This window comes from Oncorhynchus mykiss, chromosome 16 (assembly GCF_013265735.2).
Source record: "Oncorhynchus mykiss isolate Arlee chromosome 16, USDA_OmykA_1.1, whole genome shotgun sequence".
Taxonomy (NCBI): Eukaryota; Metazoa; Chordata; class Actinopteri; order Salmoniformes; family Salmonidae; genus Oncorhynchus; species Oncorhynchus mykiss.
The window spans coordinates 15,993,540-16,226,955 of NC_048580.1; the positions used below are offsets into that span (position 1 = coordinate 15,993,540).

The 233,416-nt window shown below is 42.9% G+C and overlaps 4 protein-coding genes across 8 annotated transcripts; 3 read left to right on the forward strand and 1 right to left on the reverse strand.

The window, feature by feature from the left end:
- Positions 1 to 50,704: 50,704 nt before the first annotated feature.
- Positions 50,705 to 187,027, reverse strand: LOC110491446 (zinc transporter ZIP11). 3 transcript variants are annotated; one of them, XM_021564907.2, is made up of 10 exons: positions 186,906 to 187,027; positions 186,188 to 186,304; positions 185,448 to 185,486; positions 161,184 to 161,342; positions 107,238 to 107,346; positions 87,221 to 87,403; positions 73,307 to 73,376; positions 54,598 to 54,696; positions 53,363 to 53,521; positions 50,705 to 52,310 (listed from the first exon to the last, which is right to left on the reverse strand). In XM_021564907.2, exons 1-10 carry the CDS (start codon positions 186,999 to 187,001, stop codon positions 52,232 to 52,234), a joined length of 1,110 nt encoding a protein of 369 aa, XP_021420582.2. In that variant the 5' UTR covers positions 187,002 to 187,027; the 3' UTR covers positions 50,705 to 52,231. The 3 variants fall into 3 exon arrangements, with proteins under 3 accessions (XP_021420582.2, XP_021420581.2, XP_036802188.1); XM_021564906.2 differs by having other exon boundaries at positions 107,217 to 107,346; XM_036946293.1 differs by lacking the exon at positions 186,906 to 187,027 and adding an exon at positions 186,728 to 186,864 and having other exon boundaries at positions 107,217 to 107,346.
- A 1,224-nt stretch (positions 187,028 to 188,251) lies between these two features.
- On the forward strand, positions 188,252 to 217,388 carry LOC110491447 (somatostatin receptor type 2-like). Of its 2 annotated transcripts, none has more exons than XM_021564908.2 (3): positions 188,252 to 188,542; positions 213,316 to 214,104; positions 214,322 to 217,388. In XM_021564908.2, the coding sequence occupies exons 1-3, from the start codon at positions 188,537 to 188,539 to the stop codon at positions 214,736 to 214,738; spliced, it is 1,212 nt and encodes a 403-aa protein (XP_021420583.2). In that variant the 5' UTR covers positions 188,252 to 188,536; the 3' UTR covers positions 214,739 to 217,388. The 2 variants fall into 2 exon arrangements, with proteins under 2 accessions (XP_021420583.2, XP_021420585.2); XM_021564910.2 differs by lacking the exon at positions 188,252 to 188,542 and adding an exon at positions 209,091 to 209,700.
- On the forward strand, positions 193,322 to 197,887 carry LOC110491448 (somatostatin receptor type 5). The gene has a single exon (XM_021564911.2). The coding sequence runs from the start codon at positions 193,960 to 193,962 to the stop codon at positions 195,010 to 195,012; it is 1,053 nt and encodes a 350-aa protein (XP_021420586.2). The 5' UTR covers positions 193,322 to 193,959; the 3' UTR covers positions 195,013 to 197,887.
- Positions 217,389 to 226,355: 8,967 nt separating the features above from the next.
- Positions 226,356 to 232,024, forward strand: LOC110491449 (tumor necrosis factor receptor superfamily member 13B). 2 transcript variants are annotated; one of them, XM_021564913.2, is made up of 5 exons: positions 226,356 to 226,891; positions 227,706 to 227,855; positions 229,618 to 229,734; positions 230,681 to 230,965; positions 231,489 to 232,024. In XM_021564913.2, exons 2-5 carry the CDS (start codon positions 227,741 to 227,743, stop codon positions 231,740 to 231,742), a joined length of 771 nt encoding a protein of 256 aa, XP_021420588.2. In that variant the 5' UTR covers positions 226,356 to 226,891; positions 227,706 to 227,740; the 3' UTR covers positions 231,743 to 232,024. The 2 variants fall into 2 exon arrangements, with proteins under 2 accessions (XP_021420588.2, XP_021420587.2); XM_021564912.2 differs by lacking the exons at positions 226,356 to 226,891; positions 227,706 to 227,855 and having other exon boundaries at positions 229,365 to 229,734.
- The last annotated feature ends 1,392 nt before the right edge of the window (positions 232,025 to 233,416 follow it).

Consider the following 233,416-nt stretch of genomic DNA (forward strand, 5'->3'; position numbering starts at 1 on the left):
TCCGTATTTTATCTAACGGGTGGTATCCATAAGTCTAAATATTCCTGTTACATTGCACAACCTTCAATGTCATGTCATAATTACGTAAAATTCTGGCAAATTAGTTCGTAATGGCAGCCCAAACTGTTGCATATATGTAAGATGGCCCAAATAATAAGCAAAATTGATTATTATAATATTATTATTTGTGCCCTGGTCCTATAAGAGCACTTTGTCACTTCCCACGAGCCGGGTTGTGACAAAAACTCACACGCATTCTTATATTTAATATATGTATCGTATACTGTGTGTGTGGCAGGCTTACAATGATGGCAAAAAAAAATGTTTTGAGAGTGCACTGACCCTGATGCTAGAGGGGGTCACAGAATAGTCCTAGCCAGCCAGACTGAGGTAGGGAGTTCCCAGCAGGTTAATGTTTACACTGAGGCTGACTGGGGGAAGGTGGGGTGAGGGAGGGGGGTTACTGTGAGTCATAAGGTTCCTGACTGTCATTAACATGTTACCGAAACCAACCCTGACACACAAGCATGACTGTGACACTATCCAGAGTCACACACACTCACCTAACAGAGTTAATCCTGAAACACACATAAATACAAGGTTGACTGTACTTTTGACTAAACACACATAGGCAAACATGTTATAGACATCTAAACTTTCAACATGGCAGTTTGGCTACTGTACAAGGAGAGCCATCCATTACTATGGAACATCCTTCACAGACTCTATACAGTCCAAACACAATGCCAAAATATATATGCCACTATGATGGTGGTCAAGTGCATTAGTCTGTTATTCTAGCTATATGGAGATATCGGTTCATATTGCTCTTGCCTTAGGAAGCAGATGTCAGAATCTTTCAACACGGTGGATGTAGACATAACCAATGGACATTCAGCAAGTGGAATCTCAGGAATTAATTATTTCTTGCACTTGCACGCTCGCAGGAAATACTAAACCCCTAAGGTGGAGCAGAGTAGAGTTTCTGGGTTTGCCCTCTGGGCTTGCATGGTAGGCAAATAGCCCATCAGTCAGTATGCGATTCCTGCCGGACCACAGAGCTGCTAAAATACATTTTTATTTAGTCTGCTCCCCACACTTCTCTTTCCTTATTATGTAGAATCACTTAAAAAGTCTTAGGGTACGTCCCAAAATGGCACCCTTTTTTCTCTATAGTGCACTACTTTTGATTAGAGCTCTATGGAGACCTATGAGCCCTGGTCAAAAGTAGTGCACTATATAGGGAATGTCAGAGAGGGAGAGAGAGGGAGTTTGGCATCTTGATTGAAGGACTACTTTTCTTGGAGTGCATTCAGAAATGCCTCGCTTTTCCTTTTGGGTGTTTCAAGTTCCAGCTGTTGTCTTTAGTAAGCATTTATTCAAATACTTAATCATAATAATAAGAGTATTAATTGTTGACGTCAATAAGAATTACATGTAAATGTAATTGGGGCAAATTATACTGGGTGTCGAAAGTGGAGACTACTGAGTACACCGTTTTTGACTGACTTGGGAAAACAACATAAAAACACTGGAAAGCTACTTTTCCCAGAAATCTATTTGCTTGCTCAATTGCAAAGCTTCTATTTTCCTTCAATATAGTATGCCAGTCTCTAATAATTGATAACACAGTGACTGAGTCCATTGATGATCAATGAACCATGGAACGATTACCTAAATATAGTAACCTGTAGTCTTTAGTGGAATAATTACCACTGATATTAATAGGGTGGGGCCAGAGAGGGGAAAAAACAATGAGACCAGGAAGTATAACGTTAAGCAATGTTTTGCCATGTCACAATTATACATGGAAACACATACTGTACCACCTATGCAAACCTAATAGCACAAACATACTGTACCACCTATGCAAACCTAATAGCACAAACATAGTGTACCACCTATGCAAACCTAATAGCACAAACATACTGTACCACCTATGCAAACTTAATAGCACAAACATACTGTACCACCTATGCAAACCTAATAGCACAAACATACTGTACCACCTATGCAAACCTAATAGCACAAACATACTGTACCACCTATGCAAACCTAATAGCACAAACATACTGTATCACAAACATGACACACTTGCCTAACCACATAACTGTCAGACAAAGCCAAAGTCAAATCTTTTCAATCAATAACATTCACCACAGTGTTACGAAGCTGATATTGTGCACAAAGGCAATGAATAGTCTGGACACCATCTGATTCAACGTGTTCCTCTTTCCATACTGATGTAATACAGTACATCCTGATGATGTGAATTAAAATGCAACCAAATCTGGCTGGTGTCCCCAGTCCACTTCCTGTTTGGTCATTGATCTATGCTTATCTTCTCTTCCTCTGAAGCCCAGATGAGCCGCAGTTACATAGCTACCCAGAGACAGTCTGGATATTACAAGATGGAGCCGTACTGGATGGCCAACGTTTTGCATGCTCTGACCCAACTTTGCTATTTTGTGATTTTGTTGTTTATTTTGACTTTTTTTCAAGAAATGTAACAGCTATTATTTCTTACAACCGTCAAGAACTACAGAACATCAGATCGGCAGGTACTTACCTCAATTGCGTTTTCTACTTCGACTCATCTGCCCTGGGCTCTCTGTGTAATTCCAACCCAATTGTCATGCTAACCAAGAGGAACCGCCGGCATCACAGATGCAATAGAGGGGGGACCCTGGTGAGATGAAGGCAAAGGGAAAACCAGCCACCTCCACCCTCCATTCTATTGGCCAATGTACAGTCGCTTGATATTAAGATGGATGACCTCTGATCGTGGATTCGCTACCAACGGGACTCTCAGAATTGCAATATTCTTTGCTTTTCAGGAACATTGCTCTCAGACAAGATACCCCCCACGGCTATCCAACTCGATGGATTCTCCATTCACCAGGCGGACAGGACAGTGGAGTCTGGGAAATCATTGGGGGGAGGGGTTTGCCTCTTCATCAAAACCAACTGGTGTGCTAACTCCAGCATGGTGGAAGTGTCGACCCACTGTTCACCCGTCTTGGAATACCTGATGGTCAAATACTGACCCTTCTACCTCCCGAGGAAGTTTTCAGCTGTTCTCGTGATTGCTGTATACATTCCACCAGCAGGTGCTTAACGAACTGTACAAGGCTATAAACATGCAGGAAATCCTACACCAAGAGGTTGCCTTTCTGGTTACCGGCGATTTTAATTCGCCGTCACTAAGACACGTGATGCCCAATTTCCATCAACACTTCTCCAACACAACTAGGAGCGATAAAGTCCTAGACCACTGATATTCTACCCACAAGCAAACATACAAGGCCCTCAGATCATAATTCCGTACTCTTGCTGATTCCATACTCTTGCTTCCTGTTTACAAGCAGATGCTGAAACAGGAATTACCCGTGATTCGCTCCGTTGAGAAATGGCCACCAGAATCAAAGGGTAGGCTTCAGGACTGCTCTGCTAGCGCTGATTGGAATATGCTTCGAGACTCTGCCAATAACATCGACGAGCTAACCACATCCGTCAACGGCTTCATTAGAAAATGCCTCAACGATGTTGCACCCATGGGGAGGGTTCGCTGCTTCCCCAATCAAAAGCCCTGGATTAACACCAAGGTTGGCGCTAAACTAAAGAACAGGGCTACCGCACACAGAGCTATCGCAGACAACCCTGATGCTACGGTCAAATACAGGAATAAGTACAAGAAGGCCCGTTATGACCTATGCAGAGTCATCAAATGAGAGAAAGGACAATATAGAAATAAGGTGGAATCCTATTACACAGGCTCCAACACCTGTCGCACGTGGCAAGGGCTACAGTCTATTACAGATTACAAAGGATGACCCAACCGTGATCTGCCCAAATATGCCTCTCTACCAGACAAACTCAATGCATTTTATGCACGCTTCGATAATAACAACAACGTTGATCTCGCTCCCTGAGGCGACATGAGAAGGGTCTTTAATCAGGTCGACACTCGCAAGGCCACGGGCCCCGACGTATTCCAGGGCGCATTCTCAGAGCATGCGTAAAACAGCTGGCAGGCATATTCACAGTCATTTTCATCCTCTCCTTGTCTCAGTCTGTAATCCCCAGGTTTTAGGATGACCACCATCATCACTGTTTCTAAGAATTCTAAGGTTTCATGTCATAATGACTACCGCCCTGTAGCTCTCACTTCTATAATCATGAGGTGCTTTGAGAGGCTGGTTACGGCACACATCAACTCTACCATCCCAGACAACCTAGACCCACTCCAATGTGAATACCGCCCCGACAGACCCGTAGATGACACAATCTGAAATTGCTCTCCACACTGCCCTCACCCACATAGATAAGACGAATATCTATGTGAGAGTGCCGTTCATTGACTACAGCAAGAGCTACCGGTGCATCAAGTCTGACACCAACAGGCTCTTGAACAGCTTCTATCCCCAATCAATAAGACTGATAAATAATTAACAAAATAGCTACAGGGACTATCTGAGTTAACCTTGTATCTTTATTGACCTATTGACCTATTGACCTCTATGCACACTCATGGGGCCCTACACACACACACTCACGGGGCCCTACACACACACACACACCATCATCTGCTCACATGTACATTATATGCACATACATTTATACTGACTCTACACACATGCAAACCCACTCACTGTTTATCTTATATCATGTTGCCTAGTCACCTTACCCCTATACATAGCTACCTCCATCACTCCAGTATCCCTGCACATTGTAAACATGGTATTGGAACTGACCCTGTACATAGTATGCTTACCTACTTACTTCTTGTGTTCTTCATATTTCTTGTGTGTTTTTTCTAGTACTACATTGTTATTGATTATTGCATTGTTGGTGTTAGAGCTTGCAAGAAAGGCATTTCATTGTACTTGTGCATGTGACATTAAAACTTGAAACTTGTTTTACTAGAAAACGGGGGGGGGGGGGGAGAGAAGTGGAGAACATTTGTCGAAAGAAGAGAGAAAATGGATAGAAGACAGGAAAGGGGAAAGTAGTTATCTTCAGTCAATAGCGCCTCCTAGAGCAGAATCAACCCCCCCTCCCCTGTCCCCGTCACACACACACCACACACTGCTACACAGCATGGCAGGATGCCATCCATCTGCACCATTCTCCTTAGCTGTGTTCCCTCCCTCTCTCCTGGATTGTGTTCCTCTCACACACCCTCCCTCCCTCCTCCCTACCTCACTCTCTCTCACTTTCTCTCCATCGACATCGACTTGTTCTCTATCAACCAGCATAATCTATCCTCCACAACAACATTCAATTCCTTCACCCACACCACCCTCGTCCCCACTCCCCCAACATCACAGGTATATATCTCTTCCAGCAATCCATCCTCCAAACCTGCAAGCCTTATTCACAAAGCGGCTCAAAGTAGCAGAGCTGATCTAGGATCAGTTCTGCCCTTTAAGTCATAATGAATACAAGGTCTTCTTTCCACACATAGGAGGTGGTGTAGAGGTTAAACCGCCTCACAATGGCTATTGGCCTGCGCTGTGTGGCGTGCTATGCTAGCATGTGGCCAGCGTGTTACACCATGCCAATGGAATGCCCTCATATCAGAGAGAGATTAAACACAAAACAAGTTACAAAAGGAGCAGCCGGAGCACTGGGAACAGAAGAAGAGAACAAAAAGAAGCATTTTGGTGTGACAGTTTGTTTACGAAAGAGGTCTGTCGCCAACCAGTGGGCACAGACATCAGTTCAACGTCTAGTTTTGATTTACATTTGGTTGAGTTGTTGGGGGGGATGACATGTGGTCACCTTCAATGTTCTCTACTGATGGGCATCTCAAATCATTAGAGGAACAATTCAAATCCCCCCATTTAGAGTGACCAAGTCACAAAGAGAGGGACTGAGGGAGAGAGAAGAGAGAGATTGAGAGAGAGAGACCGAGAGAACGAGAGAACGAGAGGAAAAGGAGAAAGACAGGAAGCAAGAGAGAGCGTAAATGAACACAACAGAGTGATAGAGAATGGGTTTAATGGAACATTATGGAATCCATTCAGCGCTAATGGCTGGCAGTGATTCCAGACGAGGCCTGTTCTGACTGAAGTGGCTGTTCCTTTCAATGGTTAGGCCCCAATTAGGACTAGCAGTCTAGCGTTAGCACATCCGTCACATCACTGGTAATTACCATTGAATTACCACAGAGGCTAACGTGACGCTCCATCTGTCCCTCTTCCAACGTCGTGATCAATAAGCAGTGGAGTGACGCGTGGACTGATGGTACAACATTGACTAAAGAAACGTTAATGTTCTCCAACCGTGGAAGGAAAAAACAGGCCCGTTGCATTTAACTATGTTGGTGAGAGTCTGTTAGAAATATGTAAGCCTGTTAAATCGAAATCAGTTGATGTGATTCCGAGTGGGGAAAAATGGGAGTGTATGCTGATGTCTTAAAATATAAAAACTATATAAGTGTTGTGCTTTATTGCATGGTAATAATGTCAAATAAAGTCAATGTGATTAGAGAGAGTTTTTGTTTAAATCTACGGATGATCTAAGGCAGGGATGGGCAACTCTGATAGTGGTGGGGGCCAGATGAAATCTGAAATTACGTTTGTTTTTGTTAGTTTCCTGCAATTCTATACATTTTCCCAAAGAGCAGGGATAAATATTTGCAATTTTATTACTGATTTCATGCAATTCCACTAATTTGCAGTTTGCAGTTTTGAATATGATAAGGGTGACTAACAAAATCAGTGGGGCCCACGGTCGGTAATTTGACCATGATTACTACAAGTTTAGATAGCTGTCTAGACTAACTTACCGATACATTTTTTGGGGGGCTGATATGGACTAATTGGGTGACTGTCAGTGACTGACATAACAAGAGAAATACTGCTGATACACAAGCACATTTCGAAATTGCACCTTGTGTACTCTATAATTGACTATTAAAATCTAACATATCATAAAGGTATGAACAATGACTGAACAATGATATCAAGTTGATAACTTTCAACTGCACTGACAGTTGACGAAACCCCATACTGCATGATGAAACACACAAATACAACAGATTAGATGTCATATGGAAAGATCAACCTCTACAGTATTGGTGGGTCCCCCTCGGGATGGTTGTGCTAACGTAGGCTAATGCGATTAGCATGAGGTTGTAACAAGAACAAGAACATTTCAGGTTGTAACAAGAACAAGAACATTTCCCAGGACATAGACATATCTGATATTGGCTTAAATTCTTGATAATCTAACTACACTGTCCAATTTACAGTAGCTATTACAGTGAAAGAATACCATGTTATTGTTTGAGGAGAGTTATGAGAGTTATGAACTTCAAAAGTTATTAATAAACCAATTAGGCACATTTGGGCAGTCTTGATACAAAATGTTTAACAGAAATACAATGGTTCATTTGATCAGTCTAAAACTGTGCACATACACTGCTCCCATCTAGTGGCCAAAATCTAAATTGCGCCTGTGCTGGAATAATACATTATGGCCTTTCTCTTGCATTTCAAAGATGGTACAATTTTGATATTATTTTTATGAATTTTTCTTTGTATTATCTTGTACCAGATCTAATGTGTTATATTCTACTACATTCATTTCACATTTCCAGAAACTTCAAAGTGTTTCCCTTCAAATGGTATCAACGACATGCATATCCTTGCTTCAGGTCCTGAGCTACAGGCAGTTAGATTTGGGTATGTCATTTTAGGTGAAATTGAAAAAAAGGTTCTGATCCTTAAGAGGTTTTAAAAACATACTCATCGAAGAGATGTGTTTTATATGATATTACATCTTCATTCATATTGAAGCCATGACTCCAGAACTACTCAATACCACAGAGAGCTCAATGCTTCTCAAAGCTAAACAGTTGGCCTTCTTGCTCCCAATCTCTTCATTTTCTTCCTTTTCATTTCCAGAGCTCCTGAAACATGACGGCCAAAATCCTTAACAGTCCTTAACTCCACTGCTCTCTCTGTCATATCTGATGCAGGCAGAGGGCCAAACGAAGCACGAGTGGGTGGATGCACCACAACAGGCAAGGGGATATCTCACTAGCACACACACCTCACAGAGTCTCACACACACCTCACCGAGTTCTACACCAGCTATTTAATGGGTACCCACTTTGGGAACGCTCCCCAACACTTTGGGAACGCTCCCCAACACTTTGGGAACGCTCCCCAACACTTTGGGAACGCTCCCCAACACTTTTGGTAAACTTTTCTCTTGTGCCCTTTTTGACCCCAAAGAAATCACAGTCTGATGTTCCCCCACACCTTTTTAGACCTTCTACTTATTTTCCCTCTCGCTCTCTCGATGTCGTTCCTCTGTGTGGCAGAATGGAGGTGACTGACTTAAAACCTCATTCAATAGAGCCAGCAGCAGCGATTACAATGACAACAACAAACTAAAAACTATATCATCGCTATCATAATATCGAAAACTCAGAACTAAAATCTTGCGTGTTAAGTTGGCCGGATGTTCTCTGGGTGGTGGACCATTCTTCATACACACGGGAAATCCAGCAGCTTTGCAGTTCTTGACACAAACCAGTGTGCCTGGGACCTACTACCATACCCCGTTCAAAGGCACTTTGTCTTGACCATTCCCCCTCTAAATGGCGCAAATACAAAAACCATGTCTCAATTGTCTCAAGGACTAAAAATCCTTCTTTAACCGGCCGCCTCCTCTTCATTTACACGGATTGAAGTGAATTTAGCAAGAGACATCATAGCTTTAACCTGGAGTCATCTGGGCAGTCTATGTCATGGAAAGAGTAGGTGTTCTTAATGTTTTGTACACCCAGTGTCTGTGGATCAGATGTGGTCCTACCGCACATGTAGCGTCAGCTGCAGCTGGTGGAAGAGGAAAATGCTGTTAATTGGAGTCTCACTCCGGAGGCCCGAGGTTTAAATGGTGCAGCGCTCAGAGTAAAGGGTTCAACTGAACCACATGCACACACACTCTCATACACACATTCATTCACACAGGCAGTAAAGCAATCGAAGGTCAAGATGGGTGACATTCAAAACACTGGCAACCCAGGCCTGTCATTCTGTTTCCTCTCTCTATCATTCTGTCGTCTCTCTCACCCGTTTCTCATTCCTCTCTCCCTCCTATCTCTCATCCATTTCTCTTGTCCTCTGTGTTCTCAGACCCGGCTAAACGTCAGGTGTATTTGCATTAAGGCATAATTCACATTCTGTGAGCCATTTTTCAAAGGCTCAGTTCCAGGCCAGTGGTTTAGTAAAATACCTCAGATATATTTTTGTGGCTTTAAGTTTCTATGTATTCACCCCAGTCGCTACGGTTTCAGGCCCTCTGTTGCTACGGTTCCTAGCCCTCTGTTGCTACGGTTCCTGGCCGTCCTGGGCAGTTACAGGCAACTTTGTGAACATTGGGCCTGTTTGTGGTGGCACAGGATGGAGAAAAGGAGAGAACCGCCTGTCTTCCCTCGCTCCCTCTCTCCTTTTCTTCCTCAGACAGCTGAAAAAAAGATGTACGTGCAGGTGGCCGTTCTCAACTAGTACTCAATGCCAACCCCTTAGGCGAATACACACACACAGGTACAACTGCATATCTGGCATCGTCACAGTTGATAGAGCAATGAGGAAATGCCTGTCTGTAGTTTGCACTCGGTTCGATTCTTAGCGGCCAGATGGGTCACACCTTCCAGAGTGACCTCTCCAGCACGTCTCTGATCTCTTATTGTCGTTTGTCTTTCTGCGCTTCGCTTTAGAGGCCCTGGGCCCCAGGCATGCCAAGCTCACCCCTCAGATTCTTCTCTGCGTTGTCAGCTGCCAACAAGCTGTCAATCACTCACCAGCCCCCGCCCCCTTACTCATGTCACATCAATATTTGACAGGAAGTGAGATTGTTGAGAGAGTGTGTGTCTGGAAGGGAAGTGTATGTGCATGTGCGTGTGTGTGTGTGTCGTGAAGCTTATTTGTGTACGCGTGAGTGTGTGTGTTTGTTCCCTATGCTGTGCCAACGGTTGCATGTGTAACTGTGTATGTGTGCTCCTAGGGGGTTGTGTGTATACATACACATTCAGTGACTCTGTGGTGTGATATCTAGTGTTCATTTGAAACAAGAGGATTAATCAAGGGCATCAAGCAAGATTCCTAAAATCTCCAAACCTCCATGCACACGTCTGTCTTCCAATAGTGCATTTGTGTGATGGTTGCAAAACAACATATATGAATCCATAGACTACTTGAGAAAAATGAATGCCAGGGAATGTATCTGGTCTTTTCACAGGTGAGTTTCTGGTTACCACAGCATAAACAGTATAAATGGGATTTGTGAGAAGTTTGGAGGTGTGGGAATGTTGAGGGAGAGCTCCTTCTCCTCCGTTATAGGACGGGAGTGTCTGGGAGTAGAAGAGGCACCACGGGGTACGTTAAGACACACACACACACACACTGCGTGATCCTCTCCAATCACATCTACAACACTGACCACACGGTTTACACACGCCACTCAGTTTACCCGTTTCCACGACAACGTCAAAAGGCCTCAATTGTTTTATCTGCCGTAAAGCTGTCATTGATCATTTGGGGCTTGCGCTCGTTGGGCCAGTAATTACCCGTTAGTCTTCCAGAACCCCCTTGCAGTCGCAGGTCAACAGACTATCAGTCTTAAAATGGCCCACTGATCCTCATGGTCAGAAATATGACGAGTCATGTACCAGCTAGTGTCTTATTCCGAGCTAGCGCTGTACTCAGCTCAAATAAACAGGCCTATAGCATATCAAACATACCAGATCACATTCTAGCTGCGACCACAGGGGCATGTTTGTTTTGATAGCACGCTAGGCCATGGATAGATAAATACACCATATTGAAAATGCTCTGTCTGATGGGAGATTAATGCGGCATAAATATGACAGATAAATATGTCATGCTAGTTTTTTTTTGGTTTGTTGCTGGAAGCACATTTTGAGAGACCGCAGTGGCTTTGGGGGCTGAGACGGCGTGGAAGCCGGAGAGCATAACAACCCTCCCTGTAACTAATGTCTTATTATACACAGGGAAACAAAAGGAGAGCGATTTCAACATGCTGATCCTACGCAACAGAAAGAGATGAGAAATAGGCTACAGAGAAAAGAGAGATGGGCAGAAGACCTGTAGGAGAGGTAAAGAGGTGAAGAAACAGAACAATAACGGAGACATGGGTTTCAAAGGGGTAAGACTTAGAGGCAGAAACATGTTGAGTCAATCTTACCACAGAAGAAGCAAGTCAAAGTCACATATCACTGAATTGTAGGACATAGTATATGAACAGTGGAATATCACAGTGTATCATTCCAGTCAGATGATAGACCCTGAACAACAGCAAGGCACCAGGCAATCCTATGGGATGATGATGTCATCAGAAGTGGCCCATGCTGGAGACGGGAGGTTTTCAGTGCACACAGTGTTGATGAAGACTTACAGGAGGCTCTTTGACAACTAGGCCTCTTAGCCTGTGTGGGACAGGAGTCTCTCTCTCTCTCTCTCTCTCTCTCTCTCTCTCTCTCTCTCTCTCTCTCTCTCTCTCTCTCTCTCTCTCTCTCTCTCTCTCTCTCTCTCTCTCTCTCTCTCTCTCTCTCTCTCTCTCTCTCTCTCTCTCTCTCTCTCTCTCTCTCTCTCTCTCTCTCTCTCTCTCTCTCTCTCTCTCTCTCTCTCTCTATATATATATATATATATATATATATATATATACACAAGACTTAATGGAAGCAAATATCCGCTAATTGTGCCACGACATCTATCTCCCAGCCAGACAGTAATAAAGGAGAACACATTAGTGAAAACACAGCGGTTTCTACCACACAACTGTGAAATCTACCAGGGCTGCGAGATTTCCCCTTTTCCCTCCTCCTCGCCACCCACACAAAGCGTGAAGAGAACTTAATGGTAAATCAAAACAGTGCGGTACATTACGTGGCATATGGGGGTTGCTAACGCTAACGCACTGGTACCATGGCCTGAAGCCCTCAAATCTCTCCCACAACAGAGAGCAAAGATCACATGAATTGTTGTGTGTGTATGTTTCTGGGTGTAGTGTGTGTGTGTGTGTGTGTGTGCTGAACTTTAACTGTCCTCCACTGGTCTTTCTGGGTGGAATGCTCCACTGAACTACCCACGCTGCATAGCTTCAGTTGTCATGACAACATCCCGGTGACGCTCATGGTCAACTTAGCAAGAAAGAAATATTGTCGACATCCCTCAAGAATGCAGCCTCTCACCGAGCCTCCATTTCACACAAGTCGTTCCTCATCCAACAAGATCAAAAGCATCCGAAGCTTACAGAACATGCATTGTAAGAGCATATTAAACTAGGGACGGGTATTGTCCTGACAACTACCTGTGGGGAGGCTCTTTAATACCATCAGGTTAGCAGATCAGTCTGGCCCACAGATCTGTCCTGTAGCCTGGTCCAAGATCTGTTTGTGCTGTTTGGCATACAATGACCATGGGAGTTGTCAGGACTGCACAAACTGATCTGGGACCAGACTACAGTGCCTTGCGAAAGTATTCGGCCCCCTTGAACTTTGCGACCTTTTGCCACATTTCAGGCTTCAAACATAAAGATATAAAACTGTCTTTTTTTTTGTGAAGAATCAATAACAAGTGGGACACAATCATGAAGTGGAACGACATTTATTGGATATTTCAAACTTTTTTAACAAATCAAAAACTGAAAAATTGGCCGTGCAAAATTATTCAGCCCCTTTACTTTCAGTGCAGCAAACTCTCTCCAGAAGTTCAGTGAGGATCTCTGAATGATCCAATGTTGACCTAAATGACTAATGATGATAAATACAATCCACCTGTGTGTAATCAAGTCTCCGTATAAATGCACCTGCACTGTGATAGTCTCAGAGGTCCGTTAAAAGCGCAGAGAGCATCATGAAGAACAAGGAACACACCAGGCAGGTCCGAGATACTGTTGTGAAGAAGTTTAAAGCCGGATTTGGATACAAAAAGATTTCCCAAGCTTTAAACATCCCAAGGAGCACTGTGCAAGCGATAATATTGAAATGGAAGGAGTATCAGACCACTGCAAATCTACCAAGACCTGGCCGTCCCTCTAAACTTTCAGCTCATACAAGGAGAAGACTGATCAGAGATGCAGCCAAGAGGCCCATGATCACTCTGGATGAACTGCAGAGATCTACAGCTGAGGTGGGAGACTCTGTCCATAGGACAACAATCAGTCGTATATTGCACAAATCTGGCCTTTATGGAAGAGTGGCAAGAAGAAAGCCATTTCTTAAAGATATCCATAAAAAGTGTTGTTTAAAGTTTGCCACAAGCCACCTGGGAGACACACCAAACATGTGGAAGAAGGTGCTCTGGTCAGATGAAACCAAAATTGAACTTTTTGGCAACAATGCAAAACGTTATGTTTGGCGTAAAAGCAACACAGCTGAACACACCATCCCCACTGTCAAACATGGTGGTGGCAGCATCATGGTTTGGGCCTGCTTTTCTTCAGCAGGGACAGGGAAGATGGTTAAAATTGATGGGAAGATGGATGGAGCCAAATACAGGACCATTCTGGAAGAAAACCTGATGGAGTCTGCAAAAGACCTGAGACTGGGACGGAGATTTGTCTTCCAACAAGACAATGATCCAAAACATAAAGCAAAATCTACAATGGAATGGTTCAAAAATAAACTTATCCAGGTGTTAGAATGGCCAAGTCAAAGTCCAGACCTGAATCCAATCGAGAATCTGTGGAAAGAACTGAAAACTGCTGTTCACAAATGCTCTCCATCCAACCTCACTGAGCTCGAGCTGTTTTGCAAGGAGGAATGGGAAAAAATGTCAGTCTCTCGATGTGCAAAACTGATAGAGACATACCCCAAGTGACTTACAGCTGTAATCGCAGCAAAAGGTGGCGCTACAAAGTATTAACTTAAGGGGGCTGAATAATTTTGCACGCCCAATTTTGTTAAAAAAGTTTGAAATATCCAATAAATGTCGTTCCACTTCATGATTGTGTCCCACTTGTTGTTGATTCTTCATAAAAAAAATACAGTTTTATATCTTTATGTTTGTAGGCTGAAATGTGTCAAAAGGTCGCAAAGTTCAAGGGGGCCGAATACTTTCGCAAGGCACTGTATGTGCAGGCGTACTGGTAGAGAGGAAGGCAGGGATTCAATCAATGGCAAATAGTGGGTTTCCAGGTGGCACTTTCAGAAGTGTGTTTGATTTTGTTAGTATGAAAAGGCTGCTACTGTATCTAGTAAAGTCTCCATTACTGATGCCCCAGCTAGGTGATTAGGTTCTGAGCTCAGGATGATGTATACTTGGTGTACAGACATGTGGATAGACCAACTGCATCATACCTGCTGTATTTTGAAAGTTATATATCTTGAAAACTTGATTGCTGACATGCAAAATATTTTGAGACTATATCAACAATGGACTACTGTAGCAAATACCAAAAGATACCTCTCCAAATCCAGACCCATGGCCTGTTGTACGTACCAGCTGCAGACAAATACTGTATGAGAGAGACAGTGAGTGAACGCTTCATCAGGTGTCTTTGATTAATGCATGATTGTAATTGTGCTCAGGTGTGGAACTTGCCCATGCCTGCAGGCACACATACACTCTCATGCCCTCACCTGCATTAGCCAATCAGAGTGTTAGTCACGTAGGCACCTCTGTGCTGAGCCCACAAGCCCAAACCAGTCACAGACAGTGGAGCAGGGCAGAACCATGCCAAGCCTGCTACTCCAAACCCCCTCCCTCCCTCCTTAATTCCTCTGTTCCCCCCACACACAGGGCATGGTTGTTCACGCCACTGTTCATTAAAATGAGCTCAGTCTCTGCAACCTACTGTATATTCACACACCTGTATGTACACTACCGTTCAAAAGTTTGGCGTCACTTAGAAATGTCCTTGTTTTTGAAAGAAAAGCAACAACAAAAAATACCCATTAAAATAACATCAAATTGGTCAGAAATACAGTGTAGACATTGTTAATGTTGTAAATGACTATTGTAGCTGGAAACGGCTGATTTTTAATGGAATATCTACATAGGTGCACAGAGGCCCATTATCAGTAACTATCACTCCTGTGTTCCAATGGCACGTTGTGTTAGCTCATCCAAGTTTATCATTTTAAAAGGCTAATTGATCATTAGAAAACCCTTTTGCAATTATGTTAGCACAGCTGAAAACTGTTGTTCTGATTAAAGAAGCAATAAAACTGGCCTTCTTTAGACTAATTGAGTATCTGGAGCATCAGCATTTGTGGATTCGATTACAGGCTCAAAATGGCTAGAAACAAAGAACTTTCTTCTGAAAGTCATCAGTCTATTCTTGTTCTGAGAAATGAAGGCTATTCCATGCGAGAAATTGCCAAGAAACTGAAGATCTCGTGCAACGCTGTGAACTACACCCTTCACAGAACAGAGCAAACGGCTCTAACTGTCAACTCCCCCTCTTTCCCCCAGCTGTTCCTTGTCTCCTCCTAACTACCTCGTCACCCCTTTTCCCACCTGTTCCCTTTTTCCCTCTGATTAGTCCTCTATATCTCTCTCTGTTTTTGTTTCTGTCTTTGTCGGATTCTTGTTTGTGTTGTTCATGCCTGAACCAGACTATCGTCATGTTTGCTGCAACCTTGTCCTGTCCTGTCGGAATCTGCCGGTCCATCTGAGCCTACATTTGTTTTGTTATTAAAGAAGCTCTGTTTACGTTAATTCGCTTTTGGGTCCTCATTCACGCACCGTAACACTAACCAGAAAATAAAGAGGAGTGAGAGGCCCCGGTGTACAACTAAACAAGAGGACAAGTGTCTAGTTTGAGAAACAGGCGCCTCACAAGTCCTCAACTGGCAGCTTCATTAAAAAGTACCCGCAAAACACCAGTCTCAAAGTCAACAATGAAGAGTCGACTCCGGGATGCTGGCCTTCTAGGCAGAGTTCCTCTGTCCAGTGTCTGTGTTCTTTTGCCCATCTTAATCTCATATTTTTATTGGCCAATGGCTTTTTCAATGCAACTCTGCCTAGAAGGCCAGCATCCCAAAGTCGTCGCTTCACTGTTGACGTTGAGACTGGTGTTTTGCGGATACTATTTAATGAAGCTGCCAGTTGAGGACTTGTGAGGCGTCTGTTTCTAAAACTAGACACTCTAATGTACAGTTTTCAGCTGTGCTAACATCATTTCAAAAAGGGGTTTCTAATGATCAAATAGTCTTTTAAAATTATAAACTTGGATTGGCTAACACAACGTGCCATTGGAACACAGGAGTGATGGTTGCTGATAATGGGCCTCTGTACGCCTATGTAGATATTCCATTAAAAATCAGCCGTTTCCAGCTACAATAGTCATTTACAACATTAACAATGTCTACACTGAATTTCTGATCAATTTGATGTTATTTTAAATTTGAAATGATTTTTTTTTTTGCTTTTCTTTCAAAAACAAGGACATTTCTAAGTGACCCAAACTTTTGAACAGTAGTGTACATTACAGTGAGCTGAACCTCCGTTATAGGTAAACTAATGAACGAACACATGACGGTGGGAAGGTTGTATTCAGACAGAACACGTCACACTACATGGGCTGATTGCTCATCATAATCCTTTGAGTCAGACCTTCAACAAGGCACAGCAGAACAAACCCCATGTGAGACTGAGAACTGGTTAGGTGGAAAACTTCAGCAGGAGAGATCCACACAATGGGGTTGTTGTCTTTCACTTCACCTCAAATCAGGTCACGGCAAACAGCAAAACTTCCTGTGTGGTTTTTAATCTCGGACCAATCGGCTCCTCTGTCTGGCCTGTTGCCATGGCTGCTGTTGATGTCGCTGGCCTGTCAGAGAACAAGCGCCCACGCTCCAGGAGAAGAAAGAGATGAAAGAGAGAGAGAGCAAGCAAGCGAGAGCGAGAGGGGACGAGAGAAAATGAGAAAGAGACAGACAGAGAGAGAGAGCGAGAGAGCGAGAGAGAGAGAGGGCGAGAGAGAGCAAGAGAGAGAGAGAGAGAGAGAGAGAGCAAGAGAGAGCAAGAGAGAGAGAGGGGGGGGGGGGGGGGGGAAGACATGTTCAGTCTTTTATCCTGGGAGAGGGAAGTATATGTGATATCTTCCACTAGTTATCAAAGAGGGTGGTGATGAAGAGGGGAATGTGAGCTGCTGGTATATGGTTGCCTCTATGAAAGAGCCCTCTGTAAAAAATGTGTGTGTGTGTGTGTGTGTGTGTGTGTGTGTGCGCGCGCGTGCGTGCGTGCGTGCGTGCGTGGGGCAAAGCCACCAGTTGCAGCAATGCCCTAACTAACACTTGGCTTTTGGTAATCATGCACACATACAAAGAAAAGCAGTAAGGGCTGTATAGCATATGAAGACTTTAGTGAACTACAAGAAGGTCAAAGGTACACCGTCACTGGCAGATGACACAACATGTCAGCCCTAACAGGTCTTCCTTATGCCAGAAAGCAATAGGCCCTATAGTTGTTTCAGGGTGTCTTCATCATTTTTCTAGATAATACATCTGAAGCTACAATCCACCACTAGGTCTTTGTTCTCTGCCTGACAGGCTGCAAAACCCAATCCTGCCATGCCTGCCCCCATCACAACTACTACACCACCACAGGCCTTAACCAGTGGTGTGTGAAAACACACTGAAATGTCCTCTTTCCTTGTCTCCTTTACTTCGGGACCACTGATCTGAATAGATTCCCTCACTGATTCTGCAGGCCAACATGAGATCCTCCCTGAAGTCATTAGACTGCACACTGTTCCCTCCCCCATGTTGAGATCCAGTTTAGAATCTGCTAAATGGGCCAAGTAGGTAAAAGTCCCATGTTTGTGCAGAGATTTCTGCGAGACACGTGTCCTTGTGCGTGTGGAAGCGTGGGTATGTTTGTGTGAGAAAGAGAGAGAGAGGGTTATGGATCTCTTTCCATCCTCTGTTTGGCTCACTCCATGGGAAAGGTGTGTCACAGACTCCCAAGGCCTCTTGCCCTTTTCTCCTCCATTCCCTCGTTCCCCCCTTCCTGACGTCAAACACTAAAGCTGATTCCAAACCGCTTGTCTGGATGTGGCACTCTTTAACAACTCATGAGTCATGGGTCAAAGTGTCACGGACGCACATACACACGCTGCTGCTCAGTAACGATGCCAAAGCCCCTCGTTTTAACCAGTTGTGTAACACCAGTGGATATGTTATGAGTCTATTTTTAGCCCACTTTGGCCAGAACAGCCACATGACACAATGAAAACACCCTCCTCCTGATCTAACTAAAAGGTTTCACACTAAAAATAGACAGACTCAATTTCCTTAACCCAGTCAACGACTGTCCTCATGTGACATGATGTGCAGAATTTTTTTAAACACTCAGTGGCTGTGTCTCAATTGACAAGGATGTTGCCTTTTGAGGCGGCATTACAAGGCAGGAAGTTAATACTGACGTTTAAAGACATGTCCCATTCAGAAGGTTAAATGCTGCCTTCTTCATTTGGGCAATTTTTGAAGTCAGCAAATGTTTTAACTTCATCTGCATGACAACCTAGTTCATCCCATTGTGTGAAAACTCAGGAAAGGAATAACACAAGATCAAAGGCAGCTTCTGCATTTCTGATACCATTCTAGGCCCCCGTAACGGGATAAGGGGATGCTTTCTTCAACATCTGCTCAGTTACAGAAATAGACGGGGTAGATGTGACACGTGAGAGAAAGCCTTTAGAGTGTGTCCAAGGAAAACAGGGCTGTGATCAGAGAGAGAAGCTTCTCCGGCTGGAGGGAGATGACCCCATGGGGTGGCAACGATGGCAGCGTCTCCACATGTCTTCTTCCGCCTGCCCCCCCCATCTGTTACCCCTCTGATGGTCTGATCACAGTGTAGGTGTACTGATCAAAGTGTCGGTGTACTGATCACAGTGTAGCCCAACTAAGATACACTGACCTACCGTCAAAAATAGCATTCTCTATGACCCACCTAAGTGTATCGCATTATGAATAGGTAATATAAATACTATCCATTTTTATAGGCCAGGTGAGATTTTAATTGGCTGTGGGTGTGGTAGAAGGCACTATAATTCCATTGTAAAACACATGGTTTATGTTCAGCTTTCAATGATTTTAAATTGCAAATGATGCACTGTGGTGTGAAAGTGGAAGGAGTTGATTAACATCAAATGAAAACCACGATGCCTATAATCCATGATAACCCAATTAAGACCATGTTACCCACCACAAATAAAGCTGAGTATCATACCAAGCCCAGGAAGCACATACATGGGTGAAGTTCGAAATAACAAACAACCATGAAATAAACTCAAATGAAGTGTTGTTGTCTTGCCGGGTCACTTCCTGTGATCTTGGCTGTGGTGTCAAAAGTATCTAAACCAGGACATCTGGGAAGTTCTGCGGTGCGCGGGGTTTGATTTTGCTCTTTAGCGTGTGTGTGTGTGTACGTGCATCTACCCTTTCAGATATTCCCCAACTGCCATCTCACTGTGGTCTATTTCCTCTCCAGCTCAGTACAGACTCCTAGGGGAGGCGAAGAGGGGGTTAGGGGGTTTTGGAGGATTTGGGGGGGGGTGGGGGGGCAGCGAGGGGCGGACACGGGGGTCCTCCAGGGCAGCGGGGAGCGGAGGTACACCCCAGTACAGAGCTACAGATTAAAGAGACCTCCTGTAGCTTCCCACTCAGCAGCTCCATGACACGGCTGATGAGGAAATGAGACTTCTGAAGAGCAACAGGACAGATCTGTCATGCAATCGAATGGAAGTTCTAGCCGCGCTCTCTTCAACTTAACCGTGTCCTGAGTCGCAGCAGAAAATGACTGACAGCATGTTATACGGCCTTATTATCTACTCAAGGATCAGGCGTGTGACTGTCTTCAATGCATGCACAAAAGCAGAACATTGATATCAAGACGAATATACCTGAATTGGTACAGGTGAAAAATGCAATGCAGGTTGGCCTTAATAAACCTTGTTGAGGAGACGTGAGCAGGGATAAATTTAACCGCCTCAGTTCTCTCTGTTCCAACATGTACACTGTGTTCTGCAGGGGAGCCTCTGGCCCAAAACGTAAACACAGGAACATTATTTCTGTCAGACAACGCGGAAACATAAACAGCAATTTATCTCTACCTACGGGGTGGGAACATTCCATTATAGCTCTCTCCATCGTCCAACACACAGGGCCTTTCCCTTGTTACACACACATACATGAAACACAAATCACACACACACACACACACACACACACACACACGTTATCTGAGCATTGTGAAATCAAGTAGCACACACAGTAAGAACTTAATTGAGTGATTGTCCCACTAAATACTTGGTTCTCATATTGAGGTTAGGTTTCAACAAAAAGTTACAGCACAGCTTTAATTGGAAATTAAAACAATAATTCACAAACACACACAAACAAAAAAAAAAAACACATACACAAACACACACACACCCTCACACACACATACCCTAAACCAAGTTGTCATCCATTCCGGTTTGTTTTTACCACAGTTGCCCTTTAATGCCATTAGGTGTTAAATCAATGTGCTCAAGTTCCAGGGGAATTCCAATTGAGGTTAGGAAGATAAGGCTGAGATCCAGACCTTCTCTGACAGACAGAGAGAGAGAGACAGATCTGTACAGGCAGGTAACTATTCCGTCTGTTTATTTAAGCATGCCTTTGGCCTACCCGCAGATGACATGGAAAACTGTACACTGGATCAGGTGAGAGGCTCTTCCTCTCCCTTGACAATGACAGAATTGTTCAGGGTTCTACATATGGCACAAGGGTTCAAAAGGGAGCCCATTTGACACTGGTATCAGAACTCTTGTCTGAGCCAGCCAACTGTACTCAGGCACTTGCTATCTAGTAAACCATGTCACACTAGTTCTGCAGACAGGGTAGATTGCAGTGGATTCATCCACTACCCCCATCCCAATGTCTATTTGCAGACCGCTCTTTCCTCTTCCCCTCCTCTCTGCCTCTGATATCCCTCTCTTCTTGGCCTGCAGAAGTCATTCCACAGGGATGATTTGTGCAGAGAGGCAGGCTGGGTAATTTGCATCCCAACAGAGCAGACAAGAACAGAACAGAGCTGAGCAATCAGCATGCCTCTCATTCAGACCAATCCTGGGCCACATCCTGTGCCAACACTTTACCATAGTAACCCGAGTCTCCACGACTGGGCATATCAATGAGGCAGGGGTTGACAGCAGCAACATGAAGACCTGTGGGTTAGTCCAGGACACGGAAGTGACAGGGCTTAGGTAGTGAACTGAGGCCTGAGTAGCCACACTGAAGGGTGGGAATAAATGTACCCTGCTCTGACATCGCAAGAGGAAAGAAAAGGTGAGCTGATGTTATTACTTCTACTTCACCGGGGTCCCTGGAACCCGGGCTCCAACTACTGAGGGCCAGCAAAACGGCTCTTTCTCACAGCCCAACCAAGACGCTGGGCTTTCTAGGTGAACAGGAAAGAGTCATTCATCAGAACTGCTGTGAGCATAAGTGTGAGGAGGACAATCTCACTTAGAGCTGTGAATTATCGCGCTCCAACGCCAACAATGCCGGTTGCAAGCCCAGACTGGATCAGGAACGCAGTGAAACATTAGTTACTTAGCTATGTCTTTGGCTTACACTCTCTGGTAGAAATCGAAATATGTGTATTACTAAAGCAAAGTGTGTGTGTGTGTGTGGTTGTAGTGGGTTAGGGAACTACGCGTCGACATGGCATCTCAGCTTGGTTACTTGGTCATGAGAGAAGGATTCAGCTGTTTGATCCCCGTAAACACAGATCTGCAGATCATTTCACTGGCATAAAGCACAGGCCCTATAGCGGTTTAACAGTGCTAAGAAATACAGCAATGTGCAAAATGCTGATTATTTTAACATTCTGCCCCAAAGCCATAAACTGCAGGAGAGTATAAAGGAATGTTGGACTTTGCTACACAGGCGTGCGTCTATCACAAACTTTAACTGGTCCAAAAAACTATAGCCGCAGCCAGCTCCATGAAAAAGGCACCACACACACACACACATACACACACACACACACACACACACACACACACACACCAGGTTAATGTTGTACAGCCTTACAGATCCATCTAAATGATAGCCTTGTGTGTAGGACTTTGCACAGTTTGGTGGGTAGTACAGAGTATAAGAAAGTAAACCACCCAAATTCCTCTCACACGCTTCGTCAGGAATCCAGCGAACAGGCGGAGGGGTGGCGCTCAACTCTCTCTCCGAAGCCAGGGCATAATTTGTATTGTTCTCAGTATGATATGAATACAGAGTGTACCATGCAGAAAAGAAGAACGAGGTCACCAATCGACGGCGATGTTAACCCTTCGAATAGACACACAGACCAGACCACACAGGCCCAGGGGAGAAAATCACAGCAAACCACAGACACTCTCCGTACAACGCGGGAGGAAGAAAACAGAGCGTTGTAAAAGCTCCAGAGAAGACACTAAAGGAAGAAGAAAAGAGGGGAGAACATCAAAGAAGATGCTGCTTTCTTACGCTATGTAGCCCGCTTTGAGGTCTGAGGGAAACACTTCATCACTAACATGCATTATTTTCCTTATTAATAATATTTGAACATTGAGGACATCATTAAGACATCAAGAGGACATCATTAGGACGGGGACAATTAGCTACGAGGGGCCAGCTCTTAAAGTAGGGGCCAGGGCCCCAAAAATAAATGGTCATTAGGGCCACAAGTCTATCCCAAGGGCCCCGCTCTCTTTAAATAAATTGAAGAGAGGGGAGAAAGTGTTCTGTTCATCCTCAGAACCACCGAAACATTTAAGAGAGAGTTAGAGGCAGAGGGAAAGAGAGAGAGAGAGAGAGAGAGAGAGAGAGAGAGACAGAGAGAGAGAGAAAGAAAGAAAGAAAGATAGAGACTGCACACTCTCTAGCTACCCACTTAGAGCCGGGTCGGCCTTGGGTGTCTCAGAAGTGAAAAGAAATGAAGAGTGTTTCTTTTATTGTTTGTTTTTCTAGCACTTTGTGTTATTCTGGTTCCCTCTCTGTTCTCTCTGTCTTTACGTTACATAATGAGGTCCATCCATCCCAATTAGGAGGTGTTGCTTCCTGACGAGGAGTGTGTTTTGTGGGTGAGGGGAGGGGAGGGGAGAGAAGGGCGGAGGGGGGACTTGGTTTTGTGTTGTTCTTCTGAGAACTTTTTTAATTGTGTATAAAAGAAACGGGTGTGCTGAGCATCAATCATTAGCTCATACAATTATCAAGAGGGGTAAAGCTAACCCAACTTCCCCTAAGGATTACACTATGGATTCGGTATGCAGAGCAACTGTGGTTCATCAATCTGGATGAACCCCGGGCAAAACCAATCAATCTACTCCTCATGAAATATGACAGTAAACCCTAAATTCAGTACTTTCAGCTTCCCTAGCTAGTCTCCAAAGAGAAACACGGAGACTACTCCACACACGCACGTGCACAAACACACGCACACTTCTCTCCCTCTGTCACACATGCGGAGCTGGCGCTTTTGTTTTGGAAGGAAGAGGGGTTAATAACTTGCACTTCTCAATCAGAAACATCTTTACTGAGTTCTCCCCCCTCTCTTTTCTCTTTAATTCTGGGGGAGGGAGGCAGGAAGGGAGGGAGTTAACTCTGTGTGTCTCAATGGAGAACAGCTGCTGGGTGCGGGCCAGAGATAGTTCCACTTGGCTAGAGAGAAGACCAGAGACCCCCTGGGGAGGACAGGAGAGAGGAGAGGAGCTAGAACGATATAGTAGGAGCGGGAAGGAGATGGAGGGGGTAGAGAGATAGAGCAGGAAAGGAAAGAGAGGAGAATAAGATGAGGATTGGGGGGGGGGATAATAGAAGTGCTTAGTGGTTCCCATAAACAGGACCTGGTTCAACAGATGATGGGAGCCTGGGAATATCACAACACAGTGGAGTGATTCAAAAACACACAACTTCATACGCTAGCAGAGGACTCACAAACAGTCATTGAAAGAGACCGATACTGGGATATCAACAGAAAATAACTTTACGAGCATACAGCAACATAACTGCCAACAAACGACCAAACAACAACATGCATCATGAGTCTGTAAAAATGTTTTTTGTTAAATAACCCCCCCCCCCCCCCCCCCAGAGCAAGAGGCACTGTGGGAACACGTTTGGTAGCAAAGCATTCTGGGTAAGGACACAAACATGTGTCAAGGCTCACCTGGGTGATTTACTACACTGGCGGTTTCTCTCCAGTCAATCAGGCATTGTTAATGCTTTAACGAACTGGCTGTCAGGACATGAGTTGTGTGTGACACCGCAGGAATGACACCTTATGTAAACAGCCCCTTCTCGGATATAGGCTAGGATCAGATAGGGGAGGGAGTCGTTCATAAAGGCGAGTGGTGATGATGAATTAGTGCAGCATGGTTCTGGGGTGTTACAGCTGTTGTCTGGTTTTGATCAAAAACGGATCGTGTTGCCAACGATGCAGACAACTCCATACTTTTTGGATTGTTCCTCTTGCCGTTCATAAGAGTTAGTATCTAAATAGGACTATGTATCTGGCAATGCTGGAATCTGTAAGTTGGGTAATAATGCCAGAAGACCGTTTTGGCTGGGACTGTTAACCAATATCTACACTCGCTATCTGCATTGACCCTTTATGCACTAACTCTTTGAACTCATCACATGAGCTGTTATAGTTTGTTTCTCATGTTGCCCAATCACTTTATCCCTACCTATATGTACATATATACCTCAATTACCTTGTACCCCTGCCCATCGACTCGGTACTGGTACCCTGGGTATATAGCCAAGTTATCGTTACTCATTGTGTATTTATTCCTTGTGTTTTAATTTCTCGATATTTCTATTATCTTTCATTTTCTCCCTCTCTGGATCATTGGGAAGGGCCTTAAGTAACCGTTTCAGAGTTAGTCTACACCTGTTGTTTACGAAAATTTGATTTGTAACCCACAAATCCCAGTCCTCGGTGATTCTTTAACCACTGGGCACTTCATGCACTGAGCGTTGCTTCCACCCAGTGGTCAACGGGAGTATAACCTCTTCCCTGCAGTAGTCTGTGACCAACTCTAGCACTTCCTGCTCCATTTCTAACCAATCAGGGGACAAGGAGGAGTTCGTACCATACTGCTTATACCTGTCAAATCATTTCAGAACTATTTCAGGTGGCTCTAGGATAGCGTTTCCCAAACTCCGTCCTGGGGAACCCAAGGGGCCCTACACAGCTGATTCAAATAATCACAGCTTGATGATGAGCTACTTATTTGAATCAGCTGTGTAGTGCTAGGGCAAAAACCAAAATGTGCACCCAGGGGAGGCCCCAGAACCGACTCTAGGGGTAAGATTTGGAATTAGGCAGTAGCCATCTGAACTCAAATGTGTGTGTGTGTGTGTGTGTGTGTGTGTGTGTGTGTGTGCCCACCTGTGCAAGCATGCAAACGAGGATGGACGTTTCTAACTTTCGATAATGCATTTCTTCACTATAAAGTTCTACAATAAAAGTAAACACTAACCAAAATATCTCACCAGGTGGTGTAGATAGCCAGATCACTAAGGACTTAACATAGTCCACACAAACCTGCAAAGTTGTGAAGAGAGCATGCCAGCACCTCTTCCCCCTCAGGAGGCTGAAAAGATTTGGCATGGGCCCTCAGATCCTCAAAAGGTTCTACAGCTGCACCATCGAGAGCATCTTGACTGGCTGCATTACCGCTTGGTATGGCAATTGCATGGCCCTTGACTGCAAAGCACTACAAAGGATGGTGCGAACACCAATGTACTTTACATCACTGGGGCCGAGCTCCCTGCCATCCAGGACCTCTATATCAGGCGGTGTCAGAGGAAGGCCCTAAAAATTATCAAAGACTCCAACCACCCAAGCCATACTGTTCTCTATGCTACCGCACGGCAAACAGTACCGGAGCATCGGCCCTTGGACCAACAGGCGCCGAGACAGCTTCTCCCCCCAAGCCATAAGACCGTTTAATAGCCAGACTGCTAAATAGTCAATGAATGGTACACAAATTATCTACACTAGACTTTATATACTATTGGTAAATAGCCCACCCAATTTACCTACCTCATCCCCATACTGTTTATATTTATTTACTTTTCTGCTCTTTTGCACACCAGTATCTCTACCTGTACATGACCATCTGATCATTTATCACTTCAGTGTTAATCTGCAAAATTTTTATTATTCACCTACCTCCTCATGCCTTTTGCACACAATGTATATAGACTCTCTTTTTTTTCCTACTGTGTTATTGACTTGTTAATTGTTTACTCCATGTGTAACTCTGTGTTGTCTGTTCACACTGCTATGCTTTATCTTGGCCAGGTCGCAGTTGTAAATGAGAACTTGTTCTCAACTAGCCTACCTGGTTAAATAAAGGTGAAATAAATTAAATACACACACACACACACACACGACACTCCCACACACATCCCTCACACATTCAAACAGCACACTCACAAACACACATATACACACACACACACACACACACACACACACACACACACACGCATACCGACACAACACAAACACTTTAACACTCATCATTTGCTGGTGCTGCTCTGTTCTTTATTTTACTCTTATTATTTTTCCTGATGCCAAGTCACTTTACCCTGCCTTCATGTACATATCTACCTCAAGTACCTTATTATTATCTATCCTGATGCCTAGTCACTTTACCCTGCCTTCATGTACATATCTACCTCAAGTACCTTATTATTATCTATCCTGATGTCTAGTCACTTTACCCTGCCTTCATGTACATATCTACCTCAAGTACCTTATTATCTATCCTGATGCCTAGTCACTTTACCCTGCCTACATGTACATATCTACCTCAAGTACCTTATTATTATCTATCCTGATGTCTAGTAACTTTACCCTGCCTTCATGTACATATCTACCTCAAGTACCTTATTATTATCTATCCTGATGTCTAGTCACTTTACCCTGCCTTCATGTACATATCTACCTCAAGTACCTTATTATTATCTATCCTGATGTCTAGTCACTTTACCCTGCCTTCATGTACATATCTACCTCAAGTACCTTATTATTATCTATCCTGATGTCTAGTCACTTTACCCTGCCTTCATGTACATATCTACCTCAAATACCTTATTATTATCTATCCTGATGTCTAGTCACTTTACCCTGCCTTCATGTACATATCTACCTCAAGTACCTTTACACATTGATGTGGTACTGGTAGTCCCTGTATATACAGTTGAAGTCAGAAGTTTACATACACCTTAGCCAAATACATTTACACTCAGTTTTTCACAATTCCTGGCAATTAATCCTAGTAAAAATTCCCTGTCGTAGGTCAGTTAGGATCACCACTTTATTTTAAGAATGTGAAATGTCAGAATAATAGTAGAGAGAATGATTTATTCAGCGTTTATTTATTTCATCACATCCCCAGTGGGTCAGAAATGTACATACACTCAATTAGTATTTGGTAGCACTGCTTTTAAATTGTTTAACTTGGGTCAAACGTGTCGGGTAGCCTTCCACAACCATCCCACAATAAGTTGGAATTTTGGCCCATTCCTCCTGACAGAGCTGGTGTAACTGAGTTAGGTTGGTAGGCCTCCTTGCTCACAAACGCTTTTTCAGTTCTGCCCACAAATTTTCTATAGGATTGAGGTCAGGGCTTTGTGATGGCCACTCCAATACCTTGACTTTGTTATCCTTAAGCCATTTTTCCACAACTTTGGAAGTATGCTAGGTGTCGTTGTCCATTTGGAAGACCCATTTGCGACCAAGCTTTAACTTCCTGACTAATGCCAGGAAGTTAAAGGTTGCAAGCCTCCCCCTTTTTCCTCCAAACATAACAATGGTCATTATGGCCAAACAGTTCTATTTTTGTTTCATCAGACCAGAGGACATTTCTCCAAAAAGTACAATCTTTGTCCCCATATGCAGTTGCAAACCGTAGTTTGGCTTTTTTTATGGCAGTTTAGGAGCAGTGTTTTCTTCCTTGCTGAGCGTCCTTTCAGGTTATGTCGATATAGGACTCAGTTTACAATGGATATAGCTTTGTACCGGTTTCCTCCAGCATCTTCACAAGGTCCTTTGCTGTTGTTCTGGGATTGATTTGCACTTTTCGCACCAAAGAACATGAATCTCTAGGAGTCTGAACGCATCTCCTTCCTGAATGGTATGATGACTGCGTGGTCCCATGGTGTTTATACTATCGTACTATTGTTTGTACAGATGAACGGCATACCTTCAGGTGTTTGGAAATTGCTCCCAAGGATGAACCAGACTTGTGGAGGTCTACATTTGTTTTTCTGTGGTGTTTGCTGATTTCTTTTGATTTTCCCATTTTGTCAAGCAAAGAGGCACTGAGTTTGAAGGTAGGCCTTGAACTACATCCACAGGTACACCTCCAATTAACTCAAATGATTTTCTGGAATTTTCCAAGCTGTTTAAAGGCACAGTCAACTTAGTGTATGTAAACTTCTGACCCACTGGAATTGTGATACACTGAGTTATTTGTGAAATAATCTGTCTGTAAACAATTGTTGGAAAAATGACTTGAGTCATGCACAGAGTATATGTCCTAACCGACTTGCCAAAACTATAGTTTGTAAACAAGAAATTTGTGGAGTGGGTGAAAAATGAGTTTTAATGACTCCAACCTAAGTGTATGTAAACTTCCGACTGTAGCAAAGTGGATGCTCCTCAGAGGATGAAGGGGAGGAACCATCCTCCTCAGTGAATTTAAAAATATATATATTTTTAAACATTTAAAAAGTTATCCTTTTTAGATAAACCTACACTAAAATATAACCACGTCACCAAAAAAAACTAAAAAGCACTGTTTTGCAATGAAGGTCTACAGTAGCCTCAACAGCACTCTGTAGGGTAGCACCATGGTGTAGCCGGGCGACAGCTAGCTTCTGTCCTCCTCTGGGTACATTGACTTCAATACAAAACCTAAGAGGCTAATTATTCTCACCCCCTTCGATAGACTTACAGAGTAATTATGACAACTTCCGGAGGACGTCCTCCAGCCTATCAGAGCTCTTGTAGCATGAACTGACATGTTGTCCACTCAATCAAAGGATCCGAGAATAAATCTAGTACTGAAAGCATAAGCTACAGCTAGCTAGCACTGCAGTGCATAACATGTGGTGAGTAGTTGACTCATAGAGAGAGAAAAGACAGTAGTTGAACAGTTTAACAAATTAATTTCTTCCAAAAATGAAATGAAGCAAGATAGATTGTCATTTTCTTTCACTTTCAGTTTCACTTACTTAGTTAGGAAATGCAGCTAGCTAGTTTAGCCTACTCAAACACCCTGCTCAAACAGAATGATGCTGTGTTAGCTAGCTGGCTATCACTATCCAACACAACATTGGAACTCTTCCAAGTCAAGATAAGCTTTGGTTTTACTAATTTATTGCCACCAGGGCCCGTCGGTGTAACTGCTTACTGATTGTACACTGTAACTTTACTGCGTGATTGTAGTGGGTTTACTAACACATTAGTTAATTAGCTATGTTGACTAGGACGTTACGATGTAGGCTGTGTGTATCAGATGTGATATGGTTTGGCTTGGAAAGTTTTTTTTCTGCCCGGTCACATACAGCTGATTTGTAATGCACTGAAGTCCACTGGCGAAGGGAAAAGGTGAGAAGGGGTGAGCGTGTACAATAGATACGAGTAGAAATACAACTTGGCTGCTATGAAAGTGAACTGTGTCTACTTGTGATCAGGGGTGTATTCATTCCACCGATTCTTAAACGGAAGCAAACGAAACGGCGATGAACTTACCTGAATTTGTCCAATGGAAAGTCTCTTTTGCAACTGTTGGACGAATGTTTACACCCTGTCTCAGCTAGATGCAGGCAAGAGTGTGCAAGGCGGTATTGAATGTGTCACTTGTCTGTCCATATGTCTGTCACCTCAAATGTTTTCTCTCGACCTGTGTGCACCTACGTTGTAAACTTTCATTCATAGGCTAGGTTGTAGCAACCTCATGATGGGTATAGGGGAAATGTTTGTATCGTGTAGTAGCCTAATCCTATAAAATGTTACATTGAACTGGGTGTAATAGAAATAAAGCCGTGCTCATGAACAAAACAAAATTGTTCTCCCTCATCTTAAACGACACTGACCACCACTGGCATAGCTCCGTTCGAGTGTATTTTATTTTATTCCTTGTGTTAGTTAGTATTTCATTTTGTATTACTTTCTGCATCGTTGGGAAAGGCTCGTAAGCAAGCATTTCACTGTGAAGTCTACACCAGTTGTATTCAGTGCATGTGGTCAATACAATTTGATTCGATTTAGTACACACTGGTGGTGGTGACCAAGACGGTTATTTTCCTTCTAATATAAAAATGCCTTGCTGCAGTACTAAGTCATCACCATGAGGTGGGGGTATTTGACCATGTTGGGCATCTTGAGCAGGATCTAGGAGACTCCAAGATGTTGTAACCCTAAACGGGTTGGTTTAAACAACCACAAGGTGTCAGCAGAGCCTTTACTACAGACATGATAGATGCACCTGTACTTCAACAGGTAATAAATACACACACACACACACACTACATGTTCTGTTTCACTGTTTAGGTCCACTGTTTTGTTCTAAAGGTCAATATAAAGGTCTAATAAAGATTTACTTCATCACATAGTGAACAGATCAGTTGCCAAACATAAGGACACCATTCAATGAACAGTGGAGGGAGAAGACAAAGGCCATTCATAAATTACATTCCACACCGAGAACATCCCCCACATTGAACAAGTGGCCTTGGCTCCTCCAGGGGGAAAACAGCTCCTGCTCCCCAGCCGACACAAACCCACAGGGGGGCAGGCTGAGTCAGGAATCCCTTTACCAGGTCTGAAGAACATTTTCCCATCATTACAAGTTTGTTTATTTCACCGTTGTTGCATTTGAGGGGGCTAGCCGGAGTACCAGTCTGTTTGTGCTAACATGTAAAATCCTTGTCACTAATTATTTTGGCTTGACAATAAGCAATGGAGTTGGCGAGAGCACCAACAAATCAGGGACCCGGCTGTGAGGGGGCCAAATGGGACTTGAAGCAGTGACCCTGCCGTTACATAACAATGTAATACCACCTGTGCCATAAAGGTTGCGCTAACTTGGCAGAAGTAAAGAAAGATTTCCCCACTGGGAGGGAAAACTGATATTGAATTGTATGAAAAAGTTGGAACAAGTCACCAGCGCTTCAGAGCAGCAGAGACAATAAGAACTTTAGTTCTCTGAATGTCACCATAGAAACGGCCTGTACAAAGTTGCTTGACATAGGCTACCTTTACGTTTATGATAGGATTATAAACTCTTTGGACCACTTTGATCCAACAACAAACATTAGAATTATATGTCATTCAAGTTTCATTTATTACAGCCATTACAATGAGCACATCCTCCTATAGGTCCTCCCACCAGCCTCCTATGACATACAAGGCTCAAAGTATTATTTTTCAAGGCGTTTGGCTCTGGTCTGGCAAAACCCTCTCCTCCCCCCCTGTCAAATGACAAGTGACAGCTTCTTACAGCCTTGCAGGAAACCATCTGACAGAAAACATGACTGATCAACCCAACATGACTGAAACCATGACATTTTCAGGGTTTCAGTAAGGCTATCACAACTAATTCAGGCAATACCATCTGAATTCCCATAACTGTACGCATTTCAATAATAGTGTGAACCCTTGTCAGAAGGACATGAAATGAAATCACATAAACTATCCTCCCCCAGGGGTAATTCTGTGTCGCGTTTCATAATTAACAGCAGACATCTTGACATTGTCCATAAAGATAAATTGAGGTCAAATCTCCGCTGCTCATACAGACAAAAGCCTGTGCGTAACACTAACTCTGCATTCTGTTTCCCCAGTCATGATCTACAAACAACACACAGACTCCGAATAAGAAAATAAATAAACAAACAGTAGCTTATAAACAATATCATCAATGACTTGAGTCCATTTTTATAAGTGATGGGCTCACAGCTTCGTCACATTTCCTCCCCCTTCTGACGAAGCAGAAAGTGCAGCGCAGAAAGATTCAGCAAAGCCGGGGTTGAGCACACATTTTTAAGGACAAGAAGTCCACAGATAATAAAGCCCATCTCATGAGGAAATAATAGTGCATATCTGTCCATGGGTGGTAAAAAGGTGCAGCACACACTGGTAGTAGAATGTAGCCTACACCGTCAACCAGTACAATGGCTGCACTAGCCATTCAGGAGAAAAAAGGGAGCAGGAGAGTTGAAGGGTAGTATTTGCTTGAGACGGCAGGTAGGCCCTGGAGAAAAACACCGTTGGCTAGCCCATCTGATCTGACGACAGTGGCCACATCAGTAGGGAGACGATTTGGGAAGTCAGGCCCAGAGCCATGGTCGCTTTCCAGACAGAACCTGCATTACTCCTACTCCGCACACTCAAGATGACAGGAACGTGGCTCCCGCTCTGGTGAGATGTCGGGTCCCAGCAGATGCAGCAGGAATCTCTGGCCCCCGAAGCATTCCTCCTCGAGGGTCAGCAGGGTAGAGCTCCCCAGCCATCAGGGAAACTGCACCCCAGGGCGTCAACCAGGAAAGGGGTGGCCTGCAGCTGGAGCCACTCCCAAAAGGTAGTCCACTTTGTCCAATGTCCTCCATCACCTCAGTAATAGCCGCCTCCATCGACGGCTCAGGCCCCAGCGGCTCCTCTGCTGGAATGGGTAGGCACTGCACCAGCTTGGGTAGATCAGTGAGGAGGCAGACAGGAGGTAGAGTGCTCACCCAATGTGCCAGAGTTCCAGGATTCTCAAGATAAATATACACTATTTATAAATATATGCAAAATGTACAAATTAAAGAAAGACTATTCAGTGCATTCGGAAAGTATTCAGAACCCTCAACTTTTTCCACGCTTTGATACTTTACAGCTGTCATGCGTGCTCCCTCTCCGGCCTCTAGGTCACCAGGCTTGCTCATTATGTCGCACACCTGCCACCATCATTACGCGCACCTGTTAGTCGTCAGGCTCACCTGGACTCCATCACTTCTCTGATTACCTTCCCTATACATGTCACTCCCTTTGGATCCTTCCCCAGGAGTCATTGTTTCTGTTCCAGTGTCCTATCTGTGTGTTGTTCGTGTTTTCCTGTTTTGTTTTATGTTACATTTATTTATTAACACTCACTCCATGAACTTGCTTCCCGACTCTCAGCACACAAGATACAGCAGCCTTATTTTAAAATGTATTAAATTGTTTATTCACCTCATCAATCTACACACAATACCCCATAATCACAAAACAAAAACAGGTTCATTTATTTTTGCAAATGTATAAAAAAAAATACTGTAATATCACATTTACATAAGTATTCAGACCTTTTACTCAGTACTTTTTTGAATTACCTTTGGCAGCGATTACAGCCTCGAGTCTTCTTGGGTATGACGCTACAAGTGTGGCACAACTGTATTTGGGGAGTTTCTCCCATTCTCTGTAGATACTCTCAAGCTCTGACAGGTTGGATGGGGAGCGTCACTGCACAGCTATTTGCAGGTCTCTCCAAAGATGTACAGTCGGATTCAAGTCCAGGCTCTGGCTGGGCCACTCAAGGACATTCAGAGACTTGTGCCAAAGCCACTCCTGCTTTGTCTTAGCTGTATGCTTAGGGTCGTTGTCCTGTTGGATATTGAACCTTTGCCCCAGTCTGAGGTCCCGAGTGCTCTGGAGCAGGTTTTCATCAAGGATCTCTCTGTACTTTTCTCCGTTCATCTTTCCCTTGATCCTGACGAGTCTCCCAGTCCCTGCCGCTGAAAAACATACCCACAGCATGATGCTGCCACCACCATGCTTCACTGTAGGGATGGTGCCAGGTTTCCGCCAGACGTGACGCTTGGAATTCAGGACAAAGAGTTCAATCTTGGTTTCATCAGACAAGAGAATCTTGTTTTTCATGGTCTGGGAGTCTTTAGGTGCCTTTTGACAAACTCCAAGCAGGCTGTCATGTGCCTTTTACTAAGAAGTGGCTTCCGTCTGGCCACTCTACGATAACGCCTCATTAGTGGAGTGCTGCAGAGATGGTTGCCATTCTTGAAGGTTCTCCCATTTCCACAGAGGATCTCTAGAGCTCTGTCAGAGTGACCATTGGGATCTTGGTCACCTCCCTGACCAAGGCCCTTCTCCCCCGATTGCTCAGTTTGGCCGGACGGACAGCTCTAGGAAAACTTCTTCCCCAGATCTGTGCCTCGACACAATCCTGTCGTCTTCGGGCTCTATGAACAATTCCTTCGATCTCATGGCTTGGTTTTTGCTCTGACATGCACTGTCAACTGTGGGACCTTATATAGATTGTTGAACCAAGATGGCGTAGCAGTTCAGACGTCTTTGTCTTCGTCTTGTCGTGTCCCGTGTATATATATATATTTTTTCCTTCATATATATTTTTTTATATTTTAACCTCAGTTTCAACATACTCTCTTGCAACCCGCCTCACCCAATGTGGTATGGATCTGCTATTTTCTATATTTTAGACCCGGAACCCCCAAAAGAAGGTAGCCAGCTAACTAGCTACTAGCTAATAGTCAGTTAGCCACGGCTATAGCGGTCATCAGCTAACCTTAGCCTGGTCAACTCCTGCCAGTCTGCACAGCGCATTTCAACCCAGAGCTTACCGGACTGCTCTTTCTCCATCTCCGGTTTCCTACCGTAAGCTCTGAGACCCTTTTCACCTGGATCATCACAGCTAGCTAGCTGCTATCTGAGTGGCTACCCCCCTGGATAACGTCTTTGTCCCGAAGCAAGCACCAGTGAGCCAGGAACTAGCCTCATGCGAGGCCAAGCCCCCGGCTAGCTGAAGAGGTCCATAAGCCACTCCTTGGGCTACAATACATATTTTGCCAATTGGCCAGGACCCCTTTTACTGCCGAAATGGAGCCCTGCCGATTCCACCACGACTGGTCTACCAACGTAAACCGCCCGAGGGGTGTCAACAGGCTCCTCTGTCACGACGTCCCCTGACAGCCCATCCACTAGCCTGCTAGCCACTAGCTGTCAAGAGCATGTCGGACTGCTAGCTGAAGAGGACCATCAGCCAATTTCTTGGGCTACAATACCTATTTTGCCAATTGGCCTGGACCCTTTTACTGCCTACACGGAGACCTGCCAATCCAACACGACTAGTCTGCCAATGCAAGAAACTCCAGCCCTGCTCAATATGCCTTAGCTCGCCCTTTTGTTTCACCTCCCACACATGCGGTGAGCTCACCTGGTCTAAATGATGACTCTAGAGACAAAACCTCTCTCATCGTCACGCAATGCCTAGGTTTACCTCCACTGTATTCACATCCTACCATACCCTTGTCTGTACATTATGCCTTGAATCTATTCTTCCACGCCCAGAAACCTGTTCCTTTTACTCTCTGTTCCAAACACACTAGATGACCAGTCCTTATAGCAATTTAGCCATACCCTTATCCTACTCATCCTCTGTTCCTCTGGTGGTGTAGAGGTTAATCCAGGCCCTGCAGCGCCTAGCTCCACTCCCATTCCCCAGGCACTCTCATTTGTTGTTTTCTGTAACTGTAAAAGCCTTGGTTTCATGCATGTTAACATTAGAAGCCTCCTCCCTAAGTTTGTTTGACTCACTGCCGTAGCACACTCTGCCAACCCGGATGTCCGCGTCGTGTCTGAATCCTGGCTTAGGGGGCTACCAAAAATCCTGAAATTTCCATCCGTAACTATAACACTTTCCGACAAGATAGAACTGCGAGTGATCAATGTGATCAATGGAAACAGGATGCATCTGAGATCAATTTTGAGTCTCATAGCAAAGGGTCTGAATACTTATGTAAATAAGGTACTTCTGTTTTTGCTTTGTCATTATGGGGTATAGTGTGTAGCTTGATGAGGGAAAGAATGTATTTAATCAATTTTAGAATAAGTCTGTAATGTAACAAAATGTGGAAAAGGTCAAGGGGTCTGAATACTTCCCGAATGCACTGTATATACAAGGCTCAAAGTATTCTCTTTCAAGGCTTTTTGCTCTGGCCTGCATAACCCTCTCTCCTCCCTGTCAAATGACAAATGACAGCCTCTTATAGCCTTGTAGGAAACCACTTGTCAGGAAACATGATTGATCAATCAACAAACATTATCATGGTTTAAACAAGGCAATAAATCAAAATTAACACATCCAGGTTATACCATCTGAATTCCCATGAATTCTACTTCCGGCGCCGACAGAGATGGCCGCCTCGCTTCGCGTTCCTAGGAAACTATGCAGTCTTTTGTTTTTTTACGTGTTATTTCTTACATTAGTACCCCAGGTCATCTTAGGTTTCATTACATACAGTCGAGAAGAACTACTGAATATAAGATCAGCATCAACTCACCATCAGTACTACCAAGAATATGTTTTTCGCGACGCGGATCCTGTGTTCTGCCTTACAAACAGGACAACGGAGTGGATTCCATGCAGCGACCCAAAAAAAAAACAACTCCGAAAAAGAGGGAAACGAGGCGGTCTTCTGGTCAGACTCCGGAGACGGGCACACCGTGCACCACTCCCTAGCATTCTTCTTGCCAATGTCCAGTCTCTTGACAACAAGGTTGATGAAATCCGAGCAAGGGTAGCATTCCAGAGGGACATCAGAGACTGTAACGTTCTTTGCTTCACGGAAACGTGGCTCACTGGAGAGACTCTATCCGAAGCGGTGCAGCCAACGGGTTTCTCCACGCATCACGCAGACAGAAACAAACATCTTTCTGGTAACAAGAGGGGCGGGGGCGTATGCCTTATGACTAACATGACATGGTGTGATGAAAGAAACATACAGGAACTCAAATCCTTCTGTTCACCTGATTTAGAATTCCTCACAATCAAATGTAGACCGCATTACCTACCAAGAGAATTCTCTTCGATTATAATCACAGCCGTATATATCCCCCCCCCAAGCAGACACATCGATGGCTCTGAACAAACTTTATTTAACTCTTTGCAAACTGGAAACCATTCATCCGGAGGCTGCATTCATTGTAGCTGGGGATTTTAACAAGGCTAATCTGAAAACAAGACTCCCTAAATTTTATCAGCATATCGATTGCGCAACCAGGGGTGGAAAGACCTTGGATCATTGTTACTCTAACTTCCGCGACGCATATAAGGCCCTGCCCCGCCCCCCTTTCGGAAAAGCTGACCACGACTCCATTTTGTTGATCCCTGCCTACAGACAGAAACTAAAACAAGAGGCTCCCACGCTGAGGTCTGTCGAACGCTGGTCCGACCAAGCTGACTCCACACTCCAAGACTGCTTCCACCACGTGGACTGGGACATGTTTCGTATTGCGTCAGACAACAACATTGACGAATACGCTGATTCGGTGTGTGAGTTCATTAGAACGTGCGTTGAAGATGTCGTTCCCATAGCAACGATTAAAACATTCCCTAACCAGAAACCGTGGATTGATGGCAGCATTCGCGTGAAACTGAAAGCGCAAACCACTGCTTTTAATCAGGGCAAGGTGTCTGGTAACATGACCGAATACAAACAGTGCAGCTATTCCCTCCGCAAGGCTATCAAACAAGCTAAGCGTCAGTACAGAGACAAAGTAGAATCTCAATTCAACGGCTCAGACACAAGAGGCATGTGGCAGGGTCTACAGTCAATCACGGACTACAGGAAGAAATCCAGCCCAGTCACGGACCAGGATGTCCTGCTCCCAGGCAGACTAAATAACTTTTTTGCCCGCTTTGAGGACAATACAGTGCCACTGACACGGCCTGCAACGAAAACATGCGGTCTCTCCTTCACTGCAGCCGAGGTGAGTAAGACATTTAAACGTGTTAACCCTCGCAAGGCTGCAGGCCCAGATGGCATCCCCAGCCGCGCCCTCAGAGCATGCGCAGACCAGCTGGCCGGTGTGTTTACGGACATATTCAATCAATCCCTATACCAGTCTGCTGTTCCCACATGCTTCAAGAGGGCCACCATTGTTCCTGTTCCCAAGAAAGCTAAGGTAACTGAGCTAAACGACTACCGCCCCGTAGCACTCACTTCCGTCATCATGAAGTGCTTTGAGAGACTAGTCAAGGACCATATCACCTCCACCCTACCTGACACCCTAGACCCACTCCAATTTGCTTACCGCCCAAATAGGTCCACAGACGATGCAATCTCAACCACACTGCACACCACCCTAACCCATCTGGACAAGAGGAATACCTATGTGAGAATGCTGTTCATTGACTACAGCTCGGCATTCAACACCATAGTACCCTCCAAGCTCGTCATCAAGCTCGAGACCCTGGGTCTCGACCCCGCCCTGTGCAACTGGGTACTGGACTTCCTGACGGGCCACCCCCAGGTGGTGAGGGTAGGCAACAACATCTCCTCCCCGCTGATCCTCAACACTGGGGCCCCACAAGGGTGCGTTCTGAGCCCTCTCCTGTACTCCCTGTTCACCCACGCCTCCAACTCAATCATCAAGTTTGCGGACGACACAACAGTGGTATGCTTGATTACCAACAACGACGAGACGGCCTACAGGGAGGAGGTGAGGGCCCTCGGAGTGTGGTGTCAGGAAAATAACCTCACACTCAACGTCAACAAAACTAAGGAGATGATTGTGGACTTCAGGAAACAGCAGAGGGAACACCCCCCTATCCACATCGATGGAACAGTAGTGGAGAGGGTAGCAAGTTTTAAGTTCCTCGGCATACACATCACAGACAAACTGAATTGGTCCACTCACACAGACAGCATTGTGAAGAAGGCGCAGCAGCGCCTCTTCAACCTCAGGAGGCTGAAGAAATTTGGCTTGTCACCAAAAGCACTCACAAACTTCTACAGATGCACAATCGAGAGCATCCTGGCGGGCTGTATCACCGCCTGGTACGGCAACTGCTCCGCCCTCAACCGTAAGGCTCTCCAGAGGGTGGTGAGGTCTGCACAACGCATCACCGGGGGCAAACTACCTGCCCTCCAGGACACCTACACCACCCGATGTCACAGGAAGGCCATAAAGATCATCAAGGACATCAACCACCCGAGCCACTGCCTGTTCACCCCGCTATCATCCAGAAGGCGAGGTCAGTACAGGTGCATCAAAGCTGGGACTGAGAGACTGAAAAACAGCTTCTATCTCAAGGCCATCAGACTGTTAAACAGCCACCACTAACACTGAGTGGCTGCTGCCAACACACTGACACTGACTCAACTCCAGCCACTTTAATAATGGGAATTGATGGGAAATGATGTAAATATATCACTAGCCACTTTAAACAATGCTACCTTATATAATGTTACTTACCCTACATTATTCATCTCATATGCATACGTATATACTGTACTCTATATCATCGACTGTATCCTTATGTAATACATGTATCACTAGCCACTAACTATGCCACTTTGTTTACATACTCATCTCATATGTATATACTGTACTCGATACCATCTACTGTATCTTGCCTATGCTGCTCTGTACCATCACTCATTCATATATCCTTATGTACATATTCTTTATCCCCTTACACTGTGTACAAGACAGTAGTTTTGGAATTGTTAGTTAGATTACTTGTTGGTTATTACTGCATTGTCGGAACTAGAAGCACAAGCATTTCGCTACACTCGCATTAACATCTGCTAAGCATGTGTATGTGACAAATACAATTTGATTTGATTTGATTTGATGAATGTACACGTCAATAGTGTGAACATTTGTCAAAAGGACATGAAATGAAACCGTACAAGCTGTCCTCCCACGGGGATAATTCCCAGTGTTGTGTGTCCCCAACACTGGATAAAATTGCTTATCTCCAATAAATCTGTTTGACACTTGATAGCTGACCAAGCCATGTAGCGCCAGAACCCTCGCCAAACACAAGCGACAGGAGGACTCTTAAATGACTTGCACAAAGATTTACAATTATACGGCATAACATTACAGAATGAACGTAGGACATCTTGACATAGTCTATAACGATACATTGCGGTACAGACAAATTACCACGCTTAATAATAACCCTGTATGCTTTGTTGCCACTGTCACGTGATCTACAAACATCACGTTCTCGTAATGAATAAATAACTAAACAAACAGTATAAACAACATCATCAATAACGGGCTCACAGCTTTATCACAAATAGGGAAAGTGATTTACCTGTAAGGCCACTTCAAAATTATGTTCTTGCCACGTCTTATCCAGGTGTGCCATTTTACAATCCAAAATCGAGTTTCTTCTTACATTAAGCAAAGGGCCGTTATGTGGCAAGTTGTAAAAAATGCGCGTGTTGACATCCACCTGTGTCATTGATGCTGATGCGTTCTATAGTTATAACCCAACTCCTGGGCAACTGTCGCCAATGGGTCCGCGGGATATGAATATCCATAAGCATGATGAGTAAAAAGAGATCCAAGTCGGATGTCAACATCTAAATGTTGAACCTCAAGCATGCGTAAATCGATCCACAGCTGAACATAACTCGATATATAACTCCATAACGCACAGCACGCACATCTGGCCGTGGGTCAAGGGATATCCAATGAGATCCAACAGTCAACGAACCACGGAGCAGATGCCGACGAAACCTGCTTAATTAATAAACAGCGATTTAAACCGTATAAATCCGTTGGTGTGGATTAAAAGTCCAGTCAGTTCGTTGCGATGCCTTGCTCGACTGTAGCATGCTCCTGCAGTTTGGAGTGTGGTTTCTCATGCATCTCTACAGTTCCAGAGAGTCGCTTCTCACGCGGTGAAAGCCAGCACGAGTGCCAATTTATGCTTGATCCGAAAATGTATTCGGAGGCGCCGTATGGATATTGTGATGCAATCGCGGAGTCTCCAGAGGGACCCAGAGGCCAAATTGAGCTCATCACACAGCGTCTCTCAAATGTGACAATGTGGAGGGCTACATATAGCTCCACATTGAAATTATTGGGTGGTGGTAGGTGAGGGCTGGAGGTCCAGCATAAACACAAACTCACTTCCTTGATAACAGCCCTGCTCTGCTCAGCGAAGCGCAAGAAGTATGAATGATCTAACTTCTGCAGAGGCCATGTAGCGCCTTTAAATGAGCCATGTGGAGAGCTGCTAACCCAAAGAATTCGGGCAGTGGCAGATGGGATTTGTCCCTACCCACAACAATTTGTTACTCCAACAGTGTCCCCCAAGGTGAGTAAAACACAGAATTATATTCAAAATGTGCACATTTGTCCTGGTGATGCAAGTAAGCAGGCTTTTTTCCTGTATATTCCTGGTCTCGCTTCAATCAAAATTAGCAGAATTTAGCAATAACACTAACGCTACATCCAATAGGTCCTTCTCTGCCCGAAAGCTCTGCTCCCGGTCTTACATCACCTCGAGGTATCCCTGCCTGCAGGCATGCTGTTATTTTTGGAGTATTTTAAGTCACTAGCACGCATAAACTCGGCTTGGCTAAGGACATGAGCGGACCTTTCCATAGAATGGACTGGATGGGTGTGGGAATTGTACATAAAAGGGCCAATCAACGGGAAGCCAACTGTCACAATCATGTCGGAAATAATTAATTCACAATCACTGCATCTCAGTTGGGCTCCAATCACCCATTTTTAAGCATATGCTTCAATATTTAAATGCATTCATGAGAGATTAGTTGTTTTATACAGCATATTGTCTCTATATTTTTTCTTGCAATAGACACACAGGCAACTTTAAACTGCGTTATATAAGCAGTTATAATTTCCAGTGGTTCCTTTATTCTGGTTGGTTCCCTGTGGTGATGTATATTTCCAACACGCAGAAAAAAGCTTGGAAGTCAAACTGCCAGATGTTTCGGTTCCACACAATGTTTATGTCCACACCGCGTTTTCCCTCCAACACTCACACCTGGATTCGCTCCAGTGCGCCCCAAGCACCTGAACTGCACGCGATCCCGTAGAGATGCAGGTACTTGATCACGCTCTTCTGTGAGCAGGGCTGAGCGGTTACGGAAAGTGTGCTCACACGGCGTTGCGTGACTACAGGTCGGGCCGGGGAACACAAAGACATTGTTCAGTGTGTGATCAGTTAGTCAGTCCGCCTCTCCAGTAACACAGCAACATTCCTTTGGCGTTCCTCAGCCTCCCTCTCCCGCCACAACTGCACTGGCTGCTGCTGAGGGTTAAGCAGGGAAAGCAAAAGTGATGTTTTTGTATTTATGTGTTATGGTGGTTCCAGCCATTCGTGTGGTTTTCTATATTTAACAACATGTCAGGGAGAAATTAGAAAGGAAACCTTATAAACACTAAAAACAATGACTACAAATGATTCCTATTCAACAATAGTCACTATGAGAACATGACATAAATCGATCAACAAATGTGTGTCAGAAGAACCCACTACTAGAGGAATTACTGAGAGATCTTAAGTCTTCATGATCATGTGTTTTAGGGTTTCGGAACACCACTTTCTATCTCTCTGGTCTCCCTCTTTCTCTCTGTCCTGTCTGTGTTTTTCTCCACTGACACAAGGGCTCATTCAGAGGCTGAAGAACAAATGTTTCCTTATGTAGCCTGGCTGTGAGGGATGCCAGCAACGGGGGCAACACAAGAGAGGCTGCCCTCCTCTGCTTTTCTCTCCTCTCAGCACACTACAGCCCTTCAGCCTGGCTGGCTGCCGGCACGACTGGGAGCACTCAGGGCATAAACTATCAGAGAGCAAGATAAAGTCAAACAGCTTTACACAGAGACTTGAGGGATACATTGAGCTCTACCTGGGGGGAGCTGTAGTTATCTTTTGTCTTTAATTCACACTCTTTCTGGGTCTATCTGTGTCTGTCTTTCACTAATATGTGTGTGTGTGTGAGAGAGAGACTGACAAACGCACGCATGCACACACACACAAAGGATGGTCAGTGTTTGTGGTAATGAGTTCTTAAGCATTATCCTCTGCAGTCCAACTGATGCAGCAGAGGCTATAAAATGTACATAGGCTGACGCATGGGGTTTGTCCATCTGCATTTACCCCATTGGACACAACATCCTGACTGTTATTATTATTATACCATGGCATTGTTGAATACTTGTTTCTGATTGGCTTGAAGGGCATTCTAGAGGGTGCATTATTTCCCTATAACACACAGTATACTTGAATGCTTGAATTCTATGGCTATAGTTCATTCTTACATGTTCTATGTTTGAGCTGCTTTTGAAAGCAAAAGTCAAATGAAAACAATATTGGAATTGTTGAATTCGATTTTCCTAATGGCAAGCTAGGACTGATGGTTTGGTTAGCTAAACGAGCAAGTCTGGTTGTTTGGTTACCACAGCAACTACTGTAGCTATCTAGTAAACTTGCTAGCGACTTCAGTGTATGTTGAACACATTTCTACCTGCAAATGAACACCTTTCTAGAGGTGAATGTGTTAAATTATAGCCATGGCATAAATAATCAACTCGGGGTTCTATGTATTCTCTGAAAAAAAAATGCAGCTCTGTGGGAGGTCAGTTCCACACCTTCCAGGTCGTTCATTATCTTCCATAGAACACAGCCCCTCGTTGATTGTCCCTTACTTATTTTATTTTAAACAATTATATAAACAATTATTATTCACCATTTTTTGGGGATTTTTTGGGGGTTTCTATTACAAAGTATGTTATTGGCCTTTTAAGACACCATTGCCACTTTAAGATCTCTATTGGAGAAGTGGGTAGATGCATCTCAATATGGTGACTGGAGTATGGGCGAGTGGGCGTGTGGAAAGTAGAGGACCCGTGGAAAGGCAGCGGTGGAAAAGTACCCAATTGTCATACTTGAGTAAAAGTATAGATCCCTTAATAGAAAGTTACTCAAGTAACAGTGAAAGTCACTCAGTAAAATACTTCTTGAGGAAAAGTCAAAGTATTTGGCCCTAAATGTAGTTAAGTATCAAAAGTAAACATAACTGCTAAAATATACTTAAGTTTCAAAAGTAAAAGTATAAATCATATAAAATTCCTTATATTAAGAAAAGCAGACAGCACCAATTTCTTGTTTAAAAAATTACATAGAACCAGGGGCACACTCCAACACTCCGATAATGGGTGTGCTGTTGCTTAATGCCAGCAGCTACAGACCGCTGTTTGATTTGATTAGCACAGTGGTGTGCGTTGTCGACTATTTCATTCCCTTCATCTGACCATCGGAGTATCAGCAACAATCACGCATGTCAGTTCAGTGCACACAGCGTGGCAGAGAACGCATCACATTTGAGAATACATTTATTTGGGAATATATTTCGTCGAACAGACATGTTGCTGTCTATATTAGGCAATGCCATGACGCAGGTATTAGGATCTATCACTGAAATCTCCCCTTTGTCTGAGCATGAGAGAGAAAGAGAGCGAGTCAGCCGTTGCGATGCAGCCTTCATAAAGGTAGTATTGTTAAGTTGCGTGCGAAGCTCCTGCTTTGAGCTTTGGGTCTCCGCCCACTCTTGTTCACCACAGACATATTTTTCTTCTTCTTTTACATCTTCCCCTTTCTTTCAGCTACAGGTAAGCATTTGATGTCCGCACGCAATCCCTGGAGTGTCTCCTCCCCCCTTTCGCTGTTTGACTCCTCCTCACGCACGCACACATTATCCCAGGGCATGAGTAAGCGCCTATCAATAAAGTCTACTGTCATTGGTTGACGCTGTAGCCTTCCAAGAGACCATCTTCAGAGCTAAACTATCATTCCTTTCTTGACACCCTCTATCTGATTGAGACAATACCTTATTTGAGATACTCTGTACTCATCCACTCACTATCTTCCCACACATTAGCTATATTTCACTCATGCTCCCATACCTCACGGTATCCCACTTTTAGCACCTACCCAACATCATGATTTACTCAGCACTCTCCTACTGTAACTGTGCTGTACTGTTCTTTGCCTTTGGAGTGGCTTTTTCTGACATTATTTGACCGCTCTCCAGACCAGATTGTTAGCAGACTGCCTGTGGTCAATGCTCTCCACTGTTTTCCTCGTACAGGACTATGAACCAGAAGGTTGCCATTCGAAACACAAAGCAAAGAAAGGGTCCCTTCTCTCGGATCCTGTGTGCATGCGAGAGAAAGAGAGAGCGTGAGAGAGAGACAGAGAGAGACAGAGACCAAGTGAGTGTTTGTATCTGTGTGTGCGATCCATGCCTGTGGCTTACCCCTCTCCGGTGCCCAATAATGTCAGGGGAGATGTCCTGCCTTTACCAATCTCTGCCCACAGCGAGGTGGGCATGGTCGCCACGGGCGACGCTGGCACAGGGCGGCTGTGAAAGGGGTTCTTTGTCCTCCGCAACAAGGTGTGTTTCCTGAACTGGCATTCCGACTTAATAAGCGGCTAAACCACGTCTCGCCTCTCCCTATCACACTCATCAGTTTCACAGCTCAAAAGAAAAACAAATAGGAGAAAGAGGGCGCGAACCCGCACTCGCATACATCTCTCTGTGTGTGCCAGTCGACTAGCTGCCAGGTCCTAGGCTTAAAGTTACACAAGGATGGGTCATGGTTCAGGATACTGCTAGTGTCATTGTGTAGCACTCTGAACCTGCGTGGACAACGTGTATACATAGCACATTTATACAGTTCTGAGAGCCCCTTTGCTCGTGTTTGACCTCAGAAACGTCGCCATTCCATAGAGTCGTGAGGGAATTAAAAATGTCCTCGCTGTAAAACAAGCGGGTAGAGAGCGAAGTCAAGAGAGAGTGAACTATGGCTCAACTCCAGACCAGGTCTCCGTCAGAGTAGGTCTCACTTCTCAACACGGATTCTCTCCAATGAGAGCTAAGGACTGAAATTACAAGACAGAGGGAGAAAGAGAACAGATGACAGAGTCAGAGAGACAGAGAGAAAGAGAGAGGCCCAGTACCTAGACTTGTAGAGTTGACCCTTTCTGTACTTTACCATCTCATGTCTACTGTTCATAGCACTGGCCAAACACACACACACGTCCTGCCAACACGGAAGTGCAGTGTGCACTCCATTTTAACTGTATGAAAACTGTACATTAGTTAGTACCTTCAGAATGTATTCATACCTCTGAACCTATTCCACATTTTGTTGTGTTACAGCCTGAATTCAATTCATCTGGATTTGGGGATGTTCTCCCATTATTCCTTGAAGATTCTAAAATTGTACTAAGCTAACAGTTGAAATTGTTTTAAAATGGTCATACCATAGATCATTTAGCTATTTCATTTAGAATTTTAGAACCCCTTTAGGTATACAGTAAGAAAATAATAAGGAATAAGGTTGTGAAGTGTCTGTCCTAAATCTAGGAGATATAAGAAAGCTCAGGAAATATACACTGCTCAAAAAAATAAAGGGAACACTAAAATGACACATCCTAGATCTGAGTGAATGAAATATTCGTATGAAATACTTTCTTTACATAGTTGAATGTGCTGACAACAGAATCACACAAAAATTATCAATGGAAATCAAATTTATCAAACCATGGAGGTCTGGATTTGGAGTCACACTCAAAATTAAAGTGGAAAACCACACTACAGGCTGATCCAACTTTGATGTAATGTCCTTAAAACAAGTCAAAATGAGGCTCAGTAGTGTGTGTGGCCTCCACGTGCCTGTATAACCTCCCTACAACGCCTGGGCATGCTCCTGATGAGGTGGCGGATGGTCTCCTGAGGGATCTCCTCCCAGACCTGGACTAAAGCATCTGCCAACTCCTGGACAGTCTGTGGTGCAACGTGGCGTTGGTTGATGGAGCGAGACATGATGTCCCAGATGTGCTCAATTGGATTCAGGTCTGGGGAACGGGCGGGCCAGTCCATAGTATCAATGCCTTCCTCTTGCAGGAACTGCTGACACACTCCAGCCACATGAGGTCTAGCATTGTCTTGCATTAGGAGGAACCCAGGGCCAACCGCACCAGCATATGGTCTCAGAAGGGGTCTGACGATCTCATCTCGGTACCTAATGGCAGTCAGGCTACCTCTGGCGAGCACATGGAGGCCCCCCAAAGAAGTGCCACCCCACACCATGACTGACCCACCGCCAAACCGGTCATGCTGAAGGATGTTGCAGGCAGCAGAACGTTCTCCACGGCGTCTCCAGACTCTGGAGCACACAGGGAGCCAGTGCGCCAGTGGCGAATTTGCAAATCTTGGTGTTCTCTGGCAAATGCCAAACGTCCTGCACGGTGTTGGGCTGTAAGCACAACCCCCACCTGTGGACGTCGGGCCCTCATACCACCCTCATGTAGTCTGTTTCTGACCGTTTGAGCAGACACATGCACATTTGTGTCCTGCTGGAGGACATTTTGCAGGTCTCTGGCAGTGCTCCTCCTGCTCCTCCTTGCACAAAGGTGGAGGTAGCGGTCCTGCTGCTGGGTTGTTGCCCTCCTACGGCCTCCTCCACGTCTCCTGATGTACTGGCCTGTCTCCTGGTAGCGCCTCCATGCTCTGGACACTACGCTGACAGACACAGCAAACCTTCTTGCCACAGCTCGCATTGATGTGCCATCCTCGACGAGCTGCACTACCTGAGCCACTTGTGTGGGTTGTAGACTCCGTCTCATGCTACCACTAGAGTGAAAGCACCGCCAGCATTCAAAAGTGACCAAAACATCAGCCAGGAAATATAGGAACTGAGAAGTGGTCTGTGGTCACCACCTGCAGAACCACTCCTTTATTGGGGGTGTCTTGCTAATTGCCTATAATTTCCACCTGTTGTCTATTCCATTTGCACAACAGCATGTGAAATTTGTCAATCAGTGTTGCTTCCTAAGTGGACAGTTTGATTTCACAGAAGTGTGATTGACTTGGAGTTACATTGTGTTGTTTAAGTGTTCCCTTTATTTTTTTGAGCAGTGTATTTATATATAGTCCCAGTCAAAAGTTTAGACACACCTACTCATTCAAAGGTTCTTCTTATTTTTACTATTTTTCTACATTGGTGGGAGCAGTATCACGTCAGGTTATTTTTGTATTTTAGCTTTTTTGTAAAGTAATAGTAAAGACATAACAATGAAATAACACACATGGAATCATGTAGTAACCAAATATATTTCATATTCTCTCAACCAGCTTCATGAGGAATGCTTTTCCAATAGTCTTGAAGGAGTTCCCACATATGCTGAGCACTTGTTGGCTGCTTTTCCTTCCCTCTCGGGAACCACACATGCGGAGATCATCCACTCACCTACACTGCGTCTCACAAAGACACGGCAGTTGGAACCAAAAGTTGAGAGATTTCCTCCGGTCTAAGGTCCATTGCTCGCGTTTTTTGGCCCAAGCAAGTCTTTTATTATTATTATTGGTGTCCTTTAGTAGTGGTTTCTTTGCAGCAATTCGATCAGATAGGCCTGATTCACGTAGTCTCCTCTGAACAGTTGATTTCGAGATGTGTCTGTTACTTGAACTCTGTGAAGCTTTTATTTGGGCTGCAATTTCTGAGGCTGGTAACTAATGAACTTATCCTCTGTAGCAGAGTTACAGTAACTCTGGGTCTTCCTTTCCTGTGGCGGTCCTCATGAGAGCCAGTTTCATCACAGCGCTTGATGATTTTTGCAACTGCACTTGGAGAAACTTTCAAAGTTCTTGACATTTTCCAAATTGACTGTGTGGTGGTTCATTTCTTTACCATCAAAAGAGGAGAGACAAAGTTACCACACAAGTCAGAGTTATACTTACACTAAATCTTTAATAGTGAGAGCTTTGCAATAGCAATGGCTTGTCGACGAATCACCGTTTCTGATGATCTGTTGAAAAGCGACGAGACAAAAGTACAAAGTCCTTTTATAACCAAGATACACACCTTTCAACCTACATGACGAACAAAATATATATAGAATGGGTCACAAGGTTAAGATTTGTATGAAAGTTACCTATAATACAAAGCAGACAGCATCTGCTGTGTCAACAGTTTTCATTTATAGACCAGTGTCTGGCCCTCCGACTGCAAACTGGAACCATCTCTGTCTGGTACCATATAGAACAGAAACATTAACTCATGCTCTGGAATGCTCTTTAGGTTTCATCACCCAAAGACATAGGCCCATCCTCAGTATAAAACACACACAATATCTATAAGAATACTCTATTATGTTGAATAAAACAACCATTTGATGCAATACAAGTATTATAACAATCTTGCAATTTCTCTCTCACAACTGAACTTCATGTCTTAAAGAAATTATGGACTTTCGTTTCTCTTTGCTTATTTGAGCTGTTCTTGTGATAATACGGACATGGTCTTTCACCAAATAGGGCTATCTTCTGTATACCACCCCTACCTTTTCACAACACAACTGATTGGCTCAAACACATTAAGGAAATAAATTCCACAAATTACCTTTTGTAGAGCAAATCGGAGAACACCACCGTGTTCATGAGTCTCCCGTTTCCATAGAGTGGTCATAATATTTTGTAGGCCATTCGGACGCTACATTTGTTTTCGTGAATTAATGTTTTTGTGAATGTGGTGGATTGAGATGCCGTCCATGAAAAAACCCTGATACCTCTACCTTAAACTTACTGATTTTTATGAGGATTCTTTGATTATGTTACTTAGATTGACGCACTGCTGTGTCAATAAACTCTTAAGGATTAAGTTAGATGGGCAGCGGCGGTGAACAGCAATCTTCAAGTCTTTCCACAGATTTTCATTGGGATTCAAGTCTGGCCTTTGGCTGAAGCCATTCCAGCCTTGGTTTGGCTATATGTTTGGGGTCATTGTCCTGTTGGAATGTGAATCTTCACCCCAGACTAATGTCGTTTGCACTCTGAAGCAGGTTCTCATCAAGGATTTGTCTGTATTTGGCTCCATTCCTTGTTCCTTCTATCCTTACCAGTCTCCCAGTCCCTGCCGCTGAAAAGCATCCCCATAGCATGATGCTGCCACCACCATGCTTCATGGTAGGGATGGTGTTAGACAGGTGATGAGCTGTGCCTGGTTTGACCACATAATATTTTTGCCTTATGATCTGTTTTTCACTTGCCTTTTTGCAAACTCCAGGCGCACTGTCATGTGGCTGTTTCTCAGGAGTGGCTTCCGCCTGGTCACTCTCCCATTAAGCCCAGATTGTTGAAGTGCCGTAGAGACATGTCCTTCTGGCAGGTTCTGCCATCTCAACCAAAAAACTCAGTATTTCTGTCAGAGTGGTCATTGGGTTCTTGGTCACCTCATTGCCCGGTTGCTCAGTTTGGTCATACTGACAGCTCTAGGTATGGGTAGTTCCATATTTTTTAATATGCCAATGATGGAGACCACTGCGCTCTTGGAAACTTTCAACACTCAATTTGGAGTGTTGTAGCAAAGGGGAGTGAACACTTATGTGAATGAGATATTCCTGTATTTAATTTTCAATAAATGTGCAAACCTTTCTAAAAACATGTTTTTACTTTGTCATTATGGGCTATTGTGTGTAGACGGGAGAGAAACTTTTTAAAAATTGTTTTTACACATTTTGAATTCAGGCTGCAACACAACGAAATGTGGAATCAGTCAAGTGGTATGAATACTTTCTGAATGCACTGTATGGATACTTCTGAGTATAACTCGTGTTTTTATACATATCTCCCAATGCCATCAAAGCATGATTTACAAGAACCTTTAAGTTATTACATGTCTTTTCAGTTAGGCTTGGACCCTGTGCAGTAAGAGCACAGCTGCATTACGGTAAAGGTCTACAGTACAATATGTTAATGATTCCAGTAAATCATGAGTCAGTGGGGTGGTGACTGAACCAGGGTTGACACCTCTAACTAACAACGGAGAAAAACACATAGTGGAATCAGTTTTGGTTTATTACATCATCACCACATCTCTCTCCATGACACTTTTCCTTGGGAATGGTTCTATCCAGGCCCCTCCAAGAATAGAATTAGGCAGGGAGACCTGAGGGGTATACCGCGACGCAGGATCAATGAGTTAGCCAGCTAACTTGGATAAACAACCCAAAATAACTATTGATTTTCTGTTTCATTAAGTAATCTAAGCTAAGATATGTGTTTTTGGTTGTTGAGTTAAATCAGACCATGCCCGTTTCAGGCTAATCAAACACATTTAAAAAATAATAATTTATGCAAGTTTACTGGCTAACTCATTGATCCTGCTTTGTAGTATACCCCTCAGGGTTCATTTCAATCAAGCGTGTCCGAGTAAGAGTGCTGAGATCATTTTTACTTTTTAAAATCACATCCTAGATCAGCACACCTACTCTGAGACGTTGTCCCATACATAGCTGTAAGGCCAGAGGGTCTACAGTACAATAAGGCCAGAGGGTTTAGAAGCCCCCACCAAACTCCAGCAGTACAGTACAGTTCATGAACGTAAAAATGAACAAGCAAAAAGGAGGTTGCATCTGGGTTGTGTAGCTAGCATTGCATTTGGCTAGCTGCAATATCTCTCTTTTCACAAATTAGTAATTATATGTCATTTCACCTGTAATGATAACTGAATGTCATATTATAATAATGTAATAACAATGCAATACGAATGGAATGTGTGTGCTGTAGTTGAGAAAAAGATAAGAAAGGAGAAGCTAGCTGTAAAATTTTGCTATTCACATTCTCTTCATCCACACCACATTCTCTTCATCCAAACACACACAATGGCCAGCCTGAGGATGATAGAGAATGTATGCGAGAAAAAGCTAAATAAAGCAAAAGAGCAAGGAAAAAACAGACGGAACCACTTGGTCATTTAAATGTTTGATAATTGAGGAAGAAAAAAAACATTCCATCCTGAATGAATCAGGGTGTGCACCATTTGTAAATACATTACATCATAATCCGAGCAAAGATCCTTCTCAAGGATCAGGCAAGCCGACACATTCACCTCGTAATATGTGACATATCTGTAGACAAAGATCCCTGTGTTTCATTCAGTGACCATAACTAGCCTTCAAAACACAGTCTTGAGGTCCAACTGTGGAGTGGGCTGACACAGTTGGAGCCAAAATGGACTTAGCCCTTAGAGGTGTAAACCCAATTACACACACACACTCCATAAAAATCTATTCAAAATCAACTATCAATTTTTCATACATGGCTGTCTCAGTACCAGTCTAAACTAGTCATACAAACACCACTTTTCAAGTATCATCACATTTTATAATAAGGATCCAGTATCCCAAAAAACAACAACCAAATTCACAAAATGTCAAAATTAAAAAATAAAATAAAAATAAATACAACAAAAGCAAGCAATTAGAGAGAAGGCAGATTTGGTCCCTTTTTCCCCAAGGTCTGGCGATTAGCCGTGACATCATTCTGTGACATCAGCGAGGTGTTCTGCGTGGAGGTGAGGCCTCAGCCCAGCCCAACGTCAAGTGACATCATCACTACAAAGCCCAGGATGGAGGTCCAGGAAGCCAACTTACCGTTCCCACTTCAAGACAATATACATGGACAGTGTTAATCAATGTTGGTGTATTTATACAGTACTTCAATCATATACAATACATTGAGACACAGAGATAAGCCGAGCACATGGAAATCTGTCAGGTTACTAAAACACACACACACCCTAAACATGCTAGCAGGCACACACTTCACAGTGACAGTGGACCCACACAAGTCAAAAGGACAGCTCGCTCCCTGTCTCACTTCTTAAAGAAAACAACACTCCCAGGGTTGTGAAAACCAGAACATTCCAGGGGGACAGTGTCGTTGCTCCGCTCCCACTCTTCCTCCTCGCGGCTCACACTAACACAAAGACAGCGATTGATCTAGTCCAGCTCAGAGTCACAGAGCTATGAACAACTACTGTTGGAACCAGGGTAGAAAAATCTGTTAATGGACAGTATCAGTCAAAGGTTTGGACACACCTACTCATTCAAGGGTTTTCCTTTATTTTCTACATCGTAGAATAATAGTGAATCATGCAGTAACCAAGCATTTCGCTACACTCGCAATACCATCTGCTAACCATGTGTATGTGACCAATACAATTTGATTTGATTTGAAAAAGTGTTAAACAAATCTAAATATATTTTATAGTTGAGATTCTTCAAAGTAGCCACCCTATGCATGGATGACAGTTTTGCACTCTCTTGGCATTCTCTCAACCAGCTTCATGAGGTAGTCACCTGGAATGCATTTCAATTAACAAGTGTGCCTTGTCAAAAGTTAATTTGTGGAATTTCTTTGAAGCATCTAAACTGTATAATTTAATTTGATTATTTTTTTTTTTTTTGGTTTACTACTGGATTATATATGTGTTACTTCATATTTTTGATGTCTTCACTATTATTCTACATGTAGAAAATAATAAAAAATAAAGAAAAACCCTTGAATGAGTAGGTGCATCCTAACTTTTGACTGGTACTGTATTACTAGGAAACATTGTTCCAGTGTTTTCTAAAGGGTTGGACATGGACTAAGCCTTGACTAAGACATGGGTTAGGAGAGCACAGTAAAAAATAACCTCTCTCTACCCACCTGAGTTGAGCCTCTGGGATGATGTCATCAACCACCACATACACCATAGCCCCTGCAGCGAAGGCCAGGGCGTACGGCAACAGTGGTTCAGCCAGCACCACGGCAACAGCTCCTAGCAACCCGGCGATTGGTTCTACCATTCCACTGAGCTGTCCGTACCTGAGAGAGGAGTTAGTCAAAACCCTAGATAGTACCCTTTATGTCCCCTTCAGTCATTGGCTGTCAAACAAAAACAATTATTTTAATATTCAGTTTAATATACAGGAAGTATTCACACCCCTTGACTTTTTCCACATTTTGTTGTGTTAAAAAATGGGATTAAAATGGATATAATTGTCATTTTTGGTCAACGATCAACACAAAATACTCTAATGTCAAAGTGGAAGAAAATGTACAATATTTATAAAAAATGCATGAAAAATAAAAAACACTCATATCTTGATTCGATAAGTCTTCAAAGCATCCCATCATCTGGTGAGTCTTCTGCCCTCCACAGACAGGGGGTTAAGGGGCTCTGGCTGGCTAAAACTAGAAACTATTCCTGGAGATACAAGGCTGAATTGCTCCAAACATAACGCTTTGTATTCAGGACAAAAAGTTCATTTCTTTGCCAATATGTTTTGCATTATTACTTAAGTACCTTGTTGCAAACAGGATGCATGTTTTGGAATATTTGTTTATTCTGTTCCGGCTTCCTTATTTTCTCTCTGCTTTTTTATTTTTTACTCATCTACCAATTGGTGCCCTTCTTTGTGAGGCATTGAAAACCTCCCTGGCCTTTGTGGTTGAATCTGTGCTTGAAATTCACTACTTGATTGGGGGACCTTACAGATAATTGTATATGTGGGGTACAGAGATGGGGCAGTCATTCAAAATGAGTCCACGCAACTTGTTATGTGACTTGTTAAGCACATTTTTACTCCTGAACTTATTTAGGCTTGCCATAACAAAGGGCTTGAATACTTGTTGACTCAAGACATTTCAGCTTTTCATTTTTAATGAATTTGTAAACATTTAAACAAACATAATTACACTTTTACATTATGGGGTATTATGTGTTGATCAGCGCCACAAAATCTCAATTTAATCCATTTTAAATGCAGGCTGTAACACAACAAAACATGGAAAAAGTCAAGGGATGTGAATACTTTCTGAAGAACCTGTCAGTTAAGGTTTCAGAAAAACAGTGATGATCATGTGGAGATACTGTTTGGATATTAAGAGTTGTTACTCACCAGAAGGCTTTCCATGTGGACATCCCTGCACCTCGCAGAGGGAGGCTCACCGCAAGGCCCTCTGGGAAATTCTGGATCCCTATGCCAATGGCCAAGTTCCTGTGGAACACATGATAACGCTTTAGAGGACACCACTTCTTAGATCATTGTCTGATGGCCTTTCAGATGACATTTCTTATTGCCATTACCCTAATCAATGGTCGCTCATTGCCATTGGTTTAGAGGCCTAAATGGGAGAGATTTCAGAGCGTCGAGTTGGCATGTGAAGCATTACATTCACTTTAACCTCGCTGCTTCAATAGAGTTAGAGATGTATCGTGGCTACGTGTGGTAGAAGTGTGGTTGGAGGGTGGGCGGGTGGTTGGTTGGTTAGCGAGGAGGAAACTGTATTTGAATGATGTACAGTACATAACACGGGGGGGAAACTCTGTTATTTTGCTGCTGGCAGTTTCCGGGGTCAGTTAAAAGGCAGTAGTGCTCAGTCTAAAGAGTCAGCACTGGAGGAAATCGCCATCACAATAAAACCGCAGACTATGGATAGGGGCTCATTCTCAGGACAGGAAATGACTTGGAAACAATTGCTAAGGAGACACACGAGGAGTTAGTTGGATATGAAGAGTTGGGAGAAAATGCATACTGCTGAACAATTAGAAGAGAAGAAACTCAAATCTATTTAAAACAACAACACAGCACTCAAGTCACCTCATCCTAAGCCCTCCGGAGCATCAATAAACTGAGGCTAACAGCACACTCCCGTCCACACTATTAGCAGCCAGGGCGGTAATTCAAAGACATGCTCATAAGTGGTGTTAGTGCTGCTCGCACTCCACTGCATCCTTGTCGGACCGCATCAGTTCCCAGGGGGCAAAGAACTCAGCAACACCACACACGGGTGTTTTTGGGAGGAACGTTTTAAGTTTCCTCTCTCCTTGTGAACCACTGTAACAGGCACAGAGTCAAGAGCCTGCCCCTGGAGAGAGAAGATTAATGACAGCTAGTCACGGAAAGGTTTACAGCAGTCACTGCCTGGGGGGGGGGGGGGAAGAAGCGAGAGAGAGCGAGAGACAGAGACAGCGAGAGAGACAGAGGCAGAGAGAGAGAGAGACAGCGAGAGAGAAAAGAAAGGAAATGTGTTTTCAACACGCTAGAAAGAGTGTTTCTGTATCAAGGAAAAAATGGGGATACAATGACAGGGAGAGAATCCAGAAAAAAAATGAAGAGAAGGCTGGAGTATAGAACGAGGGAAGGACAGCAGAGAAGAACATCTGGGCCGCATGAGACAGAGAAGGGAGGAAAAAGAAAGAGGAAAAAGTGGATAGAAGAGAAGAAGGAGAAGTCTGGAGAGAGTGAGGGAGTAGACCCTGTGGGGTGTGGTTGAAGTGAATCCAGTCACTGGTCACATGGGGGCTGTATTGGCAGGAAACACATTTGTATACAGTACTATTTCATAAATCTGAGCTACATTTATCCATTACAGCACAGCAGAACAGGGATAATGCAGCATAATGCAGTAACAGTAAGTTGCATGCTAGGCTAGTAGACCAAACCCTACGGTCTAGGCTACTATACACAATACAGTTAGGCTAACATGTAAACAAGGATATGACCATGGGGGCAGCCAATCTGGATGGGCCACATGACCATTGGATTGTGTAACAACAATCACCTGGAGAGACAAAGACAGACCAAAGAGAAGGCTGGAGTATTGGAACGAGGGAAGGATGGCAGAGAGATACATCTGGGCCGCATGAGAGAGGAGACCGAGAAGGAGGAAAAATAAAGAGAAAAGGGATAGAAAAGGAGGTCAGGAAGTCCTGAGTAAGTTAGGGAGAAGCTGTGCCTTTGGTGTGGTAGAGTTGAACCCCAGTCACCCAGTTCTGTTTTCACTGCTCGTCACATGGGGGCTGTATTGGCAGGAAACACCTCAAACAGTACTAATTAATACATGTGAGCTACATTTCCCCATTACAGCACAGCAGCATTTCATGGCAGCTATGTTTGTTCAGCTGCGGCATCAGGACAGGACTGGCCCAGAACATATGGAACCACGCCTGTCCAGTCCTCAGTATTGAGGGAGGGAGAGAAAGAGAGCGAGAATGAAGAGAATGAGAAAGAGGGAGAGAGAGAGAAAGAGATTTCTGTCTGTAATAGAGCGAAATACAGCAGGTATTGCACAGTGGTAATACATTAATAGCGATGTTGTGCTTTGGCCTGCTAGCCTAGCGTGCTAACTTACTGGTACTGCAATAAGCTGCTAGTTGGCCCTGTTCCTATGGTGTGCTTGGTTATCCTCTGCATATAGTGTGCTTTTCCATTGTGCTATGGTTATATTAGGCTGTTAGCCTGCTAGCCTTAATAACGTAACACTGTAGGTAGCAGCATATCATAGCACATAGCTATAACGTAACACTGTATGTAGCAGCATAACATAGCACATAGCTATAACGTAACACTGTATATAGCAGCATATCATAGCACATAGCTATAACGTAACACTGTATATAGCAGCATAACATAGCACATAGCACATAGCTATAACGTAACACTGTATATAGCAGCATAACATAGCACATAGCTATAACGCAACACTGTATATAGCAGCATAACATAGCACATAGCTATAACGTAACACTGTATATAGCAGCATAACATAGCACATAGCTACAACGTAACACTGTATATAGCAGCATAACATAGCACATAGCTATAATGTAACACTGTATATAGCAGCATAACATAGCACATAGCTATAACGTAACACTGTATGTAGCAGCATAACATAGCACATAGCTATAACGTAACACTGTATATAGCAGCATATCATAGCACATAGCTATAACGTAACACTGTATATAGCAGCATATCATAGCACATAACACATAGCTATAACGTAACACTGTATATAGCAGCATATCATAGCACATAGCTATAACGTAACACTGTATATAGCAGCATATCATAGCACATAGCTATAACGTAACACTGTATATAGCAGCATATCATAGCACATAGCTACAACGTAACACTGTATATAGCAGCATAACATAGCACATAACACATAGCTATAACGTAACACTGTAAATAGCAGCATATCATAGCACATAGCTATAACGTAACACTGTATATACCAGTGCTATAACCACTGTGTAATACCTGCTCTATTTCTGTCCATTACAAAAAACAGTAATAGTTGACATTGGCAATATGCAGGGACCACTATCACTTCCACTTCTCATTGCCAATGTTGTATGTGCCCGTTAGGCGCAAAAGTGTGTTCTGTACATCTGTCTCCTACTTGTCATTGGCCCCAGGCCAATTGTTCTATTCTAAACTGACACCTCTTTCAGAGACTAACAACCAACCAACCAACAGGTGGCACTCTTTTTCAGTCTTAAAGGTACAATCTGCAATATTTACAACTGTTCACATTTTTTTAAATGTTACATTCATTTAACTAGGCAAGTCAGTTAAGAACAAATTCTTATTTACAACGACGGCCTAGGAACAGTGGGTTAACTTCCATGTTCAGGGAAGAACGACAGATTGTTTTACCTTGTCAGCTCGGGGATTTGATCTTGCAACCTTTCGGTTAGTAGTCCAATGCTCTAACCACTAGGCTACCTGACGCGTCAATGGTCATCTCATCTCAGTGATTGGTCTGTTTGAAACCTAAAATAGTTTCATTATAAAAAATATAACCACATCACAGGGACCATATTTTTAACACTGGCGACAATTCAACCAGACAAAAATGTATCGACAAACTGTGCAAAGAAATTAGGAGATAATTTACTAAAGAACAGTTGCAGATTTCTCACGGTCTTGGACAGTATCGGTTGAAATGACTTGCTGCGTGGCTAAACTTATCTGATCAAATGTTCTCTCAAATCTTGGGCTTTAGTCGAATAAAAATGTTCCATGATGAACCGGTCTCACGTAGCTCTACCTAGGATGTGTGTGTGTATAAAGACGGGGACTGAGCATCATCAACTGCATCATATCTGAAGAGGCATTGTTTCAGAATGAAGGGTGCTGTAGCTCTGCTGGTGTTGCTGTTCTGTCTGTCTGGGTCACAGGCTCAGGGAGGGAGTGGATGGCTCAGAGAGAATGACATCACTCAACAGGGTCACAGCACAGGCAGAGAGAGCATAGTGAGTGGAGTTCAGTGCGCAGAGGGACTGAAGCTACTGTCACTACCGACGAACGCACACCCACCGGACATGACTGCTTGACTGAGGTGCAGAAGCTGAGAGAATATGTCCTGAAACTGAAAGAATTTGCGCTGAAGCTGAGAGAAGCCTCGGGTTGGAAGGCTGAATGACCAGTAGGAGACAGATGTACAGAACATACTTTTACACCTAACGGGCACATACAACATTGGCAATGAGAAGTGAAAAGTGGATGTGATAGTGTTTTTTGTAATAGACAAATAGAGCAGGTATTGCACATGGGTAAAAGTCTAATAGCGATGTACTATGTTATCATTCATTTAGGAATAGTGTACATACATTTTTTTTTAAATTAAAAAATAAAAACATATGTATTTCGAATATCCGGATATCCATATTTTAGTGGGGATATTATTGGAATAGCGAAATCATTTCAAATGCCCGACCACTACGTCCGAGTCTTCCCTGTGTGAGAACATTCTGAATGCGCAATGAATACTATAATGATCTCAGGTGAAAAGTCTGTATTGAAAGACCCTCTTGGAGATCCAAACGCTCCTCTTGCTACTATTAATTAAACATTACAAATCAATTATACTGTGTGTGTGTGTGTGTGTGTGTGTGTGTGTGTGTGTGTGTGTGTGTGTGTGTGTGTGTGTGTGTGTGTGTGTGTGAATTGTTCACAAAAACAATGTGTACAAAAAGTTAAACAATGTGTTGTAACATGGGGTACGAGAATAAGGTACACAACATGACCAAATGTATGTGAACACCTGCCAACATCTCATTCCAAAATCATGCACATTGATATGGAGTTGGTTCCCCTTTCAATCATCGATAAAATCCAATTGTGTTCATTATCCGTAGCTTATGCCTGCCAATACAATAACTCCACCGCCACCATGGGGCACTCTGTTCATAATATTGACATCAGCAAACCGCTCGCCCACATGTTGCCATGCAAGTGGTCTGTGGTTGTGAGTCCGGGTTAGACGTGCCTCCAAATTCTCTAAAACGACGTTGGAGACAGCTTATGGTAGAGAAATTAACATTAAATTATTTGGCAACAGCTCTGGTGGACATTCATACTGTCAGCATGCCAATTGCGCGCTCCCTCAAAACATCTGTAGCATTGTTGGGTGTCAAAACTGCACATTTTAGAGTGGCCTTTTATTGTCCCCAGAACAAGGTTCACCTGTGTAATGATCACACTGTTTAATGAGCTTCTTGATATGCCACATCTGTCAGGTGAATGAATTATCTTGGCAAAGGAGAAATGCTCACTAACAGGGAAGTAAATACATTTGTGCACAAAATTAGAGAGAAATAAGCTTTTTGTCTATATGGAACATTTCAGGGATCTTTTATTTCAGCTCATGAAACATGGGACCAACACTACATGTTGCATTTTCATTTTTGATCAGTGTATATTTCCACACTATGAGGATGGAATATTACTGTCACATTGTGAAAATTATGATAATGCCTTTTTAGTGTCAGCCTGCTTTGGCCTGCCTGGTGATGTCACCAGGAGGGAAATGATGTAATAGACCAATAAGTAAGAGAGCTCCAAACCTCTCTGCCAATAACAGCTCGTTTTCAGTGTTCCCCTTCCTACTCAGACCACTCCCAGACAGTCCTATCAAAATTCTTGCTTGAGAAATGTCAAGTTTTTGTTAATTTTTTACAATTTTAATTGAAAACAATCACAGCAAGGTATTTCATTTTTACTCAGAAATGATTTGATAATGATATAAAAAAAAAGCTGCATTGGACCTTTAACTGCTCTGCACTAGCTGATGTAGAACTTCTACCATGCAAAAATACATTGACAAACTGCAGAGAAATATAATATAATTTACTAAACAACAGTTGGACACGTCTCATGGGTCTCAAACAACATTAGATACAAATAACTCGCTATGTGGTAAAAACATCTTATCAAATGTTATCAAAAGTCCTTGGCTTTAGTGTAGTGCTACCCGCCGAGGTGTGTGTATATAAGACCCTCTTGGAGACCCAACGCTCCTCTTACTACAATGAATAAAGCATTAAAAAAAAAAATAATACTGTGCATGTGTTGTTTGTTCAAAGACACTGTTTACCACATTATATTGTGGGTTATGATGGGGTAAGACATTGGTACTTGATGTTACTTTCTTCAAGAATCAAAATGGGTCGACATTAGGGCTGTGGCGGTCATGAAATTCTGTCAGTCTGTTACTGTCATGCAAAAGTATACCGGTCTCACTGTATTTCAACATTAATTAACATAATTGTGAATGATACTGATGCTGATGGAGGGACAGTAGAGCCCTGAGTACCAGGCCATTAGGACTTGGAGGGACAATAGAGCCCTGAGTACCAGGCCATTAGGACTTGATAGAAGGACAATAGAGCCCTGAGTACCAGGTCATTAGGACTTGATGGAGGGACAGTAGAGCCCTGAGTACCAGACCATTAGGACTTGATGGAGGGACAGTAGAGCCCTGAGTACCAGACCATTAGGACCTGATGGAGGGACAGTAGAGCCCTGAGTACCAGGCCATTAGGACTTGATGGAGGGACAATAGAGCCCTGAGTACCAGGCCATTAGGACTTGATAGAAGGACAATAGAGCCCTGAGTACCAGGCCATTAGGACTTGATGGAGGGACAGTAGAGCCCTGAGTACCAGACCATTAGGACCTGATGGAGGGACAGTAGAGCCCTGAGTACCGGACCATTAGGACCTGATGGAGGGACAGTAGAGCCCTGAGTACCAGGCCATGACCCAGTCTGTAATACCTACATGTTTCAAGCATACCACCATATTCCCTGTGCCCAAGAACGCCAAGGTAACCTGTCTAAATAATTATCTCTCACATCTGTAGCCATGAAATCAGATCCTTAAAAACATCTGCAGCTGCACCATTGAGTGAATCTTGACTGGCAACTGCTTGGCATCCAACCTCAAGGTGCTAGAGGGTAGCGCCCAGTACATCACTGGGGCCGAGCTCCCTGCCACACATATAAAACAAAACAAAAATACCCCTCCCTTTCTCTCCCCAATTTTCGTAGTATTCAATTATTAGTAGTTACTCATCGCTACAACTCCTGTACGGGCTCGGGAGAGACGAAGGTCGAAAGTCATGCGTCCTCCGAAACACAACCCAACCAAGCCGCACTGCTTCTTAACACAGCGCGCATCCAACCCGGAAGCCAGCCGCACCAATGTGTCGGAGGGAACACTGCGCACCTGGCGACCTTGGTTAGCGTGCACTGCACCCGGCCCGCCACAGGAGTCGCTGGTGCGCGATGAGACAAGGATATCCCTACCGGCCAAACCCTCCCTAACCCGGACGACGTGTGTCGCCCCACGGACCTCCCAGTCGCCCCATGGACCTCCCAGTCGCGGCCGGCAGCGACAGAGCCTGGGCGCGAACCCAGAGTCTCTGGTGGCACAGCTAGCGCTGCGATGCAGTGCCCTAGAACACTGCGCCACCTGGGAGCCTGCCACACATATTAAGAAACACCCACAGTACACCTACACACCAATATACAAATCTATCAATCTAAGCCAGTCAGCATGCAGCAAGCTTAACGTGACAGTGCTACTCTCCAACCCCTCTCATAGTTGCTACATTAGTACTTCCGGCGCCGACAGAGATGGCCGCCTCGCTTCGCGTTCCTAGGAAACTATGCAGTTTTTTGTTTTTTTACGTGTTATTTCTTACATTAGTACCCCAGGTCATCTTAGGTTTCATTACATACAGTCGAGAAGAACTACTGAATATAAGAGCAACGTCAACTCACCATCAGTACGACCAAGAATATGTTTTTCGCGACGCGGATCCTGTGTTCTGCCTTACAAACAGGACAACGGAGTGGATCCTATGCAGCGACCCAAAAAAACGACTCCGAAAGAGAGGGAAACGAGGCGGTCTTCTGGTCAGACTCCGGAGACGGGCACATCGCGCACCACTCCCTAGCATTCTTCTTGCCAATGTCCAGTCTCTTGACAACAAGGTTGATGAAATCCGAGCAAGGGTAGCATTCCAGAGGGACATCAGAGACTGTAACGTCCTTTGCTTCACTGAAACATGGCTCACTGGAGAGACTCTATCCGAAGCGGTGCAGCCAACGGGTTTCTCCACACATCGCGCTGACAGAAACAAACATCTTTCTGGTAAGAAGAGGGGCGGGGGCGTATGCCTCATGGCCAACGTGACATGGTGTGATGAAAGAAACATACAGGAACTCAAATCCTTCTGTTCACCTGATTTAGAATTCCTCACAATCAAATGTAGACCGCATTATCTACCAAGAGAATTCTCTTCGATTATAATCACAGCCGTATATATCCCCCCCCAAGCAGACACATCGATGGCTCTGAACGAACTTTATTTAACTCTCTGCAAACTGGAAACGATTTATCCGGAGGCTGCATTCATTGTAGCTGGGGATTTTAACAAGGCTAATCTGAAAACAAGACTCCCCAAATTTTATCAGCATATCGATTGCGCAACCAGGGGAGGAAAGACCTTGGATCATTGTTACTCTAACTTCCGCGACGCATATAAGGCCCTGCCCCGCCCCCCTTTCGGAAAAGCTGACCACGACTCCATTTTGTTGATCCCTGCCTACAGACAGAAACTAAAACAAGAGGCTCCCACGCTGAGGTCTGTCCAACGCTGGTCCGACCAAGCTGACTCCACACTCCAAGACTGCTTCCATCACGTGGACTGGGACATGTTTCGTATTGCGTCAGATAACAACATTGACGAATACGCTGATTCGGTGTGCGGGTTCATTAGAACGTGCGTTGAAGATGTCGTTCCCATAGCAACGATTAAAACATTCCCTAACCAGAAACCGTGGATTGATGGCAGCATTCGTGTGAAACTGAAAGCGCGAACCACTGCTTTTAAATCAGGGCAAGGTGTCTGGTAACATGACCGAATACAAACAGTGCAACTATTCCCTCCGCAAGGCTATCAAACAAGCTAAGCGCCAGTACAGAGACAAAGTAGAATCTCAATTCAACGGCTCAGACACAAGAGGCATGTGGCAGGGTCTACAGTCAATCACGGACTACAGGAAGAAATCCAGCCCAGTCACGGACCAGGATGTCTTGCTCCCAGGCAGACTAAATAACTTTTTTGCCCGCTTTGAGGACAATACAGTGCCACTGACACGGCCTGCAACGAAAACATGCGGTCTTTCCTTCACTGCAGCCGAGGTGAGTAAGACATTTAAACGTGTTAACCCTCGCAAGGCTGCAGGCCCAGACGGCATCCCCAGCCGCGCCCTCAGAGCATGCGCAGACCAGCTGGCCGGTGTGTTTACGGACATATTCAATCAATCCCTATACCAGTCTGCTGTTCCCACATGCTTCAAGAGGGCCACCATTGTTCCTGTTCCCAAGAAAGCTAAGGTAACTGAGCTAAACGACTACCGCCCCGTAGCACTCACATCCGTCAACATGAAGTGCTTTGAGAGACTAGTCAAGGACCATATCACCTCCACCCTACCTGACACCCTAGACCCACTCCAATTTGCTTACCGCCCAAATAGGTCCACAGACGATGCAATCTCAACCACACTGCACACTGCCCTAACCCATCTGGACAAGAGGAATACCTATGTGAGAATGCTGTTCATCGACTACAGCTCGGCATTCAACACCATAGTACCCTCCAAGCTCGTCATCAAGCTCGAGACCCTGGGTCTCGACCCCGCCCTGTGCAACTGGGTACTGGACTTCCTGACGGGCCGCCCCCAGGTGGTGAGGGTAGGCAACAACATCTCCTCCCCGCTGATCCTCAACACTGGGGCCCCACAAGGGTGCGTTCTGAGCCCTCTCCTGTACTCCCTGTTCACCCACGACTGCGTGGCCACGCACGCCTCCAACTCAATCATCAAGTTTGCGGACGACAACAGTGGTAGGCTTGATTACCAACAACGACGAGACGGCCTACAGGGAGGAGGTGAGGGCCCTCGGAGTGTGGTGTCAGGAAAATAACCTCACACTCAACGTCAACAAAACTAAGGAGACGATTGTGGACTTCAGGAAACAGCAGAGGGAACACCCCCCTATCCACATCGATGGAACAGTAGTGGAGAGGTTAGCAAGTTTTAAGTTCCTCGGCATATACATCACAGACAAACTGAATTGGTCCACTCACACAGACAGCATCGTGAAGAAGGCGCAGCAGCGCCTCTTCAACCTCAGGAGGCTGAAGAAATTCGGCTTGTCACCAAAAGCACTCACAAACTTCTACAGATGCACAATCGAGAGCATCCTGGCGGGCTGTATCACCGCCTGGTATGGCAACTGCACCGCCCTCAACCGTAAGGCTCTCCAGAGGGTAGTGAGGTCCGCACAACGCATCACCGGGGGCAAACTACCTGCCCTCCAGGACACCTACACCACCCGATGTCACAGGAAGGCCATAAAGATCATCAAGGACATCAACCACCCGAGCCACTGCCTGTTCACCCCGCTATCATCCAGAAGGCGAGGTCAGTACAGGTGCATCAAAGCTGGGACCGAGAGACTGAAAAACAGCTTCTATCTCAAGGCCATCAGACTGTTAAACAGCCACCACTAACACTGAGTGGCTGCTGCCAACACACTGACACAACTCCAGCCACTTTAATAATGGGAATTGATGGGAAATGATGTAAATATATCACTAGCCACTTTAAACAATGCTACCTTATATAAATGTTACTTACCCTACATTATTCATCTCATATGCATACGTATATACTGTACTCTATATCATCGACGGTATCCTTATGTAATACATGTATCACTAGCCACTTTATACTATGCCACTTTGTTTACATACTCATCTCATTTGTACATACTGTACTCAATACCATCTACTGTATCTTGCCTATGCTGCTCTGTACCATCACTCATTCATATATCCTTATGTACATATTCTTTATCCCCTTACACTGTGTACAAGACAGTAGTTTTGGAATTGTTAGTTAGATTACTTGTTATTACTGCATTGTTGGAACTAGAAGCACAAGCATTTCGCTACACTCGCATTAACATCTGCTAACCATGTGTATGTGACAAATAAAATTTGATTTGATTTGACATTAATCGACCTCCAGTGTTAGTCCTTGGGGATCTCTCGCTCAGTCGTCCTACAGTTCACTGTAGAGGCCCCCTCAGCCCCCTCAGACACAGGCTGAGATAATGTCACCGCCTGCCTGTCTACCTGACCTCGTCCACTTTCACTGGGTTTCTAGTCACTCTTCTTCACCCTCCTCATTTTCTCCTCTTTCTACCTTCTACAGTACTTCTCTCACTCGTTCTACCTCTACGAGGATTTCTCTCTCTTTAGACCTCATTCTTTCTATACTCTCTCTGTCGCTCTCTCCCTGTCTTGCACTCTACTCGCTCTCCTTCCTTTAAAACTCTAAAGCTACAGCACACAGTGAAGTCCACGGACCTCAGCGACACGTTGGTTATAAACAGCATAACACTCAAGATTGCAGAAATGTGAATGGCTCCAAAAAAGGTAGAATCTAAAATAAAACTAAACTGACCGTCTGCTGAGGAGGCTATTGGAGGAGCGTAAGGAAAGAGAAGACAGGACAGGCATGCTTCACGCATGCACACACACACACACAGGCCCTTGGATGGCTGTCTAAATTATCTCGGCCCAGTCAATAGAAGTGTTACGCCCAGCACTGGGAACTAACAGCATTGGCTGAGGGGGCTGTCAGGGGGAGACTGCACAGTACACTGAAAATATACTGCCAGACACACAAGTCCTTCTTAAAAGAATGCCTGTTGAGTGACTGTGCAAATGTGTTATAAGCAGTGTGAATTACAGCGTATCAAACATCTGTCAGCTGCTTTAAGAGGGCCTGAGTACCATAGTGGAACCTGACTTCATAAAGACACTATTCTTGTGCTGTGTGAGAGAAAGAGAGCCGAGTGGTCAGTGAAGGAGTGAAACACCATGCGTTGGCGTAGCAAGCCCCCCTATACCTCCCTCTTATTGACATCTGTAATAACGGCAGGATTTGGCTGCACTCCGGCCCTCATAGCCACCTGTGTGCGTGCGTGTGTGTGTGTGTTTGTTTGTGTGTGTGAAATGGCATAGGGGACGATTCAGTTCAATTGGCTGACACAACACAGTGCAAGCTCCGCCCACCACTGCCACCTCCAATAGAAGAGCCCGGATGCAGCGAGTCACAATGGCTTTGATCTCTGCTCCAGCAAAACCGTCCAGCTAACAGGAAGAGCATGAGCTCAATGTTACAGAAATATCAAAAAGGTTTTCACAGTAAGGCATGATTCTGTTTTGATTCCATATCTCGTGCCAAATAGTATAGTACTTTTTCCATATTGGGTTCATTATGACAGCTATATTATGACTAGACTGTAGTCTGAAAACAGCCCATTTCTGCCCTGGCCAATCCAGAAGGCAGAGAGAGAGGTAGAGAGAGAGAGAGAAGCAGAGAGGTAGAAAGAGAGAGAGAGGGAGAAAGAGAGGCAGAGAGAGGCAGAGAGAGAGGCAGAGAGAGAGAGGCAGAGAGAGAGAGGCAGAGACAGAGAGGCAGAGACAGAGAGGCAGAATGGCAGAGAGGCAGAATGGCAGAGAGAGAGAGAGGCAGAGAGAGAGAGAGGCAGAGAGAGAGAGAGAGGCAGAGAGAGAGAGGCAGAGAGAGAAAGGCAGAGAGAGAAAGGCAGAGAGAGAAAGGCAGAGAGAGTGGTGCTAAACCCACCAAGCTCAGAGGGGCTCTCTGCTGGGGAGGGCCGGACCTCTGCAGACCCCAGAGGACTGAGCCAACAGCACAGGAATGCTGTGGTTTGGACCACTCTGTGTGTGTGTGAGTGTGTCAGGGTTCCTGTTAGGAAAATGTGGCACCGGACATTTGACCAGCAGCATTTTAATTTACCCCGGAAGTTTAACAAATTTACCGGATCCATATGCATTGGGGTGCGTAACCTGATTATGGCATCCAGCCACAGTGCTCAGAACGACATAAATTACATTTAGATTGTGGTAATTCATCTTAACAGAACATGCAAGTCAAGGATGCAGTGGTATATGTCCTTTTTACCGAATTCTGATGCTCACTATGAAGATGTTAGAATAACTGTCCACATTGACTTTCCTCAGCCGACGAGACGAGTAACAAACAGAAAAATCACTAGCCTATTTCAATCTATGATCCCCCATAGTAGAAAAGTTGACCTCTTCTATTGGTCAGCTTGTCGTTCTGGGCTGGTTTCCCGATAGCGAATGAACATAGGCTTACGAGTGTTTTAACGATGCATCTTTCCTACAACGGCCGAAGACGTAACATGCATTTCCCAAAACACAACGCAGAGAGAACATTTGCTAAGTGCTTCGTTGGAGCATGTGTCAATAGTGTACTGGTTGTATGAATCGAAAGAAAGGGAGCGCTGCTCTCGGATCAGCTTTCTCTCCTCAAATCTTTGGCCGGCATAAGATTGAGCGTTTTAAAGTGCAACGTTAATTATAATGGTTTTTGGAAACAGCTCAGAGATTTAACGATGCTCCTACGAAAGGTTCTAACGATGAACTTAGCCTTAAGATGAGTTTATAATTGGTTGCACAATAATTGGGCTTATAAAAGAATGTCTCACTCCAGCAGGAACACGAGCTGATGCAACACCTCTCGCGCTTTGGCTCAAACTAATCTCTGTATCTGTATTCGTTGCACATGTAATAAATAAGATGCATTACGACAAAATAAAATACACATGCACCAATTTAGTTCCTTCTAAATTATGCACATTTTTTCTTGAGCGGATGGTCCGGGTACCGGAACATAATTACAAATCATTTGTAGATTGACTGCAAGAAGACCAAACAGAAATAATACTAAAACATAATCATTTCCAACCTTGCTTAGATTCTCTATTATGCGTGGGAATACTTGGCAACAGTTTTCCTAAATTAAAATCACTTGGAACGGATTCCTGGTGTTTTTACAGTCTTATGTCCAACAATGAAAATTCAACAACAACAAAAAACTTAGGGGGTCAAATAAAAAACCCCGCAGGCCACATTCGGCCCGCGGGCCGCAAGTTGGGGAACCCTGCTATAGACCATGTGTCAAACTCATTCCAAGATGGGCAGAGTGTCTGCGGGTTTTCGCTCCACCCTTGTACTTGATTGATGAATTAAGGTCACTAATTAGTGAAGAACTCACCTTGCCTAGTTGTCTAGGGCTTAATTGAAAGGAAAAAACAAAAACCCACAGACACTAGGCCCTCCAAGGAATGAGTTTGACACCCGACAAACATGACAGCTCAAATGTATTTACATCAATTAATAGGCTAAAAAGCATTATTTCGAAATGATAATTTATTGGCTTTTCATTTTGGTGATCTGCTAAAAGCCGGCTTTTATCAGCTAACAGAAACCCTATTGGACTGACTGGGTCTGCTGCAGTGACAAAGACTTTCTTGATTTTCCTGTCCGGGTTGGCGCCCCCCCTTAGGTTCGTGCCGTGGGGGAGATCTTTGTGGGCTATACTCGGCCTTGTCTCAGGATAGTAAGTTGGTGGTTGAAGATATCCCTCTAGTGGTGTGGGGGCTGTGCTTTGGCAAAGTGGGTGGGGTTATATCCTGCCTGTTTGGCCCTATCCGGGGGTATTGTGTCTCCCGACCCCTCGTCTCAGCCTCCAGTATTTATGCTGCAATATTTTGTGTCGGGGGGCTAGGGTCAGTCTGTTATATCTGGAGTATTTCTCCAATCTTATCCGGTGTCCTGTGTGAATTTAAGTATGCTCTCTCTAATTCTCTCTCTGAGGACTTGAGCCCTAGGACCATGCCTCAGGAATACTGGCCTGATGACTCCTTGCTGTCCCCAGTCCACCTGGTCATGCTGCTGCTCCAGTTTCAACTGTTCTGCCTGCACCTATGGAACTCTGACCTGTTCACCGAACATGCTACCTTGTCCCAGACCTGCTGTTTTCAACTCCCTAGAGACAGCAGGAGTCGTAGAGATACTCTGAATGATCGGCTATGAAAAGCCAGCTGACATTTACTCCTGAGGTGCTGACCTGTTGCACCCTCTACAACCACTGTGATTATTATTATTTGACCCTGCTGGTCATCTATGAACATTTGAACATCTTGGCCATGTTCTGTTATAATCTCCACCCGGCACAGACAGAAGAGAACTGGCCACCCCTCATAGCCTGGTTCCTCTGTAGATTTCTTCCTAGGGAGTTTTTCCTAGCCACATTTGATTGATTGACTCTCTTCCTATTCACACTAATGACTACAATACACTCTAAGAGGCTGCACACAAGAGGCCACTTTACACTCAATTTGCAGACAATTCACACAAATAAGCATGCTGTAATCCTACATTTAGACTTTCATTGACTGTCCCCCAAAACATCTTGGGTTAAGATAGGTAGAAACGCATTGCAATACCACTGATTATGTGAAAGAATGTAGCCTCAAAGAATAAAAAAAGCAAATACATTTGGGATTGTTTTCCTCAGCTTGGCTGAGGAGGCCTCTTTGTTTAAATCACTACATTACCTGACTACCACCCCTTTCCTCTGGCTGACAGCTCATGCACACACACACACACACACACACACATGGTTATACTGCAGCTGGAGAAAGGCAAAGCCACTGGGATGGAGAGAACCTGCTCACGGCGTCCACTCTGCCTCCTGTGAAGAGGCCTGCTAGAACACATCAAGGAGAAAGAGGAGTTGCATCTGAAGGAGAGCTAACACAGCTACCAGAGGACAAGAGAGGCTTTCACAAGGAGAGAGAGGAGGGAGCGCAAGAGAAAAAGCGAGCGAGTGGACCAGGACCAGCACCAGCGGCTAGTCCGCATCTGGAGGGCGATCTCCACACATTCCTATGGATTCCTGCTCCCCTCCCTCCCGCCTCTCAATCGAACCATTAACAGACATGCACATGCATGCGCGCACAGACCCAGACACACAAACATGGAGACACACACACACAAGCAGATATGCTCACTCCAGTTGCGGTCAGTGCCCTTCAATTTTCATTTCTTCATGAGCATGGCCTTATTTCGATTACAGCATATTGGATGACTGTCATTCACATTCCATTCACCCAGTTCAATCTAACAGCGATAGGTTTAGGCTATTACATAATTCTCAAATTTTCCCTATACTCATCATGAAGTTGCTACAACCTAGCTTATGAATGTAAGTTTACAACGTAGGTACACACAGGTCGAGAGACCAATTTGATGTGACACACAGTGACACATGGACAGACAGTGACATTCAATAACCCCTTTCACACTCTTGCCTGCATCTAGCTGATCTCGGGTGTAATCATTAGTCCAACAGTTGCAAAAGAGAGTTTCTATTGGACAAATTCAGGTATGTTCATCCCCGTTTTGTTCCGTTTAAAAAATATTTCAACAGAATCGAATGAATTCACCCCTGATCACATGTAAACACAGTTCACTTTCATAGCAGCCACATTGTAATCCTTCTCACATCTCTCCTCTTCTCGCCTTTTCCCTTCACCAGTGGACTTCAATGCACAACACATCAACTATATGTGACCAGGTGAAAAAAACTTTCCAAACCATAACTGCTACACACAGCCTACACCGTTGTCACTATATTAACTAAAGTAACGTCCTAGTCAACATAGCTAATAGAACTAATGCGTTAGTAAACCCACTACAATCACACAGTAAAGTTACAGTGTACAATCAGTAAGCAGTTACACCGACGGGCCCTGGTGGCAATAAATTAGTAAAACCAAAGCTTATCTTGACTTGGAAGAGTTCCAGTGTTGTAGAAAGAGGAGGACGGGAAGCGCTACTAAGGTACACAATAGTACATTTTGGTAGATAGAAGGTGCTCTTTGGTAAAAGGGGTGAATTGGTTGTCAAAAAGAAAGGAGGACCAAGGCACTCTTCATATAATTAATTAAAATGCCTTTATTTGTATGGCATGTTCAATAGAAACAAGGTTTTAAAAATCTGATGCGTTTCGGCTGCATGGCCTTTGTCAGGGAGTGCAAAGAAATAATACAATGTCCTCTTTTGACAATGTCCTCTTTTGACAATGTCCTCTTTTGACAATGTCCTCTTTTGACAATGTCCTCTTGACAATGTCCTCTTGACAATGTCCTCTTGACAATGTCCTCTTGACAATGTCCTCTTGACAATGTCCTCTTGACAATGTCCTCTTGACAATGTCCTCTTTTGACAATGTCCTCTTTTGACAATGTCCTCTTTCTTTTCAAAAGAGAACATTGTATTATTTCTTTGTACTCCCTGACGAAGGCGATGCAGACGAAACGCGTCGGATTTTTAAAACCTAGTTTCTATTGAACATGCCATACAAATAAAGGCGTTTTAATTAATTATATGAAGAGTGCCTTGGTCCTCCTTTCTTTTTGAGTTCCAGTGTTGTGTTGGATAGTGATAGCCAGCTAGGTAACATAGCATCATTCTGTTTGAGCAGCGTGTTTGAGTTGGCTAAACTAGCTAGCTGCATTTGCTAAATAAGTAAGTGAAACTGAAAAAAAAAATGAAATTCAGTCTCTTGCTTCTCCATTTTGGAAGAAATTAATTTGTTCAAAACTGCTTCTCTGTCTCTGAGTCAACTACTCTCCACATTTTATGCACTGCAGTGCTAGCTAGCTGTAGCTTATGCTTTCAGTATTAGATTCATTCTCTGATCCTTTGATTGGGTGGACAACATGTCAGTTCATGCGGCAAGAGCTCTGATAGGCTGGAGGACATCCTCCGGAAGTTGTCATAATTACTGTGTAAGTCTATGGAAGGGGTGAGAACCATGAGCCTCCTTGGTTTTGTATTGAAGTCAATGTACCCAGAGGAGGACAGAAGCTAGCTGTTGTCCAGCTACACCATGGTGCTACTCTACAGAGTGCCATTAAGGCTACTGTAGACCTTCCTTACAAAATAATGTGTTTAAATCAATTATTTGGTGACGATACTATATTTAGTATAGTTTAATCTAAAAAGGATAACTTTTTTAATTGTTCTCCCTTCCTCCTCTGAGGAGCCTCCACTGTCATCCTCGGAGGCTCATGCATTATTTATAAATTAAATATGGAGTACCAGTGGTGGCCACCGGGTGGTAGCAGCACACAGCAGAGAGCCGGGGCCCAGACAAAGCAGAGCAGCCAGGCACAAATACGGGCTGTTTTGTCCTCCTCATCCCCACAGAGTAAACAGTGCTTTCTCAACGGGAGGAACAAGTGATGCTCCTGTCTACTGACCACATGGTATGTGGAGGAGGATTATGATGACACGCACAGATAAACGCACACATCAAATCCCAGGCTCTTACGACCAAGACCTAAAGCAAGGGCATCTGATCGTGGTCGAACCATTAACCAGATGTGTCTAAATCCTAAAGGAGCTGTGGGCTGTGGCCATAAATATAGGTCACATTAAACAATAGTGTAGACTCGGGCCTGGGTGATATGGTGACAAAGGTGATATCTACACAGTGTTGGAACACAGGTATGGAAGGCAGTTGTGGTATAAGTCTCTGTTTTCTTACCTGGCACTCTCAAATGTGGCAGATGAGGTCTTTCCTATGGCTCCAAATCCTACACCCACAGCCAGGCCCTCTGCAAGAGAACACACACAGCCATGGAGGTTAAATATGTGCGTGTGTTTGTGTATGTGAGAGAGAGAGAGACAGCCAGAGAGAGAGAGAGACGAAGACAGAGAGAGAGACAGAGAGAGAGAGAGAGAGAGAGAGAGAGAGAGACAGAGAGAGCGACAGAGAGAGAGCGAGAGAGAGAGCGACAGAGAGAGACCGAGACGGAGAAACCGGTAGAAAGAGAGCGGTAGAGAGACATAGGTAGAGAGAGAGAAAGACAGAGAGGGAGAGAGACAGAGGGAGAGAGCGACAGAGAGAGCGGTAGAGAGACATAGATAGGTAGAGAGAGAGAAAGAGAGAGCGAGACCGAGAGAGAGAGGGAGATTGAAAGAGCATGGACATGTGAGAATAGGTAGGGAACGGTTATTAAGAGCTGGTGAGTCAGAAAGTACAGTCAGAGTTTTTCGAGCTGCTTGGCTCATCAACCAGAATGAATAAGAGTCCACATCTATATTGAGTGTACTATTGAGAGTAAGAAGAGGAGGAAGGCAGAAAGAGAGAGACAGCTCTCCGTCTTCTCTGTCTACTGAAGGAAAGTCGAGTAACACCCGCAGCAGGACAGACAGGATCCATGCCTCCAGGCTATTCACAATGAAGCGTGCTAAAATATAATAGATTTATCAATGAATGACTATGATTTCCTAGTCTATCAAATCTAATTCTCTCACTATGAGCGACTGGGTGCGTGCTGAGTGTGCGATATAGTCTTGCACGAGCACCCACTCTCTCTCTCACTTACGCTGGTGTGAGCATGAAAGCACGCACACACTTGTACCAGCAACCAACTCCCTCTAATTGGACACAGCAGCTTCCAGCTGGGCATCTCTCTCCCTCTTTTCCCCCTCCCCTCTCTTCTTCCTCACTTCCTTCCCCCTTTCATTTTTAACACTTGGATACAAATACAGCTGAAAAGGCCACAGGTTAGACTGACAGCCGTACACAAACACAGGTAATGATACTCCTAAAGGTCTGTGTGTGTGCGTGTGTGTAAAGCCTGGCTGAAAAACACACACAGAGCTCCATACTTCACTCCCTGCACTGACTGGTAGCCTACACCATCAGTGGCAAATTCCGTAGGCCCGCTCTCTCTCGCAGAAAAACATGAAGCCTGCAGGAGTACTGTATTAATACCACCTATAGGTCCTAGTAGACTATAGTATTGTATATGGAATTAAGAATATATAATATATGGATGAGTAATTTCAGAGCGGCATAGACTAAGATACAGAAGAACAGAACACAGTATATACAAATGAGATGAGAATGCAAAATATGTTTCAAAAAATAAATAATAATAAAGTAAAGTGACTAGTGTTCCATTTATAAAAGTGGCCAGTTATTTCAAGTCCGTGTGTATAGGGCAGCAGCCTCTAATGTGCTAGGGATGGCTATTTAACAGTCTGATGGCCTTGAGATAGAAGCTGCTTTTCAGTTTCTTGGTCCCAGCTTTGATGCACCTGTACTGACCTCGCCTTCTGGATGATTTGGGATGAACAGGCAGTGGCTCGGCTCGTTGTTGTCCTTCATTATCTTTTTGGCCTTCCTGTGACATCTGGTGCTGTAGGTGTCCTGGAAGGTAGGTAGTTTGCCCTAGGTGATGTGTTGGGCAGACCGCACCACCCTCTGGAGAGCCCTGCGGTTTCGGGCGGTGCAGTAGTCATTCCAGGCGGTGATACAGCCCGAAAAGGATGCTCTCAATTGTGCATCTGTAAAAGTTAGTGAGAGTTCTAGGTGCCAAGCCACATTTCTTCAGCCTCCTGAGGTTGTTGCACCTTCTTCACCACACTGTCTGTGTGGGTGGACCATTTCTGTTTGTCAGTGATGTGTACGCCGAGGAACTTGAAGCTTTCCACCTTCTCCACTGCAGTCCACGATCATCTCCTTAGATTTGTTGACGTTGAGTGAGAGGTTATTTTCCTGGCACCACACTCCAAGACCCCACACCTCCTCCCGGTATCATCATTTTCGGTCAAACCTATTACTGTTGTATCGTCAGTTAACTTGCTTATAGAGTTGGAGGCGTGCTTTGCTACACAGTCATGGGTGAACAGGGAGTACAGGAGGGGGTTGAGCATGCACCCTTGTGTTGTTTCCTACCTGGACTGCGCATGCTCTGAGGATGCGGCTGGGAATGCCGTCTGGCCCAGCAGCCTTGCGAGGGTTAACACACTTAAATGTCTTACTCACGTCGACCACGGAGAAGGAGAACCCACAGTCTTTGGTAGATGGCCACGTCGGTGGCACTGTGTTATCCTCAAAGCAGCCATTAGCCGTGGTACATTGGCCGTATACCACAAACCATCCTACTTTCGGCAAATCTGACCACGACCCCTGTGGTCAGATTTGCTTAAGTTTAGCATAGTTACAGTGCATTCAGAAAGTATTCAGACCCCTTGACATTTTCCACATTTTGTTACGTGTCTTTTCTTTGGCATCATTCAAGTGAATACTTTTTTATCAAATCAATTCTCTGTAATTATTATTATGTGATTAAACTAATCATGTGAATGTAATTAATTAGGAAGTCGGGGCACCAAGGAAAATCTTCAGATTACAAAGTTATAATTTTCCTAATAGATCTCTTCAGATATATAAATATCTGATAAATTAGTCTTCTAATTAATCAATTATTCTTTACCTCACGTTAGTCTCATTCCAAACGTCATAAATTGTTGGTTATCTGCACAAACCCAGCCTTTACTATGAATCATCCATACACCAATTGGCTTAATCATTTATTTACTAACTAACTAAATAATCACAGAAATGCATTAACAAACAGTAGATATGGTTACAAGGAAATTATAGGGGAGGTTCCCTAGTGGGCTAAGCTGATATGACGGCTTGGTGGACAAAGGAAAGAGGGTGTGGACTGAGAAGGGCAGGAAAGATAAAAGGAATCCCTACACAGTTGATAATTATATTCATTGAAATGCTAATCCTTTGCACATGAACACTAACTCATTCGGAAACAAATTGCAATCACTAAATATTTTCGCTCAGTGTGTCGTCTTTGTTGGAATCGTCCGTCTTTCGGTTGGAAAGTTCATCCACGCATCACTCTCTGCTTCCTTGAAGTCTTTCGTGGTTAGAATGGACACTTCTTCAGATTACCATTCAGAAATGTTCTTATAGATAGATGTTTCGGCAGTTGTCGGTCTTCGCATCCAATGGTACATCATTTCTAGCTGCAGACTAGTAGTTAGTATCTACGATTTGCATTTATTCTGTCGGGATCGATAGTCTCAGCGTTTAACCATTTCCACCCATGTAGCCAATGCTCCACGTGGTTTGGTTAGGAATTCAACAACCATTACAACCTTAGCTTATACTGAGGTTTTTGTGGTCTCTACTCAAACCTTTGCCCCCTCGGTGATCGAGGTACGCATGGTCTGAAGAGCATTTCTTCAGATGGGTTTTTTATTCCTAGCAGTAGAAAAGGGCTGACCCATGAGCCAGATCATGTCGGTGCTCATGGAGACGGGCCAATGTCTTAGTTAAACTTTAAAGGGAATACAATTCTCTCACATTAACAGTTTAAAATCACATTACATAATTTTGCAAATAGTTTCATCTTTACTCATTCATTTTATACAATAACTAGACGCAAACCTCATAACGCAGGCTCCTGTATAAACAGAGTTATGGTAATGTGGCTGTATTGTCTTTCATGAGGTCACAACATGAAACAAAATGGACAAAGAAGTAGCTGGCTTCTCCACCGACCGTTTACACATTCTCCAAAACATGGATATTGTTCAGTTCTCAAGTTCTGTGATGTAGAAGAAGTTCCTTTGTTCTACTGTGAAACTCTCTCTCTCTCTATACTGCCTGGCCAGGAAGAGAGAGTCTCTTCCAGGAATTTACGACCTGAGATAACAGAACCTGGGTGTAGGAGGGAGAGACAGAGAGAGGGATAGAACTCACTATACCCAAAGAGGGCCACGTCATGACATACGTTACAGCCTAATTCTAAAATGGATTAAATCGTTTTTTCCCCCCCACTCATCAATCTACACACAGTACCCCATAATGACAAAACAAAAACAGGTTTTTAGACATTCTTGCAAATTTATTACAAATAAAAAACTGAAATATCACATTTACATCAGTATTCAGACCCTTTACTCAGTACTTTGTTGAAGCACCTTTGGCAGTGATTACAGCCTCAAGTCCACTTGGGTATGATGCCTACAAGCGTGGCGCACCTGTTTTTGGGAGTTTATCCCATTCTTCTCTGCAGATCCTATTAAGCTCTGTCAGGTTGGATGGGGAGCGTCATTGCACAGCTATTTTCAGGTCTCTCCAGAGATGTTCGATCAGGTTCAAGACCGGGCTCTGGCTGGGCCACTCAAGAACATTCAGAGACTTGTCCCAAAGCCACTCTTTGGCTCTGTGCTTAGGGTTGTTGTCCTGTTGGAAGGTGAACCTTCACCCATGTCTGAGATCCTGAGTGCTCTGGAGCAGGTTTCAATCTTGGTTTCATCTGACCAGAGAATCTTGTTTCTCATGGTCTTTGAGTCATTAGGTGCCTTTTGACAAACTCTAAGCAGGCTGTCATGTGCCTTTTACAGAGGAGTGGCTTACATCTGGCCCCTCTACCATAAAGGCCTGATTGGTGGAGTGCTGCATAGACCTTCAGGAAGGTTCTCCCATCTCCACAGAGGAACTCTGGAGCTCTGTCAGAGTGACCATCGGGTTCTTGTTCACCTGCCTGACCAAGCTTGGTCCTTCTCCCCCGATTGCTCAGTTTGGCCGGGCGGCCAGCTCTAGAAAGAGTCTTGATGGTTCCAAACATCTTCCATTTAAGAATGATAGAGGCCACCGTGTTCTTGGGGACCTTCAACGCTGCATACATTTTTTGGTACCCTTCCCCAGATGTGTGCCTCGACACAATCCTGTGTCAGAGCTCTACTAACAATTCCCTCGACCTCATGGTTTGGTTTTTGCGCTGACATGCACTGTCAACTGTGGGACTTTATATAGACAGGTGTGTGCCTTTTCAAATCATGTCCAATCAATTGAACTTACCACAGGTGGACTCCAATAAAGTTGTACAAACATAAAAAGTGATTTCAATGTTTTATTTTTAACACATTTTCAAAAACGTATAAAAACCTGTTTTGCACGTTATCTTTATGGGGTATTGTGTGTAGATTGATGAGGGGGAAAAACAATGTAATCAATTTTAGAATAAGGCTGTAACGTAACAAAATGTGGAAAAAGTCAAGGGGTCTGAATACTTTCCGAATGCACTGTATATACAGATGAACAACATTCCAAGCTTCAATGAAATATCTCATGTTCCATTGAGGGGCTTCATTCCAATCAGTGCTTTCATGTCAAGTCAAGATCCATTTCACCCCATCATCCCATTGCCTGATTTACTAACGAGCTCTTTAATCATTGGTAATTGGCGTTTTTTTGGTTGGGGCAGGTGATGAATATTCCCTCAGATTGAAATACATACGATATTCAGATAAGGCCATTACGGATGCATAACAGATCCATTTCAGTGGGAGGACCCCACTCTCCATCAGTTTCAATCGGCTGCTCTGGTATGGGCTTGTTGGAGCTGGAGGAGCCATTAAAAACTCAGGCAGGGGGAGTAATACCTTCATTTGTCACCATATGAGACATTAGGAGGGGTGCTGCCTGGGGGGAGGATCAGTCTAGCGTCACAGTGGCACAGAGAAGGCGGTGAGTTTGATGGGGCGGAGGGGGTTGGTCTTTCCCATGTGGGAACCATATTTCAGTAATCAGCTTTCTACAGCAGTGTTAATAAAGTACATGCCTCGAGGACCGCAGGGGCGATCAGGGAAAGATTTAGACCAAAAATATAAAGAATTGTATACTATTCCAAGACATATGCCAAGCTTTTTGAGAAGATGTACAGTACCAGTCAAAAGTTTGGACACACCTACTCATTCAAGGGTTTTTGTAGAATAATAGTGAAGACATCAAAACAATGAAATAACACATATGGAATCATGTAGTAACCAAAAAAGTGTAGATTCTTCAAAGTAGCCACCCATTGCCTTGATAACAGCTTTGCACACTGTCAACCACCTTCATGAGGAATGCTTTTACAACCATCTTGAATGAATTCCCACATATGCTGAGCACTTGTTGGCTGCTTTTTCCTTCATTCCTTCGCTTTTCCTCCAACTCATCCCAAACCATCTCATTTGGCTTGAGGTCGGGTGATTGCGGAGGCCAGGTCATCTGATGCCGCACTCCATCACTCTCAAATTTGGACTCATCAGACCAAAGGACCAATTTCCACCCGTCTAATGTCCATTGCTCGTGTTTCTTGACCCAAGCAAGTCTCTTCTTCTTATTGGTGTTCTTTATTAGTGGTTTCTTTGCAGCAATTCGGCCACGAAGGCCTGATTCACACAGTCTCCTCTGAACAGTTGATGTTGAGATGTGACTGTTACTTGAACTCTGTGAAGCATTTATTTGGGCTGCAATCTGAGGTGCAGTTAAATCTAATGAACTTGTCCTCTGCAACAGAGGAAACTCTGGGTCTTCCTTTCCTGTGGCGGCCCTCATGAGAGCCAGTTTCACCATAGCGCTCAATGGTTTTTGGGACTGCACTTGAAGAAACGGATTGACTGACTCATGTCTTAAAGTAATGATGTACTGTTACTTATCCTTACTTATTTGAGCTGTTCTTGCCATAATATAGACTTGGTCTTTTACCAAATAGGGCTATCTTCTATATACCACCCATACCTTGTCACAACTCAACTGATTGGCTCAAACACATTAACATGAAAATAAATTCCACAAATTAACAAGGCACACCTGTTAATTGAAATGCATTCCAGGTGACTAACTCATGAAGCAAGTTGAGAGAATGCCAAGAGTGTGCAAAGCTGTCATCAAGGCAAAGGATGGCGACTTTGAAGAGTCTAAAATATAAAATATTTGTATATTTGTTTAGCCCTTTTTTGGTAACTACTTGATTCCATATGTGTTATTTCACAGTTTTGATGTCTTCATGATTATTCTACAATGTAGAAAATCCTTTTTTTTTTAAACGTTTAAAAAAAAAACTCTAATGTATGCGTGTCCAAACTTTTGACTGGTACTGTAAGTTTGTTGACTCACTAGCAACATTTAACGAAAGCGAGTTGTGTGTAGTTGAGCGCCTGGCATTGCTATTACCATGTTGACAAGGCGAGTGGAGAGACTCTTCAGACTCTTGTGCCATTCAGCGACTGACTGAACAGCCTTGTGCTTGGGGGAAGTAACCACCTTCACATTTGATGTGTCATACATGACAGCAAAATAGAGGGTTTGTGGATCTAATTCCATTATGGATGGTGTACTCCTGGGAAAGGTGCAAAGTTCAACTTGACTTAAGTCCCATGGCCGATAGAACTATTAGTAAGAGAGTGGGACTTTACAATAGATCAACGTGCTCCGAAAAGTGGCCACTTTGCTAATACGGCTAATCTGCTAATCTTGTGATACTCTAAATGCATTAAATACCGCCAGGTAAGTGTGTGAGAGTCACTGTGGAAGCGACGTTTAATAGCATCCAGTCAATCATCGTTATCATTTTTGTAATTTATTACAATCCCCATTCACAGAAATGTTGGTGTCCCATTCTCTTTGAAAAGCCTTCACACTCCTGTCATAGCGCTGTCGCTAGGCTATCATAAAAATGTCACGCTGTCACCATAAAGTGTCAGAAACTGCCATAAAGCTGTCATACGGCCGTAATTATTCTGTTATAGCGCCGTCTTCTTGCCTCTACATAATAAGTGTTGACAAGGTCAGAATGACTACAGAAATAGCACAAAATCATCTAATTGAGTTTGTGTGCTAGAAAAGGCTTGCCTGACGACTCATCCTGATTTTCATTCCGCTGCTCTATCGATCGCTAGACACATTGTCTGAAACTGCCATCCTCGAAATTGATGAGGGGCGTTGTACAAAACAAATTCATCAGCGATTGGATCGTCTCCAACCAATCAGACTATCATAGTTGGATAACGTCATCATGTAGGCTGGCTCAGGCCCAACCCAGCGGTTTCTGGGACCAATCAGAGTGGTCAGAATGTGTTCACATTCTACAAGATGTCCAGAAAGAAACACTAGTGGGCGTGGTGTTTTGGCCCGGTGGATGGGTAGTCAGGTTAATAAAAGACTGGAGTTGGCAAAGAAGTGTGAAGCGAAGAAAACTCAATGGTTTGGTTAGAACATCTCTAATTAGCTAGAGAGTTGAAGAGAAGCCGGCAAACAGACATGTGCATCTTCAAAGCGGTAGAGAAAAATTGCCCGTAATAGGCAATATGCCATTCTAGGCATGTTAAAATGGCTGAGGTAGCCGCAAAAACATGTATATAGCTTAAGTGCCCTAATGCATCAGCTATGAGGGGATACAGAAATAAACCATTCGGGAAATGAATTATAATGGTTTCCTATCAGCTCTCATCACTCCACACTCCTTTTCTAGGGAGGGGTGGGATTATCATGGCTGGCTGGCTGGCAAGGCTGGCAAGGCTGGCAAGGCAGGCAGGCAGGCAGGCAGGCAGGCAGGCAGGCAGGCAGGCAGGCAGGCAGGCAGGCAGGCAGGCAGGCAGGCAGGCAGGCAGGCAGGCAGGCAGGCAGGCAGGCAGGCAGGCAGGCAGGCAGGCAGGCAGGCAGGCAGGCAGGCAGGCAGGCAGGCAGGCAGGCAGGCAGGCAGGCAGGCAGGCAGGCAGGCAGGCAGGCAGGCAGGCAGGCAGGCAGGCAGGCAGGCAGGCAGGCAGGCAACAAAAACACTTCCATGTACAGTAAATAACTTCGCTCTCGGCTTCCTGTGTTCTCTCTCTGTGCTCAAAGTTTACTGTATTTAGTTGATGTTGAAATTGAAGTTTGCTGGTTTTCGCTCAAGCCCTGTCAAAACGGCTGTGTATGTGTACGCTCAAGCACAGGCACACACACAGTCAGCATGGAAAACAGAGGTGTAGAGGAATATGGGAGAGAATACTTAGTGAACTACTGAGTCAAGACAAATGATCTACAACTGTATCTAAATGTGCCTCTTTCAGTGTAAGTTAGAGTAAACATGAGGACATGGCTTGGAGATAAAAGGGAAGTGGACACGTTACTAGGATTGGGCGGTATACAGTATATACCGTATACCGGGGTATTTGGAAAAAGCCACATGATGGTTTTTCAATGCCGTTGAAACAATTTCTTTGAGGTTTTTCAATACATTTGAATATTTGCAGTCAACTTGTGCAATGCTTTATGAGATAAAGCAGATTGCGTTCATTTCACCTGTCACATTATGAAGCTCACCGTAGTTCACCAGAACAGTTGAGCCAGTCACATTATGAAGCTTACCGTAGTTCACCAGAACAGTTGAGCCAGTCACATTATGAAGCTTACCGTAGTTCACCAGAACAGTTGAGCCAGTCACATTATGAAGCTTACCGTAGTTCACCAGAACAGTTGAGCCAGTCACAATATGAAGCTTACTGTAGTTCACCAGAACAGTTGAGCCAGTCACATTATGAAGCTTACCGTAGTTCACCAGAACAGTTGAGCCAGTCACATTATGAAGCTTACCGTAGTTCACCAGAACAGTTGAGCCAGTCACATTATGAAGCTTACCGTAGTTCACCAGAACAGTTGAGCCAGTCACATTATGAAGCTTACCGTAGTTCACCAGAACAGTTGAGCCAGTCACATTATGAAGCTTACCGTAGTTCACCAGAACAGTTGAGCCAGTCACATTATGAAGCTTACCGTAGTTCACCAGAACAGTTGAGCCAGTCACATTATGAAGCTTACCGTAGTTCACCAGAACAGTTGAGCCAGTCACGTGTGTTTGTTTGTTAATGGCACAACGGGAGAAAGCGGGAGCGGGTGAGTCCAGCTGTCTCTTGACAGGGGTCGCGTTTTATATTGAAAGTCAAGTGTTTTATTGCTTCAATAGAGTGATCAGGGACGTGCAACTATAGTTTTCCTTCACAGAAAATACATTAGTGCAACGAATTCGGCAGGAAATTGCTTAATTTTCATCAGATGATGACAAAAGTACAACGCTATTTGCCTGGCAGCCACGCAAGTAAATGAGCTTACAATGAAATAGCAAGGTCTTTTTTTGTAAAAAGACCATCATATGGCCATCATATTTCTAATGTTTAGGCCTATCATAGAAAGAATTTAGCCAGCTACATTTCCTACTGTTTTGCTTCAAGTTAATCTTGCACTATACTGGGGAAAAATAGGCTGGCTACACCGAGAAAAGTACCAGGAAAAAGTAGCTACACATCAGTCAGAGCGCTGTCTGCTGAATGCCCAATCATTAATTCTTATCTGAGTGGAGAAGTAAAACTGAAGCACAAATTTAGTCTGATGCCGAGCAGAAATTACAATAAGAAGCATTTTAGATCTGCGTTTACAAAATGCAGCAAGATAGTTTTTTTCCTGAGTGAAAGAAATGCAGAATTACGAGTTAACACGACCCCTATTTAACTTGCTATCTAACTAAGTAGCTGAAGTAATACCTTTCTGCCGTGTTTGAGACGTCAAAGCCCTTCGGATGACTTATTTATACAGCTGCCACTGCCATCTTGATTTCCTTGCATTTTTTTATCCTCTCCATTCTTGGCCCGTCTGCTCCTCCCCATCTTCTCTGAGCAGGCAGGCCCGTTGTCCTAGCGACTCCACACAGACACAGCATGTAGACATACTGCTGGAGAGCCAGTACTGTATGTATCTAAACTTTGTTCATTTGCACAATGTATCTTGTTCACATCTGCTTGTTAAAGTCCGAACGCCTACCGAGCGCCTACCTATATATGAATACAGTTATGAGCTTTATTACTTGTCTTCGCAATTCATTTACTTTTGTTTGCGCTCGTTAGCAAATTTAGCTAGCAGCCGCCATGGAATTCATTATTAATTATTTATTAATTATGCTAATTTTGTTAGCATTATGGTAATAGACGCCCAATGGGCTTTAGAGTTTTTGGTGCCCCCTTGTGTACTAAGCCTGATATACCATAAATCCCGGGGTGAGAGAAAGACGGAATGATGATATAAACATCTGGATACTGCCCAACACCACACTATACACTTCAGAGGTTGAGCTAAATCCAAAAAAGCTCTCGTAAACATGACTACAGATTAAGCCGTACAGCCGAGACTTCAAAGAAAAGGCCGCAGGCTGGGCGATAGTGAATCTACAGGACCAGAACGAGCTCATATGGAGTCTGGGCTCATCCTCTCTCTATCGGTCTTTACCTCCCCTCCCCTCTGCTCGCTCTCTCACTCCCTTTGATGGGATGTACTGACACAGAACCTATTCATTTGGCTCCTCATAATATTTTGTTAGGCTAGAATGCTCATTGTGAGTGTTATGTTGGAGGAGAGGGGGGAGTGTGTCTATGTGTATGTATGGGTTGGGGGTTGTGTGCATGCAAGCGAGCGTGATCCGTATTCACCACCGCTAGTCTTCAGCTGTCAATCACATAGGCAACTCTGCCAGAGGCTTGGTGAGCTCTCTGCGCACACACGTGCACACAAACCTCTCAGGGGAGGGACAGCTAGTAGCATAGCTTGGTGGGCTCAATGTGGGAAAGTTTAACAGGGGACTGGTGAAGCCTTCCCATAGTCAGTCACCGAGCCATTCTTCCATAACTAATACGCCTCAGAAGGGTTCTGTTCATGTCAGTCCAGTTCACACCAGCAGTCCAGACCAGCAGTCCAGACCAGCAGTCCAGACCAGCAGTCCAGACCAGCAGTCCAGACCAGCAGTCCAGACCAGCCGGGATGGGGAAACACTATACCAACGCAATGAACAGTCAGCCGTCTGGTCTGTCTGTCTAGTAAATGGTGTTGGATCGGAGACTGGGAAAATGTGATCAATCAACAGCTCACAGCTGACACGCACGGGAGCGCTCACATGCATAATTTTACACATTGCGTTGGATTAGCGTGATAGCATTAGCATGTGTACAAACAAACTACTGGTCCCCAAGTCCTCTCTCTCTGAGCCATCGCATTGCCTCACTGATCATCAGAGACCTCATATTTGCATGTACAGGACAAGCTAGTTAGGCCTCTATTTACCAATGTGAGCTGTGGAAACACATTTAACAGCTTGAAGGCCTATACTCTCACTCCAACAAAATCAAAACTGAATGGACACGATGTAGCCTGAATGCTAGGCAGGTAGCCTAGCGGTTAAGAGCGCTGGACCAGTAACCCGAAAGGTTTTTGTTTGAATCCCTGACATGACTAGGTGAACAATCTGCCAATGTGTCCTTGAGCAAGGCACTTAATGCTAAGTCTCTCTGGATAAGTGCGTCTGCTAAAGGACTAAAATGTAAATGTATATGCCTGTATCTGCACTGTTATTGTCACTACGGGTGTTGCTTCAAATGAATGCATTTCACCAGCTCTAATATCCCGTCACCCCTATAAAACTACACTGAATTGACGCCTTGTAACATGTCCTTGTCATGAAAACATGAAGATAAACCAGGATAATGATGTGTCTGTGTAGTCAATAGTGTATTGTCGCTACGTGTGCTGATTCCGATGACTGTATTTCACCAGGCATATTCATATGGATCAGCGTTCATCCGCACTTCCTGGAAAAGACCTCTTTGGGGTGTAATTCCCCCTACGTACAGACCTAGGATCAGCTTCCTCTCCCCGAATCCTAACCTTCACCACAACCGGTTAAATCTTAAAACTGACCCAAGATCAGTGTGTAGGGGCAACTTCACCCTACACGCCACTAAACTGCAAGCACATCCATTCACGCCGAGTCAGGTTAGACTGCCGGTGAACACAGGAATCAATGAAACTTCTCACTCTTTGGACAGTTTTTTTTTCTCATCCATATTTCATTAACACATGTGGACATGATATTGACGTGTTACCATTCCAAATACACAGTACCTGGGCTTTAGCTCTTTTTGTGTGTGTCTAGGACACACGTATCATTTCAAGCCCCCAAAAAACATATTTCATATGATAATATCCCTAAATGTATAGTTTTCCTGTTCTCCAATCAAGGATTGGCACCCAGTTCAGCCTTAGATAAAGATATATCTCACTCCTGTGTGGCTCAGTTGGTAGAGCATGGCACTTGTAACGCCAGGGGTTTGATTCCCACGGGGGACCAGTACAAACAAATACGAAAATGTCTGCACTCACTACTATTGGCTCTGGATAAGAGCATCTGCTAAATTACTAAAATGAAAAAAAAATACATATATATTCCTCCTCAAGTATTGAACAATGACTTCAACAAGAAAATCAATCCATCTTTCCATTTGTACATTCTCCCACAGCGGGAATTATTCATAGAGCCTGCATGGGCAGTCCCCCGCAACTCACGTGCACACAAACATGCACAGCCCCTATTACGGGGATGCTCCTGCCTCCAAAGCCTGTCAAATCTAAACACATGCGCTGAATACAACAGGTGTAGTAGACCTTACCGTGAAATGCTTACTAACAAGCCCTTAATTAACAATGCAGTTGAAGAAATAGAGTTAAGAATAGTCACACTCATGGCCTCTGAAATGACCTCTTTGAAATCACTGCTGCAGATACATCTCACTGCTCCCTCTGAGGCGTCGCTTCAGCAATATGGTGAAAATGTCACAAAGGCAATCTGTCACCATATTTCTGATTCCTAACAACCTAACCTATCCGATTCAGATGAACATGAATAACCTAGGGAAATATGATAGGGGCTAGGAGCTAGTGGCAGGGGAGCTAGTGGCAGGGGTTGGTTTGGGACTGAGCATTACAGACTGGGAGGTGGTGGGTTCTTCTTCTCACCTGGGATGTTGTGGATGGTGATCGCCACGATCAGGAGGATGATGCGCCTCCATCTGCTTCCAGTTTGCCCTGCCCCTTCCTGTTGCCGGCTGCCCACTTCCTGTCCCTCGGAATCTGAGGAACCAGCGTCGACGTGGGGGCCTTTCCGCCTCTGGTACACGTCTCCTCCGTTCTCAATCTTGTCTGTAAGAAAGACAAGACACAACATTTGGACAACATTGCTACAACATACAGTTCTTGCCAATTAAGCAATCTTTCAGATTCGTATACAATTAAGCACAATTAGTAATGGTAACCTTTTTTCAGAAAATTGGGCTCTATGAAAATTTCAAGTGAGACAGAGGTCTGATGAGAAGCTGACATCAAAACGGTTAAAATTAATGTTAAGCAAGTCTAACTAAACACAAATACTGTATTTTTAAATGATGTCGGAATGTTGGAGTGTGCCCGACTGACAGTAAATAAAAAATAAACATTCATCCCATCTGATTTTTTAAATATAAGATACTCCAGTTGTTCTTTGTAATTTTACTCAAGTATAACACTTGAGTACTTTTTACGTGGCAGGTAGCCTAGTGGTTAGAGCGTTGGGCCAGTAACCGAAAGGTTGCTGGATCGAATACCCTAGCTGACAAGGTAAAAATGTGTCATTCTGCCCCTGAACAAGACAGTTAACCCACCTGTTCCCCGTTAGGCCGTTATTGTTAAGAATTTGTTCTTAAAACTGACTTGCCTAGTTAAATACAGGTTAAATTAAAATTAAAATAAAAAATCCACCACTGCACTTTAGTACAATTAAAACCAGATACTTTTAGACTTTACCCAAGTTGTATTTTACTGGGTGACTTGAGTCATTTTCTTTTACGGTATCTTTACTTTTACTGAAGTATGACAACAGAGTACTTTTTCCACCACTGATCGGACCTAAACATTCATTTTTGTTGTCTAATAGCCACCACCAATCCCTCTTTCCCCTATTCCCCCCCTCCAACACTAATAAAGTCTTCAGAGCAGTGAGCCAGACGAGCAGAAGGCAATGTGGCAGCTATGCGTCATCAGTGTAGTACTAATCGACTTTTGATTACTCTAGGTAGTGGGTGTCCTTTTAAATCAGCTAAACTAAGATGACTTACTCTAACAGGAATGTTATTAGTTACTATTACATAAGTTACGTGAGTAGGGGAGATAAATAATGAGAAAAAGAGAGCAACTGGAAACAGATGAAAGGCTGGTCCTCAGAAGGATTCATGTCAGCATGGCTCTGTGCCCCCTAACTGGGGTGTAGCATATTCCCATATGGGGACATTAGCGCGGGTTAACCTAGCATATGAGCCGGAGAAACGCATTTGCATGTGGCTGCCAAGAGACGTCCACTGTGCTCGGGTGCCCACTTCTCTGGCTCTCATCTTGAAATTAGACTGGAAGTGGTCGGGAGACGGGGTTGAGTGTGTGTGTGTGTGTGTGTGTCAGGGGGCTGATTGATTACAGTGATGGGTTCCAGACCCCCACAGCCAACCCCTTTAGAGTAGAAACAAATCTATTCTATCACTAACCTACTAATCTCTCTGATCACTGGGAATAAGAGTCAGGAACACACGCGCACACAAGTATGCGCACACACACACAAACACACAAGCTTCATTGAATAGGGAACAGAGGGACAAAGACCCCACTTACCCACCTACACCGGGTAGAAGGACAAGATGACAGCCATGGTTTAGGCTACTATTACACAGGTACAAGAAGGTCTAACCCTCCTTGTGTAAATGCTCTCTTAGGGAGAAAATACTGGGATAAATGAGAGCACTTAGATCACCATGTTCTATCCTTACATATAGATTATTTGAGCTCAGAGTATATTTAGGCCTATTCATTTTATTATGAGTTGCTAAGGGAGAGAGAGGTAGGTAGGTAGGTAGGTAGAATAATATTAAAAGCTAAGGAGGAAGTACCAACCAGAGATAGTAGAAAATGATTCCCTCTTCACTTATCTGAAACTTAAAGTGTAGGAAGCATGAAGTTTCTCACTAAAGTAACAAAACAGTGTGGTCAAAGACTTAATAACATAGCTTACTTATTTCTGGATATCTTCAAAACTACCCACAATGCGCCCTTCCTCAACATCATATGGAGAATCTATTCTCTGTTAGCTAGCTTGAGTTGGCTAACGTTAGCCACTAGCCATGCAGACCAAGTGTTGGCCGTGGTGAGCTAAAATCCACCATTCATGAGGTATGATGTAAACAACCAATCAGATTCCCCACACGTGAGGGCCGCATGATCTCCGTGAAGTAGGCTTTTTTTTTTTTTCAACCTCTTTCCCCTCAACTGACTGACTGTGATCATTTCCCTCTGCCTGGAGCCTTCCTCCGATCGTAGTCTTATTGTTGACTCTTTCCCCTCAACTCCTGTGCCCACTGCCACCTCTGGATTATTGCCTACTTTTAGATTTACCTCACTATAGCTAGACTAATTAGCAGTCTAGGCTAGCTAGCAGGCTAAAATAACTAACTTTATCTGACTGGGTTGCTGGCTAAGATAACGGCATTTACCAGTAACATTATTTGATAACTGGTTAGATGGCATTATTTAATTCCAAACTTTGGTTTACTTTAATGTAGCTGTAAGATAGGTGTTGATAGCACTGCATGAGTCAGCCAGTCGCTAACGTAACATTAACAGGCTGGTAGGGTTAATGTTAGCAGGCCAGTTGGCTAGAAACCTTGCAAACTGATTTGTAACAATACATACGTAAAGTATTTGCTTAAAAGTTGGCAGAACATTTGATTGAAACCAGTAGTCATGAGTGAAACCGATTTGGTTTAATTTGAAGTTATTTCTGTTGGAGTTTACATTATAGTGTATAGTCTGGCTTGCCGGGTCCTCCATATTACGTCACACCCTCGCAAAAACATTTTCTGGCATGAATCCGGCATTCTGTTCACTTTTATGTAATAACTTGAAAGACAAAAGAGTGAGGTGTAACATTGCATTGGGACTATCGATGGTATACTAATGCAAATCTATATCTTACGTTTATGCTACCTACCCTTTAAAGGGGTTACATGTGAAATGCAGCACTCTCTTGGAAACTAGTTGAATTGCAAACAGACTTACTGTAGGCTGAATATATATATATATATATATATATTTAAATCTCCCCCTCCTGGATTTACTTCCCATCTCCAGAAGTTTAACTTGTGTGTCTTTTTACTTTCAGTTTTGAACACCAGCTTGGTTATTGAAAAGATATTTAACAGCGAATCAGATTGTACAATGATTCCCGACACTATACATTACTTTGTTATGTCACAAACTGAAATGAGGCGAACATTTTAAAATTTTAGCATCCATGGAATGGCCGAGCAAATTCTACTGCCATTGTTGATTCTGCTCGTGAGGAAATGACCATCTCCAGACACTGAGGGCTCATCAGGAGTGTGTGTGCTGAACGTCCCTGTGGATTCTATTTGGCGAGGTTTGATTGCCAATCTCTAGTACAGCTATTTTACCTGTCAATCACTTTGAGTGACAGATCAGTGGGACGTGCTCAACGGGAATATTAACACTAGTCTCTCATTCTGACCTTGACCGCGTGCACACACACACTCCCCTGACTCAAAAAACAATATTTTTTTCTCCACAGGCTAATGTGCCACGTATTACAAAGTGGGGGGGGGGGGGGGGGGGCACAACACAGACACATGACTAGAGTTCAACCACATTTAGGGAATCACTGCTGAAGATAGTGACTTTTATAAAAGACCTCAAATTAAACTGTATCGGGCCATGTCATCTCTCCAGGCTTACCGTGGCTGTCATCTCATCCTTGTGCCTTGACAATAACACACATGCACACACCTGAGATCCATTTTGAAATAAGCTTCTCCTACGCACGACCGCTTCACTGAGTGGGAAATGGAGAGACAGAGACCCCACCACCCCGTCTACACCGAGTAAAAGGAAAGTAATCAGGGGTCTACTCAGCCGTGCTTTAGCCTACTAGTGCATACTTATGAAAAGGGTCTAACCTTCCTAATTGCTCTAACATGAATCGCTTTGTGGACACAAAGCGATGAAGATACGTGGAGGGCGATGGCGATCAAAGTGAACATTATCCACGTGCGAGAAGCTCGGCTGAGCGGCTTTCACGTGCACGAGAGCCCCCCCGCCTGGATAGAATATCGCCCAGCATCTCTAGCTTAATTGAAAAAGAATGGACCACGCAGCCCTCCGCTTTATATACGTAAAGCGCTTAACAGTTGCAATGACTTCTCATTACTACACTGACACACTTTCCATTGACACATCGCCATAGAAACGGTTAGAAACTCTGGTGTTGTGTCCAGACCACTTTGGGAACGGATAGAAATGAAAGTAAACCTGCTGTTTGCCTTTTGCCCTATTTGGTGTTATGGGTATTGCACTGTCCCTGGGACTGTCGCTGGCACTGTCGCTGCATAGGCCTAATAACACGTGTATATGATCGATCATGTACTGTAGTACATTTAGCACTCACACCGCATCTCTCTATTGCTACCGTTGTACCGAACACCTTCAGGCTGATTGAGTGAGTGCCACAACAATCTCTCCCTATTGACGGGCAGACGCTCATCTACTAAGAGCTGAGTCTAAGAGAATGGAGAGGTCCTTGCTAAGTACAGTGCCTTCAGAAAGTATTCACACCCCTTGACTATTTCCACATTAAATTGATTAAATTACATTGAGATTTCATGTCTTTCATCTACACACAATACCCCATAATGTCAAAGGGGAATTTGGGTTTTAGAAATGTTTCCAAATAAATTCAAAGTGAAAAGCTGAAATGTCTTGAGTCAATAAGTATTCAACCCTTTTGTTATGGCCTAAATAAGTTCAGGAGTAAAAATGTGGTTATCAAGTTACATAACTTGCATGGACTCAACTTATGTGCAATAATAGTGTTTAATAGGATTTTTAAATGACTGCCCCATCTGTGTATACACAATTATCTTTAAGGTCCCTCTGCCGAGCAGTGAATTTAAAGCACAGACTCAACCTATGGGTGGCAAAGAAGGGCACCCATTGGTAGATGGGTAAAAAACAAACAGACATTGAATATCCTTTTGAGCATGGTGCAGTTATTAATTTTATACTTTGGATGGTATATCAGTACACCCAGTCACAACAAAGATACAGGCGTCCTTCCTAACTCAGTACCCAGAGAGGAAATAAACCGCTCTTGGATTTCACCATGTGGCCAAAGGTGATTTTAAAACAGTTTGAGTTTAATGGCTACGACAGGAGATAATCGAGGATGGATCAACAACATTGTAGTTACTCCACAATACTAACCTAATTAACTGAGTGAAAAGAAGGAAGCCTGCACAGAATAACAAATAAAAACATGCTTCCTGTTTGCAATAAGGCACTAAAGTAATACTGCAAAAAATGTGGCAAATTCATGTTTGTCCAGAATACAAAGTGTTATGCTTGGGGCCAATCCAACTCAAAACATCACTGAGTACCACTCTTCATATTTTCAAGAATGATGGTCATTGCATCATGTTAGGGGAAGGGAGTTTTTTTTTTATAAAAAAAAACAACTTTATAGAGCTGGTTCAGTCTGTTTTCCAACCGACACTGGGAGAACAATTCACCTTTCAGCAGAACAAGAACCTAAAACACAAGAACAAATGGACTAAAGTTGCTTACCAAGATTAAATTGAATGTTCCTGAGTGGCCTAGTTACAGTTTTAACATAAATCAGCTTGAAAATCTATGGAAAAACTGGAAAATGGCGTCTGGCAATGATCAACAAAAAACTTGCCAGAGCGTGACACATTTTTTTAAGAATAATGGAGAATTATTGTACAATCCAGGTGTTCAAGGCTCTTAGAGACTTACCCAGAAAGACTCACCGCTGTAATCGCAGTCAAAGGTGATTCTAACATCTATTGACTCAGGGTGATGAATACTTATCTAATCTATATATCGTTTAATTTACGATGAATAAAAAAAGCCACACCTCAGAGCCTGATTCCTCTCTAGGTTTCTTCCTAGCCACCATGCTTCTCCATCTTCATTGCTTTCTCTTAGGTGTTTTAGCCTGGGTTTCTGTATAAACACTGTGTGACATTTGCTGATGTAAAATGGCCTTTATTAATACATTTGATTGATTGATTGAAAAAGTCAAGGGGTACGAACACTTTCTGAAGGCACTGTATGTAGCTTTTAAAGGAGATACTTAGGATTGATCTCCAATCATCTCCTTTAGTAGGCTACACACTATCCTACAACTCACTTGTTTGCCATTTGGAAAATAAACTGCCCACATGAACACACTGCTGCTCTCCCTCATTTTGTTTGCCCACCCCCCATCCTTGCTTTTCGATTCCTACCTTGTCTTCTTCCCTCCTTCTCTCCCGGTCTTCCTCCCTCTTCCAACTAAAGCAGACAGCTTGACCTCCTGACCCTAAATCAGTCTCGCCTCCTCGCTCGGCTGCCTGTCTGTTATTACCCTCCTAATCCTCCTCCTCTTCGTCACACTCTGGCTCCGCCACACACAAACAATGTGCTATATTTTACAGTGAAGGCTGCAGCAGAAGCGAAAACCTTGTTGGCAACTCTTTTGCGCGCCTAAGTGTGTGCGATTGGCGAGGGAACAAGGCGTGTGCGCTAGTGGCTCCTTGGTGAAACTCGAGAACGCTCTATCTCTTCTGTGGTGAAACTCGTGAAGGCTCTCATCTCTCTTCTGTGGTGAAACTCGTGAAGGCTCTCATATCTCTTCCGTGGTAAAACTCGCAAAGGCTTTTATATGTCTTCTATGGTGAAACTTGTTTAAACCTGTCTGAACATTCATATATTGGTTCACTTATGCCCCCCAAAAAATGAGTTCATATGGGTAGAATAATGTATAAAATGAATAGAAATGTGCTGCATTTGTTGCCTTCCTTTTAGACAGAATAAATAAATGCCATCCATAAGCATAAACTAATACATTCATTAATAACGTGCACAAAGACATTTTTATTTCAACCTTGTTAAAGTACATTTTCTTTCAATTTATTTAGACCTTTATTTAACTAGGCAAGTCAGTTAAGAACAAATTCTTCTTTCAATGACGGCCTAGGGACAGTGGGTTAACTGCTTTGTTCAGGGGTAGAACGACATATTTTTAACTTGTCAGCTCGGGGATTCGATCTTGCTACCCGCCGCCCCAAATGGCCAACATACCACGGTTAAGGGCTGTCCTTATGCACGACGCAACGCGGAGTGCCTAGATACAGCCCTTAGCTGTGGTATATTGGCCATAAACCACAAACCCCTGAGGTGCCTTATTGCTATTATAAACTGTTTATCAAACTAATTAGATCAGTAAAAATACATTTTTGTCATACCCGTTGTATACGGTCTGATATACCACGGCTGTCAGCCAACCAGCATTCAGGTTTCGAACCACCCAGTTTATAATAATCACCATAATTTGCAAATAAATTCATTAAAACTCCTACAATGTGATTCTCTGGATTTTTTTCCTCATTTTGTCTGTCATAGTTGAAGTGTACCTATGATGAAAATGACAGGCCTCTCATCTTTTTAAGTGGGAGAACTTGCACAATTGGCGGCTGACTAAATACTTTTTTGCCCCACTGTAGATGGACTGTTTCCTGTCAGTTAGATATGACTATACCCAATTCAATGCTACCTCCTTAAAACCATAATGCATTAATCTTGTCAAAATTATTTCATGATCCACTAAATCAAATCCTGCACTGAAATCTAAAAATAGTACACCCACAAACTTGCCATTATCCATAGCACTGGTCAGTCATGTCAACCAATGCAGTGGTAGTGGAATGGTTTTTGCGATAAGCATGCTGATTGGCTGTAATCAGATAATTATTTTCCATGTACTCCCATATTTGTCTACTCAAAATACCGTCCAATATCTTACTGAGTGTAGGGCGTAGACTAATTGGTCGACTATTGGCAGGAGTAATGGGTTCTTGCTGTCTTTGGGAATAGGACACAGTTTCGCATGCTTGCAAACATCCCCTTTTCCAGTGACCAATTAAATATGTATCTCAGTGGAACTGCAATCTGGAGAGCAGCACAGCGAAGCAAAAAAATTGTCCATAAGACCCATAACCTGTAGATTTACCATCAGGTAATGACTTCAATAGGTTTAACACCTCCTCCACTGACACCGTTTGCAGAGTAAAAGAGCAGGTCTTGTTGCTCATAATATGATCATCAATACATTGGACAATAGCTTGTTTGGAAGAATGTATATTTACATTGTTGCTCAGTAAATTAATTTTCTTTGTAAATAAAATGCAAAACGATTGGCAATATCAACTGGTTTTGTTATCATTCTCCCGTCAACCTCCACACTAGATGGGCATGATGAGATAGATGTACCAAGTAAGCCCTTAACTGTGTTCCATACCTTTTTACAATCATTTTTACAATCAATAAACGCATTGTTGTAAAATAACTTTTTTTCTTTCGATTCAATTTAACTGCATAATTACGTAATGTTCTATAATTCTGTTCATCAATTTCTAATTTTGATTTGGCTGCGAAGACTTTTGCCATATTACTTTGAGAAAAAGGCTCACCCAGTTCATCATCAATCCATGGAGATGGACGAGCACCAACTGTACTCTTTCTTATAGGGGCATGATGGTCCATTACCTCAGTGAGCAAATCAATAAAACATTTCTGTAGCGTTATTTAAATCATCCCCTAGATAAATCAGCTCCCAGGGTACAGCAGCCAAATCATTTAGAAATAGCTCATGATTAAATGTTTTAACATTTCTCTTGACCACAATCCTTAGGGGTTCCTTTGAAACCTTGGTGTTCATGGTTATGGTCACAATATTATGGTCTGTCCAAGCCCACTGGCATTGATCTGGCGTTTAAGCATTGCAACGGTATATTACAGAAAATCAGATCAATGCATGTGTCTGAACGATGACCCAACTTAATTGATGATCTAGTAGTATCCGTAACCATTTGTTTCAAACCACAGTTCACAGCATATATCTCATCAATTTTGTTCTATTCAAATTATTGTGATCCTTCCAATTTATATTAAAATCACTCAAGATAAATACATCTCTGTTGCTATCTGTGGCCTGGTCAAACCCAGTACATAAGTCATCCAAATAGGACACCTTAGGAGCTAGGAGGTCTATACACACATCCCACCAATATGGGTGCCTGGTGAGGCAGATGTCCTTTGAGCCCATCGTGCCTCTATTTGACTTACATTAAGGTCATCCCCCCTCTTCAAAGCTATGTAATTCTGAATGTACAGTGCTCCACCCCCACCATTCCTATTCCTGTCCCTACTCAGTAGACTATATCCATGAATGTTCATTTGCCCATCATTTACAGACGGATCTAAATGCGTTTCGGTCAAAGCCAAAATATAAATATTATTTATGTTGACCAAATTATTAGGTATTTTCTGCATATGCATTGTTCTTTCAAAGGCCAAACCCACCGCTGGTGTGCATGACCAAAGACGTTAATTTTCATGTCATCTAACCACAGCACCACCTGGAGTTTGCTAAACGAAATTGGCAGTTGGATTGGAACCGGTGCTATGGTCATTGGTGGGTTTGGCCTTTGAAATAACAATGCATATGCATCATCCCTACTGTAAAATATGGTGGTGGATCTTTGATGTTATTTTGCTTCCACTGGTCCTGGGATCTTGCTAAGGTCAACGGCATCATTCACTATACCCAGAACCAGGACATTTTAGCCAAAAAACCCAGTTGCCTCTGCCAGGAGGCTGACACTTGGCCGCAAGTGGATCTTCCAGCAAGACAATAACCCCAAGCACACATCAAGATCCACAATGAAATGGTTAACTGGCCACACAATCAAGTGTCTAGACTTGAAACGTGTGGTTTTAAATGAAGACGGCAGTCCATAAGCGCAGACGAAGGATATCAACCATCTGGAAGGACTAGATATGGAGGAGTGGTCTAAGAACCCTCTCAAAGTGTTTTCCAACTCATACAACAGAAAAGGGCTCAGTGCAGGTACCTTGCAATGTGAGATATTAAAAGGTATTGAAAACTGGGGGATCAATCAATCTCTTTCTCTGATCAATTGCATTAGTATAAAATAATATCCATTTTGTTTAGCATACGATATAGCTCGGTATTTGAATGATGTATTTTGTACAGTCATTTTTGCGCCTCTTTATCAAGGGTGTCAATCATTTCAGACCCCACTCTAGCTCTCAGCTAATTAACACATCACTGCAGGGTGCCTTCATGCCTCTGCCACCTCGACAGGAATGCAGTGAAGCTTAAAAACACAAAAACATTGTTTGCGTGCCTGTTATGCTAAATTGGTGTAGTTAGCGGAGTGTTGACATTACTCGCCCGCCAAACATTCAGCATTTGCCCACCTCTTTGAATAGCACTACATCCCTACACCTAACTCCCCCCAACCACCCCTCTTATTCCTAGTTATGTGTACATATCTAGCTCAATTACCTCGTACCCCTTCACATTGACTAGGTACTGATACCCTGCATATAGCCAAGTGCTCGTTAGTCGTTGTGTATTTATTATTACGTGTTTTACTTCTCTATTATAGACTCTATTATATTTTTCTCTGCATCGTTGGGAAAAGGCCTGTAAGTAAACATGTCACTGTTAGTCCACACCTGTTGTTTACGAAGCATGTGACTAACACATTTTAATTTGATAATATAAATACTTTCCGCCCTCCACCCTCCAACTTGTGACGTACATTCTTCAGTCACACACTACGGCCCCTCCCTTCCCTCAAAGCACCCAACCTCCCGTTATCGCCTTCCTTAATATAGTTCCACATCTTCATGCCTTTAAACAACCTACAGAAGCCGTTAAAAAACAGAATTCCCTCCCCCAACCTCTCACCTGACGTATCCTTGTCCTATACCCCCCCCCCCCGCGCGCGCACGCACGCACGCACGCACACACACCCTCCCCTAGTTTCCATTCCTATTACCAATCCCCATCCCTGTGCCTTTAGTAGAGACAATTAGAACCAAATGCTGTGATTTTTTTGACATTTATCTTGATTCCCATTGGAAGTGAGGCACTAAACAGAATAAATAATGTATCCTTATTAAGGAGGAGAGTTGTTATTTACTCAGTGTGTGTGTCTCTCTCAGAGTGCGTGTCTCTCAGAGTGCGTGTCTCTCAGAGTGCGTGTCTCTCAAAGTGCGTGTCTCTCAAAGTGAGAGTGTCTATGAGAGTGTATGAGAGTGTCTATGAGTGTGTCGCTATGAGTGTGTCGCTATGAGTGTGTCGCTATGAGTGTGTCTATTCTTTCTCTCCATTCAATTTCAATTTAAGCGGCTTTATTGGCATGGGAAACATGTGTTTACATTGCCAAAGCAAGTGAAACAGATAATAAACAAAAGTGAAATGAACAGTAAACATTACACTCACAGAAGTTCCAAAATAATAAAGACATTTCAAATGTCTTATTATGTCTATATAGTGTTGTAATGATGTGCAAATAGTTCAAGGACAAAAGGGAAAATAAATAAACAAATATGGGGTGTATTTACAATGGTGTTTTTTTCTCTCACTCACTCATACTCACACTCACCTCATACTCATACTCACACTCACCTCATACTCACACTCACCTCATACTCACACTCACACTCACCTCATACTCACACTCACCTCATACTCACACTCACCTCATACTCACACACACACTCGGTCAACATAGGCCAACCACAAGGGACAAGGCATCAAGCCGTCAGCGTCCAAGATTTGTTTGAGAATAAGTGTGTGTGTTGCCTTTGTGAATGTGTATTTGCAAGAAATAGAAAGAGAGGGTGTGTGAGAGAGAAAGAGAAGACAGAGGACAAAGCATGCAAGGGAGTGTGGGAGTAAAGTAGCAGAAGCCTTGGGATACAGTGTACATAGTCTAATAATACTCTGTACATAGTCTAATAATACTCTGTACATAGTCTAATAATACTGTGTGGTAATAAACTCCAGTGTACATAGTCTAATAATACTGTGTGGTAATTAACTACAGTGTACATAGTCTAACAATACTGTGTACATAGTCTATTAGTACTGTGTGGTAATAAACTACAGTGTACATAGTCTATTAATACTGTGTGGTAATAAACTACAGTGTACATAGTCTAATAATACTGTGTACATAGTCTATTAATACTGTGTGGTAATAAACTCCAGTGTACATAGTCTATTAATACTGTGTGGTAATAAACTACAGTGTACATAGTCTATTAATACTGTGTGGTAATAAACTACAGTGTACATAGTCTATTAATACTGTGTGGTAATAAACTCCAGTGTACATAGTCTATTAGTACTGTGTGGTAATAAACTCCAGTGTACATAGTCTATTAGTACTGTGTGGTAATAAATTCCAGTGTACATAGTCTATTAATACTGTGTGGTAATAAACTCCAGTGTACATAGTCTATTAATACTGTGTGGTAATAAACTACAGTGTACATAGTCTATTAATACTGTGTGGTAATAAACTACAGTGTACATAGTCTATTAATACTGTGTGGTAATAAACTACAGTGTACATAGTCTAATAATACTGTGTGCATAGTCTATTAATACAGTGTACATAGTCTAATAATACTGTGTGGTAATAAACTAGTGTACATAGTTTAATAATACTGTGTGCATAGTCTATTAATACAGTGTACATAGTCTAATAATACTGTGTGGTAATAAACTACAGTGTACATAGTCTATTAATACTGTGTGGTAATAAACTACAGTGTACATAGTATATTAGTACTGTGTGCATAGTCTATTAATATAGTGTACATAGTCTAATAATACAGTGTACATAGTCTAATAATACAGTGTACATAGTCTAATAATACTGTGTACATAGTCTAATAATACTGTGTACATAGTCTAATAATACTGTGTACATAGTCTAATAATACTGTGCACATAGTCTAATAATACTGTGCACATAGTCTAATAATACTGTGCACATAGTCTAATAATACTGTGCACATAGTCTAATAATACTGTGCACATAGTCTAATAATACTGTGCACATAGTCTAATAATACTGTGCACATAGTCTAATAATACTGTGCACATAGTCTAATAATACTGTGTACATAGTCTAATAATACTGTGCACATAGTCTAATAATACTGTGCACATAGTCTAATAATACTGTGCACATAGTCTAATAATACTGTGCACATAGTCTAATAATACTGTGTACATAGTCTATTAATACAGTGTACATAGTCTAATAATACTGTGTGGTAATAAACTACAGTGTACATAGTCTGATAATACTGTGTGGTAATAAACTACAGTGTACATAGTCTATTAATACTGTGTACATAGTCTAATAATACTGTGTACATAGTCTAATAATACTGTGTACATAGTCTAATAATACTGTGTACATAGTCTAATAATACTGTGTACATAGTCTAATAATACTGTGTACATAGTCTAATAATACTGTGTACATAGTCTAATAATACTGTGTACATAGTCTAATAATACTGTGTACATAGTCTAATAATACTGTGCACATAGTCTAATAATACTGTGCACATAGTCTAATAATACTGTGCACATAGTCTAATAATACTGTGTACATAGTCTAATAATACTGTGTACATAGTCTAATAATACTGTGTACATAGTCTAATAATACTGTGTACATAGTCTAATAATACTGTGTACATAGTCTAATAACTGTGTACATAGTCTAATAATACTGTGTACATAGTCTAATAATACTGTGCACATAGTCTAATAATACTGTGCACATAGTCTAATAATACTGTGCACATAGTCTAATAATACTGTGCACATAGTCTAATAATACTGTGCACATTGTCTAATAATACTGTGCACATAGTCTAATAATACTGTGCACAGTCTAATAACTGTGTACATAGTCTATTAATACAGTGTACATAGTCTATTAATACAGTGTACATAGTCTAATAATACTGTGCACATAGTCTAATAATACTGTGCACATAGTCTAATAATACTGTGCACATAGTCTAATAATACTGTGCACATAGTCTAATAATACTGTGCACATAGTCTAATAATACTGTGCACATTGTCTAATAATACTGTGCACAGTCTAATAATACTGTGCACAGTCTAATAACTGTGTACATAGTCTATTAATACAGTGTACATAGTCTATTAATACAGTGTACATAGTCTAATAATACTGTGCACATAGTCTAATAATACTGTGCACATAGTCTAATAATACTGTGCACATAGTCTAATAATACTGTGTACATAGTCTATTAATACAGTGTGGTAATAAACTACAGCGGACAACACACTTTTCAAAACACCAGCTCAAAGGGGTTATTAAGGTTGAAACGTCTTCCACAAACATCTCCTTCTCTCATTGTGGTCCAAGCGCGATGGTACCTGGACAAAGGCTGTACCTCATGTTGCATTGACCCAACCAAGGCCTTTTGAGTGGAGTAGTGTCTTGGCTCCATGGCAATTCTGGATTCTGAACAGTAGGTCAGTACGTATGCCATCTACTCAGGATGGCCAGTGACTCACAAACATACAAATACTCACACACACTTGTGTGTAGAAACGCATGTTGCATGTCACATGGACGCACACTCGCTTGCGCACACACGATCACCCTTGAGCACACCAACGCACGCACACACATTTCTGAGTGAACAAGCACACACAAACACACGTGCAAACACACCACATGCTGGGCAGACGAAGGAGGGACAGAGCTGAGCGATACTCCCATTGTGTGTCCTGTTCCTGTGAATGGGACTACAATGTGTTGTGTAATGATAAGGGTATACAGAACCCCACTGGGCCCTCGTCCCCTCCTGTAAAACCTAATCTACGCAAAGAAAGAAAGAGAGAGAATGTGAAGAGGTATTACAGAGTGGGAAAAAAAGAGTGACAAAAAAGAGAAAGAGAGAGAAAGAGAGAGAGCGAGAGAAAGAGAAAGAGAGAGAGAGCGAGAGAGAAAGAGAGCGAGAGAGAGAGAGAAAGATAGAGAAAGAGAGAGAGAGCGAGAGAGAGAACAACTAACAGTCTTGCATGGATACAGAAGGTGCATTATTGGCTACAATCCTGTGCCCGCCTTTGCCTCTTTGTAATGGGTAGGACATGTGAGAAGCAAATCATATTGAGACTGTTTGCTAATTCAACAGGAACATAAATCAATTGTATAACAAACATCCTTCTGGCTGCTTCATAGATCTGTGTTTGTTTTATAAGTCTCCCTATCTGCTCCTGGGTGCTGTGACCAGAAAGATCTCCTCCATTCAGACTGTCCCTTAATGCCACTGAGCATTCTGGGTAGGTTGTCTCCTCAACGACATGCAGAGAGGGAGGAGTCGTCCCACTCCAACCTTTCTCCTCTACTCTTGTTTCAGTTAATCTCACCTGCCAAGTCACCCGCAAACACTCAGACATAGACCACAACTCACGCACAGTGAGCTAAAATACCAACCCGACGACCTGAAAAGTCTTCAAAAATCTACTTGTTACATAATGGAGTGGGATAGTAGGTAGAAATCAGAGACAGTACTGCTCTTCTTCTTAAGACGATACAGTTACATAAGATGATAATTAAAAACCAAGATTTGGCATTAGTGTGTTGTGTTTACCCCCCCCAGTCCCTACTCGGTCAACACTTTGAGGTGACTATCTTATCTCTTGCCCTAAATGGTGTGACCAAAATAAGTCTGGAGAGCCTGTCCTGTTAACAACTTTTAAAGAGAAGAAGGGTAACTGTGCTTGATGTACTGGAATGGGACTTAAACCTTAAAAAGGGACAGCTCACTTCTTTGTAGTTTCTAAATAACCAGCAAACACACTTTTAAAATGGTTTGGAGGAAACAACGACAGCCTGCCAAGTTTGAAAAGAAGTTAAAACCACAAAAAAAGTGAACCATCCCTTTAAGATGTAGCCTTCTCTTTTAACCCCATTACAGAAAAGAAGCAAACACGCGGATCGTCACAGCGAGTAGCTTTGATTCTCACCAAATACAGAGTGAATTATTCAGTAAGTCTCATGCATAAAGTATGAGGGATATACAGTGGGGTCCGAAATTACTTACACCCTTGATAAAGAATGTAAAATAAATACATTCAAATACTGAGCAATATTGTAGGCAAAAAAAAATAAAAATATGGAGACCAGCAGAGCTAGACTGGCTTCAAACCATTGGGATTGTAGCTACATGATGCTATAGGGTTCACTGGCTTTCCCAATCTGCCTTGGATATTGATATATGGTTGACAAGACAGTCAGTTACAAGCATGTTAGGCAGCCCTTAGCTTGTCACAATTTATTTAAATAATTAAATCAAAACATTATGCATGTGATTGGTTAGTGTCAACAATGGCAATACGTACCGTCCACATTCATATACCACACAGTTTTCGATAAAAAAATAAATAAGTTGCTGTTGGTTGGACTTTGGGTTTTCTGTGATGGCTAGGAAAGGAATCACGGTTAAACAGGTAGGTACCATTAAACACTAAGAGAAGGAACCCAGGAAGATAATCAACAGAGAAAACCCCAATCACAATTCACGATCTGAGACGGACCAATCAAGAGACAGAATAGGGGAGAAGGGGCAGAAGTAGCATGGGGAGGAGGAAGCACAGAAGATAACAAGATACCTGGACTCATCAGTTCTGTCTCAAAACTACTCTCAAGTTACATTCACAATGCGTATACAGTGTTTGCAGTGTGTGTGTGCGAGTGTGTGTGTGTTTCACTTCATATTGCTGAGCAACCTATCACCCCCCCCCCCCGTAGGAGGATAGGTTATTTGGTTTTCAACCACACATGGAGGGATTTTCCAGACACACACAGATCATTTTTTTCTTAATAAGCTTAAAATGTATTAAACTTGTCATAAACATTTTCTATCGGCCATTGATATAGTTAGTTTTACTCATTATTAGTCCACTCGCTACCTCACGTTTTTAGGATATTCAAACACCTTTGAGATGGAACTTCGTTAGATTCAATCATGGTTTGATCGGGAGAAAGCCATAATTGTAACAAAAACTCGATGAAAGCGTAGCCTACCCCAAATTCATATTCATAGCCTATCGGTTGGAGAAAGGGAGAACGGAATATATACGTTTTTTTTAAAACAGCAAGACACTAGATAGTTAAGGAGCGTTATATATATGTAATTAGGTTTAGGCTATAAGGCCCATGTATCCAAGACAGACAGACAGACAGGAGTGAGAGAGGAGAGCTTTTGTGCTGCTTTGGTGAAATTCTCCACTCTGTCTAGCCTAAATCTCTCTGTTGCATTCTGTATATAACATATTTATAGAATCATGCTGGCTGACACCACACACAGAGCATACAGTCATACACTACTGAGTAATCCGGGCTAAGGCGATTCACTAACACCAGAGTAGAGCAAGCTGCCCCACAGTGAAATCATCACAGCAGGTTGTGGAGTGTAGAATACAAAAGGATGTGGACACCTGCTCGTTAAACATCTCATTCCAAAATTATGAACAATTTATTTTTATTATTATTCATTATTAAACAATTATGAACAAATTTAGAATTACTGATGCTAGCATTGGATGTGCTCGTAGAAGCAGAACAACTTGTGTCGTCGACAGGTGCAGGTGTCGTTCTGCTGGTAGTAGCAGTACTACCAATAGAGCTGGTATGTGTCTCTGGACGCGGGCCTTACTTTTTTTGAGCAGGTACGCGCAATGCCGTACCCCCGGAGGCATTGCGCGTACCTCCGTTTGGGAATACCTGCACTCGATTATGGGAACATTGCTTTGGGGCCTTGCATCCATTCAGCCAAAAAAGCATTCGTGATGTTGGGCACTGATGTTGAGGGATTAGGCCTGGCTCGCAGTCAGCGTTCCAATTCATCCCAAAAGTGTTAGATGGGGTTGAGGTCAGGGTTCTGTGCAGGCCAGTCAAGTTCTTGTACACCGACCTTAAACTATTTCTGTATGGACCTTGTTTTGTGCACTGGGGCATTGTCATGCTGAAACACAAAGTTGGAAGCACAGAATCGTCTAGAAAGTCATTGTATGTTGTAGCATTAACATGTCGTTTCACTGGAACTAAGGAGCCTAAGGAGCTGAACCATGAAAAACAGCCCCAGACCATTAGTCCTGATCCACCAAACTTTACCGCTGTCACTATGCATTTGGGCAGGTGGCGTTCTCCTGGCATCCGCCAAACCCAAATTCGTCCGGCAGAATGCCAGATGGTGAAGCGTGATTTGTCACTACTGCTCCCGAGTCCAATGGCGGCGAGCTTTACACCACTCCAGTCGACGGTTGGCATTGCGCATGGTGATCTCAGGCTTGTATGCGGCTGCTCGGCCACACACAAGGACATACAATTTTTACGCGCTGCTCACTTCAGCACTCGGCGGTCCCTTTCTGTGAGCTTGTGTGGCCTACCACTTCGCGGGGAGTTGTTGTTGCTCCTAGACGCTTCCACTTCACAATAACAGCACTTAGTTGACCAGCGCAACTCTAGCAGAGCAGAAATTTGACATTCTAACTTGTTGGAAAGGTGGCATCCTATGACGGTGCCACATTGAAAGTCACTGAGCTCTTCAGTAAGGCCATTCTACTGCAAATGTGTGTCTTTGAAGATTGCATGGCTGTACACTCGATTGTATACACCTGTCAGCAACGGATGTGGCTGAAAAAGCTAAATCCACTAATTTGAAGGGGTGTCTACATACTTTTGTATATAAACACAATGGACCTTAGGATGTCTACATCCACATTGAGTAAAGAGGGAACTGCTTCAATATGTGCTCCAAATCTATGTTATCATCTACATACTGTAGGGATGCTTTGAGCAATTACACCTGACGGTAATGAATGTGAATTTACCACAGGAGTTGGACTGAGAGAGGATCAAGAAAACGGTTCATGTCACCGCTGCTGACGAGACCTTTTGAAACGATGGTCGTGTTCCTGATTTAATCCATCTGCGGTCGGTCAACATGCTCATTATGGTCAACATCCAGCTGACATAACTGTGACGCACTGCACATCCCCTCTAAATACAGTGCATGTCCCATATCCTTCCCCTTTCTTAACGTGTCTGTCATCCCAACTTAAAAACATGGCCTCCCAGAGTGACTTCAACCAGGCTCTGGCCGAACAACTGCAAGACACGCAAGACACGCATCATCATCATCAGTGGACGCATGGCTGGAGTGGATCCCTGTTACAGTACATGAGGGAGGAGGGGGTCACAGTAAATGATTCACCCACTGTATATTCCTATAGTCTAAATTAAATCTTTCCACTTGTTTGGCTCAGTGAATTAACCAAACCGAACACCATGCGCAGGGATCAAGTTAATAATCGCTGCAGGCTTCACTATTATGCAAGCCATTAACGTCCCCGAACGCTGAATAAAACCAAAGCTGTCAATGATTGGCACACCAACCATATCCTATTTTCTGTTAGTATATTGTCACAGTATTGATACACCCGTTCTCAATATCCATCTAAACCAATTCACGATGCCTATTAACATAGAGAATGTTAGAGAAAATTGGCTATTAAATCTAAGAGTTATTTTGCCCTATGCTCTGTGACTCTAATTGTGAGTAATGTTTGTGTCCTAGGGGGGCGTACGCGTTTATGTTTCGAAATAAATAAATAAATAAAACCAGCAGAAAAACATCAAACAAAGAACACCGATGAGATGATTCAAGCGCCACAGGAAGCCAGTACAGATATTGATTGGTAAGATGAGAAAAGAGAGAAAGAAGAGAGTGAGAAAGAAGAGAGTGAGAGAGCGAGAGTGAGAGAGCGAGAGGAATATCCAAGAGCAAGCCATCAGAGAAATGAGACTCATGGTTTTAAATGGTTTTTCAGTTGAGTCCCTGCCATAGGTTGTTTGAGAGGTAGATGGGGGAGGTTGCTGATAATGATGTGGGTATATGAAGGGAGGCTTGCCTGAGAGCGGTCCTGCTCTACCTATCCTGATGGTCATCTCATCTGAGGCTGGGAACAAGAGGTCCTCCTCCTTGGCCAGTTTGGAGTCTGGGGACAGGGCCAGGGCTGTGTGGGGGTCCACTCCTACACCCTAAAAAACACAGGGACACATGTATTTATCTAGGTTATAGAGAATGAGAATATAGACCTGACCAAGAGGAGACAGTAATACTGCAGTCGACACACACAGTCAGTGAGAAATAGTTTGGCATGCATGAAGGTTTATAAAAACCTTCTTATGATCATTTTATTAGAGGGTTATTAATTCATGTGGCTGTTGGACATTTGCGCCAACCCAAACGAAAAACCGCTACATAACCCAATACGATCAATTCAGTCCGGAACAAAAACAAACATAAAACAAAAATCATTTGAAAATCAATAATTGATCATTTGATATGTACTTATTCAGACTTATTTAAAGCCCATTCACACCTGCATTTTTAAGACGCTTTAAAGGCAGGTAGAGAAAAACAGACAGGTTTTAGACTATAGGTGCCTCTATAGGTTCCCCTTCAAATAGGCTTCGTCCCCTATCTCAGACTTAGAAAAAGTTGGATCATAGTCATAAGTATAAATGTTAGCGCAATGGCGAAGTCTATAGGTATCTACTAGCATGCTAGCAGATAGTGCAATGACTTGAAGTCTATGGGTAACGCTAGTTAGCATTGGCTAGGGAAACTACCTCTAGCTTCCTTCATACCGGACACAGAGACATACAACTGGTATCCACAAATTCACCTGATTCTGGGGACTCATTGCTAAAATCCCCTAGTATCCCTTTAAAGGAGGTCGTAACGTTCCCATTAAAAAGTAATATGAGTAAGATGAGCTGTTAAACTCGACGGCAATGTACCTATCAATAATCATCAAAACATCCATACAACTGTGGGATCCTACTACACTGGAACAAATCAATCTGTGGTTGTAGTTTTTTGCCTGTAAAACCCTACTGGTATTCGGCGCTTAGCCTGTACGGTTTTACAATTCCATTCATTTTTGAATAATGTTTGGGGCTGCTCTTGTTTTTGGAGAACGATCATTTCTGCCAGTGGAGATGAGGTGGCAAAAATAAAAGGGCAGCATTGGGCTAGAGGAGCAGAAATTAATCAGCTTGGTAGTCTTGGCTTGAATGTGAAATGTTGCGAGACTGCAAAACCCCCTCGAAAACAAAATCAGGCCCATTTGGGGATTGAGCGAGACCACTTATTGCAGAGCAGCCTTAAAAAAAAAATGGCCAAAGCGGAGGGATGAGGGATTTGACATCAAGTTATACATAACTATGCTTAAATATAATTATTGTGTGTGTGTGTGACGGTGCGTTAATGCACACATGCATGAGTGTGTGTGTGTGTGTGTGCCTTTGGAGGATTGGAGATGTGCCTCCCCAGAGGGCGCAATTAACCCCAGTGGTCCCCTTCAGCAGCAGACCTGACAATCTCATCAACAGGAAGGGCTTACAGTAACCGTTAAACACCGCAAACAAGGACCTGGCTCTGATTGGAGTGCTCAAATGCACTCTTGAGTGTCTGCAGCTGCAGCACGGGAGCAGTCAGATTACACCAGTACTACACCCTGGCTTGTGTCTCAAATGCCACCCTATTCCCTGTACAGCGCACCACGTTTGACCCCTATGGGCCCTGGTAGTGGACCATATAGGGAATAGGGTCCCATTTGGGACGCATCCCTAGTCCTTCTCCAATGACATCAATGACATTACCTCTGGCTGGCTGGCTGGCTCTTAGCCTGGTTAAACAATACAAACATTGACTGAAACAATGGTGATTGCAGCATTCTCTCTGTTTACTGGTCTAATAACACACTGAGGGACTGTGAGGAGTGTTTCTGTTACTGTGATGTCTCCCCAGATAGTCGTTTCATATTGAGGTCAGGTAGAGTGTGATGAGTAGTGGGGGGATGGACTAAGTACCTCTCTCACAGGAGAACTAAACCCGTCCAGGTTCAACATGAACCCTGTGTGTGTGTCAGTATGTGTGTGTGCACGTTTAGGTTGTGCATGCTTTTTTGCTGTGTTTCAGTAGGAAAAATGGAAGTGTCCAGTCTGTATCCAGTAATTACATTTGTGCCTTGGACACCTTCAGCAGGCGTCGCAGTAGTGAGTGGACAACCGTATGCATTACAGTGTGTTCGCACTGTCCTCTGTTATCATACACCGGCAATCCATTTTCACCCGTTACATTTCTGTTTACTTTCACAACTCTGGCTTCCCCAAAATGATAAGAAATGAAGAGATAAACAACGTGCTCGACTCCACCTTATATAAACGTAAATCCTGGTACACAACCTACAGAACAGAAATAGGACAGCACTCCGGTAAATAAACTTCAATTTACATTTATTTTGCCGCACAAACGTTTCAGGTATGAGCCTTTCTTCAGCAAGGCAATGGCAATCAATGTCACAACAACAAGACCTCACACGTGTGTGTGTGTGTGTGTGTGTAGTAAAAATAATTGGAGGTGACACAACGGATCAATCCCAACGACAGAGAGGGCCGATTTGGGAATTTACAGTCTGGGAGACCGCACACAATGCATCATGTTTGATACAGCTCATCTGTGGTCCATCACATCCAATGTCCACTGTAACATTTACACAGGGAGCGGAGAAACTCTCTGGGGAGGAGATGTTGTTATGGCAGAGAGATGAAAAATGGAGAGAGAGAGAGAGAGAGAGAGAGAGAGAGAGAGAGAGAGAGAGAGAGAGAGAAAGAAATGGAGAGGAGAGAAAGAGACGAGAGAAGATAGAGAATTCTTGGTGATGGATTGCTTGTCCTTGAATCCTCAACTTAAGCTCTAATCCCTATGAAGTGGACCAAAGTGAATTCTTCTTTATGTCAACAACTGTTGTCAGAGGTTGCTTCTTTATATTCCATTCTCACTAGCCAGCCAGCAACATTCCTCAGAGTGTGCCTGACAAAATTACGCTAGAGAGTATGTATTATGATAAACATTTGCTTGATAAACGAGACGCTAGTGAGTACACTCCTTATAAACATCCCGCTAGTGAGAACACAACTTAGTCAAATTTAGCAGCTGTGTTGCTGTCAACTGGGAGTGAAAATAAAGATGTGTCCCTTGGGCCAGATGGTGTTTTAATTATCCATAAAGGCACCATCTATCCATTCGTTAAGGCATCCTCCCTCATCCAGCAGATATTGAATTGCTCTGGAGTGAGATGTATTCATCACAGCCCCTGACCCTGCTGTTGGGAAGCGCAGTGTGCGTGCGTGCCTTTGTGCATGCGTTTAGATCGGTATGCAATTCTAACCTGGATTCAACCAATCCATCATTGGAGTATTGAAGGAAGCTACACGGATTTGCTACCTGTCCCTGATCTGTCAACATATATCCATGGTTAGCTCTTAGCGTTCCAAATGTCACACAGTCTCAAATACAGAATGTCACACAGTCTCAAATACAAAATGTCACACAGTCTCAAATACAAATGTCACAGTCTCAAATACAAAATGTCACACAGTCTCAAATACAAAATGTCACACAGTCTCAAATACAAAATGTCAGTCTGATCATCAGTACATATCTCTCATCTTTCTCCTTGTCAATTATCTGACCTATCAGACTCTTATACCTTACTATTCTCACTCTTTCTGACTATACCTTACTATTATCACTCTTTCTGACTATACCTTACTATTCTCACTCTTTCGGACTATACCTTACTATTCTCACTCTTTCTGACTATACCTTACTATTCTCACTCTTTCTGACTATACCTTACTATTATCACTCTTTCTGACTATACTTTACTATTATCACTCTTTCTGACTATACCTTACTATTATCACTCTGACTATACCTTACTATTATCACTCTTTCTGACTATACCTTACTATTCTCACTCTTTCGGACTATACCTTACTATTCTCACTCTTTCTGACTATACCTTACTATTATCACTCTTTCTGACTATACTTTACTATTATCACTCTTTCTGACTATACCTTACTATTATCACTCTTTCTGACTATACCTTACTATTATCACTCTGACTATACCTTACTATTATCACTCTGACTATACCTTACTATTATCACTCTGACTATACCTTACTATTATCACTCTCTGACTATACCTTACTATTATCAATCTGACTATACCTTACTATTATCACTCTGACTATACCTTACTATTATCACTCTTTCTGACTATACCTTACTATTATCACTCTTTCTGACTATACCTTACTATTATCACTCTGACTATACCTTACTATTATCACTCTGACTATACCTTACTATTATCACTCTTTCTGACTATACTTTACTATTATCACTCTTTCTGACTATACCTTACTATTATCACTCTGACTATACCTTACTATTATCACTGACTATACTTTACTATTATCACTCTCTGACTATACCTTACTATTATCACTCTGACTATACCTTACTATTATCACTCTTTCTGACTATACCTTACTATTATCACTCTGACTATACCTTACTATTATCACTGACTATACTTTACTATTATCACTCTTTCTGACTATACCTTACTATTATCACTCTGACTATACCTTACTATTATCACTCTGACTATACCTTACTATTCTCACTCTTTCTGACTTATCAGACCCTTATACTTTACTATTATCACTCTTTCTGACTATACCTTACTATTATCACTCTTTCTGACTATACCTTACTATTCTCTTTCTGACTATACCTTACTATTATCACTCTTTCTGATTATACCTTACTATTATCACTCTGACTATACCTTACTATTATCACTCTTTCTGACTATACCTTACTATTATCACTCTTTCTGACTGTACCTTACTATTATCACTCTGACTATACCTTACTATTATCACTCTTTCTGACTATACCTTACTATTCTCTTTCTGACTATACCTTACTATTATCACTCTTTCTGATTATACCTTACTATTATCACTCTGACTATACCTTACTATTATCACTCTTTCTGACTATACCTTACTATTCTCTTTCTGACTATACCTTACTATTATCACTCTTTCGGACTATACCTTACTATTATCACTCTTTCTGACTATACCTTACTATTATCACTTTCTGACTATACCTTACTATTATCACTCTTTCTGACTATACCTTACTATTATCACTCTTTCTGACTATACCTTACTATTATCACTCTTTCTGATTATACCTTACTATTCTCACTCTGACTATACCTTACTATTATCACTCTGACTATACCTTACTATTCTCACTCTGACTATACCTTACTATTATCACTCTGACTATACCTTACTATTATCACTCTGACTATACCTTACTATTATCACTCTTTCTGACTATACCTTACTATTATCACTCTGACTATACCTTACTATTCTCACTCTGACTATACCTTACTATTATCACTTTCTGACTATACCTTACTATTCTCACTCTTTCTGACTATACCTTACTATTATCACTCTTTCTGACTATACCTTACTATTCTCACTCTTTCTGACTGTACCTTACTATTATCACTCTGACTATACCTTACTATTATCACTCTGACTATACCTTACTATTATCACTCTGACTATACCTTACTATTATCACTCTTTCTGACTATACCTTACTATTATCACTCTGACTATACCTTACTATTATCACTCTGACTATACCTTACTATTATCACTCTTTCTGACTATACCTTACTATTATCACTCTGACTATACCTTACTATTATCACTCTGACTATACCTTACTATTATCACTCTCTGACTATACCTTACTATTATCACTCTGACTATACCTTACTATTATCACTCTGACTATACCTTACTATTATCACTCTTTCTGACTATACCTTACTATTATCACTCTTTCTGACTATACCTTACTATTATCACTCTGACTATACCTTACTATTATCACTCTGACTATACCTTACTATTATCACTCTTTCTGACTATACCTTACTATTATCACTCTTTCTGACTATACCTTACTATTATCACTCTGACTATACCTTACTATTCTCACTCTTTCTGACTTATCAGACCCTTATACTTTACTATTCTCACTCTTTCTGACTTATCAGACCCTTATACCTAACTATTCTCACTATTCCTTGGTAGTCGATACGTAGGCCTTCATGTTCTCTCTTTTATTCCCGAGCTCTTCCTGTATACACACTTATCCCTGGCATCATTTGAAGTGGAGCACAGAACAACATGGCATCAGAACCAGTACCTCTCTGGAGTGCCCAGCCGAGAAACACAAAGGTTCCTGACTCTTTGATATTGAGCACTGAGCACACAGCTCTCTGATGTGACCAGGGATATTGGGGGGGGGGGGGGGGGGGGGGTTGGAGGAGGTGAGTGTAACCTACTGGTATTGAATCTTTGATGTCAGCATTCTGCTTTGAGACGTCTAGGATCAACATCTGTGGGAAAATGCATCCTACTCTGGGCACACAGTGGAGTCAACTCTAAGTCTATTACTGAAAAGGTTAATTATAATAATTAACCTATAATTATTATTTTTTTTTACATAAGTATTCAGACCTTTTTCTATAAGACTCAAAATTGAGCTCAGGTGCATCCTGTTTCCATTTATTATCCTTGATGTTTCTACAACTTGGAGTCCACCTGTGGTAAATTCAATTGATTGGACATGATTTGGTAAGGCACACTTGTCTATATAAAAGGACCCACAGTTGACAGTGCATGTCAGAGCAAAAACCAAGCCATGAGGTCTAAGGAATTGTCCAGAGAGCTCCAAGACAGGATTGTATCGAGGCACAGATCTGGGGAAGGGTTCCAAAACATTTCTGCAGCATTGAGGGTCCCCAAGAACACAGTGGCCTCCATCATTCTTAATTGGAAGAAGGTTGGAACCACCAAAACTCTTCGTAGAGCTAGACGCCCGGCCAAACTGAGCAATCAAGGGAGTAGGGCCTTGGTCGGGGGGAGCGCTCAAAACCTCAGACTAGGGCGAAGGTTCACCTTCCAACAGGACAACAACCCTAAGCACACAGCCAAGACAATGCAGGGGTGGCTTCGGGACAATTCACTGAATGTCCATGAGTGGCCCTGCCAATGCCCGGACTTGAACCCGATCAAACATCTCTGGAGAGAGCTGAAAATAGCTGTGCAGTGACACTCCCCATCCAACCTGACAGAGCTTGGGAGGATCTGCAGAGAAGAATGGGAGAAACTCCCCAAATACAGGTGTGCCAAGCTTGTAGCGCCATACCCAAGAAGACTCGAGGCTGTAATCACTGCCAAAGATACTTCAACAAAGTACTGAGTAAAGCGTCTGAATACCTATGTAAATGTAATATTTCCAGTTTAACGTTTTTTTTTAATAAATGTTCAAACATTTCTAAAAACCTGTCATTATGGGGTATTGTGTGTAGATTGATATGGGGGAGAAAAAATGTTAGAATACGTCTGCAACGTAACAAAATGTGGAGAAAGTCAAGGTGTCCGAATACTTTGACGGTACTGTACATTAGTAATGGCGATACAGACATGGACTGGACATCAACTACTCTGGGACCGACTGGGAGAAGCAGAAAGTCAGACTGACAGTGCCTACAAAATATATGGGATTTGCGAGGAAGAAGGGATGTGTGAACTGTGAAAACGCAGGTCAAATACCAAGAAACACCAGACTAGCATCAGTTAGGAGAGCTCTAATTGGCAGTGTGGTGTGTTAGCCCACACATCAGAGATTGAGCCACTGCTTATAGCATTGCTCTGTTGTAAAAAGATGATTCCCAGAGGCCTGATAGGTCAAACCCCACACCCAAAGGGTCAGGAAGAGGTCATGCAGCACACCACACAGGGCAATTACTACTGGAGGGTAGCGTTTATAGACAGCTCACACAAAGCCATGGGACGGTAAGTGTATTATACAAATGCATTCAAGCAATGGAGTAATGTGTGTTTCTCAGCTTTCATCCATGTGACTCATTATCATGCAAATTGCTGGCCGAACGCACTCTCTCTTTAGCAAATTATGGGTCGTTTGGGCGATGGGGAGGTGGGGGGGGGGTTCAACAGATGACATTTAAAACAATTCTGCCTGACAACCAAGGGATGAGTGTAACGAGGCAAGGCCATGCCCTCTCCATTACCTCCCAGTAATCATATTAGCATGCAAATACTGTATATGCACAGGACAGTAGTATGGGCCTCACCAGCCTAGGACCCACTGGGAGACATTTACCAACAGGCTCAAAAATATATATAATATTTTCCAACTGTAGCTCATATCTTTCAGCTTTAGGAATGAGAATGTGAACAGCTGCACCAGTGGGATAAGGATCAAAACTAAAACTCCTGGGGGGAAAAAGTGACAGTTCCGGGTTGAGGATAATATTAAAAAAGGCAGCTAGACCGGAGCTCATTAACTTATGATTATTTTCTATAGATGGAGACTAGTGTCCACAACACTGATACATAAATGTGTGAGCAGCAGGTAGCCTAGCGGTTAAGAGTGTTGGGCCAGTAACTGAAAGGTCGCTGGTTTGAATCCCCGAGTCGACTACGTGGAAAAAAATCTGTAGATGTGCCCTTGAGCACGGCACTAATTGGTCTGTAAGTCGCTCTGGATAAGAGTGTCTGCTAAATGACTAAAATTTATATACAGTGCCTTGCGAAAGTATTCAGCCCCCTTGAACTTTGCGACCTTTTGCCACATTTCAGGCTTCAAACAAAGATATAAAACTGTATTTTTTTGTGAAGAATCAACAACAAGTGGGACACAATCATGGAGTGGAACGACATTTATTGGATATTTCAAACTTTAACAAATCAAAAACTGAAAAATTGGGCGTGCAAAATTATTCAGCCCCTTTACTTTCAGTGCAGCAAACTCTCTCCAGAAGTTCAGTGAGGATCTCTGAATGATCCAATGTTGACCTAAATGACTAATGATGATAAATACAATCCACCTGTGTGTAATCAAGTCTCCGTATAAATGCACCTGCACTGTGATAGTCTCAGAGGTCCGTTAAAAGCGCAGAGAGCATCATGAAGAACAAGGAACACACCAGGCAGGTCCGAGATACTGTTGTGAAGAAGTTTAAAGCCGGATTTGGATACAAAAAGATTTCCCAAGCTTTAAACATCCCAAGGAGCACTGTGCAAGCGATAATATTGAAATGGAAGGAGTATCAGATCACTGCAAATCTACCAAGACCTGGCCGTCCCTCTAAACTTTCAGCTCATACAAGGAGAAGACTGATCAGAGATGCAGCCAAGAGGCCCATGACCACTCTGGATGAACTGCAGAGATCTACAGCTGAGGTGGGAGACTCTGTCCATAGGACAACAATCAGTTGTATATTGCACAAATCTGGCCTTTATGGAAGAGTGGCAAGAAGAAAGCCATTTCTTAAAGATATCCATAAAAAGTGTTGTTTAAAGTTTGCCAAAAGCCACCTGGGAGACACACCAAACATGTGGAAGAAGGTGCTCTGGTCAGATGAAACCAAAATTGAACTTTTTGGCAACAATGCAAAACGTTATGTTTGGCGTAAAAGCAACACAGCTGAACACACCATTCCCACTGTCAAACATGGTGGTGGCAGCATCATGGTTTGGGCCTGCTTTTCTTCAGCAGGGACAGGGAAGATGGTTAAAATTGATGGGAAGATGGATGGAGCCAAATACAGGACCGTTCTGGAAGAAAACCTGATGGAGTCTGCAAAAGACCTGAGACTGGGACGGAGATTTGTCTTCCAACAAGACAATGATCCAAAACATAAAGCAAAATCTACAATGGAATGGTTCAAAAATAAACATATCCAGGTGTTAGAATGGCCAAGTCAAAGTCCAGACCTGAATCCAATCGAGAATCTGTGGAAAGAACTGAAAACTGCTGTTCACAAATGCTCTCCATCCAACCTCACTGAGCTCGAGCTGTTTTGCAAGGAGGAATGGGAAAAAATGTCAGTCTCTCGATGTGCAAAACTGATAGAGACATACCCCAAGCGACTTACAGCTGTAATCGCAGCAAAAGGTGGCGCTACAAAGTATTAACTTAAGAGGGCTGAATAATTTTGCACGCCCAATTTTTCAGTTTTTGATTTGTTAAAAAAGTTTGAAATATCGTTCCACTTCATGATTGTGTCCCACTTGTTGTTGATTCTTCACAAAAAAATACAGTTTTATATCTTTAATGTTTGAAGCCTGAAATGTGGCAAAAGGTCGCAAAGTTCAAGGGGGCCGAATACTTTCGCAAGGCACTGTATATATATATATATATATATATATATATATATATATATATATATATATATATATATATATATATATATATATATATATATATATATATATACACACATTTTTTTAAACAGTGTCTTTAATTGTCGTGCAGAATACTGGACGGTTGCCGGCTATTGACAGTATGGAAGCTGTTTTTCAGTCTCTCAGTCCCGACTTTAACAAAACTATAGTGTCTCTGTCTGCTAGATTATGACAGGGTGAACTGTAGTGATAAATCATTCCAGTTACATATATTGGGATATCATTTTTTATGATACATCGTTTTGTTTTGACAATATCGCAATATAATTTGAGCTAGTTGGCTGTACCTGCACCAAAACTCCAATATTATTCATTTTAAGCTTGTTCTCCAGCTTCTTTCTAAATAGGGAGTCAATTGGTTTTCAGCACTTTTACTTCCATGACGATCAAAACTCGAATCGCAATAAAATCACAGATTCGAATCGCAAAACATATAACTGTGAGAATCACAATACATATTGTATCAGCGCCTAAGTATCATGATAACGTCGTATTGTACGGTCCCTGACAACTCCCAGCCCTAGAGGACAGGCTGTGGTTCGAGTGGCTGAGGTCCTTGATGATTTTCTTGGCGTTCCTACGACACCAGGTGCTGTAGATATCCTGGAGGGCAGGCAGTGTGCCCGCAATGATGCGTTGGGCTGACCGCACCACCCTCTGGAGGGCCATGCGAATGCGGGCGGTGCAGTTGATGTACCAAGCAGTGACGCAGCCTGACAGAATGCTCTCAATGGTGCATCTGTACAAGTTCATGAGTGTCTTAGAGGCCATGCAGAATTGACTCAGCCTACTGAGGTTGAAGAGGTGCTGTTGCGCTTCTTCACCACGGTGTCGGTACAGTGCACACCAAGGGACTTTTCAACTGCTTCACTGCAGCCCGTCGATGTAGATGGGAGCCTGCTCTCCCTGCTGTCTCTTGGAGTCCACCATCAGCTCCTTTGTTTTGTTAACGTTGAGGGAGAGGTTATTTCCCTGGAACCACTCCGCCAAGGCACTAACATCATCCCTGTAGGCGATCTCGTCGTTGTTGTTGATCAGGCCTACCTACCACTGTTGTGTCATCAGAAAACTTGAGAGTTGGAGTGGTGCATAGCCACGCAGTCATGGCTGAACAGGGAGGACATGGATGAGGGTGCTGAGCACACAACCCTGGGGGGGCCCACCGTGTTGAAGATCGGCGTGGCAGAGGTGTTGTTGTCTACCCTCACCACCTGTGGCGACCTGTCAGGAAGTCCAGAATCCAGTTGCAGAAGGAGGGGTTCAGTCCCATGGCCCTAAGCAAAGTGATGAGCTTGGGAGGCACTATGGTGCTGAAAGCTAAGCTGTCGACGATGAACAGCATTCTCACATAGGTATTCCTCTTGTCCATGTGGGATAGGGCTGTGTGCAGTGCAGTGGTTATTGCATCACTTGTGGATCTGTGGTGGTGGTATGCAAATTATAGTGGGTTGAGGGTATCAGGTAAGGTGGAGGTGATATGGTCCTTGATTAGTCTCTCAAAGTGCTTCATGATGACAGAACTGTCCAGTGAGTTCAGTTACCTTCGCTTGCTTGGGTACCGGAACAAATGGTGGACAGCTTGAAAAAAGTGGGGACGACAGACTCGATAGAGACAATGTCCATAAACACCCCAGCCAGCTGGTCTGCGCTCTGAGGACGGGGTTTTGGATGCCGTCCATGCTGGCAGCCGTGCGAGGGTTAACACGCTTGAAAGTCTTACGTCGGCCGCGGAGATTGAGAGCAGAGCCCCCGCCGTGTGTTCTCGTACTCTGCCGGCGGCTTTGTGTTACTCTCCTCAAAGCAAAGGTATTCAGCTTATCTGGAAGCGAGGGGGGGGGGGGGTTGTCAGCAATGTGGCTGGTTTTCCCCTTTACAATCTAAAGTCCCTGCCTCATCCTATGACCTATACAGAGAGGGGTTGTGTGCAGTGAGCTAATCTAAAAATCAGACAGGCTTTAGCAACACAGGAAGATGGAGAGAGTGATAAAGAAAGAGAGAAAGAGAAACAGAATGAGGGAGAGAGAGGAGGGGAGAGGTGCACCTGGACCAGTGCAGCTCGATAGCCATGGCGTCGAGCTTAATTTCAGCACTGGCGGGAGACTGGGTTGATATTTGCTCCTCCGCCCCAGGCATGTTCTATACAGAGATTATACATTTCTGTGATTAAGTATTCATATCCTGCAGGGGGGGACATCTATCAGGGACGGACAAGCGTGTTGAACCGGCAGTCAGAACGGGGAAGGAAGAGAGAGACGCAGCAGAGAAACTTTAGCTTCAGAGGTTCTACCAATAAACATTGCATTGGACTAGTGAAGCCTGAGCTCCAGTTGGCTTTGGCATGTCAACTGTTACCGCTGCGCACCACCCAGGAGCAATGTGCACTCATTGCATGTGTTCATCACACGTGGCTGGAACTGAGTCTAGAACACATTTCAGTTCATATAAATAGAACAAAGACTAAGGCCTATAGACATTATATGACCACTATATTTGTCTGAATTTAATTGTCATTCCAAAAGAACACCTGTCGCCTTCTTTACAGCTACAGCCCAGAGCTCTAAGGACAGCCATTCCAATGGATGATGTCACACTGGCCAGGATCTCTGTAGGCACTAACAAATCCACCTGTTGAGAAATCCAGCCAACAACGATTGCTTCCTGCCCTCTAAATACATTAGCGAAATGTGCCCAGATGATTGTTGCTATTCACACTCCACCATGCCACCCGGTCTTTCTCTCAGAGAAATTAATGGCATGTCTGATAACTATAATGAGTGAGGAAATGGATGTGGGTTTGCACATTAAGGGATGAACAAACACACACACACAGACGGCACATAGACACAGATACACCAACACATGTGCAAGAATGTACTTCATTCCTAGTCCTGCAGCTGCTTTCTGTACCACACAAACGCATGAGCAAGCCATATTAGAAAAATGTGTTCCATGGCCTTTAACTATACCCATTATGTTGATTTATCTGTTGCAGTGTTGCACGATACCATTGGTAATTAATTAGCTTCTTATAGGTAAAGCGGCATGAGGTGTGAAACTAGTTTCTACTTATAATACTAGATGCATCAAACCACCACACACACTTGGATACAAACGCACACACACACACACACCTAACATAACGTAAAAATAAAGATATATGATAGGCCAGGCAAGACACATACAGTGGGGCAAAAAAGTATTTAGTCAGCCACCAATTGTGCAAGTTCTCCCACTTAAAAAGATGAGAGGCCTGTAATTTTCATCATAGGTACACTTCAACTCTGACAGACAAAATGAGGGGAAAAAAACCAGAAAATCACATTGTAGGATTTTTTATGAATTTATTTGCAAATTATGGTGGAAAATAGGTATTTGGTCACCTACAAACAAGCAAGATTTCTGGCTCTCACAGACCTGTAACTTCTTCTTTAAGAGGCTCCTCTGTCCTCCACTCGTTACCTGTATTAATGGCACCTGTTTGAACTTGTTATCAGTATAAAAGACACCTGTCCACAACCTCAAACAGTCACACTCCAAACTCCACTATGGCCAAGACCAAAGAGCTGTCAAAGGACACCAGAAACAAAATTGTAGACCTGCACCAGGCTGGGAAGACTGAATCTGCAATAGGTAAGCAGCTTGGTTTGAAGAAATCAACTGTGGGAGCAATTATTAGGAAATGGAAGACATACAAGACCACTGATAATCTCCCTCGATCTGGGGCTCCACGCAAGGTCTCACCCAGTGGGGTCAAAATGATCACAAGAAACCTAGTGAGTGACCTGCAGAGAGCTGGGACCAAAGTAACAAAGCTTACCATCAGTAACACACTACGCCGCCAGGGACTCTGCAGTGCCAGATGTGTCCCCCTGCTTAAGCCAGTACATGTTCAGGCCTGTCTGAAGTTTGCTAGAGAGCATTTGGATGATACAGAAGAAGATTGGGAGAAGGTCATATGGTCAGATGAAACCAAAATATAACTTTTTGGTAAAAACTCACCTCGTCGTGTTTGGAGGACAAAGAATACTGAGTTGCATCCAAAGAACACCATACCTACTGTGAAGCATGGGGGTGGAAACATCATGCTTTGGGGCTGTTTTTCTGCAAAGGGACCAGGACGACTGATCCGTGTAAAGGAAAGAATGAATGGGGCCATGTATCGTGAGATTTTCAGTGAAAACCTCCTTCCATCAGCAAGGGCATTGAAGATGAAACGTGGCTGGGTCTTTCAGCATGACAATGATCCCAAACACACCGCCCGGGCAACGAAGGAGTGGCTTCGTAACAAGCATTTCAAGGTCCTGGAATGACCTAGCCAGTCTCCAGATCTCAACCCCATAGAAAATCTTTGGAGGGAGTTGAAAGTCCGTGTTGCCCAGCAACAGCCCCAAAACATCACTGCTCTAGAGGAGATCTGCATGGAGGAATTGACCAAAATACCAGCAACAGTGTGTGAAAACCTTGTGAAGACTTACAGAAAACGTTTGACCTCTGTCATTGCCAACAAAGGGTATATAACAAAGTATTGAGATACTTTTGTTATTGACCAAATACTTATTTTCCACCATAATTTGCAAATAAATTCATAAAAAATCCTACAATGTGATTTTCTTGATTTTTTTTCCTCATTTGCCTGTCATAGTTGAAGTGTACCTATGATGACAATTACAGGCCTCTAATCTTTTTAAGTGGGAGAACTTGCACAATTGGTGGCTGACTAAATACTTTTTTTGCCCCACTGTAAGTAGTCAACTATCAGGAGAAAGTGGAAACAAAGCTTGCTCTCAGTAGAGGTGGCGGTGTCTCGACACCTGTCGATGCCCTGCCTTTTCAAATTGGCAGTTGATTGAGGAAGCCATCAGGTGCGGTTGGGATCCAGTGGGAAATCCTGTCAGGAAATCACAGTCTCCTACATCTTAATTAACGACATGGTAAACAGAAAGTGGAGGGGGGGGGGGGACAACACACACAAAAACAGCCTGATGCACCCACGCAAAGATTTATTCACATACACAAACACACAGAGAGCCAAAATAACAAGCACACAGTGGTTGTGTAGACTGCCTATTACACTACACGCACAGCCTACGCAGCCAGGCATATGGAAGGATAAATGAGCCATGGTGCCTGTTGTCCGAGAGTAATGATGAGTTAAGACTTGACACAAGCCCACATTGACTGATCTACGTGATGACAGTAAAGACCAAGTCAAGTGTCTGAGCCAAGACCTCAGTTCACTCACCACCAGATTTCTAAAAAGCATTGCATGTCATGTTCCTTTATTCATGCGGCCGTTCCCGCACACACGCAGACGCACGTAGTCGCACACACACACACACCTCTAACTTCCCAGGGAGAAGGAAAGAAACATAGAATTCCATATATAATCCATATACATAGTAATTTAATAAGATCTCGCAAATGACAAAAGATGGCCTATGCTATGTATGTTAGCCTAACACAGTTGAAGTCGGAAGTTTACATACACTTAGGTTGGAGTCATTAAAAATTGTTTTTCAACCACTCCACAAATGTATTGTTAACAAACTATAGTTTTGGCAAGTCGGTTAAGGACATCGGTTAAGGACTTGGTGTCGTCGGTTAAGGACTTGGTGCATTACACAAGTGATTTTTCCAACAACTGTTTTCAGATTATTTCACTTATAATTCACTGTATCACAATTCCAGTGGGTCAGAAGTTTACATACACCAAGTTGGCCATGCCAATAAACAGCTTGGAAAATTCCAGAAATGATGTCATGGCTTTAGAAGCTTCTGATAGGCAAATTGACATAATTTGAGTTAATTGGAGGTGTACCTGTGGATGTATTTCAAGGCCTACCTTCAAACTCAAAGCCTCTTTGCTTGACATCATGGGAAAATCAAAAGAAATCAGACAAAAATTGTAGACCTCCACAAGTCTGGTTCATCCTTGGGAGCAATTTCCAAATGCCTGAAGGTACCACGTTCATCTGTACAAACAATAGTACACAAGTATAAACACCATGGGACCATGCAGCCGTCATACCGCTCAGGAAGGAGATGCGTTCTGTCTCCTAGAGATGAACGTACCTTGGTGCGAAAAGTGCAAATAAATCCCAGAACAGCAAAAGTATCTATATCCACAATATAACGAGTCCTATATCGACATAACCTGAAAGGTCACTAAGCAAGGAAGAACCCACTGCTCCTAAACCGCCATAAAAAAAAGCCAGACTACAGTTTGCAACTGCACATGGGGACAAAGATTGTATTTTTTGAGAAATGTCCTCTGGTCTGATGAAACAAAAATAGAACTGTTTGGCCATAATGACCATTGTTATGTTTGGAGGGAAAAGGGGGAGGCTTGCAAGCCAAAGAACACCATCCCAACCGTGAAGCACGGGGGTGGCAGCATCATGATGTGGTGGTGCTTTGCTGCAGGAGGGACTGGTGCTCTTCACAAAATAGTTGGCATCATGAGGTTGGAAAATTCTGTGGATTTATTTAAGCAACATCTCAAGACATCAGTCAGGAAGTTGAAGCTTGGTCGCAAATGGGTCTTCCAAATGGACAATGACCCCAAGAAGGCTTCCAAAGTTGAGGCAAAATGGCTTAAGGACAACAAAGTCAAGGTATTGGAGTGGACATCACAAAGCCCTGATCTCAAACCTATAGCAAATTTATGGGCAGAACTGAAAAGGCATGTGCAAGCAAGTAGGCCTACAAACCTAACTCAGTTACACCAGCTCTGGCAGGAGGAATGGGCCAAAATTCACCCAACTTACTGTGGAAAGCCTGTGGAAGGCCACCCCAAACATTTGACCCAAGTTAAACAATTTAAAGGCAATGCTACCGAATATTAATTCAGTGTATGTAAACTTCTGACCTACTGGGAATGTGATGAAATAAATAAAAGCAGAAATAAATACTATTATTATTCTGACATTTCACATTCTTATAATAAAGTGGTGATCATAATTTTCATTAGGATTAAATGTCAAGAATTGTGAAAAACTGAGTTTAAATGTATTTGGCTAAGGTGTATGTAAACTTCTGACTTCAACTGTACATAGCATAGGCTAACCTAACTTACACAGCATAGACTAAAATACAGTACACCATGCATAGGCTAACATACAGTGGTGCAAAAAAGTATTTAGTCAGCCACCAATTGTGCAAGTTTTCCCACTTAAAAAGATGAGAGGCCTGTAATTTTCATCATAGGTACACTTCAACTATGACAGACAAAATGAGGGAAAAAAATCCTGAAAATCACATTGTAGGATTTTAAATTAATTTTTATTTGCAAATTATGGTGGAAAATAAGTATGATGACAATTGCCCAGCAACAGCCCCAAAACATCACTACTCTAGAGGAGATCTGCATGGAGGAATGGGCAAAAATACCAGCAACTGTGTGTGGAAACCTTGTGAAGACTTACAGAAAACGTTTGACCTCTGTCATTGCCAACAAAGGGTATATAACAAAGTATTGAGATAAACTTTTGTTATTGACCAAATACTTATTTTCCATCATAATTCGCAAATAAATTAATTAAAAATCCTACAATGTGATTTTCTGGATTTTTTTTCTAATTTTGTCTGTCATAGTTGAAGTGTACCTATGATGAAAATTACAGGCCTCATCTTTTTAAGTGGGAGAACTTGCACAATTGGTGGCTGACTAAATACTTTTTTTGCCCCACTGTACATAGCATAGGCTAACATACATCATGCGTAGGCTAACATACATCATGCGTAGGCTAACATACATCATGCCTAGGCTAACATACATCATGCGTAGGCTAACATTCATCATGCATAGGCTATTCGCAAAAATAAGTGATATTTTTGCATTCGGTCTGTGAATGTTGCCCATCATAATCCATTAGATCAGGTTTGTGTGTACACCGTCTTTGATGAGAGTAAAGACTTGGAAAAGAAAGACAAGAAGATCTATACGGAGGGTATAGAAATACCTCAAAACCACAGGCCCCTTGTTTCACAGTATGAGCTGGGAGCTGAAAAGGGCACGAGAACAACATGACAGTATGTGTGACATTGATCCATGTGGTCACAGGATGCACAATGAGCGGACCAGCGCATGATTCCCTAGGCCTATGTCAAAGGAATGTTTAACAGTATGGCATGGGTTCTTTTCTAAAGTTATCAAATAGCGTATAGTATCCACCAGTCTTGTGGATAAGGAGCGCCACGCTCTAAATAAATAAATAAATAAATAAATAAATAAATATATATATAAATAAAATAAGCAGAGATTTCCTGACCACTTAAGTCGTTCTGGATAAGACTGTCTGCTAAATGACAAATGTAAACAGGACTTTGATTTTGGTACCTTGCAACACGGTGTTGTTCACAGCTTTCGTCCACAAGCATCTGGAGATTAAAAGCACTCCTTCTGCAGTGTCCCGACAAAAAGTGCTTGGTCAAAACAGAATTCAACAACTTTACTACTCTGAACCGCACAGGTCAAATCCACGTCCAAACAAAGTGGACAAACAGATCTGGCATTTCGTTCCTTCATTCCAACAACATATCTATGGACAATGCAGGACCGTACAGTTGAGACCAAGGCTATTCGCAAAAATAAACGATATTTGGATGAGCTGTCCTATCCAGGTCATTGACAACGATGTGAGAGTTTGTGAAGTATCTGAGGGCTGTTGGTGGATCTCCCCCGTCTCCAGCTCCATCACTCTGTCCTGTAGGATGAGGTGGAACAGTGACAGGTTGGAGCCCACAGTGGCCTGGTGCAGGGCGGACAGCAACTCTGTGTGCCCCCGCAGGTTGGTTCCGAAACTCGGGCCCTCACCTGGAACCACACTGGCCCAGGGTGTCCTACCTGACCCTCCAGCCCATCTCCCTGTCCGACACTGAGGACTACCTCTGTCTGGCCTCCCCGGCTGACTACCGTGATCCAGACTCAAGGACCAGCCGGGCCTCTGCAGCTCTACGTGACCAGAGAAAGAAAGCCCAGTGTTGAAGAACTGTCGGGAAGATGACGTAGACGCACGGTGTTGTCATGGACTTCACTCGCATTGTCCTGTTTGTTGCGTTCACCTTGGTTGTCGTAATTCTGACTACCGGTTGGATTCTACTGGCCAGAGGAAGAAGGACGAGTCCACCAGCGGGGAGAGGGGTCAGAGAGGGGTGGACCCACTCCCTGAGGAAAGGGTGAGGAGGAAAAGCTCGAAGATATGTATGAAGATGTGATGCTGTACTAATGCACTGCTTAGCTGTATTCTGTGGTCTATAAAAATAAAACTGGTTCCGGCCATACAATCTGATTGATCAACGTGTGTTCTAACTGCTCTCGCTTAGCCTAACTCCTTTGACTGCATCACATCAATACCAATAGGGTAACTGCCATGACTTGTTGCTTCATCACTGAATGACTATCTCGGAAATGTTGAGCAGATAAAAGTGTCAAGTGTTGTTTTGTAGCCATTATAGATCAAGTACACAGAAAGTCTGGGTGAGAGTGCTCTTCGTGTTCTCATGTTGATATCAAATAACATGGTACGTTTGCGTGTAACGTCTCAGAGAAGAAGGAAAACATGTCATTATTTCAACGTTGCATTTCGGGTAATCTGTGAGGTGAAAGACTACAGTACGCCCCCGTGTTGCTGCTCTAAAGACCAGCTGATCCCTCTGGTCACAAACACATAGGCTACACATGAAGTTGGAAGGAGAGTGTTATTAACTAGCAGAATGCCGGTAGGGTGTGTGTAATTACCCGAATCAATCTCTCGAGCAGCTCCTCCGCAAGACCCCTGGCACTGAACAACTGACAGATCATCTTAAAATTGTGACACTTAACTTAAATGAAATGCATATTATAATCACTAGCAGGAATTGGACTCTAGATATAAGGCTTAAAATGTAAACATCGTTAAAACACACCTTTGAACGTGAAAGTATTACTGAGAGAAGTGGGATTTGAATAATCCTGATAGCAATTGATTCAAATCCTCACAGGTTTCCTGTTCCCGGTTTGTGAGATAAGCTCAGCAGAAGATGAAAAGTCACTGAGCCACGTACATGGTTGGTACTGCAGTTGATGTCACTACTGAGACTCCCCCATACATCACCAAGCACACAGGGGTTGAGGGGACATTACTCAGTATTGCAGATGCTGAGAATTCTGTTTGCTGTAAACGGAGTGTACAAAACATTAGGAACACAATCGATGTAGATGAAGGAGAGGAGACAGGTTAAAGAAGGATTGTTAAGCCTTGAGACATGGATTGTCTATGTGTGCCATTCAAGAGGGTGAATGGAGAACACAAAATATTTAAGTGCCTTTGAACGGGGTATGGTAGTAGGTGCAAGGCGCACCCGTTTGTGTCAAGTGCAACGCTGCTGGGTTTTTTCCACGCTTAACTGTTTCCCGTGTGTATCAAGAATGGTTCACCACCCAAAGGTCATCCAGCCAACTTGCCACAACTGTGGGAAGAATTGGAGTCAACATGGGTCAGCATCCCTGTGGAATGCTGTCGACACATTGTAGAGTCCATGCCCCGACGAAATGAGGATGTTCTGAGGGCAAATGGTGTTCCTAATGTTTAGTATACTCAGTTGATGTACATGTACTATAACAGAGAAACTGTTGGATAACTCATTGGGCAGACCATCAGATCCAGCGTAAGACTCCCAGCCCAGTCAATTACAGGGTGAAAGAGGAGCTGGACCCTGGGTGCTGGACAGAGACGAGGGGGTGTGTTTGAGGTCTGTGGTGGTACCGTGGGACCCCTCTCTACAGCAGCCTCCCAGACCTTAGCCCGACTGGCCACAAACTGCCAACAAACAGCATTTAAATCCAGACAAACCACATGGGAAAAGCTACTGTGTAAGGACATGTCTCTGGGGTACCACAGAGAGATGGAGAGAAGGCGAGAGGGAATGAGGAGTTTGGAAAGCCATGGGCAGGGGGACAAAGTGAGAGAGGGATAAATACAAGGCCAAATGCGCCGTTATAAACAGTTTACCACAGTAATCATTAAAAGCACTTAATTATACTTAGCCTTTTGACGGATGGGTCATGGTCTTAAAAAGAAAAAACTCTTTAGATAACATGGAATCCCTAGAGAGATGAGGGGGGGTCACAGAGGACAACATGCTTAACCTTTGACCTTGCTAAGATTAACTTTATTTTCCCTAAGAAGAATAGCATTCAAATCAAATAGGCCTGCTGTACGTACAGCTGAAGTCATAAATTTACATACACTTAGGTTGGAGTCATTAAAACTAGTTTTTTAACCACTCCACAAATGTATTGATAACAAACTATAGTTTTGGCAAGTCGGTTAAGGACATCTACTTTGTGCATGACACAAGTGATTTTTCCAACAACTGTTTACAGACAGATTATTTAATTTAATCATTCACTGTATCACAATTCCAGTGGGTCAGAAGTTTATATACACTAAGCTGACTGTGCCTTTAAACCAACATTCCAGAAAATGATGTCATGGCTTTAGAAGCTTCTGATAGACAAATTGACATAATGTCAGTCAATTGGATGTGTACCTGTGGATGTATTACAAGGACTACCTTCAAACTCAGTGACTCTGGGTTTGGGAAAATCAAAAGAAATCAGCCAAGACCTCAGAAAAGGAAATTGTAGACCTCCACAAGTCTGGTTAATCCTTGGGAACAATTTCCAAACGCCTGAAGGTACCACGTTCATCTGTACAAACAATAGTACACAAGTATAAACACCATGGGACCACACAGCCGTCATACTGCTCAAGGAGGAGACGCGTTCTGTCTCCTAGAGATTAACGTACTTTGCGAAAAGTGCAAATCAATCCCAGAACAACAGCAAATGACCTTGTGAAGATGGAGGAAACCGGTACAAAAGTATCTGTATCCACAGTAAAACAAGTCCTATATCGACATAACCTGAAAGGCCGCTCAGCAAGGAAGAAGCCACTGCTCCAAAACCACCAAAAAAGGCAGACGACGGTTTGCAACTGCACATGTGGACAAAGATTGTACTTTTTGGAGAAATGTCCTCTGGTCTGATGAAACTAAAATAGAACTGTTTGGCCATAATGACCATTGTTATGTTTGGAGGAAAAAGGGGGAGGCTTGCAAGCCAAAGAACACCCTCTCAACCATGAAGGACGGGGGTGGCAGCATCATGTTGTGGGGGTGCTTTGCTGCAGTAGGGACTGGTGTACTTCACAAAATAGATGGCATCATGAGGTTGGAAAATTGTAGATATATTGAAGCAACATCTCAAGACATCAGTCAGGAAGTTAAAGCTTGGTCACAAATGGGTCTTCCAAATGGACAATGACGTATTGAATCACTAAACAAATAACTTTTACATTTCCCTGTAGTTTTCCAATAAAATGGTCTGAGGGTGAAGTGGACATGCTCGGTACTCATATCGCAAAAGAAAGAAATGATCTCACTACAATACATTTTAATAGAAATGGGCAAAAATGGACAAGATCTTGCTATCATGGAAATGTGTGTTTGTAAATTCAATCTGGAGTGCCAGAGTGCGCTCTGGGCGTTCATAAATTCACCACGATGTCAGATAGAAAAACGCTCTGAATTTACGAACGGACTATCGGAGTGCTGGGCGCTCTGGCCGAGGAGTAGGGTTGATCTGAGCATTGACCTCACAACAGCAGTCAAGCACCCAAGCTAACTGGCTAACGTTGGCAAGCTTGCTAGCTACTTCCAGACAAAAATGAGAGAAGGCCTCACTCTGACCATTTCACTCGCCCTAGCAGAGCTGGTTAGGCTGTTTTCATGTTATGGTGAATAACTGAGAAACAATTTAATTAAGCTTTTTTGCAAACATTTGCTGACAGAGGCCATATATTCAACACGAGTTGAGCGTTCGTAAATTCGGTAGTTATTCTGCGCTCTGGCACACTCACATGGTCGTGCTCTGAAATCGGAGTAGATAGCCAGAGTGAATTTACGTTCCTAACTCGTATCATATCCCTATCAAGTCATATCCCAGTTTAACTATTTGCTTAACCCTTGTATGGTGTTCAGGTATGTGTGACCCATTTTCAATGTTTACAAAAATAAAAATGATACAATGAATGATCTTTTTAACCTGAGACTCATTGGCCTTGGCTCATTTTCTGTGAACATGTAAAATAACACATTTTCATTGAGCACACACTATGCACCCCCCTACACACCTATATTACATATGTGGTGTTGGGGTCCACTGGACCCGAGGGTAATAAAAGTGTGTGTGTAGGTGCTATTTCAACATAGCACCAAAAACCTGTCCGTCTCCCTGCCTACCCTTTTTGGTGTGTGAAATTATACAATGTCTTGCAGGAACCTACACAATGTTATTACATTATTTCGATACATTGTAAGAAATGCAGTATTTTCCCACACTCTACCCCAGACAAGTGCAAATTTGGGGAGGGATACAACAAATAAAATAGCTTTGAGTGTGTGGCTCCTTACCACAATCAATCAGTATGGCAAAAATAATCTCTGCTCAGAGAGCATAAGTTATTTTTGCAGAGAGAGAAGCTAGTGTGGAAGGAGCGTGAGTTGACAGTGACTTGGAAGAAGAGGATGACCCTCAGCCAGCCCCAGGACCAGCCTGTCAGCGGTCAGCCCCAAGACCAGCCTGTCAGCGGTCAGCCCCAAGACCAGCCTGTCAGCAGCCAGCTCATCAGCAGCCTGCAGGAGAAAAATGGATGTCAGAAAATTGTGAAATTTAATTGTCTTCTTGCCCAAGGAATGAGCCACCCCGCATGGCTGCTTATGTGATAAGGATGCAACCAGGGCCGATGCGGATGGCAGTTAGGACATGAAGTCTTCTGTTGAACTGTTCATCACAGACACCATCCAGAAAATCATTCTGGACTGGATTCTGGATCCTTCTGGACTTTTTTTTACATTTTAGGGGTGGATCAGCTTAATATTGCGGAATGCATACTTTGGGGTTCTTATCCTTGCTGGTGTTTTCAGATCCAATGGGGAATCCACAGAATCCCTGTAGGATGCAGAAACTGTCATAACTTTTCCGTGCAACAATGTCTCTAGAAAACTTCCACATTATTTCTTGGATTATTCACTTCGATAACCAAGACACCAGACCAGCTCGGCGGCAGAGACAAACTAGCTGCAATCAGGTCAGTGTGGGACAAGAGGGTGGACAGCTTTCCCTGTTTTACAAACCTGGCCCCAACGGTACTGTTAATGATTATGCCATCTAGGGGCCCCTGCCCCTTCAGGCAGTACATTATGTCTAAACATTATGTACTTGCAAAAAATTGAATCAAGATCTGGGCTGCCTGTGATGCTGCTTCATGTGCGTGGAACATGCAAGTGTATACAGGGAAGACAGATGGAGGAACACCTGAGAAGAACCAAGGGATGCGGGTTGTCCTGGACATGACACAGGGACACTGTAGCCACAACATCACATGATAACTTTTTTAATTTGCAGGAGCTCCTCAAGAGGAAGCTGACGATGGTAGGAACAGTACGAAAAAACAAGCCAGAGGCCCCACCTCAGCTGTTGAATACACAGAACAGGCATATCACTTCCTCTAAGTTTGTGTTCACGGTCGACGCATCCCTAGTGTCCTACGTGCCAAAGAAAGGCAAAAATGTAGTACTCATGAGTACACTGCAAACGGATGGGAAAATCTGTGTTCAGGAACATAAAAAAACAGAAATCATAATGAATTACAATGCCACAAATGAGGGGTGGACCAACTAGACAAGCTGGTGACTGGCTAAAGCTGAAAAAGAAGAACCCTACGCTGGCCACTTGTGATATTCTTCAACATCTTGGACATCTCGGCGTACAACGCGTTTGTCATCTGGATGGCGTTGAACCCAGATTGGAACAGAGGGAAGTTCCAGAGGAGACAGCTCTTTCTCGAGGAGATGGGCAAGGCATTGGTAAGACCTCAAATCCAGGAGGGAACATATCGGAAGGACAACAACTACGTGGATATATTGCAGCCTTCTAAAGCCATCGTGAGGAGGATTCAGGAAGATGATGCTGGTGCCCCATCCGCCCGACCCACAGAACCAATACCGGAAGTGTGAGTGAAGTTGTTGCATGTGTCTGACTCTTCTACCTTGGCCTGATGTAACTATGTACATGGCAAAATAGTTAGGAAGAGATTTGATGCACCGATTCCAAGGCACATGGATTATGAACTGATACACAAAACAACAATGGATCCAAAACTTATTGCAGCCAATAAATTCGTAAAAATCCAAATAAGTTCACAGATCAATTGTAAAGGGTTTAAACACTGTTTCCCATGCTTGTTCAATTAACCATAAACAAATAATGAACATGCACCTGTGGAACGGTCGTTAAGACACTAACATCTTACAGAGACGGTAGGCAATTAAGGTCACAGTTATGAAAACTTAGGACCCTAAAGAGGCCTTTCTACTGACTCTGGAAAAACACGAAAAGAAAGATGCCCAGGGTCCCTGCTCATTTGCATGAACGTGCCTTAGGCATGCTGCAAGGAGGCATGAGGACTGCAGATGTGGCCAGGGCAATAAATTGCAATGTCCGTACTGTGAGACGCCTAAGACAGCGCTACAGAGAGACAGGACGGACAGCTGATCGTCCTCGCAGTGGCAGACCACGTGTATCAACACCTGCACAGGATCGGTACATCCGAACATCACACCTACGGGACAGGTACAGGATGGAAACAACTGCCCGAGTAACACCAGGAATGCATAATCCCTCCCTCAGTGCTCAGACTGTCCGCAATAGGCTGAGAGAAGCTGGACTTGCAGGCCTGTTGTAAGGCAGGTCCTCACCAGATATCACTGGCAACAATGTCACCTATGGGCACAAACCCACCGTCGCTGGACCAGACAGGAGTATCAGATACTTTGTACTGGTTTCCTCCACCATCTTCACAAGGTCCTTTGCTGTCATGACGGCTGTGTGGTCCCATGGTGTTTATACTTGCGTACGATTGTTTGTACAGATGAACGTGGTACCTTCAGGCATTTGGAAATGCTCCCAAGGATGAACCAGACTTGAGGTCTACAATTTTTTTTCCTGAGGTCTTGGCTGATTTCTTTTGATTTCCTCATTATGACAAGCAACGAGGCTCTGAGTTTGAAGGTAGGCCTTGAAATACATCCACAGGTACACCTCCAATTGACTCAAATGATCTCAAGTAGTCCATCAGAAGCTTCTAAAGCCATGACATCATTTTCTGGAATTTTCCAAGCTGTTTAAAGGCACAGTCAACTTAGTGTATGTAAACTTCTGACCCACTGGAATTGTGATACAGTGAATTATAAGTGAAATAATCTGTCTGTAAACAATTGATGGAAAAATTACCGACTTGCCAGAACAATAGTTTGTAAACAAGACATTTCTGGAGAGGTTGAAAAACAAGTTATAATGACTCCAACCTAAGTGTATGTTAACTTACAACTTCAACACACACACACACACACACACACACACACACACACACATTTAGGAAAAAAAAATATGGGGGATTGGAAATTATGCAGACAATTACATTGGAAGCCACAATCGATCTTCAATATTAAAGCTGATCTACCCCCAAGCTAGAAGTCAGCCTATTATTTATGGTTACCATCAAATGGCTTCTATATTAAATTTTGCTTCCTTGTTAACAGCATAGAAATGATGTAGGCGAAGCATGTGTTCCTTCTCATCAAGTCTGAATTGCAATTATCTGCTCCAATTTTGAAACTAAATAGGCCCCCCTCAGTGCAAACGTTGAGAGGGATCGTCTAGTTTAACTGCTCCAAACAAATGACAAATCAGTTTTTTCTAAGCTATTTAGCATTAATAAGCACATCACCCACTCGCAATCAGGGTGGAGGGGGGGTTTGACTGACAATTTAAAAACCCTCAAGTGGATGCCTTAAATATATGCGTGAACGACCAATGAACTACTCTAACATTTTCAGCATCTAGCCATCTAAAGAGGCTGAGCTTGTTGTCATGGCACCGGTTGTCGAGCAGTGGTCCTCTAAATGCTATGACTGCTTATATTTGATCTCTTTCAAAAACAGCTCAAGCATAACCGTACATTGGCTGGGCCTGGGTCGACTCCGTATGGTATAGACCCCAAGGCTGCCCAGGGGATCTATGGATTGTCAAAGCACGAGTAGACACACACAGATTCACTTTAAAGCTCATACCCCCTATGGCCGATTACTCCACCGAGTCATAATGCAGTTGCCATGGTAAGACGCTCTAAGAACAGTGCGCCTCAGACCATTACAATGGCCATGGGCTGTTGGTCATAGTGAACTGGCGTGGAAAGACAGGATTACCACACAAATAAAAAGTGATTATCAGTTGGAACGAGATATTCACGTGTATTCACGGGTGAGCTCCACAGAGAATCCCATAGTCGAGACTACAAACATCCAGCTCGATCAATTGTGATTAACCCCTCTGTGCCTTTGAGAACCTCGCACCTGAGCTTCTGTTGCTTCCTACACGCGGAGCCACTTGGAAACCCTTTGTCGATGAAATACAGACAAGGGAAGGGTTGTGAGGGTCTGTACTGAGGCTTGTTCCAAACAAAAGCCCACCCGGAATCCAGTGTTAGTCATTGTGTGGCAGTCATTACATAATGCAGAAGGTGATGGCAAGATGCAAGAGCAGGGCTACTCAGAAGTCCACAGTACCTCGGGTTTACTTTTGCACCTGGTAGTTCCCTTGATTTGTTTTCATTGATTAGCCAGGGTGAGAGTTCTCACCAGGGGCCTCATTTATAACCATTGCATAAATTTAACTCAAATGATCTGCGTGAGCCATATCTGAAAAGATACAAAAATATTGAGATTCATAAAACTTGGTGCGCACCGTACACACACACATTTATTTTCCCGAAATCTGACCTGTCGTGAACAAGCATTATAACTCCACTTGAAAAAACACCCATACTTTGGACATATTGGAATTAGGCCGAGGCAACATCTAAGGAAATCGCAATACAGTACATGGCGAACTTGATCAAATGTCTTTGGAGGGGTTGGCAGAATGTTTTCTTTTGCAGTGATATTTGCTGTGTCTGACAGACAAAAACAATTGCACATTAATATGCACAGGTACAGTAGTATGGCTACCTCTGAAATATGAACACACCGTGGCCAAAAAAAGCTGAGGAATTATGGCACATATATTATGTTAATAAATGAAATATTGTCTACGAGAAATGTTATATTACAGTATTCAGATGTAGGAGCCAACAAACGTCAATGGAAAAGATGAACCTTCTGATCTACCGTTAGACTGGCTTCGGATAAAATAAAGAAAAATACTTGAAATAGCTTATCTATTTACTTCTGTGAAGTGGTTCCAATTAAATGAGAGATGGGACAAATGGTAGACTATGTGCCTAACTGAGCAGACACAAAGTCGCCACAAGCAGCAAGCATGCTTGTCTGTTCTGTTAGAGATGGAGGAGAGAAACAGAGGCCCAACATTAATTATAGAAGCAATGTGTTCTTAGAACAAGGCAATACTCAGAGCGAGAGCCAGAGAAAGAGAACAAAACAGCGAGAAAGAGTGAGGAGAGAGAGAGCGCGAAGAAGAGCGCATGATAGACAGCGCATGATAGACAGATAAGAACAGGAAGAGTTAGAAGACATCCATCTCAGGTGTGTTTTTTCTGTTCCGTTCCCCAAATGGACACGGCTATGACCAAAAGCATGGCCTCAGCCCAAGGATTAACGAGGCTACAAGGGGCTGTAATTGTAGTCGAACAGAAACGCCCACATCAGGCGCTCGCGGGCAATTCATTCTATTAGCCCATAGGTGACGAGTGAATGAAAAGCACTTCCCGCAGTGTTTTCCATAAGCGCGGGCCGTCGGCTAAATAGCCGATAAGACTCATTGTAAGCTGCTTTTCCCACTTTTAAATTAACTTCTTTCCATTTAAAAGTTTCAATTCTCTAGTCAGAAAAGTCGGTTTAGCCTTCTCCCGCTAGAATGAATGATATGCATCTTCAACTGATAGGACTGGTGCCTGTTAGTCACAAAATGAGCGATGACAGAGAAACAGTGCTGGGTTGTCAGTCTGCGGTATGTGGCACATTCATTTATTTTCTTTTGCGAGTTTCATAGGCATATACAGACACGGATACTACGCGCATGGGCTACTTACTGTGCTTTGATTGACGACCGAACAGTAAGAGTTGACTCGTTTATAAAAGGTGTAGAACTGACTGAAGAAAGTCAATCTCCTACAGTCCTGTGCTATTCATAAAACATGCAGCGTAGTTATACAGTATACGTCCATGGTATCGCATCAGAACAAGTAAACCAAAGATCTTGTTTGTATTTTCCTTGGACTCAAAGCCCATGTTGATACTTGCCAGCGACCCCCTAAAGTGACTCTTCAGTAGGGTTGCACATTTTGGGGAATATTCAGGTGAAAACATTCCGTGGGAATTAACGGAAATATATGCAAATTTGCATTAGATATATTTACCATATCATATGGAGACAGAAACATAAACCTGTTACCTCACAAGTAGACATAATTGGAAATTATTAAATCCTTCCAATATAAATATTTTTTTTAACTATTTAGTTACGAATTGAACTTTAATTAAATTAGTTGACTCTTTACATGGGATGATTTCACTGAACAACTGAATGGAATATTGAAAGATACTAAATGATCCATCGCATCTCCCAAAAATGTTTTCAACATGCATCTGTAAAATGAAACAAAAGCTTTGGTTGTCTTCCTCTCAGGATTCCATGTCTTCCCCCTGGACCTCCTCAATGTCCACCTCTTGAACATCAGATTCTGAGGCCACATCTTCCCTGTCACTTTCCAACCTTGTTGAGGTTGAGGCTCTTTATCAGGCTCAAAAAGCCTTAAATTTGCCCGGATGGCCACCAATCTTTCAACCGTTGTATTGGTCAGCCTGTTGCCTGCTTTGGTGTGTGTGTTCCCAAACAAGGACCAGCTGCGCTCTGAGGCAGCTGATGTTGGTGAGATTTGGAGGATGATGGTGGCAACAGGGGAAGAGCCTCAGATCAACAAGATCAACAGACTGCCAAGAACAGGCTACGGTGTCGATGTGATGACACCATAGGCCTTGTTGATCTCTGCACCAGACAGGATGCTCTTGCCAGCATACTTGGGGTCTAAAATGTACACTGTGGCGTGTCTTCACACTTTTTGATGCATTTCAGAACTGCAGTTTCCTCTGCTAGGAGCAACAGTGAAGTGGGCAGGGCAGTACGGATTTATTCTCTTACATCTACAAGCAGAGTCTGAACATCCGACAGGATGGCTGGCATTGTCTCACTTAATCCGTGCAATGGCTACTGATTTAATACATTTTAGAATAAGGTTGTAACGTAACAAAATGTGGGCAAAAGTCAAGGGGTCTGAATACTTTCCGAATGCAGTGTATGTACATGGAACATTAGAGGGAGCCATAATCACATTAAAAGGGAAGGAAAAAAATGTTGCCAGAAATTCATTTGGATGATAAGGAGCATCTGAAATTTCAGTAAGGGGGTTTTGGAAAAGTGTTTCTCATCATTTACATTCAGTAGTAGAGGTGTAGCAATTCTTGTGAAAAATAACCTACCACTTAAGGTGATGAATTGTGTGAAAGATACATTTAGTTGTTATGATTTAATTAAAGGTCATTTACAAGGGCAAAAAAAATCCACAATGAATATTTACATCCTGCCTGCCCACCCCCCGAGTTCAAGGTATTTCGACACTTCTCAGAATTAAAAGCTCAGATAATGCTGCGGTTGGAGGATATTTTAATTGTTTAACCCCCTTATTGACAAGTTTCCCAGGAGCATAGCTTCATCCTGTCCTCAAGCTAGGTCGTGTTAAAAGCTATTTGTGACCTTTCCCCCTTCCATCCCTCCAACAGAGAGTTAACCTTTTTCTCTGCACCCCATGGATGTCAGACTTGAATATATTGCTTTTAATGCACAAGACATCTTTGCAGCCTGTTTTATCTGCATATATGAAGCATAGTCATAACTTATCACGCTGAGGTGATCCTGGGAATGCAACTTCAAAGGGTTACCAAATCCATCAAGACACTGGAGATAGAACACAACCATTATTAAAGACCATACATTTACATCATATTTTATCAGAGTTCAACATTTTTTCTCTAACTCCCAATCAACAGATAACCCCTTGCTACTTTGGGAAACCTGTCAAGTGTACGCCAGGGATTGGATTATGTCATACTCAGCCACTAAGAAGCTGGAAAAAAATGAAAAAGCGTTCAGAGGGTGACTTGGCAACTAAAGAGGACCAAATTGAATATTTCCAATCATGCCCTGTTAAAGGAAATAGATCAAGTTCTCAGATCAACGTGGGACTCTTTCCTAACACAGGACGCTGAAAATAACATTTGATTTGTCAGGAAAAAGATCTACAAACATGGCGATTAACCAGGAAAATGATGGCGCCGACAGACATGTCAGCTCTGCTTCTAGCTCCTAAGCAACTTTGCAGCAATTATTTATTTTTTGGGTGTTATTAGCATTATTAGCCCATAAGTTTTTTGTATTATCACATACAGCCGGAAATAACTTTTTGATATCAAAGTTGTCAGTAACTCACAAGCTTTACGACCAGGAATACGACTTTCTCAAATTGGTTCCTTTGTTTGTACCCCCCAGGGCAATTGAACTTATCAAAGAGGCTGCTCCAAATCGCCGCCAAAACGCCTCGTCCTATTCAGGAGGCGTGCACACCATCCACCGCTTCAGAGTATATTACTCGCTAATGTTCAGTCTCTGGACAATAAAGTAGACGAGCTCAGGACAAGGATCTCCATCCAGAGAAGCATCAGGGACTGTAACATACCGTTTCACAGAATCGTGGCTCTCTCGGGATATAGAGTCCCCGTCCATACAGTGCCTTGCGAAAGTATTCGGCCCCCTTGAACTTTGCGACCTTTTGCCACATTTCAGGCTTCAAACATAAAGATATAAAACTGTATTTTTTTGTGAAGAATCAACAACAAGTGGGACACAATCATGAAGTGGAACGACATTTATTGGATATTTCAAACTTTTTTAACAAATCAAAAACTGAAAAATTGGGCGTGCAAAATTATTCAGCCCCCTTAAGTTAATACTTTGTAGCGCCACCTTTTGCTGCGATTACAGCTGTAAGTCGCTTGGGGTATGTCTCTATCAGTTTTGCACATCGAGAGAATGACATTTTTTCCCTTTCCTCCTTGCAAAACAGCTCAAGCTCAGTGAGGTTGGATGGAGAGCATTTGTGAACAGCAGTTTTCAGTTCTTTCCACAGATTCTCGATTGGATTCAGGTCTGGACTTTGACTTGGCCATTCTAACACCTGGATATGTTTATTTTTTAACCATTCCATTGTAGATTTTGCTTTATGTTTTGGATCATTGTCTTGTTGGAAGACAAATCTCCGTCCCAGTCTCAGGTCTTTTGCAGACTCCATCAGGTTTTCTTCCAGAATGGTCCTGTATTTGGCTCCATCCATCTTTCCATCAATTTTAACCATCTTCCCTGTCCCTGCTGAAGAAAAGCAGGCCCAAACCATGATGCTGCCACCACCATGTTTGACAGTGGGGATGGTGTGTTCAGCTGTGTTGTTTTTACGCCAAACATAACGTTTTGCATTGTTGCCAAAAAGTTCAATTTTGGTTTCATCTGACCAGAGCACCTTCTTCCACATGTTTGGTGTGTCTCCCAGGTGGCTTGTGGCAAACTTTAAACGACACTTTTTATGGATATCTTTAAGAAATGGCTTTCTTCTTGCCACTCTTCCATAAAGGCCAGATTTGTGCAATATATGACTGATTGTTGTCCTATGGACAGAGTCTCCCACCTCAGCTGTATATCTCTGCAGTTCATCCAGAGTGATCATGGGCCTCTTGGCTGCATCTCTGATCAGTCTTCTCCTTGTATGAGCTGAAAGTTTAGAGGGACGGCCAGGTCTTGGTAGATTTGCAGTGATCTGATACTCCTTCCATTTCAATATTATCGCTTGCACAGTGCTCCTTGGGATGTTTAAAGCTTGGGAAATCTTTTTGTATCCAAATCCGGCTTTAAACTTCTTCACAACAGTATCTCGGACCTGCCTGGTGTGTTCCTTGTTCTTCATGATGCTCTCTGCGCTTTTAACGGACCTCTGAGACTATCACAGTGCAGGTGCATTTATACGGAGACTTGATTACACACAGGTGGATTGTATTTATCATCATTAGTCATTTAGGTCAACATTGGATCATTCAGAGATCCTCACTGAACTTCTGGAGAGAGTTTGCTGCACTGAAAGTAAAGGGGCTGAATAATTTTGCACGCCCAATTTTTCAGTTTTTGATTTGTTAAAAAAGTTTGAAATATCCAATAAATGTCGTTCCACTTCATTATTGTGTCCAACTTGTTGTTGATTCTTCACAAAAAAATACAGTTTATATCTTTATGTTTGAAGCCTGAAATGTGGCAAAAGGTCGCAAAGTTCAAGGGGGCCGAATACTTTCGCAAGGCACTGTAAGTGGAGTTCCATCTTGTTGTGACATCGTGTATGAGCTTGTGGGTCGGTAGCTGTAGCGTTTCTTGCTTGGTCTTAAGCACATGAGTGGCTGTTGTGCTTCGGTGGAAAAAAGGAAACCACCTTCCTGATCCTCCCAAGGAGGCGTTCCATCTGGTTCACTGAGATTCCCCTTTGGGATGCTAAATTGATCACATGTGCAAAGCAAGCTATCTGTGGCCCCAGTCCAGCTTCTATCACTGCATTTACTTGGTTCTTGGCATTATCTGTGGTGATTGGGATACTCTCTAGCTTCCACTCTGCTACTGCTCGTAGCAGTACTTGCACCGGATTTGTGCCTGTGTGACTCTCATAAAGGGGGTGTGTCTGTAGCACCGGACTTCACATCTCCCACTCCTCTGTGGTGTAGTGAGCAGTCACAGTCACGTAGCTTTACGTTGCCCAGAAGGTCCACCCGTCTGTGGTGAGGGTAACAGAGGATGTCTTGGATAATTTTTCGACAATTTTGATATTTTCCTGTTCATCAAGATGTGGCTCGATCTTCATACTCAAGTGGGTGCGCGAGGGGACTTCGTAGCATATCTCAAGCACTTACACCATATTTTTAAACCCTTAGTTTTCCACAACAGTGTGGCCTCATGTTTAAAGCAATAAACATCCCAATAGATTTGGTGATTTGGCTTCAGCCCGGTCTGATTCTGCAGCAAAGGGCTACTTAAATGCCACGGTGAGAAGTTGTCTCTTGGCTGAGTTGGCTCCCATCGTTGTGAAATTCCAATAAAAATACTATTAAAAAGAAAGGAGGACCAAGGCACTCATATAATTAATTAAAATGCCTTTATTAGTATGGCATGTTCAATAGAAACGTTTTTTTTAAACCGACGCGTTTCGGCAGCATGTCCTTCGTCAGCGAGTACAAAAAAAAGGAAATACAATGTCCTCTTTTGAACAGCTTTTCCAATTAGCCCTAATTGGAAGAGGGAGTGGTTACAAAATTGATTGGACACACCAAGTAAGCAATACTATACACATTAAAAGGTGAAATACTGTAGCTAAGTTATCATAAAAATACAACTCCAAGATAGAAGTATCAGAAGACTAAAAAGTAGTTCTAACCTTAAATATGACTGGGAGAAGTGTCAAGAATAAGAACGCAATATATTCCATAGCACACTAGAACAACAAAACACTAGAACAACAAAACACTAGAACAACAAAACACTAGAACAACAAAACACTAGAACAACAAAACACTAGAACAACAAAACACTAGAACAATAGTCTAAACCATAGCTGAGGGCAAATTAAGCAAAATGTCCACTGGATGACAGCAAATGGACCCATCACAACCCTACAGGAAGGGTGAGAAATCCAGATCTTCATTTAAACCAGGGTATTTAGTGGCCTGTAGTTTGTAAATCCATATCTTCATTTAAACCAGGGTATTTAGTGGCCTGTAGTTTGTAAATCCATATCTTCATTTAAACCAGGGTATTTAGTGGCCTGTAGTTTATAAATCCAACAACTTTCCCTTTGGTTTAACTGTTTAAGACGGTCCCCGTTTCTAATAGAGGCTGGAACATGATCAATACCCATAGCTTGTAGGGACTTGTAGTGCCTTGCCATGGTGTAGGGACTTGTAGTGCCTTGCCATGGTGTAGGGACTTGTAGTGCCTTGCCATGGTGTAGGGACTTGTAGTGCCTTGCCATGGTGTAGGGACTTGTAGTGCCTTGCCATGGTGTAGGGACTTGTAGTGCCTTGCCATGGTGTAGGGACTTGTAGTGCCTTGCCATGGTGTAGGGACTTGTAGTGCCTTGCCATGGTGTAGGGACTTGTAGTGCCTTGCCATGGTGTAGGGACTTGTAGTGCCTTGCCATGGTGTAGGGACTTGTAGTGCCTTGCCATGGGGTCGTCTTCATTGCCTACCCATATGGCATACTTGTGTTCCACTAAGCGGTCTTGAAGGCGTCTCTTTGTCCGTCTAATGTAGAACACCTAGCACTGTGGACATTCCAATCTATAGATGACATGAGTGGTTTTACAGTTAATGAAATGCTTGGCGTAGTACTCCATTTTGAAAGCTGTGTCAACAAAATACTTATTCTGTACAATATTACTGCAATGGTTGCACTGGTTACATTTAAAAGAGCCCTTGGGTTTGTGGTCAAGCCAAGTTTTTTGAGAGTCACCCGGAAGATAACTGTGGACTAATTTGTCATTTAGGGTAGGACATCTCTTAAAGCTTATGACTGGTGGCTCAGGAAAGACTTGGTGTAGTAGCGTATCACTTTGGATGATTCCCCGATTATTTTAATGTTCTCTGCTTCAGTGCTGTATTTTGTAACAAAATACACTCTCTCTGATGTATCACGAGGCGCTCCCCTTCGCAACAAGTTCTCTCTGTCATGTAATCCAGCCCTTATAGCGCCATCTTTCAGGACCTGAACACTGTAGCCCTGATTCAAGAAGCGATTCTCCAATTCAGCAGATTTGACACTGTAGTCTGTTTCCTGATCGCAAATTCTGCTGACTCTTTGGAATCGGCCATATGGAATATTCTCTTTTAGCCTTCTGGGGTGAAAGCTGTCTGCCATCAGAATGGTGTTCCCATCTGTAGGCTTCCTAAAGATTGATGTGTGCAAACAACTTGTGTCATTTTTACTAATGTCGAGGTCCAAAAAAATGAATGTTATCCTTGCTGTACTCCATAGTTAGTTTGATGTTAGGGTTGATGCTGTTAAGGTATTGGTGGAAGGAAATAAGTTCATCTTCTGAACCGGACCAAAACAGGCAAACATCATCAATATAGCGTCCCCACCATATAATCCGGTCAAAGAAATGGTTATTAGAAGGATCCAAAATAAATTCATTTTCCCATCTACCCAAGTACAAACCAGCATAGGAAGGGCTGTAGCTCCCATGGCACACCCTTTGACCTGTTTAGAAATACGGTCCTGAAAGATAAAGATGTTATGATTAAGAGTCCATTCAGTCAGTGAGACAATGAATTCTGTAGGAGGCATCTCAGTTTCAGGTCGGATACTCAATAAATGGTGCATAGCTGCCAAACCTTGTCCATGCTCAATAGTGGTGTATAGAGACTCTCCACATCCATGGTGACTAAAAAGGAAGCTGTACCTATACTGTTCAATTCCTTCATTTTGTTCAACACATCTGTGGTATCTTGAAGATAGGCTGGGAGTGACGTCAGAAAAGGCTTAAAGTAATCAATGTACTTATATATTGCTTTCTTATTCTTGACACTTCTCCCAGTCATATACTTCTAGCTTGGAGTTGTATTTTTATGATAACTTAGCTAAAGTATTTCACCTTTTAATGTGTATAGTATTGCTTACCAGGTGTGTCCAATCAATTTTGTAACCACTCCCTCTTCCAATTAGGGCTAATTGGAAAAGCTGTTCAAAAGAGGACATTGTATTTCCTTTTTTTGTACTCGCTGACGAAGGCCATGCTGCCTAAACGTGTCGGTTTAAATGTTCTATTGAACATGCCATACTAATAAAGGCATTTTAATTAATTTTATGAAGAGTGCCTTGGTCCTCCTTTTTGATGACCAATTCACCCCTTTTACCAAAGAGCACCTTCTATCTACCAAAATGTACTATTGTGTACTATTGTGTACCTTGTGTACCTCCTCTTTCTACTAGTTAAAAATACTATTACGTTTGTTAAAGGGATACGTCGGGATTTTGGCTGCCCACAGAGACATAAAAATGGTAGCCACAGGTTCATCTGACTGGTGAAGTAGATAAAGGGCTTCATTGCCAAAATCCAGAAGCGACCCTTTAACTTGCACGAGCTGCATTTGAAGTTGCATGTGATCGTATCCACTGCTAGATAAACAAAGATTTTGGGGGAAACTGTATCACGCCCGCAACCTTTCATGACACGGCAGGGAAATAGGGAAATCATTACAATCTGTCAACATTAAAATGATCATAAAGTTTTTCCTACTGATTATTTGGCTTTGTTTTTAAATTACATCGTATTTCCAAGTCACTATAATGCACTTTTGTGAAAATCATAATCGGTGCCAATTGAGAACACATTTAGAATGTTCAGTCTTCAAAACAATATTGTGAATAAAACAGGCAACCCATGATTAGCCTGTCTCAATGGAGAAATGAATAAAAAGGTGACCATTATCATCAGCTCTCACCACATTATGCAGAGAACTAGGGAGCCACTGAGTTTGTGAGCTGACATTTAAAAAAAGGTGGATGACTATTCAGAGCAACAGCGGAAGGAAAAACACAGGCTGGCATGTTGCAGATCACTGGTCCGAGGTGTGATATTCAGTGTGCACAATGAGTTCTGTATACAGCGCATTAATAAACAAAGCCGTCAGCAATGCTGCCGACCGCCACCGACCTGCTGCATGATGCACGACGGAAGCTTTCCCTTCGTAAAAAAATACTCACACCACTGAGATGTAGCATGGACTGTAAGCACGTACACACACACACACACATACAATAATTCATTCACGATACATACACAACAACATTTCAATAAATCAAAGCCCTGCGCTCCTAAGTGAGACCAATTTATTCCTCTTCCTAACCTAAGTCTTACGCTAAAGCTACCCCCTCGAAACAGCAGATGAAACGGACCGGTCAGCCATTCCTCTTGAAGATCACTATTCTTACGTCGCAAACAGCTTTTGTTCGTACCCAGTACTGCAGGAATATAATTATTCCTCTAGGTCTCATTCAATCTGTGTGTTTCTCTCCCTCTCTTCATCTTCCACTCTTAAAATGAGAGCCCTTGGTGGCGTCCTTCTCTGTCCTTGCGAGGGGGAAGCTGAGCCGTATAAGGGATGTTCCGGTTAGTATCGAGACACACTGAAGGCGATACCTGGGCGGTGGAAGTGGACTGGTGGCGTTTTTTAATGATGGCGGCGCAGGAAAAGGCTGGTTCTAATGCCAGCAGACGGACCATCATTAATGCAGTAGATCACATCCTAAAACTTGACACACTGCAGGGGTAAAGAGCCACCGCACCGGGCCTGCTGAAGACATCTAAACGCCTGGGGCCAATTAGTTACACCTCTCACTTGGCATCTTCCTGGAGATGGAGCTGGGGGCCGCTACTCACAGACACACACTGGATAAACCCACTGTGGGCCCATAATGCTTAGAGACAGGGCCCCATGGAGATGGCAGCCCAGCTTGGTGCAAGACAGAGAAAATCAGCTAGCTAGAGCCAATGTTCATAATTGCAAATCACTTTGGACCGAAACATGAAGCCATGCCATTAAGTGTGGCTTCTCCATACACTATCCATCCCTATGAGATCATAAGAGGACTCAGTCCAGCGCCCACTCATAAAACATAGATTACAGCCATTCCAGGAACCCGGGGCGTAATACTGCCAATGGGAAAACATTACTTATTCAAGAAAATAATAAATCACAGCGACTCCTTTCAGATAAGATATTAATGGTACGGGGAGAGGAGGATATGTGGAGCCCCTAACAAGTCATTGATCTAAAGCGCTGGTAATATGGGAGAGAGAAGATAACACAGAGCACCATGGGTTACACCTTGATCACACCTACAGTGCTATTCCGCAAAATGGTACTCGGCATCAACTGGATGTGTGTGCAACGAAAGTTCAACATTCACCTTCTACCATTTCTGTCAATCCGTCTACGCATGCAGTTTAACACATACGTTCCATAAATCCACTGTATGCAAGACACAGAATGCACTTCAACTAACTCTGCAACGCAATGCAAAAAAACTAATGAATGTACTTCTGGTGTCCTGAAATGCAGTGGTGGAAAAAGTACTCAATTGTCATACTTGAGTAAAAGATAACTTCCTAGAAAATGACAAGAAAAAGTGAAAGTCACCCAGTAAAATACTAGAGTAAAAGTCTAAGTCTTTGGTTTTAAATATACTTAAGTATCAAAAGTAAAAGTATAAATCATTTCACATTCCTTATATTAAGCAAACCAGACAGCTCAATTTTCTTGTTTTTCTTTTATTGACGGATAGCCAAGGGCACACTCCAACTAATTTACAAACAAAGAAAGTGTGTTTAGTGAGTCTGCCAGATCAGAGGGAGTAGGGATGACCAGGGATGCGCTCTTGATAAGTGTGTGAATTGGACCATTTTCCTGTCAAAATGTAATGAGTACCTTTGGGTGTCAGGGAAAATGTATGGAGTAAAAAGTACATTGTTTTCTTTAGGAATGTAGTGAAGTAAAAGTATTACTTTCAAGTATTTTTACACCACTGCTGAAATGTAACGACGCTGTCGGTGTGATCGAGGCGTTACAGCACCAATTCAAGAATTTTGGTAAGAAGGAGAAAGATAGAATAAAACAGGAGACAACAAATTGCTTGTTTGTTGCCATTCACTGCAGCAGATATCCCAGGGTATCGCAGCTTCCATGAAGTTTCATTTAAGACCTTTTTAATGCCACTTGGAATGCCATTTAATATCAATTTTGAGGCCTGCGCCCACCACACACCTCCAAAGGTTACCCTCCGGAAATGATCCCATGTTGGCAAAAATGTATATTTTTAAGGATGGCTCTTTCAAAGACTATAGCCTACATGGCTCATATTATCAGGCAGGTGTGCTATTTTAGCAATGAGCATTCTCCTGGAGCCTAACGGACATAGTAGCATAGTGGCTAGGCTACAGGTACAACTGCATGGGTTGCCCATCTGCATGTCTTTCTTCTACTCCAATGGGCTAATCATTGGCTAGATCACAAACTCTAAGCGTTCAGAATTTTGGCTTAGATACCAATACCAACTATAATCACACTCAATACCACTGAAAAAAATGCCTTCAAGTAAAACATACAACGCTGTTACTGTATAAAAACAAGTGGTCATCTCGCCATCTGGAGAGGTAGGCCACAGGGTGTACAGGCTTTTCAATCAGCACTGCCACGTCAGCTTAACAAGGTCCTGGTGAGCAGCTGATTTGTTGAATCTGTTGTTTCCGTTGAGATGTTTCTACAACTTGATTGGAGTCCACCTGTGGTCAATTCAATTGATTGGACATGATTTGGAAAGGCACACACCTATCTATATAAGATCCCACAGTTGACAGAACAAAACCAAGACACGAGGTCGAAGGAATTGTCCGTAGAGCTCCGAGACAGGATTGTGTCGAGGCACAGATCTGGGGAAGGGTACAGTGAACCCTGACACTGGGAGTGCAGGCTTTTTATCCAACCCTGCATAACACACCAGAGTCCGCTTATCAAGAACCTCATTTGTGTTTTATAACGTGGTGTGTTTGAGCAGGGCTGGAGCTAATGACTGCACACCCGATAGGGTTGTGCCACCCTGCAACTACAACCAAATACTTTGTCTTTATAAAATAATTCCCTCATTCAATAAATCAGGGATCAAATGCCTAAGGTGGGTGAGATAGCTAACTAAGATGTTTATCTATTTGTAAGGTTAAAATATTCAGTGTACAGTATAGGAGTTACTTGTCAATTAGGCTATTCTAAAATCGTTTTTAAACTTTGTCAACATTACATGGCCAGTATTGAATAGAGGATAATCCTAGCCAATTTTGAGCGCTTGAGACACTGTTTTACAACAGGAGTATGCAACTGCACACTTTGCCCATGTATCAACTACTTGTTGGCTATTTGCGGTTAAAAACTGGGGCGGATTGGCCATTTGGCAAATGCCAGATGGGGGGGGATATTTCTTTGTTGGGTGGGCTGGTGGAAAAATGTTAACGTTTACATGGCCCGAGTTACCACTGGCTGACATTGGACATCACCTCGATAAAATAATGTTCGGTAGTTAAATGAAACAAAACATTATTTATAAAAAGCAAGCTATTAATGTGGGCTGGTGTGGATAAAATGCGACTAATTATTGTCCTAGTCCACCCCTGGTCATACAGGTGTAAAGTTATTTTAAGTGCAGGTGTAAAGTTATTTTAGGACATCAGACATGACAATAACATTAACGCATGCTAATAGCTAACTAGCGAAATTGTTAACTCAGAGCCATTTGCATTGCTAAATTACAGCCTAAGGTTAGCTAGCTAACATTGAACCTGGTTGGTTAGACACCTGCAGATTCATGCAGGGTAGTAACATCATGAGTTGGGATTATGGTTCATTGTTTACCTAACTAGCTAGCTACATGTCTTAACAAAAAAAAGACTCCAGTGTGCAAGTAACCATTTCAGGTGCGTTTGTAAATTCAGTCTGGCCATCTACTCCGATATGAGAGCACTCTCGTCTGAGTGTGCAAGAGCACAGAATAATTGATGAATTTACGAACGCTCAACACTCGTCGAAAATGGCCGGTGTCAGTAAAAGTCAGCAGAAAAAGCATAATTAAATTGTTACCAACAGCACAGTTAGTCACCAAAGCTCTGGATAACATGAACAGCCTAACCAGCTATGCTAGGGCAAGTAAAATGGTCTAAGTTTGGGTGGGGGCTAAAGCTTAAAAGGGTGTGAACGATGCTGAATAGGTGTAGACACAGAATGCCTCTCGTGTAGGTACCAAAACATTTAAAGGCCCTTTTCTCAAAAGTGAGGTTACAAGTTCATCAACGTTCAAAGCAGAATTACTTTCCCATTGTTCCCCAAATGCATTTTGTAGCTCTGGGTCTCTGCTTTTATCAAATGTAAAAAACACAATTTCAAATTTTGCTACATAAGACCGAATCAAGGCGATCGGTCACATTTTACCTGCTGCGCAAATGTCTCTCCTCTCACTCTCCTCTGGTATAATCCATAATCCATTTTGGTATAAATCATAACTAACTCACTCAAAACAGGAACATTTTACATTTGGCTAGAAATTCAAAAGGAAATTATTTAAACTGAGATAAATTTCCTCCTGTGTTCCAACTACAGCTGAAGTCGGAAGTTTACATACACTTAGGTTGGAGACATTAAACACTCATTTTTCAACCACTCCACAAATTTATTGTTAACAAACTATAGTTTTGGCAAGTCGGTTAGGACATCTACTTTGTGCATGACACAAGTCATTTTTCCAACAATTGTTTACAGACAGACAGTGGTCCAGAAGTTTACATACACTAAGTTGACTGTGCCTTTAAACAGCTTGAAAAATTAGACAATGATGTAATGGCTTTAGAAGCTTCTGATAGGCTAATTGACATAATTTGAGTCAATTGGAGGTGTACCTGTGGATGTATTTCAAGGCCTACATTCAAACTAGTGCCTCTTTGCTTGACATCATGGGAAAATCAAAATAAATCAGCCAAGACCTCGAAAAAAATTGTAGACCTCCACAAGTCTGGTTCACCCTTGGGAGCAATTTTCAAATGCCTGAAGGTACCACGTTCATCTGTACAAACAATAGCATGCAAATATAAACAACATAGGACCACGCAGCCATCATACCGCTCAAGAAGGAGACGCGTTCTGTCTCCTAGAGATGAACTTACTTTGGTGCGAAAAGTGAAAATCAATCCCAGAACAACAGCAAAGGACCTTGTGAAGATGCTGGAGGAAACAGGTATAAACATATCCACAGCAAAACGAGTCCTATATCGACAGAACCTGAAAGGCCGCTAAGCAAGGAAGAAGCCAATGCTCCAAAACCGCCATAAAAAAGCCAGACTACAATTTGCAACTGCACATGGGGACAAAGATCATACTTTTTGGAAAAATGTCCTCTGGTCTGATGAAACAAAAATAGAACTGTTTGGCCATAATGATCATTGTTATGTTTGGAGGAAAAGGGGGAGGCTTGCAAGCCGAAGAACACCATCCCAACCGTGATGCACGGGGGTGGCAGCATCATGTTGTGGGGGTGCTTTGCTGCAGGAGAGACTGGTGCACTTCACAAAGTAGATGGCATCATGAGGTAAGAAAATTATGTGGAAATATTGAAGCAACCTCTCAAGACATCAGTCAGAAAGTTAAAGCTTGGTCGCAAATGGGTCTTCCAAATGGACAATGACCCCAAGCATACTTCCAAAGTTGTGGCAAAATTGCTTAAGGACAAAAAAGGCAAAAAAGGCCAACAAACCTGACTCAGTTACACCAGCTCTGTCAGGAGGAATGGGCCAAAATTCACAAAACTTATTGTGGGAAGCTTGTGGAAGGCTACCCGAAATGTTTGACCCAAGTTAAACAATTTAAAGGCAATGCTACCAAATACTAATTGAGTGTATGTAAACTTCTGACCCACTGGGAATGTGATGAAAGGAATAAAAGCTGAAATAAATCATTTTCTCTACTATTATTCTGACATTTCACATTTTTAAAATAAAAAGAGGTGATCTAACTGACCTAAGACAGATTTTTTACTAGGATTATATGTCAGAAATTGTGAAAAACTGAGTTTAAATGTATTAGTATAAGGTGTATGTAAACTTCAACACTATATATCCCCCCACTAGAATCCCATTCTTTAATGAAGACGGCTTCTCTGTCCTGGAAGGGGAAATCAATCATGTCCAGGCCCAAGGACATGTACTAGTCTGTGGCAAACTAAATTCCAGAACTGGACAAGAACCTGACACCCTCAGCACAGATGGGAACAAACACACCTACTATACATGGAGGTGACAGCATTCCCTCCCCCATATGCCCCCCTTGGCACAACTACGACAACATAAACAACAAAAACGGGTCACAACTCCTGCAGCTCTGTCGCAAGGTAGGCTTCAATGTTAGGCTTCGAGGGGACTCTAACATTAGGTACACCTATAGATTATCTCTTGGCAGTAGTACTGTAGACTACTTTATCAATGACCTCAAAAAAGCTGCACTTTCCTTGAATTATTTGTGGGTCTGTGTAATCGTGTGTGTCTCATGTGGTCATCAGGAGATTAGGAAGTGAATCTGTTTCCACATTTTGTGGGCAGTGTGCACATAGCTGGTCTTCTCTTGAGAGCCAGGTCTGCCTAAGGCTGCCTTTCTCAATAGTAAGGCTATGGTCACTGAATCTGTACATAGTCAAAGCTTTCCTTAATTTTGGGTCAGTCACAGTGGTCAGGTATTCTGCCACTGTGTACTCTCTGTTTAGGGCCATATAGCATCATAGTTTGCTCAGTTTTTCTGAAATGTATTTTCAATGTGTCAAGCAATTATCTTTTTATTTTCTCATGATTTAGTTGGGTCTAATTGTGTTGCTGTCCTGGGGTTCTAATTCTGCTCTGCATGCATTATTTGTTGTTTTACGTTGTACATGGAGAATAAGTATGTAACATTTTGTGTTCCTTTTGATGGCATAGAAGGCCCTTCTTGCCTTGTCTCTCAGATCGTTCACAACTTTGTGGAAGTTAACTGGGGCGCTGTTTAGGTTGAGGTCTGTGTAGTTTTTGTGTGCTCTAGGGCAACAGTGTCTAGAGGGAATTTGTATGTGTGGTCCTGGCAACTGGACCTTTTCAAATCAAATCCAATTTTATTTGTCACATACACATGGTTAGCAGATGTTAATGCGAGTGTAGCGGAATGCTTGTGCATCTAGTTCCGACAACGAGTAATCTAACCTAACAATTTCACAACAACTACCTTATACACACAAGTGTAAAGGGATGAAGAATATGTAAATAACGGCATAGGCAAGATGCAGTAGATGGTATCGAGTACAGTATATACCCTACATTACTAATTGCATATGTGTATGTAAACATTATATTAAGTGGCATTGTTTAAAGTGTCTAGTGATACATTTTTTACATACATTTTTCCAATATTAAAGTGGCTGGAGTTGAGTCAGTATGTTGGCCGCAGCCACTCAATGTTCGTGGTGGCTGTTTAACACTCTGATGGCCTTGAGATAGAAGCTGTTTTTCAGTCTCTCGGTCCCTGCTTTGATGCACCTGTACGGACCCTGCCTTCTGGATGATAGCTGGGTGAACAGGCAGTGGCTCGGGTGGTTGTTGTCCTTGATCTTTATGGCCTTCCTGTGACATCGGGTGGTGTAGGTGACCTGGAGGGCAGGTAGTTTGCCCCGGGTGATGCGTTGTGCAGACCTCACTACCCTCTGGAGAGCCTTACGGTTGTGGGCGGAGCAGTTTCCGTACCAGGCGGTGATACAGCCTGACAGGATGCTCTCGATTGTGCATCTGTAAAAGTTAGTGAGTGCTTTTGGTGACAAGCCAAATTTCTTCAGCCTCCTGAGGTTGAAGAGGAGCTGTTGAGCCTTCTTCACCACGCTGTCTGTGTGGGTGGACAAATTCAGGTTTGTCCGTGATGTGTATGCCGAGGAACTTAAAACTTACTACCCTCTCCACTACTGTTCCGTCGATGTGGATAGGGGGCTGCTCCCTCTGCTGTTTCCTGAAGTCCACGGTCATCCCCTTTGTTTTGTTGACATTGAGAGTGAGGTTATTTTCCTGACACCACACTCCGAGGGCCCTCACCTCCTCCCTGTAGGCCGTCTCGTCGTTGTTGGCAATCAAGCCTACCACTGTAGTGTTGTCTGCAAACTTGATGATTGAGTCGGAGGCGTGCATGGCCACGCAGTCGTGGGTGAACAGGGAATACAGGAGAGGGCTCAGAACGCACCCTTGGCCCCAGTGTTGAGGATCAGTGGGGTGGAGATGTTGTTATCTACCCTCACCACCTGGGGGCGGCCCATCAGGAAGTCCAGTACCCAGTCGCACAGGGCGGGGTCGAGACCCAGGGTCTCGAGCTTGATGACTAGTTTGGAGGGTACTATGGTGTTAAATGCTGAGCTGTAGTCGATGAACAGCATTCTCACATAGGTATTCCTCTTATCCAGATGGGTTAGGGCAGTGTGGTTGCGATTGCGTCGTCTGTGGACCTATTGGGGCGGTAAGGAAATTGGAGTGGATCTAGGGTGTCAGGTAGGGTGGAGGTGATATGGTCCTTAACTAGTCTCTCAAAGCACTTCATTAAGACGGAAGTGAGTGATACGGGGAAGTAGACATTTACCTGAGTTACCTTAGCTTTCTTGGGAACGGTAACAATGGTGGCCTTATATGTGTCGCGGGAAGTTAGAATAACAATGATCCAGGGTTTTACCAGACCTGGTAGCACAATAGATATGCTGATATAATTTAGGGAGTCTTGTTTTCAGATTAGCCTTGTTAAAATCCCCAGCTACAATGAATGCAGCCTCAGGATATGTGCTTTCCAGTTTACATAGAGTTCAGGGCCGTCAATGTGTCTGCTTGGGGGGGAATGTATGTGGCTGTGATTATAATCGAAGAGAATCCTCTTGGTAGATAATGCGCTCGACATTTGATTGTGAGGAATTCTAAGTCAGGTGAACAGAAGGACTTGAGTATGTTGTTATGATCACACCATGTCTCGTTAATCATAAGGCATAACCCCCCCCCCCCCCCCCCCCGCCCCTCTTCTTACCAGAAAGATGCTTGTGTTTGTCGCCGTGATGCGTGAAGAAACCAGCTGGCTTTACCGACTCCGATAGCGTGTCTCGAGTGAGCCATGTTTCCGTGAAACAAAGAACGTTACAGTCTCTGATGTCCCTCTGGAATGCTACACTTGCTCAGATTTCATCAACCTTGTTGTCAAGAGACTGGACATTAGCGAGTAGTATGCTCGGGAGTGGTGCGTGATGTGCCCGTCTTCAGAGCCTGCCCCTTTTACGGCGTCTTTGTTTTGGTTCGCCGGCAGGGATCCGATCCATTGTCCTGGGTGGTGGGCAAAACACAGGATCCGCTTCAGGAAAGTCGTATTCCTGATCGTAATGATGGTGAGTTGACGTTGCTCTTATATCCAGTAGTTCCTCCCGACTGTATGTAATAAAACCTAAGATTACCTGGGGTACCATGTAAGAAATAACACGTAAAAAAACAAAATACTGCATACTTTCCTAGGAACACGAAGCGAGGCGGCCATCTCTGTCGGCGCCTGAAGTATTTTTTGGAACACCATTACTTTTGTCTTACTGAGATTTACTGTCAGGGTCCAGGTCTGACAGAATCTGTGCAGAAGATCTAGGTGCTGCTGTAGGCCCTCCTTGGTTGGGGACAGAATCACCAGATCATCAGCCAACAGACATTTGACTTCAGATTCTAGTAGGGTGAGGCTGGGTGCTGCAGACTGTTCTAGTGCCCTCACCAATATCTACCTACACACACACACACAAAAGTTTGGGGTCACATACAAATGTCCTTGTTTTTTTAAAGAAATGCACATTTTTTACATTAAAAGAACATCAAATTGATCAGAAATACAATGTTGATGACTATTGTAGCTGGAAACGGCAGATTTATGAAATATCTACATAGGCATAGAGGCCCATTATCAGCAACCATCACTCCTGTGTTCCAATGACACACTGAGCTAGCTAATTCAAGTTTATCATTTTAGAAGGCTAATTGATCATTAGAAAACCCTTTTGCAATTATGTTTGCCACAGCTGAAAACTGTTAATCTGATTAAAGAAGCAATTTCTGGAGCATCAGCATTTGTGGGTTCGATTGCAGGCTCAAAATGGCCAGAAACAAAGACCTTTCTTCTTAAACTCGTCAGTCTATTCTTGTTCTGAGAAATTAAGGCTATTACATGTGAGAAATTGCCATACAATGCTGTGTACAGCTCCCTTTACGGAACAGAGCAAACTGTCTCTAACCAGAATAGAAAGAGGAGTGGGAGGCCCCAGTGAACAACTGAGCAAGAGGACAAGTACATGAGAGTGTCTAGTTTGAGAAACAGTCCTCAACCGGCAATCGAACCCACAAATGCTGATGCTCCAGATACTCAACTAGTCTAAAGGCCAGTTTTATTGATCTTTAATCAGATCAACATTTTTCAGCTGTGCTAACATAATTGCAAAAGTGTTTCTAATGATCAATTAGCCTTTTATAAACTTGGATTAGCTGACACAACGTGCCATTGGAACACAGGAGTGATTGTTGCTGATAATGGGCCTCTGTACACATGTAGATATTCATAAAAAAGCTGCCTTTCCAGATACAATAGTCATTTACAACATTAACAATGTCTACAATGATTTCTGATTGATCAATTTTAAGTTGTTTTAATGGACAGAAAAATATGCTTTTCTTTTAAAAACGAGGACATTTCCAAGTGACCCTAAACCTTTGAACGGTGGTGTATCTTGAAGAGGGTGGGACTTAAGCTGCATCCCTGTCTCAACCCACGACCCTGTGGAAAGAAATGTGTTGCTTGTGTGCATTGATTTTATAATGTTGTGAGCTTTTTTTTCCCCAACACCACTTTCCATGAATTTGTATAGCATGCCAAATTGATTCAAACGCTTTTTTTTAAATCAACAAAGCACAAGAAGACTTTGCTGTTGTTTGGTTTGTTTGTTTGTCAAATAGGGTGTGCTAATTTGATATTTGCTCAGTGCATTGTTTTCACTGAGGAAATGTATGAGTCTGCTGTTAATTCTCCCTCTCCCCCCCTCTCCCTGTTCCCCATAAAGTGTCTGCAATTCTCATCCATGGCTGCACAAACAGAATTAAACACCATGCCTATTGGCCACAGTATGAAAAAGCTGCTGAGACAGATAGGCAAGCAGACCTGCCATCACCCCTACTGTCGTTCCAAGTGACCCGGCTCTTTGATGGAGTCAGATGGGAGAGCTCATTAAGTCCTTTAGGGGTGGACAGGGAAGCAAGCACTGCCTGCTGTGTTAAAACAGGCTGATTAATTCAGGTCACAGTTTAGTAATGAGGTCAGTTTTACCATTTCATGAAATTAATAAAGCCTATCTAGCCTCCACAAACAAACCTGTTGAAATATCCCTATTATGTTACAGGCTATCCAAGCAACACCACATCTCAGGGTATCCCCATCACAATAATTAGCACCATAGTCAACCTACTCCTCTCACAAATCACATTCTCTCTTGTTAGGATTGTCTTCTGAAAACGGCCAATTCTTACTGAGGGTTCTGTAACCACGGTAACCCGCTGTGTCCCTCTCTGAGGTTGTGGCTGGAACCGGGCCCACCCGTAGCTCTGCTGAGGGCCTGCCTCCTCACCAGGAGTCCTGCAGAGCTGAGAGCCTTGGTATTTCAGAACATAAGGCTGTTTGTTATAGACCTAATGGCCACACCTGCCACTGTATGACATTATACTAGGGCCCACAAGAGTGATGTATACATTTCATTTTTAATATGACAACTAAGCTAACAAAAGCAAGTTATGCGTTTTTCATTCAGATGTTACTTATTCATCTTTATCTTTAGGTTCCGTGGTTGCCAACCTTGGGGTATTTACTCCTGCTAATTTAATATTTAATTGTTTTTGTGTGTACACATTTTACTTCAAACTTAATGTAGCTTATCAAGTCTAGATTGTAAATATCCTGAAATCCTATCCCGAAAATGCTAACCTGGACAATTAAACCAACTTCATCAACCCGCTTCAATATCCCAGAGCCACTCACGGATATTCTTAGGAAGTTTTCAAAAGTAGCGGACACCCATTACTTTGTCGTTGCCAGAGGATGCCAGAAGACGCCGGAAAGGGATGCGAGCAGGTCGTAACTCCCGGGATATTCAAACTATTGTTGGAAATAAACTCTCCTCTGAGTGCCCATGAACTTTAAACAATGCACTCCAGCAAAACTTAATTCACATCCAGACCACCACCCACAAGAACCCAGGACAATTTACCAAGCTAAAAGTCATCCGTCGTGAAAGACATTTTATTCTAACCAGACTGCTCATCTTAAAAAAGAAAACCCAAAACAATGGCACAGACAAACAGGTGTCTAGAATGAAAAAAGGACCCTCTCTAAAAATCAATATTCCTGACTATGTTCAAAACAACAAAGTTGGAATAGCAAATTAAATTAAAACAACCGGATGACTCAGGTCAGCCAATCACTAACCCCCGTGGACACAACCCTATCAGCCTTCCTACCTATCCCGCAGCCTCTCCCGGAACTCAAACCCAGGGAGGTGTATGATAAGCCGCGTGTGGTAAAAATCAACAAAGCCCCCAGCCCCGACGGCGTGCCACAGCGGATCCTACAAGAATTCGTATGCAACGTCTGTGACATCCTCAATTCTTCACTCCAGCTAGGTGAATTCCCCTCCCAGTGGAAAGAAGCCACAGTCCTGCCCATCCCCAAGACCCACCCTCCGTTGGTCAACTAGCTACGGCCAATATCCCGGACATCACAACCACCAAAATTGCTGAGAACGTCACTGCCACCTGGATGAAAGAAGACATAACACCCAACATAGACCACAACATAGACCACAGACAGTTTGGAAGCCGACCAGAAAGATAATCTTCCCACGCACTCGTTACCCTCCTGGACTGTTTATACAAGCAATCAGACATCCCATCACCACCACTGACTTTTCCAAAGGCATTTGACAATTTATTTATTTTTTAAAATCGACCACACCATAACCATTGAATGCCTAATCCAACTGGGTGTCAGACCTGCCTTCAAAGCAGCCAACAACAGGTACGCTACCAAGACAGTCTCTCAGACTGCCAGGCAGTGTGGATCAAGGAACGTCCCTCTCATCTTCCTTGCGGTCATAGACAGTGTAGCCCGGGATGTTGACAATAGGTGGCAATATGTTGACGATCTAAATCTGGTCCACACGTGTACAACAGGAAACATCAGCACACCGCAGCAGGCCCTGAAAAACTTTGACACGTGGGTTCATGTAAGCAGAATGTTACTGAATCCTGCCTCTCCGGATCGAGGGCCAGAATCTCAAAGTGTGTCATAGTGAATATTTTAGGGGTAATTGTACAGGAGGACTTGCAATGGGGCGAGCAGGTTGTTACTATGGTAACCAATAGCAACATAAAACTTATCCTTCACTGCCTTAAAAAAGGTTTGATTTGTCACAGGAAGACCGGATGAGCATTTACACAGGCAACATACGCCCCACCCTGGAGAATCCCGCTCCAGCATGGCACAGCTCACTGACCCAGGCCCAGTCTGATGACCTGAAGCATATTCAAAAGAGAGCATGCCGCACCATCCTAGGAGAATAATCCAGTTATATTGAGGCACTTCAGACCCTGTCCCTACCCTGGCTTCATGAAAGACCAGACACAACTCTGCATCGACTTCGCTGTCAGCCTCCTAACATCTAAATTCAGAGACTGGCTACCCCCCTGACTCGAACCAAAGCGACAGGCAAGAACATCGCAGCCAAAACAAACTGACCATAACAAAGTGTAGAACTGAACAGTACATGAAGTCAACAATCCCACATTTCTGCTCATTGATTAATGAGACACCAAGACTACAGGACATGATCGATGTACATTTTTTCTTTACTCTTAATTTTTTGTTGCTCTTATCCATTAATAGGTTGTATGCTCATGGATTACAGTTTGTATTGACTGCTATGAGTGTAACAAATGTAAAAAAACAGTTGGTTAAGATCTCAATTTTCCTTTCAAATAAATGAGCAGATAATGTGTTGCAAGAGAAAGGAGAAGCTTTCAGTGGTCTCTAGGTGTAGTCATGGGTATTCATCAAACGCTGGGGTAGAAATATTCTGAAAGTCAACACTGACGGTGATCAACAGGGTACTATCGTAAATACGGGCAACAATGACTTGGCCTAAACATTCTGACCATTCATTTTCAGAAGAGACAGGCACCCGAGAGACGGCAAACATGGAAGATGTAATCTGTTTGAGGGGCTGAACATGTTGGCATTGTTACACTCAGCCCTTGCTGTGGATGGGAACTAATGTTATCTCCCATGATGCAACACTCCCATTGTGAGGGGCAAAATCCTGTGACCCGATTTGTAACTTGTGCACAGCTGTGGTTGCCATGGATACCACTAGACATGGGGGTAATTAGTGTGCTTATTACACAGGTGTGATAAGAAGCTAACATCCTTGAAACTCCAGTCAACCCAGCTACCTGGCTGGATAGCTTAATCAAGTCTAGAAGGATGTTCTTTTAGAGAGGAGAGGTGTGCAGAGGTGAGCAGATGTGCAATGCACAAAATAGCCTGAGAATAAGATGCAGGCCTAGCTATTGTTTGACCAGGTGAAGTTAAGTCAGTAGCATCTCCCTGACAAAGAGCTTGCCTTCAGATACTGAGATACTGTGCCTGGTCCTATGACACTTAATCCTGCAACAGCTTGCTCCACCGTCACCCAACCTCCTGACGTTTGTTTCCCCTTATCCTAGAGACGCTGCTGGCACGCAAAAGACCGGGACTAGGGAAACTGTAGCTTTGATAGGGGAGAGAAAGCGAGAGAGATAGATGCAGAGAGTTCCAGGAACAGGGCAGCGCTTATCACCAGGTTGAAGGGGTTCAGCAAGGGGTTGACAGACTCGGGCGATGCTGCTGCTAGGCTAGCACTGCCTTCTCTAGTGTTCTGCTCTCCCCTCTCTCATTCAGGGCCCAGTGTTTGCTTAGGAGCCAGTAAAAGTGACACCAGCAGCTGTCTAAACAACCCGGTCCGACCACCAATGGGGGCACCCTGGCCCCCCGCCAAGACCCCACATCTCCCCCTCCCCATTTCTACGCTGCTCTGTCCTCCCACTGTCCACACTGGGGAAACTAGAGGAGATGAGGAGGAGCAGGTAGAGGTCGAGAAAAAGGAGGAGCAGCAGGAGGGGGAGGAAGAAGATGAGGAGGAAGGGGGGAAAGGAGAAGATGGTGAGGACCACTGTAATGATTTGTGATTATGTCTAATCACTGTGGAAGAATGTCAGGTGTTAGGATGTAGTTTAACAAATGGCATACTTTCAGTTTAGCTTACTTCAATTGACCACCAACGGCATCCTACTTAGATTTTTGATAAATTGATCAGTGGTACTCCCACTGAGCTAGTGCAGAACGAAAACCACCGTATTTATCAGTATCAAGTAACCTAATTTCCCATCTAAATGGGAGCATCCACTGCCATGTAAAAAAATAGGTTGTTGTGACTTGGTGAAGCAGAAAACCTGTAATTGCCTGAGTGATTACACTTAAATTGGCTTCAAACCACTCTCTCACGGCACTACTGTCTGGAAAGACCAGGCCCTCCATCCCTTATCCTGTACTGCCTATACCACATTTCCAGGTAGGCCTGGTGGTTTATGCACAATTTAAATTTAAATTTTTTAGGCTATTGTGTTTTGACATGGCATGTCAGAGTGCTATGTATGTGTGAAGAAATATCCTCTCTGGGCGGCTGCAGCAGGACTCACCAGAGCAGGCATCATGAGGTCAGCCAGGTACACGAAGGCCGCTCCCAGGGCGAAGCCCACCGCCACGGGGACAAAAGCAAACGAGCCGTACTTCCCCGAATCCTCCGCCATGTCTATGGCCGGAGCCAGCAACGACCAATAGGACGCCGCCAACATCACCTGAGGGAGAAGCAAAAAGGAAGTCACAGTTAGTGGGAATTATTATCTGCTGTGTTCAGTGAGTCAGCCTTCAACTCCGAGTGGGGACGTTCAGTTGGCGTCAAAACACCCCAGTGTTCACCAAAACAGAAAGACGATAGAAAAAGTCCTTGGAGGATCTCACTCTTTTGGAACAGGGATGTTGTGGAATGATAAAGGTGACCGCATTCCCTCAGAAACATTTGGAATGAGGGCATGAATTGAATGCAGTAACACAAATAACGAAAGGGGACAGAGGGCAAAAAATAAACAACGCCTTCAAAATTGAAAAAAGGCCTGAAGAAATCTTGCTAAAGAGATAAGACTCTCCAAGTCTGCAACTGTGACTCAGTGGACGGTTTCCTTTGAGGTGTGAATTTTGAGTGGACAGTAACTGGAAGGGAAGCACAATTCTCCTAGACTTCGTCACTGGCGATGTCTCAGTTTACCCATGGAAGATTTGATTTCACACACACCCAGCCCACCCACCCAATAGTCGTCTGGAATACGTCACACACACACACACACACACACCTATATGCCTTGGCACTTTCCACAGTACACAGGGGTGGATGATTGAATAATGCATACACGTCTGGGGTTTCGGCCCTCGCTCCTCCTGAGCCATCGGGGAGTGTGAGTGTGTACACCGTACTGTTCAGTTCAAAGGGAACCTCCACAAAAGCCGCCAGCCTCAGAGCATCCAACACACTACTTCCCAATAGCTTGATCAAAGACTCATTAATTCAACCTTCACTAGGGCACAGCAGTGGAATAATGAGAAGCAAAGCCCACGGAGAGGAGTGTGTGTTGAGTTTCGGTCTCACCGATGGCCTTATCCCAGCTCCTCTGGGAACAGAAATAATAGCATTGGATAGCACCCATGGCAAAAACAGGATTGGTCATCAGCCGACTCGCTTCAGGCAACGGATTAAGACCTAATTCGGAGTCATCGATACAACTTGTTTGTTCATAGTGCCACCGGTACCGGTAGTGGGCTCAAATAATGTCCCTATTTAAAGACTGTTCGCAGGCAAGGACATTGCAGTGGTCCTATAAAAACACACATCCCATCATGCACTTATCTGCCTAATGAGGTGAGGCTTATAGGTTGATTAGAGGTTTGTGATCATGTTAATTACCCTCAAACTGGAGGGTTTATATACTAAAACACACGACACAACTGCACTAGTGAGAAAAGGCAAAGCAATCCCTTGTGTGGAGCTCACTAATGTACTGACTGCACATGTACAATATGGTGAAGGCTGACAAACAACCATGGTATGATTCATATCATCTGACTTCATGCACCCCACTAGCTGCTACCAAAATAACTCTTAACACTTAGTATTGTCATTCCATGCGCATTGCCCTTCGTACGCATTTAGACAGTGAAGCTACCATTTTACATGGGTACTCCAGCATTTTTGAATTTGAGATCAAATGTTTCATATGAAGCAACAGTTTAGAATGTCACTTTTTATTTTAGGGTATTTCATACACTTATTTTTAACCGTTTAGAAATGTACTTTAAATATCTAGTCCCCCTCATTTTGGGGCGGCAGGTAGCCTAGTGGTTAGAGCGTTGGGCCAGTAATCGAAAGGTTGCTGGATCGAATCCCAGAGGTGACAAGGTAAAAATCTGTCGTTCTGCTCCATTGTTCCCCAGTAGGCAGTCATTGTAAATAAGAATTTGTTCTTAACTGACTTGCCTAGTTACATAAAAAGTATTAAAAAGTATTAAAAACATTTGATCATGTCATAAGTATTTGGACAAAATTCATGTCGTCAAAAGTTTAGTATTTGATCCCATATTCCTAACACCCAATGACTAGCTAGTGACTCTACACACTAGCTGGATGCATTTGCGGAGGGGGATACTTTAAGATAGTCTTTGAAGAGGTAGTGTTTCAGATGCATTCGGAAGATGGGCAGGGACTCTGCTATTCTAGCTTCAGGGGGAAGCTGGTTCCACCATTTGGGTGGCAGGACTGAGAAGAGCTTGAACTGGACTGAGTGGGAGGTTCAAGAGACCAGAAGGTGGCAGAACGGAGTGCTCGGGTTGGGGTGTAGGGATTGAGCAAAGCCTGAAGGTAGGGAGGGGCAGTTCCTCTTGCTGTTCCGTAGTTAATCACCATGGTCTTGTAGTGGATGTGAGCTTCGACTGGAAGTCAGTGTGCGGAGGAACGTGGTGACATGGGAGAACTTGGGAAGGTTGGACACCAGGCGGGCTGCAAAGTTCTGGATAAGTTGCAGTGGTTTGATGGCACAAGCAGGGAGCCCAGCCAAAAGGGAGTTGCAGTAGTCTAGACAGGAGATGAGGACGTGCGCCACTTCCTGTGTGAGGTAGAGTCGTACTCTATGGATGTTATAGAGCATGAACCTCACTACTTTGATGTTGCAGAGAACGAGTGTGTTGTCCAGGGTCACGCCAAGATACTTTGCACTCTGGGAGGGCGACACTTGAGTTGTCAAACTTGATGAAGAGGTTTTAGAGCGGGCAGGCCATCCCCGGGATGAAGAGCATCTCTGTCTTGTCGATGTTGAGCTTGAGGTGGTGGGTCGACATCCAAACAGATATCTCAACTAACAAAAGTGACCACATCTCTCACAAAATCTGATCAAAAATTAAATTACGGATAATTATAAGGGAGCAGGAGAATTAAAAAAATTGGCTACAATAATTACAGGGACTTTTCAAGCACCAAATTGAGTATTTTCAAGCTAGGCTATTCCAGTACTCGAAATTCAAGTGGAAGTAGGCTACTTCAAGCCCCTTGTATTGTTTAAAACTGCAGGACTAACATGGAAAACAAAATGTATGTTATTTCATTACCAGATCATGTTGTGATTATGCCCACTAGGCTATGTATGCTGAACAAAAATATAAACACAACATACAAAGATTTAGTTACAGTTCATATAAGGAAATCAGTCAAGTTAAATACATTAATTTGGCCCTAATATATGGATTTCGCATAGAGTTGATCAGGCTGCTGATTGTGGCCTCTGGAATGTTGTCCCACTCCTCTTCAATGGCTGTACAAAGTCGCTGGATATTGGCGGGAACTGGAACACTGTCGTACACGTAGATCCAGAGCATCCCCAACATGCTTAATGGGTGATGTGTGGCGAGTATGCAGGCCATGGAAGAACTGGGACAGTTTCAGCTTCTAGGAATTCTGTACAGATCCGTACAACATGCGGCCGTGCAATATCATGCTGAAACGAAACGGCGGCTGATAAATGGCACGACAATGGGCCTCAGGATCTCGTCCCGGTATCTCTGTGCATACAAATTGCCATCGATAAAATGCAATTGCGTCCGTAGCTTATGCCAGCCCATACCATAACCCCACCACCACGGGGTACTCTGTTCACAACGTTGACATCAAATCAAGTTGTATTAGCCCCATGCGCCGAATACAACCTAACATTGAAGTGTATATTTACAAGCCCCTAACCAACAATGAGTTTTAAAAAATATGAATAAGAAATAAAAGTAACAAGTAGTTAAAGAGCAGCAGTAAAATAACAATAGCGAGACTATATACAGGGGGTGACGGTCCAGAGACAATGTGCAGTTAGTCGAGGTAGAGTTATTAAAGTGACTATGCATAGATAAAGACAGAGTATCTGTTGGGAAAATTATGATTAAATGACTGGACAAATCATTTTAAATAGAACTGTAACGAAGTAAACTTATACTCTGTTTTATTATATCTGATTAACAATATGAGTTCATAAGAAGGGATTGTGTGACACGGACAAGGAGTAATTAAAGTTAATGAACACCATTCCAACCAGGCAGAAACGAATGGGTTGTGGATTAAGTAAGCAGATAAGGTAGTTAACCTATGGTTGAACCGACGAAACTGAACTCTGGGGTTTTTAGATAAGGAAGTGAGTGCATTCCTAGGTTCTCTGTTAATTAGAACTGTCAGCTAAGTGGTGATCGATAATGTTGGGGGGTCAAAAGTTAATTCAGTTATGTTGTGTGACCTGTGAGTGTGTTAGTAAGTAAGAATGAACAATTAACCTCACTTTGTCCCGGTCGAGAGGAGGGGATTCTGTTAAGCAATGAAATGACGTCATGTTATTGTATATAAACTGTTGCTCGTGGTAAAGTGGCAGCGCGCTGCGGGAACAAATTCTGTTACCTATTATTGAAATGGCTGGTCTCCGTCTATTTTATGCAAACAAGAATCTTACAAATTCTCATTAAATAGATTAAGGGTTTTCAATTAATTAAAACACATTGGCATAATTAAATTACAGTAACCGTATCAGCAGCATAAAAGGGGTGGGGGGCCATGCCATTTAGTCTGGGTAGCCATTTAATTAGATGTTCAGGAGTTTTATGGCTTGGGGTAGAGGCTGTTCAGAAGTCTCTTGGACCTAGACTTGGCACTCCAGTACCACTTGCCGTGTGGTAGCAGAGAGAACAGTCAATTGACAATTTTTAGGGCCTTCCTCTGACACCGCCTGGTATAGAGGTCCTATATGGCAGGAAGCTTGGTCCGGTGATGTACTGGGCAGGACGCACTACCCTCTGTAATGCCTTGCGGTTGGAGGCCGAGTAGTTGCCATACCAGGCAGTGATGCAATCAGTCAGGATGCTCTCAATGGTGCATCTGTCGAACCTTTTGAGGATCTGAGGACCCATGCCAAATAATTTCAGTCTCCTGAGGGGGAATAGGTTTTGTAGTGTCCTCTTCACAACCTTCTTGGTGTGCTTGGACCATGTTAGTTTGCTGGTGATGTGGACACCAAGGAACTTGAAGCTCTCCACCAGCTCCACTACAGCCCCGTCGATGAGAATGGGGGCGTGTTCGCTCCTCCTTTTCCACAATCATCTCCTTTGTCTTGATCACGTTGAGGGAGAGGTTGTTGTCCTGGCACCACACGGCCAGGTCTCTGACCTCCTCTCTATAGGCTGTTGGTGATCAGGCCTACAACTGTTGTGTCATCAGCAAACTTGATGATGGTGTTGGAGTCGAGCCAGGCCGTGCAGTCATGAGTGAACAGGGAGTACAGGAAGGGACTGAGCACGCACCCCTGAAGGGTCCCTGTGTTGAGGATCAGCATGGTGGAAGTGTTGTTACCTACCCTTAATGCCTGGGGGCAGCCCATCAGGAAGTCCATGATTCAGTTGCAGAGGGAGGTGTTTCCTCCCAGGGTCCTTAGCTTATTGATGAGCTTTGAGGACACTATGGTGTTGAACGCTGAGCTGTAGTTAATGAATAGCATTCTCACATAGGGGTTCCTTTTGTCCAGGTAGGAAAGGGCAGTGTGGAGTGCAATGAAGATTGCATTATCTGTAGATCTGTAAGGGCGGTAGGCAAATTGGAGTGGGTCTATGGTTTCTGGGATAATAGTGTTGATGTGAACCATGACCAACCTTTTAAAGCATTTCATGGGTACAGTCGTGAGTGCTACAGGTTAGTAGTCATTTAGGCAGGTTACCTTAGTGTTCTTGGGCACAGGCACTATGGTGGTCTGCTTAAAACATGTTGGTATTACAGACTCTGACAAGGAGAGAGGTTGAAAATGTCAGTGAAGACACTTGCTAGTTGGTCAGCGCATGCTCGCAGTACACGTCCTCATAATCCGTCTGGCCCTGCGGCCTTGTGAATGTTGACCTGTTTAAAAGGTCTTACTCACATCAGCTGTGGAGAGCGTGATTACATAGCCGTCCAGAACAGCTGGTGCTCTCATGCATGTTCCAGTGTTATTTGCCCCGAAGTGAGCATAGAAGTAGTTAAACTCATCTGGTAGGCTCGTATCACTGGGCAGCTCTTGGCTGTGATTCCCTTTGTAGTCTAATGGTTTGCAAGCTCTGCCTCATCTGACAAGCGTCAGAGCCGGTGCAGTATGACTCAATCTTAGTCCTGTATTGACACTTTGCTTGTTTGATGGTTCGTCGGAGGGAATAGTGGGATTTCTTAAAAGCTTCTGGGTTAGAGTCCTGCTCCTTGAAAGTGGCAGCTCTAGCCTTTAGCTCAGTGCGGACGTTGCCTGTAATCCATGGCTTCTGGTTATGGTATGTACAGTGCCTTGCGAAAGTATTCGGCCCCCTTGAACTTTGTGACCTTTTGCCACATTTCAGGCTTCAAACATAAAGATATAAAACTGTATTGTTTTGTGAAGAATCAACAACAAGTGGGACACAATCATGAAGTGGAACGACATTTATCGGATATTTCAAACTTTAACAATTCAAAAACTGAAAAATTGGGCATGCAAAATTATTCAGCCCCTTTACTTTCAGTGCAGCAAACTCTCTCCAGAAGTTCAGTGAGGATCTCTGAATGATCCAATGTTGACCTAAATGACTAATGATGATAAATACAATCCACCTGTGTGTAATCAAGTCTCCGTATAAATGCACCTGCACTGTGATAGTCTCAGAGGTCCGTTAAAAGCGCAGAGAGCATCATGAAGAACAAGGAACACACCAGGGAGGTCCGCGATACTGTTGTGAAGAAGTTTAAAGCCGGATTTGGATACAAAAAGATTTCCCAAGCTTTAAAGATTCCCAGGGAGCTCTGTTCAAGCGATAATATTGAAATGGAAGGAGTATCAGACCACTGCAAATCTACCAAGACCTGGCCGTCCCTCTAAACGTTCAGCTCATACAAGGAGAAGACTGATCAGAGATGCAGCCAAGAGGCCCATGATCACTATGGATGAACTGCAGAGATCTACAGCTGAGGTGGGAGACTCTGTCCATAGGACAACAATCCGTCGTATATTGCACAAATCTGGCCTTTATGGAAGAGTGGCAAGAAGAAAACCATTTCTTAAAGATATCCATAAAAAGTGTTGTTTAAAGTTTGCCACAAGCCACCTGGGAGACACACCAAACATGTGGAAGAAGGTGCTCTGGTCAGATGAAACCAAAATTGAACTTTTTGGCAACAATGCAAAACGTTATGTTTGGCGTAAAAGCAACACAGCTCATCACCATGAACACACCATCCCCACTGTCAAACATGGTGGTGGCAGCATCATGGTTTGGGCCTGCTTTTCTTCAGCAGGGACAGGGAAGATGGTTAAAATTGATGGGAAGATGGATGGAGCCAAATACAGGACCATTCTGGAAGAAAACCTGATGGAGTCTGCAAAAGACCTGAGACTGGGACGGAGATTTGTCTTCCAACAAGACAATGATCCAAAACATAAAGCAAAATCTACAATGGAATGGTTCAAAAATAAACATATCCAGGTGTTAGAATGGCCAAGTCAAAGTCCAGACCTGAATCCAATCGAGAATCTGTGGAAAGAACTGAAAACTGCTGTTCACAAATGCTCTCCATCCAACCTCACTGAGCTTGAGCTGTTTTGCAAGGAGGAATGGGAAAAAATGTCAGTCTCTCGATGTGCAAAACTGATAGAGACATACCCCAAGCGACTTACAGCTGTAATCGCAGCAAAAGGTGGCGCTACAAAGTATTAACTTAAGGGGGCTGAATAATTTTGCACGCCCAATTTTTCAGTTTTTGATTTGTTAAAAAAGTTTGAAATATCCAATAAATGTCGTTCCACTTCATGATTGTGTCCCACTTGTTGATTCTTCACAAAAAAATACAGTTTTATATCTTTATGTTTGAAGCCTGAAATGTGTCAAAAGGTCGCAAAGTTCAAGGGGGCCGAATACTTTCGCAAGGCACTGTACGTACAGTCACTGTGGAGACGTCATCGATGCACTTATTGATGAAGCCAATTACTGACGTGGTGTACTCCTCAATGCCAAAGGAAGAATCCCAGAACATATTCCAGTCTGTGATAGCAAAACAGTCCTGTAGCTTAGCAACTGCTTCATCTGACCACTTTTTTATTGACCGAGTCACTGGTGCTTCCTGCTTTAATTTTTACATGTAAGCAGGAATCAGGAGGATAGAATTACGGTCAGAATTGCCAAATGGAGGACGAGGGAGAGCTTTGTACATGTCTCTGTGTGTGGAGTAAAGTTGGTCTAGAGTTTGTTCCCCTCTGGTTGCACATTTAACATGCTGGTAGAAATTTGGTAGAACTGATTTAAGTTTCCCTGCATTAAAATCCCCGGTCACTCAGAGCGCCGCCTCTGGGTGAGCGTTTTCCTGTTTGCTTACGGCAGAATACAGCTCATTGCTGACACTAAGACTGCACTCATCGGTCTGTGGTGGTATGTAGACAGCTTTGAAAAATACAGATGAAAACTCTCTAGGCAGAGTGTGGTCTAAAGCTTATCATGAGATACTCTACATCAGACGAGCAAAACCTTGAGACTTCCTTAAATATCGTGCACCAGCTGTCGTTATTGCATAGTCCGCCCCCTCGTCTTACCAGACGCCACTTTTCTATCCTGCCGATACAGTGTATAACCAGCCAGCTGTATGTTGATAATGTCATCGTTCAGCCAACGACTCCATGAAGCATAAGATATTACAGTTTTTGATGTCCCGTTGGTAGTTTAATCTACCTCGTATGTCGTCAAATTTTATTTGCCAATGTTTGCACGTTAGCTAGAAGAACAGAAGGATCGGCTACGAATTCTCAGAAGGCCGCCTGACCTTCGTCCCTTTTTTCTCCGTAGTCTCTTAATGCAAATGACAGGGATTTGGGCCTGTTCCCAGGAAAGCAGTATGTCGTTCATGTTGGACTTGTCGGACTCGTTAAAAAAAAAAAAAGCTTCTTCCAATTCGTGGTGAGTAATCGCTGTTCTGATGTCCAGAAGTTATTTTCGTTCATAAGAGACGGTAGCAGCAACATTGTGTACAAAATAAGTTTCAAACAACGCAAAGTGTACCTTGTGGGCGAGCGGCTTGTTGATGTGCACATGACGCCATACACCTGGTCTGTGGTTGAGGCCGGTTGGACATACTGTTAAATTCTCTAAAACAACGTTGGAGGTGACTTATGGTAGAGAAATTAAAATTCCATTTCCTGGCAACAGCTCTGGTGGACATTCCTGCAGTCAGCATGCCAAATTCACGCTCCCTCAACACATGAGACATCTGTGGCATTGGGTTGAGACAAAACTGCACATTTTAGAGAGGCATTTTATTGTCCCCAGCACAAGGTACACTTCTGTAATGATCATGCTGTTTAATCAGCTACTTGATATGCCACACCTGTCAGGTGGATGGATTATATTGACAAAGGAGAAATGCTCACGAACAGGGATGTAAACAGATTTGCACACAAAATCTGAGAAAGAAGCTTTTTGTGCATTTGGAAATTTCTGGGATCTTTTATTTCAGCTCATAAAACATGGGACCAACACTTTATATGTTGAGTTTATATTTTTGTTCAGTATAATTTGTTGTTATTATATCCATAACAATTCATAGGAATAGCGTTGGGTGTTGTGCAATAATCTATCCTACACAATCGCGAACAGTAGAGTCTGTGTTCAACCCGAGGCACAAAAACATATGGAAAACAAGCTCATTACCTTGATGCATGGTCTGTTAAATCTGTTAAATCTAACGAGACCCTGCTGTAAATCAAGCAGATAAGATGATCAACATCAATTCGCAAGGGATATTTGATCCAACCACAGTCTTCACCAGCGTAACGAATGAGACACCAAACTATTCTCGATATTACTCACAAACACCTTTTTCCCAGCACTTGGGCTGTTGTTGTTGCATCGCATGCACTATCACCACAGCTGTTCGTCACTTGACTGTTATTCAGAAAATTCGGACGATGTGTGAAAATATCACCAAATGCACATTCAACAAGTATCAAGGTAAGGTGACTCTTTTGGTTAAAACCATTAGATTTCTGCAATCACATACATTTTGTGGGATTTGTGTGCCTATGAAAACTGTTTTCACCCCGTAACATAAGGAGACAAAATGTTACATAGTTACACTGCATTTCTGAGATCTCTATACAAAAAACTGTCCGAGAGATAAATCCAGGATTCTTACAAGGTTCAATGTCTAATTGAACTAATTAATGCATAATATGTGGTAAAAAGGCAACTAACACAGGCATAAATGCAACAACAAAAGTAATGTTTTATGTCACACGATTTTTGACAAATCCGTTAAGACACCAACCATAAGAAAGGGTTAAACATATGTTTTCAATAAAATAGGGAATTTTCTTGAATATATCTAGACTCGGCAAAAAAGGAAACGTCCCTTTTTCAGGACCCTGTCTTTCAAAGAGAATTTGTAAAAATCCAAATAACTTCAGATCTTCATTGTAAAGGATTTAAACACTGTTTCCCATGCTTGTACAATGAACCATAAACAATTAATGAACATGCACCTGTGGAACGGTCGTTAAGACACTAACAGCTTACAGACGGTAGGCAATTAAGGTCACAGTTATGAAAAATTAGGACACTAAAGAGGCCTTTCTATTGACTCTGGAAAACACCAAAAGAAAGATGCCCAGGCTCCCTGCTCATCTGCGTGAATGTGCCTTAGGCATGCTGCAAGCAGGCATGAGGACTGCAGATATGGCCAGGGCAATAAATTGCAATGTCCGTACTGTGAGATGCCTAAGACAGCGCTACAGGGAGACAGGACGGACAGCTGATGGTCCTCGCAATAGCAAACCACGTGTAACAACACCTGCACAGGAACGGTACATCCAAACATCAAACCTGCGGGACATGTACAGGATGGCAACAACTGCCCGAGTTACACCAGGAACGCACAATCCCTCCATCAGTGCTCAGACTGTCCGCAATAAGCTGAGAGAGACTGGATTGAGGGCTTGTAAGCCTGTTGTAAGGCAGGTCCTCGCCAGACATCACCGGCAACAACGTCGCCTATGGGCACAAACCCACCGTCTCTGGACAAGACCGGACTAGCAAAAAGTGCCCTTCACTGATGAATCGTGGTTTTGTCTCACCAGGGGTGATGGTCGAATTTGCGTTTATCGTCAAAGGAAAGAGCATTACACCAAGGCCTGTACTCTGGAGCGGGATTGATTTGAAAGTGGAGTGTCCGTCGCGGTCTGGGGCGGTGTGTCACAGCATCATCGGACTGAGTTTGTTGTCATTGCAGGCAATCACAACGCTGTGCGTTACAGGGAAGACATTCTCCTCCCTCATGTGGTACCCTTCCTGCAGGCTCATCCTGACATGACCCTCCAGCATGACAATGCCACCAGCCATACTGCTCGTTCTGTGCGCTATTTCCTGCAAGACAGGAATGTCAGTGTTCTGCCATGGCCAGCGAAGAGCCCGGATCTCAATCCCATTGAGCACGTCTGGGACCTGTTGGATCGGAGGGTGAGGGCTAGGGCCATTCCCCCCAGAAATGTCTGGGAACTGGCAGGTGCCTTGGTGGAAGAGTGGGGTAACATCTCACAGCAAGAACTGGCAAATCTGGTACAGTAGATGAGAAGATGCATGCAGTGCTTAATGCAGCTGGTGGCAACACTAGATACTGACTGTTACTTTTGATCCCCCCCTTTGTTCAGGGACACATTATTATATTTCTGTTAGTGACATGTCTGTGGAACTTGTTCAGGTTATGTCTCAGTTGTTGAATTTTGTTTTGTTCATACAAATTACACATGTTAAGTTTGCTGAAAATAAAACGCAGTTGACAGTGAGAGGACGTTTCTTCTTTTGCTGAGTTTATGTTCCCCACTTATATCTTAATGCAATGATATTTTAAAAATGTGCAGATTATTATCAATGACTTATCAACAGATGTAACAAGTTGTCCAGTATAGGAAATACTCACTGGTACACTAGTTTATAGAAAGACCCATAACAGTGTAGATTACTACACTGTAAGCTGTAAAAAGCCACAAAAAAAATGCACTTCTAGTGTAACCTAACTGAAACCATAGTTAAGTGTTTGTGGACACCGCCCCCCAAAAAATCAAAAGCGATCATGGTTTAAAAATTGCAGATCGAGTAAAACATACATATATAACAATTATTGGATTGGATTAGGAGGGCCAAACAACACAGTTCATTACAAAGGGGAAAGAATCTCAAACATAGCCAGCGATAGTATCTGGTCATAACAGGAAGAAAATATTCACTATCTACTGACTCATACTTCCAATAATGGGCTGAAAATAACCCAATGCGTATCAAATAAATAAGATGGCCTTGGTTACATGGCCACAGAGATGACAATAGTGTCTGCACAAAGAGACTAATTTCTGTCGTTTCAATTAACCCACTGTGGTATCGATTAACAACATTACTTCGGCCTCCCCTGAACTCAGCTGCCAATGAACTACCTCTGTGCTCCATCCAGAGAGCACCAACCCCAACCTGAACCCCAGCTAAAAAGGTGTGAGATTGGTTGGTCACACCTTATTTGAATGACAGTCGTACAGTCTTCATTGTTGTATCTAAACCACATGATCTTGAGTGAACTCAACTAGATGAACACTTGTGGACTGTCACACTCAACGCCAACGCTCTTTAACTACCCTAAAGACTTACTGTAATCAGACCTCTCCCTCGCTCTCATATAGAGGTAGTCTAATAAATTAGGTTATGACCTACAGCCCAAACTCTTAATTAATCTTATTAACGGGTGTGCAATGTGTTAAAACTTGAACAGGCTAGGGCTCTGAGCTATTGGCTGGGTTTGTCTGACATCTGCATATTTATCCAATTATTACGCTCGGGTTTTTTTCTCCAAAATGGAGCCACAAGGTTTAAAGTTAACTTCTGGGAGACAAAAAGCCTTGATTTGTTATTGATGACAGCCATTATTCCATCAACGGCTGGATGCGAGAGGCAAGCTTCAACAGGCAGCTCCGTCAGTCAGTCTGTCCGGGGGAGTGATTAGTTCTTCACAATATGGAGTTGTTTTTTTGTGTTACCCTGACTTCCTTCCTGCTGCATCAATTATTTAGATACCTAGTCTCGCTCTCAGGTTTTGGGGACTGAAAAAGTGAACACTGCGGCTTTTCGTTGACAACTACCATTATCAGCAACAGAGGCTCCACTGGCAATGGCAGAGTAACCTGTAATTATGACTTGCCCAGGCATTTTTCCTCACCCTGGGTGGAGGAAAGAGTGCACATCTACACAGTATATCTGGGGTCAATTATATAACTCAGATAAGGTTTTAGGGACTGAACAATGAACGCGCTCTTCCTCATTGCCTTTCATCAAAGGGGCTCCACTAACGATGATGACAAAGTCACCTGGTTGAACAAATAGATATTTTCGCAATTATTATTTCAATGTGATATTCTTCCTCACCCTGGGTGGAGGATAAATGGGGTCAATTATATGTATAAATCTGGGGTAAATTGCTCAGTCAGTTACACCACACAGCAAAGAGGTCATGGAGGTCTTGGCAAGAAATAGATGATTGGGTTGGAGTCACCTGTTGCTCAAGGACAGAAAGTAGTCTGAAGTGTGTAGCGGCATAAATCAGTCCCCTATTGGTAATATGGCTCTGGTCTTCCTGGGTCAGTCATCTCGGAGGAAAATTGGCAATTCCACCTGAGCGTTTAGCTGCTAATTACAGTGTCTTAGACTTGGTCTGGGGTCCGGAGACTAGGGAGACGTAGGCTGTAATAATTTCCCCCAAGAGATCTCGCGGCCTTATGGCTTACACAAAAAAAGCCATCTGAGAAATTGAGCTGCAACAGTGGAGTCCTCGAGATTTTGAAGCATGGGTGACCTTCCTGTACGATCCGGAGCCTAGCGTCATTTCTCTCTCAGCCTAAGGTCTCAACAAGCATCAGGTATCAAGGTGAGAATAATGGATTCTAGTTTCAGAGGTTTGATACACTGATACAGTGTTGCGATGTAGCTATGAAAATAGCCAGTGACAATGCCTATGATCAAACATATCACGAAGATATCACTCTCTTTGAACAAACACTTATTGTGTTGTATGACTGAGCTGCACATAGCTTGGTTGCCACGTTGATCGCACTTCAGAGGACATGATACAGTGCCGTGAAAAATCTCTACTTTTGCATATTTTGATACTAAATGTTATCAGATCTTCAACCAAACCTAATATTAGACAAAGGGAGCCTGAGTAAACAAATAACACAACAACTTTTTAAATTTATTTCAGAAACAAAGTTATGCAACACCCAATGCCCCTGTGTGAAAAAGTAATTGCCCCCTTACACTCAATAACTGGTTGTGCCACCATTAGCTGCAATGACTCCAACCAAACGCTTCCTGTAGTTGTTGATTAGTCTCTCATGTCGCTGTGGAGGAATTTTGGCCCACTCTTCCATGCAAAACTGCAGTAACTCCACAGCATTTGTGAGTTTTCAAGCATGAACTAATCGTTTCAAGTCCTGCCACATCATCATTGTGGTTAGGTCTGACTAGACCATTCCAAAACTTCAAATGGTGTTACTTTTTTAGCCATTTTCATGTAGACTTGAGTGTGTGTTTTGGATCGTTGTCTTGCTGCATGATGCATCTGTGCTTCAGCTCAGACAGATGGCCTGACATTGTCCTGTAGAATTGTCTGACACAGAGCAGAATTCATGGTTCCTATATACATATGGTTGCTGCAGGGACTTCAATTCAGTCACAAGAGCATTAGTGAGGTCGGGCAATGATGTTGGGCGATTAAGCCTGGCTCGCAGTCGGCGTTCCAATTCAATTCAATTCAATTAATTCCAAAGGTGTTCGATGGGGTTGAGGGCAGGGCTCTGAGCATGCCAGTCAAATTCTTCCACACTGATCAGCAAAAAATGTCTGTATGGAACTCGCTTGTGTATGGGGACATTGTCATGGGTGAAACAGGAAAGGGCCTTTCCCAAACTGTTGCCACAAAGTTGGAAGCACAGAATCGTCTAGAATGTCATTGTATGCTGTAGCTTTAAGATTTCCCTTCACAGGAACTTAGGGGCCTAGCACAAACCATGAAAAACAGCCCACAGCCCCCGAACCATGAAAAACAGCCGCAGTCATCTGGAAATGCATTCCAGGTGACTACCTCATGAAGCTTGCTGAGAGAATGTCAAGAGTGTGCAAAGCTGTCAAAGCAAAGGGTGTCTACTTTGAAGAAAAACAAATCAAAATATATTTTAGATTTGATTGACACTTTTTTGGTTACTACATGATTCCATGTGTGTCATTTCATAGTTTTGATGTCTTCACTATTATTCTACAATGTAGGAAATAGGAAAAATAAAGAAAAACCCTTGAATGGGTAGCTGTTTTTCTATTTAAGGTCCCACCAATCTCCTGTGATAGAGAGAGAAAGAGAGATATCCTCATTGTTGCGTTACCATTTTTCCTTTTCCTTTTTTTATAACTCTGCATTGTTGGTTAAGTAAGCATTTCACAGTAAGTTCTACACCTGTTGTATTCGGTGCACGTAACAAACCAAATTCGTTTTTTTCATTTGATGATCACACCTGCAGGTGTGCACTTCCTTATAGCCAATGTCCACCTATCTATACATCTTTACCATCTACCTCGTTCAACATCAATTGAAGAAAGGACATTCAGAATAGAGAAGCTTGCCTGCTGAGCAGTCTCAGTCATGGGTTATTTGAAGATCTGTATGATATGTCAGTGCACATCACATCTCAGGATATTGCACAATTAGGCCTAGCAGTCAGGATTGATCTGGCTTCTGCATGTGGAGAAATCCATTTTTTTCAAAAGCATCCCTTATTTTATGGATACCTGAGGCTTTCCGCTCTGTTCCACATCAACTAAAAAAAAAGGAACAAACTGTGCATAATCCAGAGTTCAAACAGGCTATTCAATCTTGATAGCGTTTATGGACTGTTGTTTACTGAGGCGTGAGGCAGAAGAACCCAATGACCTATATCACATTGTCTCCGAATAGGTCAAAGAATCCATTTATATGCATTTTTTATGTAGGAGAAAACTGAAAGGACTGTTCAAGCCGCAAGGACCTGGTGTACGATAATGATCATGAAAATTCCATGCGTTCTTCGACATACGCCGACGATGAGCATTCTTGAAGCAATCGACATTGGTCAACAAACTTCAACAAAAATGTTGAGAACTTTGTTTTGTTTGTTGAACCTAACGAAGCCAATGGGTAATTAAGAAAAGTTACAGTAGTCTTCCTGGAAAAGTTATAACTTTGTGAATGGTCACAGATGTCTGCCTATCTGGTCCAGTAGTCTGCACATGTCCAAGTCTACAGCTATGCTAATTCGAGTCTGCCGGCATAACTTGGGAGTATCCGTGACCATAATGTATGTGAGTGTGAGATAGGTCTACACAATGACACGATTCATTTAATTCCGATCAAAATTGTGATATTGACATTTACAATATCAATATTGGAACACTTAAACAACACAATGTAACTCCAAGTCAATCACACTTCTGTGAAATCAAACTGTCCACTTAGGAAGCAACACTGATTGACAAATTCCACATGCTGTTGTGCAAATGGAATAGACAACAGGTGGAAATTATAGGCAATTAGCAAGACACCCCCAATAAAGGAGTGGTTATGCAGGTGGTGACCACAGACCACTTCTCAGTTCCTATGCTTCCTGGCTGATGTTTTGGTCACTTTTGAATGCTGGCAGTGCTTTCACTCTAGTGGTAGTATGAGACGGAGTCTACAACCTACACAAGTGGCTCAGGTAGTGCAGCTCATCCAGGATGGCACATCAATGCGAGCTGTGGCAAGAGGGTTTGCTGTGTCTGTCAGCGTAGTGTCCAGAGCATGGAGGCGCTACCAGGAGACAGGCCAGTACATCAGGAGACGTGGAGGAGGCCGTAGGAGGGCAACAACCAAGCAGCAGGACCGCTACCTCCACCTTTGTGCAAGGAGGAGCACTGCCAGAGCCCTGCAAAATGACCTCCAGCAGGCCACAAATGTGCATGTGTCTGCTCAAACGGTCAGAAACAGACTCCATGAGGGTGATATGAGGGCCCGACGTCCACAGGTGGGGGTTGTGCTTATACAGCCCAACACCGTGCAGGACGTTTGGCATTTGCCAGAGAACACCAAGATTGGCAAATTCGCCACTGGCGCCCTGTGCTCTTCACAGATGAAAGCAGGTGAAGAGCACATGTGACAGACGTGACAGAGTCTGGAGACGCCGTGGAGAACGTCCTGCTGCCTGCAACATCCTCCAGCATGACCGGTTTGGCAGTGGGTCAGTCATGGTGTGGGGTGGCATTTCTTTGGGGGGGCCGCACAGCCCTCCATGTGCTCGCCAGAGGTAGCCTGACTGCCATTAGGTACCGAGATGAGATCGTCAGACCCCTTGTGAGACCATATGCTGGTGCGGTTGGCCCTGGGTTCCTCCTAATGCAAGACAATGCTAGACCTCATGTGGATGGAGTGTGTCAGCAGTTCCTGCAAGAGGAAGGCATTGATGCTATGGACTGGCCCGCCCGTTCCCCAGACCTGAATCCAAATGAGCACATCTGGGACATCATGTCTCACTCTATCCACCAACGCCACGTTGCACCACAGACTGTCCAGGAGTTGGCAGATGCTTTAGTCCAGGTCTGGGAGGAGATCCCTCAGGAGACCATCCGCCACCTCATCAGGAGCATGCCCAGGCGTTGTAGGGAGGTCATACAGGCACGTGGAGGCCACACACACTACTGAGCCTCATTTAGACTTGTTTTAAGGACATTACATCAAAGTTGGATCAGCCTGTAGTGTGGTTTTCCACTTTAATTTTGAGTGTGACTCCAAATCCAGACTTCCATTGGTTGATAAATTTGATTTCCATTGATAATTTGTGGGATTGTTGTCAGCACATTCAACTATGTAAAGAAAAAATTATTTAATAAGAATATTTCATTCATTCAGATCTAGGATGTGTTATTTTAGTGTTCCGTAATTTTTTTGAGCAGTGTATGTCAACCAAATGCAAGTGTTGTGCAAAAAGTGCCTCGTGGCGACAAGTATATTGAATAATTTGAAGAAGAACCATCCCGCACTTTATGACGATTGCATGGGGAGGGAGGGGGGGGTGACAGCACCAAAGCCACTCAGCCACCCATCTTAAACAGGCATGCCATTGCGTCGTCAAAAGAATATCTCGCAGTCACATAGGTGATAGCCTCTGCGATTTATATCACATAGCCAAAGACATGATTCCTATTTACACCAGTCAGCAAAGACGGCTTCAGCAAGATGATAGACACACGGAACAGGATATACAAGATTCCATCTCGCACATATTTCTCCAAAGTCACCATCCCAACACTGTACAACAAAATGAAGGGAAAAGTTAACAGAGCGTGTTGATTATTACGCGACGACAACAGACCTTGGGTAGAACAGGCGAGCCCTACAGTACAGTAGTTTGACAATACACTTTATTGATGAGGAGTTTCAACTGAAAGGTTGGTGCTTGCAAACATCACAGGCTACTTCCCCGGAGATCACACGGGAGAAAACGTCGCTCTGGGGTTGGGAGAATCTTTAGCCCCCTGGGGCCTGAATGAGGAGCAGCACGTGTGCATAACGATAACGGCGAAATGTGGAAAAAGCCATCGCATTGAACGACTAGCCAGACTCCAATGTTTTGTACACAGACTGCACCTGCATCAGTAGGCTACGTGTTACATGTTAAGGCCATGTAAATGATTGAGCCTACACAACACAACCATAAGCTTCTTATTCCATCTGAATGAGTAAGTGCTGCGCTTACAGCAAACTATATTTTGATGATCATGCTAAAAATGGTTTGTTATGTAGGTTTAATAATCCTATCTATTATTATATGTCTAACAATGTTAGAAAATATTTGTTTCATTTGGTTTTGCGTTCAGTAAGCACAGTATGTATCAATTCATATTAACTCATTTTAGTCACCCTGACACTTGTTTTTACCATGTCTGATGGAATTACCAAATTGTCACCTTAGTGTAACCCTGCAATTAATTGACCATGTTCTATCTTTGTTGGCTAGTTAATACACTATAATGGCAAAGGGTTATTCACAGTCAACATAAATCAAACCAGGGTCGTGTGCAGTCACTGTAGTGAAGGATCTTCCCATAGACACCACAAGTAGAGCTTTGAATAGTTTATCCCTGCTTTCCTATAAAACATCATGTTTATCTGTACAAGTAACACAACTCTGAAAACGTCGCTGTTTCAAACACAATGGGTTTTGCGACCTTTGTCGGAGCCTAAAAGGTTCAAGGACAATAAGCAGCCAATTTCAGAAAGCCCGTTTAGGCTCACGTTCTCAGAATTAAGTTTATAAATACCAACGCAACACCAATGACTTGTTATTATGAACTATGGAATGTAGAAATAAACACAAGACACAATGAAGCGAGGCTAGCTAGATGAATTAGCTTTCTATGTTCTGTTTATTTTAGCCTTTAGCAACTCTTCCAGCACAACATTCCATAACTGATGTTTGACAAGTGTGGCAGGTTATGCAAACTAAGCCCAGAGACCTAGAACTCACGGAAGTTGGAACTGATAAGGAACGAGACATGATTCATCTTTAGCACTAAAAAATATATACTACTGTTTTATTCCCCATTTCATTTATATCTATATATTTTGATTAATTACAAGGCGTTGAAGAAGATTAACATATCCTGCTCTTATCAGAATGTAATTCTCCTTCTCATGTGCTGGAATAACCACATTCCTCAATACTATGTATGTTCCTTGACTGCATTCTTCCTCCCACACTAGGCTTTACATGCACCCAGTCATATCCACTGGAGTAAAATGCAAACGAATTGTAAGAATGTCCGTCAAACAACAATCCAATCATGCGAAGTCAGTGCGAAATTCATTCATTTCAAATTCCATTTTGCACCCAGTGGACCATTACAATATTGCCTACTGTATCACGTCAGGTCATCAATGATTCAATTTCAACCTCAGTTCTTTCTTTAGTGTCATTCACTCTTTCCTACAGATGTCCTCTCTTAATTTGACCAGTTTCTCACAGAAGGGAAATAATCCTGCAGCAACAGGACATGTGAATTATTATGTGGATTACAATTAATGGACATTTTTGTATGGGTTGATGCCATTTTCGTTAGGGAAAATCCAGTCTGAAATGTTATAGTGGAAATTATAATCTTTAGAAGCCTTTTTAAACCTCGGAGCCACTACATGTTTGAATTTCCTGCAGCGCAGGAAAATTCTCCGCAAGAAAAGAGTGATCAAATTAAGAGAACGCAAACATCTCCTCTTTCCCATCTCATTCTGTTATTCTAGATGTTTCTTCTAGACAGGAACTTGTGTTTCTATAGAAAGCTCCCTCCTGGGTCTAATGCAGATGCCTCAGAAGCCACATTTCTCCTGAGCGAAGCAAAGGGAATGCCATGCATGACACCTGAATAAATAAGGAACTTGGCCAACTCCTTACCTGAAACTAATCTCTCCCTCTCCATATGTAGTGTTTGTGGACACATACATGACATTTAGAATATGCTAACTGACTCCGTGCCAAATTAGGTGGACGCCAGAAAGATGAAAATTGAATGTTGATGAACATACATAGCTGGCACAGGAGCTGGACAAAAAGAGAACAATATCAATAAAATAATAAAGGTACTGATTTCAGCTCCCCTAAACTTCAATCTCATATTTCTTATCTACAGTCTCCCTCGTACATTTTCTCTATTCATAACTAGGGACATTGTTACAGTAGCGGTCACCTCCCTGGTATAGCCTAGTATCTATTTGTGACTCACCTACTCACCTACCTTCTACTATCTTTGAGGTCTGCTTTCATGAATTCTGATCCCCTCATCTCCCTGAGGGAGAGCTCACCTTTCCCCCATCCAGATTCCCTCATCTCCCTGAGGGAGAGCTCACCTTTCCCCCATCCAGATTCCCTCATCTCCCTGAGGGAGAGCTCTCCATTGTACTCAGGAGATCTTTGTCTCAGATCAATAGTCTCTTTAAAATTCCTCTCCACCCTTAGGCAGTCACGACTCCACACTCACCACCGACTGACTGCACACACCAGCATCTCTTAAATGAGCATCTGTAGGATAAGAATCTCTCTCCTTCACACACACACACACACACACGCGCGCGCGCTTGCTACCTGAGCCTCTAAAATAACGAGGAAATGAAACCACTTCAAAGAAGGCGACATAAACACAGTGGTGTTCTACTGTAAACTTTCTACAGATGCTTGTCTGAATACAGCCCTTTGGGTTGTGTCTAGTCTGCGGTTTATTTGTTATGACTGAAGAGACCAGTGGGACTAGTAACAACAGAACCGCACTTCCTTCAACCTGCTCTCCTCCCATAGGGACCCACTCCAGAGTAAAACACAGCATATGACTTTGTTTGTCAAGACTAGCTAAATGTCTATGCCACGGTCCAAGATGCAAGACTTTACAGCCAAATGTAAAAGCTTGGAAGAGCAGCAGTAAAAATGGAGAAAGCAGAGAGGAATGGTACTGAATCCCTCAGCAAAAAAACTATTCCCAGCGCATTTCAGGGACTGCGTGAGCTACCTGTGAGCATCAGAATACAAAGTGAGTGAGGCAGTGGAGGAGCAGATGTCTACAACAGACTTTAATGAACAGACCCCCACTGCCTGTGAGAAGGTCACCATGAGGAGGAGTGACGAATGAGAGAGGCAGGTAGAAGCAGCTCTCGGCCTTGCCTCTGCATAGGGCAGGACTGGAGGATTGTATTTGCATTTTGCCTTGCAATGTTATTACTAAATTCCCTTCCAGACCAGACACCCCTCAGTCACCACAAGCCAACTGTTACATTCTACTGTGATAGTACTGACGAGTCAAAAATAGTCCACTATTACAAACGGGCCACTACCCAAAAGGTTGCTAGATCGAATCCCCAAGCTGACAAGGTAAAAAAAAAAAAATCTGTCGTTCTGCCCCCGAACAATGCAGTTAACCCACTGTTCCTAGGTCGTCATTGTAAATAAGAATTTGTTCTTAACTGACTAGTTAAATAAAGGTTAAATAAAAAAATATGTAGCTATGATGTGCTCACTCCCCGAAGTTTGTGGTAATGATTTAGGTTTGATATGGCAGTGAGCTACCCTGAAGCTGCAGAGCCTAACATCAAGACTTAATGTATTGTCATGTAAAAAATGGTTCAACTGTAGTGTTTTCTGTCAGAACTCCTCACAGTGAAAATATTTCATGCGGGCATCAGAATGATGTAAAAGCATCAACTGCGAAATTAATTTCTCTCAGAATTTGAAAATCCAGAACATTAAAAAAAAAAGTTTATTAATTATTTAATAAACTCATACTTTATGATTAGGCCAAGAAAAATGGATTGCTGCTGTGAACTTATGGCTAGTTCAAAAATAACTAAATCTCTCTGAAACCATAGCGGCCACATGGCTCTCTTGATTTCATTTTAATCAAATCAGTATATTAATGTTACTTAGAAAATAAAATTATTTGGGGAGAGAGATACTTTTACTAGAAATGTTCATATAATTTCCAGTTTCCTCATGGCACCTACTAAAGGTAGACTTCTTTCAGGGGACCGGAGCCCTAGGACCATGCCTCAGGACTACCTGGCATGATGACTCCTTGCTGTCCCCAGTCCACCTGGCCGTGCTTTTGCTCCAGTTTCAACTGTTCTGCCTGCGGCTATGGAACCCTGACCTGTTCACCGGACGTGCTACCTGTCCCAGACTTGCTGTTTTCAACTCTCTAGAAACTCTCTAGAAACTCTACTCTCAATGATCAGCTAAGAAAAACCAACTGCCATTTACTCCTGAGGTGCTGACCTGTTGCACCCTCGACAACTACTGTGATAATAATTATTTGACCATGCTGGTCATTTATGAACATTTGAACATTTTGGCCATGTTCTGTTATAATCTCCACCCGGCACAGCCAGAAGAGGACTGGCCACCCCTCATAGCCTGGTTCCTCTCTAGGTTTCTTCCTAGGTTTTGGCCTTTCTAGGGAGTTTCTCCTAGCCACTGTGCTTCTACACCTGTATTGCTTGCTGTTTGGGGTTTTAGACTGGGTTTCTGTACAGCACTTTGAGATATCAGCTGATGTAAGAAGGGCTATATAAATACATTTGATTTAAATTGAATCAGTGTTTGTAGTGGTGGCAACAATACCTTACATACATATTCTTCTTCTTACATTCTACAAGTATAAATCAGATGCATAATTAAGATCCCGAATCTGAGAGGGCCTCCCGAGTGGCGCAGTGGTCTAAGGCATATACAGTGGGGCAAAAAAGTATTTAGACACCCACCAATTGTGCAAGTTCTCCCACTTAAAAAGATGAGAGGCCTGTAATTTTCATCATAGGTACACTTCAACTATGACAGCCTCTTAAAGAAGTTACAGGTCTGTGAGAGCCAGAAATCTTGCTGGTTTGTAGGTGACCAAATACTTATTTTCCACCAGAATTTGCAAATAAATTAATTAAAAATCCTACAATGTGATTTTCTGCATTTTTTTTTCTCATTTTGTCTGTCATAGTTGAAGTGTACCTATGATGAAAATTACAGGCCTCTCATCTTTTTAAGTGGGAGAACTTGCACAATTGGTGGCTGACTAAATACTTTTTTGCCCCACTGTAACAACCGGCCAAGCTCAGGAGTCCCATAGTGCGGCGCACAATTGTCCCAGTATCGTCCGGGTTAGAGTAGGATTTGGCAGGGGGGGCTTTACTTTGCTCATCGCGCTCTAGCGACTCCTTGTGGTGGGCCGGGCGCCTGCAGGCTGGCTTCAGTCGTCAATTGAACAGTGTTTCCTCCAACACATTGGTGCGGCTGGCTTCCGTGTTAAGCGGGCGGGTATTAAGAAGCGTGGTTTGACGGGTCATGTTTCGGAGGACGCAGGACTCAACCATCACCTCGCGAGCACGTTGGGGAGTTGCAGCGATGAGACAAATACAACAAACAAAAAATTGCAAATCAGATACCTAACTGTAAGGGAGGAGATGCGTCTGCCAAACTATCCCAGAAAGATAAGACTTCTTCTTATAAGGCAGTAGGCAATACCTTTGGAAAAGTCTCACCCTTCCTTTAGCTTTGAGGATCTTCAAGAAATGTTTGGAAAACAAAGAACGGAGTCTACCAAAACAACTCAAAAGGCTGTCACATCTGACATCTGCTCATACAAACGTGTTGACAGATAGCAGAGAAACCCTGGGCTTGGAAAAAAAGAAAGGACAGGTGTGTGTATGTGTGTTCAAAAACATATTTTCTTACCCCAGCAGCAAAGCCCAGACTTCCATCCAATATCCGCTTCTGAAGAGGAGGGCAGAGAGAAAGGAGGAGTGAAGTCAAACCAAGGGCATCAACAATCCAATGTGATGTTTAGTTCAGAGCAATTCCATGGTAACGGAATTACACTGAGACACTGATTTTTCACTTTAAAATGTAAACCAAACAAAAACCATGTGATTTCAAAGTTTAAGAAACCATATGACGCTATGCTCAATGACTACTTTTAAGAATTTTAACTAAAAATGTTACTAATACACATTTCCAGGAAGAACTGTGCATATATAAAGTTTGGTAACAGAATAAAACTGAGGGATATTTTACTGTAATTATTTTACCAAACTTTGCATCTGCAGTGTTTCCAGTAAATGTTTTATAATTTTTTGACTGTGTAAATTGTTCAAAGTAGCCATTGTACTACTGTATGGTTTGTTAAACTTTAAAATCAATGTTTTTTTGTTTAACATACATTTAAATAGAAAAAAATCAGAGTCGGTGTAATTCCAATGCCATGGAAATGCCCTTCACAAGGACAAAAAAAAGAACTTTCCATTTCTATGGAACTTGAACTTCTGAAGCCATTCAAATATACTGCAATTGATTTAGTGAAACTAAGGGACATATTGGAGTTCACACCAGGGACATGAACTGTATTTGTCTGCATATAGCAGTGTCACTATACAGTAAAACATCATACGGCGGCAACACACAGAGAAACGTTGTACCTGTCGGCTGGAGAAGATGAAGACCAGGGCAGCCCCAGCAGCAGTCAGGCCCCAGGTGAACAGAGTTCCCAGCAGGGCCTGGGTCACAGGACTGTAGCCTGGAAGCATGGTGCCAATCTTGGGGACAGAGAGATGCACACAGTGGAGTGGAGCCGCACAGGATACTTCAAGTTGTTTTTACGACACAGTCACAGAAGCTAGCTAACTTGACGAATGTAAGGTACATCGTCAGGAAATCCCTGTAATATGAGTGCTCCAAATAACAGATAATTTTGTAGAACAAAGGCGTGTGTGCTAAATCCTGTTGGTTCAGGAATGTGACAGGGTGGCATGTTTGCAAATTACTGCCCAACCCCACAAGCGTCCTGCTTAGCTGTCTACATAGCTAAATAAACTTGCTTGGCAAGCAAGAAGAGAAACATTTGCTAATGCCTTTCATTGCATTGTTACATCTTTATTTGTGTCCAAAATAGCTGTCTCTTTTGGCTCTCTATCTGAAATCAATGTGCGTTGCTTGTATCATCCAAAGAGTTGGCCTACCAGTATCAGACGACACTGTCAGATAACTTTGCTTTTGTTCGCTGCGCTGGTTGTGTTGCAACGAAACACGTGCTTTACGGCATTACCAAGACACATGCGTTATCCGAGGACAGATTACTATATTCTCATCTTGTTTTATGGTTTTAATTCATTAAATCATGTAAAAAAAAATACTTACTGTCACTTCTAGCCCCGCAAGTCGAATGCATTTACTTCCTACTTCCCTGTATACGTATCTGTGACAGGTTGAGGACTGCCCCTCGCAAGATGCCATTGGCTATTCCAGCATTTGGAGGCGTGTATTGTAATTTGATAAGCCAATAAGCCTTCGTTCACAAAGTCACAGCCAGCCACTAACTTTTGACATCAATATTACAAATGGTGTTTTATGAATGTCATGTTAGATTTTTTCAAACGGATCATTTCCTGCATAGTATTATTTTGATTATTTTTTATTGATTTTGCATATCACACTATATAGCTTTTGTCAGGAGGTCATTTTTATTTACAATCTCTCATGTCTTGCCCAGCGGATGAGGTGAAGCAGTTTAGCAATGTAGCAGAAAATAGGTTGAAGTACCTCTGCATGGGACAGTTCAGGTAAGGTGACGTAGTTACACCCCATGAAGTGCCTCTGTGAATGTAAGCTGTAAGCTATTTTTGAATGTCAATAGACCACTGACAATTTGCTAGAGTCTGTTATTTGCAATGGTCTGTTATTAATAGTCTGTTATTGTGCTTGAGGATTAGTAAGTAACCATTGTGATTATTTTCCTACATCAGCTTCAATATGTAAGCTGTCCCTGTGTTGGCAATAGGGCCTTAAGCAGATACATTCCAAATGTTCCTCTCAATGAATGTACTCTCCCCAATGGGCACACACTGGTTTTCATTTTCAACTAACTAACTTTGAACCAACGTGGAATATAAGTTGAATTGACGTCTGTGCCTATTGGTTTACTCTAAGGCTTTAAACGTTCTCTTGCTTATCTGTTGTTCTGGCTCTGCTTAGCTTAGTCTAATATTAACTGTAGGTACATTATGATCCTTACCATGCATGACATAGCCAAAGCTGTCAGAGCTACCACCCTCTTATGTGACACGTCATTGTGCAGGCCAGCTCTCAAATGCACAAAGAGTGAGAATAATGCATGGTTCAGGATTTTTAAGCCCTTGAAACCTCAAGACAGGCAGTGAGTTTTCCTTAATGTTAATCAATAGTGCTATAGTCCAGTTAAAGGCCCAGTGCAGTCAAAAACGTATAAAACGTGTTTTATATGCATTTCCCCACTATGAGGTTGGAACTATACTGTGAAATCAGAAAAAAATATGATAAGGCCCTTTTAGAGCTGTTTAAAAATAGTTGCTGAAATTTTAACCTGTTTTGGTGGGATGGAGTTTTGACCTGCCTGGTGACATCACCAGGTGATAAATTACTTACTAGACCAATAAGAAAGAGATTTCGAAACCTCTCTGCCAATAACAGCTAGTTTTCTGTTTTCCCCTCGCCACTCAGACCACTCCCAGACAGTCAAAATTATTGTTTGAGAAATTGCTCTTTGCTAAGAAGCTATTTTTGTTTATTTTTGACCATTGAAAACAATCACTGTAAGGCAGTTCATTGTCATGCAGAAATGATTTGATATTGAGATTAAAGTGGCTGCATTGGACTTTTAACCAACTTTATTTGGTTTGTAATCAGTTGGTTCCATTTAACAAGTAGCCCTGAATGGTCAGGCTGTGTGGGTCGCATCGCAACGCCCTAGATTCCATTCTGTGGAAATCTTCTGACAATACACAGCAAAGAGGATGGAGGTAAGCTCAGGTCTCTTGTCATCCAGCTAAAAGCATTAAGTATTGTGTATGTGTGTGTGTGTGTGTGTGTGTGTGTGTGTGTGTGTGTGTGTGTGTGTGTGTGTGTGTGTGTGTGTGTGTGTGTGTGTGTGTGTGTGTGTGTGTGTGTGTGTGTGTTGTTGAAAGTGCTTCACAGCTCTGCTTGAGTGGTCCATGCTGTGTTTTGATAAAGATGGGAGTAGAGTAAACGTAGTGGCACACTGGAATGTTTTTTCCACACAGACACAGTGGAAATGACCTCATTAAATCTTTGGCCTGTAAATACTCATGGTTCTTTAGTTTTTGCCTGACTGACCCCTAAAGTGATAATATGTAATTTATACAACTTCACAGCTCGACACTCTGACATACAGTACTTTTTGGTTATTTATTTACAAACGGCACATAGATTTCCTACTGTAAATGTTCAGGAGATTTAGTTGATCATGAACCAACAGCTTTGCACTTACTTTTCTTAAGACAGCTAGAAAAAATGATATGTGAAATCCAAGGCTTCTGAGAAACTCCGAACATTTAGCTCCATGAAACCGAATGCCTCTAGAGTAGTTTTATGAGAGGAAAACCAGCACCACTCTATGAAGTACTAACAACCTAAGCAGGTACTGAGACTACAGAGGCATTTCTCACTTTAAAGGGGCCTGTAAAAGGCCAGGCACCAGGAGTTGATGGGTGTGGGTAATGGAAAGTGAGAATTTAGGGAACATTTAGAATTTGAGATCTTCTCAGATACAGGAGACAGTGGATCAGACAGGTACACTACCTTCAGAAACTATTCACAACTCTTGACTTTTTCCACATTTTGTTGTGTTACAAAGTCGGATTAAAATTGATTTAATTGTACTTTTTTTTTCTTTCGACGATCTACATGAAATACTTTAATGTCAAGGTGGCGGAGAAATTCTAACATTTGTCAAATAAAAATCATAAACAATAACAACCTCATATATCTTGATTATTATTTAAGTATTCAACCCCCTGAGTCAATACATGTTAGAATCACCTTTGGCAGTGATTACAGCTGTGAATGTTCCTGGGTGAGTCTCTGGATTGTACAATATTTGCACATTATTCTTTTTTAAATGTTTCATGCAGAGTCAAGTTGGTTGTTGATCATTGCTAGACAGCCATTTTCAAGCCTTAACATAGATTTTTAAGTCAAAACTGCCACTCAAGAACATTCAGTGTTGTTGTGCAACTCCAGTGTATATTTGGCCGTGTGTTTTAGGTTATTGTCCTGCTGATATTTGTCTCCCATTATCTGTTGGAAAGCAGACTTAACCAGGTTTTCCTCTGGGATTTTGCCTGTGTTTAGCTCTAAACTCCCTTGTCCTTTCAAATTACAAACATTGCCATATTTTACTAGGCAAGTCAGTTAAGAACAAATTCTTATTTTCAATGACAGCCTAGGGATAGTGGGTTAACTGCCTTGTTCAGGGGCAGAACGACAGCACGGTGATTCGATCTAGCAACCTTTCGGTTACTAGTCCAACGCTCTAACCACTAGGCTACCTGCCGCACCATAACATGATGCAGCCACCACCTTGCTTGAAAACATGACAAGTGTCTGTGTAGTGTTTTGTGATTTGCCTCAAACTTAACGCTTTGTATTCAAGAGATAAAGTTAATTCATTTGCCACATTTTTTTTCAGTTTTACTTTAGTGCCTTATTGTATGTTTTGGAATATTTTTATTCTATACAGGCTTCCTTCTTTCCATCTTCAGTTCTCTCCTAATCACAGCAATTAAACCTTGTAACTGTTTTAAAGTCACCTTTGGCCTCATGATGAAATCCCTGAGAGGTTTCCTACCTCACTTGCAACTGAGTTAGGAAGGGACATCAGTCTACTTTTTATTTTTACCCATCTACCAATAGGTGCCTTTCCTTGCGAGGCTTTGGAAAACCTCCCAGGTCTTTGTGGTTGAATCTGTGTTTGAAATATTAATGCAACTTATTAAGCACATGTTTACTCGTGAACCTATTTAGGGTTGCCATAATAAAGGGGTTGAATACTAATTGACACAAGACCTTTCAGCTTTTCATTTTTTATTCATTTGTAAACATTTCGAAAACCATAATTGCACGTTGATATTATGGGGTATTGTGTGAAGACCAGAGACCAGTCTTCTAAATTGAATCAATTTTAAATTCAGGCACAACAAAATGTGGAAAAAGTCAAGTGGTGTGAATACTTTCTACAGGCACGGTGCTGTAATTATGATGGTACTGAACGTTCCACCCGCCTGTACCACTTTAGCACCTGGACATGTTTGAAGTGTTGATGATGTTGTTCAAGTGTTGAACTCCAAGGTAACCTGCCTAAATGACTATAGCCCCGTAGCCCTCACATCTGTAATCACGGGCACATTTGGAAAAGAGACCTCAATATGTCTTCCCTGTCAAAATGAAGGTTGAATAATGAAGTGCTTTGAAAGGCTGGTCATGACACGCATCAACACCATCATCCCAGACACTCTGGACACACTCTAATTCGCACACCGCCACAACAGATCCACAGATGACGCAATCTCTATTGTGCTTTAGAATGCTGTTTCCCATCTGGACAAGAGGGGAAATGACTATGTGAGAATGCTGTTCATAGACTACAGGTCAGTGTTCAACACTATAGTCCCCTCCAAGCTCATTACCAAGCTGGGGACTCTGGGACTGAACACCTCCCTCTGCAACTGTATCCGAAGCCACCTGACATTTCCATAAGTATTCAGACCCTTTACTCAGTACTTTAAGCACCTTTGTCATCGATTACAGCCTTGAGTCATCTTGGCCTGTATTTGGGGAGTTTCTCCCATTCTTCTCTGCAGATCCTCTCAAGCTCTGTCAGGTTGGATGGGGAGCATCGCTGCACAGCTATTTTCAGGTGTCTCCAGAGATGTTCGATCGGGTTCAAGTTCCTGCTCTGGCTGGGCCACTCAAGGACATTCAGAGACTTGTCACGAAGCCACTTCAGCGTTGTCTTGGCTGTGTGCTTAGGGTCGTTGTCCTGTTGGAAGGTGAACATTTGCCCCCAGGCTGAGGTCCTGAGCACTCTGGAGCAAGTTTTCATCAAGGATCTCTCTGTATTTTACTCAATTCAACTTTCCTTCGATCCTGACTAGTCTTCCAGTCCCTGCGTCTGAAAAACATACCCACAGCATGATGCTGCAACCACCATGCTTCACCGTAGGGATGGTGCCAGGGTTCCTCCAGACGTGATGCTTGTTATTCAGGCCCAAGAGTTCAATCTTGGTTTCATCCGACCAGAAAATCTTGTTTCTCATGATCAGTCCTTTAGGTGCCTTTTGGCAACACCAAGCAGGCTGTCATGTGCCTTTTATTGAGGAGTGGCTTCCATCTGACCACTCTACCATAAAGGTCTGATTGGTGGTGTGCTGCAGAGATGGTTGTCCTTTTAGAAGGTTCTCCCATCTCTACAAATGAACCCTGGAGCTCTGTCAGAGTGACCATCGAGTTCTTGGTCACCTCCCTGACCAAGGCCTTTCTCCCTGGATTGTTCAGTATGGCCGTGTGGCCAGCTCTAGGAATGTTGGTGGTTCCAAACTTCTGCCATTTAACAATGATGGAAGCCACTGTGTTCTTGGGGACCTTCAATGCTTCAGACATTTTTTGGTACCCTTCCCTAGATTTGTGCCTCGACACAATCCTGTCTCAGAGCTCTATGGACAATTCCTTTGACCTCATGGCTTGATTTTTGCTCTGACATGCACCGTCAACTCTGGGACTTTATATAGACAGGTGTGTGCCTTTCCAAATCATGCCCAATCAATTCAATTTAGCACAGGTGGACTACAATCAAGTTGTAGAAACATCTCAAGGATGATCAATGGAAACAGGATACACCTGAGCTCATTTTAGAGTCTCATAGCAAAGGGCCTGAATAGTTATGTAGATAAGCTATTTCTGTTTTTTATTTTGAATACATTTGCATTGTGGGATATTGTGTGTAGATTGATGAGGATTTTTAAATTGATTTAATCCATTTTAGAATAAGGCTGTAACGTAACAAAATGTGGAAAAAAGGGAAGAGGTCTGAACACTTTCCGAATGCACTGTACATATCTACCTCTAATCCCTCGTGCCCCTGCACATTACCATACCATACCTTCATTCTTGTGCATTTTATTTCTCTTATTTTTTGTTGGGAAGGGCTCACAAGTAAGCATTTCACGGTAAGGTCTACCTACACCTGTTGTATTTGACGCATGTGACAAAAAAAAAAGATTTGTTGGATGTGTTGATGTGTTTGTTTAGTGCCAGGTGGCTCCTGGGTCTGTGGGCTGTTGGAGTATTCTAGCTATCCATGTCTGAGGGAAAACAGGACCCGAGACAATCACTCACCCTGCATTTTATCTGCCTGTCTACCGGCCATCTCTTTCTTTTTCTCTCTCTCTCTCTCTCGCACTCACTTTCTCGCTCTCCCCATGATGAATGAACTGCCACGGAATAAAGCCAATCAGAGAGAGAGAAGCAAAAGACAAAAGACGAAAAACAACTGCGAAAAAAAACAACAAGCCTCAATAACCAACAGGGGCTTCATTCCTGTCCACAGCTCATCCGTTATAGCCAGTTTAGAAGGTGGGTGGCCCTAGCGGGAAGTGGTGGGGTATGTGGCAGTGGGGGCTAGTTCAGCTCCGAGTGACCCCCCCCCCCAAACTGTGAGGGGAGTATAGGAGAGCAGAGGGGTGGGTTGGGTGAGACAGAAGGATGGGGTGAGGGTGAAGAGGAGAGAGGAAGAAAAAAGAAGAAGCTGGATTGCACTTTGTGGAGAATGTTTAGTTTAGTTATCAAAACAAAAGTATTGTAACAGATGGGGCTGGTTACACCTTGGAAACGGCATAACAGCGGAGCTGGGAGTGCCAAGGGAGCTTATTAGGCTTATAGGAGAGCCAGAGGGAGACTGATGGGGCTCGCAGCCGTAGACACACACTTCAATGCTGCAGGGGAGATATAAAAGCCCTCTCACACACAGCGTCCAGCTTCACTGAAGTGCTCCATGTGACATGGGTGTGAGTTTCTTACCACAGAGAATGCTTCCTCCAGGACACCAAAGGACTCAGCTTGAAAGATTTTAAAGAAAAAAGAAACAGTTGGTTTGGACGGCATGTGACCACAGAAATTGCCTGTCTTTGAGGATGGATGTTTTCTTGGGCTAAGTAACAGACAGGTTTTTGGACTTATTTTTGTCATGCTAATGGTGGACAGGTTTTTTCAAGCTGTTTGCAGAGGAAAAGACAGAACTGTTTTCGAACTCTAACTGTTATTGTGACTTTTTTGCTACTTTTTATCAAGTTTTTCATGTATTTTTTTAATGATCCACAATTTATCCAAACCAAACTTTGAAAAACGGAAGTATTGAGCGAAGATGGACTCCTCATTCACCTCAGAGACGTTTTACAATGCAGGGTCGATAGCTGACCCCACCACCAGTTACCTGGAAGAGGACATGTATCTGCAGGAGGATCTAGATGTGTTCAGTGTGACAATGGCTATTCTCTACCTGGCTGTGTGCATCGTAGGGCTGGTCGGGAACACCCTGGTCATTGTGGCCATCTTAAAGCTAGACAAGATGGCTTCTGCCACCACGGTGTACATCTTCAACCTGGCCCTGGCGGACGGCCTCTTTATGGTGGGCCTCCCCTTCATCGCCATCCAGAATTTCCAGAACCACTGGGCATTCGGGGACCTGGCCTGCAAGCTGGTCATGGTCCTGGACGGCATCAACCAGTTCACCAGCGTCTTCTGCCTGACCGTGATGAGCATTGACCGTTACATGGCGCTGGTTGACCCGCTGCGGTTCGCCCGCTGGCGCACGCCCAGGCGGGCCAAGATAGTCAGCAGCTTCCTGTGGCTGTTCTCTCTGTTGCCTGTCCTCCCCATAACCATCCATTTCTCGGCTAGGGACGGCCTGTGTAACCTGGACCCCCAGGTGGCTTCCGACTCCTGGTGGCTGGCCTTCATCACCTACACATTTGTCCTGGGCTTTGCTCTGCCCTTCCTGGTTATGATTGTCTCCTACACCGCCTTGGTGGTCACACTGAGGACCCACCGCCATCAGGCCAGCTCCCCAGGCCAGGAGAGCCCTCGCCTGGAAACCCAGGTCACCAAGATGGTGGTGGCGGTGGTGCTGGCATTCGCCGTGTGCTGGCTGCCGTTCTACGCCTTCAACTTCTGCTCGCTGTACCATACGGACCTGGTGCTGACCTTCGCCAGGTGCTTTGAGTTCGTGGTGCTGTTGTCCTATTCCTGGAGCTGTGCCAACCCCATCCTGTACGCCTGCCTCTCAGAAACCTTCGGACGCCACTTCCTCACCCTCCTCTGCCCCACCAAGTGGTTTCCCAGTGTGCAATGCAACCCTGACACGGAGCGCTATTACCTCAATGATACAAGCGGGATGGGCAACAGTGAGGTGGCATAGAGATTCCTGAAAAACATTGGAAACTTTTTTATGTATGCAACTTTCCCTTTAAATGATGACATTTTATTCTGTCTTTGGACATGTCCTTTGTATATAAAGGAGGTTGGTAAAGATTGGTGTGTTTTTCTATACAAGTGTTTCTACATACATTTCTGTACAGCTGTTTTTCTACTGGATAATACGTTTTCTATTTCTGCACCGCTCTGACTTGTTCTCTAATTTCATTTCTAATAAGGCTGCGGTGAGGCCCCGCTGCTCTATCACACCACTGTAATTCGATTTTCCATAACTAATTAAATGAGGAATAAATTCTGTGACAACCGGGAGACAACAACAGGTGGCATGTAAACAAGATGGTAGCAACAGTATGTGCCGCTGGCCAAGACAAAGAGCTCCCAGAAGACCCACAAAAGACGTTGACTTAACACTTTCACATCAACTTTGTGTGGACATTTTCAGTGATGTCATGGAAGTCAGCTCAAAGACGTTTACTTTATGGGAAATTCTTCCTACAGAACTGTTTGGGGTGAGATACAAAAGACAAGTAGAAAAGGTGTTTGGTTCATCCCAAGATAAGGTCCTATATCGAATGGTCATTGAGTACGAATGTTTATACTGTAACTATGGATGGTTTATACTTATTAAAATGGAATAGAGTGAGGTTTTTCACGATAAAGGCAGATGAATGAAACATTAATTACTTTATGGGAACTTTATGATCGAGCAACTGATTCTTTATCAAGACAATGGACAAAGAAAATACAAGACAGAGATTGATGGCACAATCATCTTTATCATCATTTCTTAAAATCATAATCATCACTGCCATCGTCATCAACTATTTTTGTTGTAGCTGCTTTCATGTTGCATTTAACGCCCAACCTATTGTCGTGTTAAATTAGTTTCACAATTCACAAATATTGTTTATGGATACGTATTACATATTGCTGATTGAATCTCACTTACTCACTACAGTATCATCACCTTTCTGTTTAAAATATTAAATCACACGAGAGAAAAGTAATTGATGGAAATTTGCATTGAAAACATACAAAGCACAATTATGTGTTTTGTCTTCTTATGTTCATAACAAAAATTATTCATCTGTGAGGCTCAAGTTAAACTGCTTAGTAGCATGCGTGTCTGACTGTAGCCTACCTGGTATATAAACAGTTGTCTTGTGGTGGATTGATTGTGTGGTGAAGTCATATTATGAGAGAGGCTCTGACTAGGGTTGCAAAGGGAGGGTATATTACTGGAAACTTTTCATGTTTACCAGTAAACTACCAGAATGTTGGTACATTTTTCAAGGATTTTATGTCGTCTATCACAAGACATCTAGTGACCCTTTTTGGTACTTCAGATTATCACAGATGTCTGTAATTATCTCTGGCCCTCTGTGTGGCCTTATCACATGTCAAATTTATGAAATCATTGAATAAGTTGATTTTAAAATAAAAAAATCAAATTTCAAAGCTGTAAAACATGATCCTAAATATAAACCTTAAATTTAGTGAATACCACTGATGTTTAATGTGAGGGTTTCAGCATGAAATATCCTACATTTTAATTTCTTTTACTATGTCATTATGTATTGGTTGTCAATATTTTAGCATCAAACTGGTGGCAGTTGTGAAAAAAGTCAATAGTTGGAAGAGTTGCAGAGTTAATTGAAAATAATGGCGTTGTTGATTAGAGATTTTTAAATTAATTAGGTTATTTTCTCTTGAACCATACACTGTAGACTGTCTCTATTAGAAACTCATGGACAATATGGACACAGATGAAATACTATATATGAATGCCTTTTTAAAAAAGTTATTCAAGAATAAATTACCAAAGTTACGATAGATTGTCATAGATTGAGATTGAGATCTGTTAATTACCAAAATTACTGAAGATTCTAGTAACTTTTGCAAATTATCAGTAGCTTTGCAACCCTAATTCTGACAAATTCTCTGTTACAATTGGTGGTTCTCTGTGAAGCGTAGTCTGGAGCTGCTTTGAGTCTAAAGTGTAAGACCTGCTAACTACCCACTGGTTGAATCAACGTTGTTTCCACATCATTTCAATAAAGTTATGTTGACCCAGTGTGGAATAGATGATGAATTGACATCTGTGCCCAGTGGGTAGCGACTTGGGCTAGAGGTGTCTGGCAAGTGGACTATGTTTATGAGGCAATAATATGTGGAGCCGTTTACAGAAAGGTTTCAGAGGAGTTGACGTTCCACTGGCTATAAAATTGCTCCTTTTCAAGGGTTCACTGACAGATTTCAGATGAGTGTAAATTGTCGCTTATTTTTGTATATATTTTTTTAACAACCTCTTATTGCAAAGGGAATATATTAAAAAAGATTTGGAAGCTTTCTGCCTGGCCATATTTGAGGGACAATGAGGAAGATATAAAGGGAACCCACACAACTGGACTCCATAGCGGTCTGTGTGTATACGTGGGCCCCCAGCCCTCGGAGCTCGAGGTAAAGGGTTGACGGTCAATGACACATAGCCACGCTTGATCAATATCGAGGGCCATTGGGGGCATGTTTGCTTAATGCGTCATCATTCTGGGTTTGAACAACATGAAAGGGAGATAAAATTCTTGACTGTGACTCCAAGGTCGTATATGTGCAATTCTATGATGTGCAAGTCCATAGGAATTATGGGTATCTGAAATTGGGTCATTAGGGGTCACTGCGTTTAAAAGATAATCCTACACCAGGGTTATTTCTGCTAGATGCGATCCAACCCTGTTCAGTAATGGGAAGCAGCTGCTAACTGTCTGTGAGAGACTGCAGTAAAGAAAAGTAATGGCCGCCATGGGAGTGTAGGTGGGAAACGAATCAATAAAGTTAAATTACACAATTTATGTCTGATAGCTGTCAGCACGTCTTTATCAATAACTCTCTCAATCCCTCTCGCTCACACACAGACACACACATCCCATTGGGCACACACTGATTGAATCAACGTTGTTTCAACGTACATTGTCAACATATTGTGACGTGGAATCAACATTGAAAATACATTGGATTTAAAAAAAAAGTTATCAACCAGGACTGTTTTCATATAATTTCAACTAGCATTGAAACAAGCAGTAAACATGTCGGCAGCAGTAAACATGTCGTCCCCCATGAATGATGCAGCACTCACCCTTGGGCCAATTGAAACATTGCGTATGACTAACACATTTCAGTTAATTATTATAGCTCCCGCCATGGGCCAATCAGTGTAAATGTCGTATTTCTATGACAAGATGCATCATTCACCCCAGTTTAGTCAAAATCGGGCCAGTGCTGTCTGAGATATAGCGTGGGACGAACGGACGAATGTATGAACGTACGAACATACTACCGTACTAACGGACAGAGACAGATCCACAGTCCCCTCTTTTATATACGTTATTAATTATATACAGAATACAGTATATACTATCCAAGCGGAAGCTCCTTCAAATATTGATTATTTGGTTGCGTTCCCAATTCAACAACCAGTTTGTCTACAAATTAATGATTTGATATGTTGGAATCACGTCTCCATCTCAACCAAAAAGTTAAAGAATAGCACCAAATCAAACGTTACATGTTGTTAGGTTCTAATTCTCAGAGTAAATTACTCAACGGACACTATGAAAGCTCAACCAAGTTGAATTCTTTCCAGAGGATCAATACTGGTGCGTTAGACAAAATATGTTTCCACCACTGTGTGTGTGTGTGTGTGTGTGTGTGTGTGTGTGTGTGTGTCCAGCCTTACATCTTTTATGGGTCGACAGGAAGACGAAGTAATAGTTTCAGAAGGATATCTTGAAGTATGAGCAGACTACACAACATTTAGTGAAAAGTCACCCAGGTACATTTGGGCAAATCGTGAAGGAGACATTTACATTCACTTTACAATTTTCTGCGAGAATATCGTCATCTGTATACTTGGACTTTTTATTTAGTTTTTCCAGTATTAGTAGCCATATTGTAAGTTCAACATTTGCAAAACAACCAGTTTTCATAACTTCATAACTCTCCATATTCTTCTAATTTGTCACGGCCGTTGAAAGAACTGGACCAGGGTGCAGCGTGGGGAGCGTACATATTACACTATTTCATATGACGCCGACAAAAACAATAAACCATCCAAAACAACCGTGAAGCTAAAGGCTACAGTGCCAACAAACAAAGACAACTACCCACCAAGACATGTGGGAAAAAGGGCTGCCTAAGTACAGCTGTCCCTGATTGAGAACCATACCCGGCCAAAACAAAGAAATACAAAACATAGAAAAATGAACATAGAATGCCCACCCAAATCACACCCTGACCACACCAAAATAGAGACATAAAAAGCTCTCTAAAGGTCAGGGCGTGACATAATTTTTGTCCAAAACGAAAAGCCTTGCTGTCGCACAAGGTTAGCAGCTACATACGGGAGTATCCGGGAACCCCCCAGATACTGGGTTTCCGGATACTCCCGTAAAGCCCAGCTCATTGGCTATCTAGCTAGTGAAGACCGCCCGCGTCATTCGCGTGCCATGAAGGCGTCGCTCTCTAACCAAATTTGGTGTCCTATAGGATATACTACACCCCTAATGATATAGTGAAGTCTGGTTACGTTCTAGGATCTCTGAGGAATAAATACAAACGTGATTTGACTGATTGAAACAACATCTAGGGTTATATTTTCACAGATTCCTTTCTTTGCAAATTGAATGAGTGGAAATACAAAATCAATCGTGCATGCTATATGGACTTTTTTAGGATATGAGAAATGATTTCTCTAACAAAACGACACTTCATGATATCTCTGGGAGCCTTTGGATGATAAATCAGAGCAAGATTTCAGAATGTAAGTACACATTTCACCTTCAGAGGTGAATTTATCAAACCTATCGCGGTGAAAAAAGTGTTTTGTTGTTAGGAGCTCTCCTCAAACAATAGCATGGCATTTTCTTTTGCAGTAATAGCTACTGTAAATTGGACAGTGCAGTTATATTAACAAGAGTTTAAGCTTTCAGCCGATATAAGACACTTATATGTACCGACATTTGTTGTTTCTCTAAAATCTGCGATCGTGACACAATGCGTTGCATGATTTACAATTGACACCTATCCCTATTAACTTCTGATGTTAAAACCAATCTCTATCACTCCTCAGATACTATACTTCTGAGTCTAACAATGTCCCAAGTTTAACCCAGAATCTAACAGTGTGTTATAAATAAATTTGACTTGATTCAGTCCTATTCTTCAACTTAGATTTTTGGTTGGAGATGGAGATGTAAATCCAACGTATTTCTAACTTGTCGACTACATTTGATATCAAACAACCATCCTTCACGTACAATACAATATCCAAAGGTAAAAGTCTATTATTAATATCATGCAATTGGCGTCCTATTGATAGGGCTATGGGTGACTACTTCTAAACTTTCTAAGAGCCAATCAAACCATGGATGAATGACAGTGTGCCGAGCTACACGTTGAAATGATGGTGTCCTTTGGGCAAATCAAATGTCAATGTAGCCTACATAAGTCCAACCTCACTCCGAATGTACTTTCACGTACAGTTTATGTAAGAAAAGTTAGTTACCCAATGTGATTTCGGCAGCCTGCGCAAAGAAGTATGAAAGTGATCGATGTCTAAATGTGTTGATGTGATGGCTCAGCTAAGACAAACACGGGTTATTTCTTAAGCTAAGCAGCGTACATAGCAGGAGGCATCTGGATGGTGGACTCACTGAAGTGCATCACCTGTCCTATAACGGTAGGAGTCACTATTCAGGAAGAATTCATTAGACTGTGGCCTCATATTTTATTTCAATATGCCTCTATGTTTGTATCGATATCGTGACGTCAAAAACAATCCCTCTGGGCACAGAAGTCAATTCAACGTTTATTCCACGTTGGTTCGACGTAATTGCATTGAAATGACATGGGAACCACATTGATTCAATCAGTGTGTGCCCAGTGAGATGATATTGATTCAAACATACCATTGATTCATGCACACCAAATAACCATTGATTCAAATATACCAAATAACCATTGATTCAAACATACCACATAAAATATGTCCAATCAAATCTAAAATTCAACATAATATCTACCACCCAATCAATATAGGATAAATGTTTTTTTATTTTTTTATTTTGTGGAATTGTCAACACAATTTCAATATATACATAGTTCTGATGATTATGTTGAAATTAGACTGACATAACCTGACTAATAGGTTGTTACATCAATATATTTAAGTTGAGATCTTACCCTAATTACATTTTTTCACAATGCTGGTTGAAATGAGATGAAAGCAGTACTGGTTGAAGAATTCCACATCACAACACATTGACAAATTATGTTGTAACAACATTGATTCAACCAGTGTGTTCCCAGTGGGATAGCATCTAATTTTTCATCCTCAGACAGATTTTTTTTTAAATGTCTGGCTTTTAAAAATAATTTACCAAAGACCCACTCTGAACATCATATCCCAACATAGTCCGAAGAAGATAAGCATTCTTTCATTTTCCAGTCACAACACAACAAAACTCCAGAACTGGGCTTATCACTAAGCTTTGTGGTACTGGGTTCCCTGAGTGAGGCTGACTCTCACACTGATAACAACATTTCTCCCAGGCAGGCTATGTAATCCCTGGGTTTGTTGTTCTCATGGAGAGCCTGGGGGGGGGGGGGGGGGGGGGGAGAGAGTCCTGGTAGTTTACTCCATGTTTTTCTCCGGCAGCAGGGAGAGAAAATCCCTCCTCATTACAAACAGATATGACAGCTTTAAACGTCCAGGAAGCTATAGAATAAACAAGGACATCAATTCAATGTTCAGCCATACTCCTATGCTACCACTAGCTATAAAACCAAGAATGGAGGTATGACATCGCAACTGCTACTTTTTGATTCATTGAGATTTGGTCTGCATATTCCTGGAAAACATCTATCAAACTATCTCCAGTTTGGAGAGTCAATGGATATCATGGTCATGATGATATCGGAATCCTTGTGTGTGCAGGTCCAGAGGTGTCAGAGAAGAATCACAACATGTCACTTCGCTATCTCTATATCCTCTTGACGTGCCACACTCTGCGGCGTGCTGCGAGGGCAGACAGAGCGGAGAGAATCAATGTCATGGATGCGGGGAATGAAAAAGCACAACAAAACAACATGGCTGCAGATGACCTGAGATGGGAAGATGTGATGTGTCCACTACAGCACAGCGGGTTGTTCTTTAGAGGTAAAGGAGTCTCCCACTCAGACTGACCCTGGGGACTCTTCTGGAACAAAACAGCCATCAATCCTGGTTCTAGCCCCCACACATCCACTCAAGCACCCTTACAAACAACTGTCAGTGGTTATGCGATAGATCGTGGGGGAAAGAAGATGACAAAAACAAGTCATTCATGTCATAGATCTGGAACTGAAATGGCACATTAAAATACTTCCGTTTTAAAGTTGGCAAGGTCACCCATGAAGGATACTGATCTCAAAGCCTTGAAATGTTATAAATACCCACGTTTCGTGGAATATCTGTGATATATAATGGTGGTAGTCTGTTGGTCCGGCAGTGACAGGTTTGATATGTTTATTAAAGTCATTTTTGGAGGTTCTGGAAATCAGCTAAAATAATGAAGATAAGAGCATACCCAGCAAACCAAAACTGGTTCTGTTAATGTTTCCTGAACATTTCATTACGTTGTGGGAAAGGTGTAAGAACATTCCCCGGAACACTTTACTTGGACAGTCCATCTGTAGATGCCCTAACCCTAGCCCTAACCCTAAACTAAACCCTAATTCTAAACCTAACCCTAACCTTAGTAAGCAGTTGCTTATCAACAGATGGTCATATTATCAACAAACTATCTGTAGAACATCTACAGATGGACTATCCGCCCTGTCCAAATAAAATGTGAACCATCCCTCCCTAAAAGTTAGAATAACACAAAATCTGTCCAGTTTTGTTGATGATTATAAACTGGGTGGTTCGAACCCTGAATGCTGATTGGCTGACAGCCGTGGTTTTTCAGACCGAATACCACGGGTATGACAAAACATTTATTTTACTGCTCTAATTACATTGGTAACCACTTTTTATAATAGCGATAAGGCACCTTGGGGGTTTGTGGTAAGTGGTCAATCAATATAACATGGTTAAGGGCTGTATCCAGGCACTCCGCTTTGCATCATGCGCACGAACAGCCCTTAGCTGTGGTATATTGGCCATATACCACACCCCCTCGGGCCTTATTGCTTAATTATACAATGTTGGCATTGTGTAATCACCAAGAATGTTAACAGATCATATTTGGCCTTGCTGCTATTAACGCACTGAACAACTGATTCATACATGGGAAAACAGACAGACAGTCAAAAAATAAATGAAATAAGTTTGTTTTAACGTATCTGAGCATTGTAAGAAAGATCAGGAAACGATTTATATTTTGCACTAAACTACTTCCATGTGCACTGAGTGTACAAAACATTAGGAATACCTGTTCTTTCCATGACATAGACTGACCAAGTGAATCCAGGTGAAAGCCATGATCCCTTATTAATGTCACTTGTTAAACATTGAGACAATTGAGACATGGATTTTGTATGTGTGCCTTTCAGAGGGTGAATGGGCAAGACAATAGATTTAAGTGCCTTTGAAGGGGGTATGGTAGTAGGTGCAGTTTGAGTGTGTCAAGAACTGCAACGCTACTGTTTTTTTCATGCTCAACAGTTTCCCGTGTGTATCAAGAATGGTCCACCACCCTAAAGACTTCCAGCTTGCTTGACACAACTGTGGGAAGTGTTGGAGTCAACATTGGCCAGCATCCCTGTGGAATACCTTTCGACACCTTTGTAGAGTCTATGCCCTGAAAAATTAAGCCTGTTCTGAGGGCAAAAGGAGGGGGTGCAACTCAATATAACAAAGGTGTTCTTAATGTTTTGAAGACTCAGTGTACTGAATGTTCAGGTGCCATTTTTGGAACAATCACGTCATAACATCACATGTTGTTCTTGATGATGTCTCCATGAACATAAGCAGAACATTTGTGTAATCTTTTCTCAGAACCAATGTAATTGAATTCAGACACACAGTCACTTTCAAGATTATTGGCACCCTTCATAACGATGAGCAAAAAATACTATAAAATAAATAGTACAAATACTGAGCTATATTGTATGCTCAAAAAAATAGGGGAAAATATATTACTTTATAATAATACAATTGCTCAAATATAAATATTTTGTTTAATCATACAAACAAATCTCTAAAGGATAGGTGTCAATTCTTGGCACCCCTAAAGATTCTTATGAATAAAATCAAACAAAATTAACTCTGCATTAACATCCTACTTTTCTAAGTTCATCTCCGTTTCAGGAATTGTATTGTGGCCTTCCATGGCTTCCTGTTTCACTGGTGTCTAAACATTTTTGTAACACCAATGTAAAAATCAATTTTGGAAAAGAATTCACAAGCAAAAAGAGACAAACACCATGGGACCACGCAGCCGTCACACCGCTCAGGAAGGAGACGCGTTCTGTCTCCTAGAGATTAACGTACTTTGGTGCGAAAAGTGCAAATCAATCCCAGAACAACAGCAAAGGACCTTGTGAAGATGCTGGAGGAAGCAGGTACAAAAGTATCTATATCCACAGTAAAAACGAGTCCTATATCGACATAACCTGAAAGGCCACTCAGCAAGGAATAAGCCACTGCTCCAAAACTGCCATAAAAAAAATCTAGATTACTGTTTGCAACTGCTTTTTGGAGAAATGCCCTCTGGTCTGATGAAACAAAAATAGAACTGTTTGGCCATAATGACCATTGTTATGTTTGGAGGAAAAGGGGGAGGCTTGCAAGCTGAAGAACACCATGCCAACCGTGAAGCACGGGAGTGACAGCATCATGTTGTGGGGGTGCTCTGCTGCAGGAGGGACTGGTGCACTTCACAAAATAGATGGCATCATAAGGTAGGAAAAGTATGTGGATATATTGAAGCAACATCTCAAGACATCAGTCAGGAAGTTAAAGCTTGGTCACAAACGGGTCTTCCAAATGCATAATGACCCCAAGCATACTTCCAAAGTTGTGACAAAGTAAGGACAACAAAGTCAAGGTATTGGAGTGGCCATCACAAAGCTCTGACCTCAGACCCATAGGAAATTTGTGGACAGAACTGAAAAAGCTTGTGTGAGCAAGGAGGCCTACAAACCTGCCTCGGTTACACCAGCTCTGTCAGGAGGAATGGGCCAAAATTCACCCAACTTATTGTGAGAAGCTTGTGGAAGGTTACCCGAAACATTTGACCCAAGTTAAAACATTTCAAGGCAATTCTACCAAATACTAATTGAGTGTTTGTAAACTTCTGACCCACTGGGAATGTGATGAAAGAAATAAAAGCTGAAATAAATAATTCTCTCTACTATTATTGACATTTCACATTCTTAAAATAAAGTGGTGATCCTAACTGACCTAAGACAGGGAATTTGTACTAGGATAAAATGTAATGGAATTGTGAAAAACTGAGTTTAAATGTATTTGGCTAAGCTGTATGTAAACTTCTGACTTCAACTGAATATACTGAACAGGGCGGCAGGTTAGCCTAGTGGTTAGGGCGTTGGAACTAGTAACCAGAAGGTTGCAAGTTCAAATCCCCGAGCTGACAAGGTACAAATATGTCATTCTGCCCCTGAACAGGCAGTTAACACACTGTTCCTAGGCCGTCATTGGTAATAAGAATTTGTTCTTAACTGACTTGCCTAGTTAAATAAAGGTACAAATAATAATAATAATAACAAATAAATAAAAAACTAAAATATAAACACAACATGTAAAATATTGGTCCCAATTTTCATGAGCTTAAATAAAATATCTCAAATGTTCCATATGGACAAAAAGCTTATTTCTCAAAATTGTTGTGCACAAATGTGTTAACATCCCTGTTATTGAGCATTTCTCCTTTGCCAAGATTATCCATCCACCTGACAGGTGTGGGATATTTTTTTATTTTATTTTACCTTTATTTAACCAGGCAAGTCAGTTAAGAACAAATTCTTATTTTCAATGGCGGCCTGGGAACAGTGGGTTAACTGCCTGTTCAGGGGCAGAACGACAGATTTGTACCTTGTCAGCTCGGGGGTTTGAACTCACAACCTTCCGGTTACTAGTCCAACGCTCTAACCACTAGGCTACCCTGCCGCCCCATGATCAAGAAGATCATTAAACAGCATGATCATTACACAGGTGCATACAGTGACGAGATCCTGAGGCCCATTGTCGTGCCATTCATCTGTCACCATCACCTCATGTTTCAGCATGATAATGCACGGCCCCATGTCGCAAGGACATGAGGTCCACAATTCGCAAGGTCCACAATTCCTGGAAGCTGAAAATGTGCCAGTTCTTCCATGGCCTGCATACTCACCAGACATGTCACCCATTTGAGCATGTTTGGGATGCTCTGGATCGACGTGTATGACAGTGTTCCAGTTCCCGCCAATATCCAGCAACTTCGCACAGCCATTGAAGAGGAGTGGGACAATATTTCACAGGCCACAATCAACTGCCTGATAAACTCTAATCGAAGGAGATGTGTCGTGCTGCATGGTGCAAATGGTGGTCCCACCAGATACTGACAAATGTTTTAAGGTATCTGTGACTAACAGATGCATATCTGAATTCCCAGTCATTAGAAATCTGTAGATTAGGGCCTAATGAATGTATTTCAATTGACTGATTTCCTAATATGAACTGTAACTCAGCAAAATCTTTGAAATTGTTGCATGTTGCATTTATAATTTTAATCATTGTATATAGCCTATATGAAGGATGAGAAGGTTAGGCCTAACCCCAGAGAGATAGATGTAGAGTATGCCAGTGGCATGCTACGAGACCAACATTTATTTCTTTATGTCAGATGGCTACTGCATCTGCTATTCAGATATAAACGTATATTCAATCCAGTAAGTCAAGCCATTGTTTATAGGGAAAATAAAAGCCGAGGGGCGAAAATAAACCTTGGAAAAACGTACTACCCTTCCCTGTGCCAAATAAAAAAACACTGCTATTTTGGACCACCCCTCCCCCTCGGTAAATGTCGATCTGTCCCTAATTGAGTGACTGTCAGTGACTGACATACAGTCGTCGCCAAATGTTTTGAGAATGACACACATTAATTTTCACTAAGTCTGCTGCCTCAGTGTCTTTAGATATTTTTGTCAGATGTTACTATGGAATACTGAAGTATAATTACAAGCATTTCATAAGTGTCAAAGGCTTTTACTGACAATTACATGAAGTTGATGCAAAGAGTCAATATTTGCAGTGTTGACCCTTCTTTTTCAAGACCTCTGCAATCCGCCCTGGCATGCTGTCAATTAACTTCTGGGCCACACCCTGACTGATGGCAGCCCATTCTTGCATAATCAATGCTTGGAGTTTGTCAGAATTTGTGGGGTTTTGTTTGTCCACCCGCCTCTTGAGGATTGACCACAAGTTCTCAATGGGATTTAGGTCTGGGGAGTTTCCTGGCCATGGACCCAAAATATTGATGTTTTGTTCCCCGAGCCAATTAGTTATCACTTTTGCCTTATGACAAGGTGCTCCATCATGCTGGAAAAGGCATTGTTCGTCTCCAAACTGTTCCTGTATGGTTAGGAGAAGTTGCTCTCGGAGGATGTGTTGGTACCATTCTTTGTTCATGGCTGTGTTCTTAGGCAAAATTGTGAGTGAGCCCCCTCCCTTGGCTGAGAAGCAACCCCACACTTGAATGGTCTCAGGATGCCTAACTGTTGGCATGACACAGGACTGATGGTAGCGCTCACCTGGTCTTCTCTGGACAAGCTGTTTTCTGGATGCCCCAAACAATTGGAAAGGGGATTCATCAGAGAACATGACTTTACCCCAGTCCTCAATAGTCCAATTGCTGTATCTTTTGCAGAATATCAGTCTGTCCCTGATGTTTTTCCTGGAGGGAAGTGGCTTCTTTGCTGCCCTTCTTGACACCAGGCCATCCTCCAAAAGTCTTCGCCTCACTGTGCGTGCAGATGCACTCACACCTGCCTGCTGTCATTCCTGAGCAAGCTCTGTACTGGTGTTGCCACGATCCCACAGCTGAATCAACTTTAGGAGACGGTCCTGGCGCTTGCTGGACTTTCTTGGGCACCCTGAAGCCTTCTTCACAACAATTGAACCGCTCTCCTTGAAGTTCTTGATGATCTGATAAATGGTTGATTTAGGTGCAATCTTACTGGCAGCAATATCCTTGCCTGTGAAGCCCTTTTTGTGCAAAGCAATGATGACGGCACTTGTTTCCTTGCAGGTAACCATGGTTGACAGAGGAAGAACAATGATTCCAAGCACCACCCTTCTTTTGAAGCTTCCAGTCTATTATTCAAACTCAATCAGCATGACAGAATGATCTCCAGCCTTGTCCTCGTCAACACTCACACCTGTGTTAACGAGAGAATCACTGACATGATGTCAGCTGGTCCTTTTGTGGCAGGGCTGAAATGCAGTGGAAATGTTTTTGGGGGATTCAGTTAATTTGCATGGCAAAGAGGAACATTGCAATTCATCGTATCACTCTTCATAACATTCTGAAGTATATGCAAATTTCCATCATACAAACTGAGCCAGCAGACTTTGAAAATGTATATTTGTGTCATTCTCAAAACTTTTGGCCAGGACTGTACAAGACAAAAACTGCTGATACACAACAATATGTCGAATTGCACCTGGTTGTATTCTACTTTTCTTACTCTCAATTCTTACTCTCAATTGAGACTGAATTCCTTTTTTTTTTTGGAACCAAGTTAACCTAGTGTGCAATACATGCCTCATGCGGAAGAAGCTGCTTGAACAAGGGAAACTTTCTCAGACGCTTTTGACAGAGATCGTTCAGAAGATGCTTATCCTCCAGTGTTCACTATAAACTCTGGTTGCGCAGTCTGTCGCGCTCGTGTAAACAGATAAAATGCTCCGTCTGGTGACTGACCCAACCGTTTCCATTAAAGACATTAGTACGAGCACATATCCTCCCTAGAAAATATAAGAGCGAGGAACTCTTAATGTCAGTTTCCTTCACGCAGGCGGATGGACACTGACGCACATTGGGGGAGTTTGGTGAGGAGGGAGGAGGGGCGAGAGCATAGCGGATCATCAGCTCCATCTGCATGCAGAGATGAAACCTGCAGCAAACGCGCACTCACCCATCATTCAATTCCACCGAACGCAGCAGTGAGTGCAACGCTCATCAGCGCGCTGACAGGCTGAGCTCTCCTTTGCGCTTCAGTCGTCCTGCTAGAACAGATTTCGCATTTGCTCTGGTCGTTGATTCAGCGCCAGTAGGCTACTTTTGGATACATCAGTTGCTCAAAACGATCTACTATTATTTACACAATTGTAATTGCTATCTGAGGTATTTAAAAAAGATATATATATATATATATACTGTAGCCTATTTGACATATTACACATAACTGTTAGATATGTGGTGATGACCGTCACCACTTTGGTGCACAAGATACCACTGTGCGTAATGGGAGGACAGGTGTATCATACTTTAAGTGGAAGCCACGGGGCAGAATGCTGCCTTCCCATGGATTTTCACTGATGCCCAGAAGTGGAAGTCGGAATACTCTTGGCTGAAATAACACCTTGTCAAAATGGAGCTAATGTGGCGTACAATTTTCACAATAAAAGGTAAGTTTAACCTACATGAATCTTGAAATTGTACGTGCTATTACCAAACAATAAGAACATTAACTGTGATAACCAGTCGTCAAAGGTTAATAGGCCTACCAAACGTGTAACCAATGTATATTTTTAATCGGACATGGATATTTCTTTATTTCAATTGTCACCTGTTCAATTATGTTATCTGTATTAATTTATAACAGCGCACCTGGTATTTTATATTCTGATCAAGATTAGGCAATTTATCGTGCGCATGTATATGCGCCATTGTGCACGCTGTTGAATTTTAATGCTCCAAATGTATCAGTAATTGTCCATTGTTGAAATTCCAAACGCCATGTAGTACTTGACATATGGCATTAATTGAATGTTAGTGTCTACATTTGGAGGCCAAACAGAGAAACCAATAAATGATAACACAAAATAACCTCTGCACCAGCAATATTGACAAAAATATCATAGATTGAAGGCTTGTTTGGCGTGAGAAATATTTTAGAATGATAGAAGAGAGAATAATCATAACCATCTTGCATTTTAGAAGGCCAATATTTCTGCATAAAATATGCACATAATCGATACTGAACCAAAGAGTTGTCTAATAATAAATACTATCTAACATGTGTCTATTGGCTACGATTTAAATATATCTAGAATATTACAAAAAATCCAACTCCAAAGAGAATTGCTGCCACAATTTTTTTCGAATTGTGAAAAAAAATAATATAGCCAAGTAAAAAATATATGTACGTGTAAGCTATATACAATGTCATGAATAGTATTTGTTCCCTTTCTAATGTTCTCTATTTTTGCATATTTTTTATACTGAATGTTATCAGATCTTCAACCAAAACCCAATATTATATAAAGGGAACCTGTGTTTGCAAATAACCAAAAAAATAATATATTTTATTTTATTAATTAAAGTTATGCAACACCCAATTCCCTTGTGTGAAAAAAGTAATTGTCCTCTTACACTAACTGGTTGTGCCACCTTTCACTGCAAAGACTGCAACCAAACGCTTCCTGTAGTTGTTGATCAGTCTCCCACATGACTGTGAAGGAATTTTGGCCCTCTTACATGCAGAACTGCATTAACTCAGTGATATTTGTGGGTTTTCAAGCATGAACTGCTCATTTCACGTCCTGCCAAAACATCTTAATTGGGATTAGATCTGGACTTTGACTAGGCCATTCCAAAACTTCAAATGTGTTGCTTTATAACCATTTTCATGTAGACCTGATTGTGTGTTTTGGATCATTTTCTTGCTGCATGACCCAGCTAAGCTTCAGTTCACAGACGGATGGTCTGACATTCTCCTGTAGAATTCTCTGATACAGAGCAGAAATCATTGTTCCTTCTATTAAGGCAAGTCTTCCAGGTCCTGAGGCAGCAAAGCATCTCCAAACCATTCCACTGCCGCCATGATGCTTGACTGTTGGTATGAGGTTCTTACTGTGGAATCTAGTGTTTGGTTTTCGCCAGACATAATGGGACCCATCTCATCCAAAAAGTTGACTCAACTTTGCCAAAAAATAAAAAATAAATTAACATCTGGATGATGATCAAGGTTCTTGGAAGAATGTTCTATGGACAGATGAGTCAAAAGTATAACTTTTTGGACAACATGGGTCCCATTATTCCTCTGCATTCCACAGTAAGAAACGTATACCAACAGTCAATCATGGTAGTGGTGGTGTGATGGTTTGGGGATGCTTTGCTGCCTCGGGACCTGGAATAAGTATGGAATTGTTGTGTTATTTGTTCATTCAGGTTCCCTTTATCTAATATTAGGTTTTGGTTGAAGATCTGATAACATTCAATATCAAAAATATGCAAAAGTAGATCACATTTGAAAGGGGGCAAATACCTTTTCACAGCACTGTATACACTGAGTATAAAAAGCATGAAGAACTCCTGCTCTTTCCATGACAGACTGACCAGGTGAATCCAGGTGAAAACTATGATCCCTTATTGATGTCACCTGTTAAATCCACTTTAATCAGTATAGATGAAGGGGAGGAGACAGGTTAAAGAAGAATTTCTAAGCCTTGAGACATGGATTGTGTATGTGCCATTCAGAGGGTGAATGGGAAAGACACAAATGTAAGTGTCTTTGAACGGGGTATGGTAGTAGGTCCCAAGCGCACCTGTTTGTATCAAGAACTGCAACGACGCTGGGTTTTTCACGCTCAACAGTTTCCCGTGTGTATCAACAACGGTCTACCACCCACAGGACATCCAGCCAACTTGACCCAACTGTGAGAAGCATTGGAGTCAACGTTGACCAGCATCCCTGTGGAACACTTTCGACGCCTTATAGAGTCCTTGCCCCTATGAATTGAGGTTGTTCTGAGTGTTAGAATAGTAGAATACACAAAATGAAATTTTGAAACTTGTTTGTTGGCAGTTTTCCTCTTGTTTTAGGTCAGTCACTCAAATAGCCCATGTCAGTTAGATTGGTTTGATGTTTTAGATTGGTAAATTAGTCTAGTTAGTTGGCTAGACTGTCTAAACTAGTAATCATGGCCAAATTACTGATCGGGCATGCAGGGCACGTGCCCAGGGGCCCTGACCTCCAGGGGCCCCCATAGATTGTTTTTGTAATTTGCATATTAATATATCATATTAACATGGCATCAGTCATGGCAAAATGTGTAGAATTACAGGAAATTAGCTGTTAAACTGCAAACAAACAAATTCTTCAAAGGAAATGTACTTGTTTATCTTTCGTTACTAAAATAGTTTTTCTGCTAACAGATTCCTCTGTACATATTCAATTACAGTTTTTAATCCCGGTTTTGAGCGGCTAATTGTATAGCTAATAGGCTACGTCTTAGTAGATCGACGGAGGTGAATGAAGCTACATCAACCAATGTGATAATGGCTGGGGGTCATTGATGCTTGATTTTGCTGTTGTCCAAATAGCATTTTTGAGTTTTTAAACTGTATAGAAATGCAGTGAATGAGCTTCAACTGTCTTAACAGACCTCTAAAACTCAGACCCTGGCTACGGCCCTGCTGCCACTGTCTCTGACCAGAGCGCTACATGTTTCGCATGCAGTGTGAGCTTCTCATCACCACCAATCCAATAGAGGACCTGTGTTTGCACAATAAACCCAGATCCACAGATAGCTTTATGCCCAACAGAAATAACAGCATGAAATCCTGACCTTTTCCTTGCGCATGGGATTTTGTTTTTCCATTTTAAATCAATTCTCAACAAACATTATTTCGGCATGGTCTGGTCCTTTATCACTAAACAAACACCTTTGCATTGGAGAATAGCTTCATTACTGGACACTTGAGAATCCACGGGTGTTTTTCAAGGGGTTTCACATCAGCTTGGTGCTGCTTGTTCAACACAGGGGTTTGAAGTCCCAACCATTCAACACATTCAAATGAAAACACAAAAAGCCCTACAGGAGGAGTGTGGAGTCCTGCAAGTCATACATTGTGTGGGGACCTATAAATGAAGGAGCAGGCTTTATTATGTAACTTAATGTTGAGTGTAAACCATTATATAGCAGGCTCAGTTACCATGGTGCTTTGAAGGAATGTATTGTCCCTCGTCGTTGAGTTTCTCTGTTCTCACCCACTGTCTCCCTGTACTGTACACTCAGGTGGGATGTGAGATTAGTGTCTTCAACCCTGAAACAGACCCAACCCAGCCCTCCTCTGTCAGCATGGATCCCTGGCCTCTCCTTCCGTCGCCCCCCAACCTCTCCCTCCCCGAGCCCCTGTACTACGACAGCTACTTCCCAGGGAACGAGTCTGACCTGGGGTCCCGGAATGACACTCCGGACGAGACCCACCAGGCCTTCGACAAGACCAGCTCCGTAGTCATCACCTTCATCTACTTCACGGTGTGCGCCGTGGGGCTGACCGGCAACACCTTGGTGATCTATGTTATCCTGCGCTACGCCAAGATGAAGACGGTGACTAATATCTATATCCTGAACCTGGCCGTGGCCGACGTCCTCTGTATGCTGAGTCTACCTTTCATCGCCGTGCAGCTGGCCCTGGTCCACTGGCCCTTCGGCTCCGTGCTCTGCCGCCTGGTCATGACTGTGGACTCCCTCAACCAGTTCACCTCCATCTTCTGCCTCACGGTCATGAGCGTCGACCGCTACCTGGCCGTGGTCCACCCCATAAAGTCCACCAAGTGGCGGAAGCCACGCGTGGCTAAGATCATCAACCTGACCATGTGGGGAGTGTCCCTGCTGGTCAACCTGCCAATCATGATCTTCAGCGGTCTGATGCCCAATAATAACCAGGCTTGGGCGTGTACCATTGTGTGGCCGGAGCCTCAGGGGGCCTATCAGACGGCCTTCATGTTCTACACCTTCCTCCTAGGTTTCTTCCTGCCGCTCATCGTCATCTGCCTCTGTTACCTGCTCATCATCATCAAGGTGAGCCCCTCCTCCCTGTTCATGGTGTTTTTATTTTCAAATTCACTTTATCTTTATTATTGCTGACGTCTTTGGTCAAGTTCTCCGTTCTGACATGCTGGAACCTGTTATCTATCTACCTGTTGCCTGTAACCATAGCGATAGGCACAGTTGTGGCATCTAAGAAGGTAGTATCACCAATAACAATGGATGCATCCCCTCTCTCCCCGTCCAATAGGTGAAGTCGTCAGGCATGCGCGTGGGCTCCACTAAGCGTAAGCGTTCAGAGAGGAAGGTGACCAGGATGGTGTCCATCGTAGTGGCCATGTTCGTGCTCTGCTGGCTGCCCTTCTACGTGTTCAACGTCACCTCGGTGACCGGCACCATCGACACCACGCCCGTCCTCAAGAGCACCTTTGAGTTTGTGGTGGTGCTGGGCTACGCCAACAGCTGTGCCAACCCCATCCTGTACGCCTTCCTGTCAGACAACTTCAAGAAGAGCTTTCAGAATGTTCTGTGCTTGAAGAAGGTGGCGGGCCTGGATGAGGCGGAGCGCAGCGACAGCCGCATGGAGCGAACGCGCATGGTCAACGACGTCACCGCGGAAATGCACAACGCCGCGCTGCTCAATGGCGAGCTGCAGACCAGTATCTGAGTGTGTGTGTGTGTGTGTGGGCTGCTTGTGTGTCTCCTTGAGCAGATGGACAGTGTGGAGCAGTTAGAAGGACTACTCATATTAAAGGCACTCTTCTATAATCTCCTGTAAGGCGGCCCAAACACCAGGCTTTCCCAAACTCCCCCCCCCCCCCCCCCCTCCCTCCCTCCCCGGGTGCATCTTTTGGTTTTTGCCCCTAAGACTACACATCTGACTCAAATAACCAACTCATCTTTAATTATTTTAATTATTTTAATTATTTTAATTATTTGAAAGATGTGTGGTGATAGGGCAAAAAAAACAGAGCGTGCACCCAGGCGGGACCCCGGAACCGAGATTGGGAAAACCTGCATTAGAACACATCTGCCAAGATCCGTCTCAGAAAAACAAAGACAGAGATGGAATGGAAGAAGATGAAAAAGAGGTCTCTCATGTTTCATTGACATGGATTGATTTGTACTGTCTTGATCAGAATATGAGAAAGCACACTTTTGATAACGCATCTTATTTATTGATCAGGAAATATGTTACTCACCAAGCCAGATGTCCTCTGACTGAAGCTGGAGACTTTTGAGTTTTGCATCCAGGATCATTGATCATTGATTCTCCGACTTCAAACGATCTTGATGCTGTACATAGACATGGTTTTCTGTGATGTGTTTTTGATCTCCTTGTAAACCCCAGTTTAGCTTAGATCACACCCCATGTTAACTTCCCCTTGTTACTACCATTCGTCTGTCGGCAGTTATCAAGATCAATACTCTGATTTATAGTTGGCTCAACCTTTAGATGCTAGCACGGCCAAACACACACACACACATTCACGGTCTCCGAGATGGGCTGTTCGTATACAGTGTACAGTTTTTAATCTGGTATGACATTTTCTCTTCTGCTGTCAGCACTAGTTGGCTTAAAGGTGATATGCTCCTAGCATAACCAAGCTGTCGTGGTGCCAATCTTGTTGATACTCAGCATCAGTTCCATGCTGTCAGAGTGACGCTGATGATTTCTGAATGGACAGTATTGCATCACTGAGGGAGCCACATCTGCAGTGTTTTGGTTGGTAGAGAGATGGGTGCATTTCACCACCACAGTCCAAGGGCAATGTTGTTATCTCTCTAAATGTGTACAGATGGAGAATCCATGGTTCTGTGTGTGTGTCTGTGTACTTTCCTGCCTTCCTCTGTGTGTGTGTTTTCCCTGGAAGGCCTCACCATGTTAGGGTGTGTGTGCGCCACTATTTTCACAGCCCATTAAAGGAAAGATTCACCCATTTTGAATGTTATATTGTTTTGATGCATCTCTGAGCGAAGTTCTATCAATTCCCGGGGACATTTCATGTTTTCATGTGTATCTGAGCTATTGCTGTTCAAGCAGGCAGAAATCCACCCGGTATGACGTTCTTGCTACACTGGAAGTTAATAGGAATACGACTTTTAGATGGTGAAAACGTCTATCATACTTGTCAGATTTCAATACTGACCGATGCCATAACACAGGAGGTTGTCTTCTATCTAATGAGCCATTGATCATATTTTTGCGATATTCCTACCTCGAGAAATGTTTAATTTAACAGAGGGTCCACCACATTTCTCCTATTTGTCTGTCTGTTCAGTCCAGGATGCATTGCATGATGTCGTTGCATGGCTATTGAGAATGTCAGACTCCACTTTGTGAGGCACATCGATCTGCAGGTTGAACATGGTAATATAGTGAACATTTTTCTTTTGAGGGGGGGTGATTTTACAGCTAACTAGCTACTTTACATGCTGATATTGACTTTGGTATTACTGTGTGTAGCTAGCTACATTTGCTAGCTAGCAGCCTACCAAGCTAGCCAGCCAGCCCATAGAGAGAGTATTGCATTGTGGGTGTTGTAGTTGACTTGAGCTGCAACAGATTTCCACAACGATTTCCACATGTTGCTACCAACCTTAACGACAAAATGAAACATTTGTTCACAAAAAAATTGTCCTTGTGTATTAGTGTTATTTAACACAGTAAATTATAGGAATTAATGATTCTCTTTAACATAGTGACATCAGGCATTGTAATTAGCATCATTATGCCAGAGGCAGTTGAACTCTCTCTCTCTCTGTACAGTAGATTAGGTAGACCGTACATAGATTTAACCCAAGAGGACGAGGGCGTAGGATAAAGACATATAGGATCAGGAGGATGGAACCTCAGCCTTCTCTCAATGTGTCGTTCATTTGTGAAGGGCTAGAAGCTGCTATCACTACCTTGTTCCTGCACACAAACACACAGATACAGACTGACACAGACAAAGTCCCAGACACCTTGAGGAGAACAGGTGGTGTTTGTATGGAGGAACTATCTACACTCTGCCTCACCGAAATGTACTTACAGGAGAGCAAAGATGGCAGATATTAGATATCAGGTCATACATTCTTCTACAGTAAGCACCTATTGTCCTCTGTGTGTGAGCAATGTCTCTAAGTCACTTGTTTTCCTTCAGTTTGCAAACCGTATGCACAGTGTAAAATATTGGAAATGACATGTCATAATTAGTTTGTTACATGTGAGTTCTCAGATGGATGATATTTTATACTGGTCTTTCATAATACAGGGCAGTGTGTGTGTGTGTGTGTGTGTGTGTGTGTGTGTGTGTGTGTGTGTGTGTGTATTGGTTGGCTCTTCTATCCTTGTGGGGACCTAAAATCCCCCAAAGTACGACAAGGATAGTAAAACAAGGAAAATGCTCCCTCGTGGGGACATTTCCCACATCCCCATGAGGACAAAGGCCTTTAGAGGTTAGGATTACAATTAGGGTTAGAATAAGGATTTGGGTTAGGTTTAGGGAAAATAGGATTTTGAATGGAAATACATTTTAGGTCCCCACGAGGATAGAACAAAATGTGTGCGTGTTGAGTCCAATCTCGATTGGCAGGTAGTCAGGGACTGCCGCTTGATGACACTCATCATTTGTGTCACCATGACTCACTGCGGTCACTAGGGTATGTACTGAACACTGAGTCAATGTGCACACATCTATCTATCTAGCCCATTCATTACGGCGTATCAGCTGTGGCAGTGTTCCAATAAAATCTACTTCATTAGTGAATAAATGAACGCTCCTGAACCTTAAAGGAAACATGATCATATAAATGGTCATCTGGAGAGATGGCATACGTACAGAACACTGTGTGTGTGTGTGTGTGTGTGTGTGTAATGATTGCTAACTAAACAAACTACCCACAGAGAGCGAGAGGAAGGGGTCGAACACGGTCGTACACTGTCCTCAAACGCAGTCTTTTCCGTAGGAGTAAAAGCAGAGGTCAGCCCACACCATCCCTTTCATCATGTCAAGCGTCTGTCTCTCAGGTTCAAGCGTCACAAGTGGTTCACCTCGAAATTAGTCAGGGGCCGTACACTACTGACTGGCAGTCAAAGGAAGGAGCAGTTCTCATAATCAGATTTTCTCAATATCAGCTCCTCTTCTTGCTCTACAAGGTGAAATACAGTAACCTGATCCCAGATATGCTTGTGCTCTTGCCAACTCCATTGCTGTCTTTGTTTGGCCTGACAATGAGTTTTCATGATAGCACAAACAGACTGGCAAACGCAGTTGATGCTAGATACTCGAGTACATGCAGTATCCTCACTGAAAGAGGAGAGTGAGTGTAGAGTGACTCGCACATCGTTTAATTTTAGCTGCAGGTGATGGGCAGGACTCACAGGAGGTATGTTTGTAAATTAATTTTGATCAAGCTATGTAGCCTATTGATTCCTTCTTGATGAATAAATAAAACAAATGTTTTGTTTCTCTGTAATGCTAGCCCTCTTGAAGTTTTATGAGGTTGGCTTTAGGGAACCTATCTCCCAACCTCATAACTACCCACTGGGCACACACTGGCTGAAGCATCATTGTTTCTAAGTCATTTCAATGAAATTACGTTGAACCAACATGGAATAAAAGTTGAATTGACGACTGTGCCCAGTGGGTAGCTACCAAGCTATTGAGACTATCAACAGTAGTGTACAGTAACTAAGTAAAGATACTTTGAAGTACTACTTAAGTAATTTTGGAGGTATCTGTACTTTACTATTTATATTTACTTTACTATTACTCCACTACATTCTTAAAATCAAATATGTACTTTTTACTGCATACGTTTTCCCTGACACCCAAAAGTACTCGTTAGATTTTGAGTGCATAGCAGGACAGGAAAATTATCCAATTCACACACTTATCAAGAGAACATCCCTGGTCATCCCTACTGCCTCTGATCTGGCAGACTTACTAAACACAAATGCTTCTTTTGTAAATTATGTCAGTGTTGGAGTGTACCCCTGGTTATCCGTAAATAAATAAAATATATAAGTCTCTGTATAAATTTGCTTAATATAAGGATTTGAAGTATTTACTTTTGATACTTAAGTATATTTTAGCAATTATATTTACTTTTGATACTTAAGTAAAATTCAAAACAAATAGACTTTTACTCACATATTATTTTACTGGGTGGCCTTCACTTTTACTTGAGTCATTTTCTATTACAAGGTATCTTTACTTTTACTCGAGTATAGCAATTGGGTACTTTTTTCCACCACGGTCTATAAATCAAGTTAGATCAGCTTGTCTAACATTCCTGCTGGCAAGGTTGCTAGACTTTAGAAAAGCAAGCAATCACTAAATGTACTGAATAAGACTCACATTCCTTTCAATATTTTACCCAGATATTAGCAGAGATGAGGGGAAGCATATTTAGTCAAAATGAAAAAAACACACCAGTTAGGAGGATAAAGACAGCTTGCCATATGCTTAGATATGCAGACAAAAAAATACTTGCTTTAAATGTAATCTGGCACCTTATGATAATATCATGATATTTGTGTATTAATTATGAAATGATATGTGCCTGTATTGATTGTGTGTTATCATCCCATGTACTGTGTTGTAATTTGAATGTAATATCCGAGGCATGTTTGTGCAGTACGTTAAGATGTGGGATTGAAAACAGTCAGAATGACACCCTCTGGAATGTGTAGAATAGAATTAGGCATAATGATTATGGCTATAGATTGCAGGGGGAAAAAGCTGTTTCAGGTGTTTGAAACCCCCTCTATCCTCACATACATCGTGCCACCTCGAACATATTGGCCGCCTGATGCCACTGGTGTTCCAATTGGTTTGATAGAGAGTATTCAATGTTATATGAGGTAGTCTACTGGGGCTGGAAATAGTTTTTACTGGGGTGGTAATTTACCAGGTGTACAGTGTACATAACACTGCAATGTATCTCCTCTGACACTTTGTTCTCTTGAAGAGATAGAGGTAGCAGAAGAGACACCCTGTTAGCAAATTATTAGAGCAATGTTTAGAGATTCTGTTTTACCCTCAATGGCCATAGAAATGAGAGGGATATGTATATTCTATAAAATCGTTGAAAAACCGAATGTGTTTTATGGCTAAATACTGTAATACAGCAAATCTGGTTGGGATATCCCCACAAATGTTGCTAAATGTCTCCCTCAGCTGGTTAGTTTCTGAAATTGTGTAATGTGATTGCCCCAAGGATGTTGGGCGGCTATAGAGATTCAAACTACTCTGCAATGGTAGGCCATTATGGATACACTATATCTACAGACTGGTCCATAATTATTGGCACCCTTGATAAAGATGAGCAAAAAATACTTTAAAATAAACAATATAAGTAGCTATGTGGTATGCCAAAAAAAATAGGGGAATTATTTTATACTAATACAACTGTTTAGAGAAAGATTTGGTTTAACAAACAAAATAGGGGTTAAAATGATTGACACCCCTGTTTTCAGTACTCCAGCTCCCTACCTTTACGAGGAAAAAGACACAGCCACAATCCACAAAGAAATGGCTCAACATTTTGCAATGGCCATCTCAGTCAACAGACATGAACCCCATTGAAAACCTGTGGTTTGAATTGAAGAGGGCAGTCCATCAGAGCAGACGAAGGATATCAAGGATCTGGAAAGATTCTGTACGGAGGAATGGTCAAAAAACAAACAAAAAAAAGTGTTGTTATCTTTGCAAGGGGACAGTCTGAGTACTGAAAACAGGGGTGCCAATAACTGACCCCTGTTTTTTTGTATGACTTGTTAAACAAAATCTTTCGATAAGCAATTGTATTAGTATAAAATAATACAATTTCCAATTTTTGTTGCAGACAATATAGCTCAGTGTTTGTATTATTTATTTTATACAGTCGTTTTGGCACATCTGTATCTAGGGTTCCAATAATTATGGACCTGGATGTACATACTATGATAGGATTAAAAGAAGGCTCTTTGTCCATACAGCTGCACAACCAAACAAACAGACATTGTGAGATCCTGAATGATTTTTGTAAATATGTCATATTGTTGCTTCTGCTACTGCTGTTACTACGATTACTACTTGCAATTAAAAGCAGTTCCATTTGAAAATGGATGGCTATACTTATTTGGGTTGACTAATCGGTTAGCTTTTGAGATGAGTGTGTTGACTTGTGTGGTCTTCCTTTCTCCTCCTTTTTGACTGAACATCTGTTTCTTGTAGGTCTATTCTGAGGGTTAGTAGGTTTCTGTAGGTGAACTGTTTGCCTGTTTCTACATGAAATCTATGTCAGGCTGGCAGAGAACTTGTCCACCGGGTGCAGAGGAGGGTGTAATTATGCGTCGCCAATTTTAGTTTCACAGTGACTCACCACCCATGCATATTTACTTTGCTGTGAAGTCATTGCAAATTCCTTCCTTTGCAAAAGTGTTATTATTATTATTAAATTAAGTAAGTGGCCTTGTACGAGCCAGAATGCTCATAGGCATTTCTGTAGCATGAAGCAGCTTGACGTACAATTACACCCCCGATCTATCTCCTTAATACCGAGTGCCAAGCAGAGTCCCATCAAGTCCCATTTTGACCGTTTTTAGTGCGACTCGGCCGTGGTTTAAACTCCCAACGTTCCCATCTAAAAACGGCTCGCATGCACGTGAAAACAAAACATTGATTTGCAGTATATGTAACGTCTGTATTCATCAACGGTCACATATGAAACAAAACATGGTACAGCAGGACAGATGCGTCCACGCTCCTTCAAATAGCATAGTGAGATGGCCATGTAAGTCTATTGCAAATTATAAACTGGGTGGTTCGAGCCCTGACTGCTGATTGGCTGACAGCTGTGGTATATCAGACCGTGTACTGCTTGTACTGCTCTAATTACGTTGGTAACCAGTTTATAACAGCGACAAGGCACCTCGGGGGTTTGTGGTATATGGCTCTATAGTGGTGTGTCACTGGCTCATGGTACATTGGTAAAATGTAATGTAACGGAGACTACAGACTCACAGCAGCCTTGTAGCATGATGAGGATTCGGAGCGCAATATAAAGCTCTTATTTAATTTTTAACCAGGTAGGCTAGTTCAGAACAAGTTCTCATTTATAACTGCGACCTGACCAAGATAAAGCAAAGCAGTGCGACACAGACAACAACACAGAGTTACCATGTTGTCAGTTGTCTGTAGCTTGTGAGGTATGGAAACACTTGTTGTTGCTTTTATGGATTTTGTCTTGTTGCTTTTTGTTCTATGTTGCTCTGCGTGTGCTCATTGCTCAATGATTGTCTATATTGTAATTGTTTTTAATAACCTGCCCAGGGACTGCGGTTGAAAATTAGCCACCTGGCTAAAAATTCAAAAAAGTTCTGGGACACTGTAAAGTCCATGGAGAATAAGAGCACCTCCTCCCAGCTGCCCACTGCTCTGATGCTAGGAAACATTGTCACCACCGATAAATCCACTATAATTGAGAAATTCAATAAGCATTTCTCTACGGCTGGCCATGCTTTCCACATGGCTACCCCTACCCCGGTCAACTGCCCGGCACCCTCCACAGCAACCCGCCAAAGCCCCCACCATTTCTCCTTTACCCAAATCCAGATAGCCGATATTCTAAAAGAGCTGCAAAAATCTGGACCCCTAGAAATCAGCCGGGCTAGACAATCTGGACCCTCTCTTTCTAAAATTATCTGCCGAAATTGTTGCAACCCCTATTACTAGCCTGTTCAACCTCTCTTTCGTATCGTCTGAGATTCCCAAAGATTGGAAAGCTGCCGCGGTCATCCCCCTCTTCAAAGGGGGTGACACTCTAGACCCAAACTGCTACAGACCTATATCTATCCTACTCTGTCTTTCTAAGGTCTTCGAAAGCCAAGTTAACAAACAGATTACTGACCATTTCGAATCCCACCATACCTTCTCCGCTATGCAATCTGGTTTCAGAGCTGGTCATGGGTGCACTTCAGCCACGCTCAAGGTTCTAAATGACATCATAACCGCCATCGATAAGAGACATTACTGTGCAGCCGTATTCATCGACCTGGCCAAGGCTTTCGACTCTGTCAATCACAACATTCTTATTGGCAGACTCGACAGCCTTGGTTTCTCAAATGATTGCCTCGCCTGGTTTACCAACTACTTCTCTGATAGAGTTCAGTGTGTCAAATCGGAGGGCCTGTTGTCTGGACCTCTGACAGTCTCTATGGGTGTGCCACAGGGTTCAATTCTCGGGCCGACTCCCTTTTCTGTATACATCAATGATGTCGCTCTTGCTGCTGGTGATTCTCTGATCCACCTCTACGCAGACGACACCATTCTGTATACTTCTGGCCCCTCCTTGGACACTGTGTTAACAACCCTCCAGGCAAGTTTCAATGCCATACAACTCTCCTTCCGTGGCCTCCAACTGCTCTTCAACGCAAGTAAAACTAAATGCATGCTTTTCAATCGATCGCTGCCCGCACCTGCTCCCCCGTCCAGCATCACTACTCTGGACTGATCTGACTTAGAATACGTGGACAACTACAAATACCTGGGTGTCTGGTTAGACTGTAAACTCTCCTTCCAGACTCACATTAAGCATCTCCAATCTAGAATCGGCTTCCTATATCGCAACAAAGCATCCTTCACTCATGCTGCCAAACATACCCTCGTAAAACTGACCATACTACCGATCCGGGACTTCGGTGATGTCATCTATAAAATAGCCTCCAACACTCTACTCAACAAACTGGATGCAGTCTATCACAGTGCCATCAGTTTTGTCACCAAAGCCCCATACACTACCCACCATTGCGACCTGTACGCTCTCGTTGGTTGGCCCTCGCTTCATACTCGTTGCCAAACCCACTGGCTACAGGTTATCTACAAGTATCTGCTAGGTAAAGCCCCGCCTTATCTCAGCTCACTGGTCACCATAGCAGCACACACTCGTAGCACGCGCTCCAGCAGGTATATCTCACTGGTCACCCCCAAAGCCAATTCCTCCTTTGGTCGTCTTCCCTTCCAGTGCTCTGCTGCCCATGACTGGAACGAATTGCAAAAATCTCTGAAGCTGGACACTCACATCTCCCTCACTAGCTTTAAGAACCAGCTGTCAGAGCAGGTTACAGATCACTGCACCTGTACTTAGCCTATCTGTAAACAGCCCATCGATCCACCTACCTCATCCCCATACTGGTATTTATTTATTTATTTTGCTCCTTTGCACCCCAGTATCTCTACCTTCACATTCATCTTCTGCACATCTACCATTCCAGTGTTTAATTGCTATATTGTAATTACTTCGCCACCATGGCCTATTTGTGTCCTTAACTTACCTCATTTGCACTCACTGTCTATAGACTTTTTGTTTTCTTTTGTTCCACTGTAATATTGACTGTATGTTTTGTTTATTCCATGTGTAACTCTGTGTTGTTGTATGTGTCAAACTGCTTTACTTTATCTTGGCCAGGTCGCATTTGCAAATGAGAACTTGTTCTGAACTAGCCTACCTGGTTAAATATAGGTGAAATAAAACATTTAAAAATAAAACCAGCACTTTTCCTGAAACGTTGATTAATGTGCACTGTCCCTGTAAAAATAAAATAACCTCAACTCAACACATGGAATAAACAAGCGTACAGTCAATAACACAATAGAAAGAAGAAAAAAAAGTCTATATACAGTGTGTGCAAATGGCGTGAGGAGGTAAGGCAATAAATAGGTCATAGTAGCAAAGTAATTACAATTTAGCAGATTAACACTGGAGTGATTAGAGCAGATTTATTTATTTTATTTCACCTTTATTTAACCAGGTAGGCAAGTTGAGAACAAATTCTCATTTACAATTGCGACCTGGCCAAGATAAAGCAAAGCAGTTCGACACATACAACACAGAGTTACACATGGAGTAAAACAAACATACAGTCAATAATACAATAGAAAAATAAGTATATATACAATGTGAGCAAATGAGGTGAGATGAGGGGAGGTAAAGGCAAAAAAAGGCCATGGTGGCGAAGTAAATACAATATAGCAAGTAAAACACTGGAACGGTAGATTTGCAGTGGAAGAATGTGCAAAGTAAAGATAGAAATAATGGGGTGCAAAGGAGCTAAATAAATAAATACAGTAGGGGGAGTGGTGGTTGTTAGGGCTAAATTATAGATGGGCTATGTACAGGTGCAGTAATCTGTGAGCTGCTCTGACAACTGGTGCTTAAAGCTAGTGAGGGAGATAAGTGTTTCCATTTCCAGAGATTTTTGCAGTTTGTTCCAGTCATTGCCAGCCGAGAACTGGAAGGAGAGGCGGCCAAAGAAAGAATTGGTTTTGGGGGTGACCAGAGAGGATGTTTTTATCATAAAATCTTCAATAAATGTTCCAACCGGAGAATTCCTTTGTCTTCAGAAATGCAATGGAACTCAAGCTAACTCTCACGTGAACACGCGTAGGTCAGCTCATGCCACTCTGCCAGACCACTGACTCATTCAGCTCCCATTCCCCCCTCCTTCACAGAAGAAGCATAAAAACAAGGTTCTAAAGACTGTTGACATTAGTGGAAGCCTTAGGAAGTGCAATGTGACCCCATAGACACTGTATATTGGATAGGCAAAGAAAAAAACTCAGATTTCCCACTTCCTGGTTGGATTTTTTCTCATGTTTTTGTCTGCCATATGAGTTCTGTTATACTCACAGACATCATTCAAACAGTTTTAGAAATGTCAGTTTTTTCTATCCAAATCTGAGTAGCATGCAGTTTACTCTGGGCACCTTATTCATCCAAGCTACTCAATACTGCCCCCAGCCATAAGAAGTTTAACACAGTGTCCAAATAAGGGCCAGATGTATACAGAATGGTGTCGTCTGCGTAGAGGTGGATCAGGGAATCACCCGCAGCAAGAGTGACATCATTGATATGCACAGAGAAATGAGTCGGCCCGAGAATTTAACCCTGTGGTACCCCCATAGAGGCTGCCATAGGTTCGGACAACAGGCCCTCCGATTTGACACACTGAACTCGGTCTATGAAGTAGTTGGTGAACCAGGCGAGGCAGTCATTTGAGAAACCAAGGTATCGAGTCTGCCGATAAGAATACGGTGATTGACAGAGTCGAAAGCCTTGGCCAGGTCGATGAAGATGGCTGCACAGAACTGTTGTTTATCGATGGCGGTTATGATATTGTTTAGTACCTTGAGCGTGGCTGATGTGCACCCGTGACCAGCTCGGAAATCGGATTGCACAGCCTGAGAAGGTATGGTGGGATTCTAAATGTTCAGTGATCGGTTTATTAACTTGGCTTTAGAAGACTTTAGAAAGGGGTGGTGTGGTATATGGCCAATAAACCACAGCTAAGGGCTGTGTCCAAGCTCTCCACGTTGCTTCGTGCTTAAGAACAGCCTTTAGCAGTGGTATGTTGGCCATATAACCACACCTCCTCAGGACTTGCTTAAATAAGAGCTTTATATTGTGCTCCAAATCCTCATCATACTACAAGGCTGCAGTGAGTCTGCAGTCTACGTTACATGCCATTTTTACCAATGTAACAGACCACTGTAAATAACATACTGTCTGTCTCATTCAATATTTGGGAAAGGTAGGCAAGTTCACATTGCTTAGTAAAAGTATATGAATAGACATGACAAAATTCTAACTCTTAGTCACAATTCACACCTATCAAGCATATGACTCACCATAACAAGAGAGTAGCTCACCTTCTGTGCAAGGGGGAAGTCCCAGAAAAGACTTTGCGGTTGTACCCAAATCAGCCCCCAACTCAAATACATGTAGCCCAACGTCACTGCATGAGAGGCACATTTCAAACAAAGGTCCATACATGTCTTTCATCTCCCTGTGGGTAAGTCATATGATATCTGTTTTGTTACATTATGTCACGAGATGCATTTTTTAAATTGACATGCGAGTTGGTTAATGGTTATGCTGTTCATGGTTTATAACTTTTTAAAAGATGTCGTCTTTAATTATTAATTGACCACCTGGGAATGGTAATGAAGGGGGGGGGGGATGTTTACTAAATCGGATATCCAGACAAAGATCAACATCATGCCTTGAATACCTACTGGTGTATGCAATGAGCTATTGTTTATGCTATAGAGTGTTCCACCAACAAAACACCATGATAACGTCACGTGTGGTGAAAGGAATCAAATCAGTAGTAAAAGGCCTTACATGATACTGTTGGAGAATTGTTTAAGCAAATGCACAGATAAGAACAAATGTATGAGTCAATTTTATGAAGTTCAAGAATAAGGCGAGGCGCAGCTTCATTCGTTGAGCATGTGTACTTTCTCCGGCTCAGTGATTCTGTGCCCAGCAGAGCGCAGCGCACTATTCCTCTGTCAAGAAGAGTTCATTTAAATCTTTGAAGTTGTATTGAGTTGTTTTTGGAGCCTTGCCCTCTCTTCTGATATATTCTGGAACTAGTTGGACAGGATAATTTTGTGTAAAACTAAAGAGGTTTGAATCCATCCAAACCAAGTGATCCAAGACTGATGCGTTATGAAATGTAATGTAACATTTTTTGTATTTAACTGCCTTAATGTTGCTGGACCCCAGGAAGAGTAGCTGCTGACTTAAATGGGGATCCTTAATAAATACAAATTACACAAGGATCCCATGAACTGACCCTGATTTCCCCATCTGTCATTCAGTGAGTCAGAGTGTGAGTTGACACCCGAACTGAGCCATGGGATTAGGCTGTTCTGAGGGTTACTTCTGGGACCGCCTGGTCAGGAAGTGTCTGACCTGTCAGATGGTCTGCCAGCAGCCCCATCGCCACCTCAGATGCATCGAGTACTGTGGTAAGTTCACATACACACAAACGCTCGCCGGGGGCAATACACTGACTTGAGAAGTCACTTGAGAAGTCAGTGAGAGGCCAATACACGGTATGATTGTCCTTATGACTCAATCAGTGGAAGCTGCTGAGTGTAGGACGGGTCATAATAATAGAAGGAACAGAGTAAATGTAATGGCATCAAACATACGGAAATCATGTGTTTGACATATTTGATACCATTCCACCTATTTCCCTTCAACCATTACCACAAGCCCACCCTCCCCAATTAAGGTGTTGCCAACCTCCTGTGGACTCAATCGTCAAAGTTATACATAGAGATAAAGTGCGTATCATAAGTATTCACCCCCTTGTGTTGCATTACAAAGTGGGATTCAAATTGATTTCATTGTGATTTTATGTCGTCACTGATCTACACAAAGTACTCCATATTGTCAAAATGATATTTTTGTTTGACAAATTAATAAAAAAATGTATTACTAAAATGTTTTGGTTGCAGAAGTATTCCCCCCTTTGTTATGGCAAGACTAAATAGTAAGTTCAGGAGTAAAAATGTGCTCAACAAGCCACATAAGTTGCATGGATTCTGTGTGTTAAGTTTTTTTTTTTAAATGACTAACCCATCTCTGTATCACACACATACAATTAGCTGCAAGGTCCCTCAGTTGAGTAGTGAATTTCAAGCACAGATTCAACAAAAAAGACCAGGGAGCTTTTCCAATGCCTAGTTAAGAAGGGCACCAATTGGTAGATGGGCTAAACATGTAAAAAACGATGATGAATATCCTTTTGAGCATGGTGAAGCTATTGATTAGGCTTTGGATGGTGTATCAATACACCCAGTCACTACAAAGATACAGGCGTCCTTGCTAACTGAGTTGCCAGTGAGAAAGGAAATCTCTCTAGGATTTCATTATAAGGTCCTTGGTGATTTGAAAACAGAGTTTAACGGCTGTGATAGTTTTCTCCTGAGTCTGGATCAACAGTGTAGTTACTAAACAATAATAACCTAAATGACAGAAAAAAAAAGCGTGTACAGAATACAAATATTCCAAAACATGCATCCTGTTTGCAACAAGGCAGAGTAATACTGAAAAAGGCAAAGGAATAAACTTTTTGTCCTGAATACAAAGCGTTATGTTTGGGGCAAATCCAACAACACACCACTGAGTATGGTCCACCACCCAAGAGACATCCAGACAACTTGGCACAACTGTGGGAAGCATTGGAGTCAACATGGGCCAGCATCCCTGTGGAATACATTTGACACCTTGTAGAGTCCATATCCTGACGAATTGAGGCTGTTCTGATGCAAAAAGGGGTGCAATTCAATATTAGGAAGGTGTTCCTAACGTGTTGTGAACTCAGTGGATATTAGTGTTATATTTTTCAATCATAAAAAATTTAATGTTTCATCCAGTTTGACATTAGAGTATAATGTGTAGCTCATTGCCATTTTTTAATTAAATCAATTTTAATCCCACTTTGTAACACAATAAAATGTGAATAAATCCAAGGGGGTTGAATTATTGATAGGCACTGTATTTAATTATATATACCCTGTTGTATTTAATTATATGGTGTTGTATCTGTGGTAAAAGGATCATACAAAAGGTTAATGAATCTCAATACCATTTTTGTCGGGTTAAGTAACATGTATAGCCTACTGGAATCATGGCTGATATGGAACATAGTAGCCATTTTGTGTCAAAACACAGGAAGAATATACCATGCATGTTATAATACTCAGACCATCCCTGTGCCAGTGTCTCTGGGGTGTAAGGCGGTCCCAGGGCAGTACTATGACAGGCTGTTGAAGATGTGTCTGAGGTGTGCTGCGGTGTGTGGCAGCCATCCCTCAGAGTGTTCCCACCAGTGTCAGAGTGAGTGAACAGCATTCTAAAGTACTATACATCCGCACAGTATGTTGTAGCTATTACAAAACATATAGGACACTCACTTAGCAAACCCTTTTTCATCAGAATTTTAGGTGCTAAATGTTCTCTTTTTGTCTCTCGTTCTCTCTCTCTCTCTCTCTGTAACACACTCAAACCGTCAGAATAGTTTGTACACTACCAAGTAATTAATTGAGCATACAGCCATCTCCAAAAGAGCTTCTGGCAGTCGAGCCAATATGTATAACAACTGACATGCAAGCGACCCCTTCACAAATGCAGCAGTCTGTCATACATTTTTTAAAAGGAAAAACCTACACTCACTGGAATATTCCTTACGTTTGAATGCCCTTTTATTTTATTTAATTGTAGAAGCAGAGGTCAGAGCAAGCAAACAAGTTTTGGCCACAGTCTTCGTCAGCGTTTGGTCAAGGCTGTGGCCTTTTGCTCTGACCTCTGTTGCTAAAAAAATAAAAAAAATAAAAAGACATTAAAATGTCAAGAATGTTCCAGAGTGTATGTTTTTCCTTTCTTAAAATATATGCCTTTTGAACCCAGCAACCAAATACTTTTTTCATTCTACAAACATTTGAGTTGAGCACACCAATTCCTTCAAATGCCCTTTACCCAGCCAGGTGCTTCATTACCTCAGGATTACACGGCTGGACTAGCTGAAATGTAATGTCTATGTCCCAAACGGTACCCTCCCAGAAGGTGCCATTTGGTGTTCTCTCTAATTCAGTCAAATTTAAATAAGATAACTTTGGGATTAAATGCATTTGGCTTTGATGATGTTCAGAACTGAGAACCGTCTGGAAGAAGAGCGTTGACATTTGGAAATGGTGCATACGCTACGTTACGACTCACTTCACATTACATGGACGTTATTGCAGAGTACATAAGGATTTAATTTAGGTCATTTAATTCCCTCAAGCCCAACAGTCTGCCTTGAATGGAATCTTGAGGCCTGTGGATGGGAATGCCTTCCAGAACCATACCATCAGGGGGGCCTACCTACCCAGAGGCCTGCCCTATTCAACCACCCTGGTGTACTCTCTGCTGGGCCTGTGTCTGACTCTACTGCTGTTGACCCTGTCTGTGGCTCTGCTGGTGCTGCTGAGGAGGCCCCCCCGACCAGGGGCCACACAGAACAGTCACACCCAGGGTCATGAAGGTCAGAAGGGCCAAGAGCCTAACCAGAACAGCCAGTCCTCCAAAGGTCAGTTTGGGCACACATCTAGTGTAAAAAAGGTAGCACAGTTCAAATCGTCATAAAGCCACTCAGAATAGAAGTGCTGATCTAGGATCAGCCCCCCCGTCCATTTATGAATATTCATTAAGATCTAAAAAGGTAAAAAACAAACAATCAAATGTATTTATAAAGCCCTTCTTACATCAGCTGATGCCACAAAGTGCTGTACACAAACCCAGCCTAAAACCCCAAGCAGCAAGCAATGCAGGTGTAGAAGCACGGTGGCTAGGAAAAACTCCCTAGAAAGGCAGGAATCTAGGAAGAAACCTAGAGAGGAACCAGGCTATGAGGGGTGGCCAGTCCTCTTCTGGCTGTGCCGGCTGGAGATTATAACAGAACATGGCCAAGATGTTCAAATGTTCATAGACGACCAGCAGAGTCAAATAATATTAATCACAGTGGTGATCCAAGATCACAATCTTGTAACTCAACATGGCTCCTTTTAGATCGAGATAACCTGTGTGTGTGTGTGTGTATGTACCATCTTTAGATTGCCCGATGGATCCATCCCTGCTCCAGATAAACAGTGTGACACTGAGCCATTCGTCCAGACCCACAGAGACTTGTGTGTGTGTCCACTGCTTCCCTGACCTCGGAGTGCCTGGCAGGGGAGAGAAGCAGCAGAGACCCCCACTCACCCTCTACCAGCAGGCTGTCCCCCAGGACCTCCACTCTCCGACCAGAGCCCCTCAGTGTGGATCATCACAGAGAATAATTTGCTCCCCCAGTCAGCCCAGCTTCTGATTGCAGAACTGAACCAGACTGGACACTAAATAAATAAACAACTCAGGACAGATCTGATACCGCCCACTCCAGGGTGAAGTTTCCCCTAAGTACAGATCTAGGATCAACTTCTCCTCCCCAATCCTAACCTGAACAATTAGTGGGGATACAGGAGAAACTGGAGTGAGACAGAAGCGAGTGACATAGAACATTATATACAGTGGGGAGAACAAGTATTTGATACACTGACGATTTTGCAGGTTTTCCCTACTTACAAAGCATGTAGAGGTCTATAATTTTTTTTTATCATAGGTACACTTCGACTGTGAGAGACGGAATCTAAAACAAAAATCCAGAAGATCACATTGTATGATTTAAGTAATTAATTAGCATTTTATTGCATGACATAAGTATTTGATACATCAGAAAAGCAGAACTTAATATTTGGTACAGAAACCTTTGTTTGCAATTACAGAGATCATATGTTTCCTGTAGTTCTTGACCAGGTTTGCACACACTGCAGCAGGGATTTTGGCCCACTCCTCCATACAGACCTTCTCCAGATCCTTCAGGTTTCGGGGCTGTCGCTGGGCAATACAGACTTTCAGCTCCCTCCAAAGATTTTCTATTGGGTTCAGGTCTGGAGACTGGCTAGGCCACTCCAGGACCTTGAAATGCTTCTTACGGAGCCACTCCTTAGTTGCCTTGGCTGTGGGTTTTGGGTCGTCGTCATGCTGGAAGACCCAGCCACGACCCATCTTCAATGCTCTTACTGAGGGAAGGAGGTTGTTGGCCAAGATCTCGCGATTCATGGCCCCATCCATCCTCCCCTCAATACGGTGCAGTTGTCCTGTCCCCTTTGCAGAAAAGCATCCCCAAAGAATGATGTTTCCACTTCCATGCTTCACGGTTGGGATGGTGTTCTTGGGGTTGTACTCATCCTTCTACTTCCTCCAAACACGGCGAGTGGAGTTTAGACCAAAAAGCTCTATTTTTATCTCATCAGACCACATAACCTTCTCCCATTCCTCCTCTGGATCATCCAGATGGTCATTGGAAAACTTCAGACGGGCCTGGACATGCGCTGGCTTGAGCAGTGGGACCTTGCGTGCGCTGCAGGATTTGAATCCATGACAGCATAGTGTGTTACTAATGGTTTTCTTTGAGACTGTGGTCTCAGCTCTCTTCAGGTCATTGACCAGGTCCTGCCGTGTAGTTCTGGGCTGATCCCTCACCTTCCTCATGATCATTGATGCCCCACGAGGTGAGATCTTGCATGGAGTCCCAGAACGAGGGTGATTGACCGTCATCTTGAACTTCTTCCATTTTCTAATAATTGCGCCAACAGTTGTTGCCTTCTCACCAAGCTGCTTGCCTATTGTCCTGTAGCCCATCCCAGCCTTGTGCAGGTCTACAATTGTATCCCTGATGTCCTTACACAGCTCTCTGGTCTTGGCCATTGTGGAGAGGTTGGAGTCTGTTTGATTGAGTGTGTGGACAGGTGTCTTTTATACAGGTAACGAGTTCAAACAGGTGCAGTTAATACAGGTAATGAGTGGAGAACAGGAGGACTTCTTAAAGGAAAACTAAAAGGTCTGTGAGAGCCGGAATTCTTACTGGTTGGTAGGTGATCAAATACTTATGTCATGCAATAAAATGCAAACTAATTACTTAAAAATCATACGTGATTTTCTG

Coding starts and splice junctions, on each gene's coding strand:
- LOC110491446 (XM_021564906.2), bottom strand. CDS start 187,001: ATGGCATCTTGCGAGGGGCAGTCCTCAACCTGTCACAGATACGTATAC. Junction 186,305..186,905: donor TTGCGGGGCTAGAAGTGACA/GTAAGTATTTTT, acceptor TCTGTCCCCAAG/ATTGGCACCATGCTTCCAGG. Junction 161,343..185,447: donor GTCTGGGCTTTGCTGCTGGG/GTAAGAAAATAT, acceptor CTTCTCCCTCAG/GTGATGTTGGCGGCGTCCTA.
- LOC110491447 (XM_021564908.2), top strand. Junction 214,105..214,321: donor ACCTGCTCATCATCATCAAG/GTGAGCCCCTCC, acceptor CCCGTCCAATAG/GTGAAGTCGTCAGGCATGCG.
- LOC110491449 (XM_021564912.2), top strand. CDS start 229,470: ATGAATCTCAATACCATTTTTGTCGGGTTAAGTAACATGTATAGCCTA. Junction 229,735..230,680: donor GTGTTCCCACCAGTGTCAGA/GTGAGTGAACAG, acceptor AATTCCCTCAAG/CCCAACAGTCTGCCTTGAAT. Junction 230,966..231,488: donor GAACAGCCAGTCCTCCAAAG/GTCAGTTTGGGC, acceptor TACCATCTTTAG/ATTGCCCGATGGATCCATCC.
- LOC110491448 (XM_021564911.2), top strand. CDS start 193,960: ATGGACTCCTCATTCACCTCAGAGACGTTTTACAATGCAGGGTCGATA.